This window comes from Capricornis sumatraensis, chromosome 15, assembly GCF_032405125.1.
Source record: "Capricornis sumatraensis isolate serow.1 chromosome 15, serow.2, whole genome shotgun sequence".
In the NCBI taxonomy this organism is placed as follows: Eukaryota; Metazoa; Chordata; class Mammalia; order Artiodactyla; family Bovidae; genus Capricornis; species Capricornis sumatraensis.
In genome coordinates, this window is record NC_091083.1 from 62,820,050 (window position 1) to 63,108,407 (window position 288,358).

The window sequence follows — 288,358 nt, forward strand, 5'->3', positions numbered from 1 at the left end:
TCGCTTCTCATACGCGGAAACTGGATTAGCGATGCCTGCCCCGCTGGTAGCACGGAGAAAGGAAGGGTGGGGGAAGCAGCCCGGCCCCTCTGAAAGACAGCATCCGGAGGCTTCGGGGCTTCCGGGTTTCCGGTTTCCCCGCCCCCCTCCCCCCACGGCCCCGCGGCCGGGGCTCCGGGGACGTGCGCGCCGTGTGGGGCGCGCACGCAGGGCGGGGCGTGCGGGGGCGCGCGCGTGCGCAGCCGTAGCGCGGAGGGTCGAGGCAGAGCCGCGGAATCGCCGCGAGATCCGGTCTCGGTCCACGCTGCGCGTCGCGCCGCCCGTCGGCCAATCCAGCGTCCGCCGCTACCGCAGCCATGGGAGTGCAGGTGGAGACCATCTCTCCCGGAGACGGTGAGTAGGCGCGCGCCCGGTGCCCCCGGGCTGCCCCGGCCACCGCGCGCATCCGCTCACCTCGCGCGTCTATCTGTCTCCTCAGGGCGCACCTTCCCGAAGCGTGGCCAGACCTGCGTGGTGCACTACACGGGTGAGTCGCAGGACCGGGGTAGGGGGCGCCTCGGGGGTCGGGGGGCAGCCGGCGCGGCCTGGGGGCAAAGGCCTGGGGCGTGGCGGCGGCAGGCCCGCGTGGCCCGAGGCCGAGGCCTGGATGGTGGCAGCGCCCCCGAGGGGGCAGCGTCGGGCCTGCCAAACCTCGGGCGGTCCGAGCCGGCGCGCGGGCCGGACTTTATTCCGCACTTCGAAAGCGGTTCTGTGTCAGAGATGCTGCCGTTCTGCCCACATCGCGGATGGGGAAACTGAGGCTTGGGGCGGCGAAGTCACTTGTCCAAGGTCACAAGCTCAGAATGGGCAGAGCTCTGGCCAAGGACCATCAGAGAGGATTTATAGCATTTCTGTGCCCGGTTTACACCCTATCCCCGCTTCCGCCCCACCCTTCGATGGAGATAAGAAGGGCGAGGTAATTCCTAGTCCGTGGGAACTCGGGCCCGCGCTGTGGGTGGGGAGACATCCCACTTTCTAAGTCTTTGCTCTGGCCCAGCCTGGCCTTGGAGAAATTAGATCTGCACCGTCCCTTTCCTTTTCTTAGTTTTGAGCCACTTTACAAATCCTGGCCTCAGTGGCTGTGATGGCCCGGGTTGACATAACATGTAATTTAACCCCCCCAGTCCTTCTAAGAGTAGAGACTTAACCCCGTTCAAAAGATAAGGAAACTGAGGCCCAGTTAGGAAAACAAACAGTATTATAAGCCAAAGGAAGTATTAGACTCTCAACCAGAATTTTAACATGACAGTCATATTCCTTGAGACCATTTTTTACTCTATGCCCTTACAAGGTTCGCTTAGGTTGTACTTGGTAGGGAGGGGAGGGGGGAGGCTGAGCAGGCGGAGACTTAGCCGTAGTGGGTGCTGGTGATTGGTGTAGCCACGGTTGTTAATATGAACAACCTTCCCTCCCCTTCCTCCTTCCCTTTTTCCTCCTTCCCACCCTTTCCTCTGTTCCTCCTCCTCCTTCCTCTATGTCTCTCGGCTCCCCCACCCCCTCAAGTAGGCTGTAGGCAGTTCTGAACCTGCTGCTCGGGGATAAGCTCTTGCCTTTTCTCTCTCAGATCATGGGGGGAGCCCTCTGTGAGGGAAATGACTTTTCTTTGGGAAGGGAAAAAGGCAGCTAACATTCTCCTCTCTGGTGCCCTTTTATTTCTCTGGGTTTTTTTATTCCTCTGGCCCTTCTCCCTGTGTAGAAAAGAGGGTGGGGGTATAGGGAGTTAGGGATAGAACTTTTAAAAAGGCTGCCATAGGAGGAAGTATTGAAACCTATCTTGGTAGGGAACTATTTCATACCTACAAAAGAAACTGTAAAGTGGTTTTGATGTTTTAAATGGTTGTCTTTATAGACTGTGGTCAGCACCTGAGCCCGGGAGGTCTAGTGGAAGAGAACATGTCAGTTTGGTTGATTCTGATCTGTGAGATGAGAAGAGTAATAACCATTGCCTTTTACAGTGCTAGGTGAGTGGGCAGTTCATTCAGTTCCCACAGCCAACTGGGGCAGGGACTCAGAGAGGTGATGAGTTGACTTCTCCCCCCTCTCCTCCCAGTTTCTAGTTACATTAGGTTAATTGGCTCCACCTGGCTCATTCCCAAGTCTGTGCCCCTTATCCTTGGCTCACCCATCTTCTGGTGCTGATGGCAGGATTGGACACCAGCATGTCGGCAGAACGAAGTTTCACTGTGCCTCTTAGTGAAGTGTCCCCACAACGCATGTCTGGAGGCTTTTCCTAAGAGAACAGATGTCTGTGGCACCCAGAACACCATCAGGGCTCCCAGTGCCTCTTCTCCAAGTCTGAGTTTTCCTTGAGGGTGGCACCCACCCACATGTTCCCAGAACAGCAGTGCGACCCTGGCATGCGTTAGGACAAAAGCTTTCTTTTTTATTTCAGTTTTGATAAGCCCTACAAAGACACCCTGGTGAGAAGCCAGCTCTGCCTCATGCTCTCAGAATAGGCTGTTCTTGGGCAGGCTTCTTTGTTCCTGTGGGTCTTTGCCATCAACCTCCCAGGAAGAACCTGTTTGAGACCTGTGGGGGCGTGAGAGGAATGGGTAAGTGCTTTGAGATTTCATCTGTAGCAGTTGAGTGACTTAAAAGCCGCTTGGAACAGAATCCGTCTTGAGGGAACGTGGTGAAGAGTTATCATAAAAATCTGAGGGTCCTCAAATACAAGAGAACCTCTCCTCACTGAACCTCGAGGAGAAGAAATTCTCATGATCCTCCTAGTTTTCATCTTGTTTTTCTCTACCCACCTATCAGTAGTCTCCTGTTAGGGCTGTTTCTCTGCTTCTCCCAAGTCATGGATGGTGGGCATCCCTGTGTGCCCACCTCCCACCCCTGCCCCCTGTTTCTCTGTCTTTTTTTGCATAGCTAGCTCAGACTGCTTGGCTGTGTGGCTCCAGTGGTTACAGTTCCTAGGACGGAGAATCTGATTGACCCAGGTTCGGGTCATGTGAATTCTCTAGATCCAGTCTGCTCTGGCCAGGTAACTGCTGCTGCTGATTTAGGAGCAGCTTCAAAGGATCAGCGTTGGAAATAAGGAAGCCAAAATCTTCTCTTGGTCATCAGGAATATGATTAGCACAGGCTGGCTTTGACCACATGGATGTTCTAAATGCTCCTGGTGACTGCCAGTTGTATCCTGGATGCCACTCTCCAGGCTCCCTCTGGTAACTTCTACAGCCTCTAGCAGAGCACAGCATGAGCATGGCCTCAAAGAAAGGCCTATGCCACATCTACGTGATGGCAGAAGGGAAGGTGAAAACTGTACTGTCTTTAGCCAAGGCCCTCCTGGTAGCATGACAGGCAGGCATTGAGGTGAGAGGGAGGAAGTGGAAAGATAACCTGCCAAATAGGTGCCTTGAGGATCAAGTGGATCCTCATGGCTTCCTCCTTGGGTCCAGTAGCTTCATCAACTTTATTATTGAGCTTGTCCTGACACACTGCTAAGTTTATGTCCCTTATACTCACATCAGCAGGCCATGTGCCTGCCATTGTCAGAGCAACCTCAAGTGGATTGAGGAATTCTTTTTTTATAGTTGACATCTTGTCCTTGGGATCAGGTTTAACTTGTCTGTAGCCTGACTTCTGACTGAGAAAAACCAAGGATGCCTCGGCTTCATCACCTCAGGAGGTCCACTTGAAGGGACACTGCAGCTCCCCTCCCCACCTGCTGCTTTTCTTTAGCCTCTGTCTCTTCTCTCCTCCCTGCTTTATTCCACCCCCTCCCCTGCTGAGTGTTTTTTGGCTGGTGATCCGATGTCTGGAGGAAGGCTCGCCTCCAGCAGAGACTGCTCAGATGGCTTCCCCCGATGTGTGCCGGCTTCAGGCAGGCAGACTGTAACTGTTTGGGCAGGGCCACAGCAGGACCCTTTTCCTTCCTACAGCCGATAATTATTGAGCAACAGAAACCAGCCAGGCACTGGGGACACAGCCAGTGAGCTGCACAAAGGCCTGGTCTGGTGGGGAAGCGACTAGCAGCATGAAGGCCTGACACATCGGGTGGTGAGGAGCTCTGTGGAGAGAGGTTAAAGCAGTGTGAGGGCCTGGGATGGAGCTTTACAGCTTGTAGTGAGGGTGGTTGGAAAAAACTTGTTACAAAATGACACTTAATATTGGTCCAAAGGAAGGTGGGAGTGACTGATGTGGCTGTCAAGGAGAACAGTCTTCTAGGCAGAGAGAGGGGCTAGCGCAGAGGCCCTGCGGCTGGAGCATGACTTGGTGTATTAGCTGGAGTGGATTGTGCGAGGGAGACGGTAGTAGATGAGGTAATGGTGGGGCTTGCTTTCTGAGATGGGAGTCACGAGCTGATCTGGATTTTAACAGAATCATCTGCCTTCTAGCTACTGTGTGGACGCTGGAGTGTTGGTGGCAGTGCGGAAACAGGGCCCTCGTTGTGTCCTGGGTGTTTAGAGCGTGCCAAGGGCAGGTGTGCAGAAGTGGTACCACAAGGACAGTGATCCCCAAAGAAGATGTGGGTCCTTTACTGGGTTCAGATTTTAGCTTGGGCACGTGATCCACTTTTCTCAGCTTCCGTATGCCATCTATTAAAAATGGGAGAAACAGTGCCTGCTGTAAGGAGTTGCGGGGGGCAGTGCATCTGGGAGGGGCAGCAGCAACAGTGATGCTGTAATTGCGCATTGTGTCACGAAAGGCCCCTGTGTCCCCAGCGCGAGGTGTCTTATCATCCCTCAGTTTAGGGTTGGCAGAGTTGCATAGGCTGAGACCCTTCCCTTTTACAGATGAGGAAATAAAAAAGAGATGAATCTGAGTGAAGGTTCATCTTAAAACAGGCCTCCACGTTGCCTGCAGAATATTTTGCCTAAGAAAACTGCAGCTGTTCTCTTTAATTTGGAGATGAAAGGAGTTTTAGTATTTGTTATTGATTCTTGGTAGGTGTAAGACGGTCAGGGTTGGGCTATACCAGCTCACTAGTGTGTGCCAGTTAAAGTGTCAGTCCTTTTACCTTCAAGTTTCCTTAACATAATTGGATTGTAACATTTTGCAAATGGACCTTGCTATGGAAATGTTATTTTCCTTCCTCTGGGATTGTGATTACCAAAATATGGAATCACATGGATGCCAGCTTTCTTCTTCCACAGATGAGAACAGAAGAAGGCTCACTTGTCTTAAATAAACTAAAGATCTCATAGAATTATTGCATCTATGTGCAACTGTTATTTGTAAAGTTGTCAGAATTAGAGAAAAATCAAAATAGAACCGTAATTACCCATATGCCCACCACCTAGATTCCACGATGGCTGACATTTTGTCATGTTTGTCAGTTCAGTCTACTTACAGGTATATGTAAATAGATACAATCTATATTGAGTTTTTAGCTGAGCCATTAGAAGCTGCTGACATGATACTTTTTCTCTAAGTACTTGAGCATGCTATAAGAATGAGAGTATTCTCCCTATCCTAATTCTGGTCACATCTGAGAAAATTTTAAATGATTCAGTAGTATCTAAAGCCAAACGCATATTGAAACGACCCCAGTTGTCTTCAAAGTGTTTTTCAACAGTGTAAAAAAAAAGAAAAGTTCAGTTGGAAATTATGTCTATAGTAAACATCCAGAAGAGTCTTCGTATCCCACTGGTTTTCCAAAGAGAGCACTTATTGTTACAGAATACCCCCACATCTATCTCATTGTTTATTCCTGACTGTTGTATAATTCCTTCCACTGTCTTGATTTCCTGTAAACTAGGAGTTGAAATGTCTAAACAGTTTCTGGTTAAAACATTTCAGTGTGAAGACTTCTAACATGATGCTGTGTACTTCATACTCGGCATACCATGGGGAACATCACTATTTGTGATCTTTTTTGTGATTATGCATTTTACCGTTTGAATTAACGGGGCCATTGTCAAAGGACTTGGACATCCTGTGTGTGACCTGCTCCTCACCAGCCTTTTACCTACTGATTTTTATATCAGTTGATGATTCTTACCTGAAAAAACTGTTTCATTGGCATTTAATGTACAAAATGGTAATTAAAAACTTTTTTTTCATATCTTCCACATTTATTAACTGCTCTTCGGTTACCCAGGGTAAAGCTGAATTCTTTCCCTTTAATTATCAACTTTAAGATCAGGAATTGGTTTTACAGTCATACTCCATGGTGACAAGTGACTCTCCCCATCTATTTATTTATTTATCTTTAGTATACTAGGGACTCATATTTTACTCGGGGCCTTAAAATCATTGATATTCATTATTCTTTTTGATAACTCTTGTCCCAGATTTGGCCAGTAGGAGCCCCTTCAGGGGGGCTTCCTGGCTGGGTCAGCAGTAAAGAATCTGCCTGCAGTGCAGAAGACACAGGAGACCCGGGTTCGATCCCTGGGTCAAGAAGATCCCCTGGAGGAGGGCATGGAAACCCACTTCAGTATTCTTGTCACAAAAATCCCATGAACGGTGGGCTGTAGCCCTTAGGGTCACAAAGGGTTGGACACGACTGAAGTGACTGAGTGTGCATGCACGCAGACCCTACCTTTTTGACATGCTTCCACTGTTTGTAATCATTTCCTTGGTTTCACTGTTCTATTCCTTGCATTAGTCACCTCTCTCCCAAGAACTCTGGTTCCTTGCAATGGGTCTCAGACTTTTTTTATTGACAGCTTTATTGGATATAATTTATACAATAAAATTTTTAACTTGAACATGTTTGGTGGTTTAAAACTGATTTTTGTAAAGTTCTGATTAGAGTATCCCCATGTCTGTCTCATTGTTTTCTCCTGGTTGTGTGTAACTCCTTCCACTACCTTGATTTTCTATAAAATAGGAGTTGAAATGTTATAGATACAGTTCATTGTGTCTATAAACTAAGGCTCATTTGTCTGCCTTGGAATTTTCCCTAAAAACAGTATTGTCATCTACTATTTTCCATGGAAAAGGCCAGAGGTGTTTTGAACAACTTAGGCATGTATTCCCTTGGGCCCCTTTAACTTTGGCCTGATAAATTCTAGCAGCACAAAGAGCAGGAGGAGGAAAGGGAAAGAAAAGGGGGGATAATCTGCTTCTGGCTGCTGCTGTCTCTGCTCTCTTTGCGTTTCCTTTTCCCTTCCCAGGAACTCAGGCCACCCTGGCCTGCATTCAGTTCCCCCAAACACATCAACCTTTCCCCCGAGGAAGGCCTCTGGCCTGCCGCACTGCCTCCATTTCTCTCCAGGGCAGGCTGCTCTTGCAGCTTAAATGACACCCCCTCGGTGGGCTCCCCTGACCCGTGGCTAAAGTGACACTTCAGATGTGTGCACACACTTAGGCCTCTATCTCTAACAAGGTGCCCATCAGGCAGTGTGTAGTTACATCTGCTCTCTCCCTAGGAGACTGCAGGCTCCAGGAAGTCAGCCCCACAGGGCTGGTGGTCTCCAGGGTCTCCCTGCTTTGGTGCTTGGCATGGAGTAGGTACCCAGTGACTGTTTCAAGTGGTCAGTTAGGACTTGGCCTTAAACTTCAGCTGGAGTGTGGAAAGTCTGCATTCCTGTTCTGATTGGTATCATACTTCTATTAGGTCTTCTGCCCACTTTTTGATTGAGTTGTTTGTTCTGATACTGAGCTGTATGAGCTCTTATATATTTTGGAGATTAATCCTGGAGTTTATCCCAGGGATGCAAAGATTCTTCATTATGCCAAATCAGTGTGATACACCAGATTAACAAAATTGAAAAATAAAAACCATATGATCATCTCAGTAGATGCAGAGAAAGCTTTCAACAGAATTCCAACATTCATTTATGATAAAAACCAGAAAATCTGCATAGAAGGAACATACCTCAACATAATAAAGGCCATATATGACAAACCCATAGCAAACATTATTCTCAATGGTAAGAAACTGAAAGCATTTCCTCTAAGATCAGGAGTAAGACAAGGGTGCCCACTCTAACCATTATTCAGTATAGTTTTGAAAGTCCTTGCCATGGCATTCAGAGAAGAAAAAGAAATAAAAGGAATCCAGATTGGAAAAGAAAAAGTGAAACTCACTGTGTGCAGATGATGTGATACTATACATAGAAAACCCTAAAAATGCTACCAAAAAACCACTAGAGCTAATCATTGAATTTAGTAAAGTTGGACGATATAAAATTAATACACAGAAATCCCTTACTTTTGTATATGGTAACAATAAAAAATCAGAAATGAAGGAAACAATCCCATTCACCATTGCAACTAAATGAATAAAATACCTAGGAATAAACCTACCTAAAGAGACAACAGACCTGTATGCAGAAGACTGTAAGACACTGATGAAAGAAATCAAAGACTACAAACAGATATGCCATGTTCTTGGATTGAATCAGTATTGTCAAAATGACTACACAGAGCAATCTACAAATTCAGTGCAGGCCCTATCAGATTACCAATTGTATTTTTCACAGAACTATAAAAAATTCACAGTTTGTATGGAAACATAGAATACCCTGAATAACCAAAAGCAATCTTGAAAGAAAAATGGAACTAGAGGGATCAACCTTCCTGATTTCAGACTATACTACAAAACTGCAGTTATCAAGACAGTATTGTACTTGCACGAAAACAGAAATGTAGACCAATGGAACAAGATAGAAAGCCTGGGGATAAATCCCCACACCTATGGGCACCTTATTTTTGACAAAGGAGGCAAAAATATACAATAAAGAAAAGACAGCCTCTTCCATAAGCAGTGCTGGGAAAACTGGACAGCCACATGTAAGAGAATGAAATTAGAACACTTCCTAACACCATACACAAAAATGAACTAAAAATGGATTAAAGACCTAAATGTAAGACCAGAAACTATATAAAACTCTTAGAGGAAAACATAGGCAAAACACACTGACAAATCACAGCAAGATCCTCTATGACCCACCTCCTAGAGTAATGGAAATTAAAAAAAAAAAAGGACCTAATTAAACTTAAAAGCTTTTGCACAATGAAGGAAACTAATCAAGGTGAAAAGACAGCCATCAGAATGGGAGAAAATAGTAGTAAATGAAGCAACTGACAAAGGATTAATCTCTAAAATATACAAGCAGCTCAGGCAACTCAATACCAGGAAGACAAACAACACTATCAAAAAGTGGGCAGAAGGCCTAAACAGATAGTTCTGCAAAGAAGACATACAGATGGCTAATAAACACATGAAAAGATGCTCAACATTGCTCATCGTTAGAGAAAAGCAAATCAAAACTACAGTTAGGTATCATCTCATACCTGTCAGAATGGCTATCATTGAAAAGTCTGCCAACAATAAATAGAGGATGTGGAGAAAAGGGAACCCTCTTGCACTGTTGGTGGGAATGTAAATTGATACTAGCTGTTTTGGAGAACAGTATGCAGATTCCTTAAAAAACTAATTGGTATTAAGTTAAAAGTAGAAGTTCTTTCTCCCTCTCGCAACTGTAAGTAGCAGGAACTTTATATAGTTTTGAAAGTTTGGGGTTTGGGATATTCTGTTTTGTTGTTTGGTTTAGGTTTTTTTTTATCTTTGGTTGGTGTTCTAAAACTTTGCATATTTGGGGCCCTGCAAAATGTTTCTTGTGAAAACCACCTACAAAGATGCATCAGCTAATGAAAATCACATTGTGAATCATGAGCTTTAACTACAACATGTGGTGAGGCCATAGATTCATGCCTTCCTAAGTCATCTTCCCTTACCCAGTAGGGGGTATCTGGGAACTCTGCCTTCCATGAAGCAGAGTGCGCTAGAAGTGTCGTCTTTCCTGTTAAGTGAAATGATAACCCAAGGGTTCTCCAGAATCTGCAAATGCTAGCCTTGGGTCCTCCTTTTTTTTTTTTTTTTTAAGATTTTTATTTTCTTTTTAATGTATTATTTATGTATTTTTATTTTTTGGCTGCGTGCCATGCTGGATCTTTGCTGACTAGGGATTGAACCCAGGCCCTTGGCAGCGAGAGTCAGATCCTTAACCACTGGACCACCAGGGAATTCCCTGGCCTTGGGTCTTAACCACTGCTTCTGTGATATGGGCCAAGCATCTGGAAACAGTCCAAGGGGCCTTTGCTTAGCAGCTGCTGCCCAGGTCTGCCTCTCCTGGTTCCTTTTGAGCAAAAAAAGAGCCCTCCATAACAGACAGGCAGCAGAAAGCCATGCTGTGAGCGGGATCCTGCCAGGAGAGGACCTGGAGACTTCCCCACTATCATGCATATGCTCTCTCTTTTTTTTAAAGCCCTCTTGCTCCCTCTCCAGGGATCTGAGTTTGATTCTTCCCCAAAGAACAGCTAAAACGGCTTGGGAGTAGACCCAGGTGAAGGTGACATCAACTGCATTGCAGCCAGGGGCCAATTTAACAGTCCCCCAGGCAGCCATGGCTTCCCTGGTGGCTCAGAGGTTAAAGCATCTGCCTCCAATGCGGGAGACCTGGGTTCGATCCCTGGGTCGGGAAGATCCCCTGGAGAAGGAAATGGTCAACCCACTCCAGTATTCTTGTCTGGAGAATCCCATGGACTGAGGAGCCTGGTGGGCTGCAGTCCATGGGGTCACAAAGAGTCGGACACAACTAAGTGACTTGACTTGACTTTACAGGCAGCCATAGCTTTTGCTCCTTCCGTGGTCTTGTGCTTTTAACTGGAGAGCCCGGAGTTTGCCGAGGAATTTAAAGGTGCTGAGTGTAAAAAACTGCCATTCTGGCTGGGATTACCCCTCAGATTCTTTTTATCACATAGGGAAGAGGTCCAAAGCCTTGTGGTTGTCCTGCTAGTTCTTAAAAATTGTGCAAATGAAGCAGATCCTAAAGTGCTCATGAGTGCCAGGGGTTGAGCTGAGTGCCCCAGGGACGTAGAACTGTTTGAGTCCAGGTCTGATCTCGAGCCATGTTTGGTTGGGAAAGACGAGAGCTAATTCTTGACGTCAAGAGTACGTAGCTATCCTAGACAATTTCTGGGTTGTGAGGTATAGATTTGTGTGTAATCAGAAATGGGATCAGTCAGTTCTTTAAATAGAAGGTTATGCTGGTGATCCAGGTTTTTGCTAAGAATGGCCTTCGGAGCTTAAAGAGTATCAGCTGTCATGTCTGCACTGTAACCTCAGTTGCCTTCTCTCAGGAGAGAAATGTTTTCTCTAGGAAATTACAGCACTAACTTGGCAGGTGGCTTCACTGTTCAAGGGCTCCTGGTTCTGGCACGTAGATGTCCAGAGTTAAAATGGGAGCAGCTGCTGAGGCTGACTTGCCTGCTTTACCTGCTGCTTCCCAAAAGAGAGGAAGCACCTGCCATCCACTGCCTGGTTGGGTGTAGGAAGCAAGCATGTAGCATTTTAGTAAATCTCACTTTTTCCCCTTTCTCCTGTTTTTTAAAATAACAGTTTTATAGAGGGGTAATTGACCTCCAGTAAATAAACTATTCATGTTTAATGTGTACAATTTCATAAGTTTCGATATGTTTCTTTGTTACTCTTTGAAACCTCCCTCTTCTTCCCATCCCTGACAACCACTGATAGGCAGCATAGGTTAGTTTGCCTTTTCTAAAGTTTTGTGTAAATGGAATCATACCATGTGTACTGTTTTGTCTGGTTTTCGCTCAGCATAATTATTTTGAGGTTATATTGTTCCACGAGTCAGTAGTTCGTTCCTTTTTATTGCTGAATAGTTTTCTATCATATGGATATATTACCTGTTTACCAGCTGGCAGATGTTTGGATTGTTGCAGTTATTGGTTATTACAAGTAGGTCTGCTATGAGCATTTGTGTATATGAGTATTTTTATATAGCCAAAAGCACCATTTCTCTTGGATAAATATCCAGGAGTAGAATGACCAGGTCAAATGGGGGGTGTGTGTTTCAACTGCCAGCTGTTTTCCAAAGTGGCTCTTCTGTTTTATATTCCCACCAGCAGCGTGTGGGGATTCCAGTTCCTCCGTATCCCTGCCAGTACATAATATGATGAGTCTTTTTAGTTGGATACATTCTAATCGATAGTAGTCATACCTCCTAGTGGTTTTAATTTGCGTTTTTTAATGATGACAGTGTTGAATATATTTTCATGTACTTATTTGCCATTTTTTATCCTTTTCAGTGAAGAATGGATTCATATCGTTTGCCCTTTTTAAATTGTTTTTTTGCTGAGTTTTTTGAGGGTTCTTTTCATATTCTGGACACAAGTCTTTTATGAGAGATATGTCCCGTAAAGATTTTCTCCCAGTTTGTGGCTTGACTTTTCATTCTCTTAAAAGTATTCTTTAAAAGTGCAGAAGTTTTCATTTTTGATGAAGTTCATTTTGTCCTTTTATGGCATGTGCTTTTTCACCTCATATCTAAGAAATTTTTGTGTGACTCACAGTCACAAAGATTATTTTCCTATGAGTTCATCTAGAAATTTCATAGGTTTAGTGTTCTTTTAGAGCTGATTTTTAGTTGACATTTGATTATGATGTGAAGTATAGGTCCAAGCTTTTACTTTTTGCCTGTGGATGTCCATTCAGTTCTTCTAAGCCCAGCATATTTTTCATTTCAGGCATTACGGTTTTCACCTCTGAAAGTTTGACTTCAATCTTATACTCCTCTGCTCAGTCTAACATCTGTGTCACTTCTGGATTGGTTTCAGTTGATTGATTAGTTGCATGTGGGTCATATTTTCCTGCGTCTTTGCATGCTTGGTAATCTTTGGATTGGTCATTGAAGAAGGCCATCTTGTCTCTCCTTGCTATTCTCTGGAACTCTGCATTCAGTTGGGTATACCTTTCCGTTTCTCCCTTGCTTTTTGCTTTTCTTCTTTCCTCAGCTATTTATAAAGCTGCCTTAGACAGCCACTTCAGTCCCATCACATCATGGCAGATAGAAGGGAAAAAGGTGGAAGCAGTGAAAGATTTCCTCTTCTTGGGTTCAGATGGTGGCTGCAGCTGTGAAATTAGAAGACGATTGCTTCTTGGAAGAACTATGACCAACCTAAATAGTGTGTTAAAAAGCAAAGACATCACTTTGCCAGCAAAGGTTTTGTATAGTCAAGGCTACAGTAGCCTTGATGATCTTTTCAGTAGTTGCGTGTAGATGTGAGAGTTGAACCATAAAGAAGGCTGAATGCCGAAGAATTGATGCTTTTGAATTGGGCTGTTGGAGAAGACTCTTGAGAGTCCCTTGGACAGCAAGGAGATCAAACCAGTCAATCCTAAAGGAAACCAACCCTGAATATTCATTGGAAGGACTGATGCTGAAGCTCCAATCCTTTGGCCACCTGATGCAGTGAGCTGACTCACTGGAAAAGACTGCCTGATGCTGGGAAAGATTGAAGGCAGAAGGAGAAGAGAGCGACAGAGGATGAGATGGTTGGATGGCATCATCGAAGTAATGGACATGAACTTGGGCAAACTCCGGGAGATTGTGATGGACAGGGAGGCCTGGTGTGCTGCAGTCCATGGGGTTGCAAAGAGTTGAGCATGACTTGGCAACCGAACAACAACCATCTTTGAATGTTAGACATTGTGAATTTTACCTTTTGGGGTGCTGGATATTTTATTCCTAAAAATCTTCTTGAGCTTTTTATGTGTAAACACTTGAGTTACTTGGAAGCAGTTTGATCCTCTGCAGTCTTGCTTTTATGATTTGTTAGGTGGGTCCTCCAGAGCAGCGCTCAGGTGGGGGCTGATTATTCCTCACTGCTGAGGCGAGATCTTCCCAGAGATCCTATGCCATGCCTCATGAACCATGACATTTTTCAGTTCAGCTGGTGGGAACCAGTACTGAGCCCAGTCCTGTGTAGGCTCTGAGCACTGTTCCTTGTAAACCTTTTGGATGGGTTCTTTTCCAGGGCGTGAGCGGTGTCCTCAGGCCATGTGCATTGATTAGTACTGTGGTGAGTACTTATGGGGGACTCTGTAAATCTGGAGAGCTTCTTTTACAGCGCTTCCCCTCCCTGCTGTGTGTCCTGTAGACTCCGTTCTGTTCTCTTCCCTCGGAAGCTCCCAAGGATATAAGCTGGGGGGACATCACAGCTCTCGCCTTGTTAGTTTTATTTCTCTGGGATCACAGGCTTTAATTGCAAAGTCCAGTGTCTTCATTGTTGTAACTGTAGTCTGGCCTCTTTTTGGTTTCATTCAGTTTCTTTTTCTTTTTTTTCCTGTGGTTGGTTTGTCTGGTGTCGTTTTGTTTCAGTTTTTGGTTGATTAGATCGAAGGGTAAATCTGATCCTTTTCCTCCATCTTGGCCAAAACTATTAATAACTTTTGATAATCATAATTTCTCTTATATTCTGCATTCAGTACTGACAAACCTAATTCCCACTCGAGAAAGCATCATATGCACATTCATTGCTGCTTCTTAATGGACATTGCTTCCTCTTTTGCATAACCTCCTTCAGCATCCTGCAAATTATAGCCTTGGAGTTGGTTTCCTCATTTGTTATAAGCAGTCTCTGGCAGATGGATGGAAAGGCTCCTGAAAAAGAGAAAGGATTCTGAGATGCCTAGCTTCTCGTTGCCTGCTCTCACCCTTGATGCTGAGTTCATTTGGGGTAGGATCAGTGTGTGAAGAGCTTGAAATGGGCTAGAGGGAACATCTATGGTGAGTATTATGGAGAGTGGAGATCTAGTTTTCTCCCAGTTTGTCATTTATAGAAAACTACTTTTTTATCATTTCTTTGATCAGATAGTGATTGTGTTCTGGTAAAGAGATGAGCTACATGTACACCCGAACTTGTTAGTTCTAGGGTGTTGAGTTCCTAGCTTTACAGTGACTTAACAGGTCACTTTGTGTCCATCTTTGTGTCTCCCTTTCAGTCCTCAGCTCCCAGCTTCAGGCAGTATCATCACCCACTCTGCCCTAGGACATTTGTCCCTTCTCCTCCTCTGTTAGGACAGTAGTTACTGTCCCCATGACTCCCCATTTTCCTATTTTGTCAAAATACAGAAAGTCTGGTGACTGTGATAAAGCTGGCAATTGATCTCTGCTTCCCCATTCCACCTACCAGTGTTGACACTGTTTTTTAGGTTGGAATTTCCCTCCACCTCTGAAAACATACAAATACAGCAGAATTCTGTGTTTTGCTGGGTCTTTAGAGGGTTGCTTAGAACCATAGTGGTTGCCCCGCCTCCACCTCCGTATGAAATCAGTATTGTGTTAGTTATATGTCAACAACGGGCTGGACCCTTCCAGTCTGGGATGAAGGTGTGAGTGTTTTCAAGACCTCAGTGACAGCTATCACAATTGGCTGACACTGGCTTCTGGAGAAACCCATGTGCTGGTCTTTTGTGAGCAAGGAGTTGCAGGTATCCCTTGGTCTTTTGTCATGACACTCATCCCCTGGCATTTCCATCTCTGAAATGCCCCCTTTTAGTGGAAGTTTCCAGTATGGGTTGTCTGGCTTATGAGAAACTGGAATGGTAGAATGAAAATGGTTTTTGGATTTATAGCCTAGCTTTAATGCCTTACCACATTACTTCACTTCTCTCTGCCTCAGTTACTTCTTCTGTGAAGTGGGGACAGGAATCCTTTGCTGTGGGAAGGATTGAATAAGTTCATGTGTGTGAAGTACCTTGCCCAGTCTCTGACTCAGATTAGAAGCCCACAGTTCAACCAGAGTTTTTGACAGTTTACCAGTGAAAGGTTTTTGGTGTCTTTTCCAATGCTCCTTCTCCAGTACCAGCTAGTATCCTATAGTTCAATTAAGTTCTGACACTACCCACTTTCTATAAAAGATGGGTGAATTGAAGGAGGAATCTGGCTTGCACATAGAGTGACTGCGAGCTACTGTGTGTGCTTAAAGGGCCCACAGTTGCTCTCAGTCTGGAAGGAAATCCAGAGTGCTGGGAATTCCTGCCAGGAGTGTGTCTGCTTCCCCATTCTCCAGAACAAGGTAGATAGCCTGCCTCTGGTATCAACTTCCTGCTTTGAGTTGGGGAAGAACATTCACTAGCCTGGAATAGAGGGACTACCTCAGCTCCTCAGAGGCCCACTGAGGACACAGGAAATCCTAGGACACCCCACCAGGTCTTCCAGTGCTGGCCTCTAGGACAGGCACTCTCCTGCTGGCTCTCACTTCCCTCATGTCATTCCTCCTTGTTACTCATGTTACAACTGCCCTTTTCCACAGGGATGCTTGAAGATGGAAAGAAATTCGATTCCTCCCGGGACAGAAACAAGCCCTTCAAGTTTGTGCTGGGCAAGCAGGAGGTGATCCGAGGCTGGGAAGAAGGGGTTGCCCAGGTATGCTCTCTTTTTTTGTTGTTGTTGTTTTTTTAGTGTCTACTTCTTAAATTATGTTTATGCGTAGGAAAAATTTCATTGCTAGCTCCCTCACCCAGGTAGCTCCTTTTATTAATGTTTTTTGTAGAATTTCTGTAAGTCCCCCCCCTCACCCCTTCTTTTAGACACATACACACACACATACACACACTGTTCTGCTCTTTTCTTTTGCACTTAATCAATCTCTGATACTTGATATACCAGGACATAAAAGAGAAGGAAGCTCTCCTCATAGAGCTTCATAGTGTAGGCAGATCTTGGAAGTATTGCAGGCTTGGTTTCAGGCCACCACAATAAAGCAAATCTTGCAGTAAAGTGAGTCACGTGAATGTTTTGGTTTCCCAGTGCATATTAAAATTATGTTTACACTATAGTTTATTTATGCCTAAAAAACAATGGACAGATGATCCTTGAGCAGTGCAGGGTAGGGACACCAAACCCCACCTCCCTGCCCCCTGAACAGTTAAAAATCCGTACATAACTTTCACAGCTGGTGCTCTGTGCCTGAAATTCCTCATCCAGGGACTCAGCCAACCATGGATCATGTAGTGTTCAGTGTTGAAAAACACTGACATGTAAGTGGACTCATGGAGTTCAAACCTGTGTTGTTCAAGGATCAAATGTATGTGCCTTAATTAAAAAAATACTTCATTGCTAAAAAATGCTAACTAACATTTGAGCCTTCACCGAGTCATAATCTTTTTGTGGTAGCAAATCAAAGACCGCATATTGCTATACAAATGTAGTGATGAAAAGGTTCAAAATACTGCGTGAATTACCAAAACGTGACACACAGACATGAGGTGAGCAAATGCTGAGGGAAAAGGCACAGGTAAGCTTATTCCACCCAGGGTTGCCACAAACCTTCAATTTGTGAAAAACATAGTGTCTGTGAAACACAGTAAAAGGAGCTTATGTCTGTATCCCCTTAGGTGAGTGTACTAGAGTTTATTTGACCAGGACACTCTTGATGGCCATTTGGGTCATTCCCAGTATTTCAGTATTATAAACAGCACTGCAGTGATTAATCTTGAATGGACTTTATTTTGCATTTGTGCAGGGGTTCCCACAGGCAGGTTCTTGGAAGTAGACCGAGTGGTTCAGTAGCTGTGTGCACTGGATTTTGACATACTGCCATGTTGCCATCTGTAGGGATTACACTGAATTGCCACCAGTGGGCTATGAAGGTGCCTGCTCCTCCCAGCCCTTCCAGCACAGTGTGTTGTTAAAAACTTTTGGCTTCAGGACACAATGAGTGAAACTACTATCTTGGTGTGGTTCTAATTTGTATTTGTCTTATTATTGACCATGTTGTGTCAGACCACTTCTGAGAGGTCAGGCTCACAGAGAAAGTCATTTTGTTTGTCTTAAGTCTATTTCTTCACTTCTCCCCTCCCCATTTGTGTAAACAGCTTTTGTTCTGCCAACTCTATGAAATTCCCAGTAGACAATAAGGGATCCAGGGTTGCCAAATTTCAGTTGGATTCGATCCTTGCGCTAAGCCCAGGAGTTTTTTTCTTGGCACTAACCAGGTAAAGGGATGTTTATTGTGGCCTACAACCCAGGGAGCTTTATAATCAGGCTCTGCCATGGTGGATAATTAGTCTATTTCCTCTCACCAAAGCAAAGTGGAGATTTAACCAATGTGGATAGAGGGATTTCTGTTTTTCAGAATACACTTTACATCCTCTATAAAATATCACTGATTTACCTCCAAATAAACTGCTTAAACTTTCAGAAACTGCTTTTCTTAGGTGTCTAGATCTTTGTTCCTTCCTGGCTGGGAGTCGGCAATAGAAAACGGAGAGGATCTTTGTGGCTTACTTCCTTTTGGAAACCTCTCCAACTGTACCTTTCTGTCCTGTCTCCCACCCCAGACGTCTGATAGGCTCTTGGCTCTGTAGCTCACCCCCCATCTCCCATGCCAACCATTGTCCACCCCATGGCTCATCTTCTGTGGCTGTTCCAGCACTGGAACAATCATTGTGTTGTGTGTCCCAGGAGCCATCGCTGCCACTGAGCTAGTGTTATCAGCCTACTTCCCATCCCAGGCTGGTAAGGCCTGATGAAGTGTTAGGGGGATGCCCAGTCTCCCCCTGCAGCCAGGCTGCTTTGAGTCAGTCACAGCGGTGTTGCTTGTGGGAAGTCTGGGTGGTCTGAGACCTGCATAGAGCATGAACTCCTCCATATAATATTTCTTTAGGACATACGTTAAAAGCACAGGAAGAAGGTTGTCTTTTGCCCCTTCTCCTGTTCTTTTGATATTGTTCCAGTTTTCTGTGCTTATAGGTCTTCAGTCCTGGCACATATACTATTTTGGCAACTTGCTTTTTTCATCTAACCATGTGTCTTGGACGTCTTTCCATGTTAGTATAGTTAAGGCCACTGTTTTCTTTCTAGAGGCTAAGAAGAATGGTACAGCTGCACTGTGAAACCACACCCCTTGGAGTGGGCATTTGAGTTGCTAGCAGATTCTGGAAGTGGAATTGCTGGGTAAAAGGATATCATTGCTTTGAATTTTATTAGATTAAACCATATGCTTTCAACTGTCCTTGCCGCTTTGGTCCAGCATGTCCCAGTTTCTGAAGGGTGCTGTAGGAAAGAAGCCTGCAGCTTTCTCTTGAGTCACCATCACTTGGACTGGGTCAGAGAGCCGGGTGTGTACACGTGGAGAGGTACGCGTGTAGTTGGAGAGGCATCCAAAGGAAAGGGAGCTACAGAGATCCTCTGTTTGTACTGCCAACGTCTAGTCAGGCAGGAGCAAGAATCTAGACCCTTGGGAAAGGCAGTTTCTGAAAGTTAAGCCGTTTGTTGCTGCTGCTGCTGCTAAGTCGCCTCAGTTGTGTCTGACTCTGCATGACCCCATAGACAGCAGCCCACCAGGCTCCCCCGTCCCTGGGATTCTCCAGGCAAGAACACTGAAGTGGGTTGCCCTTTCCTTCTCCAACGCATGAAGGTGAAAAGTGAAAGTGAAGTCGCTCAGTCGTGTCCAACTCTTAGCGACCCCATGGACTTCAGCCTACCATCCTCCTCTGTCCATGGGATTTTCCAGGCAAGAGTACTGAAGTGGGTTGCCATTGCCTTCTCCGGTTAAGCCATTTATTTGGAGATAAATCAGAGATCTTTTACAAAGGATGTAGAGTAAAGCATATTCTGAAAAAGAGACAGAAATCCCTCTATCCACACTGGTTAAATCTCCAGTTCTATTTGGTGAGAGGAAATAGACATGGAGACTTAAAAGAGATAGGTTAAGAGTGGGGATAGAGCAGAGAACCTGCTCACTGTTCGGAAAATAGACATTTTGTGTTTGATGAGAAAATGAAAAAGCTACAAATACATTTTAAAAAGTGAAAATTTTCTCGCCATCCTCTGCTCTCCCCATAGAAAAGTGCTAGTGTTATTTGTGTTCTTCCAAAAATGTTTTCATGTTTATACAGGCAGGTACAACTATGTATAAATACTTTTCTTTTTTGTATAATTGGTAGCATGCTATTTTCATACAATTGGTACATGGTACTTGGTACCCCCAGAAAATCTTATTGCTTGTTTTACTTTTTCTGCATTTCTGGAGTATAAATATAGAGATTGCAGAAAAGTAGCCTGCCTTAAATATTACTTTCTGTGTGTTTTCTTCTAAAGTAAAGTTTTGTTCAAAGCACTCCTTTTGCAATAGTATAGATGCTTCTAGTGACAAGCCACTGGAGGGCTTAGGTGGTGACACGTCTATAGTGTTGGCTGCCCAGAGTCGGATTAGTGGGACCAGGACAGAAGGATTGAGAGCCTGGTAATTCTGGGAGTCAAGAGGGATTTTTATCAGTTATCAAGTCCTTGGAGCCAGATGGAGGGCTCATCCAGCCTGTCTGCCTGCCTCCACGTCCTCACAAAGGGTGCCCAGTGCCCAGGCAGCCATGCAGTCACCAGAATGTCCTAGTCACACCATCCTGGCCAAGGAGCACCCAGTCAACAGCTCTGCTTCTTGAGGGAACAGCTGGGGAGTGCATCCAGCACTGCCATTCTTCCTTGCTCTTTTCACAGATGAGCGTGGGTCAGAGAGCCAAGCTGACTATCTCCCCAGACTATGCCTACGGTGCCACTGGGCACCCAGGCATCATCCCACCAAATGCCACTCTCATCTTTGACGTGGAACTTCTAAAACTGGAATGACAGGAGTGGCGGCCTCCCTGAGCTCCCCATTCTTGGGTAAGGAACTTAATACTAAAGAACCTTTCTCTAACTACCTTTGCTCCTCCCGAGTCATGCCCAGTGCTTGATGGGCATCAGAAAGAACCTTGATGCCTCGGGATGTTTTCCTTTATATTCTTCCTCCATCAGCCATACTTTGAGTTTTGTTACAAGTTTATACCTTGGAAAGGGACGGTATGTGCTCTTGAAAGAACTCAGGGGGATGGGGCAGCTGATAGTAGCTGTTGAAGTGAAGTATTTTTATATGTAACTTACAAACTAAAACTGGGTTGGGAACTGGAAATATAGACCAAATTTTTAGTGCCAGCATTTCAGTTCTTTAGAAATAAGATTGGTGATGACTTTGCTTGCCCTGCTGAGTTTGTGCAGCTCCCTCATTCACACATCCTCTCACTGCCTGTTAGAAAGGTATGAATGGGACATCACCACCTGGGCCACCTGCCTCAGGGAGCAAGCCCAGGACACGCAAGGACAGTAGGCCAGCTTGTTATCAGTGGGTTTAAAGATGAGGCCCAGGATGCTTATGAAGTATGAAGGATGTTCTCAGACAATCCCGGAGAGGATCTTAGGGACCTGAGTGAGCCTTTCTGTCCAACAAGTGAGACTGGGGCCCAGAGAAAGAGGCCTTACTCAAGGTCACATCCAGACAGAGACAGATTAGGACAGAACCCTTTCCTGCTTCCCCTTCCTGGACTTGTTTTCCTTCCTCTTCCCTTATTTCTAGGTAAGCCAACTCAATATTCTAATAGCACTTACTTTTCATATGAGTAGTAGAATCATAAAACATGTGAACACTGACATCTTTCCACATGACCTCATGCATGCATGCTAAGTCACTTCATTTGTGTCCAACTCTGCGACCCTATGGACCATAGCCCGCTAAGCTCCTCTGTCCAGGGGATTCTGTAGACAAGAATACTGGAGTGGGTTGCTGTGCCTTTCTCCTCCATGTGACCCCAGATCTCTGCATTTGCTCCCCTTGTGCTCCTGGAACCAGAAGGCCATAGCCAGGTGAAAACAGTAGTAAGTGGCTGCCAGCATGTTATGGAGTACTTTGTCTTGAGGTAGAGGAGCTTTTTTTTTTTTTTTTTTTTTTTTAGCTATTTCCTCTTGGTGGTTTGATCCCTAAACACCTGGGTCATCCGTGCCTGGTCAGGTTTGAGGGCTCCGGCTTTTTCACTTGTCATTCCTTCCAGGAGGAAACTCTGACACTTGATAGAGCTCGTCCCTGCCCTAGAAGGCTGAGTCCTTTGAACATAAATGTACCAAAGGGAGCCCTGGAGTTATCCTGATTTGGGAATAGGCTTTCTGTAAATCTGGAAGGACAGGAAAGGGAAGGAGGGGAGAGAGGGCTGAATGGCTATGATTCACCCTGGCCTCAACCTCCCCCCAAAACTGCTATAGAACAGTTCAGAGCTTCTTGCAAAGGTCTTGAGGGAAAGCTCAAGGGCAGACCCAAAAAGTCAGGTTCGAGTGAGTGAATGAAGACTAGATATTTTCTCAATCTGTTTGACACGAGGAAAAATCGGCTTAGGGCTGTGCATGTTAAAGTCTCTGGGGAGCTTTAAGACTCTTGATGCCCAGGCCACTCCCAGACCAGTTACCTGCTGTCACTGGATGTGGGGTCCAAGCCTTCAGGTTTTTTTAAAGCCCCCAGGTTGGAGACCCACTGATAATGGGGATCTGAATTGTCAGCCATATTGGTGGGCTCTGCCCCTCCTGCTGTCCTCAGCAACATAGATGTAACCTTAGGTTTAAAAAACACCACTAAGGTGTACAGGAAGGAGGCTGCTCACCTGGGAACCTAGCCTGAGCCCAGTGGGTCCTTCCCAGCTGGAGCAGAGGGATGAAGGCAGATCTGACCTCACAGCTGTTGGGGAAGGGACATGGTGTGGCAACAGCCTGTGGCGGTCCCTTCCCCACACAGAAAGCATCGAGCTGCTGGGACTTATGGGTTTTCTGTCCCCAACAGATGTGCCACAGAAGGATCTGGCGCCACCAGACGCACACAGCGAGTCCGTGTGGAGCTCTTCCCGACGTTCCACTACACTCTTTGTATAAGCATCTTCCCAGACTGAATGTGTTCTGTCACCGGCTTTGCTCTTCCCTTCTCCTCGTATGTGTGTTGACCTGAACTGTATGCCATAAACCTCAAATTACTCAGTTTGTTTTTGTTTTGGGGTGAAGATTGAGTTTCAGTCCTTTGGATCTAGGTTTCCAATTAAGTATTAGTCAAGTATTAACAGCACAAGTAATGGGTTAACTTTAGACTAGGAATTGGTGTGGGGGGGGGGGTGCAAGAATCTTTATTTTATTTTATTTTTTTGGATAAAAGTTTTATCTATTATATATTAAACGTTCTTGCTGCTGCGCTGCAAAGCCATAGCAGATTCGAGGCGCTTTTGAGGGCTGAATTACTCTCCAAGTTGAGAGACGTCCTCGGGTTGAATTGAAAGCCCTACCCAAAACCGCAGTGGGAAGCGGGAGAGCCTTTGCCTCCACTGCCCCACCCTCACCCTCCTCGTAGACCCTCTGCCTTTTGAAAGCAGATCGTTTTCACTGAGATGTTGGACATTGCAGATGTCTGTTCCCCAGGCCAGCAGGGACCTCTGAAACCTTCATGGCCTGGCCTTTTTTTTTCCATCCTGTGGTTTTTCTAATGGATATCCAGGATTTTTGTAATTGCATAGCTATCCAAGCTCTACTTCCTAAATTTTAAGAACTTTAATCGAAAGTTAAATTGAAGGTGCTGTTTGTAGACACTTAACACCCATGAAAGCCCAGCCATCATGACAAATCCTTGAGTGTTGTCTTAAGAAAATGATGCTGGTCATCACAGCTTCAGCATCTCCTGTTTTTTGATGCTCAGCTCCCCCTGCTGATCTCAGAGTTTCCTGGCTTCTCCATGCCCCCTCTCACCCCTTTGCTGTCCTGTGTAGTGATTTGGTGAGAGAAATTGCTGCCTACTCCCCCAGCCTACCCCCACCCCCTGCACTACACATGAGTTTCAAGTTTTATTATTGCAATAAAAGTGCTTTATGCTGGCTTTTCTCAGCTCTGTGTGATGGTGGTTACTTTCAGGCACCTTCCCCTGCCCTTTTGAGCGAGAGAATGGGGTTGGGGGTGTGACGGTGGGGGTGTAGTGTCGGAGGCTGTGTCTTAGCAGAACTGCAGCGGGAACATCCTGCCCCAGTGGTCTTTGGCGGGGGTGGGAGGGAGTGAACTATGGAGGTGAGGCTGAGATGGTCAGGGAGTCTCCCCCTCGCCCATCATCAGACGTTCATTAAAAGTGAAGTCTAGGTAGAGCTCTGTGCTGGGTTTCCTGGGGTAGCCGAGAACTCAGGGATGTGCCAACAGGTGAACTGAGCCACAACCCTTTTGGAGATGTGCTGCCAGCAAATGGATGAAATGTTACAAAGGGGAGACTTGGGTTTTAAGCAGGTGTTCCTTGGTGAAGCCTGGTGTGGAGGTTTTTGTCAAGTGGACAGTTTGAGTGCTTGCAGTAGCTTCCCTGGCCCTGCCTTATATATGCTAAGTAATATTCCCCTCCTCCCCTATCATGGACATCAAAAATTGTGGTGTCCCACTCCTTTCTAGACACCTTCCAAGACTTCCCTGGTTAAGAGCCTTTGATTTTAAATAGGTGGTTCAAGGACTTGCTTAATGATTTTTCAAATCCATCCAGCCATCCATTTATCAGTTTATCTGTTTGTTTGTTAATCTGACCACACCACATGGCTTATGGGAGTTTAGTTCCCCAACCAGGAATCAAACCTGGGCCCTTGGCAGAGAGAGAGCAGAGTCCTAACCACTGGCCTGCCAAAGAATTCCCACCCTTTATTAATTTAAATCACCAGAATATTATTTCAGGGTTATGTCTTCTATCCCCCATAGTTCTTTTATTTTTAAAAAAGCCAAACAACAAAAGATTTTTATCGTGAACACCCATATACTCACCACCTAAATTGTACCATGAACATGTTACTGTACACCTATTTATCATTTATTTACTCACCTGTCCCTTTAGTCACGTTTCAGAATAAATGGCAAACATCACTGCAGTATCCCCTCGATATCATTAGGATTTAGTATTTGTTTACACTTAAAAACCTATCAAAATATAGAGTATCACTCTCAGAAAGTTCCCCTGTTCCCTTTCCTAGCCAGTCCCCATCCCACCCTCAGAGGCAACAATTGTTTAAATTTTTTCTACTAGAGTGTTGCCTGTTGCAGAGTTTAATTTCAGTATCATCTTAGGCTATATCTCCTTGTACTCAGACACATCGGGAAACTTTAGTTCTCATTGAACTTCAAGATGAAAGAAATCCTCTGGATCGAGGTCAGTTACCCGTGACAGGCAGAAGAACCATGGACGCCAAAGATGTCCACATTCTGATTCCCACAGCTCATGAGTACCTTAAGTGGCAAAAGGGATTTTGCAGATGTGGTTACAGGAAGAACCTAGATATGGGGAGATTGTCCTGTATTGTGTAGGAGGATCCAGTGTAATCACATGGGTCCTTAAATGAGTCAGAGATGTGAGAACAAAGACATCTGAAGATACTGCACTGCTGGCTTTGAAAATGTAGGCAGGGACCACAAGCTGAGAAATGGCCGTGGGCTCTAGGAGCTGGAAAAGGTGAGAAAATCCTCCCCAGGGCTTGAAGGAACCAACCCCACCAACAGTTGGTTTTAGTCCTGTGAGACCCATTTTGGACTTCTAACCTCTAGAGCAGTAAGATGATATATCTGTGTTATTATAACCCAAATCTGTGTTATTTTAAGCCACTAAATTTGTGGCAGTTTGTTACAGTGGCAATTTGAGCAAGAAAAAACTCACACAGGCTCTTTGTTTCTTTTAATGTATAGCAGAGAACAGAATAACAAGAAGTGAAGATTTTTAAAAAATCTCCCGAGATTCTACAACTCTTAACAAATCAGGTTTCAGTTCTTTCCCCTCTATTTCCCTAGGGAGTTGTCATTTTGAGTTTTAATTACAACCTAGCACAAATTTTGCATTCTGGTTTTTTTCCCTACTGAATGTTTTTGATCAGGAATATGTGTCCATGTTGCTACAAAGTCTTTGTAACTATTTTAAGAGGGCTGTAAATAAAATCAAATGACTATACTAAGTTTAACCACCTTGGAGTTTTTTTGTTTTTTTATTTGGCCATGCCACACAGCTTGTGGGATCTTAGTTTTCCAGTTGACCAGGGATCAAACCTGGGCCCTGGTAGTAAAATTGCTGAGTTCTCATCACCAGTCTGCTGGGGAATTTCCCTTAACCATTTTGTTAAAGGATAAACTTCATTGGAAAGTAAAATCATGATTCAAGTACGAAATGAACATGTTAAAGATTGTAGTTGTTAATTAATTGGAGACTCAGTAAGATGTTTTAGTAATAAGCCAAGTAGGAATCCTGAAATGAATTTCTTTAATAGATACAAGACGGACAGAATTGGCCAGTATCCACAGAGCTAATTCACCATCAGTTAAATTCCACTGGATGAAATCTGCATTTCTCTGCACAAGAATCATCTTCACTGTCAATTTCCCTCAAGGTCAATCATTGTGAAGTGGCTTAAAGAGAATGGACGGTGGAGACAACCAAGAAAGGGATGGGGGTGGATGGGCAGATGGAACACCCAGTAACGAGAGGGAGGAAAGCTACTTCAAAGGCTTCCACCATGTTTCCTGACATCCTGTTGTTGGGTACTTCAGGTATTTCCAATTTTTTGCATTTATTAAAAAGTTAATATGTCTTTTTAAACATGTAATTTTTTTCTTCCCTAAATACCTTGATTCTATAGGATAAAATAGTGGAAGGAGGGCCGTAGGGTCAAAAGAGATTATTATATGACATTCAGTTAGTGGGGTTAAGATGTATAAGTTTCCCACACACCAAAAAAAGACCCCACCCATGTTGCACGGCAGAATATGGGCTGTCACTTCCATGGTCTCCTTAAAACATAAGCACTTTCTTTTTCCAGACGCCCTCCCGCTCACCCTCTTTTCCCTCATGTTCCTTGGTTGGAAGTAGATCTGTGGAGAGTTGACCGAACTGGACCAGAGACGTATCACCCTTCCCCCAGTGCTGGCTCCCTCTGAGCCCCAGAACAGTATCCCGGATCTCTCACTAAAGAAGCAAGAGTTGGGTCTTGCCTGGTGGTCCAGTGGTTACGAATCCACCTTGCAATGCAGGGGATGCAGGTTCAATCCCTGGTTGGGGAGCCAAGATCCCACATGCCTCAGAGCAACTGAGCCCAGCACTCTGAAGCCCAGCCACCACAACTGGAGAGCTCAGTGCTCCTCAGTGAAGATCCACGTGCTGCCATGAAGACCCCATGCAGCCCAATAAAAACTGTCTATTAAAAATAATAAAGAAACATGAGCACCATAGGCCCAGCTGGAACTGGTTCATGTTGCCACTGACTTTCTTTTCCTTTTCCTTCCTTTTTGTTTTATTCTTGAGAAACGTGGTTATATTTACAGTCCTGAGATTCAGGAGAACTAATTCTGCTTCTGACCTTTGCCACAAGTTAGACACTGATCTACCCTGTTAATGAGTCTTTCGAATTGTTGAGTGGATTTGGGGTGGTATTTGGGGAGTGCATAGTAGGTCAGAGTGACCGAGTGAACTTTAAGATAACTTCTAACGCTAACAAAATTGTACTGATATAAAATTCGGTGATCACATGAGGAACTTCACAGTTTGTATGCGGCCTTGGCAGCCACACACCTCCTCTGCTCCCCAGTAACCAGGATGACAGTGTGACTGCAAAAAAGAATTCCACCAGCCCCTACTTGTTCCAGGAAATGGCTGGCCACACACCCTCCACCCCTTCCTCTTTTGAAATGTCCCCAGACTGCTTGCTTGGCCTGTTGCAGCCAACCAAGCATGGCCAGATGCATTGGAAGATCAGTTGCTCTCTCCTTCACGCCACAAACCTGCCCTATCAGAACGTTTTCCAATTGGAAACTACATTAGTATACATCTAGACAGCATATAAAAGAGATCTTCACCGACAAAGATCAGTATAAAGATCTTTGTATAAATATAAAGATCAGAAAAAGATCAGCTGTGGTTTTCCCAGTAGTCGTGTATATACGTGAGAGTTGGACCATGAAGAAGGCTGATCACTAAAGAACTCATGCTTTCCAACTGGTGCTGAGAGTTCCTTGGACCGCAAGGAGATCAAACCAGTCAATCCTGAAGGACAGCAACTGTGAATATTCATTGGAAGGACTGATGCTAAAGCTGAAGCTCCAATACTTGGGCCACCTGATGCTAAGAGCCGACTCATTGGAAAAGACTCTGATGCTGGGGAAGACAGGGCAGGAAGAGAAGGGGGCAACAAAGCCTGGAGATGGTTGGATGGCATCATCGACTCTGCACACGAGTTTGAGCAAACTCCAGGAGATAGGGATAGGGACACCTGGTGTGCTGCAGTCCATAGGGTGGCAAAGAGTTGGACACGACTGAGCAACTAAACAGATCTCAGTTTTACGCAATAAAATGTACCCCCTGACACTTTTGAACCCCTGCGGAAGCGAAGACGACGGCAGGAGTTCCCTTGCAGCAAGTTTCTAAATAAACAGGCTTTATTAATTTTGTCTTAAACTTAGATTTGTCTTTGACACATGTGGGATGTGTGTCTGTAAGAATTCTGCCCTCAGCATGCACCTGCTTCCTGGATAAATGTGGATTCACTTTGGTTGATACCCTTGGACCGAAGTGGGTTCTCAGGAACCACTGAGAAAGCAGAGTTTAGGGATTCCTGTTTAGCCCCCTAATTAAATGCAGTGAATTAATGAGGGACATCTGACACCAGAAATGCATTAAAATTCCAAAGGCAGCACTCCCGTGGCTTCTGTCCAGAGTGGGTCTTACGAGTTTCCTGAGGTCCCCACGTGCATGGGACAGATTGATTACAGACCATCAGGAGCTGGGCTTTGCAGCAGCTGCCCTGTACAGAAAAGCAGCTGTTGGCTTTTATTAGGAAGGTGGAACTATTTGCTATTGAGTATGTAGGACTGATATATTATTGGATCTGTCTGCCAGATACCACTGTAGTTTTTCCTAGAATTAATTTGAATTAATTTAGAATTAATTTGTGTATTTCTCAAAGTAGTGGATGCCCAAGATTTAGGGAAATGTTAGTTTAAAAGTGTTAGTTGCTCAGTTGTGTCCAACTCTTTGTGATCCCATGGACTGTATCCCTGCTAGGCTCTTCTGTCCATGGGATTCTCCAGGCAAGAATACTGGAGTGGGTAGCCATTCCCTTCTCTAGGGGATCTTCCCGACCCAGAATTCGAACTTGGGTCTCCTGCATTGCAGGCAGATTCTTTACCATCTCAGCTGCCAGAAAAGCAAAATTCAGTTAACCACAGAGTAGAGTATGTTTATGGTATGTCATCCCTGTGGTCAGTGCTTTTCTAGGTGTTAGGAGTGAGTATAGGAGAGGGAAGAGAAAGGTTCCACCTGCACCTCCACCTTGCATTCTAGTGGAGACCCAAAACATGAACAAATCAACAGCATCAGGTGTCCAGAAGGTGACAGCAGTGAGGAGAGCAGCAGAGTAGCCAACTGAACGCTGGGAGGAAAACTGTTAGCATAATGGAACAGCAAGTACAGAGGCTCCGAGGCGTGGTGAATTAGGGATGCTGGGAAAACAGACCACATGGGGAGGGCAGAGGTGTGAGGGGCAGGGTATTAGCATTACATATAGTGAGCATGTTGATGGCATTGTAGATTTCAGCAGGGGAGTGATGTCTTTTGCTTTTATAAGATGTCTCTGGAAACTGGAAAATTGAAGGAGATCACGGTAGTTGGTCTCCCCAGATGATCCCCAGTGGTTCCTCTACTCCCCTTGAGTCTGGGCTGCCCTTGTGACTGCTTGCACCATTAGCAGGCAGTGGGATGGATATTCTGAGACCAAAAACCCCAGGCCTTAAGAAGACTCCCATCTTCTACTGCCTTCCTCTTGGAAGCTCTGTGGAGGTGCCCTATTGGAGGAGAATTGAGCCCACAGTCACAGCTGGGGCCCAGCCAACTGCCTGTCAGGTTGAGGAGCCACCTGGATGTTCATTCCATCCAGCTGAGCCCACAGATGCCCAGAGCCCCAGCAACATCACATACAGTGAGGAACCACCTCACTCAGCTCAGGAAAACCAAAGAACTGTGAGATTTAATACACTGGTTTTGAAGTGGTTTATTTCGCAGCAGAAGACAATTGAAATGGGGGTACGCAGGAAGCATGCACCAAGGGGCTGGCTGTTGGGGTTCGGCCAGAGATGAGGCAAAGTGGGACAGTGTTAGTCTCTCAGTCGTGTCTGACTGTTTGTGACCCCATGAACTGTAGCCCACCAGGCTCCTCTGTCCATGGAATTCTCCAGGCAAGAATATTGGAGTAATTCCCTTCTCCAGGGGATTTTCCCAATCCAGGGATCAAACCCAGGTCTCCTGCAGTGCAGGCAGATTCTTTACCATCTGAACCACCAGGGGTCTTGATCAGACTGGCGAAGCGAGGGTAGTAAGAAAGTGGTCAGGTCCAGGACATTCCACCAGTGTAGCTTTCAGGCAGAGCCGTGAGGGAGAGTCCCAGTAGAAAGGCAGCACTGTTCTGCCAGGCCCTCCTCACTCTAGCCCATGCATAGAGACAACTATTTCAAACTCCTAGCTCGCTCTTCTGCAGTTACCATCATTTAGTCGATTACATTGTTTTTTAGGGGATTTTTTTTTTTTCTTGCTTGTTTGTTTACAAAATAAGATTAAAGTAAATCTTTGGAAAGAACCTGCTTAATTAAGAAACAAAATCTCAAGAGATGTAAAGGAAATTAATAATAGATGTGAACACCTAAAAATGAAATAAAACTTCTGTATCATAATGCCATAAAGAAAAGAACCATAATGGAGAGAGATTCTTTTTACAAAATAGAAAAAAAACTTGTACTCTAAATATATAAATAATTCTAAAGAAAAAAATTTAGTAGAAAATAACAAGCTACTCTTAAGAATTTTACATTACATTGCTGTGCTTCAGCGTGTCATTTTAGGATCTTAATCTTCTCATGTGGCCTCTTGTCCTCCAGCAGACACACCCAGGCTTCTTCACAGCAAATGGTCTCAGTTCCACCTTGCACTAAGGTGATCAGAGGGGACACCCCACCCTCCCCACCCCCCACTCCACGGCAGCCTGTATGAAGCCAAGGTAACAGAGGCAACACTCACCTCCTCACAGCCAGAGTGCTGGGGAGGGTTACGGAAAAGGAGGAGCTACAGCAAGAGATTCTTTTAATTTGTGTATGAAGTTGGCATACATTCAAGTGTCCTATGCATGAAACCCACTGAAATTAACATAGAAAAATCTCTGAGAACTGAACTATGATGTGGAATACTGCATGGTTTTAGATTGGCCTCTGGGTAGCACACTAGCAGGGCAGACCAAAATAGCACTGAATTTGGAACTAAATTGACATTCAAACACACAAACCACAGAAGTGAGCCATAATGTGCATTCTGAACTGAAACAGGTTGAAGGCATACTAAAGTAGAAGGTTAGTTTAAAGGAAACAGATTGTTGTAGCATAATACCCAAAAATCCAGGATAAAATCAAATATTACTAGATCTGAACTGGAATGAGAAAAGACGATCAACAGATCCCAATATCAAGATTTCATAGACGTTGAGATTATCTGACAAGGATTTTAAAGCAGCCATCATAAGAAAAAAAGGAAAGGGCAAAGGAAGGAAAGGATCAACAAGCAACCGTGAACACTCTTGAAATAGAGAAATAATTGATAAAATGTTTCAGCAAAGAAATAGAAAACATAAAGGAAAACCAAATGGAAATTTTAGAACTAAAGAATACAAAAATAAGAAACTCATTGGATGGACGCAGTGGCAGAATGGAGATGACAGAGGGAAGAAACAGTGAACTTGAAGTTGGGCCAATACAAACCGCGCAGCCCAAACAAGGAAACAGTAGGTGAGAAAAACAAACAACTCCAGGAGCCTATCGGACAGCACCAAGATACACTGATGTCCCTGGAGTCCCAGAAGGAGAGAAGAAGGAGTGCAGTGCAGAAAATACAGAGAAATAATAACTGGAAAATCCTCAAATTTGGTAAAAGGGCATAAATTTACCGACTTAAGCTGAGTGAACCCCAAACTGAGAATACATAACAGTCCTAAAATAGCATGCACTAAAAACCAAATTCTAGACAGTAAGATGGTCACTATAGAGGAAGCCGAGTGCCAAGAATGGATGCTTCTGAGCTGTGGTGCTGGAGAAGACTCTGGAGAGTCCCTTGGACTGCAAGGAGATCCAACCAGTCCATCCTACAGGAGATCAGTCCTGGGTGTTCACTGGAAGGTCTGATGTTGAAGCTGAAACTCCAGTAATTTGGCCACCTGATGCGAAGAGCTGACTCATTCGAAAAGACCCTGATGGTGGGAAAGATTGAGGGCAGGAGGAGAAGGGGGCGATAGAGGATGAGATGGTTGGATGGCATCACCGACTCAATGGACATGAGTTTGGGTAGGCTCTGGGAGTTGGTTTTGGACAGGGAGGCCTGGGGTGCTGCAGCTCATTGGGTCACAAAGAGTCAGACACGACTGAGTGACTGAACTGAACTGAAGATGGTGGATTTCGGGGGCTGGGGCTCAGGATATTGGCAGGTATTGGTCAAAGGGTACAAATATCCAGTTATAAGGTGAACAAGTTTGGGGATCTAAAGTATGGTGTTTAAGTTAACAATACTGTATTATGTTCTTGAAAATTGTTAAGAGAGTAGCTATTAAATGCTTTCATCAAAAAAAAGTGATGGTATGGAGATAACTAATACTATTGTAATAATTTTGCAATATGTAAGTGTATCAAATTATCACATTTTATACCTTAAACTTACCCAGTATGTCAACTCTATCTCAATAAACCTGGAAAAAATGCAAAGTGGAAAAAAACTAGAACAGAATAAGCACGAATTATGGCTTCCCTGGTGGCTCAGACGGTAAAGCGTCTGCCTGCAATGCGGGAGACCCGGGTTCAATTCCTGGGTTGGGAAGATCCCCTGGAGAAGGAAATGCAATCCACTCCAGCACTCTTGCCTGGAAAATCCCATGGACGGAGGAGCCTGGTAGGCTACAGTCCATGGGGTCGCAAAGAGTCAGACACGACTGAGTGACTTCACTTCACATGGGACATTTAGGTGTGGCATACACATAATGAGAAAACCAGAAGAGAAAGAAGAGAGAAGAAATGACTTGTAAGGCATTGAAGTCATAATGACTTACAAGTTTCCAAAATTAATGATAGACACCAAACCACAAATTCAAGAAGCTCAAGAAATACCAAGCAGGATAAATACCAAAAAATCAATGGCAAAGCATTTTATACTCAAACTGTAAGAAACCAAGGACAAAGAGAAAATCTTGAAAGAAGCCAAAGATGGGTATGGAGGGAAACACCTTACCTGTAGAGGAACAAGGATGGAAATTACATTGGGCTTTCTCATCAGAAACCAAGAAAGCAAGAAGAGAGTGGAGTGAGATATCCAAGTGTTGAAAGAAAATAACAACCAGCCTAAAATGTTGTATCCAGCAAAATTATCATTCAAAAATGAAGGAGAAATAAAGTCTTTCTCAGACAAACAAAAAACTGAAGGAGAAAGGAGCTAGAGATCAAATTGCCAACATCCATTGGATCAAAGAAAAAGCAAGGGAATTCCAGAAAACCATCTGTTTGCTTCATTGACTACGCTAAAGCCTTCGTGTGGATCACAACGAACTGTGGAAATATTTTAAAGAGATGGGAATACCAGACCACCTTACCTGCCTCTTGAGAAACCTGTATCAGATCAAGCAGCAACGGAACAAGCAGTTAGAACTAGACATGGAACAATGAACTGGTTCCAAATTGGGAAAGGGGTATGTCAAGGCTGTATATTATCACATTGCTTATTTAACTTCTATGCAGAGTACATCATGCGAAATGCTGCGCTGGATAAAGCTCAAGCTGGAATCAAGATGGCTGGGAGAAATATCAATAACCTCAGATATGCAGATGACCCCACCCTAATGGCAGAAAGTAAAGAACTAAAGAGCCTCTTGATGAAGGTGAAAGAGGAGAGTGAAAATGCTGGCTTAATACTTATTACATTCAAAAAACGAAAATCATGACATCCAGTCTCATCACTTCATGGCAAATAGATGGGGGAGAAAAGGAAACAGTGACAGACTTTATTTTCTTGGGCTCCAGAATCACTGCAGATGGTGACTGCAGCTTGCTCCTTGGAAGGAAAGCTATGACCAACCTAGACAGCGTATTAAAAAGCAGAGACATCACTTTGCCAAAGGTCCATCTAGTCAAAGCTATGGTTTTTCCACTAGTCATGTACAGATGTGAGAGCTGGACCGTAACGAAGACTGAGCACCAAAGAGCTGATGCTTTTGAACTATGGTGCTGGAGAAGACTCTTGAGAGTCCCTTGGACAGCAAGTTCAAGCCAGTCAATCCTAAAGGAAATCAATCCTGAATATTCATTGGAAGGACTGATACTGAAGCTGAAAACCCAATCCTCTGGCCACCTGATGTGAAGAGCTGACTCATTGGAAAAGACACATGCTGGGAAAGATTGAGGGCAGGAAGAAAGGGAGAGACTGGCATCAATGGACATGAGTTTGAACAAACTCCAGGAGATAGTGAAGGAAAGGGAAGCCTGGCTGCTGCAGTCCACAGGGTCACAAAGAGTTGGACATGACTGAGCAACTGAACAACAGACCTGCCTTGCAAGAAGTGTTAAAAGAAGTTCTTCAGAGAGAAGGTAAATAATATCAATTGGAAATTCAGATCAACATAAAGAAAGAAGGTATCTGAGAAGGAAGGAAGGTATCTGAGAAGGAAGAAATGAAGGTAAAATACACTCTTCATTGCTTGTATACCTACCTAATCTTAGAGATAATTCTTTGTCCAAAGTAATAGTAGCAACAGTGAACAGGGTGATTCTAGCATATGAAAAGTGAATTGAATGGCAGCAATGTTATAAGGGATTGGAGGGAGGAATTGGGACCACTCCCAAAAGTGAACTTATAAACAAGTATCAAATCATTAAGTTGTACACCTTCAGGTAATGTAATGTTATATCAATATGTCCATTGTCCCTCAATAAATAAAAATGTAAAAGAAAGCAGACTTGGGTTAGTTGTAGACATACTGCACACTCCAGTGCAGCAGTCCCCAACCTTTTTGGCACCTGGGACCGGTTTCATGGAAGCCAGTTTTTCTGTGGACTGGGGTTGGTGGGGCAGTTTGGGGATGATTCCAGCGCATTACATTTATTGTGCACTTTGTTTCTATTATTACATCAGTTCCACCTTAGATCCTGGAGGTCAGGGACCTCTGCTTTAGGGAAGCTGTTAACAACTTTTTAAAAGAAGCGATTGATATTCTGAGAAGAGAGAAGATGGAATCATACAAAACTAAAACCAGTCACCGTCCACACTGTAGCATGTTCAGGGCTACTGATAGCCAGGCGGCTGGAGCAGGAGAGGTAACAACGGGTGAGGCTGCGCCCGTGCGGGCTTGACTTCTAGAGAGATACCCAGGGATGCAGCGGGCACGCAGTGGCCACTTGCTTCTGCCGCGGGGCCTAGGCTCAGGCCCGGGAACGCAGGGGAGGGATAACCCAGGCCCTGAAGCACAGAGAGGGGTGTGACACAAACAGGTTGTTATAATGAGTTAGGCCTGGGACTCACAGGCGATGGCTCCCTCCCTCCTTCCCTCATTCACTCCTCTTTGGGGATGCCCTGTGGTTAAATCTAGCAGTGATCATCAAAATGACACTTACCTGGAAATGAGTACAGAGAAGTGTCGAGGGTGGGCAGAGGGAGGCTTCCCAGTGTGGACTGTGAGAGGGGTATTTTCTGTAGAGAGTTGAGAAGCGGTAATGAAACCCCTGAAAGGCGCCTGCTTTTTATTATCACTCTGCGCTAGCCGTTCTAATCCAAGTCAGTGATTAACTCTCTCCTCCTGGTTAAAATCTTTTGCGAGTCTAGGTTCTAAGTGGTCACTGTGGTTACTGTTAAGTTTTAATAACAGGCTATTAGCACAGTTTAAAACTACTTTTCCTGTAATAAACACTGTGTTCTACATGGAAGTTAATCCAGAGAACTTTATTATACACTTGGCTCCCCCCACACACCCAGACTCAACTACAGGCATTCGTTTCCAGTTTGGTAACAGTTTGTAACAGTTAAACTCAACTCCAGACACAGCTGGTGTGCCCTCCGGTGTTCCGCACACCCCTGAGTCCGAACAGCCAAGGTGACGAAGCAGTGACAGCGCTGTGCCCGGGAGAGGCAGCAGCAGGGCCCGCGCGACCTCCTGCTGTCACTGCACGTGCAGATCACACTCCAGACTCACCGGGTTCACGCTTTGCTTATTTTTGCAAAAAGGAAAAAGACATTACTGTGACAGAAGTATTAGTTCATCACTTTTCCTTTTTTTGTACTGTAATACTGTATTTGTTGGTTTGGTTTGTTGTTTTTCACTGCTGCAATTACATATATGTGAAGTCCAACAAAGAAACTTTTCCCACTCTGAATTTCTTTTCTGGTCATTATTCTCATGATTTATTTCGTGATTATTAATGACAGTAATTATGCTGCAGAGGAGGGAGTAGTGAGGAAATCGCTGAGCATAAGCCCTGGCTTTGCCCGAAACTTCACATCGACTCCACAAGATGGGCTTCTGTAGCCCATTTTATAGATGAGGAAACTGAGGTTCAGAAAGGGAAGGGGAAAAAGCCCAGGATTACATTAATAAGTGACAGGAAAGGGGTTCAAGTCCAAGGTTGGCCCAAGTCCAAAGTCCATGTCTGAAATGCCAGCAGGTATTAAGGCTTTGCCAGAGCAAGACACAGCAAACGTGGACATGAACTATGGTGGCTAGGGGGCTTCCTGCAGGACGTTGTGCCGGGGTGGTCTGGGGGGAGGGCAGTGAAACCTGAGGAACTTGTGAGGAAACAGAGAAGAGGGGCTCTCGCCTGAGTCCTGCCGCTCCCTGGCCAGTACGGCCTTGGACAAGTCCCTGGGTCAAGGATTCCACAAATCAGGCTAAAACAGTGGTCTGGGCGGTGATTGTGGCTGGTGAGCGAATATGATCTTTCCTACTCCGTTTAAGAACTGAACCCTCAAGTCCCCCTTGGCCCACAACCCCCCAAACCCTGCACCTCTGGGGTTAGGAGTCCAGCTGCTGGCTGGAGGTCTAGATGGCGTTAGTTAGAAACAAGCCTGGGTTCTGGACAGGCCTGGCTTTGAGTCCCAGATCCACCTTCTCAGATGAGTCACCTTGGACATGACTCCACTTGTCCCTGTTCTCAGTGTCCTAAATCATAAAGTTGGATCATTATATTGCTCTGAAAGTGTAGTTGTGAGAATGAAAAAAAACAACAACCTGATACTGGAAGATTCTGGTACCCAAAGTTCCAAGAGTATGACTGATTTTTTTTTTTTTCCATTAAGTTTCCTAACCACCCTGTGAAGCTATTATTCTCATTTACAGATGTGGTAATGGAAGAACAGAGTGGTGGTGAACATTGCCCAAGGTCACACCCTTGTTCTGCTTGGCTTAGTGTCTGTCCCACAGGAAATGTCTCAGTTACAACTGTAACTAGTTCTGACACGTGGGTCCCACACATGCATCTCCCTGTCTCTGGAATGAGGATGTGTCTGACAGCTGATGTCCACCAAGAACGTGTCAGCCAGCAGGCAGAGGGGGAGTTAGGTGTCCTCACTGTCTCTGGCCAGTTCCTCAGATGGCTGAGATCAAGCCTGATGGAATTTTATCAGATTGAATCCCTAATTATCCCTTACAGTGGCTTCTAAAATGATGCCACATGGAAATAGAAGGTTATTGAATGTTCAGAAGGCTATCATCACTCAGGCAAAACAAGACTTGCCAAATTCATCCAAAGATGTGAAGAACTTTAATCTTTGATCAAGTCACCAAAGTGACCATGATATGCAATTTCAGAAATAAAACACACTACTGTAAGTTTTTTAGAGGACACACCTGATATACCTTTTCCCCCAAAAAGTTATTAAATAGATACATTTTCTTTAGAAATCTTACAATTGATAACGTTATAAAAAAAAGTGGAAGTAACTCAGTTGTGCTTGACTCTTGATGACCCCATGGACTGTAGCCCGCCAGGCTCCTCTATTCATGGGATTACCCAGGCAAGAATACTGGGTTGCCACAGTATCAAGTAAATCCAAAATGGTCATGATTCTTCCCATTGTGAACACCAAAAACCCACTTTAAACTTGCTTAAGTGAAAAAGGTACTTTATTGGCTCTTGGATGTAGAAAGCCTAAGAATAGGCAATTGGCTTCAAAATCACTGCAGATGGTGACTGCAGCCATGAAATTAAAAGACGCTTACTCCTTGGAAGAAAAGTTATGACCAACCTAGATAGTATTTTAAAAAGCGGAGACATTACTTTGCCGACTAAGGTCCGTCTAGTCAAGGCTATGGTTTTTCCAGTGGTCATGCATGGATGTGAGAGTTGGACTGTGAAGAAAGCTGAGCACTGAAGAATTGATGCTTTTGAACTGTGGTGTTGGAGAAGACTCTTGAGAGTCCCTTGGACTGCAAGGAGATCCAACCAGTCCATTCTGAAGGAGATCAACCCTGGGATTTCTTTGGAAGGAATGATGCTAAAGCTGAAGCTCCAGTACTTTGGCCACCTCATGCGAAGAGTTGACTCATTGGAAAAGACTTTGATGCTGGGAGGGATTGGGGGCAGGAGGAGAAGGGGACGACAGAGGATGAGATGGCTGGATGGCATCACTGACTCAATGGACGTGAATCTGAGTGAACTCCAGGAGTTGGTGATGGACAGGGAGGCCTGGCGTACTGCGATTCATTGGGTTGCAAAGAGTTGGACACGACTGAGCGACTGAACTGAACTGAACAGCTGAACTGGGAGCCTTTTGGTGGCTCAGACGGTAAAGAATCTGCCTGCAATGCAGGAGAGCTGGGTTCGATCCCTGGGTTGGGAAGATCCCCTAGAGAAGGGAATGGCAACCCACTCCAGTACTCTTACCTGGAGAATCCATGGACAGAGGAGGCTGGCGGGCTACAGTCCATGGAGTTGCAAAGAGTCAGACACGACTGAGCGACTAACACACACACACACACCTGGCTCTGCCTCTCTGCAAAGGCTCCATTTCCAGCAGAGGCAGGACAGCTGCCTGCAACTCCAGGAACCAACCTTCTCAGATTTGATACTCTCATTCTTCTCAACATTTGGAATAAGTCCTAAGCCCAACTGCCGGTGACTGGAATGGGGCTACATGACTACCCTCTGGACAGTTCAGTGGAGGCTCAGGGGATGGAATGCAGGTCTGGGCCTGGCTTAGTCACTCTCGTCCCCTCGTAGTCAGGGGTAGTTTCAACTCCATCTACTGCCCGAGGCTGAGGTGGGGGAGGGGGCTTCCCCTGAAGAAAATCAGGGGTTGATGCCATAAGAAGAAGAAATGAATGCTGATGACCCCAAAATTATAACTGTCTTTAGAAAATAATAATTGGTGATGAAAAGAAGGTTCAGAGAGGCGACTTGTACCAGATCATCCACCTGGCTGCTCAGGTGGCCTCAGAAGGGGAAAGTGCCATCGTCAGACCACCTGTCAAGAGTGGGAAGAGTCCCTGAAGGTCCCTGGTGTGGTGGGGCGGGGAAGCTGGAGGCCCAGAGCTGGAGAATGATTGGTCCAAGGTCATACAGCAGCCCCTGGAGGAGATAAAACCAGAACACAGAGCTCAGGTATCTTGGTCTCCCATCTAGTGGTCCCAGCTGATCTTGTGGGTACCCAAGGGGACTTTGGGATGGGGGTGTCCAGCTGGTTCATCATTCTTGGAGGAGAAGCTCCATCAGCCTCTTTGGGAAAGGACTTTCTCCCAGCAGATGTCATGGAGTGGCTTTGACAACCCCTGGCCTCATCCCTGCTGTACTGGGATCTCCGGGTCTCTCTCAGTTGGAAGGGAGTTGGGTGAGGGGCCCAAGATTCCCACAGGCCTTCCCCTTGATGGTGCCAATCTGATGCCTTAATCTTGTATAAAATGGAAGTCCCAGGCCAGTGCCTCCACCTGCTCCAGCTACCCTGCCTTCTGTGGGTTCTGGAGCCACCACTGCTAGCCAGGCTGGATCTTCCCATGTCTTTTTCTGCTCTGGGAAGGGCCACATCTTCACCCAACCACATCCTAAGAAACCAGCAGTGTTTTCTTATCTAGCGTTCAAAGCCAGGAACCCAGCAAGCACGAACCCACCAGCTCTGCTGTCTCTGGAATTCTCTGTGGTGGGGGGACTTGGATGCACTAGTCTGATTTGGGGTGGGAAGGAGGCCAGGTAAGGCTTCCTTTGCATAATAAGTGCATAATTTTATGCAGATGGTGCATCTTTTGGGGGTAATGGAGGGGCTTCTGATAGAGATTAGGAGGGGCTTAAGCACCCACTGAGCTTCTCTGGTAGCTCAGACGGTAAAGAATCTGCCTGCAATGCAGGAGATCTGGGTTTGATCCCTGGGTCGGGAAGATCCCCTGGAGAAGGAAATGGCAACCCACTCCTCTATTCTTGCCAGGAGAGCCCTATGGACTCAGGAGTCACTTGCCCATCCCTGATGTTATCACCAATTTAAATTTGAGGAACCAGGCCTACCTCAAGGACAGGGCACCTTTGGTAGAAATGGAAATCAGTTCTTTCAGATAGTGGGAAAGACGTGGGGTGGGGGTCTGGGTGCAAGGACATCTTCCCAGCTTGTTGGGACTTCCAACAAGGACAACTGAGGACTGTATTTATGACATAGAAAGCTTTAAGTGAAAAAAAGGAAATTTACAAGAAAATGTGTGTGTAAGGAGGTAGGGTGTGTGTGCAAATCAGGTTTATGGTGGTCAAGAGCATAGGATTTGGAGCCAGACCACTCAGGTTCAACTATTGCTTTCACCCCTTACTTAACCTTGGTTATTTTATTTAAACTCTCTGTGCCTCGATTTCTTCATCTGTGAAATGGGGACAGTAACAAAGTGAAGACTCCCGGAGATAACTCCACCTAAAGCAGTGAACGCAGGTCTGGCACACCTGAGTGCTCAGACGATGTTAATCTTGTTAGCCTCTTGCGCAGGGACCTCTTTCCCTACAATCTTCAGCAGCCAGACTCCAGCCAGACTCCAGCTGGCCCCACCCTGGCTCCGGAAGCCAGCAGCCCTGCTGAGACTGCGGTCCATTGTTTCCTCCTTCCTGCTCAGCTTCGCAGCTCCGGCCAGGGCGCATCCGGGCTGGGGAGCCCACCCTCGCACCACCCCCACTCCACCCCCCCTGACCCACTCCCAGTCAGTCCCAGTCAGGCCCCTCTCATTCAGAGTTGGAGCCATGGACTGCTCCAGGGCCTCGGTCCAGCTTGCCCCAGTCTCCTCCCTAGAAAAATCGGAACTAGCAAAGGCACCTCTCAGGGCTGCCTGAGGGTCCAGTGAGATCATGCGTGCATGAGGCTGAGCTCCAGCTCTGGTGTCCCACCCAGAGTACAGCTGCCCTCGCAGGTACTGTCAGTTTTGGGGGATGGCTGCTCCTGCCAAGGCGCAAGGGGCATCGGTTCAGTCATAGTGTCTGGGCTGGAGTGGATTTCTTAAATCACGCTGCCTCTCCTCACCCCACCACTCAACCTCTTCCCTGGCATGAGGCAAAAAGTGGGTAAAAGTGCTGGACAGCTTTCCCAGGCTGGCAGCTGGAAGAGATGGGCTCTGGAGTCCTCGCATCCTGGCTCTGCCTCAGAATTGCTATGTGGCCTTGGGCAAGGCCTCCCCTTCTTTGTGCTCCCCTTTCCCTCCTCCCTGGCTGTACTGTGGCCATCTGGGTAATTGTGGGAAAGTTGATCCCCCCAGGACTCAGTTTGTCTTATCTGCCAAATGGCCTGCACACCTAGATTAACAAGGTGACTGCTGATCTCAGGAAGTTTCTTTCTTGTCTTTCTGCTGCCCTGCCCCCCATTTCTCTGCTCAGACAAGCCCACCACGCTGGGCTGGCCACGGGAGGCTTCCAGAATAGTACATCCAAGTCTTATCAATGTGTCTCTTTGTGCTGGGCAGGACCAGGATCGGGTTTTTTATATGCTTTCTCTCTACCCTCAGCCCAGGAGGCAGAACGGGCCTCCCTGTCCACAAGTTGGCTTTGCCGCAACATGAACCACACAGGCAGCATGCTGAGTGGCCACTGAGAGGCCAGCAGCGAGCCTCCCGTCATCAGAGGGAGTTCCCGTAAGACGCGAGGCACGGGGATGAACCAAGGCTCACATCACATCATAGCTTCAAAGCCTCAGCCTATCCTCAGAGTACCCTCCTGCGGCCTTCATGCCGCCACAGGGCCTCTCTGGCCATTGCCTTCCTGCCAGCGGCTGTCATCTTGCTGCCTTCCCTCTCCTGCTCCCCTCCTTTTGCTCCCCCAACCTGTGGACTGCAACAGAAACTCCTGAATCTTCTCTTCCTGTTATATGAACAATTGGTTTGTTCCCAGTTTCAATAGGGGCAGTTGTGGGGGGCTTGGATGCCCCCATGCTGTGCTGTGCTGTGCTTAGTCACTCAGTCATGGCCGACTCTCTGCGTCCCCATGAACTGTAGCCCACCAAGCTCCTCTGTTCATGGGGATTCTCCAGGCAAAAATACTGGAGTGGGTTGCCATGCCTTCCTCCAGGGGATCTTCCCAATCCAGGGACTGAACCCACCTCTCTTGCATTGCAGGAAGATTCTTCACTGTCTGAGTCACCAGAGAAGCCCATGAATACCGGAGTGGGTAGCCTATCCCTTCTCCAGGGGATCTTGGTGAGCCAGGAATAGAACCAGGGTCTCCTGCACTGCAGGCAGATTCTTTACCAGCTGAGTTACTAGGGAAGCCCGGATGCCCAATAATCTCCATTGATTCCCCCCAAATCATCCCAAATAGACAAGGTCACCTCCAAAGAAATCTTAGGGATATTTTGTGCTTTATAAACACAGTCTTAAAATAAGCCCCTTGCCTCCCCTAAGCCTCTCTTTGCCAACCTTCTGCACTCAAATTTGTCCACCCGAGCTCATCAAAGGGCTCAGTAGGGCAGAGGGTCTTCCACTGAAAAGTATTTCCTTCCATGAAAAGCTGCTGGGAGTATAAAAGGCACATTTCCCCATGTTACTTTTGTATTTTAATTACTCTTCACCATCACTGCTGTTCGAGAAGCATGGGTTTGATTCTGCAGAAGAGGAACCAGGCGGATTGGAAGGCCTATCTGGCCTGACAGCCCCAGGCTCAGGGTTGTCAGATGTCTTTCTTCTCTTCAGCACCTCCACGCCAGGTAGGTCCCTGCTGCTGGGCTCAGTGTGGCCCCACCCCCACATCCAGGACACAGAGGCTCCCTCTGCCCCTGCACAGGGGACCACAGCCACCTGGTGACCCCCCAAACAGAGGCCTGAGGTGGTCCTCAGTGTCATTCTCCATGTTATTTCCCAGGCTCTGGCCTCCAGGCACGTGGGGAGATGACACTTCCTGCCCCCTTGTGATCGAGTGGGGTCATCTCTCTAGCCCTGGCCAATGGGGTACATGCGACAGGAGCAGTCGCCAGGTGAAGACGCTCTTCCTCCATCGTGGCTTCTGCTAGCCTTTGAGCTGATGGCTTCCCCGTCGCCTGGGCCCTGGGGGAGGTGACCGGAGAGCCCCACCGGCTTTTGATGGATGTGCCGGTGCCGCTTAGACTTGGGTGGTTTGTTATGCAGCGCGTGTGACCTCTCCTCCCTTGACTAGTACATTTCTCCAGAAAGCAGAACCAAGGCGGAGCTGAGAAATGGGGTGGAGGATGCTCAGTCTGGAGACCTGTCTCGTGTTCTTTTATGAGATGGTTCATTGGGTGTGGCCGTGGAGCAGGCCGAGGAGAGGCTCAGGGAAACAAAGGTTTTACGCATGCGCAAGTCTAGAGCCAGGAAACATACGCGCCATGCGTGGCAAAAACACAGGGTGGTCAGGAGCGGGAGGGGAGAAGGCTTAAGCCACAGCCTTTACTGGGGTTTCCAAGAAAAAGGCAAGGTAGGGCAACGTGAACAGTTTGGGAAGGACTGGTCCCAATAGTTTCAGTGGGCTCTGGGCTGTAGGGGGATTTCCAGGTGCCGAATACCTGGCCCTGGGGTGATTAGGCAGAGGGATTTCGCCTATCAGCACGGGCTGATAGATATCTGGCTCTGAGTGTATGATGCCAAATGCGCAGGCTGGATACCTGTGGTGTCTCGGGCCCAGTGGGGACCGACTGAAGTTGAGTTGGCCCTTTGCTGGATCTTAGCACATCTTGACATGAGGGGCAAAGACTGCTTGTTGCCTACCCAGTACGCATGCTCCCCTTTTCCTTTGTAACAGAACTCCAATATTATCTTGTAACGCGCCCAGCCTTGCGTACAACTGTGTGGCCATGTGATTAAATCCTTGCTACCTAAGTACCTAAGTATGAAGTCCGCCTGGACTTCTTGGTGGGCTTCCTATAGGAGGTCACTCAGCTGGAGGTCCTTCTGCCTCTCCTTCCTGCTATTGCAGCTGCAGCCCCATCCGCATTCTGAGTGGTGCAGGTGGTACACAGTGAGTGTGAAAATTGCCAAGACTGGGAAGATGTTTCAATAGCTAATGAAGATCATAAAACCTCCTATAAAAATCCACTGCCCAAGAAGATGGGCCACAATTCCCATGTGTTTTGTACCTGGCTAGCAAAGCCTTACTGTAAGGGCTAAGAGATATCTCTGGGTGGGCTGAAGGGACTGGGGACACTTTTCTGGCCCTGGAGGAGAGCATTTCTTTAGCAAAGTAAATCAAACAACTGGGGAAGTGGGGCTTTGGACATACATTCTAGGGCTCTCTTTGCCTTCCTTCTCCTCCCCAAGTTGCACTAGGGCCCATGCACCTCCACCCCACAGCCTTCCCCAGAAGCTGGCTCTCTGCCAGGCAAAGGCAGCTGGCTCTCCAAGCTCTCTTCAGAAGGGAAGCCGGGCTTCCCCAGGAAATGGAGCAGAGAATTAGTAAGAGAAGACCAGTGTGGGGAGACCCCAGACCTCTCATGGCTGCTCTCTGAGCCAAATCCCTCCACTGACTTGGGTTCCCACCTATAAGATGGGATAATAATACCCTGCCTGCCTCCCTCCCAGGGATGTTGAGGGACCATCCTGCAGAGCTCAGAGGCATGCAGAAGGCAGGGGAATCACAAGTGTGCAGTCTGGAGGTGTGGGGTTGGCCCTCTTACAGGAAGCAAAAAGCAGTGATCTACGTCTTGGTGATGGTCACCAGCCCTGGCTCAGGTCTAATGGACCCAGATCAACAGCGCTCATGCCTCCTGTGATCCTGGACCTGAGCTTTCTCATCAGTAAACTGGCATTATTTCTGTAGACAAGGATGGAAGCCTTAGATGCGAACCACTGGGCGCAGCACCTGGTCCACGGCAGCCCTCAGAACCGGTTGGGCCCTCGACCACCCACCCCTGGTCTTAGTGGACATGAGCATTCTTACCGGATGCCCTGTTTTCAAGCTGCCTTTGTGTCTGGTGAATGCCCCACCTAGTGACACTAATAAGGGTGGAGGACAGGGAAGCCTGGCAGGCTGCACGTAGTCCACGGGGACGCAAAGAGTCGGACATGACTGAGCAACTGAACGACGACAATGACACTTCCAACAGAGCACCCTTAATTTACCAGATGCTTTGCAGTGAGGGCTGGGCACACGACGAAGACTCCCCCCAGTCATGTACCCTCAGTGCAAAACTTTGGGGGATCCATGACCCAGGGAGACAGGGGCACACAGACCCACTTTGTCCATGCCCACATCCAGGGTCTGGAGTCACCAGGGACAGAGGTTCTGCAGGGACTGGCCAGGTCTTGAAGTCAGTGAGATGGGTTGCCATGTCAGTGTCCCGTGATTAGGGGCTGAGAGGTGATCTGGGCCATAAGACTTCCACGCTGGACTCTCTGACTGACTTAGAGGTGGTGGGCTCCCCAGTAACCTTAAATAAGTTCCTTTCTTACTTAAGTAACCCACAGCCAGTTTCTGTCGATGGGCGATCACAAACCCTGGCTGACTCCCCTCCTCAAGCCCAAATGCCGACTCTTCCCCTACCCCCAAGTTGCCTGTGTGTGTTTAGATGCTCCGTCTGTGCCTCTGGGCAAGCAGCTTGGCTACTGTGACCAACTTTCACCAGCAAAGGACCAAGTTAGACCCAGGGCCAGGCTAATGAGGCTGGCACAGCCGCCACAACCTGCAAGGGGAAAGCAGACAGATTCTAGTTTCAAATTCCAGTTGCACGGCTTACCACGTGTGATCATGGGCCCTCAGCATGCCTGTCTGAGCCTCAGTTTACTTGTCACAACACCCCAGTAGTCATGCTTTAGGGCTTTCAAGGAGGTAAGGGGTGGAAAGCCCCTAGCCCCATGCTTAGCACACTCTAAGCACTGGATCTGAGAAGAACCTGGGTTGGGAAGGAGTAAGACATTATCTCTCACGTTATAGGTTGTGTCCCGGTCACTTGGAGAGGTAAGTCAAAGGCAGAGTAGGGTGCAGCAAGCCTGGTTGTTCCCTGGAATCTGTCTTTTTAACAAGTGTTCTCTACCCAGAGGTCTCTGTTGCAGGTGGCTGGGGTCAGTGCCCTTGGAGAAATACAGGATTCAAGGGGAAGACTAGAGGAAGCGAGGGCCCAGATGGTGGGGCCGCCACAGTAGTGGGCCATCTGGGGACCTCAGCTTCCCACCTGCTGGCAGCTTATCCTGGGAGAAGCTCCAACCTGGATGGATGGTCCAGAAAGGATGCAAGTAATTTGTTTATTTGATCTCTGATGACATGTAAAGCAGTAATGGATACACTTTTTCTCACCTGGATAAAACAAAAATTCAATAATGTGGATATTATAATAATTCAAATTTAGCTGGCTCTTCCCACGGGCCCTGTGTCATTGCGTACTTTGTGCTAATAAATACGAAGTGAAATCATTCTCACAGGTGAGGAAACCGAGGCCCAGAGAGGTGGAGTGACCTGCCCAAGCTCAGATGGCCTAAGCATAAAGATTTTAGCCCAGGCAGGCTGGGATTCCGTAGCCATACAATATGCTGTGCCCCCTTTAGGATATCACTTTCGGGTATTTTTTGAGTGGTTGGTATTGTAAGGGGTCTCTGGCAGGTGCCTGTGCCCATGTTGGGGTCTCTGGCAGGAGCCTGTGCTTCCAAGCAAGGGGCTAAGTAGAACTAAATGGGGTGAAGCATGAGGGAGTCAGCCCTCTGGCTCTCAGCTCCCACCTGAGAAATCCAGGACTCAGCTCTGCGGGGATGGGGAAGACTTCCGGAGCCCTGATGGCTCCATTCAGTTCACAGCCATGGCCGGTTCACACCTTCGGGCTGTGTGTGAACCTTGCCTTAGGCAAGGTGCTCCACCCTCCCCATCCGGGGGCTGCTGGGAACAACCTGAAACTGGGCTCTACCCCATACTCAGCAGAGCGTCCCGCATGCAGATGGAGCACTTCCTATTATCATTTAGCTGTACTGATGCAGCTGGGGTGACGTAACCCGCGTTTTCTACACCATCCCAGTTCTAGGCAGAGGGTAGAAGTGTGCAGTTGGCACTTCTCTCTGCCCAGCAGCCATTCCCCCTTCTTCCATGAAAAAAAAAACCACCCTGTTTTGACTTGAAGCAATTAACTTTTGTTTCAGTAACTTGTAGCTGGACTCCTTCCAAGAGGAAGTTAGAAACATGTTTATGGAGTGTCAGCTATGTCCTAAGCACTGCATATGATTCATTTAATTCCCATGACAAGCTGGTAAAGCAGGTACCACTGAAGCTCAGAGAGGTTTAGTAACTTGTGCAACGTCATAGATCTGAGACAGAGATCTGGTGCCCCAGCCCAGCCCATCATTTAAATGTTAGTCATTACATTTATATCTCTGATTGACTTTTCTAGGAGGGCATGCATTCAGTCAATAGATACTTACTGAGAGCCTATTATATGCAGGCAGGGTGCTGGCCCTATGGGTGAGAATCCCATAGACAAGTCCCTGCTCTCAAGGAGTGCCTATTCCAGATGGCGCAGAGGTTTCATCTCACAGGCCAAATCCAGGTGGTATTAGCTACCTGCCATATTATTCTGAGAGAATTCTGAGCTGCCTCTGGGCTTAGCAACAAGGGGTGTTACTGGCTGATTACTCAGGTCTGTGAAGGGTGCTGTTACAGAGTTTCTGAGTGTATGGTGCATATTGGATACCAATGGTTTAGATTTTTGAAGATGGTTATGCAAGTACATAACAAAGCAGAAACATATCCTGGTCGGAGCACAGCTTCTAGTTTTCATTTTGAAAATAGCCACTGTAGATCTAATAACTAAGCCCTACCCTCAAGGAACTTAGGCTCTAATTGGTGGCTAGCCACCCTGGTGGCTCAGATGGTAAAGAATGCACCTGCAATGTGGGATACCTGGGTTCAATCCCTAGGTTGAGAAGATCCCCTGGAGGAAGGCATGGCAGCCCACTCCAGTATTCTTGCTTGGAGAATTCCCATGGACAGAAGAGCCTGGCGGGCTACAGTCCATGGGGTCACAAAGAGTCAGACAGGACTGAGCGACCAAGCGTGCACATGCTTAAAATATAAAAAAATTTAAACAGGACACATGAACAATACAAGATGATTACTATCAAAGAACAGAACAGAACAGCACAGCCTGATCCAGAGCTCAGAAGCAAGACAGGCCACACGGATGGACGTGATCATGGAGCCTTCCTGGAAGAGGAGCTTGGAGTGAGGGCGGGGGGAAGGCATTCCAGGAGAAACAGCAGCAAAGACAGAGGTAGGGAAGCTTGAGGTGAGAGTGGAGAGGCTTGCAGCCTGGCTGAGGAAGGAGTGCTGGGGCAACAAGGTTGAAATGGTAATGATGATGAGATGGGCCATGGAGTCTCAATGTCAGGCCTGGGAATTTAGTCCTAATCCTGACCCTCCCTCTCTCCCTTCAGTTGTTGTTCACTCAGTCGTGTCCGACTCTTTGCGACCCCATGGACTGCAGCACGCCAGGCTTGCCCGTCCTTCACCATCTCTCGGAGTTTGCTCAAACTCGTGTTCATTGAGTTGGTGATGCCATCCAACCATTTCATCCTCTGACGTCTCCTTCTCCTCCTGCCTTCAATCTTTCCCAGCATCAGGGTCTTTTTCAATGAGTCGGCTCTTCGAATCAGGTGTCTAAAGTATTGGAGCTTCAGTTTCAGCATCAGTCCCTCCAGTGAATATAGGAGGGACTATATTCTGAAGACTTTGTAGCATGCTTCAAGGGCATGCGACAGAAAAGTATCAGTTCTTCTTGGTGACTGCAACAGGGGAGAAGTCAGAACTGGAGGTGGCTAAAACAGCAGGGCACGGAGGGAGCACCCTGCATGTAGGTGGGGGTGAGGGGACATGGATCTTGTCCCAGATCTGTGTGGACAGACATGCTGTGTGACCACAGGCAAGTTCCTCACCCTTCTGGGCTGGTTTCTTCCTCTATCTTCTTGAAAAGCCTGCCCCTCCCCCACCTTTTTTGTTTCTTTGCGGTGCTGTGGGTTCTTAGTTTTTGCACTAAGGATCGAATCCCTGCCTGCTGCAGTGGCAGCATGCAGTCTTAACCACTGGACCTCCAGGGAAGTCATGAGAAAGTCCCTTTTAGACCCTGACTGAGTGAACTGAGATATATGTGGGGGGTGGGGGGCCGGGCAGGGGATGTCACATGGTTCAGTTAGGGTCTCTATTCGCTACTTTTTTTCGGACTTGAAGACCTTACCTAAGGTGGGTCCGTCACCCACGGTCTCCCACACACTTCAGGGCGGTATGGCTCAGCCCTTGGGTGTGTCCACACCTCAGCTTCAAGGGCGTTTGTCTCATAGAAGGAAAAAAAGGACCTTAGAGCCACTCTGCAGCTGCGTCACTCAAGAGAGGGACTTTGCCTCTCACCCTGCTCCGCAGGATGGCAGGAGCCGCTGAGGTAATGGCTGTGAAGCACCCACGGTGGGGTCTCACGCCCTGCATCCTTGCTGTCGCTCCTGTTTCCTGCTCTGGTCTTCAGTGCAGGGCTCTTGGCTCTAAGCCCCTGAGGCTAGCAGTGTCTCCTCCATGGGCTGAACACTCTGTGGGCCCCAGCCAGGATCTGACGCCCCAGTGCCCCTCTGTCCAGGCTCCTCACAGGGACTGTGACGTGGGCCTGCCCGGCCTGCTGAGCCACCCTGACGTTCACCCCGCCCTGGGCAGCTGCCCTGCATCATTCCTCCCAGAACTGCCCAGCACACGGGGGCCAGCCCTCCCCAGGCACCAGGTGTGACGGTCACCTCTGTACCACCCAACCCACCAGGACCTCAGTTAAATTCTTCCCTGCTTTCTGTTTATTTTACACGATTATTTGAGGGGATGGTCAAATACATTAAATTTTTTCAAAATTTAAAAGGCACAAAAAGTGTGCTATTACAAAAAAATCCCCTCCCATCTCAGCATTGAGCCCCTTAGTTCTCCTTCCTGGAGATAACTCATCTAAATTCCTTTTTAAAACAACTAACCTTAATTTGATCCCCCCTTACAAAAATCATAAACATGCAAAGCAAAAAATAACTTCTAAAGAAAACCCCATCACCCTGAAACAGACACAGAAATACAAAGCCTGTCCCCACAATCCCACCATCCAAATTTCCAGTGTTTTAGAATGTGACTACCCAGTTTTCCGTGCATATTTACTTTTTAAAAAATGAAAACCAAACACAAGAGGGATGTCATAATATTGATTTTTTTTCAATATATTGCCAGAACATTTCCTCATGGCTTAAAAAAATGAGACCATATTTTGTATTTTATTTATAAATATATATTAAAATTATAAATGTTATATAGTTATATAATTAAATTATATAACTATATACTATTTATTATGTTAAAATCTGGGATACTGTTGAGAGGATTACCAAATTTTTTGGTTTTGTTTTTGGTTCTTTAATAATTTTGCCTTTTCTGAGCTTGCACAGTTTGTGGTTGTAAGTCCATAGTACATTAAAGCTGTTTTGACTCATAAGAGAACAAACCCAAGGTTACCAGAAGGGAAGAATTCAGGGAGCAGACAGCCAGGGAGCCCCAGGATTGACATGCACACACTGCTACATTTAAAATGGATAACCGACAACTGCACACTGTACAGTGCAGGGAACTCTGCTCACTGCCACGTGGACTGGATAGGAGAGGAGCTGGGAAGAGAACAGACACGTGTGTGTACAGCTGAGTCACTCCACTGTGCCCCCAAAGCCATCACAACACTGTCAATTAGCTATACTCCAATACAAAATACAAAGGTAAAAAAATAAAAACCTTACAAAATAAGCCAAAAGAAAAAAAAGAAAAAAGAAAGCTCTTTTCATCACTCATATACATGCACCATAAGATCTGGCCACTGATTTAGATGTAGGAAGTATAAAAGAAGTGGAGATCTTAGATGTGTCTAAGTTTTCTCATTTGTGTTACTAGGTGACTACTGATCACATTTACTAAAATAGGCAATGAAAAATGGAAGCAGTAATTTTGATGAGAAAAAAAGTTATAAAACATATTTCAAACTCCTCTAACTAAAACAATACTGATAAGAAAAACGCACTTAATCCTTGTGTTTTTTCTTAATCACCATCTTTTTAGAACTTTGTGTTTATCTTTGTGTACTGATGTGGTACCAAGAAAACAGACTCTGTATTACCGGATGTAATACAGGATGCCTCATGGCTTCTTTAAATGACGTTGATGGCTTTCTGATCTTCCAAAGGTGCCTTATTTAACTGACCCTGTGATGGGCATGTGGAGATTTCTAGATTTCCCTATTATAAGAAACACAGTGATGGGCCCTGAGACCCCACCCTACTTATTTTCTTATGACAAATCCCTAGAAGAGGAATTGCTAGGTTAAGAGGTATGGCCATTTTTAAAGAGCCATCAAACTGCCTTCATGTTTAGAGGAACAGGTGTCCTATCCAAGTCTGATTTCCTCAAGGCCAAGAAGTCTGGTTCATACCCCTCCCCACAGGAGCTGTGAGCCTCTGGCCCCATTTCTACATCCAGACTAAGGCTAAAGCCCTCCTCTGAACCTGGTGACCTTGGGCAGGTTGACCCCAGCCGCAGGGACGTACTTGGGCCCATCCCAGGCCCGGGTGAGTCAGCTGACCAGGGAGCAGGAACCCAGCTGGGACAAGGGCCACCACCTTCCAGGGAGGGACCAGAGTCCGCCAGCAGTGGCTGGAGAAGGACGAGCAGCAGCACCTGACTACAGGTAAGAGCTGGGCGCAGGGCCCCTTGGCAGGGGGGTTGGAGGGGGCGAAGTGGACACCTGCTCTCACCTGTCTTCTTTCCCTGTTTCGACCCTTCTGGGACTTCCAGGCCTTTTCCTCTCAAGGTGCTTCTCTCTGGCAGTGAAATGTAAACTGGGGTTTCCTCTTCTGAGCCCAGCCCTGGGCCAGGTTCAAGGGTACGTGATCTTTATCCAGACATCACTAGGGCTCCATCCAGCCTCCTTCTGACTGCCTGGGACAGTGATCACAGGGACAGGACCCATACTTTATTCCTTGCAATGGGCCCCTGGAAAACCAAAGAGCAATCTCTGCAAGGAACTGAATGCGGGCTTCAGTTTCTGTTACTCACTTCTCTGCCTGAAGCTGTTTCCATCAACAAGCTCCTTATCAAGGAAGGAGAACCTGCTGGGGGCCTGGGCCAGTGGCCTGACCCAAGAACCGGTTTCCTCCTGTGGGGACTCCCACACAGTTGGGGAAACTGAATGAGGTCATGGATATAAGGAGCAGGCCTCACACAGCTAGCCTCAGAAAATGGGGCTTCAGACGGGGCTGCTATGTGCTGGGCAGGCACTGCACGGGCTGTTGTACATATGGTGGTCCAGACTACTAACAACTGTACCACCATCACCTCTAGCCTGGGCTCTCTGTTCACTCGCGCTCCCTCTTCTATCTTCCAAATGAAAGTCCGACCATGTCATTCTGCTGCTCAAAATTCTCCAGTGGCTGGCTCCCATCTCACAAGAGTCTATGCCAAGCCCTCAGCATGACCCTCAGGCCATAAAGGATCTAGTCTCTCTCACCACCTCTCCAAGCTTCTGTCCTACTGCTTCCCCTCTGAACAACTGACTTCAGTCTCATTGGTCAGACATTCCCTAAACAGAATAGGCACTCTCCCCTTAGGGCCACTGCAGTGGCTGTACCCTAAGCTCACTGCTTTTCCTTTCCCATTTAGGGCACTTGTGGCCCCCACCCTCAGCAGTGAGCCTCTTCTGGATTTCCAGGCTCTCTCTATCCTCCACTCCCTATCACTTCCCTAATCACCTAGCTATCTAACACTGCAGACGCACTTACTTATCCAGCTAGGTGACTTTCAAAGGCCAGTTTTTCTTTTGTTCCCTGCCCTATTACCGGTACTTAGAACAGTACTGGGACTTAGGTGCTAAGGGAATGTACTGAATGAACAACAGCTAAGGATTACTGCATGCCCTTTATTGTGGTAGTACTTTCTGTACACATCTCAAGAATCTAACCTCCACAACAACTCTGTGATGCAAGTATTGTTATTCATATTACAAAGGAAGAAATGACATGCAGGAGGGACTTGTCCGTGCTTGCTCTCCAGCCAGAGCACGTCAGTCTGAACCCATCCTGACTGCCTCCGAGGTCCTTGCTCTTGTTCTGCCTCTCCTGTGCCTGGGTTCAGAAGTATTCGCACTCCTTGAAAGAAGTTCAGTTTTTCTTCAGCAGGCAGTATAGCCTGAGGGAGGGATGGGGGTATAAGCTGGTGGCCTAGCAACAGCCTCTTCTTTTGCAACTCACCATCCCTGGGCTAATTTGGCCTTCCAGGAGCTATTCCTCTGACACTCTAACCCACGCTTCCCTCCCGCACACTGTCTTCTAAAGGATGGATGAGTTGTCCACAGGAACAAGTGGGCGTCCCGTAGTGTCAGCTCTTTGGAACAAAGTGTTCTCATTTCAAAGCCCAAAGATGGGGGCTGGTGACCCCTTTTCAGCCCTGCTGGTCTCTGAAAACCTGATTGCTGCTCAGTTGTGGGAGTTGCTATCACTCAGAATACCACAAAGTACAGAAGCTCAGGGATGGAAATCGTGGAAAATGCAATGGGAGAACATTTCTCTGGGTGAGCTAGGTTAGATGGGTTCTTTCCTTTCACAGGAGCCAATTAATTGTAGGAAATCACCAGCATCATATTGAGCAAACTCTTCCACTGTCATTGCAGGAGCCAGCCTTTCCATCTACCTCACAGGGCACTGTTTTATCACCCTTTCTAGGCCCAGGGTTTTTCTTCAAAGGTCTTTTTGGAACTTTTTGTCTTTCCCTTGGGTCTGCTTTCCATTTCAAGAAACAGTAATTGGACCCCTGCTGTGTGCCAGGGAGTGGGCACAACACTAGGGCTTCAGAAATGAGCAACATTTCTCACCAGAGAGGGAGACAGGCAAACACAGAGTAGTGGAAATCCAACTCAGGAAATGCAGACCTTGCTCACAGCAGGAGCTTAAAAAACACTAGTGGAATGAAGGATGAGATTAGTAGTGGAATGAGTATGAGATTCTATGGTTTAGAAAAGGGAGACTTGCTTATTTGTGTTTGGTTTGGGGAATTTGGGGGTAAAATGAATTCACCAGATGAACAAAGTGGTGGGGGCGGGGGAGACGTGAATGGCATTCAAGCGGGAACAGCACCTGTAAGAGCACAGAGGCATGAACTAGCAGGGTGAGTTACGATCAACAGGAGTCTGGAATGAATGAAATGCAGGGTAAGTGCACAACAGTGAGGTTATCAGGAGTCAGTGGAGAAGGTACCTGGAGTCAGCTCAGGGAAATGTGAACATCAAGTTGAAGTCGGAGATTTTACTCTGAGGGCAGGAGCCAAGGCTAACTCCCACGCTTCCGGCTCCGACCATGGGGTGCATTTGGTGGGGTCACTGTAGAGAGGAAGCAAAGCTGGGAAAAATGAGTTTCAACCAGCGGGAGGTAGTAAAGATCTGGAAGGCGGCTGGACTCGGGTCTGGGCTTCCCATCCCTGGAGTAACATACTCCACGCTCCTCCTCCTCACAGTCCAGTCTGTGCTCCCTGGCTTCCTCCGGGACGCCTTCCCCCTTGCCCCAGGCTTTTATCCTGCACCCTACAGACCCAACTGCCCGAATCTCTAACAACGAGGAAGTGGGTGGTTTTGCTGTGGGAAGTGATCTGCCAGGCCAAGCCCAAGACCCTCACCCCGAGCGGCAGGCCCTCAGTCATTCTCGGGTGGGATCCCAGGGTGAATCTTCCTGGGGCGGAGCACCAGGACGGGAAGTCAGGGCGGGACAAGAAACTTGGGAAGGTGACGTCTCAATGGGTGGGAAATACTCGGGGATCCAAGGTGCTTCCGAAACCCACGGGAGCGCTCGGAGCTTCCTCTTCCTAAAGAGCAACAGGCAGCCCGGAGCGCAGGCGTGTCAACTTTGCCCTCCTCCCTCCCACAGCTGCCTCAGAACGGAATCCTATCAGTCAGGGGAGGGTTCAGCCGCACCCGCTCCCCTTCGAGAAGCCGTTAATGGACTAAGGCTCAGGGGCGTGAGGAGGTGTAGGGAAACATTAGAATTAAAAGCGCAATTTGATCCGCGTAGCTTCCACACCGGTAAGAGGCGATGCGGAGCCGATCGAGCCTTTCCATCCCTTATTCTGCTGCTCTACCTGATTTTGTGTGTGTGTGTGTGTGTGGATGTGGGTGCCAGCCACGAGCGCCTGAAAAAAGCAAGAGGCCGGAGGTACGCTAGGATCCCACCCGACCAACAACCCACAGAGGAGGCTGCCATTTTCCACCCACAACCGCGGAGCACCCTGGGAACTGCGTGTAGCCACGCGCAGCCCCGGATGGATGAGACGCATGCGCTCTAGCCGCCTCAGCGCGCCCTAGCGGCCTGGCGGAGTCTTTGCTGTAACTCATAGCAACCAGGGGAGGTCGCTTCTCTTATTCCGAGCAGAGTTCGGAGCTACAGGAGGGTCAGAATGGGAGTCTTTTGGAGATCTTTGATCAGCGATCGTTGGACAGATTAGGAAAGAGGCCCTAGGGACCTGTGGTGCTTTCTCCGGTCCCCCTGTTCACGGAGTTGTGTGCCTGGCTGCTTCCAAAAAGCAGGGAATTGAGGCTGAGGTTTGTTCAGAGCGGTTTTTCACCCCCACCTCCTTAGGAGGCATTGCTGTGAACAAAGCTAGTGTAGGTGATGGAATTCCAGCTGAACTATTTCAAATCCTAAAAGGCGATGCTGTAAAAGTGCTGCACTGATATGCCAGCAAGTGTGGAAAAACTCAACAATGGCCACAGGACTGGAAAAGTTCAGTTTTCATTGCAATCCCAAAGAAGGGCAATATCAAAGAATGTTCAAACCACTGCACAGTTGCACTCATTTCATATGCTAGCACAGTAAGCTCAAAATCCTTCAACAGTATGTGAACTGAGAATTTCCAGATGTACAAGCTGGATTAAGAAAAGGCAGAGGAATTAAAAAGCAGGGACATCACTTTGCTGACAAAGGTCCGTCTAGTCAAAGCTATGGTTTTTCCAGTAGTCATGTACAGATGTGAGAGTTGGACCATAAGGAAGTCTGAGCACTGAAAAATTGACGCTTTTGAACTGTGGTGCTAGAGAAGACTCTTGAGAGTCCCTTGGATAGCAGCGATCAAACCTGTCAATCCTAAAGGAAATCAACCCTGAATATTCATTGGAAGGACTGATGCTGAAGCTGACTACTTTGGCCACCTGATGTGAAGAGCTACTCATTGGAAAAGACCCTGATACTGGGAAAGACTGAGGGCAAGAGGAGAAGGGGCTGGCAGAGGATGAGATGGTTGAATGGCATCATCGACTCAATGGACATGCATTTGAGCAAACTCTGGGAGATAGTGAAGGACAGGGAAGCCTGGCATGCTGCAGTCTGTGCTAAGTCACTTCAGTCGTGTCCAATTCTTTGTGACCCTATGGACTGTATTCTGCCAGGCTCCTCTGTTCATGGGATTTCCCAGGCAAGAATACTGGAGTGGGTTGCCGTTTCTTTCTTCAGTGGGTCTTCCTGACCCAAGGATTGAACCCGTGTCTCTCACGCCTCCTGCATTGGCAAGCAGGTTCTTTACCACTAGCGCCACCTAGGAAGCCCTACACTACAGTCAATGGAGTTGCAAATAGTCAGACGTGACTGAGTGACTGAACAGCAACAAGTTGGAAAAAAAAAACCCAAAACAGCATGTTGCCCTGTCTGCACTGTAAAGGAGAAATGAGGGCAATGAAAGTAGTTTATAATAAAAGAATATGCACTTCACTATGTAAAAGCTCAGACTGCGTTACACCGGATCACACTTGTACTTAAATTGAGGAAGTTTGGATCTGTGTGCTCAGATGCTCAGTTGTGTCCTACTCTCTGGGACCCCATGGTGTAGCCCGCCAGGCTCCTCTGTCCATGGGTTTCCCCCAGCAAGAATACTGGAGCAGGTTGACATTTCCTCCTCCAGGAGATCTTCCCAACCTAGGGATCCAACCAGGATCGTTTGCTTGTAGGCAGTCTCCTGCACTGGCAAGCAGATTCTTTGCCACTAGGGCCACCTTGGATTTAATAGATAGTATTCAGCTGAATTTTGCCAAAGTTTATATTTGGCATCTTGAGTCAAAGCTTAAATGTATTTGTATACAGGCGTGGAGGGACTGTGACAGCGACAATTGCAGACACACACGAGTGTGTTCTGGTGACCGCCCCATGTTGTGGAGAATTGACAATTATTTTTCAAAATGGTGAACAAAACCAAGAATAACTTCCTCAGATAAGCTGGTGTATACATTTCTGGATGGCATATTATATATTAAAACCAGGTAAAGTTTCATTGTATTTGTATATAAAATGTTATACACAGGTTTTTTTTTTGTTGTTGCTTCCATGAAGGTTTGGTGGGATATTGGAAACTTGTGCGGGACAGTTTGTTGTGATGAGCTGTTCTGTGCATTACAAAAGGTCCTGGTCACTACTCCCTGCTTCCTAAACGCTAGTGTCCCCTCATTCTTGTGACATCCAAGAATGCCCACACAAATTTCCAGTCTGTTTCTTGGAAAACCACTTATCTATTCAGTCAAATAGGAATTTTTGTCAGCATCTGTGTGCTGGGTGCTGTTTCAGTGGGGAGGCGTAGGGTGATGAACAGGACACAGTCCCTGGCATTCTGAGCTGGAGTTCAGAATGAGGGGATACCCAGATAGTAATCGTATAATATGATAAATAACTTGACAGTAGGCGCAGTACGAGTCAGTTTGGGAACACAAAAAGACCTAGCCAGCTAGCCAGGGGTCCCACAGCCTGAAAAAGCCAAGCAGAGAACTTGCATTTGAGCTGAGCCTTGAAAGGCTTGAAAGGCTCTGCAGAGAAGAGTGGTATGCCAAGCAGAGGGACCTGCATATCAAACAGGTCCAAGGTCGCTGGCACATAATGGACACTCAAATAGTGTGAATGAGTAGATGGATAATTGAATGAGATATGCATATTTCCTGGCAGGAGCCATTCCCCACTATATTGTGAATTGGTAAAAGGCAGGGAAACACCTGCCTCTTGATTCCACCCAGATCCCTAACCTTGGTTGAGACCCAGAGAAGGTGGCAGTGGTGAAAGTGTCTCAGAGCCAGAGGACGGGTTGTGTGATCCCAGCCTGGAAAGGATCTCCAGGAAGTGGATCTCAGATTCTGCTCGCCCAGATGGGAGCTGCTACAGATATAAAAGCTCTGCTACTTCAGTGTTTGAAAAAGCAGGGCAGGGATGCCTCTTATTTTCACATCTGTAGCTCATGTGTGATCCAGGGCGGTATCTTTGATGGGTGGTACCCTCTGAGGACTGTCCCAAGATCCAAGTCTCCTGGAGTGTGTGCACAGAAGGGAAGACCACAGGCAAAGGGGCCTCTCCCCCTAGCTGATTTAAAGCAGGTCAGAGCCTGTCTCCCTCTCCCCATTGGACCATCCCTGTCTCCTTAAGATGGTCATTTCTGCCCCAAAGACCAGGTGAGGGCAAAGATCTGGAACTGCCTGCCCCCAGGAACCAAGCGGGCAGTGTGAGCCAGCTGGATGGGTACTTTGGGAAACAAGAGGTGTGTGCAACCTCATCTAAGGGCAGGCTGTGACTCCGGCCTGGCTGAGTGTTGATGTGTATGATTCCTGCTCTTGCATTGCCAAGTATTTTGTGTGTGTGTGTTTTTTTTTTCCTGTACAAGATAGACGAGGAGAATTTTATATTTCCAGATTTTAAAATGTTGACACTAATTCAAATGAAAACAGAAAAAACAAGCCAGTGAAAGGTAAACAAAACCTGTTTGGGACCTCACATCCTGGTTTCCAGTCCTAGGAAGGTGCACGTTCATAGGACATTAGTGCTTTACTTTACAAGGAGAAACGTGGAAGCCCAGGCAGAATGCATTGCTTCTGGAAATACTGAGTTGATGTCCACGCTACAGGCTAGGGGTTCCACAATAAATTAGAAGGTCTAGTTTCTGCCCATTTGGAACTCCCAATAGGCAGATCAAGAGGCAACTTCGGAGCAGTGAGTGATCAACAGACTAAGAACTGAGCTGGGAGAGGAGGCGAGTGTGTGGGTAGGGGGAGCACAAATCAAGGCAAGTTTCCTGAAGAGCCCTCTGATACGGAACTTGAAAATAATTGGAAGTTAGCCAGTCGGGGAGCAGAGGGGGTAGAAATGTATGCCAGACAGAGGGCGCAATAATACACGCAAAGTCCTGGGGACACGAGGAAGTTCAGTTAATTCAAGGATCTAAAAGTAGCTCATTGTGGCTGAAGCTGAGGGTGGGGTTTGGGAGAAAGACGTGTGGAAAGAAAGAAAGCGGGAGAATTAGACAGGGGGTGCAAGCAAATGTCTATTGGGACTCAGGGCCAATGAGTACACCGGTCTTGATGTAAGAGACAACAGAGGCTGAGGGGGTCTGGGGCGCCTGGGAGTCGGCTGCGACTCAGATGTAGCCACTCAGCGGTGGTCCAGGGTTGCTAGAGTGTCCTGTTTTTTCAGGAGCAGCGTGAAGCTAGATTATTAAGTGCGGTGTGTTGAGTTCTGCATTTAAGCTTTTAACTTTGAATATATAAAGTCCTTGGCAAGGTTAAACAACATCTGTTTGCATCTGGCCTGTGAGCCACTGGTTCCAGTCTCTGGAGGAATCGTAAAGGGCATGTGGACTGGATTCTGAAAGTGGGGGAGCCACTGGCCGGGGGGGTGGGCTTTAATCAGGGGCATGGCGTTCCAGGCTCACACAGAAAGGACCTGTTGGCTGGAGAACAGCAGTGGAGTTGACTCATTGGAGATGTTGTGGTTCCTGCAGAAGAGCGAGGAGATGGAGGAGGACGATGTGGGGATGGGCGGGGAGATGGAGGAGGACAGCATGAGGATTAGCGATGGGATGTGGGGGTGATAGGGTGTGATGGCAGACTAGAAGGGACGGCGTGTGCACGGGGTCGTTGGGGAGGCTTAAAGTTGATACATGTCAAGGCAGCGAGTGCTGAGGAAGGACAAGGAAGAGTGATGGAGGAAGATGACCTTGACTCCTGGGGATCACTCAGGGGAGATGCCCAGAGATTCTGGACCTGGCCCAGGAATGTGGGCCCAGTGCAGTGAATAGGACCCCCTGGATCGCCAGGAACTGCAGGACACTGAGGACAACTGAAGAGCCCAGGACCAGAGGCTGGTCTGAAGTCTCTGCTGAGGGCAGGGCCCTGGGTGGGAGCAGGGGTGTCTGAGGAGCCAGGGTGGGAGGGTGGGGTAGGGGCTTCCAGCTGGCGAGGACTGGCCCAGCAAAGGCCTGTAGATGTGATGGAGCCAGTGTGTTAGTGGGTAAATGGAGAAGAATCCAGAAAGACAAACTGCTCCTTGCTCACATTTAATCTAGGGAGGAAATAAAGCTTTTCGGCAGGTAATTTCTTTGAATTTCTTTGGGTACCTTGCTCCAAGGTCCTGCTGGTTCTCCCCTGACAGGTAGGAAGGTTTTTAGTAAATGTTTATGGTCCCCCATCATTTCTTTATCCCTCTGAACAATACTCTGCTGAGCATATAAACTCTGTTACAGTTTGTGTGCATGTTGTTAAGAGTTTCCATTGGCCTTCATCATGATCAAGATCAAGATCAAGACTCACCAGTGAAGCCGGAAATGGCAGTAGGGGCTCAAATGCCCAGAGATGGAGAGGGGTGGGCGGGGGCAAGGGAGGAATTCAAAAGTGCCTGCTGCCTTTCTCTTGTAATATGAAGTCCCCAACCGCTTGACACTGGACTGAGCCCCGAGTAGTTGTGGGAGGATGCTGCACAAACCCCTAATGCTGGCCGGGTATACAGTAGGTGCTCACTGTGCACCAACTGGACCAGGTTTAGGTCTTGAGAAATAAGATCCTGTAAGGCTGTCTGACCTTTGAAACATGGCAGGGAAGGACATGGCTCCCCAGTCCTGCTTTGCCTGGTTAGCATGTCCTGGGTGACCCCTGGGTCCAGGTTCTAAAGCCCAGAGTCAGCTGAACATGGTGGGGTGGGATTTTTCAGGAGCGGAGAACATGGGCTTGGGAACCAAACAGACTCTGGCTCAATCCCAGCTCCTCCATTTCTAAAATGGGGATAATAATACCTATTATATAACTGGTATAATAATATAATATATAACAATATATTATATATGATTAATATAAAATATTATTATATATAATCATGTAATAGTAGTATAATAATAATACTACCCTTCCTGACGTCTTTCTCATCCTGAGAGTGCTGGGTGGCACATGTCTGTGTCTCCTCTCACCCCTCAGCACCCCGCTCTGTGCCCTGCAGGGTGTTCCAAGGAGCAGCCATGGCCACCCTGTACCCATCTCTGGAGGACCTGAAGGTGGACCAGGCCATGCAGGTAACCTGCCAGGCTGTTAGCCTGGGTGCCCTGATGGGGCTTTGGGATTACCCCAGGGTAGCTAAGGGAGGCTGGTCTTGGGTCAAGGCTGGAGGCCCTTGGGAGTTCCTTATTGGCCCCAAGGCATGCGGGTCCCCAGTGCAGGGGCTGCTGGCAGAGCAGGTGTTCAGAGGCCAAGGCAGTGGGATCACAGCAGGTGGAGAAGACGAGCAGCTGCAGACAGGCCTGTGTCTGGTGCCTGCTTAGTCCCAGTGCTTCCTCCACTGGGGTTCGTGCAGACCCCATGCTCTAGGGCAAGCTTCCAGGGTAAACCCTGTGGCTGTGGTGTTTGGCCTACTCAGCCTCCAGAAGCCCTTTCCTCCTTCCATCCTACATGAGGTCCTAGGGGGTTTTGAGAACTGGGAGCTTTTTGACTGACAATTACCTTGGCCACCACAGGTAGTAAATGAGCTGTGACATTCAGTGGGTTGCAGGCCCTTGGGAGAACCTCCCTCCTGAGGCATGGAGGTGTGCGAAGCCACATTTATTGAAAGGTTGGATACCCGCTCAGGCCACGAGCATACCTATTGCCCTGACCCCCATCCTCAGGGAGCCCCAAGCTCCAAGGGCTCTGGGGTTCTGACCACAGCTGAACGGCACTCCCCTTCCATCCCCAGGCCCAGGCCAGAGCCATACCCAGGATGCCTGCCCTGCCAGTACGGGGAAAAGGGGACTCCCAGCCTCCAGGTGAGTGATGGGGATGGGGTGCTTTGAGCCGAGAGTGACTTCTGCTGGCCGTTTCCGAGCGCCTGCCTCTCGCCTGCCACAGAGCCACAGGCACTGTGTACAGTTGTCCCCCTACTTTGAGGGGGACACTGAAAAGCTGTGACCTTGTGAGGGCCCCGACGGCCCTGACTTAGGGCCACCAAGGAAGGCTGCGTGAGGAGACCAGGATGTATGCGGTGGCCCTGGGGCTGCTCTGGCTATCTTGACTGGTCCTGCGGTAGCAAACTTGAGCTCAGGCCCAGCTCCTCTCCTTACCGTGCAGTTTCCCAGAGCTGCCTTTGAGTTGGCTGGTGCCAAACAAAGCTAACTGAGCTGAACACCAAAGTGATCCGTGAGGGGCTGTGTCCCAGGCTGCTCCTGGGGGAAGCAGACCACCCGAGGGGAGGACCCACATTGCCAGCAAGTGTTCCCAGGGCTGCAGAGCCGTCTCAATAATATACTGCATTCCTGGGAGTAAACACCCTCTCGGGCCCTTTTGTTTCTTAACAAAGATGAGTGACCACTTGGGAGCCAGGCAGGTGTGGCCAAGCTCATGGCCAGAATAACATCTTTCTCTTCTCCCCCTTCCCTTCCCATCAGTTTTGTACCCTAACCTGGCAGAACTGGAAAACTATATGGGTCTTTCCCTCTCCAGCCAGGAAGTCCAGCAGAGCCTGCCTCAGACTCCAGAAGGTGCCAGTGTAGGTATTTGTCTCTTGCCTGTTGCGGGCCCTCCTTCCTTGGTCTTGCATTTAAACAGATTTGTATCTCCTCTCTCTATAGCATCCCTGAGGTTCTGTTTCTTGATGATATGTTTCCCTTTGAACCTTCATGAGAAGTGCCATGGGGTTTCATGGTTTCCTGCAGGCCTTGGGGCTAGAGGGCCACTGCCTGCCCTTTGACCTCTGACCTGCTGGCCTGAGCTTGCTGGATGAGAAGGGAGGACGTCAAACCTGGCCTGAGCCTGGGTGCTTCTAATGAGGGGCTGCCTGTGACTTGGGAGCAGCTGCATGGTTAGACAGAGCCTGTGAGGAGGAGCTTGTCAGCCCCCAGTCCCCAAATGAAATAATAATGCTTAACCCTTGTTCTCTATGACTTCAGGGAGCAAAAAAACAAACAAACAAACAAAAAACATAACATAGAAATATTCACTCCTGAAAATGTATTCACTTATAGACTCAGACCTGAAACTGTCTCCCCATCAGCTTCAACATTCCTGGTGGGTCCATTGTGCTGGTCCAGTGCAAATCGATTGCAAAGTGCAAATACAAATCTTGGTAAGGCTGTGGGATTTCATGAAATTGATAGAAGTGACGATGAGAGCTGCCACACTGACACATGATTTCACAGGAGAAATCAGCAAGGATGAGCTCATGTAGGATCCTGAGCAAAGTTGGTGACACCCTGGAGTGGTTTTCCGAAATGACGCCCTTGACAGTCATGTAGGCAAGCACACCCAGGAAGCAAAGTAGGTCACATTGTCCAATTTTAATCCACTGATTGATCTCTCTTTGGTCAATACCCCAGACAACCTAAATTTGATGAAAAAAAAAATGACAGATAATGCACTTTCATAATTAAAATTTTTAATTATTTTTAGTTTTTCTTTTTAAATAATCGGAGATTCAGTCAGGAAGTTGCCAAGACAGAGAAGTCGTCTGTACCCTTCAGCCAGTTTTCCCAATGGTTCCATTTTATGTAACAGTACTGTAGTGTCAAAGCCAGGCATTTTCCATTGGTGCAGTGTGTCTAAGGTTCTGTCTTTTTGTCACCTGCAGCCGCCAGCCCAATCGAGATACAGAACTACATCACCACAAAAGTCTCCCTCGTGCCGCCCCTTTGTGATCATGCCCAGCCTCCCCTTCAGCATCCTCAGCCCCTTGGCAGTCACTAGCATGCTTTCGTCCCTATAATTTTATCATTTCAGAAGGTTATGTAAGTGAAATCACATGGTGTGTGACCTTTTCCGATGGGCGCTTTCCACTCAGCGTTGTGACCTGGAGATCCTTCAAGGCTGTCGCCTGTTGCAACAGTTCATTCCTTTTTATTGCAGGATTGCGTGGCTATAGCTCAGTTTGTTTAACCTCTTGAGGGACATCTTGGTTGTTTCCAGTTTTTGTCTATTATAAACTAAGATATTACAGATGTTTGTATACAGGTTTTTGTACAGACATAAGTTTTCATTTCTCTGGGATAAACGCCCAGGAGTGCAATTCCTAGGTAGTGTAATACATGTATGGCTAATTTTTTTTTAGAAAGAAACGGCCAAACGATTTTCAGAGTGGCTGTATTATTTTATTTTCCTGCCAACACTGCATGAGTGTTTTGTTGGCACATCTTTGCCAGCATTTGATATTATCACTATTTTAAATTTTACTCATGGTAGGTGTGTGGTGATGCCTTATCATGGTTTTTATTTGCACTTTCCTAATGACTAGTGATGTTGAACATCTTTTCATGTGCTTATTTGCCAGCTGTATATTCTTTTTGGTAAAATGTTTCTTCATATATTTTGCTTATTTTCTAAATGGATTATTTTTTAAAGTCAACTTTCAAGACCTTATTCTAAAGTCCTTTGTCGTTTGATTTGTAAACATTTTTCTCCCACTGTGTAACACCTTTCATTGTATTAAAAGAGTTTATTGGAGAACAAAAGGTTTCCAATTTTGATGAGGTTCAATTTATTGATTTTTCTCTTTGTGGCTCATGCCTTGGTGGCCTAAGAAACTTGACTGAGCTCTAGGTTTCTGAAAAATTTTCCCTTTTACTTCTGAAACTCTTATAGTTTTTTGTTTAAATTTGTGATTGAACTTGAGTTAATCTTTGCATAAGGCATGAGGTCACGATTCATATTTTGCCTGTGGATGTTCAGTTGCTCCCATGCCATTTGTTGAAAAGGCTCTTCTGTCTTCACTAAATCGTTCTCACACCTCTGTTAAGAAGCAGTTGGCCCTACTTGTGTGAGGCTATTTCTGGATATTCTCTCTTCTGCTCCAAAGGTCTGTCTCTCCCCAGTACCACACTATCTTGATGACTGTAGCTATACAGAAAGTCTGGAAATCTGGTAGAGTCATTTCTCCTGTTTTTTTCTTTTTTGTCAGACTAGTTTTAGCTATTCTAGTTCCTTTGTGTTTTCATGTAAAGTTTATATTAACTTTGCTTCTATCTACAAAACATACAGACTGTGATAGGAAATGCATTAAATATGTATGTCAATTTGTGGACAGTTGACAGCTTCGTCTAGTTTTTCTGATCCATCAATACAAAATATTTCTTTATTTATTTAGACCTTTGATCAGGCTTCCCCAATAGCTCAGTTGGTAAAGAATCCACCTGCAATCTGCCTGCAGGAGACCCTGGGTTGATTCCTGGGTCAGGAAGATCCGCTGGAGAAGGGAAAGTCTACCCACTCCAGTATTCGTGGGCTTGCCTTGTGGCTCAGCTGGTAAGGAATCTGCCTGCAATGCGGGAGACCTGGGTTCAATCCCTGGGTTGGGAAGATCTCCTGGAGAAGGGAAAGGCTACTCACTCCAGTATTCTGGCCTGGAGAATTCATCCATGGGGTGAAAGGAGTTGGACATGGCTAAGAGACTTTCACTATCAAACTCACAATACATTATATTAAAAACAACAGTAATGAGTACTCGAAATTTATCTTTTTAATAACTTCTCTATTTTCTACTAATATCTATCCTACTGAGGTTATTTCAGTTTTTATCTAAAGGTAGAAATATCATATGATGATGTGATGAGAATTCCATGGACTGTACATTCCATGGGGTTGCAAAGAGTCAGACATGACTGAACGACTTTCATGTCAGTTCACTTCACTTCTCTGATCTCTTTTATCAGTGTTTTGTCATTTCCAGCATACAATTCCTGTATATGTTTTATTAGCTCCACACCTAAGTATTTCTTTCTTTTTTTTTTTTTTAGTGATTGTAAGTGGTATTGTATTTTTAATTTCAGTTTCCACGTATTCATTGTTAGTATATAGAAGTACAATTGATTTTTTGGTATGCATTGGTCTTGTGTCCTGTGACCTTGTTGAACTCACTTATGAGTTCTAGGAGTTGATCTGTAGATTCTTTGGAATTTTCTAGTAAAGCATCGTCTCATCTGAAAATAGGGACCATTTTATGTTTCTTTTCCAATCTATATGTCTTTTATTTCCTTTCCTTGCCTTACTGATCTGGCTAGTTCTTCCATTACTGTATTTAACAGTAGTGGTGGGAGTGGACATCTTTGCCTTGTTCCAGATCTTTTGATGGGGGGAATAGTATTCACTCATCTTGATACTTTTGACAAAATTTTTTTCAAGGCAGAAATCAACTTGAGCTCCTTTACCCCCTCACTGTTCACGATTTTCTGTGAATCTTTTTATTTTAAGTGGATTTTAAAAGGTTCTTCTGACACTAAGTTGTCTTGGAAAATGAAGACCCTTTTTCTATAATACGCACCTGTCCTCCAGGCTCTGTTTTCCTGGCTGTGTTTTTTTGGGGTATGGACTTTGACGCCCCCTAGCGGCTTCATGGCGCCATGTGTCCTCTTGCTCGCAGGAGGTATGTGTGTGGTCTGCGGTGGGCTGGAGCTCAGGGTCCACCCCGTTCTCTTTTCCCAATCCCTGTTCCCACGCTTGGACCCTTGAGGCACGAGGCCCCACGGCGCTGGCTGACCTCTTCTCCCCTGTGGTCTGCAGGCAGCGGGCTCGGGCCCCTCGCCGGGCCAGGTGGTGGCGCCGGTGTCCGGGAACAGCCTGGGCGCACTGCGTGCGGAGATCAAGCCCGGGGTGCGAGAGATCCACCTATGCAAGGACGAGCGTGGCAAGACCGGGCTGCGGCTGCAGGCCATCGACAAGGTGGGGGTGGGGTCGGGCGGGAGGGGAGGGGCCCCGCGGAACGCAGAGAGAGATCGCGTGCTGGACTGCGCCTGCCTGCGGCCCGAGCTGCCCGCGGGAGCCAAGCTTCACCCGAGTCCTAGACAGGCTCGTCCTTTCCATCGCCTCCCATAAGGCGCTTGCTCTGGGCTTGCTCTGGGTTGTGCTAGGGACCCTCCACTTGCCCCTCCTGGGACTTCATGCCTCCTTGCTCCCCACTCACAGGGATCTGGCTTCTGGGAGGCTTTCTGAAGACAGTGTAAGGCGAAGGGTGTGGGGGTGTTGGTTCGGATGCCAGCATGAGAGGCCTTGTAGTCTGGTGACTGGGGATGCAACCACTAGTTGGAATTCCTGAAAGTGTTAGTTGCTCAGCCATGTCCAACTCTTTGTGACCTCATGTACTATAGCCTGCCAGGCTCTGTCTGTGGAATTCTCTAGGCAAGAGTACTGGAGTGGGTAGCCATGCCCTTCTCCAGAAGATCTTCCCAACCCAGGGATTGACCGAGCCTCCTGCATTGCAGGCAGATGCTTTATCATCTGAGATACTGGGAAAACTCCTGAATTCCTGACTCCGTTGCTTCCTAGCTGTGTGGCCCACTTCCTCACCAGGAAAATGGGGTACCCTGTATGTTGCTGTACAGAGCTGCAGTCCCAGGGCCCAGTGGGCTCTGAGAAGATCAGGAGGCAAACAGCAGCCCAGGAGGAGGCACCTGGGCTCAGGTTGGGCTGGGGGAACTGACTGCGGGGCTCGCCTCCTCCAGGGGCTCTTCGTGCAGCTGGTCCAGGCCAACACCCCTGCATCCTTGGTGGGGCTGCGCTTTGGGGACCAGATTCTGCAGATTGATGGACGTGACTGTGCTGGGTGGAGCACGGACAAAGCCCACCAGGTGGTGAAGAAGGCATCGGCCGAGAAGATTGTCATAGTCGTTCGGGACAGGTGAGCACCCGGGTCCCAGGAGCCTGTCTGTCTGCCCTTGGTTATGCCCCAGGCCCAGCTCACCGTCCCTCCCTGCCAGGCCGTTCCAGCGGACCATCACCATGCACAAGGACAGCACAGGCCACGTCGGCTTCGTCATCAAGAAGGGGAAGATCATCTCTTTGGTCAAAGGGAGTTCTGCGGCCCGCAATGGGCTCCTCACCAACCACTATGTGTGTGAGGTGAATGGGCAAAACGTCATCGGGCTGAAGGTAAGCAAGGCGGAGCATGGCTCCATCCCAGGACCTCAGGGACTGGGCGATTGAGAGGTGGTGGGAAGGTTCGTGTCTGTCGGTGGGCTGCCGCCCCCACCCAGCTTCAGATCCTCATCCTAAGGCTGCTGCAGGGTGAGACAAAGGTACAAGTGCTCCGAGCACAGTGCAGACACTAAGTGCTCAGTAAATGCTCGCTGTTGTTACTCATGAAGGCCAGAGGTGTGACAGCAGGTGGTGGTGGCGGTGATGACGTGTGTAAGGAAACAGGTGTCCGGGGCGGGGGTGAGGGGCTCCTGGCTGCACGGACTACTCTGTGTGATATTTCTGTTTGTATCCTGGATCATGTTCACTAATAGGAATACTTTAGGAAATGGCTCTTCAGAAGCCCATTGCCTACCTCTTTCCTCTCCCCAACAGTGTGTGTGTGTGGTTAGTTTTATCTTTAAATACAAGAAGGAGCAAATGGTCTGGGGCCAGTGCTGTGATGTCGACTAGGGGACAGGGTGGGTGCCTTCGGGGAATGGACCCCAGAAGAGGATGAGTCACATGGCTTCTGGTCCCTGGACAAATGAGAGCGGTTTATCCTGGTTGATGCCACCAGGACTGAAAGCGGTTCTTAATTCCAGTTGTGATTTAGAGTGAGGGTCCCCCTACTCCAGCATCCAGGGCTTTGGGGCTCGCAGGCAGGTGGAGGTGGCCTGGGGGGTCTTGCCATCTCACCCCACAGATGACACAGTCTTGTGAGCCACGACCCCTCCCTCATAAGGGCCATCCCCAGGTCACTCTTGTCACACATCTTCTCCCCTGTGCCTGACGGTCTGGTCCCATCTGGCACATCTTCTCCCATTGATCCTGGCACAGCTAGGAAAACACACAGCCAAGTCGGGGGTCTATGTAAAGTCAAGGTCACGGTCTCCAGGTAAGGGCCAGAGGCTCAGCTCGTGCGTTAGCATTCAGCTTTGGGCTGTTCGGCACACTCTCTGTAGGTGCTTCTTGTATCTTGTTCTCCCCACAATCTGAACGGCTTCTGCAGGCCTTTCTTTTTGCTGGTCAACAAGATTAAGAGGAAGAGGTACCCCACGGCCTCGGCTCAGGCTGACAGGAGCCCAGAGAAGAGGGTGGGTGGGTGTGCCTACTGTCCCCCCTTGTTCCCCCACTGCAGTGTGGTTCTCTTTCTGCTTTGAGGTCAGAATCCTGGTGTGACTGGGGCCCAGGAGACGGCATACGCATGTGGTTGGTGGGATTCCCGGGGCTCTTTGGGGGAAGTCATGTCCGTGAGGCCTTTCGGTGTCAGGCCCACATAGGCCCTCGAGGTGAGGGTAGGAGAGGTTAGTCTGTTTTACTGAGAGAGCCTCAGATGGGAGGCCCACATTCTTGCTTGAGCTGGGGGCCTGCCACCCTCACTCAAGGGGCAACCTATTCCCTACCGTCATTGTCAGTGGTGGACTCCAGCAGGGCCACACTGACCACTTCCCAGAGGTGCCTCAGAGTTGCCCCTGGCCCCCAAGGTGACCGTCACTCACCTCTTCTCCAGGACAAAGAAGTCACAGAGATTCTGGCCACCGCCGGGAACGTCATCACCCTGACCATCATCCCCACTGTCATCTATGAGCACATGGTCAAAAAGTAAGGCTGCGCCCCTCCCCTCCGCCCTGGCCCCTCCCCTCCGCCCTACCCCCTCCCCTCCCCACCTTCTGGCTGCCAGCTTCTGGTAACTTGGGGTGAGGCAAGGGAGGCACAGGTTTTGGGGGGAAAGGGGAGAAGGTGCTGCCGGTTTTGGCGACTGTCCTTGTTGCTGTATCTAGGTTGTCCCCGACCCTGCTCCACCATACCATGGACCACTCCATCCCTGACGTCTGAGGCCACGGGACAGCAGCTCAACCCTGTCACCCTCCTGCCAGAAAGGGAATGTCCGTGCCTGCGGAGGCGTGCTGCCTGGGGGCGGGGCGGTCTCAGGGGGTGGGGTCTTCTCAAGGGGGCGTGTTCCGGGCGGGGCGACATGGCATCCTGTGCGCCTGTTATTTACATAAACTGGCCTTGTTGGAGTCTCAGCCACTCAACTGGGCTAAGGCCGGGACAGGGCCCACAGGCAGCCATTCTCTGTGCTGATTTAAATGCTCGTCACGTCGGCTGGCCAGCTAAACACTTTCTAAAGTTGCAGCTAGGTCCCTTTCAAATTTTTGCCTCTACCAGTAAAACAGTTCCGTGTTTTGAGAACAGAAATACTTTTTTTTTTTTTTTGTAAGAATTGTTTCTGTTTCCTTTACTTGTTCTTGTCACAAACTGTATAGAGTTTTAACCCTTCACGGTCTTTTGAATAAAGATTTGATTTTAAATAAAATCCCTTCCTCAGAAGTAATTGATATTCCAGAATCCTCAGTCCCATTATGCACCAGTGTTGGTTGTCTTTTAAGCAGTGGTGAGACCGAGGCCTTTTCTAGGCATTGCCTCTGACAGCATGGCTTGGCTTGGCCTGGCCAGAGTCACATGCTGCCTGTTGGTGTGAGGCTGGGATGACTGGGTGTTGGTGGGGGACAGTGTGGGCTCTGGAAGGGGGCACCAGCCTTAGAGCGCCCCCTGCTCAGTGACTCCAGCTGGCTTCTGCATCTGTAGGTGTGAAAATCACCTCAGGGGTGCTGGAGAGGATGGAATGGGTGCACTCTCAGACCCCAATGGGGCTGACACTGAGGGGGTGCCAAGTGACCCCCAAGTGACGCATGGCAGAGCTGAGCCAGCTTGCAGCTCTCAGGTTCCCTCGACCTCAGGAAAGGTATCTGCCCACTCAGCTCTTTCCAGGGTGTGAGTTTTGACTCCCATGTGGGCGGGGACAGCGTGAGCCCCCTTTATCCCCCTCACTGCCCCAAAAGACACAATATAAAGAAAACAGGCAATGGATCTGGTTGTGTTTTCATGCTTTAATCCAGAGCTGTTCTGCTGTAGGTACAACTCTGTCAGATCAAAAGGACAAAGGAGACAAAGTGAAGACCCCTCCCCACCTCCCACCCCCTTCCTGTATCCCCTGAATTCTCTGTCAAGGGCATGGCTGAATATAACAGTGCACTATGACTTGTTTGTACTGACCCCTAGGTCACAGAGGGGTCATGAGTTCACTGGGCAGAGGCCCCTCCGTAGGCCTCCACCCCAGAACTTTGTCACTTGCCCCCTGCGCCGCCCCCGCAAGGTGCTGCCAGGTACCCTGGTGCTACTGGTGACTGGGAACGGTGTTCATTGTAGAGCTAAGTTATCCCCTTGGGAGATATGTGGAATAAACTTCACTTGAGGCCAGCTCTCTGAGCAGAGTACTGCCCCTGACTCTGATTCCTGCTTGAGCCTGCACCAGGGGAGTAGCAGGGCCAACCCCGGCCTGGACCCCACAACTGAGGGGAAGCCAATTCTGGCAGCAGCGCTCCAAGGGACCAGCAGTTCCAGAAGGTGATTCCTGAGAACAGTGTTGCTCAGGATCTAATCAGCTCCAGCCAGAGGCTGGGGAGAGGAGGAGGCCCCAGAGATTTCTGCTCTAGAAGCGGAGGGCAGGAGAGAAGGTCACAGCCCAACACGAGGAGGTATTAAGCAGGGAGGAAAAGGGGAGCCTTGGAGGATGAGCACTCAGCGGGAGGCTCTGGGGCCCTGGCCTTGCCTCCAGCCCCACATTCTGGGCCCTGCAGTCTGGGCTTGGAGCCTGAGCCGGCGGGCCACTGCCTCTTACCGCCGGAGCCGCCCAGGCAGCTCTGCCCCTTTTGCATAGATGCAGGATCCCGAACACACACACGCACACAGGCACAAGCTGGAGCCTGGCCGACACGGTCCCAGCACCTGTCCCGGGCTTGGGCCGAAGAGTCGCCTCCTCCATTGACAAGAGACAAAGCCTGTCGAAGGTCCCACCAGCCCCACAAAAGAGAGGACCCGGAGTGGGCTGGGGGGCCTCTGACCAGGCAGGCAGGTCTCAGGCCAGAGCAAGAGTAGAGGGTGGCACCAGTTCCTCTCACCTTGTCCACACACCTGAGTCCACACTCTTCCCGAGGGGCTTGTTCAGAATTAGGGACAGAGTGGAGCACAGCCCCGGCCCTGAACACGTCCACCAAAACACAAGACACAGTAGGAAGGCCACAGACAGCAAGACGCAGACAGGAGCAGAGGGGCTACGCAGCTCGACTAGATTCCAGGGATGAAAAATATATAGATTTTATGTTGTCAAATATAGTCATACCTTTATTTTCTTGGCAAAGCTTTTGACTATTTCTAAGGAGACACTGCGCAGCTCCATGAGTACACGGCACGAGGCGGGGTCCATGGCCAGTCTTAGCTTGGGTTTGGATGGGGGCTGTCCACTGCCCCTCCAAGTCATGACCCCAGGGTCCCGTGGGGCAGCCCAGCCCTGCCCCCAGAGTTCAGGTTTGGTTCGGCTGGGATCAGGGGGAGCTCCACAAAGGATGGCAGGTCTGAGGCCTGGAGTGAGGACAGGGGGGCTTCAGAGGCGCAAAGCACGTGGCTGAGGGGCTCTCCCCCAGCTGGTGGCGAGGCTGGCTGCCCACCCCCAGGGCATGCAGGCGTCCCCCGCACCAGCGGAGGTACAGAGAGGAAGGGCAGAGTCCAGGTGACAGCTGCTGAAACAGCGGGGGTGGGCAAGCCACTTGGGCAGAACCAGAGTGGCCCCCTAGGCCAGGGGGCTGAGTAAGATACAGGGTCCCACCAATGCTCCCCACCCCTGCTCCAATGTAGGGCGTAACTCTGAGGAGTGGGTGGGGTGAGTAGACAGGTATACGCCCTGAAGGGGAAGAGGACTGGGTTTACTCTGTTAAATAAGAATGCTAATAAAGTGTCAGCAGTTTTGCTGGGGGACCCAGACGTGGTCCCAGGGAAGGAGGGGGGCCCAGTGAACCTTTCCAGGTTGACTGGCCTTGGGCTGGAAGCCCTACTCCACTCCCACCTAGGAAACATCCCAGAGCACCCTGCTTTGGCCTGGACAGACATTACGGCTTCAGCACCTCATTTTGCCATTTATCCTGCTGAATATTCCTCCAGAGGCAGATAGGTGTAAGATTTAGGAAACTTCATCCTAGAAAGCAAGCAGCCACCTCACGGGAGATCCTGGGATGCATGAGAACCAAGCCCCAAAATGAACATAGTGCAAAGCAGAAGTTGGTCCTAAGGTCCCTGGAGAAACTTGGGCAAGCTCCAGGGGCTGGAGTGAAACCAGCTGGGGTTGCTGAGTCCAGCCCTGCCTCCCAGGCTGCAGGGCCTCATCTCAGAGGCTGGAGACGCCCCCTTGAGCTGCCAGCCCCATCTCCTTCTCTGGTGCTGGCAGAGTCTCCAGATGGGAGCTGGGGCTCAGGCCAGTCTGGCTCTCACAGAAGAATGACCTGACACCCTCAGAAACTCCAAGAGGAAAAAGTGAGATGGGGAAGGTCTGAGATGAACAGACAGACAGGGGACCCATACTGTCTTCTGCCACCTGTTGCCCATCACTATCTTTCCTCCAGCCCGTGGCCTGATTGTGCTCCCAGATCCCAAGTGGGGAGAAAGAAGTCTGAAGAGGCTGGAGCTCAGCGCATGCCAAGTGGTTCCAGACCTTCTCTGAGCCCCAGTCCCCTGCCTGTACTTTGGGTCACAGCTGCCTCCATCTGAGGAGATAATACTGGCCCAGAAGCCTGGGCTGAGGGCAAGGGGTGGCTTGGGAGACAAGGCCTGGGGTACACAGGGAAACAGACAGGACCTGGGGGTGGGGGATGGGGAGGCTGGGCTGACAAGTCAAGGCTGGCCTCCCCGGATCATCACACGATCATCACACGGGAGACTTCCTGAGCAGCGGCTGCCCTGTGTGGGGGCCTGGGGGGCGGGGGGCTGGGGTGGGGGCCTCGCCACTGTCTCTCTCTGCAGTGTGTCTGATCAGCGGGCCTCCTGGCTCTCGGTCTCTCTTCCCTTCTCTCCTGTCGCAGTTTTCAGACACCTTCCCCCAAGCTTCACTCCCAGCCTCTGATACAGTAATCATCCTGAAAAAGCCACCTCCAAACCCCAAACTAAAGAAATAAGATGATGCCCCAGGGGAAGGTGTGAGAGGGAGGGTGGCACCCCTACAATCGGTAGTTGGGCCGTGGGAGCCTCTGCCCGGGCCGGCCCTCCTCAGAGCTGGGAGCTGCCTCCAGCGGTCGTGCCAGCGGCGCTCGGGCCCTGATGGCTCAGCGAGCGGCAGCTGATCCTGCGGATGGAGTGCAAGGCCACGGTGCAGCAGCCCCGCAGCAGGGAGCTGATGTTGTAAATCGGCTGGCCCTGGCGCCGCTGGGAGCGGCAGAGCCAGGCCACCGTGGGCACGGCGGGCACCACCACAGCCAGCAGATCCACGATATAGTGGCGGCTCCAGTAGCTCTTGGGCTCCTTCTCGGCCGTGGCTGCCTCCTCCTCCTCTTCCACGGGGCATGCCACGCTCACCGACGGGCTGGGGTTTGGGTGGGCACCAGGGCGGTGTGGGGTGGGCCCCCAGGTGATGGGCTCCGGGGCCTCCAGCTCGTCCCCCACCGTCACCACCACTGCAGAGTTGGGGTCTCTGGGCCCCGGGGGGTGGGGATCTGGCTCCAGGCGCCTGTCCCCTGACTCGGGGACCATCCCACAGACCTGGGCCTGGGTCACTTTCTCCAGGATGGTGTCCAGGTCAGGCTGGGATGGCACGAAGTCCGTCTGGATGGCGCGCTCCTGCATGCAGCTGGCCTGCACGCCGGCCTCCGTGCCACACAGCAGCTTCTCATAGGTGTTGCTGGCGGGGAAGCGGGGCCCCAGGCTGAAGGAACTGTGTAGAGACGAGGGTTCCTCGGGGCCGCAGTCCACCCCAGACGACAGCAGGCTGCTGGCCTCCAGTGCCTCCGTCCGGCTCAGGGTGTCATCGTTGGCCGTGAAGCCGCTGTCGACCCCATCCTCGGCCGAGGTGCCAGGGTGATCCCCGGGCGGGCGGTCACCGCAGACAGCGGGGTCGCTCAGCTTGGTGTAGGTGGAGCTGCGGGTGAGAGAGCGGGCCGGGGAGCCACCAGCCGACTCGGCCGCACCGTCCTCCTTGGCCAAACCGTTCTGGGCCACTTCCATGCTGTGCAGCAGCGTCTCCAGCTTCTTGTTCTGGATGTTGATGTCCACGAAGTACTTCTGCAGCCCCTTGTCCTTGTCGATCAGGTTGTTCTTGACGGTGTCGATGACCTGCTTGAGCTGCTTGATCTCCTTGCGGGCCTCCTTCAGGGCCAGCTGGGCCTCCACGCGGTGGCACTCCTCCTCAATCCAGTCCTCCTGCATGCGCGACAGCTGCGTCTTCAGGTCATCGATCTCTGTGTCCCTGCGAGCGGATGAGACACCCGCGCTCATCACCTGGCCGGGCGCTCCACTAAAGACAGGCAAGGAGGGGGATGTCCCCAAGGACAAAAAGCACTAAAAACAAAGGACCGAGTCGATGCCTTCTTCCTCATCCTCTTTATTCCACCAGGGAAGCAGTGGGAGTGGCAGAGGGGTAAGGGGTCAGGACAGAGGAGCCTCCTCCTTGGGGGACAAGAAGCCACCATCGCATTCCCACCCCCTAGAGCCGAAATGCCGAGGACTGTCCACTTTGATATCCACTACCCAAAGAAGAGAGTCGATGATGAAGACCTCAGTTTAAAAATGCAATTGCTATAAAAACTTAGTACATCCATTTAAAACTCTTTAACATAAAACAACAAAAATGAAATCTAAAATCTCTGCTCTGCCCAGAGCGATGTGGCCTTCTACAAAAGCCGGTGGTGGAAATTTTCAGTGGAGGGTTATTTGACCAGAGACTGCGGGGAGAGGGCGACAAACCACTCCGTTTTTATGAGAGAAATTACTGCCGTGAACGTAGCTGATAATGTTACATCTTCCCTCTAGGGGAGGGTGAGAAGCGGTGGATGAGTCCGAGGAGCATGATGAGAACAGAGTGGCTGTCTTATCTGTGCCAGATGTGCCCTTCTTGTAAGTACTGTCGAGAGGAGAGGCCCAGAAGATTGCTGAAAAGGGCACAGAGCTACTCCCAAGAGGAGCGGCAAGAGCAGGCAACAGACTGTCAGAAGAGTCTCGGCCAGAAACTCTCAGGCTTTTAAAATCCCTGAGGCTTAGATGAATCTGGGGGGCAGTGCAGGGGAGGGAGGTGAAGTAGGAAATGATGCCGTCTAGTCCAGAGGAAAAGCCGGGGTGAAACTCATCAGGATGAGCGAAAAGCAGTAAGAAAGGAGGAAAATCTTTCATGGAACTGAACTCAACCTGCATGCAGCCACTCATCCCAAACCCTCCATTCACATAAATAAAATCCAAATGGCATGTCTGTCACTTTGGGGTTTATAAGGCCAGCAGAGTGACCAACCCAGATCCAGCATCGTGTTCTTTTCAAAGGCAGATTAGAAATTCAGGAAATGGGCCCAGGAATCTCACTCCACAAAACACTGAAAGGCCTGGGCCTGGGGGGCTGCAGGGGCCACAAGATCAGCAATGGCATCAGCTGGAAGGGGACAGAAGGGAAGGAAGGGCTGCCCAGCAGGGCACAGCTTGGCAATGGAGGTGGGGTGACAGCGGGGACCTGCAGGGGCTCAGAGCCCCCACAGGTGTGGAGAAGACTGTCCACTCCTCCTGCCTCGGGGTGGAGGGCTCACCCTAGGGTAATCCTGCTCACTGACGCTGAGCCCTGGGAGGAAGGGTGAGTTTGGAAGAAGGGACTGGGTGTGATCAGCTGGGCTGGGCCCACTCCTCTTTGGAGCTGGCAGGACCCCAGAGCTGTGGCTTCCCAGCCCTGTCTCAGTCTCAGGTGGGCTGTGGGATGTTATATTTGAACTGGGTCTTGAAGGATAAATTTGCCAAGGAAGTGAGATGGGGGGAAAGGGCGTCTTGGAAATGGGGATACAGGGTATGAAAGCACAGCGTGTAAATCCATCTTTGAGGAGCAGGCAGGCTACTGCGGGAATGAGAGCATCCCTGTTTGCAGCGTGTGTGGAGGGCGACAATACAGTAAGCAGAGAATGGCCAAGTTGCTGCATGAGTCGTGGGTGGAGAGGCTGGGGAGCCGAGGTATAGGCACGTCCAAAGCAGGGCATCCTGCCCAAACCACACAGGGCAGGTGGCCTGCTCTGAGCCGCAGGGCAGTCCTGGAAAGGCAGCAGGGAAATGGGCTGTCTGCTCCCTGAGGACATCAGAGCAAAGGGCCAAGCAGACCCAGGGCATCACTGAGAAGAAAATGGGAAATAGAAATCCTGGCTCTGCAGACAAGGAGGCCCACAGAATGCTGCCTGTGACCTCCTCAAGTTCCAAACCACAACAAATACAGACTGAATGGGCTACTTGGCAGAGCTCTGGTCAAGAAAGATGTGGTCTTACTTACTTATTTTATATATATATATATATGTGTGTGTGTGTGTGTGTGTGTGTGTGTGTATGTATAATAGACACATTCACAGAGGGAGAAAGATTAGCAGCTGCTAAGGATGGGGTTCTTGGGGGAGAAATGAGGGCATGATTGCTACTGGGAACAGGGTTTCTTTCTGGAGTGATGAAAACATTCAAGAATTAGATACTCTTGATGGTTGCACCATTCTGTGAATGTACTAAAAAACCACTGAATTGTTTACTTTAGATAAGTGAATTGTATCATATGTGAATTATATCTCAATAAAATTGTCATATTAAAAAAAGAAAAGATGAAGGAAGGAGTCGTCATGGTGCCCTGATCCCCCAGTGCCCTGCATGGCACCTTGTCCAGCTCAGTTAGCTGTGTATCTGAATCCATACAGTTTGGAGAAGATGGGTAGGTGATGCAAAGGTCAGAGGGCAGCCCTGAAGTTTCCATCATAAAGATGAAGCTGCCAGCCTGGAAAGGTGAAGGCTGGGAGGGTCAGGACTGGCCCTCAGGTCTGGAGAATGAGCTCAGACAGGCTCACAGGGTCTCTGGGAGACCCCTGGGCTGGGTGGGCGCTCAGAGAAAGGTTCCTCGCAATGGATGAGGAAGAAGGCACCTGGGCCTGAACAGTGGGTCAGGAGCCCCTGGTGACCCCCTGGGAGGAGGCCAAGGAGGGTTAACAGGTTGTTTCTCCCCCCACCCCGCTCTCCCCCGCGCCCCCCTCCGCGATGGGCAGGTCAGCTGGGAAGAATGCCCTGGGCTCCTACTCCCCAGGTAGAAAGAAGCCAGGGCACGAGAAGTTGCCAAAAGGGGCTGCCAGGCTCCGACCGAGATAGCACTGCCTTGGAGTGAGAGGGGAGGCGGGGAGGCCAGGGAAACTGCTTTCGGTCTGGCTCTAAGCAGCCACCTGAAGCTTCAAGGAGCAGCTGAGGGAGGGAAGGGACGGGTGGGGTTTTGCGGGAGAGAGGAGCCCCCAGCCATTCCTTCCTCCCAGGGATGCCGCGGGCCCTGGCCTCCCACTCACCGGTCCTGGAGCCGGTCCTGCGTATCCTTCAGCCGGGCCTTCAGGTGCCGGATGCACACCTCCTTCTGCTGCAGGGGCGTCAAGTACTGCTCCGGGGTTGGGGGCTTGATGCCATGGTTGTCACTGCACAGCGTGTACTTCATGGAGCGCCTGCCAGGGGGCGCCCGTCAGCGGGGAGCGAGGAAGGGGCCTGGCCATGCGCTGTGCTAGGAGCGAGGGAGCCCCGCCTACCCACCCCTGTGCCCCACCCACTCACCCTGGAGCCCCGCCCACCGATTCTGGTGCCCAGCTCCCGCCGGGTGCCCGGCCCCCCCTTCCCGCCTCCAGCGCCTTGCAGGCCAGGCCTCCCCCTGTGCCCCTGTGGGCACGAGAACACCCGGCCCTTCTGGAAGGTGGGTTTATTAAGGTTCTTCTGAGGGAAGAGCATAGCGTCGAGGTGGGGAGGTCAGAGCTTCTCTAGCTCGGGGTGGGAAGATACGTCACAGAGCATGTGGCAAGCTTGGTACCACCCAGGGCAATGCCATCTCTGTCAACCCCATCCCAGCGCTGCAGCCCATGGTTCAGTCTCCCATCCCACAAAGTAAAGCTGAGGCAGGGAGAAGCCTCCCTCTGCATGTAATTATCCCGGGGCCTGCTTGGTGGGCAAGGACTTATCTGTTGTATATGTGAGTGACTTGGTGTGGAAATCTAATCACTGTACCGCAAGAACCATATGAGCTGGCTCTGTGTCGTCATCATCACCATCGCCTAAACGTTCATTCTGTGTAAGGCAGGTACCGAAGTGGTAGCCTGTCTCCCTGGCACAAGGTGGGTGATAGTTAATATAAAATTAATAGTGTGTAAGTTTTCTTACTGTTCTACAACTGTGCTTTCAGAGGATCCCATTACCCTACAAGTATGCCTTTCTCTTGTAATTGGAGAAACTGCATATCAGCCTGTCATCACTGTAAGTGGTTTTTAGAAAAATGTAACAATGTTTCTCATACCATATTATGAATATGACTGTAATACTGTATGCCATAAAATTTTTATAACGATTCATTCATTAGATAGGCTAGGCTACCATGAAGCAATCTTATTGCTGCTTCTTTGTTATCAATGTGTATTATTATCAATACATGCATCATTATACCTTAAGTAAATATGAATTTCTTTTTCACATGATCTTAAATACAGTGCTCTAAACATATTTTCTTGTGCTTATAATTTTCTTAAATTTTGTTTTCTCTAGTTTACTGTATTGTAAGCATATTGTTGATAGTACATATAACACACCAAATATGTGCCAATCAACTGATTATGTTATAAAGGCTTCTGCTCAACAGTAGGCAGTTATGTTTTGGGGCAGCCAAATGTTATATGTGGATTTTCAACTGCACAAGGGGTCAGTGCCCCAACCCCCTTGTTGGACCAGGGTCAACTATTCTAGGACACCAGCTCATGAACACGTTCACACAAATGCAGGTGGATCCTTCCCATCTGCACATGCCCACTCACGTTCTAGAGGCACATGGGAGCCCAGATGTGCATCGACTGTTCGTAACATCGACCTGTTCATAGCTGTACCCTGAGGTGGAGGCAGGCTGGACATGCACCACTCCCAGCAGCCACACTCCCCCGCATGGGGTGGTGCAGACGTGCATGTGTGGTGAGCACACCCAGGTCCCACCAGTGCCGAGGAGGAGGAATTCCCACCCAGAGGAGGCGAGAGGGCCAAGGTTTTCATCCAGGGGTGGGGAGCACCCCAATCCCACCAGCAGACCACGGCCTAGCCTCCTCAACTCACAGCTTCCTGCTTTTTCCCCAACAGAACTCCCATTTTGCGTAGGTGGCCCTGCACTCAGAACCACTAACCCTCCCTGAAGCCAGTCAGTCACACCTGGCACCCACCAGTCACACCTGGCACCCGCCAGCACAGTGTAGACAGAATTTACTGGGGAACGTGTCCTGTCTCAGAAAACATGAGCCTGGCATAGAGGGGAGGGAGGGTTGACCTTTTGCCGTCTTCTTCCCTGGCCGTGGACCTGATACCTGAAGGTGTCAGAGCCAGCTGTACACCAAGGATGGTGGAGGTGGGGTCCTCGACACTTTAGGGGGTCGCCCACCTCTGGCCCCTTGTTCTGAAAGCATCACCCCAGTTTGTCTCAGCCATTGTCTTTGGTTACGTGCAGCTGAGTATGATCATATCCATCTTACAGATGGGGAACTGAAGCTCAGAGAGAAGGGACCTGCTCAAGGTCACACGCCAGGGACTGTGTTGGAGTTGGGTATGGCTAGAACACCCACACCCCCAGGCCCCAAGGCGTTCAGGTTCCCCGCCGGCTGGGAGGCAGGAGGGAGGGGCTGGTTACCTGGGCGTGGGGCTGCTGTCACTGCCCTTGCAGGAGCCTGAGTTGCTGCTGCTACTGAGAGAAGAGGTGCCGTAGGCATCCCGCACACTCACGGGTGGAGAGGTGCGCCTGGAGGCAGGGAGAAGAGGCAGGTGCTCGTTCTGGCTGGTGGGCAGCTGCGGACACTGGGCAAACACCGCCAGGCCGCTGCGGCCCAGAGGGCCCCCACTTTGGGGTCACCGCCGGGGAGAGAAGCAGAGGGGAGGGTGGGGGGACAGAACAGACAGTGCAAATGAAGATGGAAAACCAGGATGCAGGTCCTCCTGGCTCCCCAGGACAGAGGCGGAGGCTGCGCAGGGCTGTGGGCCAAGGGTGGGGCCCAGCTACCCCTAGCGAGGGTCCTCAACGTCCAGGGTCCCCCAACCCCAGAGGGAAAGGGCCCTGCGTGAATTGAGATGGAGGTGGAGACCAACGGGCAGGCAGGCGTAGGGGCAGGAGGAGGGGCATACGTGGAGTCTGGGTGAGCCCAGGTGGAAGGCTACATGCTGTCTTTGTGAGGATGGAACAACAATATTAATGATGGGAAGGATCCAGTGGTTTAAGTCTTCAGAGAAACTTTCTATCCATGGTGTCAACTGAGCCCTTAAATAGTTCCTGAGGCAAGGGTCAGCAAGCCCATTTTAAAGATGGGAAAAATGGGGGCAATGACTTGCTCCAAGACAAGTAGGTGGTGGACTGGAGGCAGAGACCCCCTCCCCCAACTTTCAGAGGCCAAGGCTCTGGGCAAGGGGGAGACTCACCTGCGGGATCCACCAGAGGCCCGTCTACTGCCTGGCAGGGACATGGCCATGAGGCTGCGGGTCCGGGTGAGGGGCGGGATGGGCGGTGTCCCCGGGGCTGAGGAGAGAGGGCGGGTTGGGGGGGCCGTGGGGAGGGCCGGGCCCGGCCACGTCATCCTCTCGCTGGGGCCGCTGCCCGGCATGGCTTCTCCTCTCACCCTTCAGCAGGACACCCGGGACCAGGTCGGGGGCTGGCAGCCCAGGCTCTGCCCACGACTGCCTCCACCAGTGAATTTAGCAGGCTCCCACCACCCAACTTAAAATCACGATCGTCAGAGCCTCAGGATGGCCAGAAATCATCAGTCCAGCCCCGTGTCCTCAGATGAGTGGATGGTGCCCCAGAAGAGCGAAGGCCTCCCCCCAGGTCACACTGACACTGGGGCAGGGCCTCCTGGTTGGCTCAGCCCAGCACTGAGTCTGGCTGTGAGCCAGGGTCCCTGGACCCCTGACTCTCAGACCCCCACCCCTGTGCTGGTCAATCCACCACTGCAGGCTGGAGGGGACTGCAGGCTGGAGGACTCCTGGAGCATCACCAGGAAGCCCAGATTAGGCTGGGCTAGTCTTGACGTCCTTCCCAGGGCGCCTGTTGGTGCGAGGCTTGGGGCTTCCCGTCTATAGGGGAGACAAGACAGACCAACACACCAGCACACATGTAGAAAGACATATGGATACACATGAACGTGAAAAGGTACCGCATCCCTGCCATTCCAAGGCGTGCCGCACAGGACTCAGTGAACATGCTCAGGGGGCCTGTCCACAATGCAGAACATGCAGCCCTTGCCCGCCCACCTCCACTGCCCACATGCTACACACAGGTATGCCTGTGCCCATCCATGCAAATGCGCATGCTCATTTTGGGATGCACGAGGAACTCAGGGCACAGGCTCAAAGCAAATGAGGAAGGAGACAGATGGGAGAAGAAGATACCCACCCCCCGCCCCGCCCGACACCTGTTCAGAGCATCACTGTAGGCTGGACCCAGTAGGAAGGGACCGTGCCTGTGGAGATCCATCCTCGGCCCTCTTGACAAGTGGGTAGGGAGATTCAGATCTGGGCTCCTGCCCGAGGATCCTTAGGGCCCTTTCCTGGGTAGGGGCTTGGGTTCCGAGGGCAGCTCTACAGACGTTTAAGGGAGGGAGAGGCCCCATGCTGGGCTGGTGTTGGCTGTTGTGGGAGGAGGCCTGCGCTGGGCTTCAGCCCAGAGCTCCTGAAGGCTGGGGCAGGGAATGGGCCTGGACTCTTTGCAGCCAACATGCTAGTTCTGTGCTGGCTCCAGAGACCCTAGTCCCCTCCTTCCACACTCAGAGCAGGGACCAAGGGCAGTCGCCTGGGTTACAGGACTCGGCCGAGGACACCGTGCACTGGGCCTTCCTCCATGCTGGGAGAGAAGCGGTTGCCAAGCCCCGCTCCACGCCAAGCCCCGCTCCACGCCAAGCCCCCGTGCTAACCACGTTACGTACATTACCCCATCGACTCCTCCCAACAATCCTATGAGGAAGTGCTGTGATTAGTCCCTTTGCAGATGAGGAATCTGAGAGGGAAGGGACTGCCTGAGTCCCTGCCCCAGTATGGCAGGGCCAACACCTGAGCCAGGCCAACACCAGATGCTGAGGGGCTGGATCACGAAGCCCAGATGCCCTGCCCAGGGCACCACCCCTTCCCACATCAGGGCCTCTGAGGATCCCGGCCGCCCCGGCCAGTGGCGAGGCTGCCTCCTGAGCAGACAAAGGTGCTGCTGAGGTGGCCTGTTTCCTGGCTGGGACACAGACACGGTCTGTTCCCTGGAGGCCTGGACACAGCCAGCATTGTCTGCCCAGAGGTGTCAGGTGCCAGGTACAGGAGCCGCCGGCACCCTACCTGTTATCTGAGCTGCTCGACCTGGCTTGGCAATGCATCCCACTCACCATGCCTCAGTCACCCAGGCAGGGCCTCCTGGAACTGCAGGGCTGGCCCTCAGAGGAGGAACCGTGGGACAGGGGCTGGGGGGACAACGGTGCTCCTCCATACTTGCCAGGAAGGCCACCAGTGTCTTAACACCTCCTAGGCACAGGAGGGCCTCAACTAGGAGCATGGGGGAGGGGCTGATTGTCCTTACTCATTGGTGGACAAGGGCTTCAAGGATCCTGTCTCTTTTTTTTTTTAATTGGAGGATAATGGCTTTATAATATTGGGTTGGTTTTTGCCATATAGCAAAGTGACTCAGCTATATGCACACATATATCGCCTCCCTTTTGAGCTTCCCTCCCACCCCCCACCCCTCATTCTACCCCTCTAGATTGTCACAGAGCACGGAGCTGAGCTCCTTGTACTATACAGCAGCTTCCCACTAGCTATCTATCTTATGGGAATGTATGTACGTCAATGCTATGCTCCAGTTCATCTCCCCCTTGATCATCTGTCATTGACAGAACTCTTCTGTCTGCTACCGGGTGACCATGCTGAGTGCTATTACGTGCCTTGGCCCATTATTCCAAATAAAAATCGTTGGAGGCAGGATCTGTTATCACATTTGGGTCCAAGGTCACACAGCTGCATGTCCAATAGACCCTGGCCTCTAGCCCCAGTCAGCCTGGCTTCACTGGCCATTCTCCCATCATCACTTCTGGCTTTTGGGAGGATGCTGTGCCTTCAGGAGGACCTTCAGCAGAGGCAGGACTCAGAGCTGAGGCCAGGCCTTACTCTTCCAAGCTAACGCTGGTGAGTGTTGCTAAGGAGCTCACAAAGCGTGGGTGGAGCTCTAGGCTCCAGTCCTGGGAGGCAGGCACCAGGCCTGCTTTGCCTTGGAGCTACGTGTGGCCTTGTACAATGAGGGCTTTGTCTCCATTCCTACCTTGCTTGGCAACCAATCCCACACCTCCCTCTTCTCTTGCTCCCTCTTCCTTCCTCTCTGGCCTAGGGAAGGAGGGGGGGAAGGGGAAGGCATTTGTACCTGGATGGAGCCGACAGTCTCCTGGGAGGCCAAAGACAGCCATTCATCCGGGACAGAGGTGGAAGTGGCATTTCCCCTGCTGGGATGAGACCTTGCAGGCTGGAGTCCCTCTGGGAGGGCAGAAGATACCCAGGCCCAAAGGGAGTCACCTCCCCAGGATCTAGCCCAGAAGTGTTGGTGAGCACCCTGTGCTCTCTCAGGTCCTCCCTCCCCTCTGAGCCCCAGAGAGGAGGTAAGTTGCCAAGGCGTTTGTTGCCATGCCAACTGCTTGGCCTGGAGTCCTGCAGACCTATCCCCAGGTGGCCACTGGAATGGAAGGTGGAAAGGAAACCCCTAAATGTGGGGAACTGGGCTGACAGTCGCCCATCACCTCCACCTCAAGGTAAGCCCAGCCCCATTTTCCCATCCTGCCCACACCTTGGCAACCCCTTTCACCAGTCCCTCACACACCCAACAATGGGAGCTTGGGAGATGGAAAGAGTCAGAAATAGTCTAAGAGATCTGGGCTCAAATCCCAGCTCTGTTATCCTCTAGCTGCCTGCCTTGGGCAAGTCATGCCACTTCTCTGAGCCTCAGCTTCATCATCTGTAGGTATAACAGAAAGCTCCTCATATGGTTACTGTGAGGATGAGATGGGATAATTCATGCATGGGGGCTTAGCCCAGTGCCCGCCATACAGTGAACACACAAAAATGGGAAATGCCAAGATTTGGGTAGTAGGTAACTGCAGTGCAATGTGAGCTTTGAAAGAGAAACATTCAAGGCATAATAGTGGCTTCAGGAAGGTCAGGGAAAGTCTTCCAAAGGAAATTTACACTGGGCCTTAAGGGGTTAACGGGTTCACCAGGCAGAGAAAGTGCATGGGAGGGATGGAGAAGCCTGGGCAAAGGCAGTGAGTAGTTCAACAGAATAGCGTGGCTGCTTGGGGAAACTAGGGGGCCTAGTGGAGGCAGGGAGGGGCACAGCGGGAGTGAGGCTGCAGAAGGAAGTGGGGCCAGACCACACAGTGCCACGAAAACCAGAATCTTGTCCTATGGGCAACAGGGAGCCATGGAAGGGCCTTAAAATGGGGATGGACATGATCAGATCTGCATTTTAGAAAGTCCTGCATAGGGGACCTTTGTGGACCATAGCTGGAAAGGAAGAAGAATTGAGGCAGAGAGACCGGTTAGGAGGTTATCAAAAAATTAGAAGGGCCTGGTTCAGGGCATGGGCTTCCCAGGTGGCGCTAGTGGTAAAGAACCTGCCTATCAATGCAGGAGACAAGAGATGTGGGTTCAGTTTTTGAGTTGGGAAGACCCCTGGAGGAGGGCAAGGCAACCCACTCCAGTATTCTTGCCTGGAGAATCCAATGGACAGAGGATCCTGGTGGGTTATAGTCCATAGGGTCGCAAAGAGTCGGACACAATTTAGCGTGAATGAAAGCAGGGCAGCCCAGGAACAATGGAGAAAAGGGCATGGGGTCTCCTGGAAATTCATCAGAGGCCCCCAGTTAAGTAAAACTTAGGGCATAACTCATTTTTTTTTCTTTTTAGGTAAGAATTGGATTTATTTAGAGAGAAACACACTCCCTAGACAGAGTGTAGGCCATCTCAGAAGGAGAGAACAGCCTAGGGCGAAACTCTTGACCATGGCATTCAAGGCCCTCTCATCTCTACCCTGTCCAGCCAGCTCTCAGCTGCTTGCTGACCCTCGAGGAAAGCCCTGTTTGTTGCTCCCATGTCTTTGCAAAGGCTGTTTGCCCAGCCATTTGCTTTGTCCTCATGCATACACTGCACTTTGTGTTAGGGTCTGCCCCGCAGGCCTTTCCTCCTGGGACTCCACTGGTCGCTTACTCTTTTGACCACTTAGCATGCCATGGCTTAGGTTGAAACTCAGGGAACACCACCCTCCGGGGAACTTCATAAAAATAAACACAATCAACACACAACTGTTAGTAACACAATGGTTTAAACAGGCACATATGATAGACCAAGTGGTTGGATTAGATGGTCTCCAAGACAGTTCTGGATCCAACATTCTCTGATTCTAGGGCTCTGAATGAAATGATAGAGTCCTAATTGACGCTTTCTTCCCTTTCAATGACTAGAACCCCTGGGTTTCAGTTTCTCCATCTGTAAAATTAGGAAGCTGCATTCTTCAAAGCGAGATATGATGGCATTTTACTCAATCAGTGAGTCACGGGGGAGAAACCAGGCACTTGGGTTAATCTAATATGCTAGCTAAGTGAAAGTCCCTGTATGTACCATAAATTATCCTCCCCCCCTCCAAAGAATTAGCCATCAATAAAAGAAGAAAGCTATCCAAAAATCCAAGGGAACAGAACAATCTGTGTCTGATGACTCAAGCCTCTCACAGCTGTGGAAAGCAAAGCAATGCAACCTACAGACCAGAACTTGGGCAAAATCCTCTCTCTGCCAAGACTTCACCAGAAGGCAGAACATTCCACCTGTCAAGCTGCAGAGCGCCTGGTGCTCCTAGAACGCTAATGCAGAGAGAAGCGGCAGGTGGAAGACGGGCCTGGGAGTGTTCCAGCCGCCCTCTCTGGATCTCCAGGTTAGTGCTCTGAGAGCTGCTTATGGCTGAGGGGTTTGGTAAATGTCCCCTGGCTTCAAAATCTCATCACCTACTACGCTTTTCCACACTGTCAGCAAAAGCCAGGACCTTTCCTCCTGGACACAGAAAGGGAGGCGGTGGCAGCACGTCTCCTGCTTGCTCCTTGTTTCCTACACAGGTTGCCCGCAGAGCTGGAGCCACAGATGCAGCCACTGGACTCCTTCTCACTGTGGCGACCCCAGCACAGCGCAGGGCAGACCCACAATCTGGCCACACGCTGCGAAGGCTCTCAAGGCAACCAGGATGGGAATGAGGGCAGAGGCGTCTGCTATGCTGGGTAGTCTCCGGTGGTTACACTGAGATCCCAGAGCTTGGAGGGCATGGAGCCCAGTGGTCTTCAAATCACCCAGAGAACTTGCCCCTGGGACTGCAAGGGGCTGTGGCTCAGGCCTCTTTCCCCATTTCACCTGGAGAGGCTCCTCTGTATCTGTTCTACCTATGGAAGGTCCAAAGTAAGACTACATTTTTGGGTTTTGCAGGTTAAACATCTATGCAGTGTATATTTTCCGTGATGAGATACTCCTTCATATCCACTAGGATGGCTCTAATAAAAAACACAGATAATAATAAACAGGGGGTGAGGATGCAGAGAAATTGAAACCCTTGGGTGTTGCTGGGGGGAATGTAAAACAGTATGGTATAGCTGCTGTGGAAAACAGGCTGGCAGTTCTTCAAGAAGTAAAACATTGAATTACCAAATGACCTAGCAATTCCACTGGTGGGTATTTACCCCAAAGAGTAGAATCTAGATGCTCAAACAAAAACTTACATAGGAGTGTCCATAGCAGCACTGTTCACAACAGCCAGAAGGAGGAAATGACTCAAATCAATGGACAAAAAGTATGGTTTATACATATGGTGGAATATCATTTAATCAGAAGAAGGAGTGAAGTATTAATATATGCAACAACATGGATGAACCTTGACAGTATTATGCTAAATGAAAGAAGCCAGACACCAAAAGCCACATACTGTGATTCCATTTGTATGAAGTGTCCAGAACAGGCAAATCCATAGAGATAAGAGAGCGGATTAGTGATTGCCAAGGGCTGGGGGAAGGAGGAATAGGGAATGACTGCTAGTGGGCATGGAATTGATGAAAATGTTTTAGAATTAGAAAGTGGTGACAGATATACAACTTCATGACTATGCTAAATCCTTTGTATCATACATTTAAACATGTGGATTCTATGGTATGTAAGCTATACATCACGGAGAAGGCAATGGCACCCCACTCCAGTACTCTTGCCTGGAGAATCCCATGGACAGAGGAACCTGGTTGGCTACAGTCCACAGGGTTGCTAAGAATTGGACACGACTGAGCGACTTCACTTTCCATGCATTGGAGAAGGAAATGGCAACCCACTCCAGTGTTCTTGCCTGGAGAATCCCAGGGACAGAGGAGCCTGTTGGGCTGCCATCTATGGGGTCACAGAGTTGGACACGACTGATGAGACACAGCAGCAGCAGCAGCTATATATCAATAAAAAATAAATATAATCTATATAATATTTGTTTCAAATGAACTGGTATAAAATGACAGGCATGGTCCGAGAAGGGGAAGGGACCAGAAGCAGACCTCCTGTTCTACCTGACTTCAGGCCGCTGGGCCCAGGGCGGCCGCTGGGCCCAGGGAGGCCACTGCCCTGGTGCCCCTGAAAGCCTGGAGGAGACAGGCAACTGAGGCTGACCTTTTGAAGGTTTGGAATATCCCCAACTCCATCTGATTCTCACAAATTTCCTGTGGAGGGAGGCCAGGTGGAGACTGATCCATGGACACCTGGGAAATCTGAAGCTGTAGAGCTTTTGAGATCATTCAAGGTCACACCTGGACGTCTAGGTCTCAAGCGCCTACATTTATACTGCATCATGAAGGTCTCATAGTGCAAGAGATCTGGGACATGTATTGTTATGCTGCACAAAAAAGCAAAATTCTACTTTCCTGAGAGATCCTAAAATACCGTGGTGGAGATGTGGGGTTACATCCCCAAATCCTGTGCTCCTCATGCTTCCATAAAAAGAGGACATTGCAGGTGGAGAATAGGGAAGCCTCGCACACTCTTGGTGGCAGTGTAAAATGAGGCAGCCTCTGAGGAAAACAGTGTGGAAGTTCCTTAAAAAACTGAAAATAGAACTACCATATGATCTAGCAATTCCATTCCTGGGTATATATCCAGAAAAACCAGTAACTTGAAAAAACGTATGCACCCTAATGTTCAATAGCAGCACCATTTACAATAGCCAAGACATGAAAACAAGACAAGTGCCCATCAGCAGAAAATTAGATTAAGAAGGTGTATATGTATATATATGCACACACATAAAACGAATATTACTCGGCTGTAAAAAGAATGAATATTGCCATTTGCAACAGTGTGGATGGACCTAGAGAATATTATGCTTAGTGAATGTCAGACATAGAAGGACAAATATGCGATATCACTGATGTCTGCAATCTAAATAATAATACAAATGAATCTATATACAAAACAGAAATATACTCACAGATATAGAAAACAGACTTGGAGTTACCGAAGGGCAGAGATAAAGGGAAGTGACAGATTGGAGGATGGGGGTTAACAGACACAAACTACTGTATATAAAACAAATAAGTAACAAGGATATACTGAAAAGCAGTGATCCCCAACCTTTTTGGCACCAGAGACCAGTTTCATGGAAGGCAATTTTTCCATGGACCAGTGTGGGGAGATGGTTTTCGGGATGATTCAAGCTCATTACATTTACTGTGTACTTTGTTTCTATTATTATTAAATCAGCTCTGCCTCAGATTAGATCTGAGGCATTAGATCCTAGAGGCTGGGAACCCCTGCTATCAAGCACAGGGAATTATACCCATTATCCTGTAATAACCTAGAATGGAATATAATTTGAAAAAATACTGAATCATTAAGCTGTACACCTGAAACTAACACAGTAGTATAAATCAACTATATTTTAATAAAAAGATGATAAAATAATACACTTCCTGAGACAAAAAAGTGGGACATCACAGAAACAGGAGGTTAGCAGAGCAAGAATGATTATTCAAAAAGAAATTCTTCATATGTCTTCTCCCTAACCAGCATAAGTCTCTCCACGTCCCTCCAAGAATTAGCCGTGTGGGCAAAGAAGCCCTCATTGCGAGGACCATTGTGTTCAACTCTTCCAACAGCTGTTGGCTGCACCCTGCTCTCTAGACCAAGCGCTATGTGAGCCCAGCACTGAGAGACCCTCAGTTCCCTAAGCCATATCACAGGGTCACTGTTTGTGACCTTGGGCCCTTGACATGTCTGAATCTCAGCTGCCACACGGGTTCAGTGGGAGCCACCCTCCTGACCTTGCCTGTCTCTTTAGGATCCAACCAAGGCAACGAATGCAGCAATGGAGGAGGTGCTTAGACAAACAGAAGACAGAATATTTCTTGCCATTACTATGAATATCACTACCTTGAAGAGATCTTCTCTCCTTTTTCAGAGGTATTATTCTTTGCTTTACGTCAAGTCCCACAGGCACAGGGGGTGACTCTTGAAATTACTGGCACCCTCTGCCAGGCCAACTGCCCTGGGCTGGCTCTCCAGGGCAATGCCTGCCAGGTCTCCTATATGGGGAGGGGCAGCAGGGGGCAACACTGGTTTCTATCCCTCCACCATCCAGCGTGCCAAGGCTGCCCCTCTGCAGACAGCCATGGGGAGGCCTGAGGGACAGAGGGGCCCTGGTGCAAGCCCCAGCTGGGCAGATGCCTGGCAAGTGGCTCCTGGCAGATGGAGGCCCTCCAGTGACCTTGGACACAGCATATGCTTCCCTGGGCTTCCTGGCTGATAGAGCTGTCAAGCCATCACCTGGCTCCTTTCCCCGCTGCCTCCTCTGCCTGAGGTTCCAGCTCTAAAGCCTCACAGGATGGGACCTCTGACTCTATGGATTCTCTCTTTTTCTTTTCAGATCTCTGCCTTGGTTCTCAGGATCCTTGAGTCAGTGTCCACGCCTCTCCTAAATTTACCCCAAGTACCTCCAGGGGCTAACATCCTCACAGAATTCTAGAATCCTGGGTAGACATTGTCACAACTCATTGTTTTACAGAGAGACACTGAAACCCAGGAAGAGCATGCAATTTGTTTAAAGTTACTCAGAAAATAGGGGATAGAGTCTGGGCTGGGAGTTCAACTCCTGGCTCCAGTGACAAAGCTTCTGCACTGTGGCCTCCACCCCCACCCCCATTTAAATCCAGGCAGAAGTTTGAATCCAAGCACAATCCCACACCCCCATTTGAATCCAGGCAGAAGCATCCTAAAAGATGATGTTGTTAAAATGCTGCACTCAATATGCCAGCAAATTTGGAAAACTCAGCAGTGGCCATAGGACTGGAAAAGGTCAGTTTTCATTCCAAACCCAAAGAAAGGCAGTGCCAAATTGCACAACTGAACTCGTCTCACACGCTAGCAAAAGTAATGCTCAAAATTCTCCAAGCCAGCCTTCAACAGTACATGAACCGTGAACTTCCAGATGTTCAAGCTGGATTTAGAAAAGGCCGAGGAATCAGAGATCAAATTGCCAACATCTGCTGGATCATGGAAAAAGCAAGAGAGTTCCAGAAAAACATCTATTTCTGCTTTATTGACTATGCCAAAGCCTTTGACTATGTGGATCACAACAAACTGTGGAACATTCTTCAAGAGATGGGAATACCAGAGCACCTTATTTGCCTTCTGAGAAATCTGTATGCAGGTCAAGAAGCAACAGTTGGAACTGGACATGGAACAACAGTTTGGTTCCAAATTGGGAAAGGCTGTATATTGTCTGTATATTGTCACCCTGCTTATTTAACTTATATGCAGAGTACATTATGTGAAATGCTGGGCTAGATGAAACACAAGCTGGAATCAAGATTGCCAGGAGAAATATCAATAATGTCAGATATGCAGATGACACCACCTTTATGGCAGAAAGTGAAGAAGAACTACAGAGCCTCTTGATGAAAGTGAAAGAGGAGAGTGAAAAAGTTGGCTTAAAACTCAACATTCAGAAAATGAAGATCATGGCATCTGGTCCCATCACTTCATGGCAAATAGATGGAGAAACAATGGAAACAGTGACAGACTTTATTTTCTTGGGCTCCACAATACTGAGGATGGTGATTGCAGCCATGAAATTAAAGGACACTTGCTCCTTGGAAGAAAAGCTATAACCAACCTAGACAGCATATTAAAAAGCAGAGATATTACTTTGCCAACAAAGGTCCATCTAGTCAAAGTTATGGTTTTTCCAGTAGTCATATATGGATATGAGAGTATAAAGAAAGCTGAGCACCGAAGAACTGATGCTTTTGAACTGTGGTGTTCGAGAAGATTTTTGAGAGACCCTTGGACTGCAAGGAGATCAAACTAGTTAATCCTAAAGAAAATCAGTCCTGAATATTCATTGGAAGGACTGATGCTGAAGCTGAAACTCCAATACTTTGGCCACCTGATACAAAGAAGTGAGTCATTGGAAAAGACCCTGATAATTGGAAAAATTGAAGGCAGGAAGAGAAGGGGACGACAGAGGAGATGGTTGGAGGGCATCACTGACTCAATGGACATGAGTTTGAGCAAGCTCCAGGAGTTGGTGATGGACAGGGAGGCCTGGCATGCTGCAGTCCATGGGGTTGCAAAGAGTTGGACATGACTGAGTAGCTAAACTGAGAAGTTTGATAAAATAAGAACAAAAGCTAGCTTTTTGAGTAAAGAAGTCATGGAAGGAAAGCCGAGGGTAAGACAGAAATCTCACCAACTTTAAGGCAGCTCACAAATGACACAGTAAAATATACACTGAAACTGAGGCCTGTGGAAGAAGGGGATACCCCAGCCTGACCACACATACAAATGTGTCGGCAATAATGAGGTTCAGGGTCCACTCTGAGCTTTCTGTCCACCAAAGCAAAAAGAGAAATTATGCCCAGTTTTCTTGTTCTTATAGTTAGGGGAGAGTGGGAAGCAGACTAATTCTTCAGCATAAATAAAGATCTCCCTAAAATGATTGCTAAAAGAAACATTATTGCATGGGATTTGCTGTAGGGATAGAGGACTCCCCATTGTGAACCTAGGTGAACGAAGGTCCCAAGGTAAAGGAAAGACGGTTCTCTCAGAGCTCACCCAAGTTGCCCTATGTGTTCTGTGCTCTGCTGACATGAGATTGAAAGACCCATGGAACACAAAGACCAAAGGCTAAAAGGATGTACAGATCTGATCTGATCTGCCCGGGACCACAGCCCCTTTCCATGGAGATAGCCCCACCCAACCTGAGATGAGAGAGCTTCTGTCTTTCCGTGTATCCAAACCAGGGAACCACAGAAGCTCACACTGTGTCTTGCATTTTTTCTCCCACCCTCTCTCCTGGCATTTCATGACAACCTGTCCAACAGCCATATTTTCTAAAACATAAAACCAACGACTTGCCAGAGGCCAGGATGTGAGGTGCAGGGCCAGGGGACAGGAGACTGAAGGTGGGCCAGCTGATTCCAATCGCACCAACCACTCTGGGCATGTTGCTTCTGTTGAAAGCCAAGTCTCATCTATCTTCCAGAGGCTCCTGGGGGCTTGGAGACACAGGCCCGGTTCACCCAACCATTTCTTGGCCCAGGGGCCATGCCAATCCTACATCAGCATCCTTCCCCTCTCCTCCCAGGCCCCCTCTCTTTCTCCAGCTGCCAGCTTCCCTGCCATCCTCGGCAGCTGACTCCTACCCAGCTGATTTCCAATGGCATGTCCATTCTCAAGCTGAATTCTCTTGCCTTCACCAAGATCCAAGGCTTTTGACAGCGCCCAACATAGCTCACACTTTCTGAAAGAGGGTGGGTAATTATAAACCCCTGTTCCTGAAAAACTTCCTACTCTGGAGAAGCTGTGTGTGTGTGTGTGTGTGTGTGTGTTAGTTGCTCAGTAGTGTCCGACTCTTTTGCGATCCCCGGGACTGTAGCTCGCCAGGCTCTTCCGTCCTTGGAATTCTCCAGGCAAGAATACTGGAGTAGGTTGCCATTTCCTTCTGCAGGGGATCTTCCCGACCCAGGGATGGAAGCCACATCTCCTACGTCTACTGTATTGTCAGGCGGATTCTTTACCATCTGAGCCATCCAGAATTCTTCTTTCCAAATTGATGAACCCTTGGGATTCTTCAATGAGTATTGGCTTCCAGGCAGCCAGTATCTTTTGACTCGAATTGGAACACAGTTCTAGGTCTCTGGCATTGCAGGCAGATTCTCTACTGTCTGAGCCACCAGGGAAGCCCCAGAGAAGCTGCTCTACCCCTTAATTTAGCTAAAGTGAGCGTTTAAAAATGTTTTAAAGGGGAGATTCTGCAAACATCTACATCTATATTAAAATCCCTTTGTCTCAGAATGAGCTTTTCCCCTTTGCTAAGAGACTAATTTAACAGAAAGACATGACTCTGGGCTCAGATAATAAGTCTGGATCTGAATTCCAAACTGAACCATCCACTATCTTCATGACAGTGAGAATCCCACTTTATTTCTCTAAACCTCAGTCTCCTTATCTGTAAAATGGATCTAATTACAGTTGTTGTGCACGAGTACAGTCACGATTAGCAATTATATGTGTGTAATTAGCTATTATATATGTGAAATGCCTAGCGAGGAAAGCACTCCATACACAATATTTATTTATTCATCTAAACAGTCTTATTCTGGGGCTTCCCTGGTGGTCCAGTGGTTAAAAATCTGCTTTGCAATGCAGGGGACACATGTTCAACCCCTGATCCAGGAAGATCCCACAGGCCGGGGAGCAACTAAGCCTGTGTGGTGCAACTACTGAGCCGGTGCTCTGGACCCCACGAGTTGCAACTACTGAGCCCATGAGCGACACTTACTAAAGCCTGTGCGCCTAGAACCTGTGTCATGAACAAGAGAAACCAGTGCAGTGGGAAGTCCACGTAACACAACAAAGAGTAGCCCCCGCTCTTGGCAACTAGAGAAAGCCCAGGTGCAGCAACAAAGATCCACCACAGCCAAAAAATACAATGAATAAATCTTAAGTCTTATTCTTAATGTTATTCATGTGTGTTACATTTTTATCCCGCCTTAAAAGCTTCCTCTGAAATATCATCACGGTTTGCGTTTCAGGGGGCCCTCTGTTTCTCCCCTTGCTTTGTTTCCTCCGTAGTCCTTAGCCGCAGCTCATATATTTACATATTTTGTTTATTGTCTCTAGAACACAAGCTCCAGGAAGGTAAGACTATTTGCCCACTTTGTTCTTAATATAGTTCCCAGCACCTAAACTAGTGCCTGGCACCCCGCATGCCCTCAAATATTTTCTGAATGAATTAGTGGTTCTGCATTCACTTGGATTGATGTCACTACCCAGGTAAAAGCAGGCTTCTGAGCAAGTCAAAATGGGGCAAAAAAAAGTTGAGCAGTACTTAGTCTGTTTCTTTAGTCCTTTTCACACATGGTGTCCTATTTAGGTGGGCTTGTCTCTCCTGCTAGATTTGTAAGCCTGGTTTTTTTAAAAAATTTTTATTTATTTTTTAATTGAAGAACAATTGCTTTGTAAGCCAGGGTTTTATCTATCTTCATATCTGTAGTATCTAGCAGCGCCTTGAGTGCGAAACTCTTAAAACCTGTACCTTACAGGAAGGCATGAAAGCAGCACAGTGGGAAAGCTGCCGTTTAACCAGTCTCTTGGCGGCACTGTCCTGCATGCGCCACATTTATCCTGTCAATTCATCCTTGTACTACAGGGTATTCTCTCTCTTGTACCACCGAGGAAGCTCAGGCTCCAGAAATCAGCGAACTTGCATGAGGGCAGATGGCAAGTAGGTGGTAATGCTGACAGTAGAACTCAAACCGTTCCAGCTGCCCTTCCAAATTATTGGGCTGGCCAAAAAGTTCATTCAGGTCTTTCCAGAACATCTGCTGTAAAAACCCAAACGACCTTTTCAGCCAACCTGATACATCTCCCCACTCAGAAAATCCAATTCGCTGTGTCAACAATCCCAAATCCTAATAGCATCCCTCAGAGAAAAGTGAAAGATACATTACAGTGGATCCTCATTGTTTGGGGAGTCCATAGTTGTGAATTCACTTACTTGCTAAGTATTTATTTACAAGCCCTGTCAGTTGCCTGATGCCCGCATTCCCAGCTCAGGTGGAACAAGGCAACCTTCTTATTTCTTTTCTTTCTTTCTTTCAAAATAAAATCTGATAAAAAAATTAGTGTTTCAAACTGGAGTCACCAGAAGTACCCAGTTATAAAATATACATACTTCACTTGGCTTGCTTCATTTCTTAAAAACAAATGTCTTTTTGTGGCTATTTAGAGCCATGTTTTAACAGTTTTGTGCTTTTTTTTTTTTGCAGGGTGACTTTGCTATTTAAAATGGCCTGCAAGTACAGAGCTGAAGTGCTGTCCACTGTTCCTAAGCTCAGGAAGGCTGTCAGGGGCCTTACAGAGAAGATAAGTGTCAGATAAGCTTCACTGAGGTGTGAGTTATAGGGTTGCTGGCACAAATTCAATGTGAATGTATCAACAATGTATATTAAAGGCACTGTCTTGAAACAGAAACACAAATAAATAAAACAAGGTTTTATTGATCAGTTGATGAAAACGTAACAAGAGACCTCCAGGAACTTAACTCTGTTTTCCCTCAGGAGCAATGGTTTCGCACTAATTCAGGGTTCCCAGTTGGTTTATAGGAATAGAACATGACTATTGCAAATAAGAATTGACTGTTCTAAGCATAGGTGCCAAGGACACAGATTTGCACAAAACAGGTAGAGTTGTATTCATGTGCACACTAGTACACACATATAACTATGCTCATTTGTGTGTGTGCAGTCCATGTACTCAACACTGCCATCAGCACCAGCACAAGCCAAGCGTTCCGAGGGGCTAAGGAATAAAGGCAGGAGCTCAGAGGGTAGAGCCAGATGCCCATGGATTCAAATCCCAGCTCAGAGGGGAGCTGTGTGCCTGCAGGCCAGTCACAATCAGGGCCAGTTTCCTTATGTGCACATGAGGTTAATAACTCACATGGTGAAGTGGGCCTGTGCACATTAAGGTGCCAAGCACAAGGCCGAACACACCACAAGCCACAGAGAGGAAAGGCTTTGGAGCAAGCAACAGGACAGGGCCTTTTAAGGCCCTTGTTATCTTTTCCAGTAGTCAGGTACAGATGTGACGGCTGGTCCATAAAGAAGGCTGAGCGCTGAAGAACTGATGCTTTCAAACTGTGATGCTGGAGAAGACTCTTGAGAGTCGCTTGGCCAGCAAGGAGATCAAATCAGTCAGTCCTAAAGGAAATCAACCCTGAATATTCATTGGAAGAACTGATGCTGAAGCTGAAGCTCTGATACTTTTTGGCCACCTAATGTGAAGAGCTGACTCATTGGAAAACACCCCGATGCTGGGAAAGGTTGAAGGCAAAAGGACAAAAGGGTGGCAGAGGATGAGATGGTTAGATAGCATCACCAACTCAGTGGACATGAATTTAAGCAAACTCCAGGAGATGGTGAAGGACAGGGGAGCCTGGCACGCTACAGTCCATGGAGTCCCAAAGAGTTGGACATGACTTAGTGACTGAATGGCAACAATAACAATCTATACAGGGCATGTGTGGGGGCCCAGGAATCAAACTTAGGTCCTCCTCCTTAGCACACTGGCCTCCTTGCTCTCACAGACCTGGGCTTCACTCTGCCCAGTGTTACTTCTAGGAACACCTGAGGCTAGGAGTCCAGGAACCAGAGGCTTGAGAAATGGGATATTTCATGTTATATCAGTAAACAAGGGTGTCACAGTCATTAGCGATGGTAGGCAGCCTTCCAAGCCACTGAGCCCTAAGGAAACTCAGGAAGGTGGAGGATACCTGCCACCTAGCAGCCATCAGACTGCAGCCACTCTCTACCATGAGCCCTGAGGAACTCAAGGTGTGAAAACAGAATATTGGCCCCAGATAGCTGAAGTGCAAATCAAAAGAATGATGACTTCAGCACAGCCAAATATATATAAAAATATATATATATATGAATGATTTCAGTGAGCCCAGACTCTTGCATCTTCCCCAAAATAGAAAAGCACTAAATTCCTTAACTTGGGAAATTCAGCTTTTTAAATTAACAACAATCTTTTGATGTTCAGACTGCCTGTCCTTTGTTGCAAAACTTCTGTATAATCTGGCTCCTTCCCTTGCCTCCTCAGAACCGTTGTCTCAGGGTAACTAGAGATGCTGTCTCTTGGGCTTGAAGTCCTAAAAATCCCCACCAGATGAAACGTGACTCTCAACTTTTAGGTTGTGAACACTTTCTAAGCTGACAGGGTCAAAGCCAGAGGGTGATCAGAGGCAGGAAAGTCCAGAGGTCCCAAACTGGCAGCCCACAGGCTATATCATGCAAATAGACCAGTTTGCTTTGGCCTGCATGTGTGTGTATTTTATTTTCAGTCAACATTTATAACTTGAAAGATTTCATACTTAAAAAACCTGGAGATTTCTAGCCTGTCTTAACCCCAAAGATCCTGTGGCTCTGTGCCTGCATTCCTGCAGGGCAGTGATTGACTGAGGCTGAAAAGTGGCTCCATTTGGTCAATTCTCACCTGCACTCTTGCTCTTTACCTGGGTTTTTTTTTTTTTTAGCTAGCTGTCTGGTGTTGGAGTTTGGAATCTCTAGTCTAGTCTGAGCTCATTTTATAGGTAGAGGATGTGAGATTGGGGGAAGGGGTGGCCCTTGCCCAAAGCCCCAGGGTGAACAGGTGGAGTTGAGACTCGAACCCTTGCAGTTCTGAACCCAGGGCACTGGACATACAGGGAAGTTGGGAACATGGAATGAGAGACTTGGGCTTAAGGGCAAATTCTGCTTAGGAGAAGTCTGCTGGGGGAGAAAGGTAAAGCAGAGACCAACCGCTCTGGCTGCAGTTAGCACAAAGTTCTCTCCTCCCCACCTGCTGGCAAACACCGCCTCCTGACTATATAAGCTAAACTCTTCTTGGCTGTGTTGACACAAGGCTCTCGGGTGTCCCTCTTCCTGACTTTTCTCCGGAGCACACAAACATCCTCATAATCACAGGGGCCCTTGAGGAGGCGTGCAGAGCAGGGGCTTTTCCTAGGGCAGAATCCATCTGGAAAACTTAATTCTCAGCAGAGGACTGACCATGGGCTTTAGCTTCCTCATCTGCAACATGGAGTTTCCATTGGGAATTTTAATCAGATAATGCTTGTGAAGAGTCCTGGCACACACTACCCAATGAGCAATAATTCCATTTTCTTATTTTATAAACCAAGGCCGAGAGACATAACTCATCCCAAGAAGGTCACAAATTAGCTACAACTGGATAATTTTTAAATGTTAAATATAGCTCTATTTATGAATATTGTTACTACAGCTATAGGGCTTTGCTGGTGGCTAAGATGGTAAAGAATCTGCCTGCAATGCGAGACACCCTGGTTTGATCCCTGGGTCAGGAAGATTCCCTGGAGAAGGGCATGGCAACCCACTCCAGTATTCTTGCCTGGAGAATTCCATGGACAGAGGAGCCTGGTCGGCTACAGTCCATGAGGTTGCAAAGAGCTGGAGATGACTGAGGAACTAACACATTCCAACTATAAAAGTAGCATGCACCTTAAAAAAAAAAACCCTCCAATTTTGCTACTCAAAGGTAAACCACTGATTAATTTTATTGTTGCTCCTTCTAGTTTTTTCTAAGCATAAAAGAAAAACTGTATTGGTTGGGGCGGGGGTTGTTATTTTTACACAATTATAGCCATGGTAGCAGAGAAGGCAATGGCACCCCACTCCAGTATTCTTGCCTGGAAAATCCCATGGGCAGAGGAGCCTGGTAGGCTGCAGTCCATGAGGTCACGAAGAGTTGGACACGACTGAGCGACTTCACTTTCACTTTTCCCTTTCATGCCTTGGAGAAGGAAATGGCAACCCACTCCAGTGTTCTTGCCTGGAGGAGCCTGGTAGGCTGCCCTCTATGGGGTCGCACAGAGTCAGACACGACTGAAGCAACTTAGCAGCAGCAGCAGCCCCAGCCATGATAGAGAGGCAACTTTGTATCTTTCAAAAATTTAACACAGTTTATGAATTGCCCATGATATGGCATTTTCTTTATAAAAAGTATTTTATGGGCTGTATAATAGTCCATTTCATGGCTCCATCATGGTTATCCTTAACATCCCCTTTTGTTGAACATTTAGACTATTTCACTCTCAAAAAGGATGCCACAGTAGGCATCTTCATGCATAAATGTTTTTCTGTATTTAGAATTATATCCTCAGGATGAATCCCCAGGAGAGATTTGTAGGGTTAAAGAGTATGAATACGCTGCCAACTGCTTTGCTAAAGGGTTGAGTTGCCAGTTGATTCTCCCCCCATAACATATGCACAGCAGCTGTATTTCCCCTCAATAAAACCACAGGTACTTAGTTTTGCCTCCTAAAAGGCAAGGAGTTCCAGTTCAAACACAAGAATTACCCAAGATGGTCTTTCTGCATCTCTTTGGCTAGTAATAAGTGTTCTCACACCCACGTGGCAAAGAGGGAAACTGAGGCCTCCTGGAGAGCCTGAGCTCAAAAGTGGCCTACCTCCATGCTCCCTCAAGCTTTCTCTCTCTCCTACTCACAGCCCTTCTTATCTGTGTGGCGGCTCTGGCAAGGCCATGTTGGCCAATGTTTACCAAGTGTCTATGTGCACTGGGTTCACCCCAGTGGTCCCAGTAATCAGAGTGTGTGTCAGGGAGGGCCTGGGCAGAGGATGGAAAGTCTCTGCAGAACTCAGGAGCAGGTTTCTGCAGATGGACGCAGAGCTGTCTGTGGGGATCATTCCAGGTTGAGCACAGGAGGCGGGAGTCAACACTCCAGAGGCCTGCGGGAGGACGGCAGAGACAAGGGGCTGGGCACACCAGTCAGACAGTGTAGGGCCCAGAGGGAGCACAGGGGAGACTGGGTGCTGTGGGAGCACCTTTTGAGCCTACAGTAAAAAGTTATGAGCAGAGAAAGGACAAGCTCAGGTTTAGAGCATGGAAGGCAGCCCTGTACCATCCCTGCTGAGAGTGGGCTGGAAGAGATGAGGAGAGGCACCCGGAGACGGAAGATGGGAGAAAAGGAGAGGAAGTGAGAGAAGCAAAGATGGCTTTGAGAGAAATTTATGGGGAAGACAGGGCTTGGATGAGATGGGCAAACCAAAGAGGGGGAAGAACCGTGATGATGCCCAGGCCTCTCGATAGGTGAGGGTGATGGGCACTCACTGCCCATCCAATGTTCCTCTCCCCTCTTCCCTTAATAACAGAACCCTATTTTTGTTCAGGGGGAGCTATACACCCAGTTTAAAACATACAAGTGTTCAGAGTGGCAGTGACAGTTCTGGCCTGTGCACTGTGAGCAGTAACATCCAGGCTAGAGTCAGGCTAGCTGTTGTTTAGCCTGGGAGGGCCAAAAGAGAAGTGGGCATCACGTCTTCAGTGGCTCAGAGTCTCCCAGGTGCCAGGAACAGGCTTGCGTTCAGAATCAAGGCCTAGCGGACACCAGTTGAAGGAAGTGAGGCAGCCAACCAGATGATCAGGGCCTAAGAACCCCACATAGTCAATGCAGGCACCTGGGAATGGGCCCTGAGCGAGTGTCATCATCCATCTGTCCTGGGACACAGCCCAGCATGGGAGAGAGAGCATGGCACTGGCAACCTGGACACTCAACTGCCACTGACTCACAGACCCAAGGGTGCCCCTCTCTTGAGCTGGTACCTCAGTGTCCCCATCTATAAATGGAGGAAACACCCCAACCTCATGGAGCTGTGTGACCACCTGGCCTCTGCCTTCCTTGTCAGCCTCGCCTCCCATCACACTTTCCCAAGCATCTTCACTCTCACTGATTTATCCTGTGGATTCACCACGCTCTGATATGCGCAGTGCCCTCCACCTAGAGCGCCCTTCCAAGCTTCTTCCACCTGTTTATCTTCCAAGTTGAATTCAAGCATACATGCCTGTGTGTGGCTCCACAGAAGACAGAGTTCACAGCTCAGCCATGGTGGCTGAACTGTACCTTGGACTTTTGGAGCACTTGTTATACCAATAAGACATGGGCTGTTTATACACATCAGCTATGGATCACTATCTTCCATCTTTTGAGGGTTTCTAAGCCTACACACACACACACACACACACACACACACATGCAGCATGTATCTGCTGGAGAGCTGCAAAAGGGCACTGGCAGAAGAGATAATGATGTCCTGATCCAGGCTCCACATGCCCAGAGCAAAGGAGAGAAATTTGCCCTGCACCGTTCTAGTCCATGCATCTCAAACCCGGCCTTCCTTTATGAATTCATGGCGCCTCCTCCCCTGTCTCCAGAAAGCCTTTTGTGGCAACAGGCGGTGCTGACACACTCCTTGTCCTTGGAGTTGGGATGGTCAGGGAGAGAGCTCTGCACCAGCCTCTCACCCACAGGAAGGCACAGTTGTGCCCACAGAGCAGACAAGGGGAGGGAGGCGCAGAGAGGAGACCTGCCTCTCTGGGGTCACAGGAATCAAAGACGTCAAGACCTCCAGCCTGGGCCCTCTTTTTCTAGAGATCAGAGGACTGTGTGGGCTCTGACACCACACCTCATGGTCTCAGGGACTCAGGCCGCATGTTTGCAAAATAAAGTTGTTGAGGTGTGTGAACCTGAAGTACTTCTAGGTCTGTCCTGTGATTCCACATGCTAGTAGAGAAGGATTGAATTCAGAGGTTAGAGTCTCCCAGGAAGCTAGTTTCTCTCTCTTACACACACATGTACACACACGCATTGAGTCTGAAACTCCCACAGGGCCCTCTGGGGCAAGACAGAGGTTGGGAGAAAATAGTTGCAAAATATATATTTGACGAGGAACTTGTATCAAGAATGCATAAAGAACTCTTACAACTCAATAATAGTAAGACAGCCAAACGGTTAAATATTTAAAAGTCAGAAAAATTTTTGAACAAATAATTCACCAAAGAAGATATATGGATGGCAAATAAGAACCTAAAAAGATGATCAACATTATCCGTTATTAGGAGAATGCAAATTAAACCCATAAGGAGATACCGCTATACACTTATTGGATGATTAATGATAAAAAGACTGATCATACTCAGTGCTTTGAGGATGTGGAGAAACCAGAGCTCTCATACATGCTGCTGGGAATGTAAAATGGCACAACCACTTTGGAAACACTTGGACAGTTTTAACTTAAATATGTATTTATTAAAGGACCTAGCCATTCCACTTCACTCCTAGTTTACCCCAGAGAATAAGAAGGTATATCCACACAAAGACTTATACACAAATGTTCACAGCAGCTTTATTTGTAATAGCAAGAAACTAGAAAAAAAGCAAAATGTCCGTCAACAAATAAAGGGAAAAGCAAATCATGGTTTACCCTTACACACAGTGGAGTACTACCCAGAAGTAAGAAGGAATACACTATTGATAAACACAACAACTTGAATCTCTAAATAATCATGCCAGCTGAAAGAAGCCAGATCCTCTCCCCCAACCAAAAAAAGTATATGCTATATGGTTCCATTGATATAAAGTTATAGAAAATGCAAAGTAAGTGATAGTGACAGAAAGAAGATCAGTGGTTGTCTGGGGAGGGGAATGGAGAGGGAAGTATGAGAGGAAGGAATTACTACGAAGGTGCAAGAGGAAACTTTGGGGGTTGATGGATGTGTTAATTAACTTAATGGTGGTGACGGTTTCATAGGTTGCATACCATGGCAAAAGTTACACTTCTAAGTAGGTGCAGCTTGATGCATACATCAAGAGCTGGAAGGAGGGGAAGGGGCCAGAGAAAGAGAAGAAGGCAGGGCAGCAGCAAGCAGGAGGGGTCTTTCCTGGAAGCCTGGCATATGCGCAGACATGGACACAGATGCACGGACGTACATGCACTGAGTATGAAACCACCACACGGCCTCTAGGGAAGTTATAAGAGTCTCTCAACTCAAGAGATTCCATCTGCAAAAAACATCAAGGCTGTTTGCCATTCGCTCATTACTTGTCCAGAGTACTTCCTGTATGCCTGGCTTGCACTGGGCACTGGGGATTCAGAGACAAATCAAACACAGGCCTTGCTCTGGGCAGTTCACACTATTGACCATGGTGTAGCCTTCCAAAAATTCAGCCTACACATTTAGCCTCATACCCTAAACATCCCAGCCGGGTTCCCTTCATAGGATGTGTGAGAACTCTTCTTAGACCTGATTTTGTTTCTAGCCTCGTCATCTCTTGGGAAAAAGCCTTCAATTAGCTCATAACTCCAGCAGATTTTTGTCCTTTATCTGTGCTAAGCAGACATCCAAGCCAAACCCCAACTGTTTCTCATAACTGACTAAGGAGATTTGAGTCAAAGTCGTCACAGAATCACAGAACTTAAGGACCGGAAAGAATGTGAAGATTTCCAAAGCCCAACATCCTCTGATGCTGATTGAAGCACCATTTCTCTGAATAACATTCCTGTTCTACAGTCACCTAGACTCAGTTTGAATAGCTCCAGTGAGAGGGGAGCTCACTACCAACTGAAGATGTATCAGATCTTTGGAAAACTAGAGAAGTTACAAAGTTCTTTCCTTCTAACTGGGTGGAAGGGTACTAGCATTTATTAAGCACCTACTGTGTGCTAAACCCTGTGCTGCGGGCTTTACACACATAGGGTTTCTAATCTAGTTTAATTCTCTACCCAGCTTTGCTCCTATGAGGCTGGAATCATGACTATGAAGCCCATTTTTACTACTAAGGAAACAAAAGGGTCAGAGAAATCAAGTGACTTGCCCACAGTCACAAAGTAAGCCCATGTTCAAGACCAAGGTGGCAGTCCAAGCTTGTCCAGCTCCAAAGTCCATGCTCTCAGCTGACCACTCAGAGCGCAGGGCGAGGGATCTGATGCTGTCCAGGCTTGGATCCTGGGCTCCTCCACTGGAAGGCTGACCTCAGATTCCTCACAACAGCCATCTCCTGCTAGTCCTAACAACTCTGAGGCCCACCCTCTCCCAGGCATGCAGCCTACCGGCCCCCTGTTTTTAGAAGGAAGCCACAAGCCAAGGAGTTGGCTCAAGTAGTCCTACAGCTCTAGGCCGGGCCCTGGGTACTGGGGGCTGCTCTCTGTAGCGCAGGAAACGGGAGGGCGTGGAGGGTCAGGTGCTGTCTGTCCTCTGAGCGCACAGAGCTAGGCCTAGTGACTAGGAGCCTGGGTTCTGGGAAGGAGCTGACGAACAGGGACTCCTGAAAGCTAGCACATGAACTGGGCCTTGAGACAGATGGGAACATGGGGAGAGAGCAGTGGTGATGGGAAGGAAATTTCAGGATGAATTAAAGTAAAGGAGGTAGACAGGGGCCCGTGGAGGGAATACTGCTGACTGGGATAGAATTTGACCAAGGGCCCCTTACGGACATTTCTGAAGCAGCAAAATACCCTTCTTTAGCTCTTAGGCTGGCTCACTCCAATCAGCCCCAGGGCTGGTAATCTTGTTCGGAAGAGCCCAGCTAAGGGCTGAGGGGGGAGGAATGGATATGCACAGGCCCAAAGGAGCAGAAACAGGGAGAGAAAGAGAATGAAAAAGCAAAGGGAGAAAAAGGAATGGGGAGAAGCTGGGCTCAGGAATCGGTTATTTGGTAGCTCAGCCATATACAAAAGACAAGTTGCTTCAATTCCCTGTGACTTGACTTCCTCTTTTATAATAATACTTTCCTCGAAGACCGGTAGGAGGATGGGCCATGTCGCACATCCCTGTGCCTCTTATCATTCGCCAGGACAAGGGCTGGGACCCAGCGGGGAGAGAAGCAATTGAGGCCATAGAGAGGAGGCGAATTTGTGGGGCCATCTGCCATGTGCCAGGCCCTTTTGGCAGATCATCCTCTCCTCTCAGGCACGAATGATCGATCCCTCTTTGGTAAATGAGAACATGGCCCAGGGGTAGGGGCTAAGACAATTTGTCTGCGGTCCCAGGCTGACAAGCAGCAGAACTGGAGATGAGCCAGGCCTGACTCTGAAGCCAGAGCTCACCCTGAGCAGCAAGTAGCCCCTAGGAGGCCCAGGTCGGCTTCGGCTCTATGGCCCAAATGAGAGGAAGGTGACCTTAGTCAGCGCCCTAGGCTTCACCTCACTGCAGAGGCCATATTTGGCACACCTGTCTCCCCCAGGAGAGCTCAATGTCTGAAGTCTGCACCTCCGAAAGGGAGGATGGAAGGAGGTGAGTGGTACAATAAAGAGAGGAGCAGTGGCTGGGAGGGAAGAGGAGGACGTGGTGCCAAACTAGCCTCCTAATGAGGGTTTGGGAAAGACCCAGCATTCCCTGTGCCATTTCTACCATTAAAAAAAGCTCTGGAGAACAGGGGAGTGCCCTTCGCCAAGAGGTACTAACCCTACAGCCCAGCTAGACTGGTGGGCTCACCACCCTAGGACTTGCTCAGCTTACCTAGTCCTACTCCTCTCCCTTTTCCCAACCCTTCAGATCCTGCTCTAGCTCCTCCCACTAGGAAGCCTTCCCAGATAGCCCCAGCCTACAGTTACCCTTTCTCTTGGGGACGCCAGTAGCACTCACTGCTCGCATCACCTGTGACCAGTCCTATGCTAGAATTCCCGATCTTCTAGATTACAAGACTATTGAGTATCGTCATTCCAAATCCCATCACATTGCAAGAATTCCTTCTAGAACATCAAGACCTATGTGAGCAGTCTAGAGATGAGGAGCTAGCTCTCAAAACATAGTGCTTCATTGCTAGATGGTTTTATCAATTTAGCATGATTTTCCTTGAACTGAGCCTGAATTGTTCTCCCTGGCTGGCACCTGTAAGTGCTGATCTGGGGACTGCCCCTCAGGGCATGTGGAAGCCCAAGATCTCTCATGTGACTGAAATTTGAGTTTCTGCATACAACTATCTTCATACCCGATGACCACTATTCCATCCCAGCAGTGTGGGAAGCCATGCCTGGGTTGGGGTTCCAACCCCACCACTTTCTGGTTACAGGAGTATGGCCTTCCTTCTTTCCACTGGTCTCAGCTTCCTCAATTATAAAAATGCCCCACCTCACCAGGTGGTACTGCCTCACCTGTTGAATGTGGTAGCTTTATTGCTTTATTCATTAACCACATTTTTTGAAGCAATATGGCTTAGAAGAAAGAACATAGCTTTGATGCCAAACGAACCAGCATTCAGTGTAGGCTCTGCTGCACAGTAGCTCTGAACAAAACTACTTCCCCTCTCTGAGCCCCAGTGTCCTCATCTATAAAATGAGGACAATATATGCTAAGTGGGACTGAGTTGTTTTGCGTATTGTTTTTTCTAACAAGTGTCTTGGCCTTTCTTCTGGATCTGCCCAGTTTTGCAAGGTTACTATAAAGCAGCTGCCCTTTTACTGAGCTCCGGTATGTGGCAGGCACAGTAAGTGTTTCAGATGAAGACTCCATTCAATCCCCATACCTACTCTCTAAAGCAGGTACTACAATCTAGCATCTAACACTCGGAAGGCACGCAATCCAATGGCAGCTGTTATTGATATTTCTATGAGCCAGGCTCCATGTATCATTCATATATCTTTATCAGCCTCAAAATCTCCCTGAGTCGGGGGGACTGAACATCAGTATCTGCTTATAGACCGGACACCGTACACACTGGCTGAATTAATGAATGGAAATATTTCTTTGCATTCCCCCACAGTGGCCCAGGTAAAGCCTGACCACGGTAGGTGCTTGATGAATATTTGATTAAGTGGAGCCACAAAAATGTGAACTGTCCTCAGTGGCTTTAGTCTGAATCCCAGAATGCCTTGAAAGCATATCAGTGGGGTTCCTCCAGCTAATCAGGAGGTCCTCTCTGAGAACACTCCAGGCTTCCTTCACAATCAGATCCCAGCTTTTCCTTGGGGGTGGCTATGTGGCAGAGCTGTCAAAAAGAGACCATTTACTGTCCAGACCTCATCATAACCCAGGCAGAGGTGGTAGAACTAGCGTGGCTTCCAGAGAACAAGAAATACCCCTCCTGCTGAGGAGATACCAGCACCTCTCCTCACACCTGCTTCTCAAGGGTGGCTTTTCTGCCAGCTTTATTGGCCATCAGTCAAATTCCCCCTTCTGAGGCTGCTGACCAAGCTTCCGGAGACCCTGTGGAAGGGAGGCTGGCAGGTGCCAGGGGGCTCAGAGGGGTTTGGAAGCCTCAGTCTCTAGAGACTCCTTCCTGATAGTGCTGCCAGAAGTGAAGGGGAACAAATTGGGCCTTTGAAGCAGGCGGCCCAGTAGCAGAAGATCCAAGTGGCCAAAGCAATGTGCTCCCCTGCCTTGCAGAGAGGGAGGGCATCCCTGGTCCAGGTCTGCACTCTCAGCTTCATTTCTCTGTCCTCATCCTCAGCCAACAGCTATGAGCGCTATGTGTCTGGCATCTAACACTGTACATCAGGGAGCACAGACTGATGGCCGGACACAGACACACTTTAACGGGCATATTTTAAAAGGCTGCCTAGTTGGCCACATTTAAAAAAAAATCAAAAGATGTCACAAACATTCAGATTCTGTCTTATTTTTTATTATTGTAATTATTTATTTTTTGGCCATGCAGCTTGTGGAATCTTAGTTCCCTGACCAGGGGTCGAATCCATGCCCCCAGCTGTGGAAGCATGGAGTCCTAACCATGGGACAGCCAGGGAAATACCTGGGTTTCTTTCTCATAAATGAGAAGATCCGACAACATGGGACCCACATTCTTGCGTGGCAGGAATGGCAGGAAGGCTAGCAGCTGCCTCTTCCAAGCAAATACTCTCCAATTTGCTATCATCCTCCAAAGCCCAACATGGACAACAGAGTTTGAGGCTCCTTCCTTTACATGTTTTATTATAGCATATGGACCTCCTCTAGTGACCTTACAAGGTAGATAGATAGCATCATGTCCCCATTTTACAGATGAGGAAGCAGAGGCTCTAGAGAAAAAATTGGCCAGGATTTGAGCCCAAGCAGCCTGACTTCAGAGCCAAACTCAAGGACAATGAGTGTGTGTCAAGTCACTCCACTTGTGTCCGACTCTGTGTGACCCTATGGATTGTAGCCTGCCATGCTTCTCTGTTCATAGGATTCTCCAGGCAAGAACACTAGAGTAGATCCTCCTCCGCCAGGGAATCTTACTGACAGGGATTGGACCTGTGTCTCTTCTCTCTCCTGCACTGGCAGGCGGGTTCTTCACTACTAGCACCACCTGGGAAGCTCCCTGGTCACTGCAAAATATGGACAATGCAATGAGACTTTAAAAAAAAATATTTATATTTATTTATTTGGCTGTACTGGGTCTTAGTTGTGGCATGTGAGATCCTATTCCCTGACCAGGGATTGAACCCAGGCCCCTTGCATTGGGAGTTTGGAGTCTTCATCACTGGACCACTAGGGAAATCCCTGCAGTGAGTTTTTAAATAAAGCAAAATGCATTTGATTTGAAGGAATCATTTTTTTTTCCTGATTTTATATAGCCTTCTTACTTTGGGAATAAAGGTATTAAAATGTTCTTTTTCTCTCTATATGACTGTAATAATAAATAGAGCGAGTGTTATTTGTCCTTATTTGGCAGAGTAAAAAGTTGGCCAACCTAGGATAGATTCTCAAATGTACTGATCTTTGAAATCTGTCTGAGGACCATTGCTCTGCTATACAGCCTTCCTGTCCAGAATGAAAGCATGTTTCTGCTACTCCTCATGGTTCAAAACCTCCCCACCTTGATCCGCATCTCATCCTATCTTTGAAGAGGTAGCTTTTGAACTGAGCCCTTCCCAAACTCTTGCCCTCCAGCAAACCCACAGAGCATGTGTTCATACCTCTAGTTATATTTATCTCATACTTCCTCAGTTTACAGTTATCTGTATTCTATCCACTCTTGTACCCCTTAAAGTGGTTCTAGAACAGAAGAAAGTGTCGCAGAATTGTTAACCAGTCAGTGCTTGAAGAGATCACCTCTACCTATCATTTTGCAGGTGTGGAAAAGCAAAGAGCCTTGCCTCAGGCCACCCAGGGAGTCCTGGCAGAGCTGAGGTCAGTCTCCTGGCCCCTTGGCGCTTGCTCTTTCCACTGTACCAGGCTGCTTCCCAGATGTTCCCTTTTGGTTGGCTCAGCACCTCAGTTCAGAGGTGCTAGCATATGACAAACACTTCATAAATACCTGTTCATCAAGCAGTACAAAGCAGCCTGGGAACACAGGCCTCCTCTCTCTAAGGGCCCTTTGTTTCACATCATCTGCATCAAACCTCTACTCGGTGTGAGCTGCTCATCAAATGAAGAAACGGCCCCTTAGGTTCCTAGTGACCTAGATGTAGAAAGATACCCTTATGGCTCAGAAATGCAGTCCCCATAAGGCCAGAGTCCCGACCCCAGCCTTGCTGAGTAATCTTGGGTAAATGCCTTCACCTCTCCAGGTGTCAGGTGCTCTGAATAGGTGGAATAATGACATGAGGAAGAAGTCCCTGAGCCTACTGGATGGTTACAGGCACTAGACAGGCTTTCCAAGAGGTGCCTCAGAGTCCTGCTTCTAGAGGCCTCTGCTGACAGGGAGGGTTCCAAGCTCCCTGAGACAAATGGATGGTTCCTTTGGAACCGAGCCACAGAGTGAGTTGGGATGGTCCCTCAGATTGTGGCCACTTTTTGGGTTGCTGCAGTCAGGAGTCAAAAACTCCTTGGAAACATCCTAATCTGGGTAGAACATTTATTATTATTACTATTACACACAAATTTAATGCAGAAAATGGCATCATTTCTCTAAAATCTTCTTGAGAAGAGGAAGAGGCCATCCTTTTCTTCCTGTCCCATTACATTCACATCAGTGTTATCACAGCTCCTAGATGGTCCAACCATACCCACAGGCTTAGATATTTGTCTCCCTCTATTAGCTGTGAGCTTCCTGAAATTAGGGATTGCCTCTTACTGTTTTCTGTATCCTATGTGCTTGGTCTAGGGCCTGATAAATAAATAATAAGCAAAGGCTGATCCATGTTTAGCCAGACAAGGAAACCCCTCCACTCTTGTTCTGGGACAAGGCCGCATTTAGGCCCTTTAGAGTCATAGAGGCATCCAGTGCATTTAGGACATGCAGAGAGAAACTGGCTAACCCAAAGTCATGCTGTCTTCAGTGAGAAGGCTCCGACTAAAAGCAGTTCTTTCAACTCTCAGATAAACTGTTTCTGGTTCTACCACAACTTAGCTGTGTAACTAACTCTGGGCAAGATTCTTTGTCTTACTGCCCTGGCTTCCTCACTTGTAAAATGGGTAAGATTAAAGTCTAAGTCTACATAATAGGATTATTTGAAGAGTAAGTGAACCTGGGTAAAACAGAGCACAGGACCTAGGAGGAGCTCAAAAAGTGTGCCTGTCATGACTGTCATTCACTCCCAGCCATTCTCCTTGATAAAGGGGCACTGGCCGCTCATCAGCAAAGCCGAGCTTGCACTGCAAGGATGACTTTCCAGCACTAACTTACACACTCGTCAACCCAGCAAGTTCCCCCGCAACAGTCCCTTTGGGGAAATGCCTGATCTTTTGTCACGAATCCTTCACAGCTTTCCCTTCTCCAAAGCCCTAGGCACAGTTACAAGTGTACACACATCTGACAGTGACTAGAAGCGGAAGTAGCAAAACCTTTCGGCTCAGATAGACCAGGTGTCGGATAACAGTTCTGCCACTTTGAGCTCTGTAGACTTAGGAAAGTCACTCTCTCTAAGCCTCAGACTCTTCTACTTTCACATCAATATAATCTGTTACAAGGATTACCTGAAATAGGTAATGGTCTGCTATTCCATAAATAATACTCAGAGTAATAATAGTTGCCTTATTTTTATTTAACAAAATCCACTTGACAAAATGTCATAAGCAGAAGCAAGCTTCAGGATCATGTCTTCTCATGTTATAGCTGGGGAACTAGAGGTCCTGAGAGGAGCTATGATTGGCCCAAGGTCACTCGGTGCAGCGGTAGTAGAACAAGACCTGGGACCTGGGTCTCCTGATTTTTTGCTACTTGTCCATTTTGACTTGTTTGATTCTCCTTATCTGCTCCTTCCCCGAAATACAAGAAGAGGCTGGAATCACTCTCCTCCCAATTTTTTTCTCTTTATGCTCATCTTTCACCAGCCAGAACCACCTGTTTGTCAACATCATCACTCCCCAAGACACATCTAGTTCCTGCAAGCCTGACTCAGGGAGAAGGTGAAACAACTGTTGGCCACTGGCAATAGCAATAGTAAGAGCAATAATAATGACAACCAACAATTGGCACAGTACTATACTTAACAATGCTTTTCCCTACACTGTCAACACACTCCCACAGTTTCTCTCTGACCTAGTTGGTTTAGGGACATAATTTCCTCAAAGTGTTATTTGACCCAGCACTTACTGAGGACCTGATTTATGGCTAGCCATGGGCTAGAGGTTGAAGACATAGAGACAAAAAAGTCCAGGCCTCTGCCGGGAGGAGCTCACAAACTAACGGGGATGTAGTGGAGTTGGGGAAATAATTTCTTATGGCCCAAATGGTGCAGCAGCAAAATGCCCTGCACTACCCTTATGGGGAGCCTTCTTTATCATGCTGTCAAGAGGCAGAAAGTATCTGTGGAATAAACTGCAATAAGAAAGGGTGAATGTAAGGCTGAACAGGACAGCAGGAGGGACGGTAAAGAATAGGAAATACAGACACCAAAGTCTTGACCTCCTTATCTCATGGAGATTCTAATGAGAGACTCCTGGAGCGCAAGGGAGCAGGAGTGGGATCCAGGTGAAAACAGGAAGGTTTGGTCTCTGCCTCCCTGTCAGCACATAAGATTTTGATGCTTCTGTTCCCTAAGGGACTCTGCTCTTTGATGCCAACATTTTCCAAACCCAGTGCTGGGCTACATGTGCCTCCTTGGGACCACCGTTTGCTGGAATGATGTCAGCATCCTTGCAGCGGAAATGTTTGTACCTCCTGCTTGTTTCCTAGGCCCCTCAGCCTGGCAGCCCAGCCCACTCCAGCACACATTATCCCCTGGCAGGGAACCACCTATAAGGATGTGGAAGAGACTGGAGGGGAGGTGAGAAAGCATAGAACTAAGAGGAGCCACCCCTCCCCTCTTCCTCCAGTCTACCTCCCAAGTTCCACATCCCTGAGAACCTACTATGTGCCAGGTACAGGCAGTATTTTCAGTTCTTTCATATAGGCCTCATTCAGTCTTCACATCAACCCTCTGAGAAATTCTTCCCAGATTTACAGATGAGGAAACTGAAGCTTGGTAGAGGGAAGTAGCTTGACAAAGGTCATTCCAGTGATGGCATGAAGATGACAATACAGGACTGACGCCTCCAGTTCTACAAGGCCCAACAGTCAATGTTTCCTAGAGAAGTTCTGAGTTTAAAGAGATCAACTGAGGAAACCCCAATTATTTCATAGACCCAAGTTTAAATTCTAGATTGCTTTGAATAGAGATGTCCCCCTGACATGTAAGAGTGCTTGAATGGCATATTAAAATCGTACAGACCATCTAATCCAACTCCTGCATTTAACAGACAAGCAGACAGACACCCACGCCTAAAGGATTTTAAGATGGCTACTTGGGGCCTCTGAGCAGGCTAAGGGACATCAAGAACCCCAATCTCTGGCACCTTCCCTCCCTTTCCCTGCCTGCAGAGATCACCTTCCTTGGGGAAACAACTCTAGCCTATCCCACCTCCAGATGGACAGAGAGGGTGGAGGAAACAGGCATCTTAATCAGACTGCAGGGGTGAGGGAGGGAATGTGGGACTCCTCTGGCTAGTTGGTGTTCCAACAGCCCAGCTCCCGGCTGAGGAGCAGAAGGAGAAATTATCACATCTCAAGGAAGCTCCAGGGAGACTGAGGCTCAGAGCTCCTACTCTAGGGGTCAGGGGCATTTTTTCCCAAATCTACCGCAGGGCCTTGATTCTTCTCAGAGGGGGAATAAGCGAAGGAAGCAGTCATTGGCACTTGACCTTGGGCTGGGTTTGAGGTTCCATCCTCCCCCCACCCTCAGGTACCCTTGCTCCTTCCTCCTCCAAAAAGGAAAAAGGCTTAAATGTTTGCCAAATGCTGGAACAGGAAGACAAATAGAAACGGGGTGGTCCCTAAAATCCCCTAAAATCGCCCACTTCAGGCATCTTTTCTGCTGCTACCAGCATCTTCTAACTGGTGAATTTCAAGGTGGTGGCGGTGGTGGGGCGCTTAGAAGGGTGTAGGGAAATGAAGGGAGGGTAAGAATGAGTCACTGTTAACCCCTCCGCGGCTGGTGCCCTCTGAGGGATTCTACCGCAGCGAGCGGCCCCCGCCCGCAGCCCGCAGCGGTGCAGCACACGCGGCCCCCCTCCTGGCTCCGCCGAGGCCTCCTCACCTGAGTCCACTCGCCTTCCGCAGCCCCGCCGGCGGCTCTCTTCTGCTCCGGCCCGGCTTGGCGCAGCGCCTCTGCAGTCGCTGCTGCAGCTGCCTGGCCCAAATCAGCAACCTGCGGCGGTGGGGAAAACAGACAGACAGGGGCGGGTGAGCGTGGGCGGGGACCGGGGCCGTCGAGTCCCCCCGCCGCTGACAGCTGGGCCGCCGCAGCCCGAAAAGCCGGGAGGGCTGGCTGACCGCTGGGCACTCTGGCCGCTCCCCCGCGCCTCCCCTTCCCCCACCCTCACTTGGCACTTTGGGCGCGGCGGCAGCGTTGGGGCGGTGGTCCCCGGAGGTCCCTGTCATCACCTGCGGAGGCTTCCATGGCTTCGGCTGCCCTGCCCAGGCCGCCGAACTGCTCTCCGGAGCCCCTGCTGGAGGCGGCTAGCTGGGTGCTCGCCGGGGCTGGGGCTGCCGGGAGGGAGGGAGGGACAGGGAGGGTGAGGTGGATGCAGGGGACCAGCCAGTCGGCGGCTCGCCGGCAGCTGCGTAAGCGCCCAGTCTTCACTTTCCTTCTTAAAGAGATAGTTAGCATCTTGCTCCCAGAGATTTCGGGAGCGGCGATGCCAGCATGCGCCGAATAGGGGTGGCCTCTCCCACTTCCACACCGGCCTGTACTTAGAACCGGTGGTGGCACCTGGCCAGAACATGTTGGCTCACTGACAGGTCGTGTGACCCTGGACGAGTCCTGTCACCTCTCTGGGCCTCAGTTTTCTCATCTGTGACATGGGATGTTGATACCAAACTCACTTCTTGTCACATGGTGGTCTTAAATAGTCATTTGATCCTAATTCGTTGAAGAATATTTTCACTCAAGTACCCCTGAGTATTTAATGCAAACAGGACTCAGACTACTTAGGAAAATGATAGTAAGAATCTTAAATATCTGAAAACAAAAAATGTTTTTCTTTGCGGTATTAAGATGGTGAATCATCAGAAAGATGGAAAGATAAAAACAATCACAACCTAAAATAAGTGTTCATTATACACCTTTCCCCTATGTGTCTGTCTTCCATCTACTGTCATAGGGAAGAAGAGAAAAAACAAGTGGGAAAAGCCTAGAAAAGGCGACTCTGCCTAGCCCTTCCACTTCTAGTCCTGTAACTTTAGATAAAGTTACTCACTCTCTGGGCCTGGATTCTTATCTGCTCTATGTGTGGGAAGCTGGGTGCAGTGGGTAGGTGCTCCCTCCTTCAGAACCAGCCCTAACTATCTGATCAGTAACTCCTTTACTCAAACCATCCCTCAGTTCTTCCAGTTGTTTAGTTGCTAAATCGTGTCCAGCTCTTTTGCGATCCCATGGACTACAGACCGCCAGGATTCTCTGTCCATGGGATTTTCCAGGCAAGAATACTGGTGCAGGTTGCCATTTCCTTCTTCAGGGGATCTTCCTGACCCAGACCTGTCTCCTACATTGGCAGGTGGATTCTTTACCAGTGAGCCACCAGGAAAGCCAGGCCTTTCTTGACCACCCTAAAGAAAACAGTGACTCCCTCCTCCTTTACTTCCTCTGCCCTAGTTTTGCTGTATTTCACCACCATATTAAATTTTTACTATTTGTAGTCTTTCATTATTACCCCCACCAGAATGTACACTCCATGAAGGTGGGGACTTTATCTCTTGCCATATTCCCGTTGCTTAGATGATGCCTGACACATATCACATGCTCAATAAATATTGACTAGGTAAATGAAAGAGTAGGCACGCATTGTGCCAAGCCCTAGTTTCTATAGAACGTGAAGTCAGATGTTATCCTAGTCTCTAAAATTCCTAAGTCCTTAAGTCTCTGTCTACTCTTGGCAAGGCTTAACTTGGTACCGTTCACCCTAAGCTGACTTTTCTAGAGAAGTATTTGTAAAGTGAATTCTCTGACTTCATATCATGACTCTGCAATACTGGCCTGGTAAGAAATAGTTAATATTTACAATATACTATATATAATAAGAAATAATTGTTTTAAGTGAACTGTTACTTTTCAGTTAAATCTTTTTTTGTAGCTCTGATTTGTGGTAAATCCATTATCCTGTAACAATACATATAATTTTGCAAAAAATACCTATAAATTTTTTGGCATTGGTTATATTTTCCTCTCATTCATTTAAACTGAATTCTTCTATCAGATGGCCATATTATATTATGCTTCGTGGAAAAATATGACAGAGCAATTGTAGTAAGAATAGGAAATTGTAGTCGAAAAAGCCATGTGAATTAAGGCCTGCTGTCTAAAAAACAAAAACCTAATGCTAAATTAGCAAGTTAATTGATGAAACATTTTATCTGCTCTAAAGCCCACCTAAATAATATAAGTGACTTACTTACAACTTAAAGCAAAACCAAAGGAAGCCATGTAATTACTGTTTATCAGGAGATAATTTCTGAAATCCTCATCTAAAAATATTTTTTGTCTGTCCTCATGTTTTTTTCCTTGATACTTAGAAGACTACATTTTCCAGAAATATTCACAAGGAACTTCACCCCCCAAAAGGGAGAGGATCTCTATGCACGTTACTGTTCTCTGGGATGGTGTTAGCTAGCAAAGACTCCTCAGCAACATAAAGCATGTGATTGAGAAGAAGATAGCCAATGTTTAGTTACAATAGAAATTGTAAGCAATGAGGATTTTAAACACAAAATGAATTATTCAAAAGAAACTAGTAGTTTTGCTTTTTGTTTTGTACAAATTAAGAAATACTTAAATTTGTTTACTTTCAAAAGCATTTCTGGTTCCAGTTCTTGGTAAGCACATTCCTCCCACTGAATGCCACAATAAACCTGAAGAAAATGCATGTAGCAGCATTTTCGAGGACTCTGAAAATACTAGCAGGCAAAATGGGGTAGAAGGATAGAATTTGACACACCACTGACTAGTTTACCAATTTTGCTTCCTCTGGTATCCCCTAGCCTGGTCTCAGTTCAGTTCAGTCCAGTTGCTCAGTCGTGTCCGACTCTTTGTGACCCCACGAATCACAGCACGCCAGGCCTCCCTGTCCACCACCAACTCCCAGAGTTCACTCAAACTCAAGCACATCAAGTCGGTGATGCCATCCAGCTATCTCATCCTCTGTTACCCCCTTTTCCTCCCGCCCCCAATCCCTCCCAGCATCAGAGTCTTTTCCAATGAGTCAACTCTTCGCATGAGGTGGCCAAAGTACTGGAGTTTCAGCTTTAGCATCATTCCTTCCAAAGAACACCCAGGACTGATCTCCTTTAGAATGGACTGGTTGGATCTCCTTTCAGTCCGAGGGACTCTCGAGAGTCTTCTCCAACACCACAGTTCAAAAGCATCAATTCTTCGGCACTCAGCCTTCTTCACAGTCCAACTCTCACATCCATACATGACCAATGGAAAATGGACCTTTGTTGGCAAAGTTATCTCTCTGCTTTTGAATATGCTATCTAGGTTGGTCATAACTTTCCTTCCAAGGAGTAACCATCTTTAATTTCATCTCTGCAGTCACCATCTGCAGTGATTTTGGAGCCCCCCAAAATAAAGTCTGACACTGTTTCCACTGTTTCCCCATCTATTTCCCACAAAGTGATGGGACCGGATGCCATGATCTTCGTTTTCTGAATGTTGAGCTTTAAGACAACTTTTTCAGTCTCCTCTTTCACTTTCATCAAGAGGCTTTTTAGTTCCTCTTCGCTTTCTCCCATAAGGGTGGTGTCATCTGCATATCTGAGGTTATTGGTATTTCTCCCAGTAATCTTGATTCCAGCTTGTGCTTCTTCCAGCCTGGTCTCAAGGTAGCCCCAAATCTGGAATTGGGGGATCAACACAGAGAAAATGCCTAGCTCTGGCTTGAGGGTTAGGAAAGGAGACCCCTAGTGCTCAAGGTGAGTGAGGGGAATAATTTTACTTTTATTTTATAATCTTTTCTTCATTATCTCATGACCCAGTCCTAGAGAATCCTGCAGTGGTGGCTGTGACATCTGGGACCCATAGGTCTCTAAAACCCTGAGGGAGGAAGAACTTCTCCAGTCAGAGTAGCTGTGGGCCTGAGAGTGTGAGCCTCTGCTGGTATTTGTGTTGTGTCTCTCTCTGTTCCTCCCACCGTTTGGGTCCAGATGCAGGTGCAGCTGTGGGAAGAAGGCAGGAAAACAGAGCGGAGTAAATAAAGCTACAGTCTCCAGCCTTCTGGTGAACCCCAAAGAGGATGAACTAAATCATTATAAGGATAATAATTAAAAAAATGATAATTCTGGTTACTACTGAAAACTAAGAATAAAGAAAAATCTTGCAAGCAATCAGAAAAAAATGATGTGTTATTTACACAGGAATAATGATTTGAATAACTGTGAATTTCTCAACTGAAACCATGAAGAGCAGGAGAAAAATGGAACAAGAATTTTATATTGCTGAGAGAAAAGAGCAGTCAACCAGGATTCTACACACAGCAAAAATATCCATCAGGAATAAAAGTAAAAAACATTCTAAGATAAAGGTAAGATAAAAAATTTATCTTCAGCAGACCTGCTCTAAAAGAACTGTGAAAGAAAATTCTTCAAACAGAAGGGAAATTATATTAGAAGGAAAGTTAGAACATCAGGAAGAAAAGGACAATAAGAATGATAAATATTTGGGTAAATTTAATAGACTATTCTCCTCTTGAATTCTTTAAAATATGTCTGACAGTTGAAAGCAAAAATCATAACACTGTCTAGTGGGTTTTCAATGTAGATAGATGTAATATATAAAACAATTATGATTACAATATAAAGTAGGAAGTCTAAAGGAACTTAAATGATACAAAGTTTCTATACTTCACTCAAGGTGGTAAAATATTGATTCTAAGTAGTGTGAAAATTTAAGAATTTAATTTTGAATCCTTAGAGTTACCATTTAAAAATATCTACAACAAAAGATATAGTAAAAAAAAAAGATAAATTATAATGGAATTCTAAAACAAAGTTCAAATATTCCAAAAGAAGGCAAGAAAGGAGGAAACAGAAGTGAGAAATAGAAGAAACAAATAGTAAACAAATAATATGATGGTAGATCTAAATTCAAACATGTCGATAGTTACATTAAATGTAACTAAACAGAGATTATCAGGATGGACTTGAAAAGTGACTTAATTAGATGCTTTCCACAAGAAACTCACTTTAAAGAATGATATAGGTAGGCTGAAAGTAAAATATGGGGAAAGATACACTGTAATACGAATCAAAGGAGAGCTGGAATGGCTTAATATAAGAAAATGCAGACTTCAAAGAAAATAAAATTACCAGAGACAAAGGACTCATTATACAAAAATAAAAGGGTTACTTCACCAGGAAGATATAATAATTGTAAATAATTGTAGAAGAGCTTCAAAATACATGAAGCAAAACCTGTCAGAACTGCATACGGATGGCTAACAAACACATGAAAAGATGCTCAACATCACTCATTATCAGAGAAATGCAAATCAAAACCACAATGAGGTACCATTTCACACCAGTCAGAATGGCTGCAATCCAAAAGTCTACAAGCAATAAATGCCGGAGAGGGTGTGGAGAAAAGGGAACCCTCTTACACTGTTGGTGGGAATGCAAACTAGTACAGCCACTATGGAGAACAGTGTGGAGATTCCTTAAAAAATTGCAAATAGAACTGCCTTATGACCCAGGAATCTCACTGCTGGGCATACACACCGAGGAAACCAGAATTGAAAGAGACACAAGTACCCCAGTGTTCATCGCAGCACTGTTTATAGTAGCCAGGACATGGAAACAACCTAGATGTCCATCAGCAGATGAATGGATAAAAAAGCTGTGGTACATATACACAATGGAATATTACTCAGCCATTAAAAAGAATACATTTGAATCAGTTCTAATGAGGTGGATGAAACTGGAGCCTATTATACAGAGTGAAGTAAGCCAGAAAGAAAAACACCAATATAGTATACTAACACATATATATGGAATTTAGAAAGATGGTAATGATAATCCTGTATGCGAGACAGCAAAAGAGACACAGACGTATAGAACGGACTTTTGGACTCTGTGGGAGAGGGAGAGGGTGGGATGATTTGGGAGAATGGCATTGAAACATGTATACTATCATGGAAGAAACGAATTGCCAGTCTATGTTCGATACAGGATACAGGATGCTTGGGGCTGGTGCATGGGGAAGATCCAGAGAAATGATATGGGGTGGGAGGTGGGAGGGGGGTTCAGGATTGGGAACTCATGTACACCCGTGGCTGATTCATGTCAATGTATGGCAAAACTAATACAGTATTGTAAAGAAAAATAAAGTAAAAATAAAAATTAAAAAGAAAGAACTGCATGGAGAAACAGATTCACAATCATAGCTGCAGACACAAACACTCCTTTCTCTGTACTCAGTAGAACTAGTAGACAGAAAATAAGCTAGGATACGGAAGAACTGAAAAGCACTATTACAACTAGGTTCAACTGATATTTATAGAACACTCCACCTATCAACTACAGAACATATTGTTTTCAAGACAGACCCCATACTAGATCATAAAACAAACATTAATAAATTTAAAAGAATCAAAATCATTTAAAGCATGTTCTCAGACCATAATGAATAGAATAACTACATAAAGGTAACAGGAAATTCTCCCTTGAAAATTAAACAACATACTTCTAAATAATCCACAGGTTAAAGGGGAAGTTTCAAGGAAAATTAGAATATATTTTGAATCGAAGAAAACTGAAAATACAACTTATCGAAATTAGTGCAATGCAACTTAAAGCAGTGCTTGGATGGAAACAAATAGCATTAAATGTTTAAAGAAGGAAGGTCCCAAATCAATTAAGCTTCTACCTTAATAAAACTAAAAAACAAGAGAAAAATAAACTCAAACCAAGCTACAGGAAGGAAATAATAAATATCACTGTAGATATCAATGAAATTGAAAAAAGAAAAGCAAAGGAGAAAGTCAATGAAACCAAAAGCTTTGAAAAGACCAATAAAATTAATATGCCCCTAATATGACTGAAAAGAAAAAAAAAGACAGAAATTAACATTATCTAGAATGAAAGAGGGGTTATTACTATGGACCCTGCAGATATTAAAAGGAAAATCAGGGAACACTCCAAAACACTGTACACAATTTAGATGAAATGGAACAATTCTTTGGAAACCACAAACCAGGAAAACTCACCCAAAATGAAATAGACAACTGCATAGCCTTACAATTATTTAAAAAATTAAACTCATAGTTTAAAACCTTCTAAAATATAAATCTCCAGATCCAGATGGTTTCATGGGTTAATTCTACCAAACACTTAAAGAGGAAATAGTAAAAATTCTACATAGTCTTTTCACAGAAAAATAAAATAGGAAGAAACAATTTCCAAGTAATTTTTATGAGGTCAGTACCATACTGATCCCAAGATCAGAAAAAGACAGTACAAGAAAAGACAAATACAGACAAATATCCCTCATGAACACAGATACAAACATACTAAACAAAATGCTAGCAAATCCATATGGAAAGATGCTTAACATCATTAGTTATTAGGAAAATGGAAATCAAAACCATGGGATATTACTTAAAACTCACTAGGATAGCTGTAATAAAAAAAGGGGCAATAACAAGTACTGGTGAAAATATAGAGAAATTGGAACTCATACATTGTTGATAGAAATGTAAAAAGGCACAGATATTTCGTAAAACAGTTTGATAATTCCTTTAACACTGCTGCTGCTGCTAAGTCGCTTCAGTCGTGTCCGACTCGGTGCGACCCCATAGACGGCAGCCCACCAGGCTCCTGTGTCCCTGAGATTCTCCAAGCAAGAATACTGGAGTGGGTTGCCATTTCCTTCTCCAATGCAGGCATGCATGCTAAGTCGCTCCAGTCGTGTCTGACTCTGTGCGTCCCTATGGACAGCGGCTCACCAGGCTCCTCTGTCCACGGGATTCTCTAGGCAAGAATATTGGAGTGGGTTGCTATTTCCTTCTCCAAATTCCTTTAATAGTTAAACATAAAATTATCATTTGACCTGGGAATTCTACTCCTACGTATATATCCAAGAAAGAGAAAACATGTATACAGAAAAACTTATAACTTACAAACTCTTGTTCAGAGCAACATTATTCATAATAGTAAAAAATGGAAACAACAACAACAAAATGGAAACAAGCCACGTCTACCAACTGATGAATGGATAAACAAAATGCATATCCATATAATGGAATATTAATTTAGCCATTAAAAGGAATGAAGTACAGATACATTCTACAACATAGATAAACATTATGCTAAGTGAAAAAGGCCATATATTATATGACTAACAAAAAGTGGATTCGTTGTTGCCAAGAGTTGAAGGGAAGGAGGGATGAGGAGTCATTGCTTATGAGTACAGGATTGCTTTTTGGATGATGAAACTGTTCTAAAATTAGATAATGGTATCGGTTCCATAATACTGTGAATATACAAAAATTCAATACCTACTTATGATAAAAACAAACAAACACGTCTCAGCAAATTAGGAATAAAAAGGAATATCCTCAACCTGAAAAAATTACTGACACATGCCCAAACCCACCACTACCCCACCCTTACCCACACAGCATACAAAACAAACTATACCTAACATCATATTTAATGGTGAATGTGCAAGAAGGAATGAGCACTGGGAATAGATTAGAAAGAAGGAGATGAAACTGTCCCTATTTGCAGTCATGATACTCTGTAAAAAATCCCAAGGAATCTACAAAAAACAAAGTTCTAAAAGTAGTTTATGAGTTTAGCAAGGTCACAAGATGGCAAGAATACACAGAAGAGCTATACAAAAAAGATCTTCACGACCCAGATAATCACGATGGTATGATCACTCACCTAAAGCCAGACATCATGGAATGTGAAGTCAAGTGGGCCTTGGGAAGTACCACTGCAAACAAATCTAGTGGAGGTAATGGAATTCCAATTGAGCTATTTCAAATCCTAAAAGATGATGCTGTGAAAGTGATGCACTCAATATGTCAGCAAATCTGGAAAACTCAGCAGTGGCCACAGGACTGGAAAAGGTCAGTTTTCATTTCAATCCCCAAGAAAGGCAATGCCAAAGAATGCTCAAACTACTACACAATTGCACTCATCTCACACGCTAGTAAAGTAATGCTCAAAATTCTTCAAGCCAGCCTTCAGCAATATGTGAACTGTGAACTTCCAGATGTTCAAGCTGGTTTTAGAAAAGGCAGAGGAACCAGAGACCAAATTGCCAACATTCGCTGGATCATTGAAAAAGCAACAGAGTTCCAGAAAAGCATCTATTTCTGCTTTATTGACTGTGCCAAAGCCTTTGACTGTGTAGATCACAATAAACCGTGGAAAATTCTTCAAGAGATGGGAATACCAGACCACCTGACCTGCCTCTTGAGAAACCTGTATGCAGGTCAGGAAGCAACAGTTAGAACTGGACATGGAACAACAGACCGGTTCCAAATAGGAAAAGGAGTACGTCAAGGCTGTATATTGTCACCTTGCTCATCATGAGAAACGCTGGGCTGGAAGAAGTACAAGCTGGAATCAAGATTGCTGGGAGAAATATCAATAACCTCAGATATGCAGATGACATCACCCTTATGGCAGAAAGCAAAGAACTAAAGAGCCTCTTGATGAAAGTGAAAGAGGAGACTGAAAAAGTTGGCTTAAAGCTCAACATTCAGAAAACGAAGATCATGGCATCCGGTCCCATCACTTCACGGCAAATAGATGGGGAAACAGTGGAAACAGTGGCTGATTTAATTTTGGGGGGCTCCAAAATCACTGCAGATGGTGATTGCAGCCATGAAATTAAAAGACGCTTACTCCTTGGAAGGAAAATTATGACCAACCTAGACAGCATATTAAAAAGCAGAGACATTACCTTGTCAACAAAGATCCGTCTAGTCAAGGCTATGGTTTTTCCAGTGGTCATGTATGGATGTAAGAATTGTACTATAAAGAAAGCTGAGTGCCGAAGAATTGATGCTTTCGAAATGTGGTGTTGGAAAAGACTCTTGAGAGTCCCTTGGACTGCAAGGAGATCCAGCCAGTCCATCCTAAAAGAGATCAGTCCTGGGTATTCATTGGAAGGACTGATGTTTGAAGCTGAAACTCCAATATTTTGGCCACCTAATGCGACAAGGTGACTCATTTGAAAAGACCCTAATGTTGGGAAAGATTGAGGGCATGAGGAGAAGGGGACGACAGAGGATGAGATGGTTGGATAGCATCACCAACTCAATGGACATGAGTTTGAGTGAACTCCGGGAGTTGGTGATGGACAGGGAGGCTTGGCGTGCTGTGGTTCATGGGGTCACAAAGAGTCGGACATGACTGAGTGACTGAACTGTAACTGCAACAGGGTATAAAATTAACCTGCAAAAGTCAACTATATTAATGACAAAATTATAAAGATGGAGAACAGGCTACAGGTCTTCAGGGGCTAGGGAGGAAGGAAGTGGCAGTAGCTACAAAAAAGTAACACAGGTGATTCCTGTGAAAGAACTGTTCTATTTCTTGACTGTGGTGGTGGTCACATGAAGCCACCTATGTAATACAGTTGCATAGAACTAAATACACACAGGGAGCTCAGATGGTAAAGCGTCTGCCTGCAGTGCGGGAGACCCGGGTTTGAGCCCTGGGTTGGGAAGATCCCCTGGAGAAGGAAATGGCAACCCACTCCAGTACTCTTGCCTGGAAAATTCCATGGACTGAGAAGCCTGGTGGGGAGTCCACCAGGAGTCCACGGGGTCGCAAAGAGTCGGACACAACTGAACGAACACATTCATTCTAAACACACACAAACAAATGAGTGCATGTAAAACTGGTGAGATATGAATAAGGTGAGTAGACTGTATCAATGTCAGTTTCCCTGATACTGTACTATAAATATGTAAGATGTTACCATTGGGGAAACTGGATGAAGGGTATACAGGATCCGTATTGTTTTTCACAAGTTCATGTGAACCTACAGTTATCTCAAAATAAAAAAGTAAACAAAAAGTCAACTGGAACTCACATACATTTCTAATAGGAATGCAAAAAGGTACATCTGGAAAATAATTTGTTAGTTTCTTATAAAGTTAAACATGCACTGGCCATACGACCCAGGCCTAGATATTTACCTTAGAAAATTAGAAACTTATAGGCACACAAAAACTGTACACAGGTATATACAGCAGCTCTATTTTTAATTGTTAAACAATATAAATGTCCTTCAGCGGGTAAATGGATACATAAACTGTGGTATATCCTGACAACAGACTACTACTTAACAATACATAGGATTGAACCCCTGATACATGCTATAATTTGTACTAATCTCAAAGATAGAATGCAAGAAGTCAGTCTGAAAAAAGGTTACTTACTATATAATTTCATTTGTATGACATTCTTAAAAAGTAAAACTATAGTCATGTAGAAGAGTAGTTACCAGGAGTTAGAATGGGGGAAGGGTGTGACTACGAAGGGTTAGTACAAGGGATTTTTTTGGCACCCTGGTTCTGATGGTGCTCACAGGAATCTATACCTGTAAAATTCATTAACTGTGCACTAAAATAAAAAAGTCGATCTTTTGTGTGTTAATTAAAAATTAAAGGAAATTTTAAAAAAGGCAATTTTGACATCTAAAACTTACAGTTAATACATTCACAGGGGCCATTTAGAATTTAGTCTGTAGCATAATTCCAGATACAATAGTATGGAGCTCACAGAGCATTACATGAAAATCTCTTAACTCAAACTTCAACTAAGAAAGAAAAGCTTTGGTTTTAATGTCAAAAATGCTCAGTATACACCATGTAAAGAACATTTATTTTAGTTATCTTTACTTGAATTATAGCTGAAAACAACATGTTGAATAAGCATCCGTTAATTTTTTCTAATGTTAGTTTTGCTGATACATAAATGATAGCCATAATAATCGTTAATAGTAAATAAACAGGTTGCATGGACTATAATTAGACTAAAGCCATATTATATTAGACTCATATAACTTGAGACTAAGAAAAATTTTATAACTTTTCGATTAAGATACTAGATTAAAAGCCAAGGCATTATATCAAACCAAGAGTGATATGTATTATAATCAAATAAATTATTGTTGTGGAGAAATAAGAAAGTGTTAATTATTAATTACTAATATTTATTAATAATTAATAATTATTGTCATAAAATTTAAGTAAATAATCCACTTTATAAAAATCCTTGAATACACAAAGTATTTTTAAAATGTATCCTAAATGCAACATTCAAATCAAGGAAATGGTAAATGATATGCATTCAAGTCAACCAAGTTAAAAATATTACTTAGCTACAATTATTTCTGGAAGCATATAGGTTTCTAATTATGCGTATGATTATTCTGAACTTACAAAGAGGAAATATGGGCTCAACCTATCTATCTATGAAATATGAGTTCAACCTATCTATGAAATGGATCAGACCTTCAGCTGCTTCCAGACGGCTTCTGCATTAAACTGAACAATCTATACAGAAATTCCAATGATGACATAAATCTGCATGTTCTGGATTTCCTTCACATTTTATGGAACATTGGTCCCACTGTAGCTATAATATCTGCATAGGGAGCACTCTGGCTCAGCTCAATAGCCTGATGTTTTTTTAGGATAAGAAAGCTATAAAATTTGGCAGCAGTTTGTTTTCGGTCACTATTTCTGCAGAGCTTCATCAGACTAAAGTATTGCATTCCCATCTTGTTGGATTCCTGGGAAAACAATTATAAAAGAGGAAAGGGAAATAAGATCATTAGAAACAAAGCAGGCTGTGGATGCATAATGAACAATAAATATTGGCATTTTTGATAAGTGACTAAAATCCTTAAATGGAGAAATGCAAATGATTCATTAGGAAACATAAAAAAAATAGGTCATTGAGCACAGCTTGGTTCATTGAGAAAATACACGCAAAAGAACTCTAATGTGTTATACAAATTTCAGTGTGTTATACAAACGTTAGGTCTATTGATGTTAACATAAATGGCTCCTGGGAAAAGTGCAATTAATTGAGACTTGCAGGCAGAAAAAAGTCCACAGGACCTTGGGAATCTTCAAAAACAATGATTATCAGCCTGTCAGGCTTGTTTTATAGGTACCGCAGGGTGGAGTTAACTAAACAACTCTAGTGGTAAATGTAATGGCAGGGGAATATGACTAAATAAATATCTTCCAGTTTCTTTGCACAGATTAAAAAGACATTGGTTCACTATAGGACACCTGTGAATCTACTTGAAAAACTGACATACAATAAAGTATTTAATTAGACTGCACTTGGAATCAGATTTCTAGAGAAGGAGTATTGTGTTTTAGTTAGAAATACTATGGTGAATACTCGCCAGTATCCCGGAGAATACTGTACTAATTTGGTAGCTGTGAAGCAATTTTTTAAAAAGACCATATACAAGGGTCTTTTATTTATTTATTTTTTTTGCCAGTCCATAACATTTGACTGATGGCTCAGATGGTAAAGAATCTGCCTGTAATGCATGAGACACAGATTCAGTCCCTGGCTCTGGAAGATCCCCTGGAGAAGGGAATGACTACCCACTCCAGTATTCTTGCCTGGAGAATTTAATGGAGAGATGAGCCTGGTGGGCTACAGTCTATGGGGTCACAAAAAGTCGGACACAACTGAGCAACCAACACTAACTTTTAACAAACTGACAAGTTAAATATTTTATCATACTTTAATCTCAACCAAAGGAGTAGCATAGCACAGTGTCAGCAACCTTTGAGATGGCATGCCAAGTCTTCATTTATTCCCTCTCTTGAGGAGACAAGATGTGGTTTGGGTGGTTTTCCCCAGGGAGAGAGCAGGGACAGCCTCATAAATTTCAAGAACCCTTTTGAAAAACACCCTGCGAGGATTATTCTGTTTCCTCCAGGAGCTCCTCTAAAATGAAGGTAAAGAAATAAAGGAAGAAGAGAAATACAAAGTGGAAGAATTATCAGACTTAGAGAAAGCTGAAACCTACATGCCAGCAGAGAGGAGAATCAGCAAAAGGCAAGACAATTTGAGATACAGAACCTAGACCCTGCTTATGGAAAGCATTTTAGGAACTTATTAGGAGAACAAGAATTTCTGAGGAATGTAGTAACCTCTAGACTGAGATTAGTGAACTGCACCATCCAATGGATTTTCAGCCTCTAGCCAGCCCTGCTCACTTTTGACTGGCCAGACCCTATGACTCAAATTGGCATGTGCCAATTCCTTAATCAATCTTGTTCCTTCTATTTCTCATGACTAATAGGGATTTTACACAATTCAGTGGTTTTTGTATACCAATCAAAAAACTGACTTTAAACAACTCTAATTTGTTTAAAGTCTGAAGTCAGGGGAGATTCTGCCAGCAACCAAGGACCTCTCAGTTCAGTCCCAAATGGGTTTTTCCTCTAACTGCAACCCAAAGCTTCATATCTGTCTTCCTGTCCCTACAGAGTTTATTTGTGCCACTAAATGGGTAAATGTATATAGACAGAATTTTACTTTCCTTCTAGGTTCTCTAATTATTTAATGTATTTTACAGTGTCTACTATATCACAGTGTTAAAGCCATTCATCAATTTATCTTTGCATTTCAAAAATCTGGACATAAGGCCAGCATATACTTATGCTCAGTATTTAATGGTGAAATTTGAGTGTAAGTACAATAAAACATGAAAAATGTGGAAAAAAGGAGCATTTCCAGCAGTGAAAACCTCCCTATGAGAACATGCCTCTTGCAAAGGATCTCCTTGATCCTTCTCCAAAAGAGGAGAAGAGGAAACATGAGAAGAAGGACGTGGTCCAGAGCCCAATTCCTACTCTATGGATGTGAAATGCCCAGGATACTATAAAATCACCACCAGCTCTAGCCATGCACAAACACCAGTAGTTTTGTGTATCGGCTGCTCCTTGTTGTTGCCACCCTACAGGAATAAAAGCAAGGCTTACTGAAGGATGCTGCTTCAGACAGAAGTAGCACCAAAGAATCCAAAATCAAGATGAGTGGGAAACCATCCGAACAAACACATTTGAACCAAACAGCAACAAAACCCCTAAATGAAAGAAAACCTAGGAAAAGATCAGTGATTATAGGCAGCAGTATGTCATAAGTTGGAAATGAAGTGTGAAGTTAAAAACATGAGAATTCCTTGAAAGGTTACTTGGAAACAATTAGACCCTCAGGTTGACTCCACCACCTCACAGAACCAGGAGACCTTTAGTCCTGAACCCTAGCATGAGGCAGAAAGTTGTCTTTCTGGAGATACCAACTATGAGGTATAGGAGGCACTGTGGAAGAGAAGTGTTACAAATTGCGGGGTGGGGCGGGGGGGGGGGTCAAGGGAAATTCTAATCTCTAAACAGTGAGACTGCCAGCTTCTCCCTTACTCCCTTTTGGTTCCTCAACCATGGACATCATGCTTATATCTTCTAGAGAGTAGATCTGACCATGCAAAAATAGACCATTCCAAGGGAAAAAATTCTATAGATAATGACATCTGTGTGCCTATGTATTGGCGGGGGTGGGGACACTCAAAATTATCTTGCTATGAAGACAACAAGTCTATAAGCCCCACCCATGCTTATATAACCTCCAATCAGCTTTTTGATGTCTCATTCTTAAATAAAAACCAAAGATCTATTAAACACTTGGATAAAATTTCTAATATCCAAGAGAATCACTAAGGAAACAGACAATGAGGGCAGTAGGAGAAAGCTATAATCTCTGAAAATTAAGAGAAGATACCATCCACAAAAAATGATTAGGACGCTATTGAGAGAAAACAGATCAGTGGGTGCTGGGGGCTGGGGGAGGGGGACCAGTGGGGGAGATGAGACAAGGGATTATCAAGAGACACAAGGAAACTTCTGGAGATTATAGATATGTTCACTATCTTGACTGTGGTGAGTTTCCATAAATATATCAAAATTTATCTAACTATATATTTTTAAATAGGTATGTTTATTGTTATGTTAATCATACTTCAATGAAACTTAAATATAAATAAATAGATTGTGAAACTCACTCAGTAGTATCCAACTCTTTGTGACCTCAGGGACTATACAGTCCATGGAATTCTCGAAGCTAGAATACTAGAGTGGGTAGCTGTTCAGATGCTATAAAATAAAATAATTTAATAATAAAATTATTAATAAAAATAATAATGAGAAAAAACTCCTGGAAAACAAAAAAATCAATAAAAATGAGGATAAAGCTGAAGAAATCTTCTAAAGCAATAAAGAACTATGGACAGACATTCATGACATTGTACAGGGGTCAGGGATCAAGACCATCCCCAAGAAAAAGAAATGCAAAAAGGCAAAATGGTTTTCTGAGGAGGCCTTACAAATAGCTGTGAAAGAACAGAAGTGAAAGGCAAAGGAGAAAAGGAAGTATACACCCATTTGAATGCAGAGTTTCAAAGAACAGCAAGGAGAGATAAGAAAGCTTCCTCAGTAATCAACAGAGGAATAGAGGAAAACAATAGAATGGGAAAGACTAGAGATCTCTTCCAGAAAATTAGAGACACCAAGGGAACATTTCATGCAAAGATGGGCTCAATAATGGGCAGAAATGGTATGGATCTAACAGAAGCAGAAGATATTAAGAAGAGGTGGCAAGAATACACAGAAGAACTGTACAAAAAAGATCTTCATGACCCAGATAATCACGATGGTATGATCACTCACCTAGAGCCAGACATCCTGGAATGCAAAGTCAAGTGGGTCTTAGGAAGCATCACTATGAGCAAAGCTAGTGGAGGTGATGGAATTCCAGTTGAGCTATTTCAAATCCTAAAAGATGATGCTGTGAAAGTGCTGCATTCAATACGCCAGCAAAGTTGGAAAACTCCACAGTGGCCACAGGACTGGAAAAGGTCAGTTTTCATTCCAATCCCAAAGAAAGGCAATGCCAAAGAATGCTTAAACTACTGCACAATTGCACTCATCTCACACGCTAGCAAAGTAATGCTCAAAATTCTCCAAGCCAGGCTTCGACAGTATGTGAACCATGAACTTCCAGATGTTCAAGCTGGATTTAGAAAAGGCAGAGGAACCAGAGATCAAATTGCCAGCATCCGTTGGATCATCGAAAAAGCAAGAGAGTTCCAGAAAAACCTCTACTTCTGCTTTATTGGCTATGCCAAAGCCCTTGACTGTGTGGATCACAACAAACTGAAAAATTCTTCAAGAGATGGGAATACCAGACCACCTGCCCTGCCTCCTGAGAAATCTGTATGCAGGTCAGGAAGCAACAGTTAAAACTGAACATGGAACAACAGACTGGTTCCAAATCAGGAAAGGAGTATGTCAAGGCTGTATATTGTCACTCTGCTTATTTAATTTATATGCAGAGTACATCATGAGAAAGCACCATGGGTGAAGCACCAGCTGGAATCAAGATTTCTGGGAGGAATATCAATAACCTCAGATATGCGGGTGACTACCCTTATGGCAGAAAGCAAAGAACTCAAGAGCCTCTTGATGAAAGTGAAAGCGGAGAGACAAAAAGTTGGCTTAAAGCTCAACATTCAGAAAATTAAGATCATGGCATCTGGTCCCATCACTTCATGGCAAATAGACGGGGAAACAATGAAAGACTTTATTTTCTTGGGCTCCAAAATCACTGCCATGGTGACTGCAGCCATGAAATTAAAAGATGCTTGCTCCTTGGAAGAAAAGTTATGACCAACCTAGACATCATATTAAAAAGCAGAGACATTACTTTGCCAATAAAGGTCCGTCTAGTCAAAGCTATGTATGGTTTTTCCAGTAGTCATGTATGGATGTGAGAGTTGTACTATAAACAAAGCTGAGCACTGAGGAACTGATGCTTTTGAACTGTGTTGTTGAAGACTCTTGAGAGCCCCTTGGACTGCAAGGAGATTCAACCAGTCAATCCTAAAGGAAATCAGTCCTGAATATTCATTGGAAGGAGTGATGTTGAAGCTGAAACTCCAATACTTTGGCCACCTGATACAAAGAACTGACTCATTGGAAAAGACCCTGATGTTGGGAAAGATTGAGGGCAGGAGAAGGAGACAACAGAGGATGAGATGGTTGAATAGCATCACCAACTCAATGGACATGAGTTTGAGTAAACTCTGGGAGTTTGTGATGGACCGGGAAGCCTGGCGTGCTGCAGTCCTTGGGGTCGCAAACAGTCGGACACAACTGAGCGACTAAACTGACTGAAAAGAATAAAAAGACAAAACCAAGATAGGGGGAAAAAGATTTTTTAAAAAGTAAAGGTGCAATTCAGAATATCCAACATCTGACCCATAGGCAGTCCAACAAGGCGAAAATTCAAGAAATAAAAAAATAATAATCCAATTCAAGGACACGAACTCTCAGAATAAAGAATCTACTATATGCTTAGAACAATAAATGAAAACGACCTATACCAGAGCACATCATAATGAAATTTCAAGGTTCTAGGGATAAAGGAAAGATCTAAAAGCTTCCAGAGAGAAAATAAAGATCACCTACAAAGGACCACCAACCAAGCAGCATCTGACTTTTCCTTAACAACACAGATGCCTAGAAAAGTTACAAAGCCTTCAATATCTGAGTGGTATTATTTTCAAACTACGTTCAGATACATCCAATAAAGTTTATGGTAAAATAGAGACATTTTCAGACTTATATGTAGGGTCTCTATCACCTATGCACTCTTTATTTCAAGAAATTATGACAGCATGTTGACCATCAAAAAAAAAAATCAAGATAAAGATCAAAGCACCAAGAAACAGAGGAACATAAGAAAGAGACATAGGAATTCCCATGTTATGGTAAAACAATGTCCCAAGACAAAAACTGTGGAGTAACTAGTCCCAATTGGAACAAGAGTAGGATGAACTCTGGGAAGGATATCTTCAAAAGAAAAAAAGGAGCTGATGAATCAACTGATGTAGCGGATCATACTAAAAAGCTGTTTTATTTTATTATCAGAGAGTTTAGAAAAAGAATTAAGGATGGGTATATAAACACTAAGCAAATGGGGAAAATGAGGTCAAGATTAACTAAAAGAAAAACCTATAAAGTTGACAAGGAATGTGATTATGCTATGAAGGTTCAATTTAAAGTAATTTTTACATAGTGGTGGCAATTGATGGTTGTTCCGTAACATCTATTCTCTTCTTCTTCCATAGCAATAGAATTATTAGCTGGGTCTATGGTTACCAGATAAAAGGCTTCCCTGGTGGTGCAGAGGTTAAAGTGTCTGCCTGCAATGTGGGAGACCTGGGTTCGATCCCTGGGTTGGGAAGATCCCCTGGAGAAGGAAATGGCAAACCACTCCAGTATTCTTGCCTGGAGAATCTCATGGACAGAGGAGCTTAGTGGGCTACAGTCCAGGGGTCGCAAAGAGTCGGACACGACTGAGCGACTTCACTCACTCACTCATGGTTACCAGATAAGGACTACATTTCCCAGCTAGATGTAGTGAAATTATTAAGTGCTGGTCAATTAAATGTGAAATGTGATGCATATAATTTCTGGGATATATCCTTAAAGGAAACTTTGCTGCTGACTGGAATGCAGACATGGTGGATAGTTAGCCATTTGGGATCCTGAGAACAAAGAAAATGAGATAAAGGGCACCTGGCCGCTGACAACTTTGTGAGCATAGTTGCATTACCAGTTAGTACTTTATCTGAGAGAGAAATAAACTTATTTCTTTTTAAGCCACTGACATTTTGGTTCTGTGACAATCAAACCTGCATCATGATGATTACAATTATAACACTATAATGGCTGAATACTGTGCTGAAGATAGACTGGGGTTGGGGAGATATAACTAAGTTAAATTTTCATTTTCTGTTGAAAGAAATCAACAGATAAAATGTAAAGCTGAAATATTAGGAAAGAGGAGTAAGAACTTGTAATTAGAAGTATAGATATAAATCTAAAAGAAATAGTTCAGTTTCCTCTGGAAAGCAGAACTTAGGGATAAGGAAGGGATAGGACAAAGACTTCTGTGCTTCCCTTTTAGCCTTACAGCATAGTACTACTGAACTTTCAAAATTATATGCATGGATGGGGCTTCCCTAATGGTTCAGTGGTAAAGAATTCGCCTGCAGTGGTTTGATTCCTGGATCAAGAAGATTCCCTGGAGGTGGAAATGGCAACCTACTCCAATATTCTTACCTGGAAAAAAATCCTGTGGACAGAGGAGCCTGGCAGGCTACAGTCCATGGGGTTGCAAAGAGTCAGACATGACTGGGTGACTAAGCATGAATTATTTTGATAAAAATATGTTAAAATTTGAAATTATCTGTTTTGTTCTTAAATTGTTATAAATTTAATTACATATTGAGAATTAGTTGACAGCCTGCTAAATACAAGAATGAGACATAGCATAGATGTCTAAGGACATGCATGTGGGTAAGAATTGATTACAGCATATGGGCACCAAAAACAAACTCATACTTAGCCCTGGGTATACAGCTTACAATAAATTTCACTATAGAGTAATTTGGCCTCAACAAGATCACAGTGAAAATGGTTTCATTTTTATTAATATCTAGAGGATTGAACTCAACTTTTTATTTATTTTTAAAACTAAAAACAGTGTTGATAAACCCTACCAAGTCTTACCTGCAAACTATGTAACATCTGAAGTATTCTTGAATTCCATTTTTCTGCCTCAATATTTTGTTCATTCCCCCATAACTCCTGTTTGAATAATTGATAAAATATTTCCTTTAATCAAAATTTATAGACTGTTTACTATCTGCCAGCCATAGTGTAGAAAGAAACACAAGACACACAACCGTAACATGGGGTCCTGCCAAATAAGGAGGTTATCATCTGCAGTTGAGAGAATAAGACTAACAAACAGATACAGCTCAGTTTTTATAGGCTGATATCTATGCTCCCAGGCTATCTTCTGACAAGGGGCTCTAGAGTAGGAGATTCTGCATCTGTATTGGTGATGCATCCCAGGCATTGTGCCCTTACTTTTAAAGGTAAAGATGACCACTTTTGGCTAGGACTGTCCCAGCTCTGGTCAATCTGAACTCAGATAACAGGAGTAAACATAAAGCTAGAGAAGAAATGCATTATAAAGATCTTTATTTGAATTTATCTGGTGATATAAAGGTTCTAACAATAACTGATGTTTAGTGAGTTGTATCCAATTGGGTTAGGAACCTTTCAAATTTCAAGGGTGCCTTGTCCAAAAAAAGATCAACACACTGCCTTTCATGTTATGTGAATAGATCCAACTTTTCAATCATCTTTTCAGTTTTAAGTCACTTGCAGAAACACCATAATATTTAAAAATTGTAAACTTGAAATCCCTTCACAGGAACTCACTCTTAAGTCTCCTTACCAACTAACAACTTATAAACTGAGAACAGAACTGAGCATAGGAAAGGTGCTGATAAGTCTAATAAAAAAAGTCTAATAAAAAAAGGTGCTGATAAGTCTACAAAGGGTTTGGGGTGGGGGTGGGCAAGCAGCACAGATCTGACCTATTAATACTTCATAATTTTTCCTATGTTATCTTTGTTATCATGCAACCTAACAGCTTCTGTGTTACCCTTATCACACCTCCACTGTTTGTCAAGCTTTCATGTATACCTCTGGAGCCCAGACACTTCCTAACAGTGCTTTCAATTTCATCGACTCCAATGACTTCAGAAAGCTTCAGAATATTCTATATGATATTTTAAATCATCTAAGGCTAAAGGGACTGCCAAGTCCCCATTCCTGCCAGCTGCACTGGCTTCCTGGTTCTGCCTATACAGCATCCTTTTGTACATTCCAAAGACACTGATCTGAAAATATGGTTAATATTATTCTGAAGAGTTTTCTAAATTCTTCTAGGTAAAATTTATGTTTAGTCCTTACTAGTTGATTCTGGGATAAATTAGTTCACCCAGTTACCAATGTTTTATTTTATTGTTAAATACACAAAAGCTATTTTTCAAATGTGAAAAGTAATGGCCCAACTTCTTGTTACAGATCTATGAGAAGGCAGCGTCACCTATATTGTACAACTCAACTAACCAGGAAAAGCCTCAGAAAAATAGTCTGTGCACTTTGCTGAAGCCTGTCTACTTGATCTATCTGGATACCCTACAGCTGAGTCCACTGTGTGGAAAGCCTAGTTGATTATTAAAACAGTTGAACCTGTGCTGTGTTATGGTTTTCTTGACCATATGTGAAAATAATCTGTGTCTAGAAGCTAAGAAGAACTGTACAAAAACAAACAAACAAACAAATTAAAAAAAAAAAGAACTGTACAAAAAAAGATCTTCAAGACTCAGATAATCATGATGCTGTGATCACTCACCTAGAGCTAGACATCCTGGAATGTGAAGTCAAGCCTTAGAAAGCATCACTATGAACAAAGCTAGTGGAGGTGATGGAATTTCAGTTGAGCTATTTCAGATCTTGAAAGATGATGCTGTGAAAGTGCTGCAGTCAGTATGCCAGCAAATTTGGGAAACTCAGCAGTGGCCACAGGACTGGAAAAGGTCAGTTTTCATTCCAATCCCCAAGAAAGGCAATGCCAAGGAATGTTCAAACTACTGCACAATTGCGCTCATCTCACATGCTAGTAAAGTAATGCTCAAAATTTTCCAAGCCAGTCTTCAGCAATACATGATCCGTGAACTTCCAGATGTTCAAGCTGGTTTTAAAAAAGGCAGAGGAACAAGAGATCAAACTGCCAACATTTGCTGGATCATCAAAAAAGCAAGAGAGTTCCAGAAAAACATCTACTTCTGCTTTACTGACTATGCCAAAGCCTTTGACTGTGTGGATCACAATAAACTGGAAAATTCTGAAAGAGATGGGAATATCAGACCATCTGACCTGTCTCTTGAGAAACCTGTATGCAGGTCAGGAAGCAACAGTTAGAACTGGACATGGAACAACAGACTGGTTCCAAATAGGAAAAGGAGTACATCAAGGCTGTATATTGTCACTCTGCTTATTTAACTTATATGCAGAGTACATCATGAGAAACACTGGGCTGGAAGAAGCACAAGCTGGAATCAAGATTTCTGGGAGAAATATCAATAACCTCAGATATGCAGAAGACACCACCCTTATGGCAGAAAGTGAAGAGGAACTAAAAAGCCTCTTGATGAAAGTGAAGGAGGAGAGTGAAAAAGTTGGCTTAAAGCTCAGCATTCAGAAAACTAAGATCATGGCATCTGGTCCCATCACTTCATGGCAAATAGATGGGGAAACAGTGGAAACAGTGTCAGACTTTATTTTGGGGGCTCCAAAATCACTGCAGATGGTGACTGAAGCCATGAAATTAAAAGACGCTTACTCCTTGGAAGGAACGTGATGACCACCCTAGACAGCATATTTAAAAGCAGAGACATTACTTTGCCAAGAAAGGTCTGTCTAGCCAAGGCTATGGTTTTTCCAGTAGTCATGTACTGATGTGAGAGTTGGACGGTGAAGAAAGCTGAGCGCCGAAGAATTGATGCTTCTGAACTGTGGTGTTGGAGAAGACTCTTGAGAGTCCCTTGGACTGCAAGGAGATCCAACCAGTCCATCCTAAAGGAGATCAGTCCTGGGTGTTCACTGGAAGGACTGATGTTGAAGTTGAAACTCCAATACTTCAGCCACCTCATGCGAAGAGTTCACTCATTAGAAAAGACCCTAATGCTGGGAAGGATTAGGGGCAGGAGGAGAAGGGGACGACAAAGAATGAGATGGCTGGATGGCATCACTGACTGGATGTACATGGGTTTGGGTAGACTCCAGGTGTTGGTGATGGACAGGGAGGCCTGGTGTGCTGTGATTCATGGGGTCGCAAAGAGTCGGACACGACTGAGTGACTGACCTGAACTGAACTGAGAAGCAAAGAGAAAGGTGAAAGTGACTCAGCTGTCTTCTGGCTCAGCTGTTTGGATATTTCAGGTAAAATTTTCAGGTATTTATTCTGTCCTAGATTATCCAGAGAATTCAGTCATATGAAAAAAACCAATTTAATAGTCTTGGAACTCATTATACAGATAATTTATCTAAAAACAAACTAATATTAGGCATTACTAGGTGCTTCGATATTATTTACTAAGAAACTTTTTGTCAAAATTTATTACAATCTTAAAAATGCCTTCAGCACTGTGGGACAGGGATTATAGAAAGGTGACAGTAATCTCTGTGGAGTCAGGTGAGTCAGATATTAGCTCAGGCTTTGCTATTGACTTGTGGTCCTCTGTGCAGACCATTCCCTTTGAACCTTGTATTCCTTTAACCAAAGTTTATGCTTTAACCTTCAATTTCATTCTTATTTTGTTTCCACAAATGATGAACAGTTAAGAAATACAGTCAGGAATGGGAAATGGTCAGTAAAGACCATTCCCTTTTTCTGATGTCTAGAAGTCAGAACATTTTTTCATTTGAAAAATAAAATTTCAAATGTCTTAAGGCATACCCCATGATATACCTCTGTTTCTTTAGAGAGGTTTTAATAACTTAAAAAAATGACTATCAACATTTTAACCAGGGCTACATTTGATAAGCATAAAAATCTCATATCTTTAAAAACATTACTTGAAATTTCAAAATAAATCAAAGAAAGAATAAAAGATCAAAGCAATTCTACATATGCTCTGTCAAGCTAATCATACACATCTTTGTTAAGATCACAAATTTAAACTGTAATTTTAGAAAGTAACATGACAGCTAAAAATAATTTTAAGGTAATTAAGGTGTTAACTGTTTAGGAACAAAGTTTTAAAGAACATTCTCAAGACTATACATCTATTTACCAATTCTATTGGACAATTTTCAATTTCCTGTACCAAGATGGCATTCGTTAAAGATGATTCCTCAGCAGCTGAAGATACCATTTCAACAATATCCTGCTAAAGCAAATTAGAGAAATATAGGTAAGTCATCACAGTAGTAGTAGTCATCACAGAAACAATCTCATTTTGTTAAATGATTTAATCACATGGATGCTCATTTCTAAAACTAATTTAAAATACTATCTGCATTCTCAAAATATCATTTCTGAAATATTCCAGACTTAAATATTCCTGTTTTCTTTTTGCCTCCCACACATGAAGAACTTGCATGTTCTGCCCTCATTGGTTTTTTCCTCCTATATCTTATTCCTATATTCTATATTATATTTTACATTCTTATTCTTCCAATATCTTTTCCCCTCCTATTTCTGTCACTACCACAGTCCTTATATCAAAAATCTCTGCTGCTGTGCATCTGAGACCATTTCTTTTGAAGCAGTCTGTCTTTGCCCTAGTCCCCTACCTTTATTTTCATGCCAGAACCAGGTGGCAGAGGAAGAACTGTAAGCAGAGGTAATGAGAATGGGACAAGTGATATTAATATCCCTTCCTAGGGCTATGACAGGATTCTTCTCACTGCTGCTGGAGCTGCCAACGGCAAGAGAAAAGAGAAACTGTGTCCACTGGAAGGGAAGTGGAAGAAGAAGAGAAATTCTCCATTCCCATTTCTCCTTTCTCATCACTATAGAAGCTGCTGGCCCCCTTTTCATCTTCAACCTGTCTCCAAGCTTCATTCCCCAACCGGGATCTATGATTGTGACTAAGTTAGAAGCTTCTTACAATAGAGCTTACTTGACATTTCACTTTAGCTTTAAAAAATTTGCATGAGTATAATGGGTTGCATTTGATTCTTTAATATACAAGCTTGAGGAGCCCTATCATGTTTTACATTTTGATTTCTGTGAATATTCCACATTTTAGACAGCTTCAATTATGCAGTTAATTTACACAAAAATTGTTTGAATTTTTGAAAGATTTGAAAATGAATAATCAGAATCAACAGTTTTCTGTGTTCAAATTAACTGTGATCCCATTCCTGACTATATTTCTTATCTGTTCACCATTTCTGAAAGTAGAATAAGAATGGAATTGAAGGTTAAAGCATAAAATCAGGTAAAGGAAGAATATTCAAACTGAATTTTCAAATTATTTATTTATTAATTTTCAAATTATTTTGAAATCTCAATGGACATGAGTTTGAGCAATCTCTGGGAGTTGGTGATGGACAGGGAAGCCTGGCATGCTGCAGTCCGTGGGGTCGCAGAGTCGGACATGACTTAGCAACTGAACTGAACTGAACTGAACTGAAAGGAGCAAAAGGTTCAAAAGAACTAGTGCAACAATCTCTTTCCTTCACTCCAAGCACCAAAATTGGGAAAACCCAATTTTGTTAATCTGTTAAAAAATTAATAAACTAAACAAGCTTGCCTAATCATAATTTTCAGTACATGCATTCTAAGAAATCTCCAAGCCCAAATAAGGAAAATAGTAGTACTCACAACCCCGGATCTCAATACCTAGTATATGATCAAATATTTAGTAAAACATATTCTGTTTTAATACACTGTGAAATTGTCTTTCTTTCTAAGGGCATTCAGTTTCAACATGGATTGACTCTGAATCCCCTGAGTGGTTATCAAAATACAGTGATGATGGAACAAACCAGGAAAGTACTGGTTTACTTTTATCTAGTGTGATATAATATTTACATTTGTACAGTCAGTAAAGTGACATTTTGTAAAAAGGAAAAAAAATTCCTTATTGTCAAATTCAGACTTAAATTGAAGAAAGTAGGGAAAACCACTAGACCATTCAGGTATGACATAAATCAAATCCCTTACAATTATACAGTGGAAGTGACAAAGAGATTCAAGGGATTAGATCTGATAGACAGACTGCCTGAAGAACTATGGACAGAGGTTTGTGACATTGTACAGGAGTCAGGGATAAAGACCATCCCCAAGAAAAAGAAATGCAAAAAGGCAAAATGGTTGTCTGAAGAGGCCTTACAAATAGCTGTGAAAAGAAGAGAAATGAAAGGCAAAGGAGAAAAGGAAAGATACACCCATCTAAATGCAGAGTTCCAAAGAATAGCAAGGAGAGATAAGAAAGCCTTCCTCAGTGATCAATGCAAAGAAATAGAGGAAAACAATAGAATGGGAAAGACTAAAGGTCTCTTCCAGAAAATTAGAGACACCAAGGGAACGTTTCATGCAAAGATGGGCACAATAAAGGACAGAAATGGTATGGACCTAACAGAAGAAGATATTAAGAAGAGGTGGCAAGAATACACAGAAGAACTATGCCAAAAAGATGTTCATGACCAAGATAACCACAATGGTGTGATCACTCACCTAGGGCCAGACACCCTGGAATGCAAAGTCAAGTGGGTCTTAGGAAGCATCACTAAGAACAAAGCTAGTGGAGGTGATGGAATTCCAGTTGAGCTATTTCAAATTCTAAAAGAAGATGCTGTGAAAGTGTTGCACTCAATAGGCCAGCAAATTTGGAAAACCAGGCAGTGGCCACAGGACTGGAAAAAGGTCAGTTTTCATTCCAATCCCAAAGAAAGGCAATGCTAAAGAATATTCAATCTACCACGCAATTGCACTCATCTCACATGCTAGCAAAGTAATGCTCAAAATTCTCCAAGCCAGGCCTCAACAGTATGTGAACTGAGAACTTCCAGATGATAAAGCTGGATTTAGAAGAGGCAGAGGAACCAGATATCAAATTGCCAGCATCCGATGGATCATCGAAAAAGCAGGAAAATATCAGAAAAACATCTACTTCTGCTTTATTGACTATGCCAAAGCCTTTGACTGTGTAGATCACAACAAACTGTGGAAAATTCTTCAAGAGATGGGAATACCAGACCATCTTACCTGCCTCCTGAAAAATCTGTACGCAGGTCAAGAAGCAACAGTTAGAACTGGACATGGAATGGCAGACTGGTTCCAAACTCAGAAAAGTGTATATCAAGGCTGTATATTGTCACTCTGCTTATCTAACTTGTATGCATCATGTAAAACGCTGGGCTGGATGAAGCACAAGCTGGAATCAAGATTGCTGGGAGAAGTATCAATAACCTCAGATATGCAGATGACTCCACTCTTATGGCAGAAAGCAAAGACCTAAAGAGACTCTTGATGAAAGAGGAGAGTGAAAAAGCTCGCTTAAAACTCAATACTCAGAAACGAAGATCATGACATCTGGTCCCATCACTTCGTGGCAAATAGATGGGGAAACAATGGAAACAGTGACAGACTTTATTTTCTTGGGCTCCAAAATCACTGCCGATGGTGACTGCAACCATGAAATTAAAAGATGCTTACTCCTTGGAAGAAAAGCTATGACCAACCTAGATAGATAGCATATTAACAAGCAGAGATATTACTTTGCCAATATGGTTTTTCCAGTAGTCATGTATAGATGTGAGAGTTGGAATATAAAGAAAGCTGAGCACTGAAGAATTGATGCTTTTTAACTGTGGTGTTGGGAAAAAACTCTTGAGGGTCCCTTGGACTGCAAGGAGATCCAACCAGTCAATCCTAAAGGAAATCAGTCCTGAATATTCATTGGAAGGACTGATGCTGAAGCTGAAACTCCATTACTTTGGCCACCTGATGTGAAGAACTGACTCGTTGGAAAAGACCCTGATGCTTGGAAAGACTGAAGGCCGGAGGAGAAAGGGACGACAGAGGATGAGATGGTTGGATGGCATCACCAACTCAATGGACATGAGTTTGAGCAAACTCTGGGAGTTGGTGATGGACAGGGAAGCCTGGCATGCTGCAGTCCATGGGGTGGCAAAGAGTCGGACATGACTGAATGACTGAACTGAACTGAAAGTGACATTGGGAAAATAATGGAAAGCACATTGTTTAAAACTATATTTTTAATAACTATGTTTTTCAAATAGAAATTAAATAATTTTATTGGTAATGGATCTTTAGATATTCTTTCAGATTCAAGACTGGGCTTCCCTGGTAGCTCAGCTGGTTAAGAATCCACCTGCAATGCAGGAGATCCCAGTTCGATTCTTGGGTCAGGAAGATCCCATGGAGAAGAGATAGACTACCCATTCCAGTCTTCTTGGGCTTCCCTGATGGCTCAGCTGGTAAAGAAGCTGCCTGCAATGTGGGAGATCTGGGTTTGATCCCTAGGTTGGGAAGATTCCCTGGAGAAGAGAATGGCTACCCACTCTAGTATTCTGACCTGGAGAATTCCATGGACTGTATAGTCAATGGGGTCTCAAAGAGTTGGACATGAATGAGTGATTTTCACTTTCACTTCAGATTCAAGACCAAGGTAACTGGTGGATCTAACACATATTATTCAAGGAGGTAGGAGGGTGAATTTATGAATAGAAGGAAAACATGGGCATATTTCTTTGTAACAGGTGTATTGTCTAGAGTTTTTAAGGATTCCTTGATATATTGAATGTGAGGCCTCAGCATATGACCAGGTTCAGGTATAATAATTTATTCAGTGTACCATGCAAAATACTATTTCAGTATGAAACTACTTATCTTGTGATTTACTATAATATCTTAAACTTCTAGAAAAACTGTTTTGGATGGAAATTACATATTACCCTGTAGTACTGCTGCATACTAAGGAAGATATAGAATAACATAAGATGAAATATAAACTATAAGTGTAAGAAGATACACCGGAGTTTCAATTTTCTTTCACTATATATGTCAGGAAGATAATATTTTTATGATTCTCTTTGATTAACTTACATCAGAGTTAACGTTTTTATTGGTATCCTCATGAGAACTACATTTTGATCCATCAGTCACTTCCTTCCAAGTTCTAGGTTGACTCAACTCTTGCAGGAAATTTGGCTCTTTCATCACAGAGGTCTCTGAATTGTTAAGGAAGTAAAAAAGATTTCACCAAAGTATCTTTCAAACTTAAAACAGGAATATGGCTTTTACAAAAGAAAAGTTTTGACAGACAACTTAGAATCCATGAATTTAAGGATGCACAAGCTTTCTTGTAGCACCCCAAGTCTCACATATTTATTTTCCCTTTCCCCTCATTTGCCTCTTTATCACCTCTACTGCCATGTTCCACCAACTATCTCCTCCACGCTCGCTCCCACGCATTCAACTCGCAAGACAACATGGATAGTTCAAGCCCATCTTGGTATATTGTTCAGCAGATTTTAATGCCTCCAGAAAGCAGGAGTTCACTCACCACAATAATAAGTTGGTTTTATTATTCCTTTATAATAGTCACAATAATAATTATTAATATTTCATGTCTTTTCTGGGGGATAGAAATGTCTATGTCTCAGGTTAACTGTATTGTTTAAATGCTATTCTTATCAAGTTATTTCTCAGGTTAATTGTCTTAAAGTGATATATTATCCTACTAGATATAAAAATTTTCTTTATCAAAGGCTTGTGAGTACTGCCTATGAGGGTAGGGGAGGTGGGAAAGAGTGAGATTAAGAATAGCCCACATAGTATATATACTTCATCTTTTTAAGGTGGTTTGTTGGACAAAAATTAATCTGCACATAGAAAAATGCAATGCTGATTTAACAATTTCTTTTAAGTTCAAGTATTCTTCTAAGAGCATTTACATTTGGGAATATGGAATTAGGTCCCACCTTTATTTTGAAATGTAAAATCACATTTTTGTTTCTACAACATTCCCTTCAACACCAACAGAATTAGGATGTCTCACCTAATATGTTTTCACTTCCCATTTCTTCCCTTACTGACTCCTTCTGTATCAATTTTCTTCCAAGTTTAAAGCCAGAGGACCCAAAGCATTTTGTAAACAACTGTAAAAATATACACTTTTTCTCATTTTTTGTACAAGTAAAGCAATTCAACAAAATACAAGCACATATGCTAAAAAGTAAAAACTATAATTCATGTACATACATCAAGCAAATTAATTCAAAAGTAAGGGGGCATTTTTTCACAGGTTTAAATTGTTGCATATATGAATATAAATATGTATTTATTTATCACCAAACATTGCACCCATGTAGAAGTATGGAAACTGTTACCATTTTCAGTTCAGCATGAGTCAAATCCTGGGCAGCAGTCGACAGAAGTATATCTGCTCCTCCCTTTTGCTTCCACATCATCAATCTTTGGGTAGGAGGTGCAAGTTCCAAAACCATGAGTGTGTCCGTAAAGGAAGTAAGCTGTTTGTGCATAATTTTGCTACTGATCTCCTTGACTGGATCTATGAGCAATTTCCTGTTTTTGCCTTTTCTTTTTTCAGCAATATCTAAATATAAGAAATATGTACAAATGTGATAGGTTGTATAGCTCTGTAAAATAATATTCTAGGCACTGCATATCTAAGAAATGTCTAACACAATACACCCTACAGAGTTGCCTTGGTAAGAAAATCCCAGTAGAAAATTCTTTCTACTGAAAATTATCCTTTTAAGGTTTTTGCACAGCTAGTGTGTAAGTGGACAACTGAAAACTGTGGAGCAGGGAGCACATTGAGAGGGAAGTCATTCAGTTTTGAAGTTTCTTAAAATATCTAACAGGATAACTTTAAAAAAATTACTGATAGATTAAATATTTACTTATTGATTTATTTTTCAGGATAAAATTTTTGAAACATTAATTTGTATCTGTCCAGTGCATTTTCTCCTCTCCCACTGAAATTCATATGTAAATTCCAAGTAGATAGCTAGGGTCATGGGATTTACTCCTTTAACTAATTTTGCCAGGTAAAAAGCAGAAGTCAAGCTTTTCCTTAGTGAAGATGCAACAATTGGGAGATGGTTAGATTTCTTGGAAAGGGTGGAATTCTGAGATCAGATGGAGCCAGAAGGAACCTGCTTGCTGACGTGTCTCAGTAAAATCCTAGGAATATGACAAGATTCCAAAGAGGCTGGCTGTGTGATGACCACAGCCAGAGACTGTGCAGGCTGGGACACTGGGTATCACAAGGTGGAGTGGCTGATGACCAGAGGTTCCCTTCCACCTACTGCACCCCTCCCCAGAACTTGATACTACATGGTTCAGGGCAGATAGGGGAGCCATGCAGATTGAATCTCTTGCCAAACCAACAGGGATAGAGGCTTAGAATTGAATTCCGTAAAGAAAAAGTTAAATGCTATTCTTTGCATGCCTGAATTTATAAACTGAAATTCATATCAAAGATAATACTTAAAACTAGGATATGCTTAAAAGATCTAGGGATATATTTGATTCATATCCAGTGCCTCTATTTGGATCCTCTTACTCTGTCTTATTTTAAATTCATTTGCATGTTTATCTTCCCAGTCAGAGTTTAAGCTTCTTAAAAGCAGGAACTATGTTGTCTTCATTTCTGTGCTCAGAATAAATGGCTCAATAACTACTGGAACCGAACTCAGTTTAAAATTTTCCAGTTTCCCAAACTGAATAGATGGTTTGACCGGGACTGGATATAATAAAAGTATCATCTCAAACTTTCTTCACATTCTTCCCTTATTGCATTTATAAATGTTATTACTAGATCGACTATCTCCTACAACATTTTAAGAATTATCAAAATATCTCAGGGTAAATAAGATAGTAGTGCCTCAAATAAAAATAAAAACATGAATGATTCTGACCTGAAGTAACAATTGGTTCAAGGGTAAATTCTTCCTCTTCTTTTGATACTGTAGTTTCATCCTTTTTTTCATTTTCAGGTGAACATACACACTCTGGATTATCTGGTTCTACTCATCAACATTGCCATAAAAGGGTTTATTAAAAAAAATAATGATTATATTGCAAACTATAAGACTACATGAGAATTAAAGTGAAAGATTAACTGTAGATTTATATTGCTAACTGGAGCCACAAATGAAGTTTTAGAATCATGTATTTAATAGAGTTGAAGAGGTTCAGAGATTATATCGTCTGGGACCCACAGTGTGATATTAATCACCCATTTTTGCTCCTGTGACATCAAAGGCTAGGCTACAGTCATGGCAGAAGTAAAAACAGTGGTAGGAACCAAAATAAAGGACTGACATAAATTTAACAATATGTCTATTAAAAATTGTATTCTGTTAATGATAGTTGACCCATAAAGAATTGTACACAACTAAATTTTTATTGCCCATCTCTTTTTATATTTTAAACTTATACTACTGTGTTAGAAAGCAAATGCAACATCCAAAAGTGAAAAATCAAAATGGGGCTAATCATTTTTTACTTCTTAAGAAAAATCAGACTACAAAGACTTCAAATCATCTGAAGTACTTTCACAATCAGTTTCAAGTAGAAAATATCCACATATTTGTGAATTCTATAAAACTGTATGTAGATCATCAAGCCATGTTAATATTAATGTGGTATTAATGTTAACAATAATGTTAATGTCAAACATTAATGATGCTTTTACTATGTAACATATTATTTTAATGATTCAAAAGCAGGATATTTTGCCAGAGTATTTAAATATGCTCTCATAAAAAATAAACCCAATCCTGATTAAACAATCATCATTGTACTTTTCTCAAAACTTAATTTTCTATGCTCTTTTATCTAAGTCATGCTAAGAGTTTGAGGGACAATTCTCTTTAATATCTTTCACTAAACTATACTGCTCCTTAAACCTAGAAGTTTTGAGGCTTAACTTGAATATTAATATCTATTCACTTTCCACACAAAAGAAAATTCCTACATACCCACTACAGTATTAGGAGACTCAGGAAGCAGGGAAATTTCTGTATTTAAATGCATTTCTTCTAACAGGATATTCTGATCATCTTGCAGTAGATTGTCTTGAAAACAAAATAAACACTTTTCTTATACAGAGCTGAATCTGTCATTTGTTCACTAAACACTTGATAACTTAGTATGCAACGAGTTGCCAAGGAATATAAAAAAGAGTGAACCCTACTTAATTATATTTGATTGGTTATATGGATTATCATGGGGCTTCCCTGATGGCTCAAATGGTAAAGAATCCACCTGCCAATACAGGAGATGTGGGTTTGATCCCTGGATTGGGAAGCTCCCTTGGAGAAGGAAATGTTAACAAACTCCAGTATTCTTGCCCAGGAAATCCAATGGACAGAGGAGCCTGGTGGGCTACAGTCCATGGGGTCACAAAAGAGTCAGACATGACTGAGCGACTGAACAACAACCAGACGACAACATTTCATGCAGTAGGACATAAAATTTTATATATTTAATTTCCTTTCCTTTATTAAAATGTATTTTTAAGTTTTAATATCAGAAAATATTTACTAAACTATCAAGATAGTAACCTTGTTACAAAGCCATGCTTAGACTTCAAATCAAGAAATAAAAGTTTTCAAACTCCTTTAAGTAGAGATCTAAGGTAGAGCCACTGTTTTTCAGTTTTCAAATTTCATATTTCAAATTGCAAGTTTGTCATAACCAGCCTTTTATTGAAGATTAGATAATTTTAAAAAGATTTGATATATAAAGGTCAATATCATTATAATTAGGTACATTTAGACTTCCCAGTTTTGTCTATCCTATTTCTATGATTACTTTACAGTAATATCATAATAAAACAATAATATAAAATGCTAGACAGACCCTTTAGAATAGCTGTCCCACAATTTTTGCTAAAGAAAATGTTTCTAGTATATAATCTAGTATATTTTGTGAGGAGTACACTAACCTCACTTCTTTCTCTCTAGAAACTAGAAATTTGTAAAAAGAAAAATAAGAACCTATATGATAAATGTATTTTACAACCTATATAATAAATGTGTCAAAGATGGCTATTTACTTAGATCTAGCCTAAATGTTTAAACATACTATAGACTTTGAAAACTTAGGTAAAAAATATTTTAATCTATATGACACAGAAACATATCTGAAATTTCTGTTTGTTGGAATAAATCTTCTAGTTTGTTATAGTAATTTGACTGAAACAAATATCCAGTTTCTTTATGACCAGAGAGCATACCAATCATTTCTCCTGCAGCTCCTTCATCTCCAAATCCATCTCCACTGCCACAGAACAGAGATTTTTCTCCAACGGGGCTTCCAGAACTATGTTCAAGTAAAAGACCACTGGAACTCAGCAATATGCTGTCATCAAATAAGCTATGTCTTCTGAGAATTTCAGATTCCTCTCCTAAATAAATATATATCATTAATACTGAGTTAGTCATAGAAACAAAATTTTAGGGTTAGAAGCTAGAATTTAGATATCATCTTGTATAGCTGCTCTCATTTTATAGATGAGAAAAATCAGATCTAAAAATTTACTTGAATTATTCAAAGACAAATAGATGGCCAGTAGGCACACAAAAAGATTCTCAACATCACTAATTATTAGAGAAATACAAATCAAAACTACAATGAGGTACCACCTCACATTATCAGAATGGCTGTCATTAAAAAGTCAACAAATACTTTCATTTGTAAAATGGATAGCTAATGAGAAGGTGTTGTATAACACAGGGAATCCAGCCTGGCACTCTGTGATGACCTATAGGAGTGGGATGAGGGTGGGGAGGGAGGCTCAAGATGGAGGGGATATATGTATATTTTGCCTGATTTGTGTTGTTGTACGGGGACTTCCCTGGTGGCTCAGATGGTAAAGACTCTGCCTGCAATGCAGGACACCTGGGTTCGATCCCTGGGTTGGAAAGATCCTCTGGAGAGGGGAATGGCTACCCACTCCAGTATTCTGGCCTGGAGAATTCCATGGACTCTATAGTCCATGGGGTCACAAAGAGTCAGACATGACTGAGGAACTTTCACTTCACTTCACATCACCACCACCCCTTGCAGCCCTGGTGTCCTCATCTGTAAGCAGGTGTTTAGTGGCCTGGGACTCAGAGCTCAGATAATCAGACTTTCATTTCCAGCTGCCCTACCTTGGACAAGTGCTTCAACAACCATATCAACTTCATAGAGGTGCTGTGGGGATGAAAGCAGACAGCTATTGTGGAGGTCCAGGGCAGTGCCCACACACTGTCAGCACCCTTCCAAAAGGCTCCCTGGAACTTCCCTGGTGGTCCAGTAGCTAGAACTCCACGGACACAATGCAAGGGGCCTGGTTGGGCCATCCCTGATTGGGGAACTAAATACTGCATGCTGCAACTAAGACCCAGAGGGGCCAAATAAATATTTACAAAATGCTCCTTGGAACCCTGGTTCAGCCACTTACTAGCACCATGACGTTGGAGAAAATCACTTAAATCTCACTGTGCATAAAAGTCTGTGCTTTGAGATTTGACAAACTCTTGGGAAGCATTTTCTGCCTCCTGCTGGTTGTGGATGCATTTTCCCTGCAAAAAGTTGTTAAGATGCTTGAAGAAGTGGTGGTTGGTTGGTGAGAGTTCAGGTGAACATGGAGGATGAGGCAAAACTTAATAAAGTTTTTGTTCAACTTTTGAAGTGTTGGTTGTGTGATATGTGGTAGGGCATTGTTGTGGAGAATAACTGGGTCCTTTCTGTTGACCAATGCCGGCTGTATGTGTTGAAGTTTTCGGTACATCTCGTCTTTTTACTGAGCATACTTCTCAGATGTAATGGTTTCACCAGGATACAGAAAGCTGTGGCAGCAGGCCACCAAACAGTGACCATGACCTTTTTATGGTGCAAGTTTGACTTTGGGAAGTGCTTTGGAGCTTCTTCTTGGTCCAACCCACTGAGCTAGTCATTGTTGGTTGTCATATAAAATCTACTTTTCATCACATGTCACAATCTGATCGAGAAATGGTTCCTTGTTGCACAGACTAAGAGAAGATGACACTTCAAAATGATTATTTTTTTAAATTTTCAGTCAGCTCATGAAGTACCAAGTTCATGAGGTACCCACTTACTGAGGTTTTCACCTTTCCAATTTGCTCCAAATGCTGAGTGACCATAGAACGGTCAATGTTGAGTTTTTTGGCAACTTTTCACATAGCTGTATGAGGATTGGCTTCAATGATTCTCTCAATTGTTGTTGTTCAAGTTGCTTAGTTGTGCCCAACTCTTTGTGACCCCATGGACTGCAGCACGGCCAGGCTCCCCTGTCCTTCACTATCTCCCAGAGTTTGCTCAAACTAATGTCCATTGAGTCGATGAAGCCATCCAACCATCTCATCCTCTGTTGTCCCCTTCTCCTCCTTCCCTCAATCTTTCCCCGCATCAGGGTCTTTTCCAATGAGCTGGCTCTTTGCATCAAGTGGCCAAAGTATTGGAACTTCAGCTTCAGCATCCTCTCAATTGGTCACTGTCAACTTCCAATGGCCAGCTTCTACGCTCCCCATCCTCACCTCATCTCGTCTCCTCTGCAAAACTTCTTGAACATCACTGCACTGTACATTCATTAGCAGTTTATAGGCCAAACATGTTGTTGACGTTGTGAGTTGTCTCCACCAATTTACAACCCATTTTGAACTCAAATAAGAAAATTTTTTCTAACATCATTTCCCTAGTCTAAAATAAATATAAAATAAACAGCAAGTAATAAGTCATTAGCAAAAAAAACCCAAAACACAAAGCAAGAAATGAGCATTAAAATGATATATAACATAACCACATTTATTTAAGAATGTATGCCAATGTCAAAAAGCAAAATTCAGCAACACAAAACTGCAATTACTTTCACACCAACCTAATACTTAGCCATTAAAAAAGAACAAAATCATGCCATTTGCAGCAACATGAATGAAACTAGAGATTATCATACTAAGTGAAGTAAGTCAGAAAAAGAAAGACATACGCCATATGATATCATTTGTATGTGGAATCTAAAATATGGCTCAAATGAACCTACCTACAACACAAAAATAGACTCACAGATACAGAGATCAGGCTTGTGGTTGCCAAGGGAAGAGAGCAGGAGAGGGACAGACTGGGAATTTGGGGTTGGTAGATGCAAACTATTACATTTAGAATGCATAAACAACAAAGTCCTACTGTACAGCACAGGGAACTACATCCAATCTCCTGGGGTTAAACCATAATGGAAAAGAATATTAAAAAAAAAGAAGAAGAAGGTATATATACGAGGGCTTCCAGGTGGCTCAGTGGTAAAGAATCCACCTGCAATGCAGGAGATGTAGGTTTGATCCATGGGTCAGGAAGATCCCCTGGAGAAGGAAATGGCAACCCACTCCAGCATTCTTGCCTGAGAAATCCCACAGACAGAGGAGCCTGGCAGGCTACAGTCCATGTCGGGTGGCAAAAGAGTCAGACACGACTTAGCGATTAAACAACAAAAATCTGTATGTGTAAAACTGAGTCACTTTGCTCCACAGCAGAGATTGGCACAACACTGTAAATCAACTATACTTCAATAAAAGAGAAAAACTTATTTGAATTATTCAAGTAATTTCATTCTGCTAATCAGCAAAGACCGGATTTCTAGTCTAATGCTTTTCCCAATACAATGAGGAAAAATTGCCAAAATACTAGGATTGAGTTTTTAGTGGTGGTACAATTTAATAACTTCCCAGAAAATTACTATTGGCAGTAGAATTATTTATTCTACTTTAGAGGGGTCATATCCTGCTAGATCAAGTATTATTTCATATTATTTCAAGGACATTGGAGCTTCAGTTGCTTGTTAGTCCAAAATGCTGCTGCTGTTGCTAAGTCACTTTAGCCATGTCCGACTCTGTGCGACCCCAGGGACTGCAGCCCACCAGGCTCCTCCATCCATAGGATTTTCCAGGCAAGAGTACTGGAGTGGGGTGCCATTGCCTTCTCTGTAGTCCAAAATGAGGGTTTGGGAAATAAGGAGTATGTCTGCCTTCTGTATAATGGGAAAGTAGGTAGAACATTAAAGAATGGGCTTACAATATTGTTTAGTATTTATTGAACGACTAGGTATTAGGCAATATGCTAGGGGTTGGAGATACAGCTGTAAGAAAGACAAACATGGTCAGCTGGGACTTCCCTGGTGGTCCAGTGGTTAAGAATTTTCCTGCCAATGCTGGGGACATGGGTTCAATCCCTGGTACAGGAAGATCCCACATGCTGTGCAGCAACTAAGCCAAGCACCACAACTACTGAAGCCTGCACTCCTTAGAGCCCGTGCTCCACAACAAGAGAAGCCATCACAATGAGAAGCCTGTTCACCTCAACGAAGAGTAGCCCCCGCTTGCTGTAACTAGAGAAAGCGTGCATGGCAATGAAGACCCAGTGCAGCCAAAAATAAATAAATGAGTAAATGTGTGCATGTCCAGCTCTCTCCCACCCCATGAATCTGCAGCCCTCCAGGTTCCTTTGTCCAGGGGATTTTCATGACAAGAATACTGGAGGGGGTTGCCATGCCCTCCTCCCGGGGATCTTCCCAACCCAGGGAATAAACCCGATTCTCCTGCGTCTTCTGCATTGCAGCTGGATTCTTTACCGCCGAAATACTGGGGAAGCCCAAATAAGTAAATAAATCTTTAAAAAGAACACCTGGTAAGCTAACATAAACTGAGTCCTTATTATGTGCATTATATTATGCAGTAGAGGATACTATTACAGTCCTCATTGTACAGACAAGGAAACATCCACAGAAAGGTTTTATAACTTGCCCACAGCCATACCCTAATAAGTGATAGAGCCAGGATCTGAACCCAGCAAAGATAGTCTTCGTATCAGTGTTAGAATTCTGCCAAAATGGAGACTTATGACAGAAAATTCCTAAGACACTGACGGCAGCAGATAAAATGAACTCCCTGCTTCAAACAGACCTGCTTCCAGATTGACTCTCAGTACATGCATATACTTTCCCTTTCTTGGGTTTGAGTCTCTTGGTCCAGAAGTCTGAACCTCAGAGATGAGAGTCTAGCAGTCTGAAATCCTAGAGGTTAGAGGTTGGTCCTCTCTTCCCTTCATCTAACAACCCACGTTAAAACTAATTGATAAAGAAAATCATGAAATATCACTGGAAGACCTATATCTCTTCTCGAAAGAAAGAGCTAAAAAAGGCAACTTTCACTGCACTGGACTAAAGATTTGCTCAATAAAAGAGATTAACTTTTCCAAAGAACTAAAAATATTGTTCTCATCTTCCAGGCACACCTTGATAGCCTCCAAAAGAAAAATTGGTCTTGGTCAATACAACAATAACATTTATGAACAGTACTATATTCTGAGCACTGAGCATCATGAGAACCTGAGATTACACCAAAAACTTAAGGAAACAGTCTTGGTTTCACTCTTATTTTATAATTCAGAATAGGATGAAATAATATTAACCATTTCTTAGAGGACATTAGGTTTGAGCTAGTGTTTGAAGGAGAGAAAAGTTCCTTATTGGCAGAAAGTACTGAAGGAGAAAATAAGGGAAATAACTCTATGATGTTGCTAGTAATATCCAAATTTTATGAATAGGGCAGTAAGGCTCAGATGAGCTAGGTGATCTGCCCAGTATCACACAGCAAATCAACAGAGGAAGCTCAGATTCAAACCCAGGTCTGTCAGTCTACTCTGAAGATACTCTTCCCACCTTCTTGAACTGTATAAGAAGACAGAACTGAGAACAATTAAATTTTACTGGGTGACTGATAAGACATTTGCTTGACTGGAGCAAAAAGTCTGTAGTAAGGTAAAATAAAGTTAATAGAATAAAGATGATGATAAACTGGTAGAGCACCTTGAGGATAGGCAGAAGTGCCTATCAGTTAGTTATAGGGACCCAAGGCACTTAAGAGGAATGTGAAGTGAAAAAAAAGTGGAATTTAAGGACAATTGCTCTTGCACAGATGTATAAAATGTGGAAAGAGACTGAGAAACATGTCCAACTTTCTAAAAAAAAAATTGACACTGGAATGAAGCTTATAGAAAGCATAGTTAAAAGTGATCCTAAAGTTTCAGGGCTGAAGAGCATTTACAGGGAAATGTACACAGAGTGTCTTAGGCAGTAAGAACTATGATTAACTCCACCAGTGTGTTAGATTTCAAGGTTTGGGGTAACAACCAGTAAGAGATGTGTGCTACTCAAAGTAGGGTCTGTGGACAGTGATGATCCACCACAGAGTAAATATACAAATTAGAGATAGATGTTTACAAAGTTTTAATATAACATCATAGAGTAATTTTATATATGCTGGATCTAATAACAAAAATGTGAGGCTTATATGTTGATTTAAAATTTTTTTAATTTTTCTAGTAATTCATTTTATTATATTTTTTAAAAGTATCACTCCATGACAGATCAGAAATTGACAAAGTATAAAGTTGGTCCTTTGCCGTAGCTCATTTGAGAAACACAGCCATAGATCATAAGAGTTATGGAAGAAGAGTCAGGATGAAAAGTGGAGGTTATGATGTAGCTCAAGCATTACTACCCTGACCACCCTCCTCCATCCAAGACAGGTTTAGGCCTTCTTTCTCCTATGTTCACTGCTTTGTCCATTAAGAAAATCAAAGATGACTATGACACAGACCTTATCCTCATGGAGTTTTCAGAATAATACAAACCAATATAATAAATGTCATGATATAAGTCAGAGAGTGGTAAATGCCACAAAAAAGAACAAATACTATAAAGTTAAATTACACCATATAACTTCAATTTGAAAATACATTAAATAGTTTCTATTTCCTCCTCATTCCCGAGGTATTTTAAAACCTTGTTATTGATATCATATTTAAAAGAAATATATTTAAAAGACTCTGTATGCAGCACACATGTAAAGCCTTGTGTACATGTTAACTGTAACAACTGTTTATTTGTATGTCTCTCTCCCAGCCTGAAGTTCCTTGAAGGCAGGAAGTATTTCTTTAAACTCTGTATTGCCCAGCCTGTGACAGTATCTGACATATAGTAGATATTCAATAAATGGTTGTACACTGAGAAGGGAAATATAGGTTGAGTCTGAGTCTTGGCATTTGACACCTATAGTAGAAAAAGGCAAAGATAAACTCATTGCAGGGATTAAATCTATATATCAAAAATTCATTCTACAGATAGTTCTACTGGGATAGAAATAGCTTTGGCAGTGTTTTATGTACACAACAAAGATGAAAATATAACTGATTATGACTTGTAGTTTTAATTTCTCAAATATTCTCACCAAAGCTTCCAGCATGGAAAAGTAGATCATTGCCATAATCTTCTCTAAGTGTGATTTCTTCTGGTTTGCTTTGGTTCTGAATAGAGTATTCTGAAACATCAATAGCACTATGGAGAAATACAAGATTGAGGGAAATGTGAACAGAACACAGTGATTCTGCATATACTGAAAAACAAACAAAATCCATTAAAAAACAGGTTTTATTACAAAAGTAAAGGAGAATTTGCTCAATAGTATTACTTATAAACATTAGTTTATTATACATGCATATCATCTTCAGGTTGTCAAATCCAACCAGCAATTCTCAATCCTTATTTTGCTCACCATAATCAACAGCATTTGAAATAGATGTTCACTCCCTTCCTCACAGAACACGTTCTCCTCTTGACCTCTGCAATAACTACTGACCTCTGCTACACTAGCGTATCTTGATTTTCTTCCTGTCTCATTAGTTGCTCCTTTTCCATTTCCTTTATTAGTTCTTCCTCATCTCCCAGGCTATTAACTAATAGGAATGACTCAATGTTCAGTCTTCAAATCGCTCTCGTCCCCCCACTTTCTCTCCTTCCTTCCCCTCTCTTTAAAATCTACCCTAATTCCTTTAGGGATCTCTTATGACTTATGGTTAAAGTTCCATCCACATATTGAGAGAGTCAATTCCTAGGCAGGTTGATAAGAAGTCCAGGTTCCCTGAGGAGGAGAAAGGGGTCTGAGGCTCTCAAGGAGTAGATAGGGGTTTGGAACTCTCAAGGAGGAGGAAAGGACAAACTTTCTTTTCTCTACATTCCTTAGTCTTAGTCACATAAAATGTTTTTTTCTTTAAGCAGGGAACTGATGATTACACATCAACTCAGTTTAAACTCTGTACTAGGAATTATATCGGAGAAGGCAATGGCACCCCACTCCCGTACTGTCGCCTCGAAAATCCCATGGATGGAGGAGCCTGGTAGGCTGCAGTCCATAGGGTCGCTAAGAGTTGGACACGACTGAGCGATTTCCCTTTCAGTTTTCACTTTCATGCATTGGAGAAGGAAATGGCAACCCACTCCAGTATTCTTGCCTGGAGAATCCCAGGGACAGGGGAGCCTGGCAGGCGGCCGTCTATGGGGTCGCACAGAGTCGGACACAACTGAAGCGACTTAGCAGCAGCAGCAGGGATTATATAACAACAATGTATCCTGCTTGAGGACAGTTTTTCCTTCCTGAAAACCTTCTGACTAATCCTGATATCTTAAAATGTAAATTATGGAAGTGGGTCTAGTAGGATCTTTCTATTGTTAAATTCTAATCCCGTTATCCTAAAGTGTAAATTGTGGGAGTGGGTCTGGTAAAATTTTCACAAACTTGAGACATTCTTATGATTTATTGTAATAACTAATTAAAAAGTATATAATTCCCTTGCTGAAGACTAGTGAGTGGGGCATTCTCGGCCCCCTTCTGATGTCTATGTCAGAAAGTTTCTCTGTTCCTTTTCACTTTAATAAAACTCTGCTATACAAAAGCTCTTGAGTGATCAAGCCTGGTCCTTGATCCCGGAAGTTAAATCTTCTTCTTCGGAGATCACGAATCTGACACTGTTCACTGTAAGCTATCAATACTCATAACTCTCAAATTTATATATCCCATCAAATTTATATATCCCATCAAACATCTTTCCTGAATTTCAGACCCGCATATTCAACTACCTACCTGCTCTCTTGGATGTGTAACAGTCCTCTCAAAACTTATGTCCAAAACCTAATTTACTTTCCTTTTCCTTGCCCCTTTAAGCTTGCCATTCTCTAGTTATCCTAATTTTATTAAACGGATAACTCCATTCTCATGCCAGAAATCATACAGTCAACCTCACTTCTCTCTTTCTCTTAAAGCCATATCCAATCTTTAGCAAACACCATCTGGGTAAAATGAAGACTAAAAGCTGATCACAGAGACTGCCATCTCTCATCTAATCTCTTACTGCGATAATTTTTTCACAGGCTCTCTGCTTCCTCCCTTTCCCCCTTATAGTAAGTAGCCAGAGGGAAGCATGTTGAAGTCAAGTCAGATCCAGTCACTTAATCTGTTCAAAACCCTCCTGTGCTCCCCATCTGAGTAAAAGCCCTTATTATAGCCTACAACACCCTCTGTCATCTGCACCCCAGCTAATTCTCTGACCTCATATCCTACCACTTGGGCCTTTCATTTACTCCACTCCAGACTCACTTGCCTCCTTGCTGTTCTTTGAACAGCTCCAACACGCTCCGCCTTAGAGTTTTTTCATTTGATTCATGTGGAACTTTCTTCCCCACATTACTGAATAATTTGTTCCTTCATTTCTTTCAGCTTTCTGTTCAGAGCTTATCAGTAAAGCCTTTCTTGACCTTTCTGATACTTTATTTTCTATTTCTCTCCATAATGTTGATCGTCTCCTAGTATATTGTGTATTTACTTGTTTGTTTTATTATCTGTCTCTCCCCAGCTAAAACATGAGATTCATGTAACCAGGAACAGTGTTTTATTCATTGTTACCTCCTCAGTGCCTATAACAGTGCTTGGCATATGGAAGGCACTTAACAAATATTGAATGAATGACTGTATTGTTAATATTGCAAACTATATTCAGCAAACATGATACATTTTTGGTGTTCTACTTTGAAATTTCACACTAAATTTAAGTCTTTGTCAACTACATGAGTAATTCAGCTATTAACTATGTTCCATTTGTGTTAGTGAAATCTGAAAATGTAAATAATAACCAGGAAAATCAAATTGAAGGAAAAGAAATAAAATAATTTACTTCATAGTCTGGGTGTCAAAATCATGAAATTCTTCGGGCAATGTGATAGAACTGTATGCCGCTTCAAAACTCTCCTTTGGAAGGTCAACCAATCCTGAAAACGATTAAAAAAAAAAAAATGAAACCAAAAAAAAACCCACATTCAATAAACTAAATCTCTACTTTCTCTCACTGGACTGTTTAGTCTCCTAACTCATTTCCCTGTATCTGCTCCTACCCCTCCTCAGTTCATTCTCTACAAAACGGCCAGAGTGATATATTAAATATGTAATTAGGTCAGATCACCCTCAAAATGACTCAGTGACTTCCCTAGTGCACTTAAATAAAATTTAAATTTCTAAACAGGGCCCTGCACCCCTATAGGCATGATCTAATAACACTTTGCGTTACTCCACTCCAAACGTACTGGTCTTTTTGCTCTCTGAATGAGTCAAGCACTTTACTACAAGAGCTTTGTTCTTGCAGTTCCCTCTGCCCAGAATGCTATTCCTTTAGGGATGTCTTATATGGCTGGATACTTCTCATTCTTCAAGTCTAAGGTTAAATTCTATCTACTCAGAAATGCTTTTCCCAACTTGCCTAACTAAAATACATGTCTGTTATTTTCTGTGGTAGTACTCTTTATATTCCTTCATAGCACAATCTATAATTATTATAATAATTTAAAAAATATCTTTTTCATTATCTGATTTCCTCACTATGCCAAAAGGGATACTGTCTTGTCTTTGTACACCAGAACCTAACATAGTGTTTCACACAAAGTATGAACTCAATAAATATTTATGGAATATATAAGTGAACCACATTTGATATGATTATAACTCTATCTAGAGGTTCTACAAATATTTTAAATAAAAAAAACAAACCTTGTCAATCTTGATTCACTAATACTAATTGAGGGAACACTATTTACATGGGACTGAGACAAGTACTATAAGTGATTCAGAAAATAAATATCACAAAGATATTGTCTTCAAGGAGCTTGCAGACTGGTGTGAGGCAAGTTCTGTACTTAAATAAACATAATACAAGGTGGAAAATGATGAAAGTCATAAAATTAAAATTAAATTAAAAGTTGCAGACATTCTATGTATGACACATATAAATCTCGAGCACTTTGGAATGCCTAGAGATTGTCTATAATATTTAATAAATAGTGTGCTATTTAAGAGTCTTCAGAATTCTGAAAACAATGACAATTATTGATACCTAGGTTCTATCAATACATTATTTCTAATTTATCTCATAAAGGCAAAAACAGATATGGCAAACAAAGAAACCCATTAAAACTGAATATCAGAGTTTCTTATACAACTGTGGTAGCTTTAATATGTTTCTTATACAACTGTGGTAGCTTTAAATATATTTCTTATGTAAATATGCAAGAACATTTCAAGTTTTTGAAAGTATAACCTCTTGGCACAAACACAGTAAAAGAGCAAGGAAAATAATATAATTTGTTCTTAACCATGGAAACTAAGTTTCAGTCAAAAGGAAGTTTTCCATTCATTATACCCACCCTGGAATTATAGAGTATCAACAATTAATAGAGCCCACCCAAACTAAAAATGCAAAAGGGAAAAAAAACAAGTGAGACAAATCAATATCGCACTTATACCTGGGCGAAATGTCATCTTCATTTTAAGCAAGGCTTCACTGCAATCTGCCAAAAGATATTTTGCCTTCCTATTATAGATTCGAACAACTCCCAAAAGAAGGTGTCCTGAAGTTCGCAGTGCAATTTTCACCTTTCAATAATTGTTAAAGTATTAGAATATTAAAAATTAGATTTATAAACGCTGTTCTTTGAAAATTATAAAATCATAAGAATTTCTTCTCTTTAAAAAGCACATATTTTGTATTCTTATTTAAAGTAAATCATTTAACTTTTACCTCACCTTGGAAAATGATTAACATTTTTATTCAGTGAAGATAATCTAATGTGGCATTTAAATGAAATATGCTATTGTTGATTTTATGAAAACAACATAAACTTTGCAGTCAGGCAGACTTGGGTTCAAGCCTTGGCTCAATTGCTGAGGCTAAGTCATTTAACCTTCCTGAACTTCAATTTACTAATAATGACTACAATTTATTATACACTTGTTTTGTGCCAGGAATTATCCTAAGAGCTTTTCATACATCAGTTTATTTGACAACACCTCTATTTACAGAAGAAAAAACTGAGACTCTGATGTGATAAACAATATGCCTAAGTAACAAAACTATTAAGCGATGGAGCAGGAATTAAATTTGACCAACTCAGAAGCTCATGCTCTTAAATACGACATTCACTGAGGTTAAGTAAACTGAAAAAAATTAAAGTCTAGCCCAGTGCCTGGCACATGGTAAGTTTTCAATATATAATTGAATATATTATATATTGAATATTATATATTGAATATATTGAATATATAATCCATAATTCATACTCTTAAGAAAAATACCTAACCAATACAAATATTAAAATATTTTAATGCAAATTCTAACTTGTAACTGTTTTATAATGAATATAGTGCTTTGTTTAATGACGTTTTCACATATATTTCTATTTATACTCAATCCTCCTTTCCTTCTACTCTCCCTATTCATTCATTCATTATTTTTCTAAGAAATATTCACTTGGTACCTACTATGTATACAATATTTTGTTAGCAAATAAGAAACAATCACAAAATAGTTATAAAGCATGGCCTTTATCCTTCAGGATCCAATCTATTTATGATAAACATATTAAAAAGTTAATTACCAACAGAAATCAATATATGTTTACTTTCAGATGATAAATGCTTAGAAATTTAAAAAAAAGAAGACCATTTGAGTAGTAAAACTTCCTAGGAAATACATTGCATGGTATAATGTCTTTTAATTCCTTTCCTCTCCACAAGTCAAAGTAAATACATCCTATAATTTTAATCAATAACATACCTTAGGAGAAAGAATTTTTTCAATGGTTATCTCTAGATTACATTCAAATACATGGGCCTTTGTGAGTTTCTTCTCCCAGTGAGCTGCAAGCCAGATTTTGGCCAATGGCCCTCGCTTACTCATAAGGACATGTGTGTAGAACATGTTGCCTGTATTCCTTAGTAATATTTAATGAACTAGAGAGAATATGAAAAGATATTTAAATTTGAATATAAAACACTTTTGTGCTATTTTACAGTAAGCAAAACCATTTCTCATTAATTCTATAACATATTAACTTCTAATAGATTACTCAATTCAAATTACTTTCTTGTAAAAAGAAACTGCTTTAAAATACAAAACTATAAACTAATGACAGAACTCTATTAATAAACTGTGTATAGCACCTGGTTTAAATGTATTCTGATCACTGAGCATTTCTTACATTTTACATATACTATATAAAGGATTTGAATTCTAAGAGCTTGGCAGGCTACAGTCCATAGGGTTGCAAACAGTCAAACAGGACTGAAGCAGCTTAGCAGCAGCAGCAGCATAATCAAATAACAGGCTTCCCAGGTGGCTCAAGTGATAAAGAACCCGCCTGCAATGCAGGAGGCATAAGAGATGTAGGTTCAATCCCTGGGTCAGGAAGATACCCTGGAGGAGAGCATGGCAACCCAGTCCAGTATTCTTGCCTGGAGAATCCCACAGACAGAGGAGCCTGGCAGGCTATAGTCCATGGGGTCACAAAGAGTCGGACAAGCAACTTAGCACACACACGTGGTCAAATAAATAGAGAAGGAAAACTGGGGGAAAAAAAAACCAGGAAATGGAAATAGGGGGAAAACGAAAGAATAACACACGGTGGAAAAAATTAAGAAAAGCAAACACAGGTAACCACTTTTCTAAAACTTGAGTTTGGGAAGTGTCAGATCATTGATTCATATCCAGGTATTGAATTCCTTTGTTTTAAGATACTACGGTTTACTCAATGATGTATTAATTTATGAAGTTAAAATAATGGAAATCCAAAGGACCATAAAGTAGAAAAATTAAGAAAACAAGAGACTATAGAAAAAGAATCAGAAGAACAAAAAAGAATCGGATTTGAATGTTTTGAAATAAGAATGGTAAAAGAAAACGTTCACTTAAAGGTAAAAAATTTATGCACATTTCTACACACTGTACTAGTCTCAGCAACATCATAAGGCTCCATTATTATCAAAGGAATGTCAGGACACCTTGAATGACTTACAAAGAATAAAGTTATTGCTTACATATAAGTAATCTTAACCTGCCACTAGAAAAGCACCCTTTTGCTTCTTAAAGTTCCAAAAAAAGGGAAAACTGAACCAAAATAAATACGAAAACAAAATCAGCCCCAGAATCAAAACCTTAGGTGATCAATGCCATTTTCACCGCAAGAATCAAATCACTGGACCAAAATAAATGTGATTATGCAATCTACCAAACCACATTTCTCAACGGGTGGGGTAAAGATTTTAATGTGTATGGCCTTTGTCTGCCTTGGCTCCACTGTCTTCCTTTTTAATCTGTGTGTTTGGTATCTTGGAACAAATTCCAGTTTGTCCTTTTCAATTGCTCCCACATGTATGATTATTTGTAAATTTTAAGAAAAAAATAAACCTGTGATTTAGTATTCCTGAGACATTGATTTTCTCGAGCCTCCAATCCCCCATCTCCCACAAAATCCACCCCTCGCCCCCTCCCCCGCCCCGGCCCAAATCCCTCACGAAAGTCCCAATGTCCTGAGAGTTATTTGTAGGTTGAATTGAGTTCATACAACCTATAGCTAGGGAAAGAAAAGTGTTAGTCACTCAGTCGTGTCCGACTCTTTACGACTCCATGGACTGTAGCCCGCCAGGCTCCTCTGCCCATGGAATGTTCCAGGCAAGAACACTGGCATGGGTTGCCATTTCCTTCTCCAGGGGATCTTCCCGACGCAGGGCTCGAACCCGGGTCTCCCGCATTGCAGGCGGATTCTTCACTGTCTCAGCGACCAGGGAAGCCCAACGTAAAGCGAAGGATAGTATTAAAACATGGTAGTAGAAGCCAGGGAGTAGGCTTAATTCGTGGGAAGGGGTCCCTGGTGAGGAGCGAGGGCGGTGGGTGAAGGGGAGCTTTAGGGCAGAAAGTGGACGCTCGGGGGAGGTGGGGGAAGAGCCACGGGGGAGGGGGTGGGAGAGACAAGGAAAGAAGGGAGAGGAATGGAAGGCGCTGGGGTTGGGTGGGGATTAGGGGTGTGAGGAAAAGACGAGCATCAAGGACACGGACGTCCAGGGCTTCCTCCACACACGATTCCTCAGAGTTGAAGACCCGAGGCTCAGAGGGAAACACTGAGGCTGAGGGGTGACCGCAAGCGCCGGTTTCCTCTCCTCAGAGGGTCCCTCAGGACTCGCGCCAGTGAGGAGCCTGGCAAGGCCACTTGTGGGGATGAAGGTGGCCGTGACCCAGCCAGCCTCCAGTCCTCGGATCACACCCAGCGCCCTACTTCCAGCGCCGGGTCTGAGGCGAGAAGAGCCGAAGCAGGTCCTGGAGCAGGAGTCGCCGGGTCTGCGAGGTGGGTCCTAGACGCTCAGCTCCCAGATCGGGTAGGCTTCAGGGAGGGCGCGGCAAGGCGATAGGCGGGGCAGGGCAGCGGGTTGGGGCGGGGAAAGGGGCGGGGCCACTGAGTGACAAGGCCCCAAACTGGGGCGGGGAGAGGGGAGAGGCATCTGGGAACCGGGCGGGGCAGTGGGCAGGAGCAGACCTGGGGGCGGGGCGGCAGGAGTGGGCGGGGTTAATGCTCGGGCCGCAGGGAGTGGCTGCGGCAAAGGACTGGGTAAGGGAGGGAACCCGGACCGGGGCGGGGAGGTAGCGGCAGGGCGTGAAGTTTTCCACCTGGGGCTTGCTCGTGGAGTTCACTGTTCAGGAACCTGGTCCCTACAGAATAATTGTGTTAGGTGGTAATGTCTAACTTCTCTGCCTGGCCTCTGAATGTCACTAGAATGGAGTTTCCCACTTATGAGCGAGGAGCTCCCTGGAGAAGTTATTTAATCTCTTTAACTTCAGTTTCTCTCACCTGTAAATTGGAAATGATAATGAAAGTACCTGTGCCATGGGATATTGTAAGGGATGAGTGAGATGAAGCATGTAAAGAGCCTAGCAATCATAAATGCTCAGTAAATATTCAGTTCAGTTCAGTTGCTCAGTCGTGTCCGACTCTTTGCGACCCATGGACTGCAGCACGCCAGGCCTCCGTGTCCATCACCAACTCTCAGAGTTTACTCGGACTCCTACCCATTGAGTCGGTGATGACATCCAACCATCTCATCCTCTGTCCTCCCCTTCTCCTCCCGCCTTCAATCTTTCCCACCATCAGGGTCTTTTCCAACGAGTCAGTTCTTTGCATCAGGTGGCCAAAGTATTGGAGTTTAAGCTTCAGCATCAGTCCTTCCAATGAACATTAAGAACTGATTTCTTTTAGGATGGACTGGTTGGATCTCCTTGCAGTCCAAGGGACTCTCAAGAGTCTACTCCAACACCACAGTTCAAAAGAATGAAGTCTTCAGCGCTCAGCTTTCTTTATACTCTGTTGAGTCCGGCTCTACAAGCAGGGTTTCCGAAAGCGTGATGCAGGCGGGAGAATGAGAAACAACACAACAGTTCAGTGAAAGGTGAGGATCAGGGGACCAACACCGCTCCAAGGTGAAGGTGCTGAAACTGAATCCATGCCAGCTTTATTATACTCTCAGCCGTGAAGGAAGGAATGGTGCAGGGAGTTAAGCAATAATTCATGTGGCCTTCAGGGCCCAAGTGATCATTAACCTTTGGGTAAACAAGAAACAGTAATCAATAACAAATCAGTAACTAAGAATAATATTCTTATCTATAGATTTCCTCCAGATACGAAAAACACGTTGCTCTGAGAGGCCATTTGGGAAAAAGTCTGGGGTTGGTTTCCTGCCCGCAGGATCATATCTTGTTTTCAAGATTATGAACTGTTTCCTCTGGACTTGTTCCAAGAGTCCCATGCCTTAAAGCTTCCAGTTTATTAATAATTATAAATTCCTTCTGTGGCCCTCTCCGGGGTCTGCTTTTCTTCTATTCTTCCTGTCTCCTACATCTCCCCCTTTTTGATTTTCCACAAGATGAGAAATGGTGAGAAACACTAGTTGCTGTTGTTGGTTTCATTGTCTCTTGATTGTTCTTCTCCAGACTATGCAGAAACACAAACATATAATTAACAGCATTCCCATAACCAGAGCAATTCCATATCCAAATGTTTTGATCTGTTTTAAGGGATTAAGAGAAGAAAGATTATCAGGAACTTATCAAGATAATCTGATCCAGTAATTACATTGAGATGCTTATTAAAAGCTTTTAATATATCTTGTTGTAAGTCTTGAATATCTACAGAAATATTACCATGGTTCAATAGGTGTTGTTTAACTTTATCCCAATTGAATTGTGTCTTATAATATTTGTAAGCCGTTACACAAAAGGAAGTATAGTTCCAATCATATTTTAGTCTCATCTGTTTTTGTAAACTGACCGGTTGATCTCCTAATAAAATAACAGATTGTTGAAGGCCTCCACTTGGGAGGCCAACTCTCCATCAATTTTTTGTTGAGGGGTCCAAAGGACGTCGGCATCTCTATGCCATTCTTGTCTAAAATGAACTGTTTCTATAGACTGATGAAGAGCCACTCTGGCTATGGCTACCGAAGTGGTAATAGCTATCTATAGTGCCTAAGATGGCAGCAATTAGCAATCCCAGAAAACGTTTAATATGTTTAAGATTTTACAATATTCCTTCAATAGCATATAATGTAGGACTTTCTTGCCAAGGTCATTGTAAATCAACTGGAACCCATATGCCAGTTCTGGTTTTAAGAATATAAATACTTTGCCAACTTTCATTAAAAAGAATGGTGTTATTTATACATGTATAAAATGAACAATTAAGACATATTATTAATCCCAAATTGGGATCATATTTTGCTGGTCCAGTCATAAAAACAAAAGGAATTCTTACACAAGTTTGAATAGTGTGGGTAGAGTTTTTTGTAAAGTTAAAAGGTAACTTTTGGGTCATTTAAAATATATTCAGTATATCCTCCATTCCAAGTGATTAGTTTTTTTCTAAGCCATGGGTATGTTCCATATTTCATTATGAATAGGGTAATGATCTAAACGAGGCATGGAGGGGCAAATCCTTCCCGATGCCATATGAGGGATTGACTACCATAAGTAATAAGGGCCTTATTTTTACATACCCATGGGGAAAACACTTTAGATTCTTTACGTTTAGGGGTTCCTCGGGGTCCCCAATTGATAATGGAGCCTTCTGTAACATTTAATAATAAGTGACCTTCTGATCCCTTCCATTGTATCTAATTTTCAGTACCATGGCTAATTTCAGCCATACAATCAGGAAAATCAGGTGGATTCATCATGCTGGAAGTTTCCTCCTTTTCTAAAAAAGAGCAGTTAAGAGAAAGAAGGAAGTCTTATTATCATTTGATTCTTTGACAACTGACAGCCATTTTTGATATCCTGTTTTAAGGCATATACTTCCAAAACCAATACAAATAGGAGTGGTATCAGAGCCAACAGTATAATTTACCAACTGACAACCTTCTTCTTCCTTTTTAATAGGAAGATTTTGATCATATGGTCCGGGGAGCCAGGCAGAATCATTTACAAATAATGGGACTGGCGAATCTTCCAGAGTCACAGGTCTCATCAGGGGAGGATTAGGTATGTAAGTCCAATAGTCATGACTATAGCTTGTGTACTTACCACCATGGTCAGCAAAGTGACCATAGCCAAGAACAGGTTGTCTGGTGTTTCTGGCAGTCTTCTTCTGTGTACCATCTTCTCTGCCTCCAGAGATAGTTTCTCTATCTGTCCCCAAGTTGGCAAAGATGCTTCTTGGGTTATTTTTGATAGAGATAGTCCAGGATTAAGGATCAGCAGTGACATGGCTCCAAGCGGGGGTTCAAACAGTGGGTCTATATCGAAGTAGGTCCTTTTGTTTCCAGGGCCAGATTTTTCACTCTGGGATCCACCGATGTTCAACTTCTTCTGTTAAAATAAGAGCATTAACCTCGTCCTTGTTTAAGTAAAATTCCCTTTTCCAACTCTTATTTTCTTTCCATAAGACTTGTTGAGTTTGTTGTAAGGTTTCTTTTTTAGAAAGCAAATCATTAGCAGTTTATTTGTCCAATATATTGTGCTGCTGGTTCTGTATTGTCCCCTCTAATACCCCAAAAATTTAAAATAAAAAGAGCTATTGCTAATTTATCTTTTGAGAAATTAGGTCCTATTCTATACCTTTCTCTCCCTTTTAGTTTTTGTAAAGTGTTTTTTAATGTTCAGTGGACTCATTCAACTATAGCTTGTCCTGGTGGCTTATATGGAATTCCAGTGATGTGTTTAATAGACCGGTCTTCAAAAAATAATTTTAACGTGTGACTTGTACAAGCTAGGGCTTCCCCGGTGGCTCAGAGGTTAAAGCATCTGCCTGTAATGTGGGAGATCTGGGTTCGATCCCTGGGTTGGGAAGATCCCCTGGAGAAGGAAATGGCAACCCACTCCAGTATTCTTGCCTGAAGAATCCCATGTAGCCTGGTGCGGGGGGCGATCCGCAGAAAGACAGAGGCAATGGAACTTCCCTCAGCAAAGCCGAGGGGTCCCGAGGAGAGGTGAGCCTGCTGTCCACCAACCCATCCCCTCGGCGAGCGAGAGACAATCTAACGCGACAGGGTTTCCGTCTAAGCAGTTCCGCTTTATTGCCACAAACTCTTGGTTTATATAGGCAAGCAAGGGGGGGGGGGGGTTTGCGAGGGTTGGACCAATCACGTTAAAGGTCAAGTCATCATGCGCTTCATTGTAACTCCATCATGCGCTTCATTGTAACAAGAGTCTATGGTGATCACGCGCTGTCCACACGCACGGAAATCAAGAGAGCCAATCAAAAGTTTTAATAAGCAACTTGGGCCGTGCCCTCATCTCTTCCGCCAGGCGCCATCTTAGCGCTAAACCGCAAAGCTAGCCTTTCTTTTTCAAGGTTTCCCATTTAGGGCCCCACAGCCTGGTGGGCTAGAGTCCATGATGTCGCAAAGAGTCGGACACGACTGAGCGACTTCACTTTCACTTGTAGAAGCTGGTTCATTATCAGGTTTTTTTATGTTTAGGGAGTCCCATGTAAGCAAAGCTTGTTTGAAGTGAGAGACCCACTGATTTGCAGTTTCTCCAGTATGATGTGATGCAGATATTCCAAAATAAGTGTCAATAGACCCATGGACTAGTCCAGCATTGCCAAATGTTGGAATGTGTGCTACATCAGTTTGCCAAATATCGTTGGGAAATAATGCCTGTGGGTTAACACCTTCAGGCAACGTCGGAGTAGAATTAACTTGTTGACAGGAAGGACGATGAGATACAATATCTTTAGCTTGTTGACAAGTCAATTGAAATTTATGTTATAGTCCTTTAACTTTTAAGTGTGTTAGTTCATGAAATTGTGATGAGAAAGAAATGAAATGAGTTTAGTGTCAGTAGTATTGTTTCCCTCTGCTAAAGCTCCTGGAAGTTGTGAATGGGATCGAATATGAGTAATATAAAAAGGATTGTTTCTATAAAAAATAGCATTTTGTAATTGATTAAACAGTTGAATAATAGGCAGATTAGAGTTGGGTATTGTTACAGTCTCGGTTAAAGAAGTAACCTTGACAGCATATTGTGAATCAGAAACAATGTTAACAGGTTCTTTAATATATAATAATACAGCTTCTAACTCAGCCTGTTGTACAGAAGGATATTTAGATTGCCAAATCTTCAGTAGGACCAAAAGAACCTGTTTTGAGGTCCTTATTTGCATCAATAAAATAGGTGACAGCATTGTGAATAGGCTCTATTTTTTTTTATTTTAGAGAGAATCAAAGCATGTATTTTAAGAAAATTGATTAACTTAGAAGGGTAGTGGCAATCAATGTCGCCAATAAAATCAGAAAGAGCAAATTGCCATTCAGTATTTTGAATATATAAATGTTCAATTTGTATTTTAGAAAATGGTACTATTATAGTCTTTGGATCATAACCCAACAATTGTTGAATACGAGTTCTCCTGTTCAATATTAACTTGTTAACCACATCAACATAAGTAGTCAATAAATTTATTTTGTTTATGATGCAAAAAGACCCATTCAATTATAGCTTCTGTTTGCCAGATTATTCCTGTGGGAGAATATGGAGTGGCCATAATTAAGGCTGTTATAGGCTGATTTAATTCTACCCTGGTCAATTGTTGCTTTTGAATTGCCTGATTAATTTGTTGTATTTCTATTTTGGCTTCATGGGTTAGAGACCAAGGACTTTTTAATTCATTATTTCCTTGTAATATATTAAATAGATTTTTAAAGGCATAATTAGGAATCCCTAAGGTTGGATGAAGCCAGTTAATATCACTTAATAATTTTTTAAAATTATTTAAAGGTTTTAATTGATCAATTCGAATCTGTGTTTTTTTGTGGAGATAGTGTTTCTATTTAATATATAACCCAAATATTGATAAGGAGCTTCAATTTGAACTTTATCTGCTGTAATAATTAATCCATACAATTATAAAATCTTTTGGGTTTCTAAAAATATTTGTTGAAGAATTTTCTTATCAAAGTATGCTAATAAAATATCATCCATATAATGAATAATATAGGCTTGTGGATATTTTTCTCTAATTAAACATAAAGGCTGATTTACAAAGTGTTGACACAAGGTGGCGCTGTTCATCATTCCTTGTGGCAAAACAGTCCAGTGATATCGCTGACTAGGTAGGGCCTTTATTATTAATATGGAATAGTAAAAGCAAAATTTTGGAGCATCATTAGGATTTAATGGGATAGTGAAAAAACAATCTTTTAAATCGGTGATAATAATTGTCCATCACTTTGGAATCATAGCGGGAGAAGGAAGTCCAAGTTGTGATACTCTTATGGGTTCCATAACAGCCATTGATTTTTCTTAAATCTGTAAGCATTCTCCATTTACCTGATTTCTTTTTAATCAGAGACCGGTGAATTTCAAGGGCCAGTCGTTTCTACTATATGTCCTAATTTTAATTGTTCTTCTACTAGCGTTTGTAAGGCTTCGATTTTTTTCTTTTGATAAAGGCCACTGTTCCACCCATATAGGTTTATCTGAAAGCCATTTTATTTTTAATGCAGTCTTTGGAACAGTGGCCCCTAGGCTAAATTTTGAGGAGTACTAGAGTGAAGTCCCATATTAGTCATAATTTGTTTTGTCTGAGACATTATGGGAGGTATTGTAACATAAGCTCCCCATTGCATAAGTAAATCACGGCCCATAAGTTAATAGGAATATCAGTGACCAATGGTCGAAGCATAACAGTTTGTTGATCGGGCCTCTGGCAACACACAGGGCATGCACTCTGAGCTGTATTGCTCATTGTTCTTATTCCAGTAATAATTGTAAGGACTTGTTGTAACTGCCAGGATCGAGGCCAGTGTTTAGAGGCAATGATAGAAACATCTGCCCCTGTGTCCACAAGTCCAGGGAATCGCCTTCCCATAATTTTTATTTCTAATTTTGGTCTTTCGTCTGTAACAAAAGTTTGCCAAAATACTTGTTTTCCTGTACTTCCAAGTTCCTCTATTCTCTTTTTAGGAGAATTTAATTTTATATAAGGTAATAATAACAATTGAGCAATTTGACCTCCCTTCAATATTTGATAGGGAACATTGGGTTTTATTAGCATTATAAGTATTTCTCCTTCAAAATCTTCATCTATTATTCCTATTTGAACTTCGACCCCGTTTAAAGTGAGATTGCTTCTTATTATTATTAAACCTACAGTATTTTTAGGTTGGGGTCCCCAGATGTCAGTTGGTATTTTATATATTCCCATAGAGGGCATTACTACTAAATTTTCTAAGCCTGGTATGTCTAATGCTGCGCTCCCTGATGTTGCGGGGAGTAAGTCATGAACTGATTGTTTTCATGAGGTTGAGCTGGGTAGGCAAAAGGAACTGCGTTCCAAGTGCCTGCATTGTTTTTGGGGCCCTGAGCCAGGCGCCGATTCCCGTTTCCTGACAGGGGAGTCCCGTCTTTATGAAATTTTGACCTACATTGATTTGCCCAGTGATTTCCCTTATGGCATTTTTGGCATAATCCTGGAGTCTTGATATCATTTTTTTGTCTTTTTTAAATTTCTTCCTTTACAGTCTTTTTTAATGTGTCCTAATTTTCCACATTGGTGACATCTCATATCTGTCTTTTTATTAGCCTTAGACAATGCTTGAGCCAGGAGTTGCATTTTATATGGTTCTGACCCAATATCCTGACAAACTTTAAGATATTCTTCTAGGGGGGCGCCCTGTGCTTTGTGAGGCTGAATCACCTTTTTTCATTCTGAGTTAGCATTGTCATAAGCAAGAACTTGCATCAGCAAATCTCTCAAACCAGGCCATGACACTGTTTTGTTCAAATTTTGATGTAGCCTTGTGATAAAATTTACAAATGTTTCCCCATTTGATTGTTTAATTTGGGCAAATGAAACCGAGGCTTGTTGGGGTGGATTTATTCTCTCCCAGGCTTTTAAACATATCATTCTCACTTGAGTAAGTAATTGATCATCAAATTATAACCGAGCTTGGGTGCCAAAATTTCCTCTGCTGCTGCTGCTGCTTCTAAGTCCCTTCAGTCGTGTCTCACTCTTAGCGACCCCATGGACTGCAGCCCACCAGGCTCCTCTGTTCATGGGATTTTTCAGGCAAGAGTACTGGAGTTGGGTGCCATCGCCAAAATTTCCTCAGTTCAGTTCAGTCACTCAGTCGTGTCTGACTCTTTGCAACCCCATGAATCGCAGCAGGCCAGGCCTCCTTGTCCATCAACAACTCCCAGAGTTCACTCAGACTCACGTCCATCAAGTCAGTGATGCCATCCAGCCATCTCATCCTCTGTCATCCCCTTCTCCTCCTGCCCCCAATCCCTCCCAGCGTCAAAGTATTTTCCAATGAGTCAACTCTTCGCATGAGGTGGCCAAAGTACTGGAGTTTCAGCTTTAGCATCATTCCTTCCAAAGAAATCCCAGGGCTGATCTCTTTCAGAATGGACTGGTTGGATCTCCTAGCAGTCCAAGGGACTCTCAAGAGTCTTCTCCAACACCACAGTTCAAAACCATCAATTCTTCGGCGCTCAGCCTTCTTCACAGTCCAACTCTCACATCCATACATGACCACAGGAAAAACCATAGCCTCTGGTACCCATTAATTGATCAAGCGTTATATTAACTGGCTGGTTGGCTGTTGCATTTCTGTGAGCTTGTTGATTTGCCTCATCTTGCCACCCGGTCCTAAATTATAAAAATCCTGAGGTGGATAGGCAAGTTCTGGCTATCATTTCCCAATCATAAGGAATTAACCAGTCAGCTTGTGAAAGTCCCTGAATTAGTCCCATGGTATAAGGAGAATTAGTTCCATATTGGGTACATGCCTGTTTTATCTCCCATATAGTTTTAGATGGTTTGGCGCTGTAATCATAATACATTCCTCCTTGTCGGCACTGAGGATCTGGTGGGATCTGAGTTACAGCCACAGGGAGAACTAAAGCGTCTTCATCCCCCTGCAATAGTGCCATAGGAACCCCCTTTTGTAAAGGCGTCATTTTACTAGGCACAGTTATCTGTGGTTTAAAAGCAAATCCATCATCCCAGGGGGTTTCAGGATTGAACGGAGGAGGCTCAACCAGAGATGCAGTCGGACTAGAGAGCAAGATCTGTTCTTGACTTGTCACTCTTTCGGCTCTTATTTTTCGGTTTTATTGACTGCTTCTCTTCCTCATCACCAATGTTATCATATAAATTCATTTCCTCCATTTGTTCTTGTAATTGTTCTGTAGAATCCCCTGAATCCGAGCCTTCGGACTGCAGTGGTCCTAAAGCTGTGCTAATGAAATTCCCTACTGACCATACAGACAAAGGAATCTTTTCCCTGCGTGGGAAGGCACAGCGCAGGCAACGCGTAACTTCTTGCCATTCCTACCTCAAAGTCCCTCTGTCTGAAGCTAGCCAGCAGCAATATTTTTCAGTGGCAGTAAACAATTCTTTAAAAGAGGATTGAGCTAATCTCAACCTCCGAACTTTTTAACCAAGTTTTTAACACTTGCATACAGTCACTATGCTTAGAAGGATTTTGCCCCATTGTTACCCTGATTGACAAATCCGGAGGGGTGTGCTTACCAAGGTTCGTTCCTCGTCCGCCAGAGCAGGCTGGACTTCCCTGCGTTCTCCGCCGCTAGGAGCCTAGCCTCGAGGCTAGTTCCACTTTCAGGCCCCTGTTCAGTCCAGCTCGACAAGCAGGGTTTCCGAAAGCGTGATGCGGCGGGAGAATCAGAAACGAGACACAAGAGTTCAGTGAAAGGCGAGGATCAGGAGACCAACACCGCTCCAAGATGAAGGTGCCGAAACGGAATCCCTGCCAGCTTTGTTACACTCTCAGCCCTGAAGGAAGGAATGGTGCAGGGGGTTAAGCAGTAACTTATGTGGCCTTCAGGGCCAAAGAACAAAGTGATCATTAACCTTTGGGTAAACAAGAAACAGTAATCAATAACAAATTAGTAACTAAGACTAATATTCTTATTTATAGATTTCCTCCAGATCCGGAAAAACACGTTACTCTGAGAGGCCATTTGGGAAACAGTCTGGGGTTGGTTTTCCACCCCTAGGATCATATCTTGTTTTCAAGATTATGAACTGTTCCCTCTGGACTTGTTCCAAGAGTCCCATGGCTTAAAGCATCCAATTTATCAATAATTATAAATTATTTCTGTGGCCCTGGCCTGGGCCTGCTTTTCTTCTATTCTTCCTGTCTCCTACAATAGTCCAACTCTCACATCCATACATGACCACTGGGAAAACCATAGCTTTGACTACATGGACCTTTGTTGGCAAAGTAATGTCTCTGCTTTTGAATATGCTGTCTAGGTTGGTCATAACTTTTCTTCCAAGAAGCAAGCGTCTTTTAATTTCATGGCTGCAGTCACCATCTGCAGTGATTTTGGAGCCCCCCAAAATAAAGTCTGCCACTATTTCCCCTGTTTCCCCATCTATTTGCCATGAAGTGATTAGACCATATGCCATGATCTTCGTTTTCTGAATGTTAAGTTTTAAGCCAACTTTCTCACTCTCCTCTTTCACGTTCATCAAAAGACTCTTTAGTTCTTCTTCGCTTTCTGCCATAAGGGTAGTGTCATCTGCATATCTGAGGTTATTGATATTTCTCCTGGCAATCTTGATTCCAGCTAGTGCTTTATCCAGTCCAGCATTTCTCATGATGTACTCTGTGTATGAGTTAAATAAGCAGAGTGACAATATACAGCCTTGACATACTCCTTTCCTGATTTGAAATCCGTTTGTTGTCCCATGTCCAGTTCTAACTGTTGCTTCTTGACCTGCATACAGATTTCTCAGGAGGCAGGGCAGGTGGTCTGGAATTCCCATCTCTTGAAGAATTTTCCAGTTTGTTGGGATCCACACAGTCAAAGGTTTTGGTATGGTCAATAAAGCAGAAGTAGATGTTTTTCTGGAACTCTCTTGCTTTTTCGATAATCCAACAGATGTTGGCAATTTGATCTCTGGTTCCTCTGCCTTTTCTAAATCCAGCTTGAACATCTGGAAGTTCACGGTTCACATACTGTTGAAGCCTCACTTGGAGAATTTTGAGCATTACTTTGCTAGCGTGTGAAAATGAAAGTTGCTCAGTCGTGTCCGACTCTTTGCAACCCCATGGACTATATAGTCCATGGAATTCTCCAGGCCAGATAACTGGAGTAGGTAGCCTTTCCTTTCTCTAAGGTATCTTCTCAACCCAGGGATTGAACCCAGGTCTCCCGCATTGCAGGTAGATTCTCGACCAGCTGAGCCACAAGGCAAGTTAGCATGTGAGATGAGTGCAATTGTGCGGTAGTTTGAGCATTCTTTGGCATTGTCTTTCTTTGGGATTGGAATGAAAACTGACTCTTTCTATTCCTGTGGCCACTGGTAAGTTTTCCAAATTTGCTGGCATACTGAGTGCAGCACTTTCATAGCATCATCTTTTAGGATTTGAAATAGCTCAATTGGAATTCCATCACCTCCACTAGCTTTGCTCATAGTGATGCTTCCTAAGGCCTAGTTGACTTCACATTCCAGGATGTCTGGCTCTAGGTGAGTGATCACACCATCGTGATTATCTGGGTCAGGAAGATCTTTTTTGTATAATTCTTCTGTGTATTCTTGCCACCTCTTCTTAATATCTTCTGCTTCTGTTAGGTCCATACCATTTCTGGCCTTTATTGTGCCCATCTTTGCATGAAAATTTCCCTTGGTGTCTCTAACTTTCTTGAAGAGATCTCTAGTCTTTCCCATTCTATTGTTTTCCTCTATTTCTTTGCATTGATCACTGAGGAAGGCTTTCTTATCTCTCCTTGCTTTTCTTTGGAGCTCTGCCTTCAAATGGGTATATCTTTCCTTTTCTCCTTTGCCTTTCCCTTCTCTTCTTTCCATAGCTATTTGTAAGGCTTCCTCAGACAACCATTTTGCCTTTTTGCATTTCTTTTTCTTGGGGATGGTCTTGATCACTGCCTCCTGTATAATGTCATGAACCTCCATCCATAGTTCTTCAGGCACTCTGTCAGATCTAATCCCTTGAATTTATTTGTCACTTCCACTGTATAATTGTAAGGGATTTGATTTAGGTCATACCTGAATAGTCTAGTGGTTTTCCCTACTTTCTTCATTTCAGTCTGAATTTGACAATAAGGAGTTCATGATCTGAGCCACAGTCAGCTCCTGGTCTTGTTTTTGCTGACTGTATAGAGCTTCTCCATCTTTGGTTGCAAAGAATATAATCAATCTGATTTCGGTGTTGACCATCTGGTGATGTCCATGTGTAGAGTCTTCTCTTGTGTTGCTGGAAGAGGGTGTTAACTATGACAGTGCATTCTCTTGACAAAAGTCTATTAGCCTTTGCCCTGCTTCATTTTGTACTACAAGGCCAAATTTGCCTGTTACTCCAGGTATTTTTTGACTTCCTACTTTTGCATTCCAGTCTCCTATGATGAAAAGGACATTTTTTGGGGGTGTTAGTTCTAGAAGGTCTTGTAGATCTTCATAGAACTGTTCAACTTCAGCTTCTTTGGCATTACTGGTAGGGGCATAGATTTGGATTACTGTGATATTGAAAGGTTTGCCTTGAAAACGAACAGAGATCATTCTGTCATTTTTGAGATTGCACCCAAGTACTGCATTTCGGACTCTTTTGTTGACTATGAGGGCTACTCCATTTCTTTTAAGGGATTCTTACCCACAGTAGTAGATATAATGGTCATCTGAGTTAAATTCACTCATTCTGTTCCATTTTAGTTCGCTGACTCTGGCCATCTCCTGTTTGACCACTTCCTATTTGCCTTGATTCATGGACCTAACATTCCAGGTTCCTATGCAATATTGTTCTTTACAGCATCAGACTTTACTTCCATCACCAGTCACATCCACAACTGGGTCTTGTTTTTGCTTTGGCTTCATCTCTTCATTCTTCCTGAGTTATTTCTCCACTGTTCTCCAGTAGCATATTGGGCACCTACCGACCTAGGGAATTCATCTTTCAGTGACTTATCTTTTTGCTTTTTCATACAGTTCATGGGGTTCTCAAGGCAAGAATACTGGAAGTGGTTTGCCATTCCCTTCTCCAGTAGACCAAGTTTTGTCAGAACTCTCCACCATGACCTGTCCATCTTGAGTGGCCCTACACAGCATGGCTCATAGTTTCATTGAGTTAGACAAAAAGTGTGGTCCATGTGATCAGATTGGTTAGTTTTCTGTGTTTGTGGTTTTCATCTGTCTGTCCTCTGGAGAAGGATAAGAGGCTTATGGAAGCTTCCTGATGGGAGAGACTGACTGAGGGGGAAACTGGGTCCTGTTCTGATGGGCGAGGCCATGCTAGGTAAATCTTTAATCCAATTATCTGTTGAAGGGTGGAGCTGTGTTCCCTCCCTGTTATTTGACCTGAGCCCTGAGCTCAAACTATGGTGGAGGTAATGAAGATAATCAGTGACCTCCTTCTAAAGGTCCCATGCAAGCACTGCTACACTCAGTGCCCCCAACCCTGCAGCAGGCCACTACTGACCCGCACCTCTTCAACAAACACTCACAGTTCTGTCTCAGACTCTGTGGGGTCTCTGGGTCCTGGTGTGCACAAGGTATGTTTGAGCCCTCTGAGCGTCTCTGGTGGGTATGGAGTTTGATTTTAAATGTGATTTCGCCCCTCCTACCATCTTGCTGGGGCTTCTCCTTTGCCCTTGAACGTGGGGTATCTCCTCTGCCCTTGAATGTAGGGTATCACAAGGTAGTTAATAATTCCCCTCCTTTTGTGATGAGGAAGTGGCCCGGAGAGGAGAAGCCACGGGTACAGGGTCACATAGTTGGGAATGGTTTCACTCCCTTTTTCCCACCTCAGGGAACCGTGTCACAGTGACCACTCAGGTAGACCTCTGGGAGATGTCTTTGATGCTAACTTCTTAATATCAATCCATAATCAAGCCCATCTGGAGAAGGCAATGGCAACTCACTCCACTACTCTTGCCTGGAAAATCCCATGGATGGAGGAGCCTGGTAGGCTGCAGTCCATGGGGTCGCTAAGTTCGGACATGACTGAGCAACTTCACTTTCACTTTTCACTTCCACGCATTGGAGAAGGAAATGGCAACCCACGCCAGTGTTCTTGCCTGGAGAATCCCAGGGATGGGGGAGCCTGGTGGGCTGCCATCTCTGGGGTCGCACAGAGTCGGACATGACTGAAGTGACGCAGCAGCAGCAGCAGCAATCAAGCCCATCACTTTACCTTCAAATAGGATTTTATTCATTTCTCACTGTCTCTACCCTCTCTACCACTTCCCTACTAGAGAAGCTGTAACAGCTTCCTCTGCAATCTCCCTCACGTCACTTGCCTCCTTTGAGCCCATTGCCCACACTGCAGCCAGAGCAGTCTCCCCTTTTAAAGCTCTTTAAGTCTTCCTGTTGCTCTTAGAGTAAAACCAGACACCTTCCTGACAACTACAGGGTCCTGCATAGCTTCCCCCTTACTTATTATTCTAGCTTCATGTTCTATGAGTTGATTTATCCTGACCACAGTGAATCTTCAGTTTCAGGGTCTTTGCTTGCCTGGGCCCCTCCAAGGTCCTGAGAGAACATAGCAATATGCTCAGCAGGGTATATGTTTTTATAAACATTGCAGAAGTAAGATATTTAACTATAATCCTTTAAGATCATTGTCTTTCAGCTCTCCCTCTGTCATAATATATTGCTCCAATGCAGTACTGGAAGGGTGCAGCTAAGGCAGAGTTGAGTTAGGTGTACATTAATTTAGATTCAGAGGTGTTACGGACTGAATGTCGTGTCCCCCGAAATTCATATGTTGAAATCCTAATCTCCTATGTGATAGTATTGAGAGATGGGGCACTTGGGAGATAATTAGGTCATGTGGGCTCCATGTTGATGGGTTAATAATGTGGGATTCGTTCCCTTATAAAGGAAACCTTTCAACCTTTCTGCCATGTGAGGACACAATGAGAAGACAGCTGTCTATGGAATAGGAAACAGGTTCTCATCAGACACTAAGTCTGCTGGCAACTCGATCCTGGACTTTCCAGCCTCCAGAACTGAGAGAAACAAATGTTTGTTGTTTAGCCACCCAGTCTGTGGCAGTTTGTTGTAGTGGCCCAAACAGACGAAGTCAAGAACCATTTATATGGTTCGCAGTCCCTTTCATCCGCAGTTGGGTCACTGCTGTCCATCCCAGTGTAGGAATGGCTTCCAGGAATACTCCTATTGTCCCCTGTGCCAACTCGCCCTGCACTGTGACAGGAAGGCGCAGGGCCACAGGTTATAGTAGTGCCCAGCATCAGGGGTGTGTACAGAATGGGTGAGGAAGAGATTTGAAACACACGGTACCAGAGCTGGTCTATAGAAAATTCTGTTGATCATCAGATGTATTAAACTATATGCAGAGGATTTGGTTCCTAGCAAAGCCTGGTTAGGAAATGGCAACCCACTCCAGGAGTCACTTGCCTCCCTTGGGCCCATTTAAGATCATTGTCTTTCAAATTTCCTTCTGTCATAATATATTGCGCCTGGGAATTCCATGCGCAGAGGAGCCCAGTGGGGGTCCCAAAGAGTCGGACATGACTAAGCAGACACGCATGCATGCAAAGTCCAGGCAGTATTATCTGGCAGTGCAGCTTATACAATTATGAATGTCCTGCATGTTTTTTCCTCCTTTCTAATAGAAATGGAATGAGCTAAAAATATCAAAGTCCTGTGTTTGTAGGGATATGGAGAACTGTAAACAGCAAGCATAATGTCTATGAGGAAATTTGAGTGTTTCATAATCTCATTGTGTTGGGTTATGCCTCACTTAGCATTTTTGTCCTAGCAGTGTCTTACAAATGAAGTGACCTGTAGATCATAACAAAAGTGGTAGAGTAGGTCCTCCATATCCACAGGTTCTGCATCCATGGATTCAATCGACCTCAGCAAAATATTTGAAAAAAAATTCCAGAAATTTCCAAAAGCTAACAGCCATTCAGTGACAACTATTTACATAGCATTTACATTGTGTTAGATGTTATAAGTAATCTAGAGATTATTAAAAATATGGGGGTGTGTGAGTAGGTTATATGCAAATACTATGTCCTTTTACATAAAGGACCTGAGCATCTGTGGATTTTGGTATCTGCAGGGGAATAATTGCCCTGCAGATTGTTGTTCTTTAGTCGCTAAGTCGTGTCCAACTCTTTTGCGACCCCATGGACTGTACCTACTGGGCTCCTCTGTCCATGGGATTTCCCAGTGGGTTGCTATTTCCCCCACAGATACCAAAGAGTATCTGTAATTCATTAAGAGGAATAGATACATTTCAAATCAAAGTAATGAATAGACTTGATCGTGCTAATCTAATTAATTAAAAGAAGAGAATTATAGGACTTCCTTAGTGGTACAGTGGATAGGAATCTGCCTCTGCCAATGCAGGGGAAACGGGCTCAATCCCTGTCTGGGAAGATTCCACATGGGTGAGACAAATTGCATGCCGAGAAGCAGCTAGGCCCGTGCACCACAACGACTGAGCCCACATACTGCAACCACTGAAGCTCATGTGCCTAAAACCTGTGCTCCACAAAAAGAGAAGCCACTGCAATGAGAAGGCTGCACACGGCCACAAACAGTAGCCCCTGCTTGGCACAACTAGAGAAAGCCTGAGCACAGCAACAAAGACCCAGCACAACCGATTTAAAAAAAAAAAAGTGAATTATAGAAATACTTGGGGAAAGATTTGGGGAAAGATTCAGATTTCTCACTTATTTGACATGAAATACTGACATGGATGAAGATAATGTGGAATTCATATTATGCCACCACATGGGGATGCTGACAATAAAACTAGTTAATGGACTGTCAACTCAAAAAGTATTTAAGCTTAGTCACTATAAAAAGACTTATGTCTGTGTTTCCGTTGCTGCCTTGCAAATGGCAATACTATCTTTCTAGGTTCCATACACATGCGTTAATATGCAGCATTTGACTCTCTTTCAGACTTACTTCACTCTCTGCAGTAGGTTCTAGGTTCATCTACCTCATTAGGACCGACTCAAATGCATTCATTTTTATAGCTGCAGGACAGCAGTGGAGACACAGACACAGAGAACAGATTTATGGACATAGTGTGGGAAGGAGAGGGTGAGACAAATTACAAGAATAGCATGAAAACATATACATGCCATATGTCAAATAGATAGCCACTGGGGATTTGCCATGTGACACATGGAGCTTAACCCATGCTCCTGACAACCTAGAGAGGTGGAATGGGGTGGGAGATGGGAGGGAGGTTCAAGAGGGAGGGGACCTATGTATGCACGTGTGCATGCAAGTTTTTTTCAGTCATGTCCAGCTCTTTGCAACCCTTATGGACTGTAGCCTGCCAGGCTTCTCCCTCCATGGGATTCTCTAGGCAAGAATACTGGAGTGGGCTGCCGTACACTCTTCCAGGGGATCTTCCTGACCCAGGGATGGACCTTCAGCTCTTACTTGTCTCCTGCATTGGCAGTAGGTTCTCTGCCACTAGTGCCACCTGGGGCAGCCCCGACATATGTATACCTGTGGCCGATTCATGTTGATGTATGGCAGAAACCAGCACAATATTGTAAAGCAATTATCCTCCAATAAAAAAAATTTTTAAAGAGTTACAGCTCATGCATTAATGTTAAAGAAATTCAGAAGTTTTTTCTAATTTGACAATAATCCTAAGAACTTACATGGCATTAAGCTTTACAACTTAGAGAAAATTGTTAAAACTACCCACCAAAAAACTTAATCTTATAAAGACTGAATTGTTGTCTTTATTTATAGAAATAAATCATTATCTTATGACTATATGGTCAAAGAATATATAGAAAAAAGTTACAGAGGTATATTATGGCAGCTAATTGATTAAAATATTATGCTATATTTCCAGAGTTTATAATTTTATAATTTCTGTCAGTTTTTAAAATTTCATCATTTGCTGTTATTTCTTCCATAGTTATAAAAGAAAAACCCCCCTCTTTAATGTAATGGTGCACTTATGACTTTTTATTCTTTTTCTTTAGTCAAAGAATACCCTAAATTTTATAAGCTTCAGGCCGTGTAAAACCTGTCTCTGTCCCTACCGAGACCTGTGTTCTTGCTCCCTGTGTGGTAGCCATGTATTAAATCCTTTCTGTGCCCACTGCTTGGGAAAGCGCCTGGCACACCAGAAAACTACTTGTAGATAAATGAATGAAATTGGAATGCGAGCATGTTGACTGCAGGAAAACATGAATTTTATCCATTTAATTTTTTCTCTACATTCCCACATCCAGAACAGTGTCTGACACAGAGCAGATGCACCATAAGTATTTTTCTATTTTTTTAAAAAATTATTTATTTATTAAAAAGTATTTCTTTCTTTATTTGGCTGTGCTGGGTCACGGCTGTGACACTTGGGATCTTCAGTTGTGGCATGTGGGATCTAGATCCCTGACCAGGGATTGAACCCCGGCCCCTGCATTGGGAGTGCTAAGTCTTAGCCACTGGACCACCAGGGAAGTCCTTTCAATTTACTTATTTTTAATTGAAGGATAATAGCTTTACAGTATTGTGTTGGTTTCTACCAAATACAGTAAGTATTCTTTTAAATTAGTCCAGACCTGTTACCCGTTTTATTGCAGATAATACTTCTTTTCATTGTCTCTGGTTATTCCATTTACAAAGCACTTCCCCAAGGTCTCCCACAGCTCTGACAGGTGTCATTTTCATTTCAGAGTTAAGGTTCAGAGGAGGAGAAGTAACTTGCCACAGGTCATTCAGTCAGCGGCAGAGCTGAACCTAGATCTCCGCGCCAGAAAGCCTCGGTGTCCCCTCCCAGTATAACCCGTTCCACAGTAAGAAAACAGTGAAGGCAGTCCCACCACGCAGAACAGGCTGGTTAACCGAAGAGTTACTCCACATGGACACCAGGTGGCGCCCATCCACCGAGTAAGTCCTTTAGTCCTTGATAAGGAACGCAAAAAAAAAAACAAAAACAAACAAACAAACAAAAAAAAAACAAAACGATCAGAAACCAAAGTTTGAACCACCAGTTTCATTTGCTTTCAACTGCCCCGCTTTTCCTTCATTGACCACCCGCTCTTTGGGTCTCAGCTTCCTTTCTGTCAAATGGGAATATCAACAGGTACTTCCTAGCCAGGTGATATGCAATGGTGCCCATGCATAGCTCATGTTCAATAAGCATGTGTCCTCGTTCTTCCGACAGGGCCCGTGGTAATCCCCGGCTGTACAAAATTCTTTTTAGCCGTGCACTTTGGCAGAGAATGGTTTCCAGTAGGAATGAGAAGGAAATTCCCTTTTGTTGATCCTCTACTGTGCTAGATGGAAACGTGGCCCCTACATCCTAATCCCTGGAACCCATTAATGTTACTTTACATATTATATCTCCATTTTAGGAATGTAGGGCTTGGGTTTCAGTGGAACTAAGTGGCCCCAAGTAACACATTGAGTAAATCTCAGATCTACCTTCTACCTGAGCAGAGCTCTGAGGGTGTCTTCGCCAAGGTGATTAATTTAAGGATCTTGAGATGAGGGATTATCCTGGATTATCAGGTGAGTGCTAAATGTAATCGCACATATCCTCAGTAAGGGGAAGGCAGAGAGAGATTGTTCACACACAGAGCAGAAGGCAGAGGTGTAGCTTCAAGCTCAAGAATGCCTGCAGCCACCAGAAGCCAGACAAGGTCGGGAACAGATTCTCCCCCAGAACTTCCACAGGGAGTGCAGTCTGGCACACATCTTGGTTTTGGTCCAGTGAAACAGGAGCGGGACTGTGACCAGGGGGCAGAGGAAGGGCAGAATTCCCATCTTATGAACTGGGTTCATGATTTGCTGGGAGTAAGAAAGGGGCTGCACTCCTGGGGGCACCTCGACTCTGGGTCTGCTCACCAACCATGGTGATTCCAGAGGGTGTTGTCTAAAGATGTCTTTGAGTTCCTTTCACACACACACACACACACACAGACTGTCTTTCCTCAGACTTTGCCAGAAGGAGTGGCAGGGGAGAGGGGGACCCATGAACCCAAGATCTCTGCATCCTCTTTCCCACGGAACCCCTCCCTCCACTTCGTCTGATAGGAAGAGCACCATTGTGTTGTGGGTCAGAGTTCTGCTTAGGCAGAAGGTAGATCTGAGATTTACTCAATGTGTTACTTGGCGCCACTTAGTTCCACTGAAACCCAAGCCCTACGTTCCTAAAATGGAGATATGATACCACCCTTGCAGAGCTGCTGAGTGGGTTCAGGGCAAAATCTTTACACTGTTTTGTATGGTGCTGGTAGTCAGAGTAGATGACTGATAATGAAAATGAAGAGCTTACATGGCATATACACAGCCCTTATTAGAAGACAGGCATGGCTGTATTTTACACGTGTTAGCTCACTTTCACAACAACCTCAGAAGGTAGGTATACTGTCATTCCCATTCTATACAGGATGAAACTGAAGCACAGAGAATTTAATGACTTGCCCAAGGGCACATCATTAGTAAGTGGAGAGCTGGGATTTGAGCGCTGGCAGTGAGGCTCCAGGCTGTACGGAACCACTACACTGTCCTGAGCTAAAAAATGGTAGCTGTTATTATTCATTATAATAGCTCAGATTGATGTGCCAGGACCATGCTGATTCACTGCATTTGCTCAGTAGGTATGTGAGGTAATTAACTGTTGTGTCCGCACTTTACAGAGGAGCAAATGGAGGCAAGAAAAGTTATGTTATTTGCTTAAGGGCATAGGACTAATATATAGCAGACCTGGGATTCAAATCCAGGCATGCTGGTGTCACGGCCCTTACGCAATTACTGCATTATACTTCCCGTGTATTGACAATGATGATGAAGGGGAGGAGGCAGAAGAAGAAGAGGCAGAGGAGAGAACAAACCTACCTTATACTAACCTGCTATGATGCGCTCAGATGTCAAAGGTTGAGCTGATCCAACAGATTCCCTTTCTATAGACTTCAATGTAGAGAAATAGCAGGACCGTGAAATCTTTAGCAATGGAAGTGGATAAACAAAAAAAGGCAGAAAGAAAACCAGAAAGTAAAGCCCAAACATAGTTAAAGGAAGCCAAAGCCAGGAAGTAGGACAGATGGCAGAACAGCCCCCGGCCCTGGGTTCTCAGCCTTCCCTTGAGGGTTTGGGGCTGGTGGACACTCAGTTCCCCAACCCCAACTCAGAGGCTCCTTTCAGCAGGCCTAGGTGAGCCTGGGTGTCCCCGTTCCTAGAGTGCACCCTAGGAGCTTCTGGAGGATGATGGAGACTGATGAGGACCCGCTCTGATGTGGTGAGGAAGCCAGTTGTTGAGAGAGAATAGAGAGTGTGTTTGTCACAGTGGTGCTTGCCAGACTGTCATCCACACCTCACATTTCCCAGCCAACTCCCTCCCCTGGCTGGGACACACCATGTGACTAATTCTAGCCAAGGGGCTATGGGCAAAAGTGACGCGTGTCACCACCTGGTTAAAATGTGGAAGAGACAGTGTGTGACTCTCCAAATGTATCTTCCCTGCTGTAGCATCTGATGACATCGCAGATGATGGCTGGGTCCCCGAGCATGAGCACCTTCCCTGACACACACACCCTGCCCCCCACTGGAGTGTAGGACATGTAGTGTGAACCAGGGAGGGACCATGGTTGGGGTGAGATTTTGAGATCCCAAGGTTGGTTTGTCATAGCAGCAGAACTGAACACACCTCTTAGGAACACACTGAATGAAACACAGTAATGTTGGAGTGACACGTGAACTCTTGTAGACCCAGACCTACCCTTCACCTCCTAGAGTTCCTTCTGTTGGATTTTGATGAGATTCTGCTTATCATTCTGCCTGAGTTTATAATAAGCCCCACCTAGTCCTTGCAGCTGGTATACCACACTGGAAACCTATCCAGTCTTACACGGAGTGGTGGCTTTAAAACACGTGTGCAAGTTTTTGATGCTCTTCCCATCAAGACATGGTCTAATTCTCTTCCCCTTGCATGTAAGCTGGGCTTGGTGCCTGGCTTCTCCTGCAAAGGATACAATGGACGTGACACTGTGTGACCTCCAAGGCTGGGTCATCAAGGCTATTCAGCTTCCTCTTGACTCTTCAGATGCTCGTTCTTGCCACCAGCCACTATGCTGTGAGGTAGCCCAGGCCACATGGAGTGTTCAGGGGTAGGTGTTCCAGCTGACAGTCTCAGCTAAGATCAGGTAACAGCCCACATCCACTGCCAGACATGTGAATAAGCCTTTGGGATGAATCAAGCTGGACACCATATGACTGCAGCCACTTGAAGAGACCAAAAACAAGAGCTCCCCACCTGAGCCCAGTCCATCCCCAGAACCATGGGAAGTGTGATTTATTGCAATGATGAATGGTTGTTGCAATAATAAAATGATGCTGTTTTCAGTTTGGGAGCATTTTGTTACACACCAGTATACAGCCAGAACACACTCTGCAAGAACACACCTGGCCCAGGGCTGGATGCTACTGGCAAGTAAAGACGAGCCTCTGATCCTTTCTGGTGAAATCACAGTGTGAGCCCTGAACTGCCTGTCCTGACAATAAATATCACATCTTGTACTGTTGTTCTGCTCCTAATTTTTTAGCTTCTGACCTTGTCAGTCCTTTTCCTGTCTGTGCCCCCTTCTCTCCTCACCCTTGGATGCGAGGCTTGGGTGTATAGTCCAGTTTTTGCTGCCTCAGCAGAGAAAACCCTAGATTTTCCTTCATGATCACGATCCCCAGGCTCTCTCTGGTGTGCACTGGCTGGCTTGGACAAACATGATCTGTAACCCTGCCCTCTGGGAACCCACACTGAGGATGTCGTTTCCACTCCAATCCCCTTGTCCCCCAGCCTCTGGGCTCAGTCTGAGTTTTTTTCTGACCTGGGATCAGAAATTGAACGTTGGTTCCAGAGGTGGGAATTTCAAAAACAACAAATACCCCAGGAGAGGGGAGGGTTTATCTTCCCAGATTAGTAGAGAGGGGATTGGCAGATGGTTTTGGTTTGAGGGCCCAGCTGTGGGAAGATGGGAGAGGCAAAAGGGGCTAGTGGTTGGCATTGGGCATGGGAAGCAAATGTCATTGTTACTTTGAATGGTCAGGCAGATATTTCTCTTGATGATGGTTGCTAACAAGCTTGTCTATTTGTAATAGTCATAGTTTCACAAGTCAATTTGTGATTATACAGTAATAATAATGTTATCATTTATTAGCCTTTACAATTCCAAGTGCTGTGTAAGGTGGGTTATATGCATTCTGTTATACAATTATGTATATTAATCCCATGAGCTAGATACTATTTTTATCCCTCCTTTTATAAATGCGATAATTGAGTCTCAGAGAGGTTGAGTAACTCATCTAAGATCAAAAAGTAAGTAAATGGTGGAGCTGGAAATAAACTCAGGTTAACAACTACGTAAGTAGGAACATGCCAGTTAAGGTCACAATGTAACATCATTTTGCACTCAGTATATTGGCAAAAATTAAGAAGATTGATAATACCAATTGTTGGCAAGAATATGGAGCAACAGGAGCCCTTGGACACAGCTTGTGGGAGTGTAAGTGAATGCCCCACTTTGGAAAATGCATTTCCTGTAAACTTGAGTATTCACATACCTCCAGTTCAACTCTTTGCTGTACAGGTATCTGTCGCTTTTCTAAAGTTCACTTGACGCCATTTCACTTTTATGAGAGATCTACATTTGTAACTGTTTTTGTGAATTGAAAGAAAGCCCAAGTTGATTTTCACTTTTACAAAAATGAGTGAAAAGTGAAACTGATGTTCAGTGTTTGATCTGGGGCGAGCTGTTACAGAGGCAGCAAACACCCTGGGGAGGGACAGCAGGGGGCAGGGATGACTGAGGCCACCAAGCTCCTTCCCCAAGAATTTCCCCAGAAATTGCACTTCCCCAGAAACTGCACTCAGCATCTCTGCACCAGGCCACCACAGCTTTGGTCTGGCTTTGACCTGTGTCTGTGCTTTATCTCAGTTTATCTCATTTTGTGCCTCTGTTAGCAAGATCTGTCTTAAGGTAACTGTTTTTTCACTTTACACGGTTTCAGCTTGTGAGATGTTTCATAGGAACACTCTACTTTTGGATAGCAGGGGAAACCTGTATATCCTAGGGGCACTGTGCTTATGTACATGAACAGACGTGATCTCAAAGCATCGGTAATGATAGCCCAAAGTTGAAAACTGTGTCAGTCAGAGACAGGCAGGAGACAGAAACCACCCTAGTTATTTTAACAGAGAGAATTTAATATAGAGAATTGCTAACCAAGTATAAAGTTGTTAACTGGATGACCAAAAGGTTATAAAAAGATCTCTAAGATAGAATGAAAGTAGCATTTGCAGGAAGTGTCTACCATACCCAGGCCTGAAGGAACAAAGAGAAGAGGCTGAGATGATCAAAACTGAAAAACATAAAGCAGAAGATGTGCAGTAGTCCACTTCAGGTATCTGAGAAAGGAGGTGTGCTCAGCTGGGGCTTGAGTCTTGGAAAGAAGGGTGGGGCCAGGAGGGCAGGAACGCAGACTTCAGGGGAGGAGATTCTGGCTGGAGCTCTTGGCTCTGAAGTTAGGGTAAGTGCCCCATGGAGCTGAACCTAGAGAAGGGGTTGCTGACTGGTGCCACAGAAGGAATTGCTGCTGTGAGGTGAAGGAGCGTTGCTGGGTGATGCTCATGGGAGCAGGAAGGCCACCAGAGGAGCTAAAGAGCGGAGGGATGGAGAAGCAAGTCTTTTCTCCCTCCTCCAGCCCTGCGGTGTCCCTCTAGCTCACCCTGCTTATTGGCAAAGTCTAACCAGCTCCAGCCCCAGCATTACAGAGCAGGTAATTTTAAAATTTATTTACTTAACTGTGGCAAAATAGAACATAAGATAAATATCATTTTAACCATTTTAAGGTGTATAGTGGCATCAAGTACAGTCATGCTGTTATACCACCATCACCATCATCCATCCACAGAACTTCTGCCATTTGGTAACACTGAAGCACGGCAACCCTTAAATGACTCCCTGCTCCCCAACTCCTGACAACCAGAACTACCTTCTGTCTCCATGGATTTGACTAGGTACCTCGTGTGAGTAGAATCATACTGTATTTGTCCTTTTGCGACTTGCTTATTTCACTTAGCATTATGTCTTCAAGTTTCACCTGTGTTATAGCAGTGCTGAAATTCCTTCCATTTTAAGGTTGACTAATGTTCCATTGTATGTATGTGCCACATTTCGTTTATGCATTCAGTCATTGATAGAGTACAATTTTTTGTACTATCAAATACTGTATAGAAACAACCCCAGGTTAGTCTGACTATAGACATTATATATATAATACAACCCTCCCCCCACCCTTTGCCTCTTTATGCAATGGGTTTACTTTTTCATAGCCATTAAGAACAATATCCTAACAACATGCCAGAAGATTTTCAAAAACAAAAAAAGACTGAGGATAATTGGACTTAACACCAGGACTTTATTTTCACCTGTTCCATTTTAAAGTCTTTCTTATAGGCAGGTATAATTTTTCAAAGTTATAACTCCATCCCATACAATTGAGGGTTCTGCCACATCATACATCTTGTTGCCTGCCAAACAGGGTTGGCGTTGCTAACCCTGAATGAGGGAAAAACAATTATTTTTATTGATTTCTCTTCTTTGTTTCTTTGACCATCTGGACCGTTTTGGTTGCAAATGAGGGGAACCCTACTCAAATTAGCTTAAGCAAAAACAAACTGGTGCCTGAGTTCATAGGTGGTAGTGGTGGAATTTTCTGGTTTTTTGCTCTGGATAGACAACAGGAGTAACTCACAGAACTAGAGTCTGAAACCAGGGACTAAAGAGAGCCAGCACCCTTCTGGCCTGCCTGTCTCTTGAATGACCCTCTCTCTGCTTCTCTTTGATCAGCCTCTTTCTTTCCTAGTGCAGGCAGGTCTCTGTCACCTCACAGTAATCCTGGCCACTGGCAGCCCCAGCTTTGCAACTTCAGAAGAACAAGTATCAAGAGGGTAATGCCAGAGAAGGTTTGTGATTGGCTCTGTGGAGTCGCATGGGCCACCCATTGGGCCAATCATGTTGTTAGGGTGACGATGAACTGTAATTGGCCAAGCCTGGTCACATGCTGATCCCTATGGCCAGGGTGGTTGTAGGGCCTGTTGCTTTCAGATAAAGGGAAATAAAAGGCCTGAAAACAACCAGCAAGTCACTACATGGGGTTCTGTTTTTCACCATGGCAACACTGGATAAACACCCTGGCACACTGAGTTCTTTCTTTGTTTTAATAACCACCTTGTGAGAAATTCCCAAGAATAGGATTACTACCATGGTGCTGGCCGGAAGCCATATAACATGTTTCTGTTTCCCAAATGTATTCACATCTCTTAGCTTATTTTTGAAATACTGTTAAGTGACAGGAGAGGAAAGAGTGACACAGAGAAGCTGAGTGACAGTTCCAGGGACATAGAGTGAATGAAGGCATGGGTAAATCCACAGCCTGGACTCCCTGACTCCCATTCCAGTGCTCTCTTTCAACAGCATCACAATCAAAGTTTAGACTGGTTGGGGGAGGGTTAAAGTCAAGGTCGTCTCCGGCCTGTTAAGGGAGGGAACTTCGTCTGCTGTCTACCCCTTGAAGGAGATGGGCCAGGCGCCTGGAGGGAAAGGGTTGGCGGGCCCTGCCTTCAGAGCCTGCTCGAGCTCTGATGGGGGAGGTCCCGCCACTCGACCTGGCATCCTCCCAGGGGACACTCTCTGCGCGGAGCTCCTCCAGGACGCTGTGCAGGTGCCTCAGTGTAAGCAGGAGTCTCTGGTCTTGGTCCTGCATCTCAGCCTAGGAGAGAGAAGGAGCATGTGAGGCAGCGGCCAGAGCACTGGACATTTCCCAGAAAGATGTCTCCTTCACTGTCTAATCGGAGACAAGCCCACAGCCTCACAGAAGCCATGTTTTCACCGAAGCCTCCATTTCTTCATCTGCAAAGTGGAAAGGAAATTACTTGCCTTCCAAGGATCTCTCCCTTGTTTTAGCTCCCAGCAGGACTTTGGGGGCTTTATGATTCCAGAATTGGAGGAGGAGCACCAGATTTTCTTCCGTGGTAGTTGTTGGTGCTACTGATTTGTTCTCTCAGCTGCGTAGGGTGACGGACATGCTTCCCTGACAGTCAGCTGGGGCTCCTTGGCTGGGCTACAGAGGGGAGTCCTGTGGAGTCATGCAAATTCCCAGTGACAGAGGTTAAAGCAGGCTTGACTGGGAACCTTACCAGTCAGGGACCAGTAAGTGCAGACTCAAAACTCATCTCTTGGCATCATGAGGAGGTGGGGGTTCATCTGGGCCTGGGAGGCCCCTCTACCTACAGGTCATTCCCCCTACCCCCACCTGTTCTTCCTCCTCATGGGTAGGAGAGAAGTACTTTATCAAATGAAAATCAGCACTTTGAGTTCGGATACTAAGCAGTCTTAATGTGGGGGCGCAGTGTTTAGGGGAGCACAAGGAGGGAGCAGCACGCAGCCTATAATAAGCTGTAGCTCCTGCCACTGGAGTCCCCTGGACCCATGAGGATCCCTACTGGGCCAGCCCCTCCCACCAAGCTGGGACAGGGCTGGGTCCCAGCTGGTCTGTTGCCTGGCAACCCAGGCAGGTCATTTTTGGACAATCCTTTCTGTCCCTGCATCCCACCGTCCCCCCAGCCAGAAGTAGAAGCTCACGTTTTTTGTTTTATTTTTTAGTTTTTTAAGTTGTTGAATTGATCAGTCTCTTTTTAATGGCCCTCTTCTTCCTCCTCAGGATGATAAATTCTCCCAGGGTTGAAACTGGCGTATTGAGATACAAACCTTGGGTGCCCTCTGGTGTTCCCCCAAACCACCTCCTTCTCTCTCTTGGCTAGTGTCCCCACATACTATAGGGGCATCCTTCTATTTTTGGACCTGGAAGAAATATCGCAAGGAGAGATGTAAGACCTGGCTTCTTGAGCAGTTACTGAGGGACCAGGTAACGCTGTTTATAAGTTCAGGAGAGTTAGTGACCCACAGCGTGGACATTTCAGACAGGAAACGGGAGACAGGAGTGAGTGGGGTGGATAAACTTCTCTCGGGCAGGGTGTAGATCCTCCTCCAGGCAGAGAATCCCACAGTGAGGAGAACCAGCTGCCAAGAGGGCTGCTGGCCTCTTTAGGACTTCTTTGTAAGTGGCATCCAGTTGGGTAAGACAAGGCATCTGCTGGAATAGTACTGGCCTTTGCCCCTGCACCTCTTCCCCTCACTCTCACCCCTCAGGGCTTGCACCTCCACATAAGCAGGAATGCGCCAGTGTTTGTGCAAGTGTCTGCTTTCTAGAAGGCCCCGGCTAAGACAGCTCTGGTGTACTCCATTTCCAGCTGAGCCGGGACCATAAGAGCCAGGGTAGATGTGCCAAGCAAGCACGAAGTGAATTATACCATCTCCTCACCAAATTCTCACAATAACCCTTGTGATGTTAGTACGATTGTCATCCCCCTTTTACAACAAGGAGACTGAAGTTCAAAGCCATTTGCTAGAGGCCACAAGCCACAGAGCTGGGCACATACCAGACTCAGTGTAATTCTAAAACCCGTCTGGCAAGCGCTGCACCCAGAGCCTCCTATGTAGGCCACGACCTACTTATCCCAGCGCCTGGGGTGGCAACTGTGCACTGTGTGGCTCATCCCAGATGGGAGCCTGTGGGGCCCACACCCCAGCCTGCAGCTCTGCCCTGCCCAGGGGGCACCTGGGAGGTAGGAACAGGGGACCTCGGAAGACATGGGGTGACGGTGTAAGGTACAAAGAAGTACAAAGCCTTACCAGCTCCTTTCTCAGCCACTCCAGGGTCTGCCCGAGACTCGAGGTTGGCTCCTCTGTTGTTTTCATCTCAGCTCCTCGGGAGAAACCTTGATGCTGAACAGCTCTGCTTATGGTCCTGAGGGACCTTAGACTTGGACAGTCCGGCTCTCTCCTTCGGGCCAGGATCGGGGTCTGGCTAAGTCACTGAGAATGGAGTTAATGAGAGCAGGAAGTGGCTCACGTTGAAAAATGTAAAGTGTTTTTTTTTTTTTTTTAAAGGGCTTCAGTACTTTGAACAGAGCAAGGAGGGAGGGAGGAGGAGGGAGATCATTGAGCTATAGGTGTCTCAGTGCCTGTGGGCTCCAGAATCCAAATCTGATGCCCACAGGATCATGGAAGCTTTAAATGACAAAATTAATAATTATTGTGGAAATAGGTGTCCATACTTTTTGGCCATATTGTTTTCTGAGGGCCTGTTTTGTTCTAAATTATACATATATATGTATATATACACACATACATATATATATATATAGATAAATAAAATCTCATTTGGAGGGGATACCACATCTGTGTCCCCGTCACCTTCCTCCCTCCCTTACCCATCTGTTGAGTCCATAGATAAGGGAAATGCTCATTTTCCAGGAGAAAGAAAGTCCCCTTTCTTCTGGATGCCCACACACCCCATTTCTAGCAAATGAGATCAAAACAGAAATTTGCTGTTAGGAAAATGTTACCTACCTGATAAGGAAAAATGTCAATGGTGCTCCTCCTTTACTCTTAATTTCTTCTACTTCCTTCTGCCTTGAATGTGGATGCGATGACTGGAGCTACAGTAGCCATCTTGCAACCCTTAGATAAAGGCTCAAAAAACTGTAGAGGCACTGAAATCACTCAGTCACAGAATCACCAGTAGCATCTGCCTGTTTTATGAGAAGAACTCCAATTTTTAACTGGGCAAACACAGTCCTAATGGATACCCGTGAAGTGGGTATTCTTTAATTTTCCCTTTCAACATATACTTATGAGTGCCTTCTGCTGCCGCAGCAGCTTAGTTGCTTCAGTCGTGCCTGACTCTGTGCGACTCCATGAACTGCAGCGTGCCAGACTCCTCTGTCCATGGGATTCTCTAGGCAAGAGTACTAGAGTGGGTTGCGTTCCCTTCTCCAGGGGATCTTCCTCACTCAGGGATTGAACCCAGGTCTCCTGCATTGCAGGAGCCACCAGGGAAGCCCTACTGAATGCCTACTGTGTGCCAAATTCTGCTGTAGGCAGATAGAGGAACAGAGCCCAAAATCAGAGAGAAAAAGGCTCTTCTTTCCTGGAGCTGACATCCTAATCAATGGAAACAACCAAGATCAAGTTAATATTATGATGCCAGTGAATAGGATCTATTCTCACACAGGCTTTAATTTTATTCTATCCACTTGAACTAGGAACTCCAAACTAAGAATTAACATAGTGATCACAGATAAGAAGCTGAGGTGACCAGAAAAACAAACTCAACCCATTTGGGAGGGACTTGCCTTCAACCTGGGCTACACGAGTTGTTCATAGATAAAGCCCCACTGAAGATGAATGCATAGTCCCAGATTACAAACACACAAGGAAATCATCCACCATAAGTGAGAGTCAGCAGGATTAGACCTCACTTCCCCAAGAATTTCAGATGAGATAACAAAACAGTATTTTGAAAAGAATTAAAACCATACAAAAGAATTTAAAAACCTAAGAAAAAAGACACTATTTAAGAAGGGGTATTAAAAAAAAAAACTAAATAGAATTAATAGAAGTGAAAATTACGGGAACTGTCTATAAGTTAAAGAAAAATCGTGTTTATTCAAGTGTAGTTCCAAAAGATGGTTAGGGTGGGGGTACAGGACATAGGGAGGCAGACTGACACTCAGTAGGAGGAAAGGGTTGCTAAGAATTCTTCCAAGAAGTGGGCACTCAGTCAGTGGCACGTGAAAGCATAGCCCAGACAATCAAGGAAGCTGGAAAGGGGCTCCACTGGCTCTGAGATGAGACCTGAAGCATCCTTCCAAGTGTGACACTGACTGGGCAGGGAAGGGGGCCAGGCCACTGCATAGAAAACCAGGACACCTGGGTTCTAAGCCCGGGTTCTATCAAATTTTCTATGTGAGCTTGAGCCTCATAGTTTCCATTTTAAGCATAAGGGGGCTCAAAATAGTTACAAAAATGAGTTGTAAGAAACATCACATTTCTCATACCCTGCAGTTTACAGCTTGAGATGCATTCTGACTGCCACACACAGAGAAAATTTTATGGGTAATTTCTCCTAGCTGAGCTGTTACTCTTTAGAACCCAAGAGGATACAAGAAACTCTTGTTTGCCACATTCACACCCCTTCTGAACACAGAGGCCAGAAATGATTGCTTCCAGGCAGGTCACCAGGCTTTGTGGCACTGGACCCTGTAATTATGGGACAGCTGCCTGGATTAGAAATGGGTGTCCCAAACCAAGGCATTTACCTGCGGACTGGACAGGAGGGAGATCCTTGGCTCATGGGTGATGGTGTAAAAGCAGTCATGTTCTGGGTGATGACCACATGATCCAATCAGGCCTTCTCTCAGAGAATTTGAATTTGATACACTAAGTAGGGTTGGGTTGTCTCACAAGAATGTTATGTAACAAAACTTTCCAAAACTCCATACCTTGAAACAACACTTGTTTATTTTTGCTCTTGAGTTTGTGGTGTGGCTGGGGTGGGCTACACTGGGATTCAGATCTGCAGACCTGAGCCTGTGCCCTGGGTCCCTTGTCCTCCTCCTGGAATCATCAGGCTACTGGGGCAAGTCCTTCTCTTGGCAATGGCAGAAGATAAGAGAGCAGGTGGAATCGTGTGAGGCCTCTGAAGACTTAGGCTCTGAAAATCACAGTCACTTTTGCTGTGTAAGCAACGTGAGCCACACGGCCAAGCTCCAAATTAAGAGTATATTCCACCTATGAAGAGGTCGTGCCACATGTGTGGTAGAGTTAGGGAGGAATGACGAAGTGGAGGTGGGATTCTCTTCCAGAAGGAAGTTAGTTCAGAAAAGGGGCCCAATGAATTGGCAGCAGCAAGAGACCAGGGAAGACTAAAGAGACTTGAAGGGCAATTGAGGACAGCCAACGTTTATTGATCTCTGACACCAGACCAAACATCATGATGAGCCCTTGACAACACAACCTCATTTCATCCTCAGAACCTTATAACTGCCGTTTCCAAACTGAGTGCCAGGGCCCCCAGAGGCACTGCAGAAAGGTCAGAGACACTGCAAAATATTTTAAAAATTTGAGGGAAGCACAATAATATCTGTTGGATACTGGACAAACTACTATTATTAAGTTGTGTGAACCTAATGTAACAAACAATCGTTAGACATTTCTTTGGGCCTGGGGCACTGTGCAAAAATTACAGAGATGCCAATGATGCCGTGAGCTGAGAATGTTCGGGAACCTCTGCCTACGAGGTGAGTACCCTTGTTATCTGCATTTTATAGTTGATTAGAAAGTGAAAGTGAAGTCTCTCAGTCGTGTGTTACCTGTGTTTTATAGTTGATTTCTGCTAAGTCACTTCAGTCGTGTCCGACTCTGTGCGACCCCATAGACAGCAGCCCACCAGGCTCCCCCATCCCTGGGATTGTCCAGGCAAGAACACTGGCGTGGGTTGCCATTTCCTTCTCCAATGCATGAAAGTGAAAGTGAAGTCGCTCAGTCGTGTCCGACTCCTAGCGACCCCATGGACTGCAGCCTACCAGGCCCCTCCACCCATGGGATTCTCCAGGCAAGAGTACTGGAGTGGGGTACCATTGCCTTCTCCATTATAGTTGATTAAGAACCTATTATTAACCCCGTTTACAGGTGAGGAAACTAAAGCTCAAAGAGGCATAGATTTTCCTAGGGTTACTCTGGCAAGTAGGCAACAGGGTTGGAATTAGAATTCTCCTTGATCTGTGTGGGAGGGTCTTGCCTGTTGTGTTGCAGGGGTGGAGAGTCAGTGGGGGCTCGGGTTAGGCATCTGCTGCCGTGCTGGGCAGCCCAGTGGGCTCTCTGCCCAACACAGGAGTCGTGTTGATAGGAGTGCTTGGCAGTTAGAGCCTCTAATGCTCTGACCTTGACTTCTAATGCCAACACTGAATTACCCTGGGAAGCCATGTCTTGTGGTTAACTTGTTTTGATGCACTTTCATTTATTTTTAATCCCTCTCTCATGCTCCTGGCTCAGAAGACATTTTATTTCATAGGCTTGGAAAGGCTTGGCACGTGGGGAGAAAAGGATATGGAGCCAGGAGGCCTAGAAAGGAAAGAACTTCAACTCCTCAACGAGGGAAAATGTCCTTACCAGTTATCAAAGCCAGAATGGCCATCCACACGTCATCCATGGGCAGCTGGTAACATGGCTTCCATGTGCCAGACCCTGCCCTGTACACCGGGAGCATAGCGGTGAGTAAGAAAGACCTCACATCTGACCTCACAGGACTCATGATCCAAGTAGCAAGAGAGTTCATTAGCAATCAAGTGGTTCAAAAGTCACACCACAAGCCTGGCATAGTTATGTGAATGAATGAATGAAAAAATGTGCAGATGAAGAAACCACAGCTCAAATGGAGATGTGAGTTACCCAAGCAAGTCAGCAGCTCAGGCAAAATTGCAGGTTGTTCCTCTGTATCCTTTCACACATGGCAAAAGTCTATTCCTAGACGCCCTTGCAGGGAAGTGTGGTCAGATGATTAAGTCCTGGTCAGTGGGATATGAATGGAAATGATGTGTGCAATTTCTGGGCTGTGCTCTGTAAAGGAGGGAGGAGGGTTCCTGCCCCTCCCCCGTTCCTCCTTCTGCTAACTGGAATATAGCCGCAAGGACTGGAGGAGGAGCAGCCATCTTGGACCATCAGGTGGAGGATGGCAGAGCGACAGCATAAAAAGAACCAGGGTCTCTAGTGACTGTGAAGCCACTGTGTCAGCCTTAACCGCTGTGAATACTTTTAAATGAAAGAGAAATGAGCTCTGTTTTTTTTTACAGGAATTATCATTTTGGGTCTCCTTATTATAGGAGTCAAACCAATATCCTAAAAATACAGCTGCAGAGCTAGTGAGAGAAAGCAGGTTCCTTGATTTTCCCTACTCAGGTCCTTTCTATATATTTCATTTTCTTCCAAGTGTTTTCTTGTTCTGCTGACCCGATCTGCTCCTCACAACAGCTCTGTGAAGTCCATAGCAGGGAGAGGATTTCCGTGACGCTTGCTAGGCAGACAGGGAACCCACGATGCAAGAGTAGTAGCTGAGACACATGGGCAGAGTTATTTCCATCTCTTCGATGGGGCAAGTGGGCTCAGTGATGTCACTGAGCTGTGCTTCTATGTCTGACTCCTAATCCAAGGCCCTATCCACCCTTGAGGTGGTCCGTCATTCATCCTGGGCACCTTAGCCCTCATTCCCACTTTGTGAAATACGAATGAGGTGGAAGTTTAGCAGAGAGAAGCTTCCACATTGTGAAAGCCCTTAAACCCACCTTTCCTGCCATGCAAGCACATGCCATTACAGCGGCCAGCAGGAGCACAGGGATGGAAGACCAGTTGACCTGAGGAGTCCTGACACCACCTCTTCCTCTGTGTTGTTTATCACCTTCCAGCAGGCCTTCCCTTCAAGCCTGACAGCAAGGCTGGTAATCCAAGCATTTGTCTTATGCCTATGCCCTTATCTGTGTACTCACGGGTCCTGAACACATGCCCTGCACCTCTTGAGTCCTATAGCAAATGCTGCCAGGGCCCCACCATATCCCCCTGATATTCCTCTTCTCCATATGCCCAGGGCTTCCGACTGCAAAGCACATCTGACTCTCTGCTTAAGGAACATGCTTGACCTGGGCAGAGGACTGTTGTTATAGATAAATATCTTGCTTCCCTTGGCTCCCGGGTGGAACAAGACTCAGTCCAGCAGGACTGAGTCCCCAGCGTCAGCGGCAGCCATGTGCTCATCAGTGTTCCGGCAGTACACTGGAAGCCTTCCCTTCCATGTCTAACTCGCCTACTCCTCTACTGTGCTTCCTGGACCACCTCCCAGATAGACCACTTGCCCTAAAATTCTTGTCTTGGGTTTGCTTCTCGGGGAACTCAACCTACGACAGGTCCCATCCATGTATGCCCTGTACACAGCCCTGTGTACCTCTTCTGTGCGTGAGCGTCCTGTATAGAATATACGAATATCCTAGCCCTCCTGCCGTGTACACAGGCCCCCTGTGTACATGTATCCTACACACACCTGTCACATGCCCTGGTACCCAGGTCACAGCTCTGTGTCCATTTATATCAGGGAAGCAAGGCATTTGATCCTGATGAGGTGGTGGAGACTGAGAAAGCAGAGTGGAATGGTGGGAAAAGTGTAATTTCTCAGCCCCAACTAGCTTTGAGTGTGACTCTGAGGCAAGCTGCCCAGTTGATTTGAACCCCAATTCCCTCCTCCAGTGGATGAGTAGGAGGTAAAACTGAAAGTGGTGGGGAGAATAGGCATGCAGTCAGTCAGCCTCGGGACTTTGAGGTCCTCAAATCCATCTGGAAGTCAGAGGCCTTTGGTCTGGTTGTACTTCTGTTAATACTATCCCGCAGGGTGGCCACAGAGCACTCTCTTCTGTCTTTGGCACTCAGTTTTCTTAGACATAAAAAAGGGGATTGGGATTCCCCTGGCTTTTTAGCGATTAGGACTTGGTGCTTTCACCGTGGTGTCTTGGGTTCAGCCCCTGGACAGGGAACTAAGATCCTGCAAACCATGAGGTGCAACCAGAAAAAAAAAGGGGGGGAGGGGCGGTCAGGGGGAATAACAACAGCTCAGGAATTTTGCACATGCTTTGAAAATTATGACAGAACTCAGAACTGTGGTTATCAACACTGAGTCGGGGTCTGGATTTGAACCCCAGAAACATCGTAAACTGGTTGTGTGACCTTGGGCAAGTTATTAATCATTCTTGCCTCCACTTCCTCATCTTAAAATAGAGAAAATAATAGCATCAGTGATCCATGCCTCTCAGTATTCATACACTTATGTAGACCTCCCCACCCTTGACTCTGGGCTGGCCTGTGAGCTTCCCTAAAGCAACAGAATGCAGCAGACGTGACATTGTGCCAATTTCTATGATTAACATCTTATATTAGTATGATAAGTTTGTTACAATTAATGAACTGATATTGATCTATTATTATTAGCTAAAGTCCATATTTTATTCAGATTTCCTTAGTATTTGCCTAATGCTCTTTTTTTCTGTTCCAGGATCTCATCCAGGACACCATATTATGTTTAGTCATCATACGTCTTTAAGGCTCCTCTAGGCTGTAACATTTTCTCAAGACTCTTTGTTTTTGATGACCTTGACAGTTTTGAGGCCAGGTACTTTGTAAAATGTCCCTGTAAATGTTGGGATTTGTCTGATGTTTATCTCATGGTTAGACGGGGGTTATGAGTTTGAAGAGAGAGATCACAGAAGTAAATTGCCACTCTGATCACATCATATCCAGGATACCTACGATCAACATAATTTGACTGCTGAGGCTGACCTTGTTCACTTGGCCAAGGTAATCAGGTTTGTCAGTTTCTCCTTTTCAAAGTTATTTTCCACCCACACTTCCACATCGTACTCTCGGAAAGTCACTCTGCTCAGCCCACGTTTAAGGATTGGGGAGTTACGCACAGATATAGAGAACAAACTAGTGGTTACCAAGAGGGAGAGGGGCAATACAGGAGTAGAGGCCTGGGAGATACAAACTTTTGTGTGTAAGATAGGCTACAAGGATGTACTGCACAAACCGAGGGAATATAGTCAATATTTCTTAATAACTATAAATGGAAAGTAATGTTTACAAATTTTATTTTAAAAATCTCTACATAGAATTCTTAAAAAAAGAATTGGGAGTTATATTGCTCTTCCTTGAGGATGGAGTATTTGGAATTCTTCATCAGATTTATCTTTCCCCCATTTTTGCATGTATCATGTTTTAGGTTAAAATTCAGTATTACTTTATTTATTTATTTTTGATCAGATTTTTCCAAGTTTGGCTATTCGGAGCTCTTTCAGTCAACTCCTATGTCTTTTGACACACCCCCATCATTTTGTGTGTGTGTGTGTGTTGTTGGTCCCTTCTTTATTTTATGGCACTATTAGATGCTCCAGGCTTGTCTTGTATGTTTTCGGCTCCAGTCCTAGCATCAGCCATTTTCCCCTGGTTCCCTTTATTGGAGAGTGGTATTAGAAGCCAAGATTTGGGCAGTAGATGTGCTTGTTACTATGTAGTATCATGCAGCCAGGTCCTCTTAGCTGGTAGAGAAAGGAAATACAGTGCATACTAACTTGTGTGTATACACAATTACAGTTGTATATAAAATGTATCGTAAGTATGTAATCATCTGTATCAGTATTATGCTAAACATGAATTTATACTAATATCTCCAACTCAAATCCATTACCATATGGATCATTGGAGGCTCCTCCTCGGGGTCATATTTTATCATTGCAATGTTGCCAGGTAACGTAGTGACATATGTTTATCTGTTTCTAAGGAAACAGAGCTAGACAGTTAACCAAAGGTCAAATTCTCACACAGAAGAGGAAAAGTTTTCGTTAACCCTTTATTCACATTGATCAATGACTCCCCACTGCTTTGGGGACAAAGAACCAACTGCTTGGCTTACAAGTATTTGCAGTGACCTGGCTTACGGATAGTCCAGCCTCATCTCCCATGTTGCTTATTGAGCCCTTCAGGGCAACCATCCTGTCCTCCATCAAGCCTAACACTTACCACACTCCCTTCTACCCCAGAGCCCTTGCCCATGCCATTCCCTCTGCTGGGCCTCATTTCCTTGCTGTCTTTTACCTGGCTGTCTCCTATTCATCTTTCCAGTCTCAGCTCAGCCCTCAATTCTGCAGGAGAAGCTGGAGCCATCCTGTCTCCCAAACAAGGTCAGCAACTTGCTGAAAGCTTGCAGAGTACCTTTTCTTTGTGGCAATGTTACCTTTGCTTATCCTTTCCTCCCACTAGAATAAGAACTTCTAGAAGGTAGGATGGGGATGGAGTCGTCTTGATTAATCAGTAGATAATAGGAGCTCAATAAATGCTCCTTTTCTCCATTCTGTATTTGTTAAACGTTTATCAAAGGCCCCCTTTGTGTTGGCTCCTTTTCTAGCATCTGGGGATACAGCAAGAGGGAATAAGGCAAAGCCTCTGCCTCCTAACATTTATATTTTAGTGGTGATGACAATAAGGAAAGAAATAAGCAAATGTCAGAAGCTGATAAATGCTGTGGAGAAAAATTCAGAGTTAAGGAGTAAAGGGTGCTGGGGTACTGCTCATCTTAAAAAGATGCCGTGGGAAGTTGTCTCTGAGAAGGTGACATTTGAGCAAGATGTGAAGGATATGAGGGCACATTCTGGGGGGTCTCAGGAAGAAGAGTGTCCCAGGCAGAAGAAACAGCAAAGGCAAAGGCTGAGGAAGGGAACTGTGAGCACTTTATAGGGAGTACTTCATCTGGTCCCATTACCCTTCAGTTCAGTTCAGTTCACTTCAGTCGCTCAATCATGCTTGATTCTTTGCGACCCCATGGACTGCAGCACGCCAGGCTTCCCCGTCCATCACCAATTTTCGGAACTTGCTCAAACTCATGTCCATCGAGTCGGACATGGTGGGATGTTTTATAGGGAATATGTCATCTAATCCCATTACCCTTACTGAGTCCATTACACAGATGAGGAAATAGCTCCAAGAGGGGCCCCTTCACACAAGAGTGGTGGAGCTGGGATTCCCTTGGGAGCCTGGTGCCAAAGACAGCTCTCTTCTGAAGTCTCCCAACAATTGGCCTTTTCTGGTGGCTCAGATGGTAAAGAATCTGCCTGCAATGCAGGAGACCCAGGTTCAATCCCTGGGTCAGGAAGATTCCCTGGAGAAGGGAATAGCAACCACTCAGGTATTCTTGCCTGGAAAATCCCAAAGCTACCGTCCTTGGGGTCGCAAAGAGTCGGATTTGACTGAGCAACTAAACAACAACAGGCCAGGCCTCTGGAAGACAAGAAGAGACTGAAGCCCTCCCACTCCTCCCAGCACTGGAAGTCCTGCCCAGGTCTCCATCATCCTAGACTGAAAGGCCTGGGCACCTGGCTTCTGGGGCCACCTCTGCTGTCCTACTTGTCAAGGATGGCACAGGCCTTTGGAGCAGGGCAGGTCCAGCTCTACCACGACGCGGCTGAGGACTCAGGACCGTGCCTCTACTTCCGGACAGTTTACCTCTGCTGACCCCTCCAAAGCTCCTGGAGTCTGCATTTTCATGATCCCATTGGCAGAGGTGAACATGGAGGCTCAGAGAGGTGGGAGGATTCCACCTGAGGCCACCAGAGTGAGCTGGTCACAGAGACTTCCAGTAAGCCGGTGATCTTCAGCTCCAACTCCTCTCTGGGCTTGGCCTGGGCTCCCAAAGAAGAAGTGTCTCCTTAACTTTAGTGCACTAGGCATTTCACTTAATTGAAGTGAAGTGAAATTTAATTCACCTTAGTCTGAGCCCCAGAAGGAAAGAAACGGTGAAATGTGTCCCACTACCACCTGTCCACCCACTGCCACGCTGGGCTCTGGGAGCGTCGGTCTGGGGCCCTGGCCTCCAGGACCTGCCAGTCTGAGGAAGGAGGCTGGCACTCAGTGAAAAGCACAACTCCCAGAGATAAGGACAATAATGCAGGCCAAGAGAACACAGCTGGAAGGGCCCCTGGGGCGAGGGAGCCTGTGGGGTTGCCGGGTGGGCGTCCCAGGGGAGGGGGCACTACAGGGGTTGGTTCATCAGAAGCTTTCTTTCCGCCTTCAGGTGGCGCCCTCGAGTCACGGAGCCGCACGCGCCGGAGAAGAGCATCCCGCCCTAAGGACCTCGGAGAGGACCCCGAGTCCCTCCAGCGGGCTGCGTGTGTGGGAGGGGCTGAGAAGCGGAGTAAGCGTGGGGACCCGGCGCAGTAGGGACTCCCCAGACGAGGGGCGAGGCCAGCGGCCGAGGGAGGGGTCTTCTTCAGCACCCACCCCGCGCCCCGCCCCTGCGCCCGGGCCGGCTGGAGGCTTCGGTTCTGGGTACCCAGGTGCTGGGAAACCAGACCTGCCCCAAGGGGAAGCGGAGGAGGATGGAGCCGCGTCCCCCCACCCTCGCCCCAGTCTGTTACCCGCCTCCCAGTGCCTCCCGGAGCTGACTCCCGGCGCCCTCGCCGGCCGCGGGCGGAGCTCGAGCCGCAGCGCTCGGCGATCCCCGGCTCCCGCCCCTTCCCCGTGCCTCCCTCCCCGGAGCCTCCCTGGCGGTCCCAGCCGCCGCCGTACGGCCCCGCGAGGCGCGAGCAGGTACGTGCGCCTCGGCCGCGGCTCCGGGCCGGGCCCGGCTAGGAAGGGGGCGGGAGCCGAGGGCGAGAAGAGGAGGCGGCGGCCGGGCCCGCTCTCCCCCTGAGCTGCGCCGCAGCACCAACACCGGCTGCTGGAAGAAGGCGGGCGGGCGCCGGGGAGGACGCGCCCTGCCCGTTGCCCGGAGGCGGCTCGGCGCCCTTGCCTCCCGTGTGGGGAGGTGGGGAGGTGAGGAGGGAGGATCGGCACAGGTAGGCACGCCAAGAGGGAACTGCTGCGGGCAGCGGGAGGCCGAGGACCCGAGGCGGAGAGGGGCGGCCGAGGAGAGCTAGCCTGACCTCCCGGCCGGGCCGAAGGACACGCGGCGAGGGAACCTGGGCGCACGCGGGTGCTCGCAGATCCCGGCCTCCCTGGGCCGCCTGGCCGCCTGGCTCCCGGCGCCGCTCGGCCCGGTCCGGCCTTGCCCGGCCCAACGGCGTTTGTGGTCAAGGGCAGGAGCAGGGGGGTGTGAGCTGCGGGATGGCGGGCGCGTGGGTACAGCGGGCAGCCGGGGTGCTGGAGCTTTCTGCTCGGAACTTTGGGTATCACAGCGTGGACGTATCTGAGCGCCCGAGGCTTTGTGTACAACTCGTGCGTGTGTCTGTCGACTGGGTTTTGTGAAGCTTACCCACGCCCGCTGTGCGTCTGTTTTCCCCGCGTGTTAGTGCACGCCACTGCGCGAGGTGCTGGACTTGGGCGGATCTTGGTGGATCTTAGCAGTCCTGAGAGTAGTAAACTCTGTGTGTGTGTATGTCCAACTCTATCATTTCTTGGGGCGCGCGCGTGTGTGTGTTTGTGTGTGTGTGACCAGCTTTGTCCTTTCCTGGGGCGTGGATACCAATGTGGTGTATGGATCTCTGGTTATATTGTGTGGCTTCCAGTGTCTGTGGATGCTGCATCTGGAAAAGGCCCCTGGGGGTCTGAGTGTGGGACCAAGGTGTACCTTTCAGGTCCTGTTGGACTGCAAATGACATTGGAGTGTAACTGGTACAGCTGTGGGGTGTGAGCAGTGGACAACCAGCATCATTGTCAGCTTGTCTGTTTCTGCTTATGTTTTGAGTAATTGGGCATGCCCTTGTAACTGGTAGGTATCTCTGAACCTGTGTGTCAGAGACATAGCAACTCTGTGTAAGAAGGAATCTTCTTTTCCTCCACTCTCTTCCTAACTCTGCTGGCATCCTAAGGAAAAAGTTTTGGCTTCCTGCCAGGTGAAAGAGCCCTACTCCAAGAATCTGAGTGTCCTGGGTTTCTTATGGGATATGGAGGCATCAATATGCTGGTCTGGGAAGAGAGTTCCTGGGCTCCTCCAGGGGCTGAGTTCTAGAGAAGATGCTGAAGATCTGGGTAGGGGACCACTTCTGGACACCAACTGGGCAGGAGTGGTCACTGCCAGTCCCTGTTACTGGCTGGGCACTCAGGAAAATGCGTTTGGTGCCAAAAGTAAAAAAAAGAAAAGCCAATGAACACACCTCTCCTCTTGGTTTACTGGAAAGTGGGAGCAGTTTGGCCAGAGCCTGTCCGGGAATAGGACTCCCCATCCTGTTGTGTGGGAAGGATTGTCTGCCTGAGCAGGTTGTGAAACCATTCCTGAGGACTGGCTGTGTTCCAAGCCTTGTGCAGGGGGCTGTGGACCCAGACGTATCCCTGACCTCAAGCTGCTCATGGTTGCTGTTCAACAGTGGCATAAAGTAGAGAGTCTACAAGTGTGGCCTGGAAGACCAGGGAAGGATGGCCAGATGATGCCACTGGCATGAGAGTGTGTGGATTTTTAGGCTTTTAGGTGATAACAATTCTTGGGGAACCTGTATTCAGCTCCTGACCCCCATATGTATGCCATAGGATCTTGGCTACATTTTGTAAAATGGAGATAGTAACACCTGCTCATGGGGCTCGTGAGGGTTACACAAGATACTCCCGAGTGAAGTGTCCACAGTAGGGCCCAGTAGAGAGTGTAGGTGCTCAGTAAACATTTTTAAAATTGGAACTCAGGCAGAAGGGACGTGGTGATCGAGATGGGTTGTAAGTGGAAACAGGCTTTGTACTCAGATGAAAGGCCCTGTGTGTGCTAAGAGGAGGTGTCTGATGCAAGTCCATGTTGGATGGAAGATCAGAAAGATCGAAAAACGTGCCTTCCCGCAGAGGCTCTTTGAATTTCATTCATTCATTCATTTCATTCATTTTCTCTTCATTCATTTGCTCATATCCTCTCTCTTTCCCACATATACACACACTGAACCAGGGAACTTTGGAGAATAAACTCGGGCACAGGGAAGCAGAGAAAGGTCTAGAATCCTGTGTATGTGTGTGTAGACACCGTAGGGCATGTAAGGCAATCTGCATCTGGGGGTCTCTGTGCTGTGTGTGGACTTGGGTCTGGGATGTCTGTACCCACAGGGTGTGGGTGTGCCTGGGGACATGGTGGTCAGGAGTTTTACATGCCAGGGGGGCCTGCTGGGGGCATACCAGAGCTGCTGGAGGGAGACTCCATCATCAGCTCCCGCTGTGTGGCTGTGAGGGAAAGAGGGCTAGGGTCGTCAGGTTCATCCATTTTGCAAGAGAAGCCAGGCATCTAAGGTTTAAAGTGTAGAATCTTTTGCTTTTTATATATTGGCAACTACTTCACCAAAAAAAAAAAAAAAAAAAAACACCAGACCAGAAACATGAAAAAGCAAAACTCCTATGAGCCAAACATGGCCCATGGACTGTAAGCTGGTTTCCTTTGGCATGTGTGCTGTCTGTCTGTGTGGGCAGGTGCTCAGGTACTTGGGTGGGATGTCTGTTCTGTGAGCAGAGAGCCCGCTTCCCTGTCCTTTCCCAGCTCCCCTTCTGCCACCCTCATCCAGGTCCTCCCATCTCTATTTATATAAAGGCATTTGGCCTTGACCTCAGTCATGGCTCTCAAATATGCTCTTCCTTCCTCTGCCCTCTCAGCCTCTATGCTTCCCCTACTATACTGAGTTCCTCTCTGGACCCCCGGCCTCCAACTGTCCTCCTTCCCATCCTGACTGTCCTCCATGCAGCAGCCAGAGAGAGCTTTCCAAAACCCAGGGGGATGTTAACCCTCCCAGCCCCAACGCCTTGCCTCCCTGGCTCCTTGGCTTGGTTTTCAGAGAATTTAGAAAGCTAGTCCCAGCTGACCTCCAAGGCAACCCCTCTTTCTCTCCAAAATGCCCTTGTGCCATCTTGCTGCTGGGGGATTCCCCACTTATCCTCTGAGATTTGGCTCAAATGCTACCAACTCCTAGATGCTACCCTAACTTTCTCCTCTTTGTTCTTACAACCACCTTCATCTCCCCTTCCCCTGCCCCCAGATATCCTCATTTCATCACAACAGTGTCCATTAATTGAACTGGTGGGGGCCTTACATACCTTATTTTATGAAACAGAATCCTCACATCAACCCTATGAGGGAAGCACTTTTGCTTATTCCCACTTAGCAGATCACAAAATTGAGTGTGGAAAGATCACCTCACTTGCCCAAGCTCAAGTGGTGATGCTGGGATTAGAACCTGATATCTACCCTATTTAAATTCCCTCCATCATAGTAATAGCTCATTGCCAGTACTTACTGAGAATTTACTTTTCTGAGGACTTTAGTGGATTATCTCAATCCTCACATCAGCCCTTTTAAGTAGGAAGTAGTACTATTGCTGTCATTCAATAAACAGGGAAGCTGAGGCCCAGAGAGGATACGGGCATTGCCCAAAACCCACATGCCTAGTAGCAGGCCTTGTGTGATGTCTGGGGCCCGCAGGCTGTCAGTAGTAGAGGCTTGCTAAATTCCACTCTTCTGTTTTCTCTTCTAGCTACCAAGGGGCCAAGGGATGAGCTGGGGTCCGCCTTCCCAATGGCATCTCCCCCTGGTCTGGAACTGAAGACACTGAGCAATGGTCCCCAGGCCCCAAGGAGACCTGCATCTCTGGGTCCTGCAGCCTCACCCAGGGAGGGTGTGGAGAATGCCTGCTTCTCTTCAGAGGAACACGAGACCCATTTCCAGGACCCTGGGGATGCCAGACCAGGCTGCTCCCCCAGCCCTCCTGGGGGCCTTGGCCCCTTGCAGCCCCGACCCCAGAGAGACGACGCATCCCTGCATTCAGAAGAGGGGCCAGGCCTGGAGCCCGTGAGCCGCCCTGTGGATTACGGCTTCGTCTCTGCTCTGGTTTTCCTGGTGAGCGGGATCCTCCTGGTAGTGACTGCGTATGCCATCCCCCGCGAGGCTCGCGTGAACCCGGACACGGTGTCAGCGCGGGAGATGGAACGGCTGGAGATGTACTATGCACGCCTGGGCTCGCACTTGGACAAGTGCATCATCGCAGGCTTGGGGCTGCTCACGGTGGGCGGCATGCTCTTGTCCGTGCTGCTGACGGTCTCCCTGTGCAAGGGTGAGCTGTACCGCCGGCCCGCCTTCGCCCCAGGCAGGGGCTCCAGGAAGACCTACGGCTCTATCAACCTGCGCATGAGACAGCTCCATGGGGACGGGGGCCAGGCCCTGGTGGAGAACGAGGTTGTCCAGGTCTCAGAGACCAGCCACGCTCTCCAGGGTTCTTAAGTAAGAGCCCACTCTGTCTGGCTGCTTCAGCTTCGGGGTGACCAGGCCCCCAAGGCTGGGGTTTTGGACCGAGCTCCACCGAGGGCCCTGTGGAAGGAGTCGTGGGTGCAGAAAGGGGAGCTTGGGGCCTGGTCCACGCTTCACTTAGGAGAGCGGCCCCTCCATCTGTTTTGTAGCCTGAGGTTTTGCATAAGGTTTTGTTTGAAGGATGGCTTCTGCTGCTAAAAATACAGAAGTCTGGAAACCACTGCCCTTGGAGGATGAGGTTTCTTGGCATTTCTGTGGATTGAGAGCTGTTTGAAAGGCTGCCCATCCTGTTCCCCGTGCCTTGGGGAATTCCGGGATCTCTGCTGTCCTCATCAGCCACCTATGGGTGTTGGGTGACCTCGGAAGGACCCCTTGCACCCCTGACCATCGAAGGTGGGAGGTGGCTTCATGATGAGGGGAGAAGTCATCCCTGGGACGACCTCTCCTCTCTAGGCCTCAGTCCCCCTGACTGCGATGTGAGAGGGGTGGCCCCTCCAGTTCTGCCCTAGGAATTCCCGTCTGGAACAGGAGCCCAGTGTCTGCATGTGGCCACTCTTTCTGGGGAGGAGAGTGTCAGCATGTGCTGACCATTCTCCGTACCATTTTTCTGACCAGGGCTGCCACCACTTACACAGCCAGCATCTCCCATGGTCCTGCTAAAGGAGCCCTTAAGTCCTCAGGTTAGGATGGGCTAAATACAGTTTGTGACAGCCTGGTTTTGGTCTTGGTATCAAATTACCTGCAGTGACTAGCACAAGTTTTACAGTCATGTGCACAGTTTTCACTAACTCCCTGGACAAGGGGCAGGGGGTCTTTCAAATAAGAAAGGGTGAGGGCTTTGCTATATTTCTGTGGACACAGTGTGGGCCTTCATTACCGCCCCTTCCCCAATAGTATGTCTCTTAGGCATCACCTTATTCTGGAAACGGGAAAGAAACTTTTTTTTTTTAAATGTTGAATTTGTAACCTTCCTTTCCCAACCCCCCTAAGCAGCAAAGTGCAGCCCCAATTTACTTGGGGAAGAAATCAGGTATGCATTCTGGTGGCCTGGAAATTCTAGCCACCTTAATCACCACTTGTTCTGTTTCTCTTAGTCAGATGTTTTCTAGGCTCCACCTAGACTGTCTTTAAACTACTGACAAGGAAAGGAAGTGGGTCCTAGTGGGCAAGGAGATAAAGGTGTGTGAGGACTGGGGGAGGGCATCATGTATTCTGAAAGGCTCTAGAGGGCTTTGAGAATATATACCTTCTAGGTCACTGGTTTGAAGACTCTAATGGGGTCATTTCAGTGAGCCCCCAAACCCCTGCAGGTTCTGTGTACTCCATCTCAGTTGGCCATGTGGGTCGCTCATCCTGATTCTTGGGGGTGGGAGAGTGGGGTGGGCATGAGGCTAGAGCAGCCCTGACTATCTGTAACCTGAGCCCTCAGTCCGGTGAGCTGAACATCTGGATGGTGTAACATTATCGCTTCTATGACGGATCAAATATCTGCTCTGCTGGCAGGATTTTCCAGGAGCAGGGGGCTGAGGGAGGGCTAGAGAGGACAAAGGCTATGCATCTTGGCCTGTCAGATTCTGTTTCTGCTGTTGAAGAGGTGTGGTTTGAAAAGGACAAAGCCTCGAGATAGTGAAAGATTCACAAGTCAAGGCTCCAAGCGAGGAGTGGATGCACGAAGTGACAGGAGCCACGCTAGGCAGATGAACTGAACATCCCAAATGATGGGCTCAGGCCTTTCAAATCTATAATGATAGTAATAAAAATATCAATCCAAGCCAAATAGGTTATTGTGACAGTGGGGGACTCTTTTTGAGACTAAACCTGTTGAGTGGATACATCCAGGACCGTCAATTCCTATCAGTTTAAATGCCGTGAATCATCGTGTTTAGGGAGTAAATCTGTTAGAAGGTTAAATTCCAGGAACCTCAGGTTTTCTCTAAACCAGAGAAGCCTGCTTTGCATCCTCATGTACTCTTTATAAAATGTGTAAAATGGATGGAGGTAGTCATTTCTTTGTCAATGAGTTAAGAAAACTTAAGTGATGCCAAAAACATTTCCCCAAGATTGCAGCTGAGATGGCCCAGCCAGTGGATCAGAAACGGGGTCAGGAGGGAGCAGGGTGTAGGATGCTGAGAACTCTCTTTGCAGGTTTTTTTTTGGTTGTAGCTATGAAGTGGCCCCTGGGGACTCTGTGGTGGCTGGAAGGTGCCCACCTGTAGGAACTGCATCTCCTACTTGAGAAGCTACTAGGGTCCCCAGACCTTGCTTTTCCTGGTATATGAGAACAGATACTGATTTTGGAGTCAGTAAAACCTGGGCTTCAGGGTCTACCATTTCCTGGCTGTGTGACCTTGAGCAAGGTATTATACCTCTCTAAGTATCCTGAGTACTGTTGTCTCTGTGAAGTGGGAGGAATGAAAGTTCATCCTCAGCCTCTTTTCAGAGAGAGGGAGGTTGGGAAAAATCAGAGATAAGCTGCAGGCCTGAGTGTATGAGGTTGTCTCCATGATCACTCTCCTTCCTCACCCTGGTTGGAGATGACTGGATTAGGCCTAAAACTTCAGAGTCAACCCTTCTGACTTTCTTCTCTCACCTCCCACCCTACTGATCAGCAGATTTCATTGGTTCCATCTCTGGAATCTGAGTCCTCAGTTACAACTGCCCAGTCCAGGTTGCTCATTTGAGTCCTAATTCCTCTCCTGCCCACTCTCCACCTCACCTCTTGTTCCACTCTGCAGCAAGGAGGATCCTTGTTGTTCAGTCTCTCAGTTGTGTCTGACTTGTTGTGACCCCATTGACTGCAGCACTCCAGGCTTCCCTGTCCTTCACCATCTCCTGGAGTTTGCTCAGACTCATATCTGTTGAGTCGGTGATGCCATCCAACCATCTCATCCGCTGTCATCCCCTTTCCTCCTGCCGTCAATCTTTCCTAGCATCAGGGTCTTTTCCATTGAGTTGGCTCTTTGCATCAGGTGACCTGAGTAATGGAACTTCAGCTTCAGCATCAGTCCTTCCAGTGAATATTCAGGGTTGATTTCCTTTCAGATTGACTGGTTTGATCTACTTTGAGGGTCCTATTCAAAAGTTAATTAAGTCAGGTTGTTCCTGCTCCAAACTGTCCTATGGCTCCCTCTTACTCTAGGCAAAATCTACCATTCTCGCCAGTCAAGGATGCATTTACAAGGCCTCTCACTTGTACAAGCTCCTTCCAAGGCCCTAAATCACACTTATTTATAATTCTGATTTTTCCAAAAAGGATGACTCCCTAAATTTCATAGGCTTCAGGTCTATCCCTCATGGTGGCCTATGAAAGCACTACACAGTCTGGCCCCTGTGCTGCTCTGACCTTCTGTCCCATCCTAGCCTCTGCTCACTCCACTGCAGCTAGGCTCACTCCCTGCGGGCACATGCCCACCTCAGGGCCTTTGCACTTGCTGCTCCTTCTGCCTGGAAGGCAACCCTTCCTTGTGGGCCTTTGGGTGAATCATCCCACCTCTCTGGTGCTCGAGAGAGAGACTGGAAACATTCCCAACCAATCTCCACCTTCTCTGGGGACTGAGGGGATCAGGAAACACAGAAGAGGGCTTTTCAATGTTAAGACAGTGGTGCTGAGTCTAAAGAGTTTTGGAGGGGCAAGAGGAGGGAAAGGAAGGGAGGCATTATGAAGCTGCAGGAGGCAGGTTCTGTCTAAGGGATCTGTCTTGGAGGAAAGGGGAGCATCACTGGCACTGACAGAGTTAAGGAGATGCCCTCGGGTTGGGTATGTTGGTTTCTCCCAAAAGACTGGGCTCCTCCTGATATCCCTGAGGAGGTGAGTTTCAGCTAAGGGAAGGAGAAGCTTGTTGAGATCTTGCTGGGTTGGAATGGTAGGGAGCTCCTTGTCAGTGGAGGTATGTTAGCATTTACTGGTCGGGTGCTGGGTGTCTTCAGGGAGAAACATAGTGGAATTTGGGTAGGATTAGTCTTGAGGCTTCCAACCCGCTCTCCTTGGAGGAGAACCTGCGCCCCCGTGGCCAGAGCCTGGCTAAAGACAGTAGCAATGTTGGTCTTGCTGCATCGTCTTTTCTTTGGTCCCAACACCCTCTCCCCCAGATCAGCCCTCTTCCTAGGTTGGGTTGGGTCCTGGAGCAGATGGGCAGGCCCAAGAGATATGTATGGTACAGAGGGTAGCAGGATTACTGCCTTCCTCCTCCCAGGGGACCAAGTCCTTCTGAGCTTTCTCCCTACTCCAGTCTTAGAGGAATTGGGGGGCAGCCTTATGAAGGGAGGTCACTGAGAACCACCCATCACTTGCAGCATAAGGGCACTGGCTCTGGAGTCTGATTGCCTGGAGGCTTGTGTGCATGTGTGCCCAGTCGCTCAGCCTTGTCCCGCTCTTGGTGACCCCATGACCTGTAGCCGGGCAAGAATACTGGAGTGGGTTTCCATTTCCTGCTCCAGGAGATCTTCCTGACCCAGGACTTGAACCATGTCTCCTGCATTGCAGGTGGATTCTTTTACCGCTGAGCCACCGGGGAAGCCCGCCTGGATGCTTAGCTGATGCCTGATACCCCTGAGCCACAGTTTCCTCATCTGTTAAATGAAAGCACCTACCCCATAAGGCATAGTGAGCAGTAAATGAGATACCCATAAAGCACTGAACATAGAGCCCGGCACTTAGTAATTCACTCAATAATGTTAACTATTCATTTGCTTGTTCATTCACACCTAATCTGTATTCTTCCCTGGGGGAGGTCCTATGGCCCCGCGTGGACTCTGCCCTTGAGCTTGTCACAGATTGTCTGGAGAAACAGGACAGTGCTGTATGTGTGGCCAGGGGTGGAGAGTGTTGGCAGAGGAGGGATCTGATTAAGTTTAGATCAAGCCAACTTAATCTCCGGGTTCTGGGGGAAGGTTAGTGAGTGGAACGATCTTCTGGCAGGAAAGCTGGCTCCAGAGGAGCAGGGAGGACAGGGGAAGAAGGTGCCTGCCATGCCAACCTCTTCCTGGGTGGCAGGCATCTGAGACAATAATGACTTAGGGTAAAGGGTACTCAGGAAAGGCCATCTCTCTCCCCTTCCTGATTCTTCATTTCATCCCATCTCTCCCTATCTTCCTCTTTCTTTTTTTTAAATTCTTCTGTGTTTATACCTCCTTTCACTAAAGCCACTCCTGGGGGTTACACCCACAGGTGTGTTACTACTATTGCTGACTCACCTGCCAGCCATCTGACTCTCCTCTTGAGAGTGTCTTCCCTCCTGTATCAAAGATGAAAGCAGGGGCCCAAATGCAAATGTCCATAGAGTTTGGCAGGTGACATTCACTAATGAAGCAGGTGGCAATCTACAGCAGTGGCAGGATTAAAGGGGTGTCTGTTTCAGCTGATTGGCTGTTGCCCTGATGGATGGGCTCAGGGTTGTCAGAGCTCCTGATTTTTCAAGAGCAGCTGGACATCTGGACATTTGCATGGGTAAAAAGGATTATCCCACTGCCTGAGAATTCTGACAGGCCAGAACTGAGGACAAAGGAGTGTCCAATGAGATGCCACCTGCTAGGGTCAGTTATCCACCCCCTCCTTGGCCCAGGGCTTACCAAGTCACTCAGAGAGATGGGGGCACCCTCAAGAAGCACTCTAGACTGTCTCCCAGTTGGAGGCTCACTGAAATACAGTGCCTGCAGACCACCTGAGTGTTTCTCATCTAAGATTCTTCATTCTTTCATAAAGGACTTACGTACCATTCTGTGCTAGGTTTTGAGGTATAGCACCAAACAGATGAAAGAAGTAAGGAGAGTATTCTTGAGTGGGCTTGACAAGTATATTCTGGGGCTCAGAATTAGTGTGAATGCGGAGATGAGGTCTGCTTCTGACCTGGAGAATTTCTGATGTGGGAGACCCATGGGAACAGCCCACGCTGGCTTGAAGGGTAGTGGGACTCAGGGAGGAAGAAGGGCAGCCCTGCAATCCCTCCCAGTGTTCTGAGGCTCTTGAAGGTAGGTGGAGGACCCTAGTGTTCCAGGGCTCCAAGAGTTGATGTAGGCAGGTGAGGGGAGGCTGGAGCTGTGGGATGGTGCAGGTGGCTATGCAGCCCAGGATATTACCTCAAGGAGCAGATGGGCTGAGAACCTCTTGTGGACTGAGAGAGACCCTCACTACTGAGAGTCCTGGGTAAAGTTCTCAATGGCACCCCCCACCCCAATTTTGCATGTTGTCTACCAAAGACTCCAGCATCAAAAAGCAAAACCCCAGTGTGAATTAGAGTAAGAGTACCCCCCCACCCCTCACCCCATCACCATGGCTAGTGAAGAGACTCTTCATTTTTCTCCCTTCCTCCTCCCATCCCACCACAGAGGAGCAGCAAGTGTTCAAAAGAGGTCAGAGGAGAGACCTCTTGGAACTGGATGTAAGTTTAAATAGGACTGGACTGAGTTTGAAAATCAAAGTGACCATTCAACTTTTGGTTGGATACTAGATGCTGAGATGAGAAAGGGGGATCTGACAGAGGTTAGTTGGATAAATCAAAACACTTCAAGTTTCTACATTTCAGTGAACCCATTATGTATTATACACATTAGACAATCAAATTTTAAATGAAATACAGTGTTCTTTCTGTGCCAGGCACTCTTCTAAGTCTTTGCATCTGCTAGTTCATTTAAACCTCACAACCATCTTGGAGAGTGGATGCTATCATTAATTCCCTTTTACAGATGAGTAAGCTGAGGCACAGGCAGGCAAAGTGACTTTCCCAAGGTCAAAAACTAGTAAATAGCAGACTCAACTATAATAGTGTGCAGGCCGGCCAGGGCATGTTTGCAGATCTGGGCTGTAGGCTGCCACTGAGGCTTGTCGTTTAGGTGCCAAGTGGGAAGCTCTGGGTGGGGTAAGAGGGGACAGTTGGGGCAGCAGCAAACTTGGACAGGCCCATGTCCTACTTAAATCATGGAATCTCATAGGTCAGCAGGATCTTTGAGGATCATGGAATCTCATAGGTCAGCGGGATCTTTGAGGATCCTTGGAAGACCAAGTCCACCTTTACCCCCATTTTACTACTGGGGAAAACCAAGGGGAGAGGTGGGACTTGCCCAGGGGCCCCATGGCTCAGGCCCCCTCTCTTCTTCTTAGGGTTCTCATGTGAATTTATGTCATAGACATCAAGAAGCCTAGAGGATGACGCTGTGCTCCTGTGGTTCTAATCTGGAGGGCGGGAGGGCAGGGCTCCATCTTGTAGGCAGAATACCTAGGATCATCCTTCCTGGGATGCCTGCCTGTCCCAGAGGAGGGCCATCCTGGACTGGGGAGCAGTCGACACTGGCCTACCCTGGCCGAAAGGCTTCCTCTGGCAGCGGCGCCTAGGTGGGCGCTGACCAGGGTGCTGAACCTGCATGGCCCCTTCCTCTTACAGCCTGGCTGAGGGGAGAAAAGGAAGAGGAAGGGACAATTTTGGGGGGTCATATTTTTGTCACTCAAAGAGACCAACGTGTCTGTTGGGGGTAATGTTTGATATGCAAGTTTGGGGCTAGGATTTCTTTGTGGTCTTTGTGGCAGAGTGGGGGTCACTCAACTGCTCTGGATATGCTTTTTCATCTGTCCAATGGGGAAGAGTAGCTCCCAACCTACCAAAGTCAGAAGGCTGGGGTGAGCATCATTTGGGGTCAGATGACAGAGCCCTGCACGGAGCCCAAGGCCATATCTAGGCCAGTGAAGCCTCTCAGGAGGTCACCCTGACAGGCTTTGGGGCCTGTTTCTTCCTCTGTGGGATGGGGGTTGGGCTGGGTGCTTTCAGGTGCTCCCAACCTGGGTGCTTGCATGCTGTGGCTGTAGGAAGTGCTCAGAGACATGAGATACACTTTGCAATAGGTCTGACTTCGGAGTCTTGGGCCATCTTGGGAATTACGCAGCATTGTTCCTTTCTCATATCAGTCCTGACTTGTTTTCCGGCTTCAGGAGTGGATTTTGTCCATGCTCCTCCTCTGGACAAGATGTGGGGTCTAGGTATAGCAGTTTTACTAAAAAGAGCACCAGTTTTAGAACTAGGCTGTCTCGGGTCCTCATCACGGCTCTGCCATCCCTGATGGAACAAACCCAGCACGACTTCAACTAAGCTGCTACCAGTGTTTACCTTGGGAATAGCCAGGTGTACTACACGAGACTAGGAGGAGTTTGGCACACTGAAGGCATCAGATAGTTATTCTCTTCACTGAATAGCAGCCCAAGGTTTCCTTCCTCTTGTTCATGAAGTGAAAGTCATTCAGTCATGTCTGACTCTGTAACCCCATGGACTGTAGCCTACCAGGCTCCTCTGTCCTTCCAGAATATTGGAGTGGGTAGCTGCTCCCTTCTCCAGGGGATCTTCCCAACCCAGGAACTCAAGGAATCCAAGTCTCCTGCATTGCAGGTGGATTCTTTACCATCTGAGCCACCAGGGAAGCTCTCTTGTCCATGAACCCCCAGTCTTATCTACTCATATGGCTTCAGTAATGATAGCTGGTATCCACGGAGCTCCTGCTATCTGTTTGTAAGACATATTATTTGGTTGGGTCCTGCAACAATCCTGAAGGTAGATGTGATGCTCATTTTGCAGATAAAGTCACACACCAGCAAAGGGAGGACTGAGAGTCATAACTACTCCTGCTTGATTCCAAGAACCCTGCTTGCCTTCTTGAGCAAATTACTGAAACTTCCCAAACCCTCTTTTTCTGGCCTGGAAAAAATGGGGATAGTATTTCCTTATATTAGATATGATGTATGCTATTTTACAAGGGTACACCCATATTTTAAAACATATGAAAAAAAACACATTTTGAGTGATATGGGAGAAAGGAATGGAGAGGTTACAGGGGGTAACACAGAAAACAGTTAAAACGAGGAGGTTCTTGTATTAGTCATAGTATGTCATCAACCAAGACTGACAATTCTTTTCACCTGCTATCCAGGTAAAAGGAGAAGATATAAGGTTTGTACACTAGAGAGTTTCAGACTTTAAAGTGCACACAAAACACTTGGACAACTTGATAAAGTGCAGATTCTCATTTAATAGGCCTGGGTGGGGTCCGAGATTCCACATTTCTAACAAGTTTCTAGGTGATGCTGCTGGTTTGAGTAGCAAGGATGTATATAGCCTTCCCTTCCCTTCTCAGGAATTCTCAAACTGGTCGGCCAGATGAATCACCTGAGGAACTTACGAAAAATGGACTTAAGGGCCCTTCCCTAGTGATCTGGATCCAGGTCTGGGTTGGGGCCCAAGATGTACTGTGTCCTTCAAGCAAGCATTTCAGGAGAGACTGGGAGGCTTGGGCAAGCTGGAGAAGCCTGGCTGTGGTGCTCATCTCTATCAAGGCCCATGCTATAGGGATGTTAATACACAGGAGACTGGCTTGTCAGACCTCTGTCCCAAACGTGCCTTCCTGGGACAGGCAGGAAAAGGGAAAAAGACCATTTCCCAGGCTCCTTTGCAGCTATGGTTTAAGAGTTGATGCAGGTTCCGACTATCAGATGCATGCAACCAAGCCTTGCACTTGGAACTGAGCTGAGAGGAAGTGGGGGAGGGGGGTCAAGGTGGCAGTACAAGGTGCATTTACTTTCTGGCACAGACCCAGGCAGTTGCTGGGTGGCTCTGGCGTTTCCTGATCCCCAGATCAAGACAATGATGCGATCTTGCTGCTGCTGCATCCAAACCTTCTTGTTTCAAAAAGCTAAAGTAGTTTCTGTTTCCTGCAGCCCTCCCTGTCTCTCCTCTTTCAGAACCCCGTCACCCAACACTCACCTTATGTAGCTAGTATGGAACCTGGCCTTTCCCACGGTCACCCAACGTCCGAGGCTGGGCCTTCCACCTCGTACCTGCCACCTAGCCCTGCCACTAGTGAGGCAAACCTCATGTTCAAACCCGTCAGGGCTGCTCTCTGCACCCTAGTATCCTTGGTCGTGTCTTGCCACTCCTCTATAGCCACCATCCTCACTGCCTGCCACACTCCTACTTGTGACCTACCCTCTGGGTGAGGCTCAGGGCTCGGCACAGCTGGAGACTTAGGGTAGCCCAAGGACAAATGGGCTGGGGGCTTGGATGTCTGCCTTTGAATCTCTCTTTTATTGCAAAAAGTCAACAGCGGGCCTTAAGAATATAAGTTTTATATCAGACAAAGCTGAGGATATTTATGTGAGGGATCTTTCATCTCCTTGGTGGTGGGACCTGTCTCATTGGAACTGCCCAAAGCAGACAAGAGTACACGGTGACAGACAGTAACTGCTCCACAGGCTCTAAGTTTTCTTCTGTGAAGAGGCAAGGATCAGTAATAGAATGTCATTAATGAGTAGAAAAGGAAGCTATGAAGGAATCTGGATTTCAAAGAATGAGGTTCTTACAGGGCTTGCTACCCGATTTCTAACTGCATGTCAACCGGTACTAGCCATCCAGCACAGGAATATAAAATGTTTTGAACAGAATACCTGCTTGGAGTCAGGGTCTTGAGACCAGTGACTTCACCATGGAGGCTGACAGGTCACAACGAGCAGATAAATGCAATGCAGGGAAAAACACAGCTAGCTCTAAGAATCAGGAATGACACAAGGCAAGAAAGAAGAGATGGGGATGAGGAGACTGCCAGAGATGGTACACGTGGTCTGTGTCACTTCAAAAAACAAAGATTTAGAACTAGATGTTTATTTTACTTGTAAGCCGCTGGGTCAATACAAATTATTTCAAAACAAGCAAAAGTGGTACCATGAATCTCACCAGACCTGGAAAGGTCATGGTAACTTCCCTACAGACAGGACCTTTCTCCTAAATCACATCCAGCCCTGAAACTTCCCCAAAAGTCAAAATTTAACTCCTCTGCGTCTCACCAGTCAGTCACCCACAGGTGGCTATCATCAAAGCCGGAGTCTGCGGCCTCTGTCTTGTTTGACCTAGGTCAGAATTCCTTGTTTTTTTTTTAAAACAGAGGACACCACCACAATGAGATACCACTTCACACCCACTAGGATGCCTACACACAAGAAGACTAACAAGTACTGGTGAGGAGATGGGAGGAGCCAGGCCCCTTACACTCTGCTGATGGGAATGTCAGTGGCACGGTCACTTTGGGAAACAGTCTGGCAGTTCCTCAAAAATTAAACACAGAGTTACCGTAGGATCCCACAATTCCACTTCAAGAGAACGGAACACATATGACCAAACAAAAACTTGTACCTAAATGTTCATAGCAGCCTTATTCATAATAGCCATGAAGTTGGAACAACCTGTCCACCAACTGATAAATGGATAAGGAAAATGTGGAATATTATTCAGCCATTAAAAAAAGTGAATTACTGACACACGCTACAGCATGGATGGACCCTGCCAACATTAACTGAAAGAAACCAAACATGAAAGACCACATATTGTGTGATTCCACGTGTAAGGACTGTCCACAATAGGCCTATCTTTAGAGACAGAAAGAGACGAGTGGTTACTTGGGGCTGGGAGAAGAGAATGGAGAGTGACTGTTACTGGGTATGAGGTTTCTTTTTTGGATGATGAAATGTGCAGAACTCAGATATGGTGATGGATGCACAACACTGTGAATGTACTAAACACACTGAATTGTACACTTTACAATACATGGACTTCATGCATATGTGAACTGTATCTCAATAAAGCTATTATTTTTAAAAAGGAGGAACAGGTTATTAAGCGCTGGTATTTCTAGGTTCCACAAAATGTACACCTGAATCAGTCCCTCTGGCTGCTTGGTGATTACTCATGGCTGGAAGGAGGGAAGTGGCCTAGATACACAACATGTACTGACAGGCTGACTTGGGAGTTCCTAAAGGTCCCATTCACCTCCCCACACGTAACTAAGGCACAGTCTGCGTTCCTCAGTGTCCTTGATGCAAGGAGTCCCACTCAAAAAATGACTGATTCTGCAGATGAATCACTGAACTTTGTTTTCAGAAAACAGTATTATGCTTATGACTGTCCTTTCCACTTTCACTATTAGAAAATCTAAGTGGTGAATTTATTGTTTTAATTTTGTCCTTCCCCTGAATCAGGGTCCTAAAAGTTATCCACTTCCCCTGCTTGTCTGATGTTTCTTTAAATGCTTTTTATAATAAAGAATGCTTTTATGAGCAAATTGCCTCAAGTTCTTTTGGTAGAAGGTATGATCCAGCTTCCAAACAAAAACATCTCACCCATTTGCTGGCTCTTGGGAAAGATGTCCATTGATGACTGCATTTGCAGCTCTGCCTGACCTCTGGGTCTTTTTCCAGAGCAGAGCTGTTCTAAAAGCTTTACAGCGGTCTTTTACTAAATCAGTGCTTGAAATGCAGCCTGCCAGAAATGCCCAGGAAGCCCTAGCCTCCCCAGCTACACCCAGGTGGCATCTTGGATTGACCCTGTGCATATATGCCTGTCTAGTTTACTTGTAACCCACTCTTGGGCACAGCAGACAGGCACTTCCAGGCTATATAGCACGTTAGCAGATGCCTTAGGAAGGCTCTGGTAGCTCTCTGCTGCTGCTGCTGCTACGTTGCTTCAGTCGTGTCCGAATCTCTGTGACCCCATAGACAGCAGCCCACCAGGCTCCCCTGTCCCTCCTCTGCCCCCAGATAAATACTATCTCCTAATTTTAGAGAAAGGAATCCAAGGAGCTGAAAAATGAAAGGCACCACCCATGGCTGAAATGGTAGTGGTGGAGTGAAAGTGACTAGTGCCTTCATCTCTTGCCTCTGAGTTTGGTGCTCTAGGGTGCTCTTTCCACTTCAGCACAGGGATTCATCACTGACCACGTCTGTCAGGCCTTGGGCTGAAAAGGATCCGGAGAACACCAAAAGTCAGGTGGGCCTGGACACAGGGTACAGGCTTCCAGAGGCTGGGGCTCCCCGGGGGTGGAATGCCTTCCTGGGTTGTTTCCTGTATCACCAACTCCTCCATTCACCCTTCTCACACACTGGCTTCCAGAGGCCAGGCTCCCTGCTTGTCCCTAAGTCCAGCACTGCGCTGCTATGCTCATGTCGGGGCCTCACGGTGGGCGAGAGGCACAGAGTTGGAGACTCTGTAGGTAAGCACTACACAAAGCCTTTACCCTTCACTCTTTACCTTTTGCCCCAGTTACTAGGGATCATCGTGCATAAAAGCCGACACCAGGATGTTTTAGAGCAAGAAAGGCACCTCGGATTTCGCAGGTGGGCACAATGGCCCTGGGAGGGGAAGGGACTTGCATAGGGTCACTCAGTTAAGTTAGCGGTAAAAAAGAGATTAGCCTTTAGGTCTGCTCTGTTTATTCCTCTGTTCGTAGGCGGCCATTGCCCAGGCACGACAGACCCAGAGGACAGGCTCAGACAAGCAGACCTGGAACGTCTTGCCCTTTTCAGAGATGCAGTCGTTCTGCAATGTGCCTGGCCTTGTGGAGGTCATCCCTGCGGCCTATGGGGGTTCCAGTCACTCATTTTCATCCATGCAGCCAGACCATCTCAGTGGTATCAGGAGCGAGAGCAAGTCACAAAAGGAAGATGCCTAAGAGAGTCCTTTAGCCCCTCAAAGATCCAAACTCTCAAGTCTCATACATGGAAGGAGTTGTGCAGTAAAGAAGAGTGGGAGACCGGCAACATGATTTCTGTATTGACATTTGGTTCTTAATAATAACATCCAAAATGGGTTCTGTTCTTATAGTGATGCAGCTGGAACTGCATCGGGTCAAGGGCATATGTTGCCGGAGTCTCCCCTGGGAAGTGGAGAGGAGCTGGTGGTGAAACACACACTGATTCCTCTTTGGGACCTATATGCAGCCAGGTGGAGAACTGCAGCAGGTGCCCTGGCTCTGGTAGGGGGTGGGGAGGCAATCCCAGCCGGCCTGCAAACACATGGACAGAGTCCTTTGTCCCCAGCCCGCAAGAAAATGGGTGCTGATGGGGCCCGCGATGGCAGCTCCAGGACAGTGGAGGGAAGGCTGGGACGTTACATTCTTGAGGCCTTCACAGGTACATGTCATCGTAGCCCGGCGGGGGCAGATGGTCTGGGTTAGGTCTGGAATGGAAAGAGGGGCTGGTGAGTTGGGGTGATGAAGAGTCAGGGGCACATAGGTAGACAGGATCCTGCATGGAGGGAGCCTGCCTCCAGAATGATGTGGTGGTTTGTGGAGTTAAAGACCATGCGCTCTAGAGTTGGTCTGAATTCTGATTTTCCCATGTTGGACAAGTTACTTCATCACTTTGGGCCTCAATTTCTGTCTCTGTGAAATATCTATCCACAAGTGCTGACGTAAGAATTCACCAAGTTCCTGGCACATACAAGAAGTCTAGTAAATGTGAATAGCAACCCCTCCTCTGAGTCCTCCTGGAGGGAAGCTGGGGAAGGGAGCCACTGAGGAATGGGAAGCTCATGGAAGGCTTCAGGGAGCACCAGGCAGGGGCCTGGAGGAGGCTCCACTCTCTCGGTGGCAAGGCCTGGGACTACTGGCAATTCTGCGCTTGGTGTCAGATGCCTTTATCCCTGCAATGCTGAGCTGAGCCGCTATCGGGTCCTACCTCTCAGCATCCCTGAGTGAATACCTACCCAGATGGGCTGGTCCCAATGGGTCCAAAGGGGTCAAAGCGTGCTCCTGGGGGCACAGCGCCTGGAGGAAGCCGGTTTGGGAGTCCTGATGATGGGTCAATAAGTGCTCTTGGGAAGCCAGATCTCAGGGGATCCACAATCATGCCACCTCTCCGACACCTGAGGCAAGAAGGAATGATGGGTAAGCAGGTGTGGCAAGCAGCTGTTGGAGAAGAAGTGAAGGTGATGAGAATGTAGGTAAAAATGATTTAGATACCAACTCTGGATGGCTCACGCAGACGTGCGTGGATGGTTGCCTGAGTGCCAGCAGGAAGTGGGCAAGAGCAAGAACACACAAAAAGAGCAAGAACATACCTTTTCTGGCCATCATGGCCTGCGCTTTCAGCTCTACAAGCTCCAGGACCCCACAACACTGAGACCCCTGCCATGCCCTGCAGCCAAGGAGGGGGGCGCGATTTGATCAAGAACATGTGCCAGAACTTGTCAAGGCGAATGCAGAACCAAAACAAGGCTCTTCCAGGCACAGCTTTAGGTCTAAGGGCTAATGAATTGAGACAATTTATAATACTAGCTTTTTGTGTGTGTGTGGTTTTCTTGAAGGGTCTCAGGGCATTCTATGACTTGATTGTCCAAGTCTGACTCTTGACAGTACCCATCCCTCATGGAGTTCTATGGATCTGACCTTATAGCTCAAACTAGGATGAATAAGAAGGTGATGTTACCCCAAACTTTGAGGTCAAAGTTTGAGCTTAACTTCAGCTCAAGCAAAAGTGTTAAAAAGTTAAGTTAAGCTTAACTGTTCAAGCTTAAGACTTACTTTCCCCACTGTCTAAAAATGGAACACTCAAGTTGGGGACACCCTTTGCAGCAGAGCTTAAAATCTAGAAGCACTGGGCAAAGACAGTGCAGTGCATAGCTGAGGCTATAACTCTGTTGGGGACTTCACAAGAACTACCCCAGAGTCTAGTGGGGATCAGTGAGCCTCCCTTATCAAGTGAGGTCATGACCTCTGAAGAGCCCGCAACTGACCTCAGGTCTGTAACCCACTTGTGTGTTTTCCAGTCTTCACCTGATAGATGCCCCCTCCCCCACCGGGGGGGTATTGTTCCACCAGGGCAAGCGGGGCCAGAAAACAACAGTGGAACTGCCCACTGGGCTTGCTCAGTTGCTCCCAACATTCAGAGCCCTCTTGCACTGGTCCAGGCATGGCAGAGCAGAACAGTGGCAGTGCTTCCTCAGCCACTCGGCAACAAATGCCTCCTTCACCCCAAAGGAAGACTGACAGAAAGTTCTAAAATTGGAAGATGAGCTGGGGCTGAAAGGCCACGAGACCAAGTCGTGTTGCTGCCACCTCCCCAGCAGTACTCACCCAAAGGGGTCTAGGTCCTCTCCCCCGACAGCAAACGGGCCCAGGGGATCACACCTGAAACAAACAAGGGACAATTAGTGAAAGTCACAGAGCAGCTTGGCGCCTGGGCTCCCAGAGGTCCAAAGCTGATGCCTGTGGGGACACATACGTACTCCCAGGCATGGAGGTGGGGGAGTCCCTGCCTAAGACCATAACACAAGGGGTATTTCAACGTGGTCCTTGGCACAGACTAACACTGAAAACATTACATATCACAGTAACGTGAAAAGAGCTGGACACAAAGCTAGAAACATGGAGGATTCCTAATAATGTAGAAAGATAAAAATATGAACAGTGGGAAACACACACATTTTATTTTATTCAAACCTTTCTCAGGTTCCTAAAGTCTGTACAAAGAATTAAGAACATTTAGACCAGAAAAATACTGTTCTAATCCCAAAACAAAAGCTCAAATTTAAAAGCTTCCAAGGATGGAGTGAGATGGGTGCTCATATACAGCTAGAACTGTTTCTCAACCTTTTTCTCATTATGGCCTCTGCATGAAATGTTAAAAGCAGATACTGTATATCAGTTTATGCACTGGAAACCACTGGATAGCCACAAAATTTCTAAGGTTTTTTCCACCCCCCACCAAGAACCAATTTTTCCCCACACTGAGACTGCACGAGCCAGAAGCATAAATTAGTGCATGCTTTGTGGAAACCAAGTTTATACTAATACACATACACAGACACATACACACACACACAATGTAACTGCCTCTCAAAAGCCTTCTGTATCTTTACATTTCATGGTCTGATCATTTTATGCCTAGGTATCCATCTTAAGGGATTCCATGTGGCTCAATGGTCAAGAATCTGCGGCCAATGTACGAGGATGGGGAAGATCCCCTAGAGAAGGAAATGGCAACCCACTCCAGTATTCTCGTCTGGGAAATCCCAGGACAGAGGAGTCTGGTGGGCTACAGGCCATGGGGTCACAAAAGAGTCACACAGGGCTTAGTGACTCAACAACAAATCCATCTTAAAGAAATTCAAATATCGTCATACAGACTTTAACCAAGGGCACTGGATTGGTCACAAATGGGGACCAGTCAGGTAGATCGTGGAGCCATGGGAACAAGTGTTCTTAGAATGTTTAAAAATGATGTGGAAAAGTGTTTATGTTCTAGCGTTCTAGTGTAGAGAAAAGGGGATTATCAATAGCCTAGGAAAAATGTGTGTGTGTATTGAAAAAACAAGAAAGAAGCATAACTGAAAATAAAAACAGTGACAGTTATACCTGGATGTCATTTCCTCTTTGTACTTTCCTACTTTTTCTATGAAGGATCTGGCTATGGATATAATGAAACAAAAAAGATCTGGTATTTGAAAGTGTGCTTTGGAATCTACTTGGAGCCCTGGCAAGCAATACAAACCTGACAGTTCTGGGGCATGGCAGACCTCAGAAAAGCTTTGTAAATAGCAGTTAATCGAAGCTTATAGTAAGAAGCCATTAATTAAAGACCTGGGAAAAAATCCAAAAGTAGGTGCTTCTCCAGTCAGTTCTACCAATGAGCTGGAAAAGACATAGTGATTAGGCAGACATGGTTTCCAAGGGAAGCAATTTTTCCTGATCGAGGTTATTGTTTCCAAGCCATGGTTCATGGAGCTGGCAGTCAAACTTTCAGGTGGCCTCTCAGTAACTTGCCTCACTGGCGAGACCAGGTGGTGAGGAGAGCAGGAAGCATTTTATCTGTTTCCACAAGCTGCCCCCTTACAGAGAGCAAACAGAACCAACTGTAACAATGACTTGGAGAAATGAGCCTTGATGCCTCCTGAAACATGGAGCCATCTCTATTTTTCTCTCTGAGGCCACAGAGCATGAGGAGAGAAGAAATAAAGAACAACAGATAAGAAAGGCAGTTGCCAAGCCCACCCCAACAATTTGGGTACTTCAAATGGTCATGGTATATCCCTTAGGCTCATACCCAACAGTCTAACTGCAACACAAGCACCCTTCTGTGAGCTTTTCATATACACACCCAGAATCTATTATAAAATAGTCTCAGTCCTGAATGTGCTGAATGAGGCTCTCAGGATTTAAAAAAAAAAAAAAAAAAAAAGGTAATTTTGGTACAGTCTCTAGAATCAAGTCCCTAAAACTTCATCTGGTAATCAACTGAAGGAGAGTGTGAGTATGCTAAGTCACCTCAGTCACATTCGACTCTCAGCTTGCCAGGCTCCCCTGCCCATGGGATTCTCTAGGCAGGAATACTGGAGTGGGTTGCATGCCCTCTTCTAGGGGATCGTCCTGACCCAGGGACTGAACCCACGTCTCTTATGTCTTCTGCACCGGCAGGCAGGTTCTTAAAGCTGAGCCACCTGGGAAACCCCTGAAGGAGAATGCTGGTACACTAAATACTATAGGCACATCTGCCTGGCTGGGCCCACGGGACTGTCTAATGGGATTTGGGGGTGATCCTGACCACACATAATTTCCTCATTCTCTCCTTTGGTCTTAGATAAGAACAACTGGGCTCTCTTGGGCACACAAATCCTGCTGATGCCATTCTTGTGGCTGAGGTGGTCTAGTTAATAGAAAAAACCTCGGGACCCTAGGTGCGGGGCTGCCTGGCTGGTTGGCAGGCATCTGTCACAAAATCTTTGCACCTCAGTCTTTAAAAATGTAAAATCTAAGCAGTAACAGTCACAGGGTCTGCTGTGACGGTGAAACATCGTATTGGACATGAACAGATTTGTTGACAGGAAAAGCCTGGAAGAATGGAATAACAGCAGCTGCTGATATTTACTGACAGCTTGCTTTGTGTCAGGCACTATGCTAAATTTAGTTTTTAAGATTTAATTTTGTGAATAGGTAATGCCTTCACCAGTTTCAAAATTCAAGACAATACACAGATTGAATTCAAAATTCAAAGGCTACATAGATCCATAATCTTGTGCTGAATGTTTTTGAATTCAGAATTTTTCATATTTTAGAAATATGTGTATACCAAACATATTACTATGTAGCACCCTGTAAACAAAACCCTAAAATTTCTGCAAAATGAGTAAGAATTCACATAAAATGAATATATAAGGAACTTCATGCCACTTCAGGTCACGTTTTGCTACTAAAAAAGGTTTGGCACCAATCTTATGAAAAAACCAAAACAAAACAGCAACACCTTTTTTCAGTGCTCTTTTGATTTCAGAGCTGTAGATAAAAGATTCTGAACCTGTACAAGTTAAAAAAAAAAATCTCCCTCTTAGCCCTGTCCTCCAGCCTACCAGGTCTTCCCACAGACAACTACTAACATCAGCTTCTTGTATGTCCTTCCAAAGATACTTTGCCTATATGAGCAAATATGCATCTCCTCTACTTTTTAAACAGATGGATGTGCAGAGTTCTTTATATATATTACCTTATTTCATCTTTGTAACAGCCCTCTGAGGCCATATACTTACTTTACAAATGAGGAAACTGAGGCTCAAAGTAGCAAGTGTTCTTACACAAGCAACATAGGTATAAGTAGCCAAGAATGTAAATTTTACACCAGGTTTGCCCAACTTCAAAAGCCATGTTCCTTTAATTGGTATGTTGAGACCATTTACATTTAATGTGATATGTTTATATTTAGGTCTGCCATTTATACTATTGCTTTTCCAATTGTTCCCTTTTTTCTTTCTTGTTTTCTCTCTTCATAATTCAACAGAAGGGGTAAAGGGTGGAAAGTGACAGATTTTATTTTCTTGGGCTCCAAAATCACTGCGGATGGTGACTGCAGTCATGAAATTAAGACACTTGCTCCTTGGAAGGAAAGCTAAGAAAACCTAGACAATGTATTAAAAAGCAGAGACAATACTTTACTTATAAAGATCCAGAGTTAAAATTATGGTTTTTCCATTAGTCATGAACAGATGTGAGAGTTGGACCATAAAGGCTAAGCACCAAAGAATTTATGCTTGTGAACTGTGGTGTTGGAGAAGACTCTTGAGAATTCCTTGGACTGCAAGATCAGAACAGTCAATCCTAAAGGAAATCAACCCTGAATATTCACTGGAACGACGGATACTAAAGTTGAAGCTCCAATACTTTGGCTATCTGATGGGAAGAGCCAACTCTTTGGAACAAACTCTGATGCTAGGAAAGATTGATGATGAGGACGACAGAGGATGAAATGGTTGGATGGCATCACTGACTCAATGCACAAGAATTTGAGCAAACCCCAGGAGATAGTCGAGGACATAGGAGCCTGGCATGGCGCAGTCCATGGGGTTGCAAAGAGTCGGACACAACTTAGTGACTGAACAACAACAAATTAAACATATTCTAATTCTCTTGAACTAGAGAACAGCCTATTACATTTATCTAAATATTTACTATTTTTATTGCTCTTCCTTTATTCCTGATGTTCCAAGTTTCTATTTGATTTCCCTTCCTTTTTGTCTGAAGAACTTTCATTAGCAATTTCTTCTGAGAAAATCTGTTGACTATGAATTCTCTTAGTATCCTTTATACTAGGAATATCTTAAAATCCTTCAGAAGTAAGATGATGTATTTGTTGGATATAGAAGTCTGGTTTTGACATTTCTTTTTTTCTCCATATTTTAAGAATAATGATCAACTTATTTCTGGTTTTCTGATGAGAAATCCACAATCATTCAAATTCTTTTTTTAAAAATATACATTTATTTATTTTAATTGGAGGTTACTTTACAATATTCTATTGGTTTTGCCATACATCAACATGAATCCGCCAGAGGTACACACGTGTTCCCCATCCTGAACTCCCCTCCCTCCTCCCTCCCTGTACCATCCCTCTGGGTCATCCCAGTGCACCAGCCCCAAGCATCCAATATCATGCATCAAACCTGGACTGGTGACTTGTTTCATATATGATATTATACATGTTTCAATGCCATTCTCCCAAATCATCCCACCCTCTCCCTCTCCCACAGAGTCCAAAAGACTGTTCTATACATCTGTGTCTCTTTTGCAAATTCTTATTCCACTATAAGCAACACATGTTTCTCTCTAGTTGCTTTCATGACTTTTTTTTTCATTTTTAGCAATGTGATTATGTATGAGCATGGACTTCTTTGGGTTTATCCTGTTTAAGATTTGCTGAGCTTTTAAAATCTGTACATTTATGTCTTTTGCCAAATCTGGGAAGTTTTTAGCCATTATTTTCTTCAAATAATTTTTCTGTACTACACTCTTTCTCTTCTCCTTCTAAGACTTTCATGGTCCCAGTGTTAGATCTTTTATAATTGTTTCAGGTTTCTGAAACTGTTTAAAACATTTTTTCTCTCTGTTGTTCAGATAGGATAATTTCTATTGATCTATTTCCATACTTAATATTTCCTCTGTTTTCTCTACTCTGCTACTGATTCATCCAGTGAAGTTATTTTGATTATTGTATTTTTCATTTCTAAAATTCCCATTTGGTTATTATTTGAATCTTGTTTTCAAGCTGAGATCTTCTATCATTCCATTTGTTTCAAGACTATTTGCCCTTACTTCTCTGAGCATTTTGTAACAGCTGCTTTATCTGTCAGCTAATTATTCCAACATTTGTGTCACCTTGGAATACTGGCGTCTGTTTTGTCTTTTTATGAGCTGAAATTTTCTTGATTCTTTGTAGTCCCCAAAATTTTTAATATTTTGTTACGAGGTTTTAGGAGAATCCTGATATTGTTGTCTTAGCAGGCAATCAACCAGCTGGGTTTGGGATTCAAGCTCAGGTTTCAAGGTCAGTTCTGTTTGCAAAGCTTTTGTAGTGCTATCTAGTTCTGTACCACATATGTGCTATCCAGTGGTCAGTCTGAGACCTGGCAGTGGGCGATACTACAGTTCTGTTCCCAGAGTTTTTGGTGTGCTATTTAAGAATCACATCCACTTATGTACATTGTGCAGATAAGGCCTGGAGTCCACAAACTTTAGAGAGTTGCCTTCTGAACCCTTCCCTTTCTATGATCTATCACCTTGGTGGAGAAGGAAATGGCAACCCACTCCAGTATTCTTGCTTGGAGAATTCCATGGACAGAGGAGTCCATGGGGTCACAAAGAGTCGGACACGACTGAGCGACTAACTATCTCCTTGGTACCTTCTAGGTCCTTGGGGCTTTTCTTTTGGTCCTCTGGCCAGAAAGCTGGGGCACTACTTACCTTGCTCTGCCATGTACCTCCCCTGACAGTGCCTATGTCCACATACCTGTATCAAGTGGAGGAAGAACAAAGAGAGGATAAAAAGCAGCAGTGGTTCACTTCATACTCTTGAAACAAGTCTTATTGGAAAAGAAGGGTCTTTTCCTTCAGTTTTAAGTGTTTCTGGACTGTCACATGTTGGGGATTTTTGGAAAAAAGGAAGAAAATACATGGGAGATTTTCTTCCCACCCTCTCTAAGCACTAGAACCCATTCTCAGTATTTTAGCCAGAATGGAGGACTCTCCTGGAGTGCTCTCTTTCCATGCCAAGATCTAATTCGTTCTGGGCTTCCTTGAGTTCATACCAGAAGCCAGTTTATTGGTATTTCAGCCTTTGATCTTCTCTCCCAATGTACCTGCTACTATTTTTCAGCATCCTCAAATAACTGCTCCATGCATTCTGTATAGCTGCAATCAATGGGAAAGTCAGGATGGAGTGTGCTTACTCCAGGACCACAAGTTTCCAAACCCAGGCTTTTAACTGGTACATACCAGTTGTCTGCTTACCGTACCAATATATCTGCTTTGAATACAGCTGCTGGTCTGCACTCATTGGTGACTACCAGGCGTGAACACAAAGCTCTCCATTTGCACATCACACTTCTCTGGGAGTGCCGGCTGTGTTTTCACAGTACTTCTGGCAGTAGTTACCTGAAGATCTCTCACCCCTGACCCCTGATTCGGTTTTCATGGCACTGTTTGAACCACCTAGGCCAGTTCTGTTCAAGTTGTTATGTGCACCTGAATCGGAGGGTGAATCTTGCTAAAATGCAGGTTTTAATTCAGAAGATCAGGAATGGGATCTGAGATGCTTCATTTTGTAAAAGCTCCCATGTGATCTGACATTGCTGGTCTGGGGACCTCAAATAGCTAGGCTGCTTCCCAGTGAGCATACAAGTTCAGCTGGGGAATCATGGTGATCTAGGTTTATGTACTTTGTCCTGCCAAATGTGGAAACTCAGGACTGGGAGATGCTGATAACTGTAGACAAGAACGTGTGTATAAGTAGAGCACCAGCTATGTGTTCTGAGCAAGCAGAGCACCACACCTTTCCCCTTCCTAATCTCAAGGATATTCTATGAGTTCAAAGGTGAATGGGAGATTGAGAATGGTGGGAAAATACTGCATTTAGGCTATGTGAACTAGATGGGGAAACAGTGGAAATAGTGTCAGATTTTATGGGCTCCAAAATCACTGCAGATGGTAACTGCAGCCATGAAATTAAAAGACGCTTACTCCTTGGAAGGAAAGTTATGACCAACCTAGACAGCATATTCAAAACCAGAGACATTACTCTGCCAACAAAGGTCCGTCTAGTCAAGGCTATGGTTTTTCCAGTGGTCATGTATGGATGTGAGAGTTGGACTGTGAAGAAGGCTGAGCGTCAAAGAATTGATGCTTTTGAACTGTGGTGTTGGAGATGACTCTTGAGAGTCCCTTGGACTGCAAGGAGATCCAACCAGTCCATTCTAAAGGAGATCAGTCCTGGGTGTTCTTTGGAAGGACTGATGCTAAAGCTGAAACTCCAATACTTTGGCCACCTCATGTGAAGAGCTGACTCATTGGAAAAGACTCTGATGCTGGGAGGGACTGGGGGCAGGAGGAGAAGGGGACGACAGAGTATGAGATGGCTGGATGGCATCACTGACTCGATGGACGTGAGTTTGCACGACAGAGTTGGTGATGGACAGGGAGGCCTGGTGTGCTGCAATTCATGGGGTTGCAAAGAGTTGGACACGACTGAGTGACTGAACTGAAGAAAGATTTTTAAAAGAAAAATATGCATATTTCATAGTAAAAAACTGCAAGAAAAATGTTACCCATCATCCGACTCTAACACAATGATTATTTTTGCTATTTCTTTCTAGTCTTCTTATGAGCATATTTTTATATGCTTACATGAAAATTGTAAGTACAATTATATCTGTTTTCCTCCATTTGCATCCTATATTTCTCATGTTGTTTGTCCTTGCTACTAGAATTTTTAATGACCAAACAATATTCACTGAAGTGAAGAAAATCTTTAAAATTCTTCTAATGTAGGTATTAGTATTGCTTCTGGTGTGTGTAATTATAAATAATGCTGTAATTAGTAACTTTCATGTTCACGTTTTTTCCATGTTAGAAAAACGTTAACTGTTATCCTTCGCCCATCCGACCAGTGTATGATGGGAACAGACAATTCGTTTCTCTGGACAAGAGACAGAAAGCAGTTGTACCCAGGAGCTTCCACTATACCCGATTTAGATGATTTAGAAGGTGAGATCTGGGTCCTTTAAGTAGAAGAGATTTAGACAATATTATCAGGCTGAGCTGACACAGTAATGGCACAAGAGTCCTCAGAACTCTAGGGAAGGGGTATTGTATTTTGTGTTTGGTAAAAATGGCCCCTTCCCAATCTTCCATAACTTCTTAATCCCCAGAATCTGTGTGTGTGATAAGAAATCACCCCTACATTTGTTTTATGGCACAGAGGTCCTCAGAAATGGGGGATTATCTGGGTGAGCTAATCTAATCATATGGACCTTTAAAAGCAGAGAACTTTCTCTGGCTGGTGGCAGAAGAAAAGGTGGAAGGGAAGACTTGAAGCATGAGAACAATCTGACACACTGCTGTTGGCTTTAAATATGGAGGCAGCCATGTGAGGAGAAATGCAAGAAGTTTAAGGAGATGAGAGAGAGGTCTCCAGTCAACAGCCAGCAAGGAATGAAGTAACAACAAAAACTGAATTTGGGTTCAGTTAAGTTTAAAAATGTTATAAGGATGATGCCTGTCTAAATAATTTAAAAGAAAAAGGAGACTAACTCCAGCAATGAAAAGGATAGGCAAATGACATCAAAATAGAGGGAGAATGCTAATTAATACCATTTAGGAAGGCAACTGGACAATGTGTATCAAAATCTTTAAAAAGAGGCTTAGTCCTTCAGCTCAGCTGAGTTCTGACTCAGTTGTGTCTGACTCCTTGCAACCCCATGGACTGCAGCATACCAGGCTTCCCTGGCCATCACAATCTCCTGGAGTTTGCTCAAACTCATGTCCATCTAATTGGTGATGCCATCCAACCATCTCATGTTCTGTTGTCCCCTTCTTCTGCCTTCAATCTTTCCCAGCATCAGGGTCTTTTCCAGTGAGTCAGCTCTTCACATCAGGTGGCCAAAGTACTGGAGTTTCAGCTTCAACATCAGTCCTTCCAATGAACACTCAGGACTGATTTCCTTTAGGATGGACTGGTTGGATCTCCTTGCAGTCCAAGGGACTCTCAAGAGTCTTCTCCAGCACCACAGTTCAAAAGCATCAATTCTTTGGCACTCAGGTTTCATTATAGTCCAACTCTCACATCCATACGTGACTACTGGAAAAACCATAGCTTTGACTAGATGGACCTTTGTTGGCAAAGTGATGTCTCTGCTTTTTAATATGCTGTCTAGGTTGGGTCACAGTTTTTCTTCCAAGGAGCAAGTGTCTTTTAATTTCATAGCTGCAGTCACAATCTGCAGTGATTTTGGAGCTCCAAAATATAAAGTCTATCACTGTTTCCATGGCATGGGACTGCATGCCATGATCTTCGTTTTTTGAATGTTGAGTTTTAAGCCAACTTTTTCACTCTCGTCTTTCACTTTCATCAAAAGGCTCTTTAGTTCTTCTTCACTTTCTGCCATAAGAGTGGTATCATCTGCATATCTGAGGTTATTGATGTTTCTTCCAGCCATCTTCATTCCAGCTTGTGCTTCATCTAGCCCAGCATTTCGCATGATGTACTCTGCATATAAGTTAAATAAGCAAGGTGACAATATACAGCCTTGATGTACTCCTTTTCCGATTTGGAACCAGTCTGCTGTTCCATGTCCAGTTTTAACTGTTACTTCTTGACCTGCATACAGACTTCTCAGGAGGCAGGTCAGGTGGTCTGGTATTCCCATCTGTTGAAGACTGTTCCACAGTTTGTTGTCATCCACACAGTCAAAGGCTTTGGCATAGTCAATAAAGCAAATGTTTTTCTGGAATTTTGTTGCTTTTTCGATGATCCAACGGATGTTGGCAATTTGATCTCTGGTGCCTCTGGTTTTTCTAAATCCATCTTGAACCTCTGGAAGTTCAAGGTTCATGCACTGTTGAAACCTGGCTTGGAGAATTTTGAGCATTACTTGGTTAGCATGTGAAATGAGTGCAATTGTGCAGTAGGTTGAACATTCTTAGGCACTGCCTTTCTTTGGGATGAAAACTGACCTTTTCCAGTCCGGTGACCACTGCTGAGTTTTCCAAATTTGCTGGCATATTGACTGCAGCACTTTCACAGCATCATCTTTCAGGATTTGAAATAGCTCAACTGGAATTCCATCACCTACACTAGCTTTGTTCATAGTGATGTTTCCTAAGGCCCACTTAACTTCACATTCCAGGATGTCTGGCTCTAGGTGAGTGATCACACCATTGTGGTTGTCTTGGTCATGAATATCTTTTTTTGTATAGTTCTTCTGTGTATTCTGGGACTTCCCTGGCGGCTTAGATGGTAAAGCATCTGCCTGTAACGTAGGAGACCTGAGTTTGATCCCTGGGTCGGGAAGATCCTTTGGAGAAGGGAATGGCAGCCCAATCCAGTACTCTTGCCTGGAAAATCCCATGGACGGAGGAGCTGGGAGGCTACAGTCCATGGGGTCACAAACAGTTGGACACGACTGAACGACTTCACTATCACTTTCTGCGTATTCTTGCCACCTCTTCTTAATATCTTCTGCTTCTGTTAGATCCATATCATTTCTATCCTTTAGCGTGCCCACCTTTGCATGAAATGTTCCCTTGGTATCTCTAATCTTCTTGAAGAGATCTCTAGTATTTCCCATTCTATTGTTTTCCTCTATTCCTTTGCATTGATCACTGAGGAAGGCTTTCTTATCTCTCCTTGCTATTCTTTGGAACTCTGCATTCAGACGGGTGTATCTTTCCTTTTCTCCTTTGCCTTTAGCTTCTCTTCTTTTCTCAGATATTTGTAAGGCCTCCTCAAATAACCATTTTGCCTTTCTGCATTTCTTTTTCTTGGGGATGGTATTGATCCCTGTCTCCTGTACAATGTCATGAATCTCTGTCCATAGTTCTTCAGGCAGTCTGTCTATCAGATCTAATCCCTTGAATCTATTTGTCACTTCCACTGTATAATCATAAGGGATGTGATTTAGGTCATGCCTGAATGGTCTAGTGGTCTTCCCTACTTTCTTCAATTTCAGTCTGAATATGGCAATAAGGAGTTCATGATCTGAGCAATAGCCAGCTCTTGGTCTTGTTTTTGTTGACTGCATAGAGTTCTCTATCTTTGGCTGCAAAGAATATAATCAATCTGATTTCGGTATTGACCATCTGGTGATGTCCATGTGTAGAGTCATCTCTTGTGTTGTTGGAAGAGGGTGTTTGCTAAGACCAGTGCATTCTCTTGGCAAAACTCTGTTAGCCTTTGCCCTGCTTCATTCTGTACTCCAAGGCCAAATTTGCCTGTTATTCCAGGCATCTCCTGACTTCCTACTTTTGCATTCCAGTCCCCTATGATGAAAAGGACATCTTTTTTTGGTATCAGTTCCAGAAGGTCTTTTAGGTCTTCATAGAACCATTCATCTTCAGCTTCCTCAGCCTTACTGGTTGGGGCATAGACTTGGATTACTATGATATTGAATGGTTTGCCTTGGAAATGAACAAGAGATCATTCTGTCATTTCTGAGATTGCACTCAAGCACTGCATTCTGGACTCTTTTGTTGATAATGAGGGATACTCCATTTCTTCTAAGGGATTCTTGACCACAGTAGTAGATAAAACCATCATCTGAATTAAGTTCTCCCATTCCAGTCCATTTTAATTCTCTGATTCCGAAAATGTCAATGTTCATTCTTGCCATCTCCTGTTGAACCACTTCCAATTTGCCTTGATTCATGGACCTAACATTCCAGGTTCCTATGCAATATTGCTCTTTACAGGTTAGTCCTTAATGTAGTTAATTCTACTGCTGGGAATGCATGCTAAGAAAATTCAGAGCTGTGTTCTAAGTTGCATGAAAAGCATGTTCCATAAAGCTATGGTAGCCTCAAATTAGAAATGACTTAGGCTAAAAAAAAAACCTCCTTGCATCATCCTGGTTTTTTCTTCCCATCATTAAGCAACCCATAAGCAAGTCCTGTAAAGTGTACTTCCAAATATATCCCAGATTATCCTTGTATCTGCCACCATCTACCACCATTATTTCTTGCCAGAGTGACTATGTCAGCTCCTTACCTGATCTTATTTTTTCTATTCTTGTCCCTCTCTAATCCATTCTCTACAAAGGAGCCAGAGGAATTAAAAAAAAAAAAGGAAATGATATCAAGTCTCTCTCTTGCTAAACACACCTAGTGGCTTCCCACTGCTCCTGACTTTGACCCCAAGGTTCTACACAAACTGTCCTGTGCTTATCTCTACAGAGTCATCTCCTATCCCCATATCTCACCATGTTCCAACCATACCAGCTTTCTCTTTGTTCTTGGAATAATTCAAGCCAAGATAGTTTCTTCTGAAGCAATGGCTGATGTAAGTGTCAAAAGGAGAAAATACTAAGGGCTGAATCCCACACCAATATTTATGAGCTGTTTCTTTGGGCAAGTTGATTAACCTGTGTCTGTTTTCTTTTTCCAAAAAATGGGATAACAAGAGCAGGTACCTCTCATTCTCTTGCTAATGAAGATTAATAGAGACTATATTCTATACTTAGTGTAGTAATAGCTTGGCACACAGTAAAGGCTTAATAAATATTAACTATGTAAGTTGACTTCCCTGGTGGCTCAGACGGTAAAGCATCTGTCTACAATGCGGGAGACCCAGGTTCGATCCCTGGGTTGGGAAGATCCCCTGGAGAAGGAAATGGCAATCCACTCCAGGACTACTGCCTGGAAAATCCCATGGACAGAGGAGCCTGGTAGGCTATAGCCCATGGGGTCGCAAAGAGATGGACACGACTGAGCAACTTCACTTCGATGTAAGTTGACATTCTAAGTGGGATTCCCTGGGGGGGGGAGGGGAATGGTTAAAAAGGTCCCAAATGAATCACTTTCTATCTAAAACATTTTGATGGCTCCCATTACCCCAGGATCAAAACCAGCTCCTTAGCACATAAGATCCCTTGTGATGTGGTTCCCACATTCACCTATTCTCCCTTCACACACCAACACAAGTAATACATAACCTCTTGGTCACTCCCCTGCCTACACACACACACACAATGACAAGATGATTTCATAGCCCCATTTGTATCCATTTTTCTCGTGGCCACAAATACCAACTACTCCCAGTACTACAGAACTTTTATTAGTCCCTTAAAATTTAGTTCATCATGCATTATCTCAGTGAAGCCCTTCCTTCTCTATCCTGTCCCAACTCAACCCTTCAGAGAGCTTCAACAGACCTGAGACATACTTCTTTAATTGTTTTAGAAACACTTACGGTCTGGAATAAAAAGAGCAATCAGCCCTAATCAACTATGAACTCCTTGAAGGTTGAGTCCCTATCCAATATTCTATTATTATAACACAACTTCTGTTCATGAATGACTGTGGTCAAGTTACTTACACACGAACATCAGTTTCACGTAAACTGTAAAAGGGGGGTAGCCCTTACCAATCTCATGGGGTTGAGAGAATTAAATAAGAGAATATGGATGAAATGCCTAGCAATTTCTGTAATAGTTGGCACTCTATATAGCAGTCATATAAATATTACTGAACCAGCTTTGCCATCCATGGGGGGAAAAAACCAAAAGGATCAAGATTACCTCCATTACAATGAAAAGAATGAGGGCAACTATTATTGTATCACAAGTAATGAAAAGTGAAAATTATTAAGGTGGCACAGGTAGGGGATAATTCTTTTCCAAATATGGTGCTAGATCAACTGGATATCAATATGGTAAAACATGTATCTATCTCCCAATACATATAAAAGTAATTTCAAATGGATTATCTTAATATAAAAGGTAAAACAACAAAGCTTCTAGAGTATATGAGAAATTCTACATGACCATAGATAGGGCAAAATTTTCTCAAACAGGTCAAAAAAGCACCACATATAAAGGGAAGGTATTGATAAATCGAATTACATAAAATATTAAGAATGTTTTAATTAAAACAAACACCCTTAACAGAGTGAAAAGGCAAGCTACAGAGGGAAGACGCTTGTAGTACCTATGTCTGCAAAGGACTAAATCCAGACTATATAAGCAATGTCTACAAATCGTTAAGACGACAAGACAATCCAACAGAAAAACAAGCAAAAGATTTGAATAGACTCTCCACGAAAGAGTAAATTCAAACGGGCTTGTAAACATTAAAAAAAAAAAGATATTAAAAATGTGGTCCATGGAGCCCTGGTGGGTTCCTGAGACACTTCAGAGGGTCCATGAGGTCAAAACTATTTAATCTTAAAAACTATCTGCTTTCTTCACTGTGTTGATATTTTTACTAATGGTACAAAAGCAACGATGAGGACTTCCCTGGTGGTCCAGTGGTTGAGAATCCACATGTCTGTGCAGGGGACAGGGGTTCAATCCCTGATCTAGGAAGATTCCACATCCCTCAGGGCAACTAAACCCGTATGCTTCAACTCCTGAGCCTGTATGCCACAACCAATGAAGCCTGCACACTCTAGAGCCCGTACTCTGCAACGAGAAATGCCACTGCAATGAGAAGCCTGTGCATAGCAAGGAAGAGCAGACCTCGCCACAACTAGAGAAAGCCCACTCGCAGCAACTAAAACCCAGTGCAGCCAAAAATAAACAAAAACACAAAATCAAAAGCATCAGTGAGTAGGAGTCATGGTAATCTGACTCACCAGCCACTCCAACTACACCCACCCCATCCATTTTCCCATCAAAATGTCCTTAAAGAAGTGGTAAAAAATTACCAAGGGTTCTAAAGTCTCAATCTTTGAGTACACTTCTTTTTAATATTCTGTGTGATGAAACAGGAAATATTCATAAAGCACTTTTGTTGCATGTAGAAATACAATGGCTGTCTCAAAGAGAAACTTGTGCAGCTAAGCTGCTAGTTAAAGTAGCCATTTTTTTCATGGAAAACTATTTTTACATAAAATGGCAAGCCAAAGTTATTCAGATTGAGCTACACAGTAGACACTTTCCTGAAAACCATGGAACCTGTTACTTCAAGGAAAATAACTGATAGTATATGTTGCCAATGATAAAATTCAAGCTTTCAAGAAAATTTGCAATTTGGAAATTTGTTTTTACCACTAGGAGAAGGAAATTGCAACCTACTCCAGTGTTCTTGCCTGGAGAATCCCATGGACAGAGGAGTCTGGCAGGCTACAGTTCGTGGGGTTGCAAGAGTTGGACATGACTTAGCGACTAAACCACCACAACCATTCATCACTAACATCACTAACTTGATGGGTTCCCCATACAGATGCTGATGAGATTAGTAATACTCATGAATATGATTTTTTAGATATTGTGTAATAAAATGTGTCAATGTTTAGTGGATCAGCACATACCAGTGAACCAGCATTTTCCAAACAACCAATACATGATCTTCCAACAGCATGCACCGGTAAAAGATCCATTAAAAGGGCATGATAGACCAGTGGATTTTAATGTAATAACATACAAAAAGTTAACTGATATGAATTCAAATTTTACACTGGAACTAACCCTTTGTGAAAATTAATGAAGAGAAACCTAACTAAAATAGAATGAGGAGGCCACAAGGGAGAGTTTTCAAGGAGGTACCACTGGACATCAACAAAGACTCCAGCAAGAAGAGAGTATCTTCCATTTCCTGCAGGAAGTAACACTATCTTACTACTTTCAGTGGAGGAAGAAAGATTTCCTCAGTGCTGGTAAAAGCTCAGCTAATGAGAGAGTGGCACAACTCAGCCAATGGAAAGCCATTACACTGTAAACTTCCAGTTTCTTCCAACAGACTTCTGATTTATAACAGTCCCGTGGAAGTGACAATTAGATTTAAGGGACTAGATCTGATAGACAGAGTGCCTGATGAACTTTGGACGGAGGTTCGTGACATTGTACAGGAGACAGGGATCAAGACCATCCCTAAGAAAAAGAAATGCAAAAAAGCAAAATGGCTGTCTGAGGAGGCTTTACAAATAGCTGTGAAAAGAAGAGAAGCCAAAAGCAAAGGAGAAAAAGAAAGATATACCCATTTGAGTGCAGAGTTCCAAAAAATAGCACAGAGAGATAAGAAAGCCTTCCAGTGATCAGTGCAAAGAAATGGAGGAAAAGAAAAGAATGGGAAAGACTAGAGATCTCTTCAAGAAAATAAGAGATACCAAGGGAACATTTCACGCAAAGATTGGCTCGATAAAGGACAGAAATGGTATGGACCTAACAGAAGCCGAAGATATTAAGAAGAAGTGGCAAGAATACACAGAAGAATTGTACAAAAAAGATCTTCGTGACCCAGATAATCACAATGGTGTGCTCACTCACCTAGAGCCAGACATCCTGGAATGTGAAGTCAAGAGGGCCTTAGGAAGCATCACTATGAGCAAAGCTAGTGGAGGTGATGGAATTCCAGTGGACCTACTTTAAATCCTAAAAGATGATGCTGTGAAAGTGCTGCACTCAACATGCCAGAAAATCTGGAAAACTCAGTAGTGGCCACAGGACTGGAAAAGGTGAGTTTTCATTCTAATCCCAAAGAAAGGCAATGCCAAAGAATGCTCAAACTACCACACAACTGCACTCATCGCACACGCTAGTAAAGTAATGCTCAAAATTTTCTCCAAGCCAGGATTCAACACTATGTGAACCATGAACTTCCAGATGTTCAAGCTGGTTTTAGAAAAGGCAGAGGAACCAGAGATAAAACTGCCAACATCCGCCCGATCATCAAACAAGCAACAGAATTCAAGAAAAACATCTATTTCTGCTTAACTGACTATGCCAAAGCCTTTGACTGTGCAGATCACAACAAACTGTGGAAAATTCTTCAAGAGATGGGAATATCAGACCACCTGACCTGCCTCTTGAGAAATCTGTATGCAGGTCAAGAAGCAACGGTTAGAACTGGACATGGAACAACAGACTGGTTCCAAATAGGAAAAGGAGAAGGCTGTATATTGTCACCTTGCTTATTTAACTTCTATGCAGAGTACATCATGAAAAATGCTGGGCTGGATGAAGCACAAGCTGGAATCAAGATTGCCGGGAGAAATATCAGTAACCTCAGATATGCAGATGACACCACCCTTATGGCAGAAAGCAAAGAAGAACTAAAGAGCCTCTTGATGAAAGTGAAAAGAGGAGAGTGAAAAAGTTGGCTTAAAGCTCAACATTCGGAAAACTAAGATCGTGGCATCCGGTCCTATCACTTCATGGCAAGTAGATGGGGAAACCGTGTAAACAGTGGCAGACTTTATTTTTGGGGGCTCCAAAATCACTGAAGATGGTGACTGCAGCCATGAAATTAAAAGACGCTTACTCCTTGGAAGTAAAGCTATGACCAACCTAGACAGCACATTAAAAAGCAGAGATATTACCTCACCAAAAAAGGTCCGTCTAATCAAGGCTATGGTTCTTCCAGTAGTCATGTATGGATGTGAGAGTGTGACTGTAAAGAAAGCTGAGCACCGAAGAATTGATTCTTTTGAACTGTGGTGTTGGAGACGACTCTTGAGAGTCCCTTGGACTGCAAGGAGATCCAACCAGTCCATCCTAAAGGAAATCAGTCCTGAGTGTTCAATGGAAGGACTGATGTTGAAGCTGAAACTCCAACACTTTGGCTACCTGATAGGAAGAGCTAACTCACTGGAAAAGACCCTGATGCTGGGAAAGACTGAAGGCGGGAGAAGGGGACAACAGAACATGAGATGGTTGGATGGCATCACCGACTCAATGGACATGAGTTTGGGTAAACTCCAGGAGTTAGGGATGGACAGGGAGGCCTGGCGTGCTGCAGTCCATGGGATCTCAAAGAGTTCAACACAACTGAGCGACTGAACTGAACTACCAACTTCCCCTTATTCTCTATAAATGGGTCTGCCAGGTGGCTCAGCGGTAAAGAATTTGCCTTCAAAGCAGGAGACCTGGGTTCGATCCCTGGGTGAGGAAGATCCCCTGAAGAAGGGAATGGCTACCCACTCCAGTATTCTTGCCTGGAGAATTCCATGGACAGCAAAGCCTGGCAGGCTACGGTTCATGGGGTCACAAAAAGTCGGACACAACTGAGCAATTAACACTTTCACTTATTGTTTTAGGTTAACACCTTAAAGAAACTATCACTTACCAAGTTTTGGTGTAATACAAAATAGAAGATGCACAATTATTTGAAAATTACTAAACTACTCCTCTCTTTTCCAACAACTTGTCTATGTTAAGGCTTAAACATAATCAGCTACAGACTAAATGCAGAAGCAGAAATGAGGATCTAGCTGACTTCTATGCCAGATATTAAGAAGATCTGCAACAATGAAAACAATGTCACTCTTCTCACTAAGTTTTTGATTTGGAAAGTATTTTCATAAAATTTGTTATTTAAGTTAACACACAAGAGCTTTATTATTTTTAATGAATAAATGTATATTTAAATTTTAATTTATAATTAAAATAGTTTGGCTATAATTTATAATATAGTAAATACTGACAGATATAACTCAAACAAACAGATCTTTTGGGTTCCTAAGTAATTTGCGGGCATGCAAGGGAGTTCCTGAGACAAAAAAATTTGAGATCTGCCAGCATAGGAAATGTAACTTCAGGAAATAAAATTTTATTATACAGATGTTCATAGTTTAGTATTTAAAACAAAAAACTGGACAGTCTTCAAATACCCAATGGAGATGAGGCATATTATAGCATGTATCAGCAGAACAAAATATCAGATACTAAAAACAATACGTTTATTACTTTAGTAAATAAAACAAAATTTTAAAAAATGTGGAACACAAATATTGGGAATATTTTAAAAATATGTAAAGATACAGACTGACTGGGATTAAAAAATGAATTTTGAATGACATAAGAGCTTTATATGCAAGGGTTTAGTTTTAGTAAAGCTGGTTAAACACAGGAAAAATTGATTTTTCAAAACAGAGAACAAGATTTGGGGCATACAGTTTCCTGACTGAGGACAGATGGAGCAAAGGGAAATGGGTTAGAATCATAATGACAACAAAAAAAGTTAGGCTTAGAGTAAAAAAAAATTTCCCTCACAGATGGGCTGTTTTCAGTAATTCTTCCCAAGAGATCTCAGCAGAACAGACCTACTTTGCATCCTCAATTCTCCATTGTAATGGAATGTCGTCTCCCGCTATGCCAGCATCACACCAGCAAACCAGTATCCTCGGACAAGCTCTGGACACACGTTGTCACCACACACTTACTGAAGCAAGACATCTCAACTTCAGTTTGGATTTGGAGGTTTCCAGGTGTGGGATAGGCAACATGGTACAGAAGTTCAGAGTGAGACACAAAACTGTATGCTATACAAAGGGGCAGAGGCTGTTGTTTCCTGCTCAGAACATAACACAAGGCTGTTCAGTGATAGGGTTAATTAACATCCTGCAGCAGTCCTCTGCTGACCCATTCTTTCCCTTCTTCCTGCCCTCAGGCCCTACCCTTAAATCTGGCCTTCGTGGAAAAAAAACAAAAAGGTGACAGTGTGAGTGCCTAGCTGCCCAACACACGGCAATGATGGGGCTCTCACAAAGAAGTCGTCTTTATAGCCATCTGCGCTGTCAGCGGAAGGTGGATTGCAATGGGTGGGCGTGGAGGCAGAAGGGGACTACAGAGCCAAGATCAGTCAATTCCCTAGTGGCTGACAGAAAGCCTCCTAAACATCTGCCTCCCCTTCCAGTTCAGTGTCCTGGTCCTGGAAGAGTAGCTTGCTTGAGAAAGATCTCACTGGCGGGAAAGGTAGGGGATACATTCTTCTCCATAATCAGTGTGCAGTCACTACACTGAACTTGTACACAAACCGATTACATGAACTAAAATTGAAGCATGCAATGTGGAAAGCATAAGCTTCTGAGTCCCACGTAGGGGCAAAGCCCAGTCCTCACCATCTCGGTTAGAATATTCTGGCAAGTTATGCTGCCTTTCCTCATCCATTGTCTCCCTCTCTGTAAAAGCAGGGATGCCGCTGATTTCTACGTAAGACTGTCTGGAAGGTGAGCAACCATAAACGAAAACACTTGGGATGGCAGTCAACAATGGTGGACAGCCAAGAAATAGCAGTTTTTCCTACCCTAGGTTAAGCAGTGGCCACCATAAGGAACGTGTCCTCATGATGGAAACAATGTCCATAGAGGTCCTGGGCTTAAATGCAGTTGCGCAGCACACCCTCTGCGTCAATATTCTCACACCTAAGTGGCTCTACAAGCATCAAATCCTTTTCTCAGAGGAGTAGGCTATGTTATTTTAAAAACAATAAAAGAAGGTTCTCTCTTCTAGGGGACCATCTAGTCATTACATCTTCAGTATTGTTCTCATCTCTGCTTGCTACCTGAATAAGATCCATGGAGTATTTCTTGAACATCTACTATATTCTGAGCAATGAACTCAATATGACATCTATCAATCATCATATTCCTGAGACAAGTACAATAATTCCCAAGTTGCTCATGAGAAAACCAAGGCTAACTGTCCTCACTGAGACAGGCAAAGCTACAAGGCCAGGGTCTGAAGCCAGCTGATCAACCTGCAAAGTCTGTACTCCTAACTGCCGTGTGATACTCTCTCCTTGACAGGGGAGGTGGGTGAGGTGGCAGAAAGAAGGGAAAGAAGTCCCGCCTGCTAAAAGTGGTACACACGAGTGATAAGCCTTGGCCTTCCGCCTCATCCCTTCCAATCCACCACGATCCTTAGCAAGGACACCACTGCCCTCTATCAGTATTCTTCAGTGATTTCCAACTGTCCACTGGGGAGATTCAGGTACATCAGGTACGCCTGGCATCAGCGTCCTTGCAAAACCTAGTCTTACCCTTCAGAGCTGTTATATCCCAGGTTTCTGACATGAACTCTTTCTCAAACCAAAATTCAGAGACAACCCCATGCTTTCAGATCTTGATGCCACTGGACTGCTGGTCTCACAGCCTGGAACAACCTCCCCAGAAAGGAATCTGAGGAAATAATCCAGACACATGAAAAGGAAAAACGAAAAGGAACCTGAGGAAAACTCCTCTTCCCCATGAACACACAGCTCAGGCAGCAACCCCCAAGAAGCCTTTCCTAGGCCACCAATGGAGGATCTCTGTGCTAATCCCTGATAACCTGGCAGTTATATAAACTCTTATTCACCTGTCTCCCATACCAGAGGGATAGCACATGCCTCAAAAGTATGGGCCCAGGCCCAGGGATCTCTGAACCCAGTGGGAAACATTTGCTGGATAGAGAACTCATCAAAAATGTGCAAGATATAGGTCCAGGTGATAGAGATACAAAGGGTTGAAAAAGGAGGGTAAAGGGGATATGCACTTAAAAAACACCAATAATCTTGGAATTAGAGAAATATAACCACATGGTATGGACCTAACAGAAGCAGAAGATGTTAAGAAGAGGTAGCAAGAATACACAGAAGAACTATACAAAAGAGATCTTCATGACCTAGATAATCACGATGGTGTGATCACTCACCTAGAGCCAGACATCCTGGAATGGAAAGTCAAGTGGGCCTTAGGAAGCATCACTACAAACAAAGCTAGTGGAGGTGATGGAATTCCAGTGGACCTACTTCAAATCCTAAAAGATGATGCCGTGAAAGTGCTGCACTCAATATGCCAGCAAAGTTGGAAAACTCAGCAGTGGTCACAGGACTGGCAAAGGTCAGTTTTCATTCCAATCCCAAAGAAAGGCAATGCTAAAGAATGCTTAAACTACCACACAATTGCACTCATCTCACATGTCAGCAAAGTAATGCTCAAAATTCTCCAAGCCAGGCTTCAACAGTACATGAACCAAGAACGTCCATGGGTTCAAGCTGGTTTTAGAAAAGGCAAAGGAACCAGAGATCAAATTGCCAATATCCACTGGATCATCAAAAAAGCAAGAGAGTTCCAGAAAAACATCTATTTCTGCTTTATTGACTATGCCAAAGCCTTTGACTGTGTGGATCACAACAAACTGAAAAATTCTTCAAGAGATGGGAATACCAGACCACCTGACCTGCCTCTTGAGAAATCTGTATGCAGGTCAAGAAGCAACGGTTAGAAGTGGACATGGAACAACAGACTGGTTCCAAATAGGAAAAGGAGAAGGCTGTATATTGTTACTCTGCTTATTTAACTTCTATGAAGAGTACATCATGAGAAATGCTGGAAGAAATGAAGCACAAGCTGGAATCAAGATTGCTGGGAGAAACATCAATAACCTCAGATATGCAGATGGACACCACCCTTACGGCAGAAAGCAAAGAAGAACTAAAGAGCCTCTTGATGAAAGTGAAAGAGGAGAGTGAAAAGTTGGCTTAAAACTCAACATTCAGAAAACTAAGATCATGGCATCTGGTCCTATCACTTCATGGCAAATAGATGGGGAAACAGTGGAAAGAGGGACAGACTTTAGTTTTTTGGGCTCCAAAATCACTGCAGATGGTGATCTCAGCCATGGAATTAAAAGACACTTGCTCCTTGGAAGAAAAGTTATGACCAACCTAGACTGTTTATTAAAAAGCAGAGACATTACTTTGTCCATCTAGTCAAAGCTATGGTTTTTCCAGCAGTTATGGATGGATGTGAGAGTTGGACTATAATGAAAGCTGAACACCAAAGAATTGATGCTTTTGAACTTTGGTGTTGGAGAAGACTCTTGAGAGCCCCTTGGATTGCAAGGAGATCCAACCAGTCCATCCTAAAGGAAATCTGTCCTGAATGTTCATTGGAAGGACTGATGCTGAAGCTGAAATTCCAATACTTTGGCCACCTGGTGTAAAGAGCTGACCCATTGGAAAGACCCTGATGCTGGGAAAGATTGAACACAGGAGAAGGGGATGACAGAGCATGAGATGGTGGGATGGCATCACCAACTCAATGGACATGAGTTTGGGTAAACTCTGGGAGTTGGTGATGGACAGGGAGGCCTGGTGTGCTTCAGTCCATGGAGTCGCAAAGAGTCAGACACGACTGAGTGACTGAACTGAACTGAACTGCATGGTAGTATTTTCAAGGATGGGGTGAATGCCAGTGCTAGCAGGCCAGGAGTTTTAGCCAACCAAAAAGAACATGAAGAGCAGGATGGGGCAGGCCTGGCTCTGTCTGCAGCAGGCCTGTGCTTGGCTGGCACTATTCCCAGCCTCTATCCCCACCTTCTGGGCGTAGAACAATGCCTACATATTTCCAAATGCCTTTTGCAGCCCAAAGACTTAAAATGCAGAGACATCACTGCTGACAAAGGTCTTTACAGTCAAAGCTATGGTTTTTCCAGTAGTCATGTACGGACCTGAGAGCTGGACCATAAAGAAAGCTGAGTACCAAAGAACTGATATTTTCAAATCATAGTGCCAGAGAAAAGACTCTTGAGGGTCCCTTGATTGCAAGGACATCAAAACAGTCAATCCTAAAGGAAATCAACCCTGATTATTCACTGGAAGGACTGTTGCTGAAGCTCCAATACTTTGACCACCTGATATGAAGAGTCAACTCACTAGAAAAGACCTTGATACTGGCCAAGACTAAAGGCAAAAAAAGGAGGTGATGGCAGAGGATGTGATGGTTAGACAGCATCACCGACTCAATGGACATGAATTTGAGCAAACCCCAGGAGATAGTGGAGAACAAAGAAGCCTGGCGTGGTGTAGTCCATGGGGTTGCAAAGAATCAGAGACAACTCAAATGACTGAACAACAACAACATTGTTCTACTGACCTATGAGTCTGTCCATCTAATGTAGCTATATAATAAGCCTGAATACTGGGTATAGTGATTTTTTCATCTTTATTTATTTTCAAAATTATTTTTAACTACTCCAAACTCCTTCACCTTTCCATATAAATGATGGAATAATCTTGCTCTATCTTCAGAAGTTTTTGTTGGGATTTTGATAGGAATTACATTAAACTACTGTATCAATTTGTGGAGTATTTGACATCTTTGGTGCAGTGGGAAAGAATCCATCTGCCAATGCAGGAGACACAAGAGATGTGGTTTCAATCCCCAGGTTGAGAAGATCCTCTGGAGTAGAAAATGGCAATCCACTCCAGTATTCTTGCCTGGAAAATTCCATAGATGGAAGAGCCTGGAGGGCTACAATCCATGGGGTGGCAAAGAGTCAGACACGACTGAGCCACTAACACACAGAGTGTATCAATTTGTGGAGTATTTGACACTTTTACTGTGTTGAGTCTTCCATTCAGGAACATGTGATGTTTCTCCATTTATTTAGGTCTTCGATTACAGTTTTCAGCATAAAAGTCTGAAATGTTTTGTTAGATTTACACCTAAGTATTTTTTCAGTAGTTCTAAATGGTGGCCTGTGCTGTGCTTCAGCTGTGTCCGACTCTGCGACCCCATGGACTGCAGCCCCGCCAGGCTCCTCTGTCCATAGGGATTCTCCAGGCAAGAGTACTGGAGTGGGTTGCCATGCCCTCCTCCAGGGAATCGTCTAAACCCAGGGATCAAGCCCAGGTCTCCTACACTGTAGGTGGATTCTTTACCAGCTGAGCTAAAGGCTATTATATTGTATCTTAAATGTCTATTTCCATGTGTTCATTGCTAAAACAGTGAAACATAGTTGACTTTTGGATGTTGAGCTGGTATCCTATAACCTCACTAGGCTCATAGTATTCTTTTTCTGGTAGATTCCTTGAGATTTTCCATGTAGACCATTATGTCAACTATGAATGTAAACTTTTATTTCTTCCTTTCTTATCTGTATGCCTTTTCTTTTTCTTGTCTTAATGTGGTGGCAACACTTTCAGTACTATGCTAAGTAACACTTGTGAGAGAGGATATCCTTGCCTTGTTTCTTAGGGGGAAAGACTTCAGTTACTAATTTTAAATAAATTCCTTTTGCTAGTATAATGTTGGTCTCAAAAAATATTGTTTAGGGTATTATTATCAAACCACTCTCCAGTTGAAGGGAAAATACAAAATCTCAATCATGGGCTATTACTATCAGTTCTCTTATAGTCTGATCCTAGGAGCCTTATTTCAATTGTTATATATTCATGCTTCCAAATAAGACAAAGCTAGGACCTTTTAAAATTTTTTTGCAGCTTTACTGAGATATTTCATGTACCACAAAATTCGGCCAGTTAACATAGTGGTTTTTAGATTTTACAGAAAGTGCAACTACTCTAATTTTTGAATATTTTCCGCACCCTAAAAAAACACCCTGTACTCATCAGCAGTCATCCCCCATTCATGCTCTTTAATCCTTCCATCTCACCTCCTGGCAACCAAATAATCTACTTTCTGTTTCTGTGGATCTGCCTATTGTTGACATTTCACATAAATGGCTTTTTGCACTTAGCACAATGTTTTCAAGGTTCATATATGATGTGATGTGTATCAGTATCAGTGCTTCATTTTCTATTGCTGAAATATTTCCCTGTATGCATGTATCACATTTATCCATTCATCAGCTGATGGACATTTAGGTTGTTTCCACTTCTAGGCTATTATGAGTAATGCTGCTATGAACATTCTTGTACAAAAGTTGTACATGAAGACGTGCACAAACCAGTAGTTTATCATTGTAGTTTTGATTTCCGTTTTTTTCACATGTTTATGGGCCACCTGTACACCTTCCTTAGGGAAATGTCTATTCAAATCCTTTAACATTTTTGAAATTGGGTTGTCTTTTTATTACTGAAATGTAAAGTTCTCTACGTATCTATGTGTCTCTAGATACAAGTCTCTTGTCAGATATATGATTTGTAAATGCTGTCAAATTCAAGATAACCCCACATACAAGTGCATATCTTTTCTGGTGTAATTATGCTCAGGCATCTACACAATGAAACAAACATTATCTTATCATTATTTACTATTTATTTCTCATTTATATTATATTTAATACTCCCCCTTTTGAAATTGTGCATTTGGTAAGTTAGATTATCTATGAACTCCATTTTTAGAGAGTAAAGGAGATTTCAGAGAATATTTGTTTTGATATGGGATGTAAATCTGAGAGAACTGAGAATTACTATCCACTTAATAAGATCTAAAAGTCTTCCCCAATTTGACTGCTGTCTAGGGCTTATCCTTCAACCTTGTCAACATATTCTGGTTACATCACAGCAGAGTACTGGGCCACCTGAACCCCCAGCTCCGGCTCTGACTCTTTATTACTGGCTGGTGACCTTAGGCAAGTCATCTTAAATAAGGGGTTTAGATCAGACAAGCTGTTCCCAACCTTTCAAGACTTTTTATCAATTTCCACTTTGCCCACAGAAACCAGTATTTCCAAAAACTGTCAAAGAGACTTGCCAATTACTACTTATTATAGTAATAGATTTCCCATTTAATTAATCAAAGGTATACAACTGCAACACAGTAGTATTAACAATGGCAGTTAACACTTATTGAGTGCTTATTATGGCTGCACAGTGAGCCCTCCCTTTCAACCCTGCCAAGCCCACCATTACTACCGCACCGTGGACTCCAAATTGGGAAGTGCCATCTCAGCTAGAGACTACGGCATCCCTGCTCCTTGTCTTCTCTCAGAGCAGAGGTCTCCAGTCTTAAATACTGCCATCCTAATCTGCAAAGATCTTAGATGTGACTTGTTCAGACCTCATGCTGTTTTGGAAAAGTTTTCACATTGTCAAAGAGATCAGGGGCTACAGTGAAGTAAAATGCAAAGAAAGGGAACACTGAGACGACATCCCCTCCAGGAACCACCAGTATTTCTGCATCTTCGGATTTTCCCCAAAAGCCTGATTCAGAGTCCTGTACAAACAGCTCTGGAATGAATAACTGAACCAGCTGGGTGGCAACTCTGGAGTACTACACACACGCCTCAGAGGCACTAACCCTTGGGGGAGTCAGAGGCTCTGTGCAGCCTCTAAAATAAAGATGCAGGCAGCCTTAAGATACTGGGGTGACTAGCAGCAGTATAAGAACTCACTGCTCCACTCAGATCTCCACTTCCTATCTCCAAATACCAAGACTCTTGACAATTCTGTTGAAGAGATGTGGGGGGTCCAGAGAGGTCAAGCAGCAGGATGGTCATGGACAGAATCCTTCTAGAGAAGCTGGGGCTGCCCTCTGTGGGCTGTGCACTCACCAGGTAGGCTGTCGGCTGGTATGTGGGTGTTGCGGGTGAATCTGGAGTGGGTCCACCTCTCTGGCAGTGGCAGGGGGAAACTCCCGGTGGGGACTTATATTAGCCTTTTCCCACTGCTCGTGAATAGGTGTAATAATCCCAGACACAATACGGGACCGAAGTTCCTCGCTGTTCTTGTAGACCCTGAAGAAAGGAGACGAGGCGTCAGCTGCTTTCTGCTGGTTGGTAACCCTGCGCACAGTATTTTGGTGGTGATGGTGGCGACAATGGCGGCGACAGCCCTGATAGCGTTTGGACTGTTCGCAAGGGTGGGAACGGGCCGCCCGGCGGACCTGGGTAAGGGGGGCAATAGCCCGGCGTTGTCTCCGCAATTTGGGCCTAAGCTTCTTAGGCATCTGAGTTGCCCCTTTTCGTTTACCACCCCATTAGAAAGAGGTGAGGGTGTAGGGGCACAGGGCCTTGACTCCTCTGGGCCCACCCCACCCCACCCTGCCCTCAGCCTCATTGTGTGTTCATCACATGTCATGGGAAGAGTCATAGAAGGCAAAGGCTCCAATGGGAAGGATAACCAGGTTCCTGGTCCAAGTAGGCAGGGCTCTGGGGCTTAATGTCCAATCCTGTCACTAACTCAGGGGCCTTGGAAGGCTGTTCTAGGCCTCTTTTTCTCTGTCTGTGAGAGAAAAGCAATGTGAGCTATCACTGAAGCGTTAAGGCAGACTGAGGTAGCAGGGAGCGAGCAGGACTCTATGGAGTTCCTAAAAATCTGTCATTTTAAAATGAGTCATATCCTGAGTCAAAAAACAAATCTTATAAACCAGGGACACAGAAAATAGACTGGTGGTTGCCAATGGGAGGGTGGAAGAGGACCAAACTGGGAGTTTGGGATTAGCAGATGCAAACTGGTATATACAGAATGAGTAAACAAGAAGGTCCTACTGTGTAGCACAGGGAACTACATTCAATGCCTTGTGATAAACCGTAATGGAAAAGAATATGATACAGAATGTCTACACTGTATAACTGAGTCACTCTGCTATACAGCAATAATCAACACAATACTGTATATCAACTATATTTCAATAAAAAATAAATTTAAAAAAAAAGCAAACTTTATAAATGTAAATCAAAATCTGAAGGAAATCAGATGTCTTTACTGGAGAGAAAGGTGGCAAATACTGTCATAATCAAGTGACCAAATTGAACAAAATCTACACGACAGATGTCATGAGCCTGACATGAAACACTTAGAAGAACATAGCCTCACTTACACAGAATTCTTGTTGAAAATGTCCAACCTGAATCAAATGATAAGGAAACAATCTGAATGTTCTATACAACAACTGACCTCAAGTCTTCAAAAATAGCAATGCTAAGAAAAATAAAAGTCTAGGAAACTTCTAGATTAAAGGAAATTGAAAAAAACATGAAAATAAACACAATGTGTGATATTTGGCTGGGTTAAAAAAAACAAAAACCTCAACTTGAAAACTAAAAGACTACCCAGAAAGGACACTACTTGGATGACTGCAGAAACCTGGACACTGACTTTGTACAAAATGACATTCATCTATCAAAACTAAGTTTTCCGAGTGTGATAACTGCCTTAAGGTTATACAGGAGGATGTCTACGTAAGAACAAGGAGATACATATTGAAATATTTAGGGCTTAAGGTTCATAAAGTCTGGAAATAATTATCAGATGGCTCAAGAACAAAAAAGCATACAGAAAAAGTAAGTAAATGCAGCAAAACATTAAAAACTGGTCAACTTAGGTGGTGGGTATATGGGTGTTCACTGTATTTTTTTGCAAACCCTCTTTTCTGAGGGGTTGCAAATTTCAAAATTAAGAGTCAAGATAATGAAAAGACAAGTTAGACTCCAAGAAAATATTTGCAAAACACATATATGATTAATGACTGTTATCCAAAGTATACAAAGAACTCCTAAAACTCAACCTTAAGAAAGCAACTGAATTAAAAAATGGATCAAAGACCTGAACAGATACCTCACCAAAGAAAATGCAAAGACAACAGAAAAGCATATAAAAAGATATTCAACATGATATGTCATCAGGGAACTGCAAATGAAAACAAAAATGAGATACCACTACACAGCTGTTAGAACAGCCAAAAGCTCAAACACTGACAAGGGTGCAGACCAACAGGAACTCTTGTTTACTGTTGGTGGGAAAGCAGAATAGTATAGCTACTAAGGAAGATAGTGCAGCAGTTTCTTACAAAAGTAAACATACCCCAACACCACCAAGAAGGGAATCTGGGTGATAATGTGTGTCAGCACAGGTTCTCAACTATAACACACGCACCACTCTGTTGCAGGATGCTGAGAGTGCAGGGCAAGAGGGAGGTCCCAGGGAACTCACTACACTTACTGCTCAATTTTGCTGTGAACCTAAAACTGCTGTAAAAAATAAAGTCCATTAAAACAAAAAACTGGGGAATGGAGTGTACCAGAGTAGGTATACTTTATCCTAAGAGGTCACTGGCCTGGCCCCATCTCTACCCTGCAGACTTGTGGTCTATTGATTGCATCATTTTATTTCATGGGGCATTTTCCACATGAATCTTCTCTTAAAATAAATTAAAAACAGAAAGAACAGAGTGCCCAGGAGAGAAGGATCCTTCCGTTAACCTTCCTCCATTCTCTAACACCTCAAGTCCATTCCTTATGTTTGGCCATTGGTTCTCTCTTCTTTTTTTCCCAGGCAAAAGCCATCACTTAGAAATACCTGTGGAAGTCAACCAGATGTTCTGAATCGATATAATCATTCAAGTTCAGGGTCAAATCTGACACTTGCTGTGAGCCATGTTCCTAGAAAAATGAAAACAGAAAATGAGAGACTGGGGTATTTCTGGTCTAATGAGTGAGTAAGTGGGTGACTGGGGGGAGAAGAACAATTTTATATCCAACCTAAAGAAACACACATGGGCACCAAAAGACATTTACAGGGACCGTTTGTAACAGATGAAATACACGTTGAGCATTTGGGGACAACTCTTGATTTAGGAATAATGCCTTTCTGAGGCAGAGCCCAGAAATACCTCCTTCCCAAGCTCTTTTGCAGCTTAAAATCAAACAGATGCACAACTTCAACTTGGTGGTGAGTAACATGGACAAACAGGCTGAGGAAGGAGCAGACATCTTGCCATTATGGGCAGCAGCAGAGACACAGGGGCTACAACATCAGTGGCTCATGAGAAGGGGGCCCCTGGGTTGGCAGCCAGCCAGTACCTAATGCCCTGGGCTGACGGCAGCAGCACTGGTTTCCACAGCATGGTTTGGAGCAATGCCCTGGAAGCTCAGCCTTCAAACTGCCTCTCTAGCCCTTCTGACAGCTCAGTTATCCCAGTTCTTTTAATAAACCCGACTATTCAAATGAACCTAAAGGGATTCCGTTGTTTCAAACTAAGAACCTTGAGTGATATACGATATAAGTGATCATCAAAAGGAAGAGGGGTAAATAAATTATTGTATTATGGAATATTACATAGTAGTTAAAATAAATAAGGCATAGTCATTTGCAATGCCATGTAAAGACCTTCAAGACTTATCAAGGTAAAAATGCAAAGTGCAGAACACTACTGACTGCCTGATATCTTTATATGAATCCAGACAACCAGGCCAAATTTAGAGAGTCACTGCCCTCAGGGTGCTTACAGCGCATGTTATATAGACTACAGAACATTCTGCTATAGTGGCAGAATACAAAATATTACACCAAAGCATAAAAGTAATTAACTAACTGCAAACCGTGTCAAGTACCAGGCAGAAAAATAAAATGACCAAGCAGAGGCATAATTTAGGTCTTTCTGACAGACAAGAGGAAGCAGTCAGGACTGACTGAACTTTCTGAGTAAGTGAAAAGAAAACAAGAGGGCTGTACCTGTGTGAGGCAGCAAAGGTGGAGAGGAAGAGCTTTCCAGGAGGGAAACTGAGAAGGATAAAGGCTTCGAGGCAGCAGAAAGCTGTGAGCCATGAAAGTCTAAAGAACTAAAAGCAGTCCCCCAGGGCTACAATAAGCTTTTTTTGTTTTCTCCCAAGTTGTCCCTGAATGAATCTACCTTAATTTACTTCACTATTCCTTTGTGATGGCAAGCACTTCCTTTTACAATAATAACGAGTAGGAGTAGACATCTTTGAACACAAAGCATTTCTACATTTAGGGTCCTGGCCTCAGAATAAAGTTCCAGAAGTAGGATCACTAGGTAAAGGCTTCACATACACCAAGGGCTCTTAAATGGATTTCAAAAAGGCGATCCCAAAGTCCATTCCCAACATCAGACTCTTTGTGACTACAGTCTCACCAGCACATTGATGATCATGCTGTTCTCCACGGTGACAGCCTTCACGAGAAGCTTTCTGGACCCATCCTTGGACTCATACCGGAGGACATACAGGTCTTTATTACTGTTCCATTCCACTGGCAGCAGTTCTGATTTCTTATCATTGGGACCCGGCTGAGAAGACACCAGAGAGGAGAAAGATCATGACTTCAGATCTGAAAAAAGGAAATGACAGATAATCTAATCCTGTTCCCTCACTTTACAGATAAGGACATGGAGGTCAGGAGAAGTAAAACGTCCAAGGTCCAACAGCAAGTGAGAGATCTGTGGCCTCTGGACTCCAGCTCCAGTGTTTCTCCCTCACTCCTGACTGCCTTTGTGACACAGCACTGGAACCTGTTAAGAAGCTACAGTCTTGGTTGAATAATTTCCTCTCCATCTCCCTGCCAAGAATAAGGCCAGTCATCTCAAGGAATACTGTGAAATTCTAAAGACAGTGTCTCTCAAACTTTGGAATTTCGGCCAACTGCAAAGGCATCATGAAAGTAGTGACTAAAAATAGATTCTAATGACACCTCTCCAGACTACTGTAGTGGTTTAACAAAAATTATGAACAACTTTCATACAAACACAAAATCTAGCATATGTACAAGATAAAAAAAGAATTATAAAATGGACAACTAGGTATCTACAACCAGCTGAAGACAAAGAACATGGCTTGAGTAGTATACCCCTAATGAATCTCCCTCCTCTTCCCTTGTGGGTAGTCACTAGTCTGTATTTTTAAAAATTTCCTTATTTTCCTTATAGTTATGTTACTATATACAAATCCGAAAAATAAGTTGTTTCAAATGTTTTTTTATCTAAATGGCATCATTTTTGTCATTTTCATTCAATATTGTTTTGAGAGTTATCCGTAACTATAGTTGATGCACAGTGTGTTCCATTCCTGCATAGTTCACAGCCACATAATGCATCATTGCATGAACATGTTGCAAGTTACACTCACTTGATGGATATGTGGGGTGTTTCCAACTTATTTGTTATGCTATTAAAAATAACGCTGCTATGAACATTCTTGTACACAGAGTAGCTCACACATCCAGTAACATAGAAATGAACTTCTATAAAATATATCTAGGGGAAGAACTTTTAATTTATAAGATAAAGTCAAATTGTTTCCCAAAGTATGGATTCACACTCTCAATGAGCAATGTATCAAAGTTCTTGTTTCAAGTGGTCAGCAACATTGCTACTGTCCAAGTTAAAATATTTTTGCCAACCAAATGGATGTAAAAATGCATCACTGGGAGTTGTGATGTCCTCCTTTCTTAAAAGAAAAACAAACAAACCCGAGGACTTTCCTTTTACACACTAATGTTTGTGACACAGTTCTCAAACTATTTCTATAGAAAAACCCAAAACCTGATTTCCAGGTGGGAAAAGATTCCTTAAACAAGGTCCACAAAAGAAAAAAAATGCTATCCTTGACACTGCTCATAATTTAAAGCTTCCGATCAATAACCGCTACTCCTAACGAAGTGAACAGGCAGCCACAGGCTAGGATGTGCTATGTGCCGTGGCTACAAATGAAAAGGAATGAATAACTAGTACAAAAAGGGAATGCCTGAAAAATGAACAATAAAAATTGGCAATTCACTTGAAAACCTGGCAAAAGGTCAGAGCAACTAACCCTGTATAAAGGGCTGTTCAACTTGACTAGCATTCAGAGATACCGGGATCCACCCACCCGACTGCTGTTATCCATTTTTCTATTTTTTGCCAGACGTTTGTGTGGGTGTTAAGGAGAATGGCAACCTCTGAGTCCTGCTGGAGACTGCTGACATTCATACAACCCCCTTTGGAGAGCAATTTGGTAATATTTAGTGCCATCAGATAAGCCAATTACCCCACGACCCAAAACCTCCACTTCTAAAAGAAATTCTGTACACAGAGGCACAGGGAATATGACAAGGGCTTGTTGGGGTCACCAAAGCGGAGGCAAATTGCACAATATGCCCACAGTACAGCAGTGAGAAGAAACAACTAGACCTAATTGCAGTATTATAGGTAAAAATAAACAACATGACAAAGAAACTTTTTTTAAAAATGAGATTTACAGCTGGGTACTACTTCTGTAAAAAGAATAATTAAAACACATGAAAAAAAAACCCTCTATATTATTTTCATGGATGCATATGTCTATAGCTAAACACAGAGCAAGTGGACTGGGAAGATCTATATTCATGAGACTATAGTGGGAAGGAGTGGGACCAGAGATGAAAAACAACAAAACACAAATGTCTAGGAACACAAACCTCACAGGTATCAAGGACAACAGAGAGCCAAGAATAGAGACTGTGGGCCTCTCCTCTTTGGTAACCTCTAGGCCTCAGAAATCAAACGAGGAAAGCAGTGCCGAGTAAAATTCAAGATGTTACAACTGGCCTGGTTTCAAAACTGGCTGAATGACAAGGAAACTCACAGGCCTGAAGCAGGGAAATGAAAGTGATAGAAAACAAAAGTGAAACTTATCAGCCAACTCCACTTAAGAAAGAGAAATTATCCCCTCAACCCTAGCTGGGTAAATTTCCTGTAACACGTGTAGTGTCCTGGATTTATGGTTTACTTTGGAAGCCAAGAATTTGATAATATGACTTGTCTTTGTTGTATCAAGGGCCTCTGAATTTATATTTATACTCTCCATGTACAGCATTCAACCCACCAGAATTTCTTCTTGGAATATATATAACTGGGCCTGCTCACTGCCCCGTAACATCTGGCTTCCAGAGCAAGAGACACTACTGGGGTCTGGCGCAGCTGATACCTCTCACTGCAGCAGAACCAGTGTTCCCCAGCTCAGTGCCTGCCCTGATACGGGAAAAAAGGTGGGACTGAAAGGAGACTGGCCTTGGTGATATCAAATCAAACATGGCATTCAACTGCCTTCTAGACCAGGACATCAATATCAGACCTCCCAAAGAGCTGCAACTGGAAAGTAGCCAAAGTACATAGTTGTGTAGTTTAACTGGCTTGGATGAAAACAATATAAGAGCTAAGAGGGGGCTATGGCAACCCACTCCAGTATTCTTGCCTGGGGTGTCCCGTGGACAGAGGGGCCCAGCAGGCTACAGTCCATGGGGTAGCTGAGTCGGACATGACTTAACAACTAAACAAGAGGGAGCTGAGACTTGCCCAAGGTCATGGTAAGTCAGGTGCAGAGCTGGGTTTGGCATTCAGAGCTCCTGGTTGCCTGTGTTATGGCTAAAGATGCCCACCTCACAAAGTAAAAATAGCTGTCCCCTTAGGCAAAATTCTAGGGCTGGAAGTATTCTTCAATGGAGGTGAGTCCATCCCAGTATCCCTAGGCTAAAATGTGTCTCAAAAAGATCATTTCAAGCATTTTCCTCTTTTGTCATAATCTTTAGATTCCTACAACAAAACACTAAATCCTCAAACTCAAGCCTATGGCCATCTCTATTCCCTGGCCATCTAAACCACCTGACAGAGCTGTAAAGTTCTTACGAGGTGTGGTGCTGACTTCAAGAGAGAAATCCAAACTCAATACTGAATTTTTGATTGAAAATGCATTGTTCTTCTAATCAAGTTTTATGTACACAATTTTCCTGAACCAGAGAATATAGAACCAAAGACAAAAGGAGACAATTTAGCTTTCTATTTAACTGTCAACATAGTAAATGATCAAGTACACAATTTTAGGACCTTCCTCTCTCTGTTATCACCCCTAGAAGGGTGGGAAGCAGGAGGCTGCTGCTTCAGACAAACAGTCTCTGAACTCTGCAAACACTGCTGGTGTCAGCTGAGTCTGCTGGCCCCATGCTGGAAAACTAAAACCTCTCTTGAATAAACTAATAGGAAAGATACTCCTCCAAAAGGCTTCTACTCTGAATGAAAGTAAACACAGAAGTGAGAGGAGGACAAGCACCACCTGAGCCCCAGAAGCATTTAAGGGCAGAGAGAAGCAGAAATACACCATGCTCTAGTGTGCAACACAAACACCCATCCCCCAGGGGCACATGCTTGACCTAACACTGGGGTGGACAGATGGACAGTGGGCAATGCTTTCCAGAGTCCCATCTGCACTCTCCTGGGGCCTCCCCCAAGAGGTCTGGAGCCAGCAACTTTTTCTGTTTTGCATAAACTCAACATGCGGCAAGGTAAACAGTGTGCACCTCTGAGATTCAGTCAGGGATCTTTTTTTTTAGACCAAATCATGTTCTTTCTTAAAACCTGGAAGCCTGGAGTACATGACAGGGGAAAGGTGGCGGTTAAGAGCAGGCAATGATCCACACGGACTGAGGTCTCTAAGCTGTCAGTGTCTCCGATGACAGGATCTGTGCAGGAAGGGGTCCAAGTCAGTGCTCACAGGAAGCTGATGTGTACTATGACAGTGCGAGGGAGAGTCGCAGGGAAGGGGCAGGGAAGATGGGAGAATGCTACAGCAAAGAATCAAGTGAGGCAGGCTGGCCCCAGCAGTCCTGGGGCTCTGTGGGGCCTGCAACAAGGCCCCCAGCTGTAAGAGGCAGAGTCTGAGAATGAGCAGGAGAGGCTGCTACTGTAGGGACAGCTATGGTGAAGGAAAGTTTACTTGGCCTTCACACCCAGGATGCATGCGTGTGCATGTTGGGGAGGCGGTTGTTGGCCTGGAGTCTGAGTTCAAGACGACAACGGTGAGTGGGCAGCACGGGGCCCTGCAGTATAGAGTGAAGGGTGTCGAGCCCTCTGCTCTTGACTGGAGCTGAGTCCAAGCGCTCCCCTATACTGGTGTCCCTCTCTATGGTGCTTGGATCCAGGTGAACGCTCCAGTACAGTAGGAGGGTGGTACTGAATACAGCCCTCTCCCCACCCAGCTGCTTGTGAAGGAGTTCGGTGGGGTTCGGGTAGGTGAGGAGTGCTCAAGGGAGCTCATTATCCCCGTTTCGGTGCCAGAGGGCACAATCTCAGCCTGGGAGAACGCCAGCCGGTGCTGGAGGGCGTTTCTGACCAAGGGTTTTCAAATCATGTTGTGCCAGCTAGAATGCAACAGTAGAGCACCTCCCTGAGCCGCAGACGACAGGTACCAAAGGTGTCATGAGCGTCAGGGCCCGGACCTGCGAAGGGGGAAGGTCGGGCACTCTGGACCAGGCCTCTGGTCTCCGGATTCGGGCAGAAGACGCCTCCCGCCTCCACAATGGTCCCATGCCACCCTGGCTCCGTGGCGTACCTGGTCGCCGGCACCCAAGCCGTAGTAGCCGTGCGTGACCACCTCCCAGTGCAGGAAGCAGACAAGCGCGTCCTGCGCGCAGGTGATGGCCGGCGCAGCCGACGCGAACAGTACCTCCAAGCCAGCCATGGGCGACCCTGGCTTCTGCGGGCGGAGGAAGGGAGGAAAAAAGTGCGGTGAGCCGACAGGGCCTTCACAATACTTCTGACTCTTCTCCTCTACTCCGCAGGTTGTGGTCTAATGTCAACCTGCGCGACCAAAATGGAGACACCCAGGGGCGGAGGTGTGGCCACCGGAAGTAACTTCCAACTCCCGCGCTCCCGCACGAGAGCGCCCGGCTGGAAACAGAAGGAAGACTCTTAAAGGTTCCGCCAGGCAGAACATGGGCAAGGCAGGACCCCTGGGAGCGAGGTCTTTCAAAGCTGGGATCTCCATCTTCTCTGTAGGTGGTAGGTGTGCTATAGGTAGGTTGTGGCATCGTTGAAGAGAGGCTACCTTTGTTTTGAGTCACAGACTTCTGCAAAATAGGGTGGGCGTATGCTGGTAGGAGAAGAGATTACGAAATAAGATTAAAACATATTCGTAGAAATAGTCGGCACTTAATGCAGTGCTTGCTCCATGGAACGTTATTGTAAATGTTTTACTTGTATTTATTTAATCCTCAAGACAACCCTATAAAGTTCGTATTTGATAGCTCCATTTGGCAAATGGGTAAACAGACACATGGGGCTTCCCAGGTGGCTCAGTGGTGAAGAATCTGCCTACCAAGCAGGAGAGGCAGGTTCTATCCCTCGGTCCGGAATATTCCCTGGAGAAGGAAATGGTAACCCACTCCAGTATTCTTGCCTGGGAAATCCCATGGACAGAGGTGTCTGGTAGTCTACAGTCCATGGGTTCGCAAAAGAGTAGAACACGATTTAGGGACTCCACAACAGCAACAAACACACACAGAAGAGTGTTTTGACCAAGATGAGTGAACGGTAGAGATGGTACTGCAGTCTAGCAGTTTGGCTCGTTGGATATTAATTATTTATTGTGTGCTGGATCCTGGGTGAAAAACTTCATATCACTCTATCAAATGTTTTATGAAATATGTTCCATTATCATTCCCATTTTGCAAATTTAGCTCAGATGGAAAAGAATCTGCCTGCAATGCGGGAGGCCTGGGTTCCATCCCTGGGTTGGGAATGTCCCCTGGAGAAAGGAATGGCAACCCACTCCAGTGTTCCTGCCTGAAAAATCCCATGGACAGAGGAGCCTGGCGAGCCACAGTCCACGGGGGTCTCAAAGAGTTGGACACAACTGAGAGACTAACACTTTCATTTTTCACTTGGAGAATGGAAGCTGCTTCCCCCAAGACGACACAACAGCTGACTGCAGAGCTGATCTGCTTCCAAATGTCAGTCATTTATTTGACTGTCTTCTTCCTGATTTGTACCACTTACTGTTTTCACTCAGATAAATTTAGTTTTCCGGTCCCAGTCACCACTCTCCTGCAAGCCACCATCATCCCCCACTTGAATGTCTGCACCAACCACTAAATTGCCTTACTCCATCTCTGACTCCTGAAAGTCTGTTCTGCACTCTGCAACTAGAGATCCTGTTAGAATACACACCAGATCACATCTCTCCTCTGCTTGAAACCTCCTGGGATTCCCATCACACTCAAAAGAAAAGTAAGTCCTTCCCCTTGGTCTGCAGGAACCATCATCTGGTCTGCGTTCCCCACCCTCACCTCTCTCTCAGACATTAACTCCTTCAACTCCCCTCTCATCCTCTGCACTCCTGACTGTAGTAACCTTGACTTCCCTCACCTTTCACACCCACATCTGATCCAACTTTACCCTCAGAATGTATTCTGAATCTAATCCCTTCCTCCCACCTCCACTGCCTCCCCCTGGACTGCTCTTTCCCCAAACAGCTACATGGTTTATGCCTTCATTTTAGGTGACTCCTTCCCTCACCTCCTCTCAGCCTCAGCAGAGGGCTTCCCTGACATCCCAGCTAAATAACATCCTATCTTAACCCCTTTATGGTTCAGTCACTCAGTCATATCTGACTCTTTGCGACCCCATGGACTGCAACATGCCAGGCTTCCCTGTCCATCACCATCTCTTGGCGCTTGCTGAAACTCATGTCCATTAAGTTGGTGATGCCATCCAACCATCTCGTCCTCTGTTGTCCCCTTCTCCTCCTGCCTTCTATCTTTTCCAGCATCAAAGTCTTTTCCAGTGAGTCAGCTCTTCATATCAGGTGGCCAAAATACTGGAGCTTTAGCTTCAGCATCAGTTCTTCCAATGAATATTCAGGGTTGATTTCCTTTAGAATTGACTGGTTTTATCTCCTTGCAGTCCAAGGGACACTTAAGTCTTCTTCAATACCACAGTTGGAAAGCATTGATTGTTTGGCATTCAGCCATCTTTATGGTCCAGCTCTCACATCCATTCATGACTACTGGAAAAACCATAGCTTAGACTATACAGACCTTTGTCAGCAAAGTAATGTCTCTGCTTTTTAATATGCTGTCTAGTTTTGTCATAGCTTTACCTTAATCCCTTACCTTGCTGTCTTTCCTGCAAAGCATTAATCATAACCTGACACTATGCTAAATATTTATTTCCTTAATAATTTGACGACTGGCTTACCACTAAACTGTGACAAGGGAGAAGGGACCACGTCTGTCTAGTGCACAGGTGTACTTTAATGCTTCCCTGGTTCAATATATACTTATTGTAATGAATGAATGAATGAATGAATGGTGAATGAATGAAATATTGGCCTGGGCTCAGCCCAGTGGGGCCAATTTCACCCTTTTGAAATCCACTACCCATTTTGTTAGCTGGCCCAGTACTTCTCCAAATTTTGTGTTCTTGGGGTTCCCCTGGTATGCCCAGGTTCTTGAATCCCATTTGCAGAGATTCTGGTTGAGCATGTCTGAGGCAGAGAGCAGGTAGGTCACACACACATTGGGTGGTGCTAAAATCACTGCAGATGGTGATTGCAGCCATGAAATTAAAAGACGCTTACTCCTTGGAAGGAAAGTTATGACCAACCTAGATAGCATGTTCAAAAGCAGAGACATTACTTTGCCAACAAAGGTCCATCTAGTCAAGGGTATGGTTTTTCCAGTAGTCATGTATGGATGTGAGAGTTGGACTGTGAAGAAAGCTGAGCACTGAGGAATTGATGCTTTTGAACTGTGGTGTTGGAGATGACTCTTGAGAGTCCCTTGGACTGCAAGGAGATCCAACCAGTCCATTCTGAAGGAGATCAGCCCTGGGATTTCTTTGGAAGGAATGATGCTAAAGCTGAAACTTCAGTACTTTGGCCACTTCATTCAAAGAGTTGACTCATTGGAAAAGACTGATGCTGGGAGGGATTGGGGGCAGGAGGAGAAGGGGACAACAGAGGATGAGATGGCTGGATGACATCACCGACTCGATGGACGTGAGTCTGAGTGAACTCCGGGAGTTGGTGATGGACAGGGAGGCCTGGTGCGCTGCAGTTCATGGGGTCGTGAAGAGTCGGACATGACTGAGTGACTGAGCTGAACTGAACTGAAAGCTGATGACCACGGAACTCCTGACGTGTATTGGCAGTGCTGCCAGTGACGTAAGCTACTTGCCCTCTGCACTCAGAAATTTTGCACTTGCAAGCTTCCTACTTTTGCTTACTGTATCCCTTCTGCAGTGTCTTTCCCCATTATTGAAAATTCTCACCTATTCATTCATTCACTGATTCACAAAACCTCCATAGGCTGGATCACCATGAATAGTGATGCAAGCTGTGCACTGCACAAAAGTAGCAGCCCCATTCCTAAGTGTCTACTATGAGTCAGGCCCAGATAACCAAGCCTTAATTCCTGCCTTTATGGAGCTCACTGTCTAGTGGTTAAAAAAATGACAGAGATAACCCAGTGTGAAAACTACCATGAGAGGGACACTTGGAGGACTGTACCAGGCAGCTGGTACTGTGTGATTGGCGGGTCACTGTTGCATGAGTAAGACCTTCCCCCATCTCCTCTGCTCACAGTCAGTTAGTGCAGGTAGCCTCAGTGGGGTGCCAAAGGGTGGACATGGACAGTGAGGTCTATTATGTTCAGTGGGGAAGAGAATTTTATCACTGAAGTTGGTTAGAGTGACTGGTTCATGGTGATAAGAAAAGTAGACTGCTTGTTGGTCCATTATATTACTGCTTTCAAGTGTTTTAAAGGCAAAGTCCCCACCACCTCCACCATTGCCTGAACCTGGGCAGGTGGCTCCCCTTGGTTTGGCCATTGCTTTGCATACAATTGGTTACAGCTCACAGAAGTTTGTTTCCTTGTGATACATCATCCCTGTTAGCTTGGGTTCCCGCAGAAGCCAGCCTGAGATGAGGATTTGAGTGGTTTATTGGGGAGCTGATTCCAGGAAATAGCATTTGGGGAGTAGAGAAGTGAGACAGGGAATGGAAGGGAGCCAATGTATGTTATGTGCTCATGCCAGAATGCTACCTGTGGGCACCTGAAGCCCAGTCCTGCCAGGCAACTCTGGGAAGCAGTGTAGGACATGTCTCAGAGTTGTTTCAGTTGAAGGCGAGGCAACCGAGGTGTTTTGTTCACTCACTCCGGTCTGCCACAGTTCAAGGTCTGTGGGCCAGCAGCCAGCATGGAGTAGGCACTGGATATCGAAAGAATGAAGTGAGCTCTGTCTCTTGCACTAGGCTCGGAATCCCTTGAGACCAGAATTGTCTTCCATTCACACTGGATCCTGGGGTCCTCTAGGGTCCTCCATGAATGGGAGCAAATGGGGGAATCCTCGGGCTGAAGGTTGTCTGTGCCATGCCCCCAGTCCATCTAGCGTTCTGTGGACTTACCGCCATCAACAAGAGTCTCAGTTGTCTCTGTGAGGCTTGTGAGTGGCTGAGGAGGAAGGCTGGTAGAAGGTGCCTCCCTGGCTGGCCCCCCGCTGCCTGGGCTGTTCAGAGTCCATGCCAGAGATCAGGACCCAGGATGATGGAAGAACATGGCAAGTTGATGCACCCACGAGTTCTTAGTTGCCAAGTGACAGCAATGTGCATATTCCAAGTTCCTTGGAAACTATCTCCCTGGAAACTGTGAAAAAGTGAGCTGAGAAACAGGATCCAGATGAACAGTGAGGTGGAATCATTCACCACTGGAATCCTGCCCCTTTAGCCTAACATCAGTCCAACCACTACCCCTCCTCCAGGAAGCCCTCCATGATTGATACTATTCAGTAGTATCTGAACTTCCCATTTGCCTTGTCAATGGGGTGCCCAGCATATTTGACACCCAGAGGTGATAATTTTTTAAGAATATATGTATTATATAATTTTAATATAACTCTGTTAGTTTTTTGAAAGTTTTTTATTGTGGTAAAATACATATAACAAAATTTAGTTATCTTAATGATTTAGAACTATATGGTTCAGTGGTATTAAATATATACATACGGTTGTGCAATCACCAAGATTCATCTTCAGAACTCATTTCATTTTGCAAAACTTAAAACTTTTCACCCATTAAACATGAACTCCCTATCTTCCCCTCTTGCCAGTCCCTGGCAATCACCATTCTACTTTCTGTCTCAAAGGATTTGACTACTCTAGATACCTCATTTAAGTGGAATCATATAGTATTGTCTTTTTGTAACTGGCTTATTTCACAGCTAAATATCTTCAAGATTGATCCATATTATAGCATGTGTCAGAATTTCCTTCCTTTTAAAGGCTGAATAAAATTCCATATGTATATACATATATGTATATATCTATTAATATGTCACATATATGGGATTCCAGGTTACTTAGTGGTAAAGAATCTGCCTGCCAGGTAGGAGATGCTAATTTAATCCCTGGATTGGGAAAATCCCCTGGAGAAATAAATGGCAACCTGCTCTAGTATTCTTGCCTGGAAAATCCCGTGTACAGAGGAGCCTGGCAGTCTACAGTCTGTGAGTTTGCAAAGAGTCAGACACAACTTAGCAACTAAACAACAACAAATGACAGATATATATCTATATATCTGTTTACATATCTATCTATCTATACAATGGAATGTCTATATTACATTTTGCTTATCTACTCCTCTGTTGGTGAACAATTGGGTTGCTTCCACCTTTTGGCTATTATGAACCATGTTTCTATGAACATGTGTGTACAATTATTTCTTCAAGACCTTGATTTCAGTTGTTTTGAATATATACCCAGAAGTAGAATTCTTGAACCAATGGTAATTTTATTTCTCATTTTATGAAGAATCACCATACTGTTTTCCACCAGGGTTGTAACATTTCACATTCCCACCAACAGTACACAACGGTTTACATTTCTCCACATTTTCGCCAGCATTTGTTATTTTCTGTTTTGTTGTTGATAGTGGCCATGCTAATGGGTATGAACTGATATCCCTTTATGGTTTTGATTTGCCTTTCCCTGGATGTGAGAGTTGGACTGTGAAGAAGGCTGAGCGCCGAAGAATTGATGATTTTGAACTGTGATGTTGGAGAAGACTCTTGGGAGTCCCTTGGACTGCAAGGAGATCCAACCAGTCCATTCTGAAGGAGATCAGCCCTGGGATTTCTTTGGAAGGAATGATGCTAGGGCTGAAACTCCAGTACTTTGGCCATCTCATGCGAAGAGTTGACTCATTGAAAAAGACTCTGATGCTGGGAGGGATTGGGGGCAGGAGGAGAAGGGGACAACAGAGGATGAGATGGCTGGATGGCATCACCGACTCGATGTCTGAGTGAACTCCAGGAGTTGGTGATGGACAGGGAGGCCTGGCATGCTGCGATTCATGGGGTCACAAAGAGTTGGACATGACTGAGCAACTGAACTGAACTGAATGATTAGCGATGTTGAGCATCAATTCATGTGCTTATAGGCCATTTGTATATCTCCTTTGAAGAACTGTCTGTGCAAGTCCTTTGCCCATTTTTGGATTAGATTGTTTTGGGATAGACTTTATTATTTAGAGCAGTTTCAGATTCACATCAGAAATTGAAAGGATGTTATAGAAATTTCCTATATACTCTCTCCCTCAACACATGCACAGCCCCTCCCTTTATCAATATCCCCCAAAGAATGGTACATTTTTTACAGTTGGTGAACTTACATTGACACATCATTATTACCACAGTTCTTAGTTTACACCAGGGTTCGTTCTTGGTGTTGTACATTCTGTAGGTTTGAACAAACGAATAATGACATGTTTCTGCCATCGTGGATTCATACAGAGTAATTTCACTGCCTTAAAAATCCTTTTCCCTCCACCTATTTATCCCTCCCTCCTTCTTAATCCTTGGTAACCACCATTCTTTTTACTTCTTCATAGTTTGCCTTTTCCAAACTGTTACACATACAGTATGTAGTCTTTTCAGACTGGCTTCTTTCACTTAGTAATACACATTTACAGTTCTTCCATGTATTTTCATGGCTGAGAGCTTGGTGGGTTTTTTTTTGGGGGGGGGGATTCATTTTTTTGTTTGTCTGTTTTTGTTCTTAGCATTGCATTACATCCTACTCCTAGAGGGTTAAATGGCAACCCACTCCAGTATTCTTGCCAGGAAAATCCTATGGACAGAGGAGCCTGGTGGGCAAAGTCTGTAGGGTTGCAAAGAGTCAGATGTGACTGAGCAACTGAGCACACACATAACATTCCACTATCCGGATGCGCCTGTTTACCCATTCACTTACTGAAGGACATCTTGGTTGTTTCTGAGTTTAAGCAAATGTAAGTAAAGCTGCTATCAACATACATGTGCAGGCATTTGTGTGACCGTAAGTTTTCAACTTCTTTGGGTAAATACCATGGACCATAATTCCTGGATTTGCATGATAAGAGTATGTTCAGTTTTGTAAGAAACTGCCAACCTGTCTTCCAAAATAACTGTACCATTTTGCATCCCCACCAGCAATGAGTTCGTGTTGCTTCATATTCTCACCAGCATTTATGTTGTCAGTGTTTGGACTTTTGGCCATTCTAATAGGTGTGTAGTAATAGCTCATTGTTTTCATTTGCATTTCTCTGATCACGTATGATGGGTAGTATCTTTCCATATGCTAATCTGCCATTTGTATATCTTCTATGATGAGGTATCTGTTCAGGTCTTTGGCCCAATTTTTAATTACGTTGGTTGTTTTCTTATTGTTGAACAACTCATTGTTAAGAATTCTGTTTCTTTTGGATTAAAGTCCTTTATCAGATAGGACTTTTGCAAATTTTTTCCCAGTTTATGGCTTGTCATTTTATTCTCTTGACTGTGTTTAGCAGAGCAGACTTCTAAAATTTTAATGAAGTTCAGCTTATTGGTTCTTTCTTTCATGAATTGGGCCTTTGGTGTTGTATCTAAAAAGGTATCACCAGACCCCAGGTTGTCTACATAACATCTCCTACGTTGTCTTCTAGAAGTTTTATAGTTTTGCGTTTTATGTTTAGGTCTGTGATTCCTTTTAAGTTAATTTTTGTGAAAGATGTAAGGCCTGCGTCCAGATCCTTTTGTTTGTTTGCATGTGCGTATCTAAGTGTTCCAGCACTGTTTGTTAAAAAGACTATCATTCTTCCATTATATCACCTTTACTTCTTTGTGAAAGATCAGCTGACTGTATCTATTTGGATTCATTTCTAGGCTCTCTGCTATGTTCCATTGGTCTCTTTGTCAGTTCTTTCACCAGTACCACACTGTCCTGATTACTATAGCTTTATAGTAAGTCTTGAAGTCAGGTAATTGATCTCCATCAATATCATGTTCACTATTCTGGATTTTTTGCCTCTCTACATAAACTTTGGAATAAGTTGATATCCATAAAATAACTTGTTGTGGTTTTGATTGGGACTGCACTGAATCCATAGATCAAGTTTGAAAGACCTGACATCTTAATACTATTGAGTCTTCCTAATCTGTGAATATGGAATATCTCACTATTTAATTCTTTGATTTCTTTCATCAGAGTTGTTTCTAGTTTCCCTCACATAGATCTTGAATTGAGATTTTGTGTCTGTGGTGTGTGTGTGTCTAATAGAGTTTTAAAAGTTCTTTATGTATTCTGGATATTAATCCCTTATCAGATATATAATTTGCAAATATTTTTCTCTCATTCTGTGGGTTGCTTTTTACTCTGTTGATTGAGTTTTAGGATGTACAAAAGTTTTAAATTTTCATCAAGCCCAATTTGTTTATTTATTTTTTGTTGTTGCCTGTGCTTTTGGTATCAGATCCAGGAAATCACTGCCAAATTTAACATCATGTAGCTTTCACCCTGTTTTATTCTAAGAGTTTTATAGTTTTAGATCTCACATTTAGGGCTTTGGTCCATTTTGAGTTAAGTTTGGTGTTTGGTGTGAGATAGGGATTCATCTTAATTCTTCTGCATATGGGTATCCAATTTTCTTGGCACCATCATTTGTTGTAAAGAGTGTCCTTTCCCTGTGAATGGTCTTGGCACCCTTGTCAAAAATCATTTAACTATATATGCAAGGGTTAATTTCTGGGCTCTTATTTCTGTTCCATTGGTCTATGTGTCGGTCTTTATACCAATACTACACTCTTTTGATTACTGTGGTAGCTTTGTAGTAATTTTTGAAACAGAAGTGTGAGTTCTGCAGTGAAGCATTAAAGTAATAATCACTTGAGATAACCAGTAAAAATTACTTTCCTGATTCGTTCTTTTTTTTATGAAAGTATAACTTGTATCTAACAGGTCTTCTCTGATAGCTCAGTGGGAAAGAATCTACCTGCAATGCAAGAGATGTGGGTTTAATCCCTGGGTTGGGAAGATCCCCTGGAGAAGGAAATGGCCTCCACTCCAGTATTCTTGCCTGGAAAATGCCATGGACAGAGGAACCTTGTGGCTACAGTCAACGGGGATGCAAAACAGTGGGACACAACTTAGCAACTAAACAACAACAAAACTTACCATAGTACAAATCCTTCTTTTTAGTGTATAGTTCTATGTTTTGACAAATGTATACAATCCTGTAACCACCACATGGTCTAGGTATTTCCAGAAAGCAGAGATTAAAAAAAAATCTTTATGGAAGTATAATTTGCATACAATAAAATTACCGATTCAATTGTACACTTCAATAGGTTTTGAAAAATGTATAAACCAGTGTAACCACCATGATAGTCAAGATATAGCGCATTCGTGTTACTCCAAAAAGTTTGCTCATGCCCCTCTGCAATTGATCTCTCCAACCTCTTGCTCATTTGACTACTGATCTGTTTTCTATCTCTACAGATTAATTTGGCTCCTCTTAAAATTTCATCAAAAAGAATGTCAGTTAGGGATCCTGGGAAGCAGCTCTCAGGATGGAGTTAGCAGTGCTAGAGATTTATTGCAGAGAAGGCTTATGAAAGAGAAAGGGGAGCAAAAGCAGGAGTAGCTGAGAAGGATTTTCATTCCATGATGCAGGTCTGACACCTGTGAAAGAAGAGGGGGAAGAAATGAAAATTGTGCAGGAGGAGCCTCAGGTTTTGGTGCAGTTCTGAGTAAATCTCAGCCGGCTCAGAACACAGATTCCCGTAGAGTCCCACATGGGGCAGAAGCAGTCAAGCACCCCTTTGCACTCCCTCAGCGACCTGTCACTGGGAGAATTGCCATGAAGAGCGTGGCCTCAGCGTTATCCCAAGGGAGCTACAGCTATGGGCTGTCGGAAAACTTCACAGGTGATTGGCAATTTCTTTCTTGAAGAGAGACTGGCACCCTTCCATGGCTGACGCATAAAACATACACTCTTTTTTGCCTGGTTTTTAATCTGTCATCCTAGTGTCTGAGGTTCATCTGTGTGTGTCAGTTCCTTCCTTTTTATTTCTGAATAATATTCTGATCTATGGCTGTATCACAGTTTATCTTACTGATGGACATTTGGGTTATTTCCAGTTCGGGGTAATTGTGAATAATGCTGCTATTAACGTTCATGTACTTGGGGCAACTCCGGGAGACAGTAAGGGACAGGGAGGCCTGGTGCCCTGCAGTCCATGGGGTCAAAAAGAGTCAGACACAACTTAGTGACTGAACAGCAATAACAATGCAGGTCTTGGTTGGACATATGTTTTCATTTGTCTTGGGTACATTGCTAGAGTGGGATTGCTGGGTCATATGGTAGTAGTGTATGTTATAAGAAACTGCCAAGGTAGCTGTGCTATAGTTGACTCCAAGGACCATGAATGAGAGCCCTAGTTACTCCACATCCAGATGGAATGGATCTGATATGAAAAATTGGGGGCTTACAAAGCCATTGGGTGCATTGAAATGTAAAGATCAGGCTGGAGGTAGCTTTCGAAGAGTCTGGAAGTGGCAGCTGCCTCCTGTCCTGAGGCTATGTTCAGAGAAAAGCCTGCAGAGGTGTCTGCAAAATCGAATCCTAAAACTCTTGATTCTGCTGCTGCTGTTGGAGAAGCAGTAACGTGCCTTTGCTGCCTCTCATTGTCTGAAGCTAACTCTGATGGCAAGTCAGCACAGAATTTTTGTGTATGCATGTGTGTGTCTGAGTGTGTGTAGAACAGGAATGGTACTGAGGCTTTAACAGATAAATTGGCCAATGAGTATTATCTCATTTAATTCTCATAGCTCTTTAAGGTAGAAACTATTATGATCTTCATTTTTTAAAAGAAAAGTAAGGCTAAGCAGGGCTTCTCTGGTGGTTCAGTGGGTAAAGAATCCACCTGCAATGCAGTAGATGCAGGAGGCACACACATTCTATCCCCAGGTTGGGAAGATCCCCTGGAGGAGGGCATGGCAACCCACTCCAGTATTCTTGCCTGGAGAATCCCATGGACAGAGGAGCCTGGTGGGCTGCAGTCCATAGAGTTGCAAAGAGTTAGACACGACTGAAGCAATTGAACACACACGCACAAGGCACAGCAAGTTTGTACAGTTGCTTCTAAGTGTGGACACAGTCAGGATTTGCACCAAAGGTACGTCTGCATGGTACACCAGCACATGGCTGTGCCTGCGGATAGCATCACAAGGGCTTGCAAGCAAGTTTGTGTTCCAAGGTCTACACAGTAAAGTGTGAGAAAACTGTGACTAAGTTTTTCAGGCCTCAGCTGAAGGCAGGAAAGGCTGAGAATAGGGGAAAGGGGTTCAAACTGGGAGCAGAGAAATGGCCTAGGCCCTCCAACCAAGGGACAAATGGAGGGTCCATGCACAGACAAGGGAAGCCACAAGGGGGCGCCTGGGCCTACCCAAAAGTCCACCAAAGACAGCCATGCAGAGTAAGGTATACATCTTCATCCTGATTCTTTGTACTTGGAGGTTCAGAGGAGCCCTAGATCGGAGACACCAAAGCAGGCTTTGTCTACAGTGTAGTCAGAGTTTTCTTGTATGGAAATACCTGCTTTTAGCTGTAGGCATTGCTGACCTCAGAGAGACATAGTCCTCAGGGACCCAAGTCCCGGGGGCACAGAGAATCTGCTCTGCTGTTTCTGAAGCCATTCCCCACTTCTCTTAGCAGACATTTTCACATTCATCTTTTCATAGATTTGGTCCTGATCCTTCCCCCTACTCACTACCCAACCATGTCCAGCTCCATCCCCAAAGTCCCATCAGGTACTTGCCCCACCTTGGTCAGGCAGGTGGGGATGGGTGACCAGCCTCACCCTGAAAGGCCAAAGCTTTTCTTGATATTTCTGTAGCTAGAACATCAGTTTTTGGAGCACAGGGATTTGTATCTGTTTGATTCACTGCTGTATCTCTACCTCTTAGAACATTACCTTGCATACATAGTAGATGTCTTACTTGTTGAATTGAATGAATTAATGAATGCATAGAGTAGGGGAAAGTGTCCAGGTCTTGGAGTCAGGCAACTTGGTTTATATCTCAACCTCACTGCTCACTCTGCAATTTTGGGCAAATGACTTCTCAAATTGTCAGATAGTGGCTACAGTGGTCTCTCCCCAAGGGTTGTTGGGAGGATTCCTGGAGATGATGTCACCAAAGTGCCTCCCACAGTGGCACGTGGCAGGGGCTCCTAAGTGATGGCTCATTATTTGAGATAATGAGGCCTTGGGAAATAGCACTGTTTATTGAGGACTTACCATGTGTCTGGCACTTGGCTTACATTATCTAATTATCTTAACTACTTCATGAGAGGTTAACTAGCTGGGAGAGAGGTTAAATAACTTGCCCAGGTCACACACTGGTTGAGAAGAAAACCTTGGGCTTGAGTCTAGGTCTTGGAGACCTAGTATGAAGCCTGCAGCATGCAAAGTTGGACTTCCTGGGTTCCAGTCCAGGCTCAAGCACTTGCAAACTGTTTGACCATGGGTGGTCTTCTCAGGGGAGATTAGGAAGGGACAGAGTGGGCCACCACATAGGCCTGGACTGTTCTTTAGGATCTGGAGGGACCAAAGGCACAGCCAGCTGTAGTGCTGCAGCCTCATTCCCTAGAGTGACCTGCCGCAGGCTCTGAGAGCTGCCCTGTTTCCACAGCACCGCCTGGCCCCTGTCACGTGCGCCAGAACATTTCCAAATATATCTCTTGAACTCTACCTGGAGCTGGATTCACAGTCTAGTCAAGGAGGCAGGACACACAAACAGCTCTAGAAGGAGAAATTGTTGGTCTTAGCCGTGTGAAGTGAAAAGTGAAAGTGTTAGTCGCTCAGGCGTGTCCAACTCTTTGTGACCCCACGGACTATAGCCTGCCAGGCTCCTCTGTGCATAAGATTCTCCAGGCAAGAATACTGGAGTGGATTGCCATTCCCTTCTCCAGGGGATTTTTCCAACCCAGGGATCAAACCTGGGTCTCCTGCATTACAGGTAAATTCTCTACCCTCTCAGCCACCAGGGAAGCCCCTGACTGTGTAACCTTGGCTAAGTTGCTTTGCCTGTCTGAGCCCTAATTTCCTCATTCATAAACTGCAGAGTGACAAGTAGCATCCTGTGTGACGATTATCTAGAAAATACACTTGATTATCTTGAAAATACACTTGAACTGTGGTGTTGGAGAAGACTCTTGAGAGGTTCCTTGGACAGCAAGGAGATCAAACCAGTCAATCGTAACAGATATCAACCCTGAATATTCATTGGAAGGACTAGTGCCGAAGCTGAAGCTCCAATACTTTGTCCACCTGGTGTGAAGAACCAACTCACTGGAAAAGACTGATGCTGGGAAAGATTGAAGGCAGGAGGAGAATGGGGCAACAGAGGATGAGATGGTAGGATGGCATCACTGACTCAGTGGGCATGAGTTTGAGCAAACTTGGGGAGATAGTGAAGGACAGGGAAGCCTGGCGTGTTGCAGTTCATGGGGTTGCAAAGAGTCAGACACGACTTAGTGACTGAACAACAAGGGCTCCAGAGCTGTTCTTTGGGGGAGTTACCACCTGCCGAGGGACTGTTTGGGTCAAGCCCCTGCTATTTGTTGTGCTCCTCGTTTCATCCTACTGACGACCCAATACAAGAGAAACCATTCTAACCTTTGATTAAGGAACCGCAAAGGTGTTGGTACTTGCCCAAAATCACCCTGAAATTAAGTGAAGCCTGGGTTAAAACCCAGTTACTCTGGTCTTGCAAGCCCTGGGGTTTTGTTGAATGTCTATATGACTCTGGGTGGGTCTCCTCCCCTTGCTGGCCTCAGTCTGCCCATCTTTCCAGGACAGTTGCATCAGCTGACCTCTGAATGACATCTCACATTCCCTCTACTGTCTGGAGCACTCCACAGCTGCTGAGCTGGCCAGGCCAGAGCAAATCTGGGAATGGCCTGGTGGGCAGGTGGCGTGGGTGTGGCAGGTCAGAGAGACTGGCTATCGGGAACATGGCAGGGATGAGGTCCAGCTTCCAGCCACAAACCTCAGCCTGTCTGGAAGCACCATAGTTTCCACCTTGCTCTCAAGGCCTGGTGGAAAGGGCTGGCCCAGCTTAACAAGGAAAAAAGAAAAGATATTTCCCAATGGCTGGGTTAAACCCCAGATGGCAAGGATGGGAAAGATGGGGCATAGGCCATTTCCTTCTGAATGAGGGTGTTCCCTCTGCCTTATCCAAGGCCCTGCGGCCATCCTGCACACAGCATCTTTGTGTGTGCAAAGATCTTAGAGCACCTTTTATCAACTGCAGCCACAAGGCAGGTTGTCCTGCTTTGGGTCATGGGTCCAGTTCGTTGGACTCTATAGCAAGTGCTCCGTGGGGCTAAGGGAGGGGCCCTTACCTTTGAAGAATTCAGCTGTCAAGTCTTCATCAAAGGCTGTAATGCTTAGGAATGCTTAATTTGCAAAGGAAGGAAAACTCAAATTAGTTGAGACAAAAAAAAAATCCCAAACAAAACAATTTCTTGGCTTATGTAACAAAATCATCTGTCCCGGGGGGTCGGGGGGAGGGAATGAAATGGGGAGGGGGAAAGTTGGATAAGAGTGAGGCTGGCTTATTTTAACTACAGAGGACAGGGAGAGGTCTCACTGACAAGGGATATTTGAGCACAGACCTGAAGGAGGTGAGAGAGTAGGCCAGGGGGATAGATCAGACAGATGGAACAGCAAGTGCAAAGGCCCTGAGGTGGGAATGTGCCTAACATGTGTGTTCAGAGCCCAGGGAGAGAAGGGAGAGATGGGAGGTGAGGTCAGAGGCATTGCCTAAAGCCAAATATTAGGAAGAGACTTCGAAAATTTTTTAAAAAGAGAGTTCTTTATTCCATGGCCTAACAGAAGAGTCTTCCCTGGCAGAGAAAGCTTTTTCTGCAGTCACCTAAAGCCCCTTGGCAACTAGGCTGGGCCAGAGAAGTCTTGTGACAGCTGCGCACACTGTCTATAGCAGGAGCACCCAGGCCTGCCTCCCAACTAGGGCTCATAGCTTCAGCTGAGTGTCTAGTGGGCACCCCAGGCTTGGGGAAAACCTCAAATCTTGAGTGAGAATATAGAAGACAATCAGCCAACCACTTCATTTTATATACGGGGAAACTGAGACACACAGAAAGCAACTGGTGCACCCAGGGTCACACAATGGAACAGAAGCAAAACTGGGACTTGAAATCAGCCTTCCTAACTCCATATCTCAAGTCTAACTACTAGCGTCTCAATCCTGGGGGCTACGAAATAGCTTTGTGGGCTTGCCAGCCCTAGAGTTAACCTTTGCATTCGGATCCTGGCTCCGCCAGTTGTCTGTGTGGCCTGGGGCTAGTGGCTTTACCTCTCTGTGCCTCAGATTTCTCATTTGTAAAATGGAGGTAATGATAATAACAATACCTGCCCTTAGGATTGGGGCAAAAGATAAGGCGGTATCTGCCAAAGGTTTAGAGAAGTGAAAATGATGGAGTAGGGCTTCCAAAAATTCTTCTATAAAAGAAGGCGAAAAAATTGTCAAAATCAATGTTTTCCAGAATTCTTGAAACTAAATACCTGCAGCAATCAAGAAATAATTGATTCAAAATAGGGCAAAATCTTATCAAAAACACTGACATTTGTGGCATTTCAACCTGCCCTATTCCCATTTTCCCACCCCCAACTCTGTGGTTGACTTGAAATCCAGCAGCCTAGCAGCCACCAGAGGGAAGAGAGTAGAGGGAACTTCTTTTCAAAGCCTCATTCCAGGCTGTTTCATTAGTTGGCCTGTCTGGTGTTTCCCTGGAAGACTGCACTTGCAAGACTGTTTTTATTTGAATTGACTAGGAGCTCACCCAACACAAAAAGTCTTTTCCTTGGAGGCATTTCTCAAAAATATTTAGAGGCAATTGTTTAACTCTGGGGCTGCCTGAGGTTATGGATAGCATTTGGGGAAAACAATCAGCTAACCAAAAGCCCTTAAAAGAAAAGCTGGAGAATGAAATGTTCATAGGGGCTATGAAAAGCTCTGATATATTCCAGGGAATCTAGACGGTCATGTGAATGTGTAGACTGTGTGTATGCCCAGAGCTGTGCAAATGCACAGGAAAAAAATCAGCTTTAAAAAGGACAACACACACAAACGAACATTTCACAAGAGAATATTCAAGTGGTAAATACGGCACATGAAAGGATGTTCAAGCTCACTGGTCATCAGGGAAGCAAAATTTTCAGCCTCAATGAGATACCTCTACACGCTCACCAAGATGGTTAAAAAGGAAAGATCTGACACTGCCAACTACAGACAAGGGTGTGGAATGACTGAATCTTTTACACATATTGGTTTAAAATCAGTACATCCACTTTTGAAAACTGACAGTGTCTAGTAAGCCAGATATATGCCCACCTTATGGCCAGCAATTTCACTCTCAGGTTTCTACTCTATAGAAATTAGTCCAAATGAGCACCAGAAAATATACAAAAAGGGTTTGTATAATTACCTGTAATAGCCCCAAACTGGGAACAATTCAACGTCCGTTGCCAGTGGAATGAATATATAAATTGTGGTATGTTTTTAAGTAGAAAGCTAAAGGGCTATAAAAATGAATAGTTTTTACTTTATGTGACAAGATGGATGAGTCTCACAACATAATTTTTAGTGAAAGAAGACAGACACAATAGATACATACTGCATGATCCTGTGTATAAATATAAACCAGGCAAAGCAAATCCATGTTGTTTGAAGTTTTGATGAAGGATACTGTTTGGAGCAGGGAAGGGAGAATGACTGGGAGGGACCATGGGGATGACAGTTGATTACACGTTACGTTCACTTTGTATGTGTCATACTGTATGTAAGTTATACTTGAATAAAAGGGCTTATTTTCAAAAGTGGGTAAATGATAGTACCTGATATTATGGGGAATAAATTATAACAATAACAATAAACTGGCCAACACTATTGAACTCTATTTCAGCCAGGCACTGAGGAAATGCCTGGCCAAAGTGTCTTAAGGATTAAAATGTTGAAACATTTCCAAGTACTTTTCCCCTTTCCCTTTTGTTGTACCTAAACTTCCCCACAGGCAGCCAGAGGCATTCATTTGCCTTCAGGGGTCAGAATTGTCACGGCAGAAGCTCAAGGGGAAAAGTTGATGTTCAGCCTTGGACTCTCAAAATAGGAATTCTCTCCCTCAAAACAGGAATAGATTCCCTCGTAAGAAAGGAGAGTCTTGAAAGCCCGAGTTATTTAAGGAGAAACAAGTTGTTCTCAATTCCTAGGTTTCATCAATATGTGAAAAGCCTAACCTTGACCTGATGGGTAGGAAGATGGATCTTGACCATCTTAGATAAGTTGTTTAGGGATGACCCTTCTGCCTAGGAAGGAAGATCAGGGAAGAGAGAGAAGTCAGGGAGAAAGAAGTAGAGAGAGGAAGCAAGATTCCTGGGAGCTTCTCTTATTCACACCACACACACACAAACACACACACACACGCACACACTCACAACACACACACACACACACACACACACACACACGATGGGCTGCTGCAAGGTGGGCTGCTGTCAAATGTCCAGAGTGGCAAAGAAATCAGTTAGAGAAAGCAAAGACTCCATTGTTTGTGTGTATATGCTCCCTGTGGTAGTCTAACAACCTGCACACATGCTCTTGTTTCATCCTCATATCAAACTGATTGCTGCTGCTGCTAAGTTGCTTCAGTCGTGTCCAACTCTGTGCGACCCCATAGACGGCAGCCCACCAGGCTCCGCCATCCCTGGGATTCTCCAGGCATCTCCAGGCAAGAACGCTGGAGTGGGTTGCCATTTCCTTCTCCAATTCATGAAAGTGAAAAGCGAAAGTGAAGTCGCTCAGTCGTATCCGACTCTTAGCGACCCCATGGACTGCAGCCTACCAGGCTCCTCCGTCCATGAGATTTTCCAGGCAAGAGTACTGGATTAGGGTGCCATTGCCTTCTCCAATCAAACTGATTAGGTAGGCACTATTATCACCCCATTGATCACATGTGGAAACTGAGATAGAAAGAGTGATGTGCTTGCTCAAGGCCATAACCTGACTGCAGAATGTTGTTCTTTGCTGTGATGCTGCGCTATTCCTACAGCACTGAAGGCAATAACTAATATGTTAAAAGGTATTGTTACTACCTTCCCAGTCCTTCTTCCCAAATGAATTACAGAGGCTGCTGCAATTAGAAATCAGGAGACTTGAGGTCTAGAAAAGCATAATTCAACCACTAGCTAACTATAAGCCCTTGAGTGAAGGGACAACTATATTGCTGATAGCCCACCGTTTCCTGCCTGCTATCCTGTCTGCTCCTTGCAGGGGCTTCTTTGGAAAGGATGGGTTGGGAGGTGTCACTACTGTCCTGCCTTGAAGAAAAGGAAACTGAGGGACTCAAATGGTTTGTCACAGGCTACTTAGCAGGTCAGTGAAAATGTTTGCGATGTTGTCACTGCTCCTTCCTGGGCCTCAATGTCTCCATCTCTAAAGAAGGGAGAGAAAGGCACTCAGATTGGATAATTTTAAAATTCTGACACCTGGCTTGAAGTTTCTGGAGCGCAAAAAAAGAAAAGAGAAGGGATGGGGGAGAAAAACAGAGGAATGAAAGAGGACGAGATACAGAGTGTTAAAGGGGTGGCTTAGATTTCAGCTTTTATTTTTTTAGGTCATAACGAGCAAAGATTCAAACCAGATGTTGTCCTGGTGACTCGCAGTAGCCGAGAATGGAGCTGTGCTGTGATAATACCACATTAGCTTGAAGCCACATATCTATCAACAGCCCCAGTCAAAGCAAAGCCATTGGCATTTGCAAGGACCGTGTCCCCCACACTTGAGTTCCGTGTTTGGAAGAACCTCAGACCCCAAATGGGTTGTCTGAACTGTTCCAGGAAGAGCCTGTTCTTCAGAGGCTGTCCAGCCCCCATCTCCCATCACACCTCTGAGGAGAGCCTCACTCAGAGGGCAAGGCTGGGACCCCAGTCACTCACTTGGCAGCACATTTGAAGCAGGCTGGGAGGCAGGGGCAGCAGAGAGGAGCCAGGCTCCGCAGGGGCTGATGGAGCATGGCCCAACAGCCCACAGGATCACAGGCCACATTGTTATTACTTTTTAATTAAAATGGCGTCTTTCCCCCTTATTACAAAAGCCGTGTTTGTTTACTTTAGCAAAATTAGACAGGCCAGACCAGGAAAGGAGAAAAAAAATGAAAAACAACCTATGACCTAGAGAAAGCCATTGTTCATGCCCTGGTGTATTCAGGGGTCACAAAATAAATGCACAGGGGGCCAGGCAGTTAATGTAAATGTGAATCATATGGTATTAAAATGAATAGAGATGTTTGGATCAAGTGGTATTGAAATCAGTATAAAGATACGAGGGTGAAATCAATTTATATGGGAATTAATATAAGGATTTCCCTGGTGGTCCAGTGGTTAAGATTCTATGCTCCCAATGCAGTGCACATGGGTTCAATCCCTGGTCAGGGAACTAAGATCCCACATACTGCACTGGTGGCCTAAAAACAAAACAGAAAATTCACGTAAATATGTGAATTGTGATGTTAAGAATATCGGCAATGTTTGAATCTATGGAGTAGTTGAGAGTATGCGGCCAGTCTGAGGACATTCAAAAGTCAAAGAAATTTTTAAATACTGACTGAGGCTTCAGGAGTCACCAGTTTAAAACTCCTGCTGTGTATCTTTCTAGACCTTTCTCTCTCTCAAATATATATACATATATGTATATATAAATATGTAGATAGGAGGAAAGGGTCAAGGTGACAGAGTTTTAGGATGTGGGGCTCACCTCCTCTTATGAATAAATATGTAGATATATGAAGATATACAATATATACACATACACCCCTATGCACAAGAAACACACATACCTCCACGTACATCTAGTAGAATTTCATGTGGATACTCATGGTAATATTCAGACAAAAGTGGAAATGATTGGGCTGAAGGACTAGTAATTCCACCCTTCTCCCCACCTTCTCACCCTAACAGAAGACCCTAAATAATTCTGGGCAACACCGGAATATGATTTGAAAACTATTCCCGTGGTTCCTAGTCTTCAGTATTTAGTGAACTAGGAAATCTCACCTTTGAAAAATTAGGGAAGCCTGATCTCAGGTTGCCAACTTTCTTTCCATCAAGTGCAGCAGGCATGGCTAGCTCTCAGCAGTCATTTCCTACCACCCACCCCACGTTGTTTCTTGGTTTTCTTTAAGGAAGCTGTGTACCCTGTCCTGGCAGTTAATCATCATTAGTAAATCCAACATGGAATTCCATTTCCTTTTGCCAGATTCTTGATTTCCTAGACCCTCTTGCAACTAAGGGTGACCCTGGGACCTAATTTAGCCAATGAAACATAAGAGGAAGTCTGCTGGGGCTTCCCAGGTGGTGCTAGTGGTAAAGAACCCACCTGCCAATGCAGGAGATCTAGGAGATATGGGTTCAATCCCTGGGTTGGGAAGATTCCCTTGGAGGGCATGGCAACCCACTCCAGTATTCTTGCCTGGAGAATCCCATGGACAGAGGAGCCTTGTGGGCTATAGTCCATAGGGTCTCAAAGAACTGGACATGACTAAAGCAACTTAGAACACATATGAATGCTGGAGACTTCTAGGAAATTTTTGCTTTCGTGTAGAAGGGAAAATGTCACGACACCATCTCATACCCAACTCTTCCTACCTTTGAACATGAATACCTTGCCAAGAGTAGTGGCAGCCTTCTTGGAATCATGAGGGGAAGGGTAAGAAAATCAGAGATCCCTACTTGCCCAGTGTTGGTAAGCACTTCCCCAGTGGTTGCTACTTTTAGATTTCTTTTTCACATTGAAAAAAAACGCCCCTACATGTTTATGCCTCCGTTAATTGGATTTTTTTGTTATGTGCAGCTTAGAAAGAAAAAAGTTAATATCCCTTCTCATCATTAAGCCAAAGAAGTAGAACGGAGATAATGTTACACACACAAAAAAAGTTTAATGAACATCTTGTTGTTGTCTCTGTTTTTCTGATTTTGCCATAGACTAGTAACTACTTTTTCACAGAGCAGCCTTGGCCCGTGGACAGATGTCTGGCAATTGTTGATCTTTACCACAGCAGCAAGTCGAATGACTAAAGAAGTATCCATCATCAGACTTCCAGTCATTAGATATACCACCCTCCTATTTTTGGATATTCAGTTCATTTCCAGTTATTTCCTATCTAAAGAGTGTTGCAATAAACACCCTTGAAGCTCAATCTTCCCTCACCTTTCCTGGTTTTCTTAGGATAAATCCCTAGAAGCAGAACTTCCAGGTTAAAGAATATGCATGTTTTAGGCTTTTGCTTATATTGCCCAGCTGTCTTCAAGAAAGAAAACAACAAGTTTTATGGTTACTTCTCCACAGATGTTTCACAAAACTTAATAGAATGAGTCACCCCTAGATCCTTCCTGAACTGCTCTTTGGGTCAAGGTGGTTTGAGTTAGCCATGTTCTGCCCCTACAACCTGTGCCACCTCCATCCCTCTTGAGATCAAAGTCACTTGCTTCTTTACAAGTTGTCACTGCCCATCTTACATCCTCCCAAGTTCTCCCTCAGCTCCCCAGAGCTAGAGAAATAAAAGGCAGGGCTCTGGTCAGTTTCATACATGGGGCTGTGCCATCAGGGCCTGCGGGTACCCCCCTAGCCTCACCACTTACCTTTCTCTGGCACATCAGCATGCAGAGAGCTATTTGCTATTCTGCAATCACATTGTGAGGAGCTTCCCTGGTGGCTCAGCGGTAAAGAATCCACCTGCAAAGCCCGAGATGCAGGTTCGATCCCTGGGTTGGGAGGATCCCTTGGAGAAGAGCATGGCAACCCACTCCGGCCTTCTTGCCTGGGAAGCCCCAGAGGAGCCTGGCAGGCTACAGTCCATGCGGTCACAAGGGTCAGACATGATTTAGCAACTAAACCACCACCAAAAATCACGTTATGAGCTATTGCACTTCTATGCTTTGCACATGACATTCCATCACTGGAAAAGCCTTTCTAGCTAACTTATGCTCTTCTGTCAAAATTCAGCTCAAACATCCCTGCTATCAGGAAGCTTCCTTGACCTCCTCCTTCTGGACAAAGGCCAGTGCTGGGACTCCCACACTCCCTATAATGCTTTCTCCTGTAATGTCCTGGTAACACTCTGTAGCTACAGCCGGTCCCCCTAGCTACAGCATTTCCCCACCAGATGGTTAGATCCCTAGAGGAAGAGAAAGAGAGAACCCCTTTAGGGGGAAGCCTGGTCCTCTTCTCTGTTGTCTGTGCACAGAAACCCTGACCACTCTACAAGCCCTTGTTGAAAGACCTCAACACCCCTCACCCCTCAGCCCTGCCATAAATCTTCCCAGGTAGCCTCAGAGCCCCATTGGCTCCCTCAGTACCCTGGCTCATTTGGCCTTGCCCCTGAGGAGACAGTTGCCAGAGAGCAAGGCCCTGAATCATGCCTGGCTTTTGTCACTGTCTCAATCCACCTGGACTCCAGTAACAAATCCTCATGGACTGGGTGGCTACTGTATCTCTCACAGTTCTGGAAGCTGGAAAGTTCAAGATCAAGGTACTAACAGATTCGGTGTGTGGTGAGGGCCCTGTTCTAGGCTTGCAGACGGCTGCCTTCTTGCTGTACTCTCACATGGTGGGGTGGTGAGGTGTCTCTGGTCTCTTTCTTTTTTTACAAGAGCACTCTTCCCTTCCTGCAGTCTCTCCCATCATGACCTCACCTAAACCTACCTCCTCCCAAAGGCCCCACCTTCAAATACTGTCACACTGGGGATTAGGGCTTCAACATATGAATTTCAGAGGCATATGCAAACATTCAGTACATAGCACCATTGACAAGTTGTGTGACCACAGGCACATCCTTCTCTCACAGTACGATTGCCCCTTTTGCACAAGGAAGGGAATGGAAAGGAAATTTTCAATCAGTAAACTTTAAAGGAGACATAGTTTGGGACTCTATCCTGCCCTGAACCTAAAACTTTCCCTTTCTTCTGGCTGGTTTCCTCTTCTTCCAGTCCAGGAGGGCTGGGGTGGAGCACTGGACCCAAGCCAGTCTGACTTGGACATTTTCTGGACACAATGATTGGTTACAGTATGTGGGCATGTGACCTGAGAGCCAATTAGAGTGGATCCCAAACCGCTGCTGGGATTGCTACTGTCGCTGCTTTGTGCGGCTGTAGAATCCACAAGTTGGAGCTGCCTGGGTTGCTAGAGAATGGAATTTACACAGATGGATCAAGAGAGAGACAAGATTCTGGTGACACCGTGTGAGCCCTGTATCCAAACTCTTCTGGATGATTCGATTCTCTCTCCCCTGCCCTTTTCTCCATTTTCTCCTCCCCTTCTTTATTTTCCTGCCCTCTGCCTCTCTTCTCCTACCTCCCCAGCTCCTGAGCACCTTGCGCTAGTTACTGCCCCCACATACCACACTTGTAGACCTTTGCGTTTCAGGCTCAGGTCGGTCCCAGGTTGTACCCAGCTGCAGCTTTGACTCCAGCAGGGAACTGGGTGCTCAGAGGCACTGTGAGGAACAGGCTGCAGAGGGCACATGGAAGGTGCAGAGAGACTGGACAAGAGGCAGTGTTCTTAGAACCCTCCATGAGAGTTTCTTTGTCCTGGGTTCAAGGTTCAGCCTTATTAGCAGCTGAGGAGATTGCCCCATGCCAGCTCTGCACACTCTTCACAGCACTTGGGGAGGGAGAAGGCTTCCTCCCTATCTGTCCCCTTTGTTTATTCTTGAGACAGTTCAAGGTCAGCACCAGACAGTGCAGGGAGAATGAAAGGGCATGGTCTCCATTATGGTTGTAATATTATTCTTGTGATGTTGACTGGCAGGAAGAACAAAGGCCATCTGTGTCATCTCCTCGTCCAAGCCTGGGCTCATTGTCTCTTCCTGGGACCATTGTCCCTCGATGCTTGTGCTGCATGCAGCTTCTAATCTGGCCTCCAAAGCACCAACAGTGTGCTTTGCCTGAAATGTGCGGTGTTCAAGTCACTTCACAAATTGAAGTCGTGCATTAGTTGTATACTGCCACATAACCAATTGCAAAAGAAAGAGGCTTAAAGTAAAGATTTACTAACTGTGGTCCTCAGGCCAAATCTGGCCCACTGCTTGTTTTGGTAAATCAAGTTTTATTGGAACACAGCCACACTCATTCATTTATGTATGATTTATGTATGACCTGCTGCTACTGCTGCTAAGTTGTTTCAGTCATATCCGACTCTATGCGACCCCATAGATGGCCTCCTACCAGGCTCTCCCTTCTCTGGGATTCTCCAGGGAAGAACACTGGAGTGGGTTGCCATTTCCTTCTACAATGCATGAAAGTGAAAAGTGAAAGTGAAGTCGCTCAGTCGTCTGTATGACCTAGGGGTACTTTTTTCAGACTTGAATAGTTTTAACAGAGATTATATGGTCTGTACAGATTGAAATATTTACTGTGAAAGTGAAAGTGTTAGTCGCTCAGTCGTGTCCGACTCTTTGCAACCCCATGGACGGCAGCCCGCCAGTTTCTCCTCTGTCCATGGAGTTCTCCAGGCTAGAATACTGGAATGGGTGGCCATTCCCTTCTCCAGGGGATCTTCCTGACCCAGGGATTGAACCCAGGTCTCCTGCATTAGTGAAAGTGAACGTTGCTCAGTCATGTCCGACTCTTTGTGACCCCCTATACAGTTCATGGAATTCTCCAGGCCAGAATACTAGAGTGGGTAGCCTTTCCCTTCTCTAGGGGATCTTCCCAACCCAGGGATCAAACCCAGGCCTCCCACATTGCAGGCGGATTCTTTACCAGCTGAGCCACACGGGAAGCATTACCTGGTCCTTTATAGATAAAGTTTGTCAACCCTTGGGTTACACAACAACAGTCACAACAATAATCATCTATGATCTCTCATGGTTTCTATGGGTCAGGAATTTTGGAGCAGGCCAGCCAGCTCTGTCTTACAGTCTTTCATGAGGGTCCAGCTGGGTATTGGCAGGAGCTTCACTCACCTAAAGCTTGACTAGGGCTGAAGGACTCTCTTCCAAGCAGTTTTCCTTCTGTGGCTGTCCAGTGCCTGGAGGCTGAGAGCCTCAGTACCTCTTTCCATGGGTCTCAAAGGAGGATGGCTTGAGTGTCCTCGTGGCTCGGCTGCTGCCCCCAGAGTGAGTGATTCAAGTGAGCAAGATGGTATCTCAGTGCTTTTGTGAGCTAGCTTCAGAAACCACACACTGTCAGGTCTACCATTTCCTACTGATTGCAGAGGCCAGCCCTGATTCAATGGAGGAAAGATGACACAAGAGAATAAATAC

The 288,358-nt window shown here is 45.1% G+C and overlaps 6 protein-coding genes and 1 pseudogene across 17 annotated transcripts; 4 read left to right on the forward strand and 3 right to left on the reverse strand.

Annotated features, from left to right (window-relative positions):
• Positions 1 to 237: 237 nt before the first annotated feature.
• Positions 238 to 23,454, forward strand: FKBP1A (FKBP prolyl isomerase 1A). Its single transcript, XM_068986975.1, has 5 exons — positions 238 to 393; positions 479 to 526; positions 16,059 to 16,171; positions 20,246 to 20,410; positions 22,386 to 23,454. The coding sequence occupies exons 1-4, from the start codon at positions 357 to 359 to the stop codon at positions 20,372 to 20,374; spliced, it is 327 nt and encodes a 108-aa protein (XP_068843076.1). The 5' UTR covers positions 238 to 356; the 3' UTR covers positions 20,375 to 20,410; positions 22,386 to 23,454.
• Positions 23,455 to 51,666: 28,212 nt separating this feature from the next.
• Positions 51,667 to 70,147, forward strand: SDCBP2 (syndecan binding protein 2). Of its 2 annotated transcripts, none has more exons than XM_068987489.1 (9): positions 51,667 to 51,749; positions 61,308 to 61,402; positions 62,059 to 62,128; positions 62,747 to 62,847; positions 66,846 to 67,004; positions 67,784 to 67,959; positions 68,039 to 68,210; positions 69,748 to 69,839; positions 70,019 to 70,147. In XM_068987489.1, the coding sequence occupies exons 2-9, from the start codon at positions 61,349 to 61,351 to the stop codon at positions 70,071 to 70,073; spliced, it is 879 nt and encodes a 292-aa protein (XP_068843590.1). In that variant the 5' UTR covers positions 51,667 to 51,749; positions 61,308 to 61,348; the 3' UTR covers positions 70,074 to 70,147. The 2 variants fall into 2 exon arrangements, with proteins under 2 accessions (XP_068843590.1, XP_068843589.1); XM_068987488.1 differs by having other exon boundaries at positions 51,731 to 51,749; positions 61,330 to 61,402.
• Positions 70,148 to 74,191: 4,044 nt separating this feature from the next.
• Positions 74,192 to 174,575, reverse strand: LOC138091253 (syntaphilin). 9 transcript variants are annotated; one of them, XM_068986942.1, is made up of 17 exons: positions 174,338 to 174,575; positions 167,881 to 168,165; positions 165,187 to 166,294; positions 162,094 to 162,269; positions 160,784 to 160,913; positions 159,166 to 159,259; positions 156,390 to 156,496; positions 149,339 to 149,509; positions 148,080 to 148,175; positions 147,015 to 147,122; positions 145,458 to 145,684; positions 145,127 to 145,226; positions 144,172 to 144,296; positions 139,385 to 139,480; positions 114,653 to 114,763; positions 81,738 to 81,834; positions 80,976 to 81,066 (listed from the first exon to the last, which is right to left on the reverse strand). In XM_068986942.1, exons 4-17 carry the CDS (start codon positions 162,235 to 162,237, stop codon positions 81,047 to 81,049), a joined length of 1,626 nt encoding a protein of 541 aa, XP_068843043.1. In that variant the 5' UTR covers positions 162,238 to 162,269; positions 165,187 to 166,294; positions 167,881 to 168,165; positions 174,338 to 174,575; the 3' UTR covers positions 80,976 to 81,046. The 9 variants fall into 9 exon arrangements, with proteins under 9 accessions (XP_068843046.1, XP_068843043.1, XP_068843039.1 ...); XM_068986938.1 differs by lacking the exons at positions 80,976 to 81,066; positions 81,738 to 81,834; positions 114,653 to 114,763 and adding exons at positions 125,838 to 127,366; positions 135,240 to 135,317 and having other exon boundaries at positions 167,881 to 168,162; XM_068986937.1 differs by lacking the exons at positions 80,976 to 81,066; positions 81,738 to 81,834; positions 114,653 to 114,763 and adding exons at positions 125,838 to 127,366; positions 135,240 to 135,317 and having other exon boundaries at positions 165,187 to 165,903.
• On the forward strand, positions 129,370 to 129,618 carry LOC138091676 (small ribosomal subunit protein eS27-like; annotated as a pseudogene).
• A 16,751-nt stretch (positions 174,576 to 191,326) lies between the features above and the next one.
• C15H20orf202 (chromosome 15 C20orf202 homolog) lies at positions 191,327 to 193,608 on the reverse strand. The gene is made up of 2 exons (XM_068986746.1): positions 193,543 to 193,608; positions 191,327 to 191,560 (listed from the first exon to the last, which is right to left on the reverse strand). The coding sequence occupies exons 1-2, from the start codon at positions 193,606 to 193,608 to the stop codon at positions 191,327 to 191,329; spliced, it is 300 nt and encodes a 99-aa protein (XP_068842847.1).
• A 15,115-nt stretch (positions 193,609 to 208,723) lies between these two features.
• TMEM74B (transmembrane protein 74B) lies at positions 208,724 to 209,455 on the forward strand. The gene has a single exon (XM_068986679.1). It carries the CDS (start codon positions 208,754 to 208,756, stop codon positions 209,453 to 209,455), a length of 702 nt encoding a protein of 233 aa, XP_068842780.1. The 5' UTR covers positions 208,724 to 208,753.
• Positions 209,456 to 222,210: 12,755 nt separating this feature from the next.
• PSMF1 (proteasome inhibitor subunit 1) lies at positions 222,211 to 262,546 on the reverse strand. Of its 3 annotated transcripts, none has more exons than XM_068987330.1 (7): positions 262,276 to 262,546; positions 257,073 to 257,225; positions 255,497 to 255,579; positions 252,751 to 252,933; positions 225,356 to 225,409; positions 223,987 to 224,145; positions 222,211 to 222,238 (listed from the first exon to the last, which is right to left on the reverse strand). In XM_068987330.1, exons 1-7 carry the CDS (start codon positions 262,402 to 262,404, stop codon positions 222,211 to 222,213), a joined length of 789 nt encoding a protein of 262 aa, XP_068843431.1. In that variant the 5' UTR covers positions 262,405 to 262,546. The 3 variants fall into 3 exon arrangements, with proteins under 3 accessions (XP_068843431.1, XP_068843432.1, XP_068843430.1); XM_068987331.1 differs by lacking the exon at positions 222,211 to 222,238 and adding an exon at positions 222,842 to 223,458 and having other exon boundaries at positions 262,390 to 262,546; XM_068987329.1 differs by lacking the exon at positions 222,211 to 222,238 and adding an exon at positions 222,842 to 223,458.
• Positions 262,547 to 288,358: the final 25,812 nt, after the last annotated feature.

What these genes read in the sequence shown, in the direction of transcription:
- FKBP1A (XM_068986975.1), top strand. Translation starts at nt 357, where the DNA reads ATGGGAGTGCAGGTGGAGACCATCTCTCCCGGAGACG. An exon ending in GACCATCTCTCCCGGAGACG is followed by an intron (nt 394 to 478) that starts GTGAGTAGGCGC and finishes CTGTCTCCTCAG; the next exon opens with GGCGCACCTTCCCGAAGCGT. An exon ending in GGGAAGAAGGGGTTGCCCAG is followed by an intron (nt 16,172 to 20,245) that starts GTATGCTCTCTT and finishes CTCTTTTCACAG; the next exon opens with ATGAGCGTGGGTCAGAGAGC.
- SDCBP2 (XM_068987489.1), top strand. Translation starts at nt 61,349, where the DNA reads ATGGCCACCCTGTACCCATCTCTGGAGGACCTGAAGGTGGACCAGGCC. An exon ending in GGCTGCAGGCCATCGACAAG is followed by an intron (nt 67,005 to 67,783) that starts GTGGGGGTGGGG and finishes CGCCTCCTCCAG; the next exon opens with GGGCTCTTCGTGCAGCTGGT. An exon ending in GTCATAGTCGTTCGGGACAG is followed by an intron (nt 67,960 to 68,038) that starts GTGAGCACCCGG and finishes CCTCCCTGCCAG; the next exon opens with GCCGTTCCAGCGGACCATCA.
- LOC138091253 (XM_068986940.1), bottom strand. Translation starts at nt 162,237, where the DNA reads ATGTTCTACACACATGTCCTTATGAGTAAGCGAGGGCCATTGGCCAAA. An exon ending in TTTGACACCCAGACTATGAA is followed by an intron (nt 156,497 to 159,165) that starts GTAAATTATTTT and finishes ATTTCTCCATAG; the next exon opens with TGCTATTGATGTTTCAGAAT. An exon ending in TTTCCATGCTGGAAGCTTTG is followed by an intron (nt 149,510 to 156,389) that starts GTGAGAATATTT and finishes ATATTTATTTAG; the next exon opens with GAGAGGAATCTGAAATTCTC.
- C15H20orf202 (XM_068986746.1), bottom strand. Translation starts at nt 193,608, where the DNA reads ATGAAAACAACAGAGGAGCCAACCTCGAGTCTCGGGCAGACCCTGGAG. An exon ending in AGTGGCTGAGAAAGGAGCTG is followed by an intron (nt 191,561 to 193,542) that starts GTAAGGCTTTGT and finishes TCTCTCTCCTAG; the next exon opens with GCTGAGATGCAGGACCAAGA.
- TMEM74B (XM_068986679.1), top strand. Translation starts at nt 208,754, where the DNA reads ATGGCATCTCCCCCTGGTCTGGAACTGAAGACACTGAGCAATGGTCCC.
- PSMF1 (XM_068987329.1), bottom strand. Translation starts at nt 262,404, where the DNA reads ATGGCTGGCTTGGAGGTACTGTTCGCGTCGGCTGCGCCGGCCATCACC. An exon ending in GCATGATCATCAATGTGCTG is followed by an intron (nt 255,580 to 257,072) that starts GTGAGACTGTAG and finishes TCATTTTTCTAG; the next exon opens with GAACATGGCTCACAGCAAGT. An exon ending in CATCTGGTTGACTTCCACAG is followed by an intron (nt 252,934 to 255,496) that starts GTATTTCTAAGT and finishes TCCTTTCTTCAG; the next exon opens with GGTCTACAAGAACAGCGAGG.